The sequence below is a fragment of the Nomascus leucogenys genome, chromosome X (assembly GCF_006542625.1).
Source record: "Nomascus leucogenys isolate Asia chromosome X, Asia_NLE_v1, whole genome shotgun sequence".
NCBI lineage: Eukaryota > Metazoa > Chordata > Mammalia > Primates > Hylobatidae > Nomascus > Nomascus leucogenys.
Window position 1 is genome coordinate 38630828 of NC_044406.1, and position 251322 is coordinate 38882149.

General features: G+C 46.7%; 3 protein-coding genes, 1 non-coding gene and 2 pseudogenes across 21 annotated transcripts; 3 read left to right on the forward strand and 3 right to left on the reverse strand.

Annotated features, from left to right (window-relative positions):
• Window positions 1-31765: 31765 nt before the first annotated feature.
• LOC100591258 (mpv17-like protein 2) lies at window positions 31766-49221 on the reverse strand. Its single transcript, XM_030806502.1, is given in 4 exon segments — window positions 31766-31867; window positions 31869-32036; window positions 32038-32351; window positions 49119-49221. Coding segments are annotated over 4 exon segments (687 nt in total).
• Window positions 49222-51330: 2109 nt separating this feature from the next.
• Window positions 51331-139599, forward strand: IQSEC2 (IQ motif and Sec7 domain ArfGEF 2). 9 transcript variants are annotated; one of them, XM_030807448.1, is made up of 16 exons: window positions 51331-52334; window positions 81164-81193; window positions 93574-93669; window positions 116348-116609; window positions 117526-117927; window positions 121316-122211; window positions 123608-123769; window positions 124255-124377; window positions 125356-125522; window positions 129030-129169; window positions 130571-130696; window positions 133179-133278; window positions 134168-134329; window positions 135979-136152; window positions 136644-136693; window positions 137292-139599. In XM_030807448.1, the coding sequence occupies exons 1-16, from the start codon at window positions 51628-51630 to the stop codon at window positions 138255-138257; spliced, it is 4563 nt and encodes a 1520-aa protein (XP_030663308.1). In that variant the 5' UTR covers window positions 51331-51627; the 3' UTR covers window positions 138258-139599. The 9 variants fall into 9 exon arrangements, with proteins under 9 accessions (XP_030663308.1, XP_030663307.1, XP_030663313.1 ...); XM_030807447.1 differs by lacking the exon at window positions 93574-93669 and having other exon boundaries at window positions 51401-52334; XM_030807453.1 differs by lacking the exon at window positions 136644-136693 and having other exon boundaries at window positions 51401-52334; window positions 137292-137973.
• LOC105738154 lies at window positions 63631-64922 on the reverse strand (annotated as a pseudogene). Its single transcript, XR_001113905.2, has one exon. The product of XR_001113905.2 is annotated as an oligosaccharyltransferase complex subunit OSTC pseudogene (transcript).
• Window positions 139600-147549: 7950 nt separating the features above from the next.
• KDM5C (lysine demethylase 5C) lies at window positions 147550-217839 on the forward strand. 9 transcript variants are annotated; one of them, XR_004028778.1, is made up of 29 exons: window positions 147550-148047; window positions 151913-151990; window positions 154426-154548; window positions 154856-155026; window positions 155546-155680; window positions 156620-156743; window positions 156841-157022; window positions 157970-158128; window positions 160936-161055; window positions 161187-161345; window positions 161985-162166; window positions 162264-162426; window positions 170658-170777; window positions 170887-171081; window positions 173478-173659; window positions 173748-173872; window positions 173998-174145; window positions 174758-174863; window positions 175587-175945; window positions 176580-176718; window positions 177225-177404; window positions 177570-177707; window positions 177900-178499; window positions 178787-178865; window positions 179002-179201; window positions 194512-194593; window positions 197775-197934; window positions 212928-213064; window positions 216756-217839. XR_004028778.1 is itself a non-coding variant. In XM_030807461.1 (26 exons), the coding sequence occupies exons 1-26, from the start codon at window positions 147898-147900 to the stop codon at window positions 194515-194517; spliced, it is 4323 nt and encodes a 1440-aa protein (XP_030663321.1). In that variant the 5' UTR covers window positions 147550-147897; the 3' UTR covers window positions 194518-194685. The 9 variants fall into 9 exon arrangements, 6 of the variants coding, with proteins under 6 accessions (XP_030663321.1, XP_030663316.1, XP_030663319.1 ...); XR_004028777.1 differs by having other exon boundaries at window positions 197787-197934; XR_004028779.1 differs by lacking the exons at window positions 194512-194593; window positions 197775-197934; window positions 212928-213064; window positions 216756-217839 and adding an exon at window positions 179306-179381 and having other exon boundaries at window positions 178787-178856; window positions 179034-179201.
• Window positions 217840-233605: 15766 nt separating this feature from the next.
• LOC101178748 lies at window positions 233606-235139 on the forward strand (annotated as a pseudogene).
• Window positions 235140-247733: 12594 nt separating this feature from the next.
• LOC115833427 lies at window positions 247734-247794 on the reverse strand. Its single transcript, XR_004028859.1, has one exon. It is a non-coding gene; the product is annotated as a U7 small nuclear RNA (small nuclear RNA).
• Between the last annotated feature and the right edge of the window lie 3528 nt (window positions 247795-251322).

Sequence of the window (251322 nt, forward strand, 5' to 3'; positions counted from 1 at the left end):
GAGGATCACCTGAGGTCAGGAGTTTGAGACCAGTCTGGCCATCCCTACTAAATCCCATCTCTACTAAAAATACAAAAATTAGGCCAGGCGTGGTGGCTCACGCCTGTAATCCCAGCACTTTGGGAGGCCGAGGTGGGTGGATCACCTGACGTCTGGAGTTCAAGACCAGCCTGGCCAGCATGGTGAAACCCTGTCTCTACTAAAAATACAAAAATTAGCTGGATGTGGTGGCAGGCACCTGTAATCCCAGCTACTTGGGAGGCCGAGGCAGGAGAACCGTTTGAACCTGAAAGGCAGAGGTTGCAGTGAACCAAGATTGCGCCATTGCACTCCAGCCTGGGGGACAAGAGTGAGACTTCGTCTCAAAAAAAAAAAAAAAAAAAAAAAAAAAAAATTAGCCGGGTGTGGTGGCATGTGCCTGTAATCCTAGCTACTCGGGAGGCTGAGGTGGGAGAATTGCTTGAACCCAGCACTCCAGCCTGGGCAACAGAGTAAGACTCTGTCTCAAAAAAAAAAAATACGGTACTTGAAAAAAGTACATTTGCCAGGCCGGGCGCGGTGGCTCACGCTTGTAATCCCAGCACTTTGGGAGGCCGAGGCGGGTGGATCACGAGGTCAGGAGATCGAGACCATGGTGAAACCCCGTCTCTACTAAAAATACAAAAAATTAGCCGGGCGTGGTGGCGAGTGCCTGTAGTCCCAGCTACTCGGAGAGGCTGAGGCAGGAGAATGGCGTGAACCCGGCAGGCGGAGCTTGCAGCGTCCCAGCTACTCGGAGAGGCTGAGGCAGGAGAATGGCGTGAACCCGGGAGGCGGAGCTTGCAGTGAGCCGAGATTGCGCCACTGCACTCCAGCCTGGGCGACAGAGCGAGACTCCGTCTCAAAAAATAAAAATAAAAAATAAAAAAGAAAGAAAGAAAGAAAAAAGTACATTTGCCAGGCACGGTGGCTCACCCTATAATCCCAGCACTTTGGGAGGCCAGGGCAGGTGGATCACCTGAGGTCAGGAGTTCGAGACCAGCCTGGCCAACATGGCGAAACTCTGTCTCTACTAAAAATACAAAAATTAGCCGGGCATGGTACCGCATGCCTGTAATCCCAGCTATTAGGGAGGCTGAGACAGGAGACTTGCTTGAGCCCAGGGGGCGGAGGTTGCCGTGAGCCAAGATTGCGCCACTGCACTCCAGCCTGGGTGACAGAGCAAGGCTCCGTCTCAAAAAAAAAAAAAAAAAAAGTACATTTAAGTGTCATAATCAGAGGCATAAATGAAGACTCGTAGGAACCCCCAAGGGGAGACAGAGTTCTACCATGGGACAAGGAAGACTTTTGGAGGAGGTGGAATTTGAGCTGAGCCTTTTTAAAAGGGAGGATTCCAACTGGTGGAGATAAGGAGCAAAGGCTTTCCAGGCCTGGGAGACATAAAAACAAGGTGGGAATAAATATGCCTTGTTTGGGCTAACAAATATTCCATTTTGACTAAAGCAAAGAGGCTTCACCTAAGGAAGAAGCAGGAAGAGAGACTGCAAGGTTTCCCAAACTTTATTGTATTCTGCTGCAGTAGGTCTGGAGGGATAAGGGAATTTGGGGGGAGGAGGGTTGTGGGCAGGAGTGTCCTTTTTAAAAATTTTTTTCTCATTTTAAAATAGAAGTAATCCATGTACCTTATTTAGAAAACTCAAATCAGTAAAGTCAAATCACTACAGACGGACTCGTGAAAAGCAAAAGTCTACTGCCCCACACATCCCCACCCCCACTCTCACTTTTCACCACCACTTTTAGTTATTTATTCTGATTTTTATCTCCATACCTACATAATATGTGGGCATTTAAAAAATCATTACTTTCAGACATTACCCATTGATGTCCTGCTATGAGAGATGAGGATTTAGATCATTTACAGCAAGTTCAACTCCTTCCTGCTTCTAGTATAGTTTAGTTTTTCTGTGAGTTACTGAGTAATGCCTTTATTTCCTGTTCCATGAACTACAGACAATATTTCTAAACTAGAACTTTGTTAGATGAGAGAATACCCTTTCCTATAGCCCCCTTCCTCACCATTAACCTCCCAACTTCTGTCATCTGGTCTTTTATATTGTCAAAACATAATGTTAAATTCTGTTCTGTAATCATAATTGAGTTTTTTTATGTTTGTCTATAGTTGGGTTCTAAAAGTTGAAAAGCAATAAACAGCTATTAATATGACTGTATTCTTCATTGCAGAGCAAAGCAATGTACTTTTTTATACTTTTTCCTCGTAGCAGCTTTCTATTTTTTCTGAAGTTTCTAATTCTGTTTTTCCTCTTTATCATATATTCCTTTTTTTTTTTTTTTCAAAATCTCCATTAGGAATTCCATCAAGTCTACTTTTTGCCCCTCGGGAGACCTTCCCAGAGCCCTCAATCTCCTTTTCAAATCTTCACGAGTTGCTTTCTAAGGTCTGATGCATAGCTGTCATCTTGTGGCTTCTCTTCACCGCTGTCTGTGGTTATATCCACTGTTTGCTGGTTCCCAAGGTTTTTGTTTTGTTTGTTTGCTTGTTCCATTGTTTTGATGGAGCACATCATCAAGTAAGTTTCTCAGAAAGGTTGTATAGGAAGTAAACTTCCTGAGTCTTTGCATGTCTGAAAATATTTTTTGTTTGTTTGAGACAGAGTCTCGCTCTGTTGCCCAGGCCGGAGTGCAGTGGTGCGATCTCGGCTCACTGCAATCTCCAACTCCCGGGTTCAAGCGATTCTCCTGCCTCAGCCTCCTGAGTAGCTGGGACTACAGGTGCGTACCACCACACATGGCTAATTTTTTGTATTTTTAGTAGAGACGGGGTTTCACCATGTTAGCCAGGATGGTGAAAATATTTTTATTCCATCCTCACACTTGGCTATAAAGTTTGAAGAGCAATGTCATTTTCCCACAGAACTTTGAAGGCATTGTTTCACTTTCTTCTAGCATTCAGTTTTGATGATAAGATGCATGATAGCAGTCTGAGTCTCAATGCTTTATAATTAACTTTCCCCATCACTTTTTCTCTTCTTTTTGGGACCTCAGTAACACAAATGTTAGATCTTTTATAATAGCCTCACAGGTCCCTGAGGCTCTGTTCATTCCCGCCCCCCAACCCCCGGTTTGTTTTCTAGATTGAGTAATTCCTATTGTTCTGTCTTCAAGATTGTTGATTTTTTTCCTCTGCCCTCTCCATTTTGCTGTTAGCCTATCTGTTGAGGTTTTTTATTTTTTTGTAATTTTCAGTCCTAAAATTCTCATTTGGTTCTTTATATCGTCTATTTTTTTGCTGACAGTTTCTACTTGTTTTAAGCATGTTTAAGCAAATTGTTGAGGCATTTTTATGACAGTTCCTTAAAAGCTCTTGTCAGATAATTTTAACATTTCTGTCATCTCAATGTTGGTGTTTATTGAGCATCTTTTCTCATTCAAGTTGGGATTTTCCTAGTTCTTGGTTTGATGAGTGATTTTTTATTGAAACTGGGCATTTTTGGTATTGTGAGACGTTGGATCTTATTTAAATACTCAGTTTTAGCTTGCTTCCTCAGACACCACTCTGGCAAGGGAGAGGACACATTGCCTCATTACTGCCAGGTGGGAGTAGAAGTCCAGATTCCCCACTCACTCTCTATTGATACCTCACCAGGAGGGTTTCCTAGTTACTGCTAGGTGGGAGTGGGAGTTCCAGCTGCCCGTGCAACCTTCTCTGACACCACCCCAGCAGAAAGGGTGAGGGGCAACCACTTACAGCTAGCAAGTGTGGAAGTCTAAGCTTCCCTCTTGGCCTTTGCTGGTGGATGGGAGTGGGACTACAGCTTTCTTCTGTGGTGTTAGAGCAGTTATTATCTAATTGTTGGCTTCTCCAGCCCTAAGTCTGGGATATATGAGACAAAAAACATATTCAGGGAACTCACCAGTATGTCACTTCTCTGCTACCAAGTTCTCTACCCGGTTTGTCGCCTTCTATCCACCTTTCAGAATTTTATGTTTATACATAATGTCCAAGTTCAATTTTAGCTGTATTTGGTGGGAAGCATAGGGAAAAGTACTTCTACTCCATCCATCCCTCCTCCTGTTTTTTGTTTTTGTTTTTCTGTTTGTTTGTTTGTTTTTTTGAGACGAAGTCTCGCTCTTGTTCCCCAGGCTGGAGTGCAATGGCACAATCTCGGCTCACTGCAACCTCCACCTCCCGGGTTCAAGCAATTCTCCTGCCTCAGCCTCCCAAGTAGCTGGGATTACAGGTGCCTGTCACCACACCCAGCTAATTTTTGTATTTTTAGTGGAGATAGGGTTTCACCATGTTGGCCAGGCTGGTCTCGAACTCCTGAACTGAGCTGATCTGCCCACCTCAGCCCCCCAAAGTGCTGGGATTACAGGCTTGAGCCACTGCGCCTGGCCTCCTGCTATTTTTTAAGAATTGTATTCTTGGTATTCTGAAACTTAATAATTATGTGTTTAGGTTTCAGATCTTTTGTCATTCATTGTGCTGGTCATTTGTTACATCCCTTCATTTTGAAGTCTTTTAACTCTGGGAAATTCTCACATATTATGTCTTTGATCTATTCCTTTTCTCCATTTCCTTTATTCTCTCTTTTGGAAATCCTTAATGTTAGATGTTAGATCTCCTGAATTTATCTTTTCCAATTTTTTATCCACTCTCCTATTTTCCATCTCTCGCTCCCTTCCTCTTTCCCTCCCTCCCTAGCTTTGTCCCTCTCTTCCTTTTGTTTTTGTTTACTTTCTGAGAGAAGACTTAACTTTATCTTTCAACCCTTCTATTGCATGTCTTTTCATGTGGCAATCACATTTTAAATTTCTTAGTATTCACTCTTGTTCTCTTTTCCTTATTGCATTCTGTTCTTGTTTTATGGATGTACTATCATCTTGAATCTGAAAATAAGAGGTATTTTTATATTTCTTTCTGTTCTTTGAAATATCTATTTCATTTGGATTATTCTTCCCCTTGTTTACTTATTTTGGTCTCTTTCAAGTTGCAGTCTTTTCTCAAATGCCTAGCGATCCATAGTTGTTTGCTGATATTTAAGAATGTAGCAATAAAAATCTGATCAGAAGCTCTGTGTATGGGGGCAGGGCTAGGCAACTGGTGGCCTTCCTTTAGGATGACTAGAGAGCTAACTTGCTATGCTGCAGAGTCCCTGAATGCCAGAATGCTAAGGTCTTTTCTTTGAGGTTGTTCAATTGCCTTAGCAAAGAACCCTCTGGTTTTTGCCTAATGGGTAGATACCTGGCTGCTGTGAATTGTGCACAAGGGAGGGGGAGGGGGATTCATGGTTTGATATGCAGACTTCCCATTAAACTCCCTATTTTCAGCCCCACATTTGACTCCCATCTTTCATCATACCTGGCATTGTCAAGACCAAGACACTCCAGGCTTCTGCAGAGAAAGAGCAACTTCTTCCTCTGAAGCATCACCTCCATGCATACTCCAGGCTGTGGCTTCCTCCACCATGCTCCATCGGTCACCATTCCTCCATTTACTTCTATCTTCCAGAAATTTGTTGAAATCTCTCTTTTGCTGATGGACCTGTTCCCACTCTTTTCATCATTGTGTATTTATACCCTTTTTAATCCCTTTACAATGATTTTAGCAGGGTCTCAGGAGGAAGTGGAGAAAAACACATGGTAAGTCTGTCATCTTGACCTGGAAATCTACTAGTCTACTTTTAACTGTTTGGTTTTTTTTTTTTTTTTTCCCAGTAATTATCTTCGTATCTCTAAATAATATACAGATTTTTCTTTTTTTCTTTTTTCTTTTTTTGAAACAGAATCTTGCTTTGTCACCCAGGCTGGAGTGCAGTGGTGCAATCTTGGCTCACTACAACCTCTGCCTCCTGGGTTCAAGCGATTCTCCTGCCTCAGCCTCCCGAGTAGCTGGGATTACAGGTGTGCACCACCACGCCCAGCTAATTTTTGTATTTTTAGTAGAGATGGGGTTTCACCATGTTGGCCAGGCTGGTCTTGAACTCCTGACCTCTGGTGATCTGCCCACCTTGGCCTCCCAAAGTGCTGGGATTACAGGCGTGAGCTACCATGCTCAGCCAATATACAGATTTTTCTTTTTCTTTTTTTTTTTTTTTTTTTGAGACGGAGTCTCACTCTTTCGCCTAGGCAGGCTGGAGTGCAGTGGTGCAATCTCGGCTCACTGCAAGCTCTGCCTCCCGGGTTCATGCCATTCTCCTGCCTCAGCCTCTCCGAGTAGCTGGGACTACAGGCGCCCGCCACCACGCCCGGCTAATTTTTTTGTATTTTTAGTAGAGACGGGGTTTCACCATGGTCTCGATCTCCTGACCTCGTGATCCGCCCGCCTCGGCCTTCCAAAGTGCTGGGATTACAAGCGTGAGCCACCACGCCCGGCCCAGATTTTTCTATTTATCAACTTTTATTGATCAATTTTAGTCATTCTCTATTAACTTCCTGCTATTTATACCACCCAAATGCCTTTCCCATGCCTCCAATATAGCCATGTCACTAATTATATATCCTCTATTCCTTATCTTTCTACCTTTAACTAATAGACTTACTCTCCCTTTTCTCTCTTTTAACTTGTCAACTGCACTATTAACAAGGTTAATATTTACACTTTGTTCTATAACCATAATTAAGTCATCCATACTTTGCCAGTAGGTCATTCTAAAAGTTTAAGGGCAATAAAGTGTTTACATTATTATGATTATGTAAATATTTTTCCAGAAAGATCCAATTAGTATATTAGGATTACATTGCTTTTCTTATACAGCTTTTTTTCCTTAGAGTTTCTAATTGTCTTTCTTTTTTTCCTTGCGTTGTCTGACTTTATCACCTTCTTAAGTTATTCCAAATTCTCAAGGAAAGTATAAAATCATTTGAATCCCCTTTTTCCCCAGATACCTTCTTCCTGGAGTCCTCCGTCTTCCTGTTCCAATTTGGACTGATTGCTCTGTAGGCCTGCGGTGCAGCTGTCATCCTGGGACGTCCCTTCATTATTCTGGGTTGGACCCAATCTTTCTTGGACCCCATATCTTCCTCTTTCTTAGTTTATTCCCTTGTAGTGGACATTGTAGTTGTTCTGCAGCATCCATTCCACTCCTCTCCCGCTGTATAACAACTATGGGATGTGAGTGGGATTGACCCCACCACCAGCTCTAGGTGTAGGCCTTTATTGGTATAAACTGATCTGAGTAATTTCACCCTCCTAGCCACAGTGATGACTGGTTCAGGGATGACCCAATCACAATGAGGCTTAGGACTTTTATTCAGCTTTTGAGGGAGGAGATGACCTGTCTTCCCTTGGGTGAAAATAAAGAAGCATGTAGCCTGGTTGCTGCTGTTAGCCATCTTGTGAACATGTGGAAGGCCTACCTGAGGATGGAGCTGAAAAACGGAGGAGGCAGAGCCAAGAGAATCACAGAAATGGAACCATATTCCGGATCATGCCATGCCTGAAGTCTCCCTGCCCGAAGTCTCCCTGCCCGTGGACTCTTCAGTTAAGTGAGCCAATGAATTGCATTTGCTATTCAAGACAGTTTGAGTTGGGTTTTCTATTGCTTGCCCCTGAAAGCATTCTAATTTCTGTTTTTGGTTTTCTCACTCTGGAAAGGGGATGGGTGCATGTTTGGTTATATGAGGTATATTTGCACTGTATTAGGTGGAAGCTTTTTTTAAAAGCATAAGTACGGGAGGAAGGCTATATGTGGATGTTGGACGACCAAAGGAGTGAACTCTACTGTTCTGTAGCATCTAATTTCCCATGCTGTTTTTTAGGGGAATCCCTGCCACATTGGGAGGCATGGCCCTATTTCCCACTATGGAAACTGATGGTGGTCAGATATTTTCTTTCCCAGCCCTCCAGGCAACAAGGGCTGAATACTCTGTTCATGGCCTTGAATCTGGAACCAGCAACAAAAAGAAGGCAGGAATATACAAAATTAACAAAAGGATGATAGATTAGGAGAATATATAAGGAAGATAGTAAACCCAATAGGAAAATGGGCATAGGATATTAAGAGTAATTTATAGAAGGGGAAACTTGAGTTTACACAAGGGGAAACTTGAATATATTAAGCGCTTTTTCAACTCTGCCAATAATTAGAGAAATGAAATTAAAACAATAATGAGAAGTCACTACAGGAATGGTAACATGTAGAAAGTCAGATATTATCAAGTGCTGATGAGGATGTGAGGAAAAGGACAACCATGAGTTGGAATGTAAACTGGTACGGGTATTCCATGGAGAGTTTGGCAGCACCCATGAAATTAAGTATGTGAATACCCTACAACCCAGCAATCCCGCTTCTGGGCATATATTCCAGAGAAATTCTCACACAGGTCCTAAGAAAATATAGTTGAGGTTGTTCATTGCAGCACTGTTTGTGGTAGTGAGGAATCAGAAGCAATCAGGTGTTCATCACCATAGGACACAATAAACAAACTGTATATTCATAGGATGGAAAACTACAAAACAAAAGTAATAAACTAGATTTACATATAGCCACATGATAGGTCTCTAAAATCCCCAGCATTGAGAGAAAAAAGAAACAGAATAGTATCTATAGTACAATTCCATTTACAGAAATGTGAAACAACACTATGTATTTTCATGGATATGCATATAAATAAACATATGGAAGATGGATTGAAAGTATACATACGTTAATTACACTGGAGAGGCTCACTAAGTTAGGCAGGAGAATGGGAGTAAGGATAGGGACTGATGGGGAAGAAGAAGATAAATAAAGTAAAAGAAGAAATAAAGTAAAAGAGCAGCCTTCAGTGAACTGGTCATAATGTGCCATAAATTGCAGATTATGATTAACTAAACTCTGAAGTCCACAACAAATAAACCAAAACAACAGATGTGAGGATGGTTGGAGCTCCCTTGCAGTGGCATGTGCCAGTAGGATAAGGTCCACTGGTAGAAGCAGTGCAGGGAGCAGTGCCAACAGCAGCGTTCTAACCAGGCTGTTTCTATGGTGGACCCTTAGCTGTGGTTCCTGATGCCTGCCTTCCTCGCTCTCACTCCGTGTTCTCAGCTTGATTCTCTAGACTTATGTGAGCTACCTGATAACTTCATAATAAATCTCTTTTCTAGGCTGGGGGCAGTGGCTCACACCTGTAATCCCAGCACTTTGGGAGGCCCAGGCAGGCAGATCGCCTGAGGTCAGGAGTTTGAGACCAGCCTGACCAACATGGAGAAACCCTGTCTGTACTAAAAATACAAAAAATTAGCCGGGCGTCGTGGCACATGCCTATAATCCCAGCTACTCGGGAGGCTCAGGCAGGAGAATTACTTGAACCCAGGAGGCGGAGGTTGCAGTGAGCTGAGATCGCACCATTTTGAGACGGAGTCTTGCTCTTTCACCCAGGCTGGAGTACAGTGGTGTGATCTCGGCTCACTGCAACCTCCGCCTCCAAGGTTCAAGCGATTGTCCTGCTTCAGCCTCCTGAGTAGCTGGGACTACAGGTGCACCCTACCACGCCTGGCTTTTGGTAGTGATGGAGTTTCACCATGTTGTCCAGGATGGTCTCCATCTCTTGACCTCCTGATCCGCCTGCCTCAGCCTCCCAAAGTGCTGGGATTACAGGCGTGAGACACTGCACCTGGCCACATCGTACATTTTGTTGGAGAACATCCTCGAGTAACTTCTTAAGAAAGGTAAATTTTAGGCACTTTACATATCTGAATATGTAGTCATTATTTTACCTTCGTATTTCAATGATAGTTTGGCTTTAGAATTCTATGTTAGAAACAATTTTTCCTCTGAATTTTGAAGATACTGCTTTAGCCTGTAGTGTCGCTGATTAAAAGTCACATGCTAATATTATTCTCATTCCTTTGCTGGCAACCTGTTTTCTCTACATCTGGAAGCTTAATTTTTTTTCTTCATACTTAGTGTTTTGAAATGTCACAATCATGTGCCCAGAAGTGGGGTTTTCTCTCGTCCACTTTGCTAGGCACCTGGTGGGTGGGCCCTTTCAATCTGAAGACTCGTGTCCCCCTGCTCTGAGAAGTTGCTGTTTTATTTCTTTGCTTACTTTCTCCGTTCTTTCTAGAACTCCTGTTAGTTGGATATTGGATCTCCTGGATGATTATCTTCTCACATATGTATTTTCCATGTCTTTTGTTTTTTTAATTCTATATTATGGGACCTTGTTTTGACTTTATCTTCTACTGGACACCTTTATTTTGGCAGTCATTTTTCATTTCTCAGCGTTCTTATTCTCCAAAGATGTCTTTTCATAGCATCCTTTTCTTTTTTTTTTTAATGGATGAAGTATCGTCTATGTATGTGTACTTAATAGAACTTTACTGATGTCTTGCAGATAACAGAAGATAATTATCAGGCCAGACAGGAAACATTGCAAAGGATACCAGATAGAACCTCTCCAGGAGAAGGTCACTTATGTCTTTCTGAGGGAGGCTGCCTACTGGCTGTCCCTCTCCATAACCTCCCAGTTTCATACCACGTGTGGGCAAGATTGTCTTCCACCACCCTATGGTTCTCGCCATGTGCTCCCTGCCTGCAATCTAGATCTCCAGCTATCACCATGGCATCAAAGAGAGGAGGCCATTTTCACATTCTCCACTCCCAGGCCAACTGCATTTCCTGCTCCCATGTAACACTCCCCATATCAATTTTCTTTCTGGGATTCTAAGACACCTGCCTCGCAGTGGTGATCTGGGCTCCGTAGCCCATAAGAGACCATCACAGTACTCAGCAGCACATGTCACAAAGTAGGTTGTTTTAAAGTTAAATAACCATGTATGTAGTAGGGCCAACAATCCAGCCTCATTCCTTTTTACAGTGCTTCCTCCAACAGGAGTCCGTAGCAATTCAAACCTGCATGTCTCCTGATGTGGTCCCAATGGGGTATCTTCTGTGAGAAAAGGCCTGAGAAAAAATATGCACACATACCTCTCAAAAACAATTTTCAGTTGGGCATTTTAGTCCCAACATGAATTGGGACTAAACATGAATCTAGTCCCAGTTCATGTTTAGGATAAAAAATTAACTCAGTGGAAACATAGTACTGTAAAGGACACCCAGATTATATCAGTACACAGAACATTTAACATTTTAATCATAGTGGATATTTGCTGAGTGCTTACTCTGTGGCAGGCACTTGAGTTACTTTCATTTCATAAACAAGGAAAATGAAGCTCCTGGGTGTCATTTGCCCAGGGTCACAGAGCTAATAAATGGCAGACAGGAAATTGCACCAGGACTGTCTAACCACAGTCAACCCATGTTAACTGCTGCACAGAGCTGTCCTGGTTTCCACCAGCCACATTCAGGTTAATAGTGATAGCACAATTTTCTCTAAGATCAGTAGGTAGATACCTGGGATACCTCAGTCTAAGTAAAGAGCGTATTCTGGTAAGTTTGCTTCCAAGGTGAATTGCTATCCTTTGCTCTGGAGATAGAAAACTATTACCAGCTTTTATTTTTACACTTGATCTTAGCCAAAAGGCCGAGAAGCGATACCAGCTTTTATTTTTAAGATTTCTTTTTTCATAGAAACTGTAACACTTTATTTTTTAATTTAAATTTAATTTTATTTATTTATTTTTGAGACGGAGTCTTGCTCTGTCGCTCAGGCTAGAGTGCAGTGGCACAATCTTGGCTCACTGCAACCTCGGCCTCCTGGGTTCAAGTGATTCTCCTGCCTCAGTCTTTGGAGTAGCTGGGATTACAGGCGTGCGTCACCATGCCTGGCTAAGTTTTGTATTTTTAATAGAGACAGGGTTTCACCATGTTGGACAGGCTGGTCTCAAACTCCTGACCTCAGGCGATCTGCTCACCTCGGCCTCCCAAAGTGCTGGGATTACAGGTGTGAGCGACCACACATGGCCTAATTTTTATTTTTTATCAAAGGAATACATATACATACTTAAAAAAATAAAACAGTGCTAAGAGATGCCTAATAAAACCCAGCAATATCCTGTCCTACTCCTTCCCACTGCAAGTCCTGCTCCCTAGAGGCAACTACTTCCAAATCCCTTGTTCCTTGCCACCTCCCAGTCAGAGGCTGAAGAACCAGATACTTTCTTAGCCTCCCTTGCAGCTAAGGATGACTACGTGACCTGGCTTTGGCCAGTGAGATATTTGCTGCGGGCCTTCCGAAAAAGTGTTTGCTTTCCTGAGCAGAGGCACACGTAGCTGATGTTGTCCGCTTCTTTCTTTCTGCTTTGAATATAGTCAAGCCATCTGGAGCTGTGACAGCCATCTTGTGACCATGTGGGGATGAGCACGAGGAAGAAGACAACATGTGAAGGAAGAAAGTCAGAAAGAACCCAATTTCTTGATGGCATCATTGAGCAGCTGAACCCATACCACAGTTCCTGTTAACTGAAAAAATAAATAAAGCCATATGTGTTTAAGCCACTGTCAGTTGAGTTTTTTGTTACTTGTAGCTGAAATGATTTTTAACTGATGGACCGCCATGGTTCCTCGTCATACGCTCATATCATTCTTTCTTTCTTTCTTTTGAGACAGAGTCTCACTGCGACGCCCAGACTGGAGTGCAATGGCGCGATCTCGGCTCACTAAAACCTCCACCTCCCAGGTTCAAGCATTTCTCCTGCCTCAGCCTCCTGAGCAGCTGGAATTACAGGCGCCTGCCACCACACCCAGCTAATTTTTGTATTTTTAGTAGACACGAGGTTTCGCCATGTTGGCCAAGCTGGTCTCGAACTCTTGACCTCAAGTGATCCGCCCACCTCAGCCTCCCAAAGTGCTGGGATTACGGGCATAAGCCACGGTGCCTGGCCACCATTATTTCTTAACTTAGCAATTTGAGACATTATCTCTTGAGATCTTATGGTAGAACAGAATTTACCTCTTTTCTATCTCTTCCACACACACACCCTACTTTCCCTCCCTTCATTCTTCCAATATGTTTATATCCGAACTCCTAGTAAATCAGTAGTCACTACAGAGCCAAGAAGTATACTATAATTACCTTTTTTTTTCATTTTTTTATATTCCTGATTTTAATAATTGCTTGGACTTTTTCCACACTGGAAATGTGCCTAATCTTAGTTTTTCCCATTTGTTTCATCCGTTCGTTCATAAATCTATTAGCATATTTCTTCACAAATGTTCAAACCTATCAGTCCATTGATTTTTTTTTTTAAGACAGTCTCGCTCTATCCCCCAGGCTGGAGTGCAGTGGCACAATCTTGGCTCACTGCAACCTCCACCTCCTGGGTTCAAGCGATTCTCATGCCCTAGCCTCCCCCAAGTAGCTGGGATTACAGGTGCCTGCCACCATGCCCGGCTAATTTTTGTATTTTTAGTAGAGACGTGGTTTCACAATGTTGGCCAGGCTGCTTTCAAACTCCTGACCTCAGGTGATTCACCTGCCTCGGCCTCCCAAAGTGCTGGGATTACAGGCATGAGCCACCGCACCCAGCCTGGACCATTGATTTAAGAACACAATACAAAGTTGAGCTGGACATGGTGGCTCACACCTGTAATCATTGCACTTTGGGAGGCCAAAGTGGGAGAATCATTTGAGCCCAGGAGTTTGAGACCAGCCTAGGCAACACGGAGAAACCTGGTCTCTATTTTAAAAATAAAAAGTTGATTGATTTGGAGCCCTGTGTAAGGGCAGGTGTTTGTCAAGTCCCTTTAAAGTGACTGAGTAAGGACCTGTACAATCTGCTGGAGGACCCCTAAGTACGGAAAATAGAGGCCTTTGCTTTGGGACTGTTTGGTTTCTTTGGAGAACCCACTGATATTTTGCTGGAATGTAGAGACTTGTTGGCTGGTGTGATTTCTACCCATGAGCATGGGGGACATAAGGGGGAAATTAACTGTTCCAACATGAGTTGGGGGAGATTAACTGTTCCAACACACACTTTCAATTGTTTGAGGCTTTGTGTCTTGCTCCCACCATCAGGATACCTCTACTGCACCTCTCCAGGATTTGGCAGGGTAGATGAGCCCTCTCCCGGTGGATCCCTTCCCACATGTGGACTCTGCTCATGCCTTTCCCTGCCCTGCTTTCTCAGTTACCACCCCTCCCACCCCCTTTCTGCTTGCCAGAAAGTTGTTGAAATCTCTCTCCCATTGATGGGAGCTCCTCCAGTTTTCTTTGGAGTTGTGAGTTTATACCCTTGATCCTTTTATTTCGTGGAGTCTTAGGAATTAGAGGAAACAAATGCATTCCACCTTCTTGAACGGTAGTACTATCTGAATTTTAACTGCTCCAGATTTTCTGGATACACCAAGTCTGTAGACCAACATTCATGAACCATTGGCAATAGAAAAAGCCTGGGTTTGGGAATCTGACGGCTTTGGGTTTGAATTCTGACTCCTTTTTTTTTTTTTTTTGAGACGGAGTTTCACTCTTGTCGCCCAGGCTAGAGTGCAATGGTGTGATCTCGGCTCACTGCAACCTCTGCCTTCCAGGTTCAAGCGATTCTCCTGCCTCAGCCTCCCAAGTAGCTGGGATTACAGGCAACCACCACTGCACCCAACTAATTTTTTTTGTATTTTTAGTAGAGACGGAGTTTCACCATGTTGGCCAGGCTGGTCTCGAACTCCTGACCTCAGGTGATCCACCTGCCTTGGCCTCCCAAAGTGCTGGGATTACAGGTGTGAACCACCGCACCTGTCCGAATTCTGAGTCTTTGGACCTCCTTGCTCAATTCATATCCATGGGCCTCAGTTTTCTTCTCTATAAAATAATGTTCCAGATAAAATATAGTCCCAGGTAGAATAGTCATGTCTACCTGATAGAGTTCTGGGAAGATTTCCTTAGATACTGTATGTAAAGCATCCAACACAGGGCTTGGTATACAGTACGTGTCAAAAAAATAGGAGTGATCACTTTTTTTTTTTTTTTTTTTTTTTTTTTTGAGACAGAGTCTCACTGTGTCACCCAGGCTGGAGTGCAGTGGCTTGATCTCAGTTCCCTGCAACCTCTGCCTCCTGGGTTCAAGTGATTCTCCTGCCTCAGCCTCCCGAGTAGCTGGGACTACAGGCGCGTGCCACCACGCCCAGCTAATTTTTTTGGAATGATCGCTTTTTAATGGAAGCAAGCAGCAAATGTGATTGGAAAGATTTGAATCAGGGTTTTGGAGGGCCTGGAATGCCAGGACTTCTTCTTGTGACACTGAGAAACCTTGACCATCTTTTGAGAGTCTATCAGATTGTTCCCTCAGTCTGGTCTGAGGAGGGAGCAAGAAGCCCTTGGCGCAGCAGCTCTTGGGTTAAAATCTTCGTCTGCATCTGAGTTATTTGTAACTCGTTGTCATGGCAACAAGTTTGGCAAGCAAGCCAGTGCTGCAAGCTCCTGACAGTGCGGAGGGGAGGGCAGTGGGAGAAGACGGAAGATTTGGAAGGGGGGTGGTCTGTGACCAGCGCCTCACTTCCCTCTCATTTGTCTGAAGCTTTCAGCTGGAGATGAGGGTTAGCGTCCTCTAGGGAGAATCACTGGACGTTGGAGACTCTCCTCCCCAATCTCCTGATATTTCAGATATGAAAATAGGGCCAGAGAGGTCCAGCAGCTGGCTCAAGGCCACACAGCAAGTCAGAGACAGGACTAGACTTTTCTAAAAAGGACTTAGGGTCATGGAACTGAAGCATAATAAACCAGGAGGGGACCTTTGGAAATGTTTTGTCCACCTCCCCACCAACACACACATGCCTTTTTGTGTTGTTCATATGAGGAACCTGGACCCAGAGTGGTTTAGAACAGACTCAGCTTCACACAGCAATTCTGGTGGTGACTTGGGATCAAAACCCACAGGACTCGGGCCTCGCAGACCTGGGTATTTCCTGGGGAAGTGGCAGTCTAGGAATCACAGTCCAGAGAAGCCCCTCTCTGCTGACTGCCAAGACAGGGCCTCCCAGAGTAGCATTTATTTGACTGCCTTGGCTTCTGACTGCCTTGGCCTTTGAGCTCCTCAAATCCAACACGCATGTGCCCAGGTCACATTTCCCCTTCCCTGTGCCCTCTTTTTTCTGCATGTATGTGTGTCCTCCTGCCTGTGGCATCGCTGTTGCCCAAATGGCAGCCCAGCCCCACCCCACCCTGGACCAAACACACCTGCCACATGCTTCCCATCCATATTGCCAAGGCTAGGCATTTCTTGAACATTCTCTTAGGTAATTTATTCCTCCCAATTATCATTCTCCATCTCCCAGTTTAGCAGGTGGAAACCTAAAGGACCAGAGAAAGATAGTGACTGGCCCAAAGTCACACAGTGAGTCTTAGCCCGAATCCCTCCTCCTCATAATGATCCTCCTCATTTTACATGTTTCTGCCCATTCTATCCCACACTGATTTCTCAGCCCTCAGAGTTCCTCTGGCACTTATCTTTGTCTTAATCACCCCCTTAAACTTGTGCAATTTCCTCTGTGTTCTCTGCCTTATGTGCAGCCTAAAATTCTCCTGTCTCCTCATAGCTGATTCCTTACCAAGTCCAGTTGAGTCTCTCCTTTCTGTACGTCAAATCTACCTTCTTTCCTCATCTTCTGCCACTATCCTGTTCCAGCCTCAACATCCCTCACACGAATGACCCCAAATCTACTCCCTGGCTTCCAGACTGGCCATTTTCAACCTAATACTCGGCACATCAGCAGTAAGAGGGCATCGATGCGAGTCAACACAACCTTTCCTTCTTTTTTTTTTTTTTTTTTTTTTTTTTTTTGAGACTTAGTCTCGCTCTGTCGCCCAGGCTGGAGTGCAGTGGCCCGATCTCGGCTCACTGCAAGCTCCGCCTCCCGGATTCGCGCCATTCTCCTGCCTCAGCTTCCCGAGTAGCTGGGACTACAGGCGCCCGCCACTGCGCCCGGCTAATTTGTTGTATTTTTAGTTGAGACGGGGTTTCACCCTGTTAGCCAGGATGGTCTTGATCTCCTGACCTCGTGGTCCACCAGCCTCGGCCTCCCAAAGTGCTGGGATTACAGGCGAGAGCCACCGCGCCCGGCCTCACAACCTTTCCTTCTATGACACTCCATACCCCACAGGGTAAAGTCTAGCTGCTTGATAGGTTATTAAGGTCACATAAGTTCTGGCCCCTGCCAGACCTCTTGAGTCTCATCACCTGCCACTCTTGGCCTCACACCCTGTGCTCTGACCACTGAGCACATAACTATAAGTGCAACTAACTACAAGTGCTTCCTAGACTGCACCAGGCTTTTTTTTTTTTCCCCCTAGGTGTCTTTGCAATGTCTTCTGCATGAAAGGCCTTTCACACTGACACCCAAACCCTATTAATTCAGCTGTTGAAGTGTCACTTTATTCATGCAGCCTATCTTTGTTCACAAGTTGGATGAGATCCTGTTATCTGGGCTCCCACAGCGCCACTCTGCTCCTGTACCGTGCAGAATTGTTGTCTGGGGCTCTCTCTCCTTTCAGATAGGAAGCTCCCTGAGGGCAGGAATTCTGTCTTCAGCAAAGCCCAGCACCTGGATGGTCCCAAAAGGAAGGGTCGGCGAATATGCATTGAAGGAATCCAGTAGCATGAATGGTTGGATGACGAAATGAAATTTGTTTTCAGCTCTGTGATTGTGCACTCTAGCCCGAGGGCCTGGTGACGTCACTTGTTGCCTAGCAACAGTTTTCCCTCCGCCCCGGGGCGTGGTTTATGGGGGTGTGGCTTGTATCAGCTGACGCAGGGTAAGGTGGCCGAGCAGCCCAAACCACATAGGTCTTGAGCAGGGAGGTGTGGTAGAAGAGAAGTGCGGATAGAAAGTGAGGGCCTTATGAGGTAGGTGATATTATTTCCCTTCCCCCTTATAGGTAAGAAAACTGAGGCACAGGGAGACTTAGGTGACTTGCCAAAGCTACACAGCTAAGTACCGATGTGGTGGGCGCCCAACTCTGATCAACTCCGTCACTTTTCATATTGTGCCGTCCTCTCAGCATTCCCTTTGGACAACAGGGTAGTTAATGGCGAAGTCGTGCCTGGAACCTGGGTCTTAGAGAAATAACTGTCAAGGTAGAAGAGAGAGAAGAAATTATATTTTGAACACCTACTGTGACATTGTGCAGTGGATGGCCCAGAGCTAGAATGACAGGCCAGATGGGGCACTTTTTACATATTAAAAAAAAAAAAAAAAGGCTGGGCACGGTGGCTCACACCTGTAATCCCAGCGCTTTGGGAGGCCTAGGCGGGTGGGTTACCTGAAGACAGGAGCTTGAGACCAGCCTGGACAATATATTGTGACCCCGTCTGTACAATAACAACAACAGAAATTATCCAGGTGTGGTGGCACACGCCTGTAGTCCCAACTACTTGGGAGGCCAAGGTGGGAGGACCACTTGAGCCTGGGAGTTGGAGGCTGCCGTGAGCCAAGATCACACTACTGCACTCCAGCCTGGATGACAGAACAAGACTCTGTCTCAAAAAAATTCTTAGGAACTCCTTAAAATATATACACATGTGCAAATGTTTCTGATGTTAGAAGCAAAATTCATTAAATACATTGAAATGTTTGTCTTTGGGTGTAAAGGGAGTAGAAATACAGGAGAAAAAATAAAATTAACAAATGAAAGGAATCAAGAGAGGAGCCTTGAACAAACTAATGATGACTTCTGTCCCACCGGAAGTAATGTGTTCATTGATGAAAATTTAGGGAAAGAAAAACGTCCTACCATCTAAATACAACCAATGTTAGCATCTTGGTGTATTTAGGCTTTTATCTAGGCCTAGAGAAACCATATTTGGGATCATGCTGTATGTTCAATTCCATACTGCCATTTTCACATAAATGTTTCCCATTAAAATTTTTATAAACATCATTTAAATGGCCACAAAATACTCCATTGAGTGGATATACTTACAGAATCCCTTTCTGCGTGGGTTTTGGCATTTATTTTATTTTTTTCTTGCTTTGTTTAGATTTGTTTGGCCAGGTTTTAGGTTTGATTTTCTCTGTGTCTTATTTTAGGAGATAGCATAAAGAGAGATTGTTGTTTGAGAGAAGTAAGGGAAAGCAGGGTAGGCTTTTGGGAAGCAATAGTATTTGAGGGGAATTTTGGAGTATGTAATGCACACATAGGATAAAACCTTAAAGTGACACAAGAGGTTATACAGTGAAAACTGTCTCTTTCTCACTCCTTATCCTCAGTTCCCCAGATCTCCACTGGGGCTCTCCACTGTTACCAGTTTTTTGTAGGACTTTCGTGTGAACATTCTAAGGCTACACAAGTGTGTGTGGCTATTTTTTTTTGTCATTTTAAACAGCATTATTGAGATATAATTCATTTACCATACAATTCACCCCTTTAGAGTATAGAATTCAATGGCTTTTAGTATATCCATAGAGTTGTTCAATCATCACCACAATCAATTTTAGAATATTTTTCATTGCTCCTGTCCATTTTCACACTGCTATAAAGAACTGCCAGAATCTGGGTAATTTATAAAGAAAAGAAGTTTAATCGACTCACAGTTTTGCATGGCTGAGGAGGCCTCAGGAAACTTACAATCATGGTGGAAGGGGAAACAGGCACGTCTTACATGATGGCAGGAGAGAGAGAGTGCGTGTGAAGGAGGAACTGTCAAACATTTATAAAACCATTAGACCTCGTGAGGATTCTCTCACTATCATGAAAACAGCATGGGGGAAACGGCCCCCATAATCCAATCACCTTCCACTAGGTCCCTCCCTCAACATCTGGGGATTACAATTCAAGATGAGATTTGGGTGGGGACACAGAGCCAAACCATATCAACTCCAAAAAGAAACCCTATACCCCTTAGCCATAACCCCCCAGTGTTCCCATTCCCCATCACTAGACAACCACTGTAGACAATCTCTGTAGATTTTCCTGTTCTGAACATTTCATATAAAAGGAATCATACAAAATGTGGCCTTCTGTGATTGACTTCTCACTAACATGATGTTTTCAAGGTTCATACATGATGTAGCATATATCAGTATTTCCATTTTTTTAATAAAAATATAGAGACTTTATTTTTATTTTTTGCCTGTTTGTTTATTTTATGAGACAGAATCTCTCCCTGTTGCCCACGTTGAAGTGCAGTGGTGTGATCATGGCTCACTACAGCCTTGACCTCCCACCTCAGCCCCCCGAGTAGCTGGGACCACAGCCATGCACCACCATGCCCGGCTAATTTTTAAATTTTCTGTAGAGACGGGATCTCCCTATATTGCCTAGACTGGTCTCAAACTCTTAGGCTCAAGTGATACTCCCACCTTGGCCTCCCAAAGTGATGGGATTACAGGCATGAGCCACCATGCCCAACCTAGACTTTATTTTTTTAGCTGTTTTAGGTTTACACAAAAATTGAGTGGAAAGTGCACAGAGTTCCCATAAACCCCTTCACCCTACTACAGTTTCCTCAATTATTAACATGTGATACATTTGCTAAAACTGATGAGCCAATATTGGTACATCATCATCATCATTATTATTATTATTATTATTATTATTATTTGAGATGGAGTCTCACTCTGTCACCCAGGCTGGAGTGTAGTGGTGCGATCTTGGCTCACTGCAACCTCCACCTCCTGGGTTCAAGTGATTCTCCTGCCTCAGCCGCCTGAATAGCTGGGATTACAGGTGTGCGCCACCACACCAGGCTAATTTTTGTATGTTTAGTAGAGATGGGGTTTCACCATGTTGGCCAGGCTGGTCTTGAACTCCTGACCTCGTGATCCACCCGCCTTGGCCTCCCAAAGTGCTGGGATTATAGGCGTGAGCTACTGTGCCCAGCCTGGTACATTATTATTAACAAAAGTTCATAGTTTGCTTTAGGGTTCACTCTTGGGATTGTACATTCCGTGGGTTTTGACAAATGTCTGATGTCATGTATCCACCATTACAATATCATACAGAGTAGTTTCATTGCCCTAAAAAATCCTCTGTGCTTGACTGGGCATGGTGGCTCATGCCTGTAATCCCAGCACTTTGGGAGGCCAAGGCGGGTGGATCACGAGGTCAAGAGATCGAGACCATCCTGGCCAACATGGTGAAACCCTGTCTCTACTAAAAATACAAAAATTAGCTGGGTGCTGGAGGCTGAGGCCAGAGAATTGCTTGAATCTGGGAGGTGGAGGTTGCAGTGAGCCGAGATCGTGCCACTGCACTCCAGCTTGGCAACAGAGCAAGACTCTATCTCAAAAAAAAAAAAAAAAAAAAAAAATCCTCTGTGCTCTACCTAGTCACCTTTCTCCTTCCCTCAAACCCCTGGCAACTGTTGACCTTTTACTTTTCCATAGTTGGCTTTTCCCGATTGTCATATAGTTGGAATCATACAGTATGTAGCCTACAGTATGAAAGAAGGATTAGTGTCCTTCACTTAGCAATATGCATTTAAGTTTCCTCCATGTCTTTTCATGGCTTGATAGCTCATTTTTTATTGCCAAATAATATTCCATTGAATGGATGTACCATGGTGTGTTTTCTCAGTCACCTTGGTTGCTTCCAAGTTTTGGCAACTTTGAAAACAACTGCTATAAACATTCATGTGCAGATTTTTATGTGGACATAAATTTTCAACTCATTTGGGTGAATACCAAGAAGCATGATTGCTGGATCATATGGTAAGAGTATGTTTATCTTTGTAAGGAACTATTCCAATGTGGCTGTACTATTTTACATTCCCACTTTGCAGCGAGGATTCCTGTTGCTCTACACTCCTTGTCAGCATTTGATGCTGTCAGTGTTTTGGATTTTAGCCATGCTAATAGGGGTGTGGTGGTATCTTATTGTTATTTTAATTCTCAATTCCCTAATGATACATGATGTTGAGCATCTTTTCATATGCTTCTTTACCATCTGTATATCTTCTTTGCTGAGGTGTCTGTTCAGATCTTTTGCCCACTTTTAAATTGGATTGTTTACGTTCTTATTGTTGAGGGTTTTTTTCTTTTTAAAGAAGAATTACCTGGCTGGGCATGGTGGCTCACGCGTGTAATCCCAGCACTTTGGGAGACCGAGGTGGGTGAATCACGAGGTCAGGAGTTCAAGACCAGCCTGGCCAACACGGTGAAACCTTGTTTCTACTAAAAATACACAAAATTAGCTGAGCGTAGTGGTGGGCGCCTGTAATCCCAGCTACTCAGGAGGCTGAGGCAGGAGAATCGCTTGAACCTAGGAGGCGGAGGTTGCAGTGAGCCGAGATCACACCACTGCACCCCAGCCCCGGCGAGAGTGCAAGACTTCATCTCAAAAAAAAAAAAAAAATTATTATTGTTTTTTCTTATAGGGATGGCATTTTGCCATGTTGCCCAGGCTGGTCTTGAACTCCTGGACTCATGCAATCTACTCACCTTGGCCTCCCAAAGTGCTGGGATTACAGGCATTAGCCACCAGGTCTGGCCTTATTGTTGAGTTTTAAGAGGTAATTGTATCTTTTAGATACCAGTTCTTTATTAGATATGTGTTTTGCAGGTATTTTCCCCATTCTGTGGCTTGTCTTTTCATTCTCTTAAACGTGTCTTCAGCAGAGCACAAGTTTTTAATTTTAATGAAACCAAATTCATCAGTTTTTTCTTTTATGCATTGTGCTTTTGGTGTTGTATCTAAAAAGTTATTGCCAGCCTGGGCAACATGACAAGACCCTGTCTCTACTAAAAATACAGAAAATTATTTGGGCATGGTAGCGTGCACCTGTGGTCCCAGCTATTTGGGAGGCTGACGTGGGAGGATCACTTGAGCCTGGGGGGCAGAGGTTGCAGTGAGTGTAGATTATGTCATGCACTCCAGCCTGGGTGATGGAGTGAGACCCTGCGTCAAAAAAATAAAAAAAAAATTAAAAAGTCATTGCTAAAGCCAAAGTCACCTGGATTTTCTCTTATGTCACCTTCTAGGAATTTTATATTTTTGTGTCTTATACTTAGGCCTGTGATCCATTTTGAGTTAATATTTGCAAAAGGTGTAAGGTCTGTGTCTAGATGAATGTTTTTGCATGTGGATGTCCAGTTGTTCCAGCACCATTTTATCAAAAAGAGTGTGCTTCTTCTATTGAATTGCCTTTGCTCCTTTGTCAAAAATCAGTTATATTTTTATGTGTCTATTTCTGGCTCTCTATTCTGTCCCATTGATCTATTTGTCTATTCTTTTATCAATACCACACTATCTTGATAACTGTAGCTTTATATAGTAAGTCTTGAAGTCAGGTAGTGTCAGTCTTCTGACTTCGTTTTTCTCCTTCAATATTGTGTTGGTTATTCTGGGTCCTTTGCCTTTCCAGATAAAATTTAGAATTAGTGGCTGGGCGTGGTGGCTCACGCCTGTAATCCCAGCACTTTGAGAGGCTGAGGTGGGTGGATTGCTAGGTCAGGAGTTTGAGACCAGCCTGGCCAACATAGTGAAACCCCCCTCTCTACTAAAAATACAAAAATTAAGCCTGGGCGTGGTGGCTCACGCTTGTAATCCCAGCACTTTGGGAGGCCGAGGCGGGCGGATCATGAGGTCAGGAGATTGAGACCACGGTGAAACCCTGTCTCTACTAAAAATACAAAAAAAATTAGCTGGGCGTGGTGGCGGGCGCCTGTAGTCCCAGCTACTCGGAGAGGCTGAGGCAAGAGAATGGCATGAACCCGGGAGGCGGAGCTTGCAGTGAGCCGAGATTGAGCCACTGCACTCCAGCCTGGGCGACAGAGCGAGACTCCGTCTCAAAAAAAAAAAAAAAAATACAAAAATTAGCTGGGCTCAGCGGGAGCCTGTAATCCCAGCTACTGGGGGGAGGCTGAGGCAGGAAAATTGCTTGAACCCAGGAAGTGGAGGTTGCAGTGAGCCGAGATCGCATTACTGCACTCCAGCCTGGGTGACAGAGCAAGACTCCATCTCGGAAAAAAAACATAAAAAATAGAATTAGTTTGTTGATACCCAACAAATAACTTAGTGGGATTTTGTTTGGGATTGTGCTGAATCTATAGATCAAGTTGGCAAGAGCTGATGTCTTGATAACATTGAATCTTCCTATCTATATACAATAAATAGCTCTCCATTTATTTATATTTTCTTTGATTTCTTTCATCAGAGTTTTATAGTTTTCCTCATGTAGATCTTGTACATATTTTGTTAGATTTATAACTAAATATTTCATTTTCTTAGTGCTAATGTTATATTGTGTTTTTTATTTTAAATTCCAACTATTCATTGCTGGTATATAAGAAAGCACTTGAGGCTGGACACACCTGTAATCCCAGCACTTTGGGAGGCCAAGGCAGGAGGATCACTTGAGCCCAGGAGTTCAAGACCAGCCTGGGTAACATAGTGAGACCCTGTCTCTATTTAAAAAAAAAAAGAAAACACTTGACTTTTATATATTAACCTTGTATCCTGCAACCTTGCTATAATTGCTTATTAGTTCCAGAAGTTTTTTTTGTTGTTGTTGATTCCTTGGGATTTTAAACATAACAATCATGTCATCTGCAAACAGATTATTTTACTTATTCCATCCTAGTCTGTGTACCTTTTCTTGTTGTATTGCATTAGCTAGGACTTCTAGTATGATATTGAATAGAAGTAGTGAGAGCAGACATCCATGCCTTGTTCCTGACCTTGGGGAGAAAGCTTCTAGTTTCTCACCAGTAAATATGGCACTAGCTATAGGTTTTTTGTAGATTTTTTTTTTTTGAGACAGAGTTGTGCTCTTGTTGCCCAGGCTGGAGTGGAATGGTGCGATCTCAGCTCACTGCAACCTCTGTCTCCTGGGTTCAAGTGATTCTCCTGCCTCAGCCTCCCAAGTAGCTGGGATTACAGGCATGCGCCACCACACCCAGCTAATTTTGTGTTTTTAGTAGAGACAGGGTTTCACCATATTGGTCAGGCTGGTCTTGAACTCCTGACCTCAGGTGATCCACCTGACTTAGCCTCCCAAAGTGCTGGGATTACAGGCATGAGCCATCGCGCCTGGCTTTTTTTTTTTTTTTTTTTTTGGAGGTACAGTCTTGCTCTGTTGCCCAGGCTAGAGTGCAGTGGTACAATTATGTCTTACTGCAGCCTCAACCTGCCAGGCTCAAGCACTGCTCCCACTTCAGCCTCCTGAGTAGCTGGGACCATGGGTGTGTGCCAACACCCGGGCTAATTTTTGTAAAGACTAGGTTTTGCCATATTGCCCAGGCTGGTCTCAAAGTCCTGGGCTCAAGCAGTTCATCCACGTTGGCCTTCTAAAGTGCTGGGATTTTTGTTTTCTTGTTTTTTTGTTTTTTTGTTTTTTTGAGATGGATTCTTGCTCTGTCGCCCAGGTTGGAGTGCAGTGGTGTATTGTGGCTCACTGCAACCTCCGCCTCCCTGGTTCAAGTGATTCTCCTGCCTCAGCCTCTTGAGTAGCTGAGAGTACAGGTGCCCACCACCGTGCCTGGCTAATTTTTGTGTTTTTAGTAGAGATGGGGTTTCACCATGTTGGCCAGGCTGGTCTCAAACTCCTGACCTCAAGAAATCCACCCGCCTTGGCCTCCCAAAGTGTTGGGATTACAGGCGTGAGCCACTGTGCCCGGCTGTAGATGTTTTTTAGCTATGTTTTTTCCATTAGGATTTTTTTGAATTTTTATTTTGACAATTTCAGACTTACAGAAAAGTTTCTTTTTTTTTTTTTTTTTGAGACAGAGTCTTGCTCTGTCGCCCAGGCTGGAGTGCAGTGGCCCAATCTCGGCTCACTGCAAGCTCCGCCTCCCGGGTTCACGCCATTCTCCTGCCTCAGCCTCCCGAGTAGCTGGGACTACAGGCACACACCACCACGCCCAGCTAATTTTTTTTGTATTTTTAGTAGAGACGGGGTTTGACTGTGTTAGCCAGGTAGGTCTTGATCTCCTGACCTTGTGATCCACCCGCCTCGGCCTCCCAAAGTGCTGGGATTACAGGTGTGAGCCACTGCGCCCAGCCCAGAAAAGTTTCAAGAATAGTACAAAGAATTGCTGTATACCCTTCACCTAGATTTGTTAAATGTTCACATTTTATCACATTTGTTTAGCCTACCCTGTTTCTTCCTCTGTCTCATAGATGTATTCTGTTCCATTGATCTATTGATGTATCTATGTATCTATCTATATTTATTTATATGTGTATTCTTTATATATATTCTTTATATGTCTATTCTTTATATATATTTCTGTTTTCCCCTGAACCAATTGATAGTCAGTTGCAGACATGATGCCTTTTTTCTTTTTTTTTTTTTTTTTTGAGACGGAGTCTCGCTCTGTGACCCAGGCTGGAGTGCAGTGGTGCAATCTGGGCTCACTGCAAGCTCTGCCTCCCAGGTTCACGCCATTCTCCTGCCTCAGCCTCTCCGAGTAGCTGGGACTACAGGCGCCCGCCACCACGCCCGGCTAATTTTTTGTATTTTTAGTAGAGACGGAGTTTCACCGTGGTCTCGATCTCCTGACCTTGTGATCCACCCGCCTTGGCCTCCCAAAGTGCTGGGATTACAAGCGTGAGCCACCACGCCTGGCCGACATGATGCCTTTTTATACCTAAATACCTCAATGAGTATTTCCTAAAATAAGGAATTGTGTTATATAAACACTGAATAATTATCAAAAATCAGGAAATTCACATCGATAACAATACTATTATATATAGAATCTACAGACCTTATTTAGAACTCACAAATTTCCTCAACAATAGCCTTTATAGCAAAAAAAAAAATCCTCTGAATAATGTGCATTTGGTTATTATAGCTCTGTAGTCTCCTTCCATATGGAAGAGTCCCTCAGTCTTTCTCTGTGTTTCATGACACTGACATTTTTGGAGAGTGCAGGCTAGTTATTTTTGGACAGCCCCTCAATTCGAGTTTGTCTGATGCTTCCTCATAATAAGACTCAGGTTATGCATTTTGGTAGGAATCTCACAGAAGTGATGCTGTGTCTCTTTCAGTGCATCATATCAGGATATACATGATGTCTGATTGTCCCATTAATGGCAATGCAAACTTGCATCACTTGGTTAAGGTAGTGTCCATCGGGTTTCTCTGCTGTAAAGTTACTGTAGTATCTTGTAGGGAGATGCATTGGGCTTATGTAAATATACTGTTACTCAAACTTTCACCCACCAGTTTTACTGTTCACTGACAATTCTCACCTGGAAAAATTATTATGGCCGAGGTCGACAAATGTTGATTTTCAAATGCCATCTTTCTTTCTTTTGACGTGTCTTGGTTGGCTTTCCAGTATAAGGGAGCGCTTTTCTTTCTCCTACGTTTATTTATTTATATCCTCATGGACTATGGTTGTCTCCTTTACTCAGTGGGTTATAACACATTAAACTATTCTTTATTTTGATTTGCAAATGTCCCATATTTGACCAGTAGGACATCTCTAATCTCCTGTGTCCTTGGACATATCTTCATCTCTCTTTGAACAATTCCTTGTTTTCTGGCACCACAAGATGCTGCAGGCCCATCTTATACTTTCCCTGCTGCAGCCCTGGAACCAGCCATTTTCCCAAGGAGCCCTGTCTCTTTTTACTAGAGAATGGCATTTAGTAACCTAGATTTGGGCACTAGGTGTTATAGCTATATTTTAAGAGTTTGCTTTCTTGTCTGAAAAAAAAAAGCGAAGCCACGTTACTGACAATCAGATGCTCTTTGTTGGAAGTGTTGGGAAATAGGCAATATCTGCCTGTAAAAGTTGTTGGGCGTTGGTGTCTTCTGAAAGCAAGTTGTACCTTGGGATGTGGTACCACAGAGATTCAGGGGAAGGAGCAGAAGTACAGGTGACTAGCAATTGAGGGTGGGCTGGAGCAGTCGAAAGGATAATAACAGCTTATAATTTGCATTTAGTGAGCACTTACTGTGTGCCAGACAGTGTGCTGGGAGCTTCACAAACATTTTCTCTGATCCCTACAATAATTCTAGGAGGTGAAGTAAGGTTGACTTACTGGCTAGTAATAACTGAGCCAGGATAAGAACCCAGAGAGGGACCGGGCATGGTGGCTTATGCCTGTAATCCCAGCACTTTGGGAGGCCGAGGCGTGTGGATCACGAGGTCAGGAGTTTGAGACCAGCCTGACTAACATGGTGAAACCCCATCTCCACTAAAAATACAAAAATTAGCCGGGCGTGGTGGCTTGCGCCTGTAATCCCAGCTACTCAGGAGGCTGAGGCAGGAGAATCACCTGAACCCGGGAGTTGGAGGTTGCCGTTGAGCCTCTGAGATCACACCACTGTACTCCAGCCTGGGTGACAGAGCGACACTCCGTCTCAACAACAACAACAACAACAAAGAACCCAGAGTGGGAGGAAAATGGTGGGAGAAGCCATTGAAGAGGGAAAATGGCATATCTCTGGATTTTGGATAAATCACTCCAGTGTAATTAGGCTACTAGCCTAATCACTAAGTGAAATCCTATCACCTTTGACACATTCCATCCGTTTGAAGCAAGTACCTAGGTCAGCCCACACTCAAGGGGAGGGGATTAAACAAAGGGGTGAGATGGGCGTGGTGGCTCACGCCTGTAATCCCAGCACTTTGGGAGTCCGAGGCGGGTGGATCACCTCAGGTCAGGACAGCGAGACCATCCTGGCCAACATGGTGAAACTCCGTCTCTACTAAAAATACAAAAATTAGCCAGGCGTGGTGGTGGGCACCTGTAGTCCCAGCTACTCGGGAGGCTGAGGCAGGAGAATGGCGTGAACCCGGGAGGCGGAGCTTGCAGTGAGCCGAGATCAGGCCACTGCACTCCAGCCTGGGCGAGAGAGCGAGACTCCATCTCAAAAAAAAAAAAAAAAAACAAATAAAACCTGTGACTTCTGACCAGGTGTGGTGGCTCACACCTGTAATCCCAACACTTTGGGAGGCTGAGGCGGGATGATCGCTTGAGCACAGGAGTTTGAAACCAGGCTGGGTAACATGGTGAGATCCCATCTCTACAACAACAACAACAAAAAAAAAAAGAAGAAGAAGAAGAAAAGAAAAGAAAATTAGCAAGGCATGGTGGCATACACCTATAGTCCCAGCTACCCAAGAGGTTGGGAGAATCACTTGCGCCCAGGAGGTCGAGCCTGCAGTGAGCTGTGATCACGCCACTGCACTATAGCCTGGGCAACAGAACAAGGCCCTGTCTCAAAAAACAAAACAACAACAACAACAACAACAACAAAACTATAAAACTATGCCTTCTAGCTTGCTAGACTATGATTATCTCTTTTGTTGGCTTTGACAAAGCAAGCCTCCATGTTGGGGAGGTCCATGTGGCAAGGAACTGAAGAGCAGCATGCAGCCAGAAACTGGGGCTGTCAGTCCAACAGTCTTTGACGAATTGAAAATCTGCCAATAACCAGGTGATCTTGGAAATGGCTCCTTCCTCTGTCAAGCCTTCAGATGAGACTCCAGCCCTGGATGACGCCTTGATTACAGTCTTGTGAGGGACCCTGAAGCAGAGGACCCAGTTAAGCTATGTGTAGATTCCTAACCTACAGAAACTATTAGATGAAGAAATGTTGTAGCTTTTTTTCTTTTTTCTTTTTTTTTCTTTTTTTGAGATGGGGTTTCACTCTTGTTGCCCAGGCTGGAGTGCAATGGTGTGATCTCGGCTCACTGCAACCTCCACCTCCAGGGTTCAAGCAATTCTCCTGCCTCAGCCTCCCAAGTAGCTGGGATTACAGGCGTGCACCACCACGCTGGCTAATTCTTTTTTGTATTTAGTAGAGATGGGGTTTCATCATGTTAGTCAGGTTGGTCTCGAACTCCTGACCTCAGGTGATTCACCCGCCTCAGCCTCCCAAAGTGCTGGGATTACAGGTGTGTGCCACTGCGCCTGGCTGAAATGTTGTTTTAAGCCACAAAATTTGTGGCCATTTGTTACTCAGCAATAGATAACTAATACAGTAACCATCTTTTATATAAGCTCCTCTTATCATATGTTTGCTCCTGTATTTCTTTTTATTTTTTGAGACAGGGTCTTGCTGTGTCACCCAGGTTGGAGTGCAGTGGCACTATCATAGCTCACTGCAGCCTCAAACTCCAAGGCTCAAGAGGTCCTCCCACTTCAAACTCCTGAGTAGCTGGGACTACAAGCATGCACCAACACAACTGGCTAATTTTTAATTTTTTTTTTTTTTTTTTTGTAGTGATGAGGTCTCATTATGTTGCTCAGGCTGGTCTGGAACTCCTGGACTCAAGCAGTCCTCCCATCCCAGCCTCCCAGAGTGCTGGGATTACAGGTATGAGCCCCTGCGCCTGGCCTCACCTGTATTTCTTACAACTCTGCATTTTCCCTCCCTTGAGCCAACCTTGAACTGCTTTGCTTCCTTCAAAACCTTTCTACTGTACCTTCTGGAAACCTCACTCTATAGTTAAGAAACTCCTCTTGACCGGGCACAGTGGCTTACGCCTGTAATCCCAGCACTTTGGGAGGCCGAGGTGGGCGGATCACGAGGTCAGGAGTTCAAGAACAGCCTGACCAACATGGTGAAACCCTGTCTCTACTAAAAATACAAAGATTAGCTGGGCATGGTGGCACTCGCCTGTAATCCCAGCTACTTAGGAGGCTGAGGCAGGAGAATCGCTTGAACCTGGGAGGCGGAGGTTGCAGTGAGCTGAGATTGCACCACTGCACTCTAGCCTGGGTGACAGAGCTAGACCCCGTCTCAAAAAAAAAAAAAAAGAAGCTCCCCTATAGGATATATATTTGGGGTTTTTGTGTTTTGTGGGTTTTTTTTTTTTTTTTGAGATGGAATCTCTCTCTGTCGCCCAGGCTGGAGTGCAGTGGCGTGATCTCGGCTCGCTGCAACCTCTGCCTCCCGGTTTAAGTGATTCTATGGCCTCAGCTTCCTGAGTAGCTGGGATTACAGGTGGCCCCCACCACGCCTGGCTAATTTTTGTATTTTCAGTAGAGACAGGGTTTCACCATGTTGGCCAGGCTGGTCTCAAACTCCTGACCTCAGGTGATCCACCCGCCTCGGCCTCCCAAAGTGCTGGGATTACAGGCATGAGCCACTGCCCTCGGCCAGGTTTTGTGTTTTTTAGACTGGGATCTCAGTCTGTCACCCAGGCTGGAGTGCAGCAGTGCGATCATTTCTCACTGCAGTCTCCAACTTTGGGGCTCAAGCAATCCTTCCACCTCAGCCTCTGGAGTAGCTGGGACTGCAGGTGTGAGCCACCGCACCTGGCTGGATATAACATATTTGAATAAAAAGGGAGACATGCCTGGTTCCTGGATGGGCAAACTCATTCATTAAAATGTTAATACTCTCCAAATTAATTTATAAATTTAATGCAACCCAAATAATTTTTAGTTGATATTACATTTCTAAACTGTATCCCTTTAGAAGAGTAAACATCTAGAAATAATCAAGAAAATTCTGAAAATGAGTAATGCATACCAACTATTCTTAGCATTTATTGAAAGACATTGTGAGGCTATAGGAATTAAACAGTGATGCCAGTTCAAAACTGACAACTAGATCAGTGGAACACAATAGAAAGTTCAGAAAAAAAATTGCCTATGGACAATTTAGTCATTGACAGATATTTTAATTCATTGGTGAAAAGATAGATTGTATAATAAATGGTGTTGGGATAACTGGCTTGTGATTTTGGTGAAAATGAAATTGGATCTCTATCTAATTCCTTACACCAAAATAAATTGCAGGTGTATGAAATAAATACATAAATAAGGCCGGGCGCCCAGCCTAATTTTTGTATTTTCTGTAGAGACAAGGTTTTGCCATGTTGCCCAGGCTAGTCTCAAACTTCTGGCCTCCCAAAGTGCTGGGATTACATGCATGACCCACCACGCTCAACCCTGCTCCCCTTCTGGGAGTCAGTCTTGCATCTTGTCCCTGGGGGCGGGCAGCTTAGTCTGCTCAGGTGCCCAGGCCATATAGCCTGGGGTGTTAGAGGAACTGGTACTTCAGGTAGGACAGATATGTGTCCCAGCCCAATGTCAGGCCACTGATGTAGGTGACTCAGAACTGGGAGGAGGGGGGTGCACAAAGGGAAAGTTCGCCAGCGTGCAGCCGGCCACATGCACCAGTCAGCCTTGTAGAATTCCCAGAACTTGTCCTGCAGCTCCTGGCAGCTCTCTCCCAGCGTCTGGCCTTCCAGGCAGCCAAGGCCCAAGACGTGTCATATGCTCAGCATGGGAGAGGCTACCAGCTGATCGATCCATGAGGACCTTCCTGAGGGCATTTAGGAGGCCACAGAGGCCAGACACAGGGAGTAGGCAGTCCAGCCAGAGGTACCAGTAGTGTGGGAAAGGATCCACGCTGCCACCCACTGCAAGCATGCTCACTGAGTGCCACCTGTGGAACATCTGGTCAGGCTGGGTGTAGACCTCCCAGGACTGTCACACACTGTCCCGGGCTACCATAAGCACACCACAGCCCAGTGTGTTGATGACCAGCAGCACACAGCCCTGGAACAGGGACTGCCCCATAGTCCACAGGCCATGCAGCCAGTGCCAGTAACATTTGTTGTTGTCTGAGTAACATTTGGCACTGTTGAGCTCTCCCCTCCATTTGGAAGATTTGCCCTTGGTTTCTGTGACACCGCACTCTCCTGGCTTTACTCTTTACTGTTTGGCCACTACTTCTCAGTCCCTTTTGCGGGCCCCTCTTCCTCTGCCCTTTCCTTAGAATCTGGTGTTCCATAAGGCTGTGTCCCAGCCTTTTTCTCATTTTTGTGGAAATAAATGAAGACCCACCAAATAAGAAAAGCAAAGCCTATTTTTTCAGAGCTTGCTATAGCAAGGGAGTCGGCCACCATCACTTGCCTATTGGCAGAGACTCAAAGGCAGGCAGAGCAGTGGTAAAGCTTTAGCATGGAGAAAAGGGAAGGCTTCAGGTGTGCCCTGACTGGAGGCTGTTGGTGGGGGAAGCTGGAGGTGGCTAGCTAGAAGCGGGGTAGCCTATGTGGTTGGTTGAGGATACATATTTGTCTTTCTCTGGTTAGTACTAAGTTGGAAGCAGGGACAAAAATTAGGGAAGCTGCTGGTTATTCATCAAGTCCTGGCCATTTGGGGCCAATTTTTTTTTTTTTTTTTGAGACACAGTTTCACTCTGTCACCCAGGCTGGAGTGCAATGGTGTGATCTTGGCTCACTGCAGCCTTCGCCTCCCGGGTTCAAGTGATTCTCCTGCTTCAGCCTCCGGAGTATCTGGGATTATAGGCATATGCCACCACGCCCAGCTACTTTTTGTATTATTAGTAGAGATGAGGTTTCACCATGTTGACCAGGCTGGTCTCGAACTCGTGACCTCAGGTGATCCGCCCACCTCAGCCTCCCAAAGTGCTGAGATTATAGGCGTGAGCCACCACGCCCGGCCGGGGCGAATTGTTAGAGAAATATTTGCTTAGCTTCCTGGATTGTCACTAGAGGTGGCAAGCTGGTTTCCTGTAAGTCTGACTTAAGGCAGGCTGGCTTCCTGGGCTGTTTATTGTACGTAAGGAGTGGGCTTCCTGGGCAGGTTACTGCAGGTTGTAGGTCAGAGTTCTGTTTTTATATATGGTCTGGCCATTGTCAATTTGTACGTTCAGCCTCTCATTCTGTGCAGTCTTGGTAGACGACCTCACCCATTCCTATAGCTTTAATAACCATCTACATGTTGATGGTTCCCGACTCTTTTGCTCTAGCCTGTATTTCTTTCCTGCACTTCATATCCATATGTCCAACTACCTCCTGGAAATCTCCCCTTGGACATTCCAGGCACTTAAAATTTGGCAGGTCCAAAATTGAATTGAGTATTTTCCCCAGAAACCTGTTCCTCTTTGGGTGTTCTCTGTCTCAGTGAATGATTCCATCATCCACCCAGCTACCTCAGCCATTAAACCCAGGCTTCCTCTCCGACCCACTCTGTCAACCATCACATACAATCCATCGCTAATCATGTTGATTTTTATCTCCTAAATGTTCTATAAGTCAAAGATTCGACACATAGGCTCATGGATCCTGGAGGATTCCAGAGCATCCATGAACGTGCTGAATTGTAGACAAAATTTGATGTGATGATGTCTAGTGGCATTTTTCTGGGGAGAGTGTGCAGGCCATTGCTTTCATCTCATCACATTCTCAGACAGGTCTGTGACTCAACAAAAGGTTTAGAACCACTTCTCTAAATGCATCCATTCCTCCTCATCCATCCTCCCACCCTGACCAGATGTAGTCACTACAGAGGACTATGTCTCCCAATAACAGCCTCTTTGCTCTCTTAACAGCTGCAAATGAGGGGATCTTGCTGTGGCCATGGGCAGAGGCCAGCAGTGTTGAATGCTCTGTGCCCCAGGTGTGCCATTGTGGCCTGCTCCCCTCCCCACATGCCCACAGGTCACTTACTCTTTTTTCCTTTTCCTCCCGTCCCCCATCTCTCTTTCTTCATCTTCTTTTCTCTTTCACTCATTCTCTTTCCCTTCCCCAGCTTGTCTCATGCTTCCTTAACACACTGATTGTAGGGCATTGGGATCTTTGACACACATAGCTGGAAGCCTCTTAAAACCAAGACTAGAGGCAGCATTCATCCTGCTCATTGGCTCCCGCTGGCAGAGCCCTCAACACCCCCTCCATAGAAGAGGAAAGGGAAGTGGGAGGGAGGCTGAGCTTGGAGGTGTGGGGCCAGTAATTAGGGAGACCTCAGCCCCAAGAATAGCTGTAGTGTTAGGAGGAATATGGGGGGCAGCTCAAAGAATCATAGACCCGAAAATCCTTGATTAAAACTTAAAGTTGGGAAGACATTTTACATTCTCTAACCTGATCTTTCCCCCATCTCTTACAGATGGTCCTTGATTCCTTTTTTTTCCTCAATTCATATTTACAACAAGTTCTGTTGGCTTTACCTCAAAATATATTCCACTCTGTTCTGTTGATCTCTGTGTGCATTCTTTCTTTAACACCACGGTGATTATTATAAAATGTATATTTGGTCTTCCCCATTTCCTGACATACAACTCTTAAAATCCTTTAAAATCTCCAAAGTGATGTCTTTTTATATGTCAATGAGTAGGCTGATGGCCAACAGCCCCTAGGTAGCTTCAGGATTGGGGATTGGTCCCCAAAAAGACCAAGGCAGGATTAGAGAGTTGGGACTTTCAGCCCCATTTCCCCACCTCAGGGGAGGGGAGAGAGGCCGGGAAGGTTCAGCTGATCACTAATGACCAATGATTTAATCAATCATGTCTGCATAATAAAGCCTCCATAACAACCCAAAAGGCCAGAGCTTGGGGAGATTCCAGATAGCAAAACACGTGGAGGCTCCTGGAGGGTGGCACACTTGGAGAAGGTGTGAAGCACTGTGCCCCTTCCCACAAGCCTTGCCCCTTGCATCTTTTCATCTATATCCCTTGTAATATTCCTTATAATAATCCAATACCCTTTTGCTGCCTGACCGTTGCCATCCTGGGTCGCATGCATGCTCCTGGTGGCTGACGTTGACTTCCGATGACGTGAAGGAGCAGATTGACAAACTGGCCAAGGAAGGGCCTGACTCCCTCATGAATCAGATAAGGATGCTAAATTCTATCTGATTCTGATAGAGAGCCAGATTCATCATTTGGCCCGATATTATAACACCAAGTGAGTCCTCCCTCTTTATTGGAAATATGAGTCATCCACAGCCTCTGCCCTGGTCACATAAATTATCTATGTACTCAAGCAATAAAATGATTGTTTAACAAAAAAAACAAAAATCTAATACATATAAGTAAGTGCTGGACACAGTGGCTCATGCCTGTAATCCCAGCACTTTGGGGAGCCGAGGCAGGTGGATCACGAAGTCAGGAGATGGAGACCATCCTGGCCAACATGGTGAAACCTCGTCTCTACTAAAAGTACAAAAAAATTAGCTGGGTGTGGTGGCGTGTGCCTGCAGTCCTAGCTACTTGGGAGGCTGAGGCAGGAGAATCACTTGAACCTGGGAGGTGGAGGTTGCAGTGAGCCGAGATTGCGCCACTGCACTCCAGCCTGGCGACAGAGCAAGACATCGTCTAAAACAAACAAACAAAAAATAATAAATAAATAAATAAATAAATAAATGTATGCAAGTGTTTCCTTGAGTTCTGTGAAGACCGTGTCTAATGATGAAACTTTGACAACTTCCCCTTTTCCTTGTATCTGGAATAGAAACTTTTCTGTGAGATACTCTAACAAATTAATGGAACTCAGTGAGGGGGTTGTGGAAACTCAGTTTATAGCCAGTCTGTCAAAATCACTGGTAAAACAACCGGGAGTCACATCTGAAGGCGGAGGTGAGGATGAGCGAGGGGAACATGGCATTCTTGGAGACAGCTCTCAACCTGTGAGATCTGACGCCATCTCCGGGTAGTTAGTATCAAAATTACATGAAATTAGAGGACATTCATCTGGTGTCCACAACAAAACTGATTGCTCATTTAGTGTGTGTACTCCCACACATCTGGTCACAGAAATCTGTGTTGATTGTTCTGTGAGAGCAGAGCAAAAACAGTTCGTTTTTTTCCACACTCAACCACACTGTCTTGTGTACCATAGCTTTATAGTACTGTGGCGTCTTGACATTAGATAGTGCGAATCCTCCAACTTTGTTTTTCAGTATTGCTATAATATAGCTTGCTGAGATTTTGACTGAAATGATACTGAATATATACATTAAGTTGGAAAAAAATGACATCCTAAAAATATTGAGTCCTCTTTTTCATGAACATGGAATAGCTCTCCCTTTATTTAGATTTCTTTCATTCATGTTTTGTAGTTTTGTAGATTTGGGTCCAGTACATATTTTGTTATATTTATTCCTAAGTATTTCATTATTTTACTGCTATGGAAAACAGTATTGCGGCCGGGCGTGGTGGCTCACGCCTGTAATCCTAGCACTTTGGGAGGTCAAACCAGCCTGGCCAACATGGTGAAACCCTGTCTCTACTAAAAATACAAAAAAATAGCCGGGTGTGGTGGCGTGCACCTGTAATCCCAGCTACTTGGGAGGCTGAGGCAGGAGAATTGCTTGAACCTGGGAGGCAGAGGTTGCAGTGAGCCAAGGTCATGCCACTGCACTCCAGCCTGGGCAACAGAGCGAGACTCTGTCTAAAAAAAAAAGAAAAAAGGCTGGGTGTGGCGATCACACTGGTAATCCCAGCACTTTCGGGAGGTCAAGGCAGGAGGATTGTTTGAGGCCAGGCGTTCAAGACTAGCCTGGGCAACAGAGCGAGACTCTGTCTAAAAAAACAACAACAACAAAAAAAACAGTATTGCTTTCCTAAAATTTCAAATTCTAATTGTTCATTGCTGGTATATAGGAAAGCAATTGATTTTTTTGTGTATTGACCTTGTACCCTGTGACCTTGCTATATATATTTTCATTAGTTCCAGGAGTGGTACCCCCATAGATTGTTTGGGATTTTCTGCTATCCCACACATTTTAACAAATTGCATTTTTATTTTCACTTAATTTGAAATATTTAAAAATTTATCTTGAGACTTCTTCTTTGACCTCTATGCTATTTAGAAATTTGTTGTTTAATGTTCAAATATTTGGGGATTTCCCAGCCAGATTTCAGTTACTGGTTTCTATTTTATTTATTTATTTATTTTTTCGAGAAGGAGTCTCGCTCAGCCACCCAGGCTGGAGTGCAGTTTTGCACGATCTCGGCTCACTGCAACCATCGTCTCCCGGGTTCAAGCGATTCTCCTGCCTCAGCCTCCCGAGTATCTGGGATTACAGGCACCCGCCATCATGCCCGGCTAATTTTTGTATTTTAATAGAGATGGGGTTTCACCATGTCGGCCAAGCTGGTCTTGAACTCCTGACCTCAGGTGATCCGCCCGCCTCAGCCTCCTAAAGTGCTAGGATTGCAGGCATGAGCCACCACACCTGGACGGTTTCTATTTTATTTCTATTGTGGTTTGAGAGCATACTTTGTATGATTTCTATTCTTTTAAATTTGTGGGGGTTTTTTTCTTTTCTTTTTAGAGACAGGGTCTCACTCTGTCACTCATGCTGGAAATCTTGGGCTTGCGGGGTCTTCCTGCCTCAGCCTCCTGAGTAGCTGGAACTACAGGTATGTATCACCATGCCCAGCTATTTTTTTTATTTTTAATTTTTTTGTTGAGACAGGGTCTCGCTATATTGCCCAGGCTAGTCTTGAATGCCTGGCCTGAAACAATCCTCCTGCCTTGACCTCCCGAAAGTGCTGGGATTACCAGTGTGATCGCCACACCCAGCGTTTTGAACTTGTTAAGGTGTGTTTTATGGCCCAGAATATAGTCTATTTTGGTGCATGCTCCATGTCAGCTTGAGAAGAATGTGTATTCTGCTGTTATTGGATGGAGTCTCTATAAATTTCGATTAGATCATATTGATTGATAGTGCTGCCCAGGTAAAAATTTATTCCAAATCTGTCCACATATCTTTCTCCACAATTACTATCCTAGTCCAAGCTATCATGGTCTCTTGCCTGGACTGTCTAACTGGCTTCATAACTACCCTCTTAGCTGGCCTTCTTGTTTCTGGTTTTGCCTCCACTATAACGCATTCTCCACACATCAGACAGAGTAAGGTTTAAAGGACAAAGTTCAGATCATGTCACTTCCAGCTCAACATTCTCCAATGGCTTTTCATTGTATCTGAAATAAAAACTAAATGTCTTCCATGGCTGGCATGGCCCTACACCATTTTACTCCAGAACTTCTTTCCTACCTCATCTAGTACCAGTCTTTCCTCTTGCTGCCTCCAGTTGGACTTCTTTCTGAATTCCCTTGAATATACCAAGCTCATCTCTCACCCTAGGATGCCATGCGTCTGGGCCCTCATGAAATGACTGACAACTTCGTGTCATTCAGGCTCACCTCAGCTCTCACCTCCGTGGAGAATCCTTCCCTGACTAACCTATTTCATCTTGTTCTCCATCCTCACCCTATCATACTACCTTTGTACTGTTTTTTGTTTTATTCATTTGTTTTCATAACACTTTTGACTTTTTGAAATGTTCTTGTTCATATATTTGTTTGGTTGTTTGTGTCTGTTATCCTTTCTCTAAAATGTGAGCTCTAGGAGAGCAGAGATCTTCTTCACCACTAAGTAGCCAGAACCTAGAACGGTGCCTGACACCTAGATATTTACTGAGTGGCTGCACTTCTACTTGAACATTTCCAGTGACTTGGAATTGACTACTTTGGTCCATGGGGTGGCTAGTGCCTCTTTGGATAGTTTTGTATGTTAGAAATTTCACCTGTCTCTTGAACTAAATGCTGCATTCTTGACCATGTAAACAGATTAGAAGAGAAAAATGTATGATCATTAGAAAAGATGCTGACGAAGCATTTGGTAAAACTTAACTCCTGTTCGTAACAAAAGAGATTCTTAGCAAGCCGGGCACGGTGGCTGACACCTGTAATCCCAGCACTTTGGGAAGCTTAGATGGGCAGATCGCTTGAGCCCAGGAGTTCCAGACCAGCCTGGGCAACATGGTGAAACCGCATCTCTACAAAAAATAGCCAGGTGTGGTGGCACACACCTGTGGTCCCAGCTACTTAGGGAGGCTGAGGTGGGAGAATAGCTTGAGCCTGGGAGGTCAAAGCTGCAGTGAGCTGTGATGGCGCCACTGCACTCCAGCCTGGGCAACAGAGCAAGACCCTGTCTTAAAAAAAAAAAAAAGGAATGAGAGGAAACTTCCCTAACCTGATAAAGAGTAAAGAGTATCCTCCAAAATCCTCCGAATCCTCCAGTGAAGAGCATGTCTAATGATGAAACATTGACACCTTCCCCTTTAACGTAAGTAACAGCACAAGGATGCCCATTGTCATCCCTTTTGGTCAGAATTGAACTGGAGATCCTGCAAAACAAGGAAAAGAAACAAAACAACAGGAATACGGATTTAGAAGGAAGAAACAAAACTGTCATTTAAATCTGCCGTCTCGGGCGGCTCACACCTGTAACACCAGCACTTTGGGAGGCCGAGGCGAGCAGATCACTTGAGGTCAGGAGTTGAAGACCAGCCTGGCTAACATGGTGAAACCCTGTCTCTCCTAAAAATACAAAAATTAGCCAGGCATGGTGATGGGCACCTGTAATCCCAGCTACTCGAGTGGCCGGGGCAGGAGAATTGCTTGAACCGGGAGGCGGAGGCTGCAGTGAGCTGAGATCATGGCACTGCACTCCAGCCTGGGCAACAAGAGTGAGACTCTGTCTCTAAATAAATAAATAAATAAATAAATCTGCCTTTTCATAAATCGTACTCACTGGTCCTCCTTCTTTTTTCTGGAGGCCCACAGAACAAAGCTGTCCCCTCTTCTGCGTGGTAGCCCCAGGTCTTCTTCCCTCTCTGGGCCTCGATCACCTCATCTGTAAAATAAGGTTATCCAAAAAGCTCCTTGTGTTTCTATCCTTCCATGCTCCTCTGAGTCCATATCCTCCTTTCTACGGGCAGAACATCTCCGTTTTCCTAATAGTGATGATTTCTACATCCCTCCTTTCCTAGCAACACACTCCATTTTGTTTTGTTTTGCTTTGTTTAAATATGGTGCCCAGAACTGGAGCAGAAGGTGAAGAAAGGCGAGGGCACAAAAAGATGAAAATAGAAGGAGTTAGACTGAAAACAGAGCTTGAAAATGGTAGAGAGAGGCAGCCAAGGGGAAGGGCTTGGGGGAGGGAGGACAGAAGAGGCAGGGGACAGCCTCTGAGACAGAAGTGGCCTGGTGGGGCCAGCTTGTGGGCAGTGCCCCATCTCCTTAACTTATTTCCCTGGGAGGGGAGGAAGGTCCCCTCCATAGTTCGGGAGACGGTGATGGGCACAGCGTCTGTGGTCAGCCACAGCCCTGGGTGGCTCTGCCGGTCCTCCCTTCCAGCTTTCCTCCTCCTGGACTCCAGGACTCTCTCTCTCCGAGAGCTGGGGTGGGGGTAGGGACAAGGGGCATTGACAAGAGCCAGCTCCAGATGGGAAGGGGAACTGCACAGCATTGGGTCCCTGTCCAGGAGGCAGGAGCAGCCGCCACAGTGGGAGGGAGCAGCAAGCCAACAGCTGAGTGCGACAAGGCCTGGGTTATTTTTTTTCCAGTTTGTTGGCATGTGGGTGGATTTTTTCTCCTTTTTTCTTCTCTCCTGCTCTCTGCCGTTTCCACAGAGATGTGGGAGTTTGCAAATTTGTCTCAGTGGAGGGGAAAGGCAAGAGCTGATTTTGGGGGTCCTTGTCAGGGACCAGGGGAACGGAGAAGGGCACTGCAATTTTGGCAGCAGAAAAAGCAGGACCCATTCCCTGGTGGCATCCCTGGGGCAAAGAAGGCTCTCACTTTCTCCTTTTGTCTTGAGGCTGCAGGGATGCCTTCTCACCTCTCCTCAGCTCTTGGCTCTCAAATCCATCCCACCTGGTGATTGCAAAAGCCTCCCTCTGCTTCCTTTCTTGCTCTGCAGTGCCAAATGCACTTTCCTCGGGGCCCTGGACCAACTAGGGCCACTCCTGAGACTCTTCTGACCAGAGGCCGCCCTCCTTGTTAGTATCTCTGGGGGTTGGGCTTGTGGGGAGCTGAGGAGCTTTCCTTTTTTTTGAATTATACATTTAAGAGATAAAAAACGGTACCTATAGCACATGCTAAGTGTCAAATGAGTGCTTCAGGCTTTCAGAGGGGGAAGTTTTCTGAAAGGATTAAGGGGTGAGTAGTTTAGCGAGTCTGGAGGACATGGGACCTAGACAAACTGACAAAGTAGCTGAGGGCATGCCAGCCAGGGGCAACAGTGCCCGGGGCTGTGGGCCTGGACACCTAGATGCTGATTCTGGTTCTGCCATTAATTTGTAACGTAATGCTGAAGAAGGAAATTTTTTCCCTTCTCTTGGGCTTTGTTTCCTCATCTGGAAAATGGGCTGGATCTCTAAAGCTCTGCAGATCTGTGCAGACTGAATCCTGATTCCTGGTATCGAGGGTTAGGAGCCATGTAATGAGATCATGTGTATACGAGTGCATTGAACACCATCAAGGAGTAGGCTTGCCTGAGACTCAGAGGTTTCTTGAGATGTGGGTCTTTCAAGTGCTAAAACAATCTTAGGCAAACGAGTATGGTTGATCTCCCAAGCAAGGACCACATCCACTAGTTGTTATTATCATTATCATTATCATTATCATCATTATCATTATCATTATTATTACCACTAGAGGGCAATACTCTCTTATGCCTGGGAGTAGGTCTTACCCCCACCGGAAAGGTGCAGAACTGATCCCTCATTCCAGGACCAATCAGATCTCTCTCTCTCGCTCTCTCTTTTTTTTTGAGACAGAATCTTGCTCTGTTGCCAGGCTGGAGTGCAGTGGCGCGATCTCGGCTCACTGCAACCTCTGCCTCCCGGGTTCAAGCGATTCCCCTGCCTCAGCCTCCCAAGTAGCTGGGATTACAGGCGCGTGCCAACACGCCTGGCTAATTTTTTGTATTTTAGTAGAGACGGGGTTTCACCATGTTGGCCAGGATGGTCTCTAACTCCTGACCTCAGGTGATCCACCTGCCTCGACCTCCCAAAGTGCTGGGATTACAGACGTGAGCCATGCACCCGGCCCCAATCAGATCTCTCAATCTTTCTCCTGGAGAGCAGAATCCTGAGAAATAGAGAGATTTGTGAATTCCAAATTTCAGGAGTTTCCTTTCAGTTCTGCCCTGTGGTCTGACTGCCAATTGTGCCTGAACCCGGATCAGCAGGTGGTGGCCAGTCTGTCCCACTGTGGCAGAACTGCCTGCTTCCTAGGGGACTGGGGAAATGGAGAGATGCTGACAAGTAGCTTTGGTTTGTCTGAACATAATGGGCACTTTCACAAGGCTATGCCGTTTGCCCCATGCTTTGATTGTCTGGCCGTATATGCGTTCTGCAAGCCTAGCCAAGGCCAGCTCCATAGATGCAGGAGCTGGCCTCCTCCTTTCTAAAGAAATGATTTCGGCCAGGCGCGGTGGCTCATGCCTGTAACCCCAGCACTTTGGGAGGCCAAGGCAGGCAGATCACCTGAGGTTGGTAGTACGAGACCAGCCTGACCAACATGGAGAAACCCTGTCTCTACAAAAATACAAAATTAGCCGGGTGTGGTGGCGCATGCCTGTAATCCCAGCTACTGGGGAGGCTGAGGCAGGAGAATCGCTTGAACCCGGGAGGCAGAGGTTGCAGTGAGCCGAGATCTCGCCATTGCACTCCATCCTGGGTAACAAGAGTGAAACTCTGTCTCAAAGAAAAAGAAAGAAAGAAATTATTTCTCTATTACCCTATACCTCTTATCACATTGAATTGTAGTTATGATTTATCTGTCTACATACCCGATTAGGTTGTCGATTCGTGCATTCAACAAACACGGACTGCTTATCCTGGCTTTTGGCCAGGCTTATGGTACACAGTGTGGAGCAAAACACAGTATCTGCCCTTGTAGAGCTAACAGTCTAATCCTCCTGCCTCAGTCTCCTAAGTAGCTGGGACCACAGATGCGTGCCACCACATCCAGCTAATTTTTTTTTTCAGTAGAGACAGGAGGCAGGAGGTTAGCAAACCAAGAACTGCACAAATCAGTATAGAATTACAAACTCGCTAAGTTCAGGAACGACAAGGACTCACTGAGAGAATGTATCAGAGGGATCTGCCCAGTTTGGGAGTGAGAGAAGGTGCCGCTGATGAGCCAACATTTGATCTGAGATTTGAAGGATGAATAGGCAGTTTAGTGGGCAAAGGCCGCAGAGAGAACTTCCCGTGCCAAAGGAACAGCAGGTGTGCAGGGCCCGAGGTGGGAAGAGCCTAGCTCCCTGGAGGAATGTTTGCTCCTTGAGGGCACAGCTTGCCTCTGGTTTATCTTTTACTGTAGCTCCCGGTCTGGCACATAGAGAAACCAATAAATCTTTGTTGAACTGAATTGAATGAGATTTTGTTATGGAAAGCATCATAGGTTGGGGGTTGAAAGGCCTAGCTTCTACTTGCAGCGCCTCTGGGCAATTCAGTTCCATCTTCCAACTGCTTACTGTTCACCCACAGTGGGCAAGAACCCAGGGCCAAGCCTGGTTGGGGGATTGAAAGGTCAACAAAACCGTCTCTGCCCTCCTCAAGCAATCCTCCTGCCTCAGTCTCCTGAGTAGCTGGGACTACAGATGCATGCCACCACATCCAGCTAATTTTTTTTTTTTCAGTAGAGACAGGGTCTCACTACATTGCCCACGCTGGTGTTGAACTCCTGAGCCTAAGTGATCCTCCCACCTTAGCTTCTCAAAGTGCTGGGATTACAGGCGTGAGCCACTATGCCTGGCCAAAATTATCTTAATTCAACTCCTCCATTTAGTGTTTCCATTCCCTAGGCAACAGACCCTCCTGCTGAGGTTGTCCAGCCACTATTTGAAGACCTCCAATGACAGTGAACTCCACCACGGCCCTGGTGGAGTAGCGAACAAGGAGACGAGTCCTTTCCACTCTCTGAGCCTCTTTTTATCCGGTTATAAAATGAGGGGTTTGGATTACATGATCTCTAAGGTTCTTTCCAGCTCCAGCAGTCTTGACCTGTTCTTCCTTGAATAATAGCCAGTTAGATGGCAGTGGAGAGCAATGGAACGGATTTTTTTATTTCTCCTGCCCTGTAGGAGTTACATGCAGTAGGACTGGGGAAATGCAGGGTTGAGTTCTGTTTATGGACCATTCTTCCTTTTAGGAGTGTCTCAGGGGCTGTCAGGGTTCATTGCTTCTGGCTGGAATGTTCCAGCATTCAAAGACCTTCGTTTCTTTTTTTCCTGTCCCCCCTCCTTACCTCCCAGCCAGACTTCTTTTCTGCATCTAGGACTGTGTAGTGCAAATCAGGGCCGGAAGGAGCCTTTAAAATTATCTTTTTTTTTTTCTTTTTTAGAGACAAGGTCTCCTGTCTCCCAGGATGAAGTACAGTGGCAGAATTATAGCTCACTGCAGCCTCAACCTCCTGGTCTCAAGCAGTCCTCCTGCCTCAGTCTCCTAAGTAGCTGGGACCACAGATGCGTGCCACCACATCCAGCTAATTTTTTTTTTTTTCAGTAGAGAAAGGGTCTCACTATGTTGCCCATGCTGGTCTCAAACTCCTGAGTTTAAGTGATCCTCCCACCTTAGCTTCCCAAAGTGCTGGGATTACAGGCGTGAGCCACTGTGCCTGGCCAAAATTACTTATTCAACTCCTCCATGTAGTGTTTCCATTCCCTAGGCAACAGACCCTCCTGATGAGGCTGTCCAGCCACTACTTGAAGACCTCCAATGACAGTGAACTCGCCATCTTCACCAAGCATCGCCTGTGAGAGCTTTCTTCCCTTTGGGATCATCTCCCTGTAATTTTCGCCCATTGCTTCTGGCTGTGCCCTTTGGAGCTAAGCAGAATAATTCCACTACATTGCCCCCCTGACAGCCTATTGGATATTTGAAGACAGTAATCATGTCCTCATGAGCCTGCTCTCCTCTAGGCCAAATATCATCTGTTCCTTCAAATGTTCTTCATTGTTTCAAATCCCCTTAGCATCTGTAAATATAGTTTAGTTTATGTAAGATTTATATCCCGCCTACTTTAAAGAGGATATTAGGCGACTCATCAGTTTATAACATGAAAGAAAGACAATTAGGGATAAAAATGTGGAAGAAAACAGACCAGATACCATGTAAAGGAAGCACGAATAGATGTTGCCAGGTACCTAAAATGAACTGGATTATAATTGGACTCTGAATTTGGCTCAAAGTTTTATGGCAGCTAGGACAAAATTGGAAACACATTGGGTTATGTGGTTTTATGTTCTGACAGGATCAAGCTTACAAATCATCTTCAGAGAGAAAATTTTCCTAAAACGAAACCCCAGACTTGCCTATTAGAATTGCTTTCTGTGCAGCTGTTCGAGACTGATAGGTATTTTGGTTACATCTCACCCCTTCCCCCACTAGGGGAAAGGGGGCTGGAAGGATAATTAATTAATTAGCCAAGTGCCGTCTCAGTTTTAAGCACCGCTGTCTCTTTAGGGATCCCCACAGAGAAGAGAATCTTCCTTTTCCCTTTCTTTTTTCTTCTATGTTCCTCACAGATGGTTACTTTCCTACCTTTCTGCCCTCTAAAGTCTGCAATCTTAAGACTCTTTGGAACACCAGACTGCAGGAAATAGCCTAAGAAAAGGGTCATAGCCTAGTGGTGACTGATCATAGCAATTGTGTGCAAATCACTTCTCTCTGGTCCTCAGTGTTCTTATCTGGAGAAAGAATTCACCTCTAAGTTCCTTCCTTTCAGCTCTGATATTCTGGACTGTAAAGTCTGAGAGAAAGACCAATTTTTTTTTTTTTTTTTTTGAGACAGAGTCTCGCTTTGTCACCCAGGCTGGAGTGCAGTGGCATGATCTCAGCTCACTGCAACCTCCGCCTCTTGGGTTCAAGCGATTCTCCTGCCTCAACCTCCCCAGTAGCTGGGATTACAGGCATGCGCTGACACGCCTTAATTTTTGTAGAGACAGGGTTTAACCATTATGACCAGGCTGGTCTCAAACTCCTGGCCTCAAGTGATCCTCCCGCCTTGGGCTCCCAAAGTGCTGGGACTACAGGTGTGAGCCACCGCGCCCAGCCAGACCAATGTTTTTTTCATTTTGATTTTCCCACCTCGTGCTTGGCAGCTAACAGGTTTGGGAGAAAAGGTTTGCTCACGGAAGGGAGAGAGCTGTGAGGATCCAGTAGGAAAAACCAATTTGAACAGATGCCACCTTTGGATCTGAGGCAAATGCTTCATGGTTCTCAGTATTCTGACGGGTTCTTGTTGACTAGATTCTGGCAGTGGTGAGATGTGGTTTTTAAGGCTCTTTCCTGCTCTGGCTCCACGTTGCTTGGCAAAGCTGGTCCCAGGGACTGAGGCTTCTGGGAAATGACTCTGGGAGGCAGCAGGTGGGTAAAGAAGGTAGTACCACAGTTTCTGATGAACAACAACAATGAACCAATGCTAAACTCACCTTGTAGTGTGTGATACTCAGTGTGTGCAATATCCACGTGGCCCCCTCCCCTCCCACCATGTCACTGTCCTCAAAAACCTTTCATGGCTTTTCATGGCCTAAAAGGGAAGATCCAGATCCTTCAGTTTGGCAATGGAGTCTTCTCTAAGCTGAATCAAGCTCTGTCTTCCCATCTCCCATCCCTTGCTACACAAATACATACACACACCACACACGTCTCTTGCGCTGTCTTCAACCAAACTACATGTTGTTCCCTAGTGGCTGTGGCAGTCCTTGGCATTCCTCGGCTTATAGATTCATCTTTCCAATCTCTACTGCTAGATTCATGCGGCGTTCTCCTCACATATGTGTGTTTCTGCGTCTAATTTTTCTTCTTTTAAGGACACTAGTCATTGGATTAAGGCCTATACTCATCCAGTGTGACCTCATCTTAAGTTGATTACGTCGGCAAAGACCCTTATTTCAAATAAGGTCACATTCAGTTTCTGTGTGGGTATTAATTTTGGGGGGACATTATTCAACCTCATTCACCATCCAATGCGCCCTGCATAGTCCATTTGCTTCTTGTCTGTCTCTGCCACTAGAACGTTAGCGCTACGAGGTTAAGGATCGTTGTCCTATTTTGTTCATTGCTATATCCTCAGTGGTCGACAGCAGTGCTTTACTTATTGTAGACAAAATAGTTTGTAAATAAATCTAAATACCCGTCTGCTTTAACCCCAGAGGGCATCTGAACAATAGAAGAAGCAAGATAAGGACGGGAACATACGCATTGCCTAGAACATAATGTTCTGCTAGTGTTTGTTGGATGAATGGACATATTTGGTGGATATACTGTATTACTTTAACATTTATGGAGCACTTATTTTGTACAAGGTACTGAGGGAAAATATAAAGTGAGAAGTGACAATGAATCATCTGAGTATCCTCACTATGCTTCTGTGTGACCCTGGGCAAGTCACTCAACCTCTCTGTTTCACTTCCCTCATCTGTAAGATGGGAGGTAATAATAGTACCTACCTCATAGGATTGTCATGAAGGTTAAGTGAGTCCTTATATGTAAAGTGTGTAGCACAGTGCCTGGCACACAGTAAGCACCAGAGACATGTTAACTATTACCATCGTAGGTGTTGTTATGTGATAGCTCTGTGCAAGGTGTTTTTTTTAATAAAGCTTTTTGAGATATAATTTATATACCATAAAATTAACCCTTGTAAAGGGTACAATTCAGTGGTTTTTAGTATATGGACAGGATTGTGCAATCATCATCACAGTTTAATTTTAGAACATTTTCTTTTTCTTTTTTTTTAAGACTAGTCAAGTGCAGTAGTGAGAGATGGGAAAAGAGTAAAACAAGGAGTTCGATCTGTAATTGACTGCGAACAACCAATTGAGATAACTCACTGCCTTTGGACCAGCCTCATTTTAGAACATTTTTATCCCCCTCCAAAAGAGCCCCATACCCGTTAGCAGTCTTTCCCCATTTTGCCACCCACACTCCAGCCCCCGGCAACCATTATTCTAATTTCTGTCTCTATAGATATGCCTATTCTAGGATTTCATATAAAAGGAATCATACAATATGTGGTCTTTTGTGACTGGCTTCTCTCATTAGTATAATGTTTTCAAGGTTCATCCGTGTTTTAGCATGTATTAGTTCTTGATTCCTTTTTAATGACTGAGTACTATTCCATTGTGTGGTCATACCACATTTTGTTTATCCATTCATCAGCTGATGAGCATTTGGTTGCTTCCACTTTCAGGCTATTACAAATAATGCTGCTGTGAACATTCATGTACAAGTTTTTATGTAGATGTATGTTTTCATCTCTCTTGGATATATACCTAGGAGTGGAATCCCTGGATCATATGCTAACTCTATGTGTAACATTTTGAGGAACTGCCAAACTGTTTTCCAAAGTGACTGCACCATTTTACATTCCCATCCGCAATGAATGAGGGTTCCAATTTCTCTACATGCTCGCTAACACTTCTCATTGTCTGTTCTGTGGATTTTAGCTATCATAGTGGATGTGAAGTAGTATCTCTGTGTGTGTGTGTGTGTGTGTGTGTGCGTGTGTTTAAGAAACTGATATTTATTTTCCGTCAACCTGATTTCCATTTTCTGTTCAAGAGCCTGTGGAAGAACAGCTTAAGACCACTCAGTGGTTATTCCTATCCATTCAGCTATCTGAGAGTGACTGCTACAGACCAGCCTCCAGTGGCAGGCTGAGTGCTCCAAACTTGAGTAGAGAATTATTGAATAGGTACAAAGGGCACTTGCATGCCTTCAGACCAGTCTGCACCCTCAGGTTGAATAGCAGTAGACTCAGGAGCTGGCGTAGTCCATTCACTCTGAAGCTCCTCCTTGGTCACAGCCTTTTCTGCAGCAGCCTGCTCTTCGTTTTCAATCTTTTCAGGATCTCTGCAGAAATAGAGATCAGGCATAATTCCCATGGGTGTTCACGGGAGGTGGTACAACGCACGTGCAGAACCTCCTGGGCCAGCATCCATTACGCTAGACCCCCTGAGGGAACTCCTGGGTTGTTGCATGGGATGGCAGTGTGCACACAGTGCAGGGGAGACTGTGTGACCCCGAGCAATGATAGGCAAGTTAATATAAGATGCCTCTGTGAGAGGTTAGTGGTCAGCCCTGGGATCAGTAAACACCAGCAGACGTGGCTCCTGGAAGGCTGCCTGGATCTGATTAGTGAAAGTTCCAGGAGTGAAGTGCCCAGCAATAAGAGTGGCCCCAGTGGAAACAGCAAACTTTAGCACAGCCCACTGGCCAGTATTCGTGGAAGATATAATACTAACATCAGTCTGGTTTTCAATGGCAACAATGGCAGAAGCTTCTTCCAGGTCCTCTTCAGATTTATGATGTAGATGCCATCACTTTTCCTTCTGTAGATGTACTGTTCCATTTGGAAGTCAAGGTTGGTGCCATTCAAGTAGGGTTCTGCTGCAAGGAATTTGAGGATATCTTTTCCTTCATCTGCAGGACATTAAGGGCTCCAGACATTGTGGAAGTTTCCCTTTAGGTTATGGGAGAATGCAGGAAACGCCTGATGGGTAGCACTGAGAGCTCATTGTGGTTTTGATTTGCATTTCCGTGATGGTTAATGATGTTGACCATCTTTTCATGTGCTTATTGACCATTTGTTTATCTTCTTTGGAGAAATGTTTATTCAAATTCCTTGCCCATTTAAAAAAATTAGTTGTCTTTTTGTTGCTGTAAGAATTCTTTATATAGTCTATGTACAAGTTCCTTACCAGATACATGATTTGCAAATACTTTCTCTCATTCTGTGGGTTGTCTTTTCTGTGCAAGGTGTTTTTTGCATGCTTTTATCCAAGACCACCCTGTCAGGTAGCTGTTATTGATAGGGAAATTGAAATTAAGAGAGAAGATGGAATTTAAATCCAGTTTTGTCTGACTGTAAAACTCATGTTTTCTCCTCTAACCCAACCTGCTCACAAAGATAAATTAAGACACGTTTCTGTCTTTAAGGAGCTCCGTTTGGCAGAGGACATAAAACAAGAACACAGATGAATGTGCTGTAAAGCAAATTCCACTTGTTCCACAAATGCCACAAGATAGGGAGTGCAGCAGAAGGTCAAGAGGAGAGAGAGAGAGAGGGAGAGAGAGAGAGAGCAGTAGCTTGCACTTCTGGCTGAGGAAATCAGGGTTGGCTTCAGTAAGGTGGCATTTGAGTTAAGTCTTGAAGGATGGGTACAGTTTCAGTGGATGGGGATGATGGAGTGAATGGGGAGAGCATTTCTAAAGGAGAGCAGGAAATGAGGGTTGGTTGAATGAATGGAGCCTTGATCCCAAGACTGGCTGTGATGTGGAGTCCAAGGGCTTGTTGAGTTGAGAGATCCTGGACTGCCTTGGTTAGAGGACCTGGAGACTGGCTGAGATGGGGGATTCTGGGGTTGGCTGAGGTAAGAGATCTGGGCACTGGTTTGAATGGAGAGTGTAAGGGCTGGCTGGAGTGGGAGATGCCTGCGATGTTGTGCATGAGTGTGTGTGTGCGCATCCTTTGGGAGTCCCAAGGGATGCCTGGGATGAGGGCAGCTGCAGACAGTCAAGGGACTGGCTAGGATGGGAGACTCAGGGACGACTGCCCATGATGGGGGCTGGAGGGAGGTCGCCTGAGGTAGGAGACACAGGGGTTGGCTAGGAAGGGGAATCTGACACTGGTTGGGATTGGCAGACCTAGGGCATGGGGAGTCCACGGGTTGTCGGGACCTGGGGACTGCCTGGGATGGGGGTTCCTCCCGGGATGGCTTTGGATGAAGATCCCCAGCCTGGCGAACCCGAGGGACGGGCGGACTCTGGGAAGGAGGGCTTCTTTAGGCTCCGTTAAGTGAGGACCCTGGGACGGGTGGAATGGAGAGATCTCTTGCGGGCTGTCATGGGGCTGGCCCTGGCCGGGCGCCGGTGCCTTGGGGCCAGTCCAGCTGCGGGTGCGGGTGGCAGCCGCAGGTGGGGCGCGCGGGGGCGGGCCGGGCGAGCCGGGTGGGGGCAGGGGCGGGGGGCGGGCCGGCGGCCGGGGCGGTCCCGCGCGGCCGCGCTGCGCAGTGACTCCGCAGCGGGCGGAGCGCCGTGGGCCGCGTCCTCCCGAGCAGTGGCTGTGGTGGTGGTGGCGGCGGCAGCGGCGGCAGCCTCAGCTCCTGCTCCCCGTGCCGCCGGCCCCAGCGCTGTCTCCCGGGCCCCCTAGGGCCCCCGGGCCCTCAAGCCCGGTGCGCGCCCTCGCGTCCCGCCGGCCCCCTCCCCCGGCTGGGCCCGGGGGAGGGTGGCGCCGTGAGAGAGCGGGGACAGGGCTCTCCTGCCCGTTCCCCTGCCCCTGGGCCGCCAGGATGGAGGCGGGGTCGGGGCCCCCGGGCGGCCCGGGATCCGAGAGCCCAAATCGGGCCGTGGAGTACCTGCTGGAGCTGAACAACATCATCGAGAGCCAGCAGCAGCTGCTGGAGACCCAGCGGCGGCGCATCGAGGAGCTGGAGGGCCAGCTGGACCAGCTCACCCAGGAGAACCGCGACCTGCGAGAGGAGAGCCAGCTGCACCGCGGGGAGCTGCACCGGGACCCCCACGGCGCGCGGGACAGCCCGGGCCGCGAGAGCCAGTACCAGAACCTGCGCGAGACCCAGTTCCACCACCGCGAGCTGCGGGAGAGCCAGTTCCACCAGGCGGCCCGGGACGTGGGCTACCCGAACCGGGAAGGCGCCTACCAGAATCGGGAGGCTGTGTATCGGGACAAGGAGCGGGACGCCTCCTACCCGCTCCAGGACACTACCAGTTACACAGCCCGCGAGCGTGACGTGGCCCAGTGCCACCTGCACCACGAGAACCCAGCCCTGGGTCGCGAGCGTGGCGGGCGGGAGGCCGGACCGGCGCACCCGGGCCGCGAGAAGGAAGCGGGCTATTCGGCGGCGGTGGGCGTGGGGCCGCGGCCACCGCGGGAGCGGGGCCAGCTGAGCCGTGGCGCATCCAGGAGCTCCAGTCCCGGCGCCGGCGGAGGCCACAGCACCAGTACCAGCACCAGCCCGGCCACGACCCTCCAGAGAAAGTAAGGAATGTGTGTTTGTACCCCCGGCTCTTCCCTCTAGATCCCTCTCCAACTTGTCCAGTTGATAGAGTAAGAAGCCAGTGTCTGGTTCCGTGTCTTCCTCTCCTGTCCCAACCCGCCAGGAGAAGCCAGGTCCCCCTCATCCAGCCGACACCCCTTCCCTGGCCACTCCAGACTAGGTTGGCCAGATGAGTGCAGGCGTCTCTTCTTTCCCGGTACCGTGGCCAGCGAGGGACTAGAGCAGTCATCGCCGCCTCCCCCGCCTCCACTTCTTCAATCCCTAGCTGCATCCTTGCCAGAAGATGGGTTTTCATTTATTTATTTATTTTGGGTATGCTGGTTGGAATTTTTATGGTCGGCGAGGGTGTCTACTCAGAGCCCCAAGGGAGAGAAAGCCCCCCACCCCCGCCTTTTTTTTTTTTTTTTTTCCGTTTTTCTTTTTGCCTGATCTTTTCTCCTCTGGCCACCTCAGCTCCATCCCTTACCAGAGAGGCAGGTGGGGACCAGAATGGCTGCTGGAGGCTGAGGCATCCCTCTGAAGGGAACTGCAGCACATTCTGGCCGGGGGGAGCAAAGATGGGGGAGCAAAGATGGAGGCCAAGCCCTTGGCTAGTTCTTCAAAGTCCACCCCCTCTCCACCCTTCAAGAAAAACAACACCCATTTAAAGAGCCCTACCAGGAAGGGAAGTCTAGATTGCCCCTCTGCTGGATCGGTTCCAGTTCCTGCACTGGGGTCTGTGTGTCTATTTGGGACACCTTGGCACTATCTCTTGGGTTTGTGGGACATGGCCTGGGTCCACTTTTTCTGTGTAGATACCACGGTGAGCTGATTGGGATACATGTATCAGGCTGAGAGAGTCAAGGGCGTGCAGACTCCCAAGGCTGCCCTAAAGGCTCCGTTATTTCTTTTCTGCTGTATTCGAAGGAACGCTGAGCTGGGAGTTGGGAGACCTGAGTTCCCCTTCCAGCTCTGCTGCAGATTGGCTTTGTGACCTTGACTGAGTCTCTTTCTCTCTTAGGCCATCAGTTCCCCCGTATCTTTTTAAATGGCAAGGTCTGCCTTGGATGATCTTGAAGTACCCCTCCAGCTCAGATTTAATGGTTCTATGTTTAATCCAGCCATACTACAGAGCAAGTCTGAAGTCCTATAGCGAATGGACAGGCTTCCCCCTCCTCTCACTGCTCAGCTGGTCCTACCATGTGCCACAACCAGTGGAGTGTCTCTTGGAGGCTGGGCTGGGGGTGGGGAAACCTTCTGCCTCAGGAAATCTGCCGGGAGACAGCTCTCTGCAACTCCCCCGTGGTGAGGCAGCAGGCTGGGGTGCTGGGTTGAGATGGCTGGGCCCCAGGAGCAGCAGCTGTGGCTTGAGGGCTCGGCTGGGCTCCACTGCAGCACACCCTAAGCTGAATTTTAGTGTGGACTGCCCCTGAGGAGTCTGGGGGCAAAGGAAATGGGCTTTCCTGCCCAGGCAGGGCTGCTGCGAGCTCAGTCCGGGAGGACTGACTCTGTGCCTTGGGGCGCCACACTGGAAGAGGGACAGAGGTAGACCAAGGTCCATTCAGGAGAGGGCCGTGGTGGGCCGGGGGCAGAGGAAGACTGCATGGGGTATGGTCGAGCCTGGCTGCAGAAGACTTTTCTAGAGGGGTCAGGCCTGTGACAGAGGGAGTGGACTCATTATGTGTGGCTTCAGTGACAGAACCCGAAACAGTGGGAAGGAACATTTGAGATAGATTAGGAAGAACTTTCCTACCTGGCATTCTGGTGGTGCAGTGGACTGCCTCGAGAGGTGGAGGCGGGAGCTGGATGGACCTGGAGCTCTCAGCGGAGCTCGGGTGGGAGTCTGGGAGAACTGGAGGAAGCATGATTCCTGAATCAGGTAGAAAGCCCAATGAAATGACCTGGGTCATCCCCAGTTATGGGATTCCATGACTCTGGCTCTCCACCCTGCAGACATTGGTCTGAATCTCTTGGCTGACTGGTTGCCTGTTTGCTCCTGAGCTCCATGTTTCTGCTATCCGTGCAGGCCTACCTCTTGGTCCTTCCCTTTTTTTGCGAACCCCCCAAGGTTGCTTGTTGCGTTTCCTTGCTTTGCATTTCCTACTGGATTAATAAAGGGGTTTAGGTAGTACTTTAAGTTTCTCTCCTGACCATATATTAACTATTTGCACACCCATTATTACCTCTTTTGGACTTCACAACAAGCCTTCTGCAGTGAGTGTTGGCAACTGCATTTTAGAGATGGGGAAACTGAGGCTCCAAGATGAAGGGACCTTGCTCAAGGTTACCCTACTAGTTGCTAATGGAGCTGGGACTAGAACTCAAGTCTTCCTGTCTCCAAGGCCTGGTATTTTTTTCTCTAGAGCTCTCCAACCAACAGGAGTCTCTTAGCCTCAGGACCTGGCCTGGCACTGAGCTAGGAGAGGCCAGGAGAGCCTTAGGTCTCCAGAGGATTTGAGCAGGAGGAGATGAGTCTGGGATGAGTGGGGAGTTGACGGCGGCAGGGAAGAAGGCTCTGTCTCCCTCCTTTCCACTCTCCCTCCTGGCCTGGCATCAGGAGGGCCTGTTGATGCAGTAGCCATTGCTGTCACTGCTGCTGCTGCAAGCGACTCCCTTGCTAGGTCTGTTCTGGGTTTGTAAGGAGTGGGTGAGAAGCCGCTGGAAGCGAGGGCAGGCAGGGTGGGAGTTTAGCAGCAGAGGCTGCAGCATTGGGGGAGGCTAGGTAGAGCGGTTACAGGCTGGGCTCTCTTGGTCCCCAGGCTCCCCCTGGTGGAGGAAGAGGGGAGAGTGGTGCCTGGGCCGAGCTGCAGCTTGTTGGGGGGCCCCGCTGTGCCTAGGGACTTTCTTTAGTCCTCCCAATGATCCCGTGCTTCTGTCACCACGATCCACATTTTACAGCAGAAGAAATTGGGGGGTCAGAGAAGTGAAGCCCACCAGAGGTTACATTACTAATAAGACAGACTCCCAATCCTGTGAACTTTCCCTCTACCGCATTGGACATCAGCTGTCATGTCCACCCCCATCCATGTCATCCACCCAGGATTCCCATATCCTCCTGCACCATCCCCTCTGGACAGGTTCCAGGATGCCAGTATCCCTTCTGCTGTGCTCAGGGTGTGGCCTTTCTAGTGCAGATGCGTCCCTACCTCCTTTTGGTCCTGGGTCCTCTGTACAGGAAGGTTTTGTTTGCTTGCTTTTTAGTAATCGTTGGTCCTGACTAATGCTCAGGTCTTTTTACCTGGAATTGTCCACATACCCCCCCAAGCCTGGTTGATTAGAGAATAGCTCTGCTTTTGTTGTTGATCTTGGCTTGGCCCCCTTGCAGTTCTGCCACCTAGAATGATTTATAGGAGTGCTAGGGGCCCCTGCTGAGTTGCTCCACACTGAAGAGCTGCGTTTCCCACGCTTTTTGCATGGGCCCAGCTCTGGCTCTGCTGTAGGCGGTGGTGGGCTGAAGCTGGTGTGGTGGAAACTCTCCTTCCTTTACCCCCACCCCCATCCACCCTGCAAGCTGGCTTACATTTGGAGATAGCAACTAGAGGGGCTGGCCTGGTGGTGTTTTTTTTTTTCTTTTTTTTTTTGGTTTTGGTTTGTTTTTGGGACAGGGTCTTGCTGTGCCGCTCAGGCTGGAGTGCAGTGTTGCGAACATGGCTTACTCAAGTGAGTTCAGGAGTTCAAGGCTGCAGCGAGCAATAATTGCAAAAAAAAACACCAGGCTGGCCCTTCTAGTTGCTATCCCCCCAATTTTTTTAAGCAGAGACTGGGTCTCTCTGTGTTGCCCAGACTGGTCTCAAACTCCTGGGCTCAAGCGATCCTCCCTCCTTGGCGTCCCAAAGTGCTGAGCCACCACGCCCGGCCCACCGTGGTATTCTTGACAGCTAGGGCAGTGTATGGTCTACCACATGCTGTCCTCTGTCCTCTGCTTGCAGTGGGATGTCAGCATGCTCCCCGCAGGGGCTAAGGCCACCGAGAGACAGCACGTGAGACAGCGAGCCCAGGGAGAGGCTCAGGGGAAGTCTCTCCTTTGGGGTCTTGGGTACTTTTCCCAGGGGGTATCTCTCCTTCCCAGGAGGGAAAATCATTTATCTTCCCTCCCACTGTGTTGTGAGCATTATCTTCGTGTGGGAGGAAATGGTAATGCTGAATTTAATGAGAATGAGAGTCTTGCTTCTCTATCTAGATCTGGGGCAAGAATGGGGTTGTTATCATCTACAAACATTTCTTGGCTGTGTGCACAGCGCAGGAGGGGCCACCAGGCTGAGCAAACACTGCGCTCTTAGCGCTTGCAGAACCCCTGCTCCCCTCCATCCAGGGAGGCAGGGTTGCAGGCCTAGCCATGCCATAGAGACAGCACTCAGGACAAAATGAGTGGCAAGGGTGGTGAGGAGTGGAAGTTCTCAGAGGAAGGAGGGATCAGGGCAGGCCAGGCTGCTGTTTGAGTACCTGGGCGGTGGGTGAGGGATGAGGGGTATGGAAGGAATGTGAGTGGTCCCTTCGTGGAGGTGGCAGCCGGGAGGAAGACGTCTGACCAGACTTGCTGCCTGCCCTTTCCTCATCTGTCCCACCCCTGCCTACCAAGGTCTCTGAATTTGCTGGGTGCAGAGTAAAGGCCTGGAGCATGGGGAAGAGGCCACACGTGTACCGAGTGAGTCTCAGCCTTCTGCCAGGCCCCACGCTATGTGGCTTTATGTAATAATAGCTAACATTTTTTCACTGCTCTTACTGTGTGCTAAGCACTATTTGTTCTAAGCGCTTTCCATGTATTAATTCATTCAATCTCCACCTGAATCCTCTCGTGTAGATATTGTTATTAACTCCATTTTACAGATGAGGAAACTGAGGCCCAGAAAAGTTGGATAGCATACCCAGGATCACTCAATGAATAAGTGGCAGAACTGTGAAGGAGCTGGAGGAGCCCAGGGAGTTGGGCTCCAGGGTCCGCAGTGTTCTAACCCACCCTGGAGCACTACTTCTTACCTCATTTGCACAGAGCCCCTGCCAGATGGGTGTGTTTGTTTGTTTGTTTGTTTTATGGAGTTTCACTCTTGTTGCCCAGGCTGAAGTGCAATGGCACGCTCTCGACTCATTGCAACCTCCTCTTCCCGGGCTCAAGCAATTCTCGTGCCTCAGCTTCCCGAGTAGCTGGGATTACAAGCACGTGCCACCACCCCCGACTAATTTTTGTATTTTTAGTAGAGGGGTTTCACTATGTTGGTCAGGCTGGTCTCGAACTCCTGACCTCAGGTGATCCGCCCACCTCTGCCTCCCAAAGTGCTGGGATTACAGGCATGAGCCACCGCGCCCAGCCTATTATCTTCATTTTTTCAGACAAGGAAACAAGGATCAGAGAGGTACAGTGACCTGCCCGAGGTTATTCAGGCAGATGGAGCCCAGAACTGTCTGGCTTCCAAGCCTATGGTACACTGCTGCCTCCCACAGGTGGGCTTTAAAGACATCAGAGCTGCTCCAGGTACCTGGCCCTAGCTTCCTCCAACAGAGCTCCCAGGACCGCTGCTCTAGGCAGGCTCCCTCTCACCATTACCCCCTGAATTTTGGCCATGGTCTCCTAGTAGATTGCCCCTCCTGCTCTCGCTCCATCAAGCCTCTGATGAGGTGCAGCCAGACCATGTTCTGCAGTCCAGCTCCAGTAGTCTCACTCTCTCTTTGGCCTGAAAACTCCTCCACCTGCCCTGCATGGTCTTCTTAGGATCTGTCCCCACTTTGCCTTTTTCCTCTCGTCTTTTTACAGACTATGCTCCAGGCAGGCTGACCTGTGTGCCCCCCTGGTTAGCCCACTCAGGCCTTCTGCTAGCCTCTAGGTCTTTGCTCATGTTGTTCCCTTCTCTTGGGCTGCTGTACCCAGTTCCCAGGCTGGACTCAGCTGTTACCTCTCTTACGTCTGTTTGCTGGTGTCTCTGATGTTTGGTCTATCCTTGACCCTCTCAATGAGCACTCTGCCCCTTTTTATTCCTTCATGGTTGTTTACGTCTCATGTCCCCTCTGTTAGACTGAGAGCCCCTTCAGATTTACATTTAACTGACATATACTGAGTGCATTTTGTGTGGCAGGTTCTGTGCTAGGTGCTGCGGGCATGAGTGAAGGAGCTATAGGCTTGGAAACACATAGCACAGCACATAGTAGCTGCTTAATAAATACGGAGTAGACAAATGAATGTCTGATTGAGTCCTGCTGAACTAATGGCCAAAGGTACCTAATTTTTTCTTCCTTCCAGGACTCCTGTAGTAAGAAATGACAACTTCAGAATTCTCTTGGGGTAGGCACAGTAGCTCCCAGCACTTTGGGTGGTCAAGGTGAGAGGATCACTTGTGCCAGGGAGGTTGAGGTTACAGTGAACTATGATTGTGCCATTGCACTCCAGCCTGGGCAACAAATCGAGATCCCGTCTCTAAGGAAAAAGAAACTCTTTTGGCTTTTCTGTGGCTTTTTTCTCATGCTCCCTGGAGCCATTTTGGCCTTTGCTGTCTCTTCTCACGCTCACCAGCCTTCCGATTCATAGAATGTCAAGGTGGCAGACTTGGACGAGACTTTGGAGACATTTAGACCAATCTGCTGATCATTATCTCTCCCTACCATGTCAGGCTGTGGTCCTGACCCTTGATGCCAAGTCTTCTGTTCTGAAAGGAGCAAAGAGGCCTGCACAGGAGCTGTATGCAGTTCACTCAGCTCAGGAAGTTGCTTATTTATCCATCAAACCTTTCTTGAGCTCAGACCCTGAGCTGGACATGGCATCTCAGGGTTGACATAAGACTTGGCCCTTCTGCCTCACTCACTGCGGTGTTCCCCGGCAGGATCATAAGCATTGGTCATGGAGAAGAGTGCTTAGTAAGTGACTTACTTCCTCTTTTGGGGAAGCTCGTTTAGGGCAACATAATTTGCCAGTTACTACAACTTCCTCATGGTATTTGGTTTCTCTCCAAGCCTGCCTGTTGGAAGCATTTACACGGGGAAGCCCATTCCCCAGTGCTTAGTAGCTGAAGCTCTCTGGGACCTTAGCATTCAGAGAAAGTGTGGTGTCATGGAAGGACTTTGTGTAACTAGGCAAATCACTTCACTTTCAGAGCCTCAGTTTTCTCAAGTAGTAAATAGAAATAAAACTGTATTTTCTGATGCATGAGATTCATGTTGCCAGCCCCCTACCCCCCTCAAAAAAATTGTATCAGAAAATTTCCTGGCTGCCTGGCATACCGTACATCAAGGTCCTGATCAGGCTGGAAAGCTGAGAAGGGAAAATAATACATGAGACTTCCCTGCCCCCTAGAGGCGGAATGTGGCAAACACACAACAATGCAAAGACGGATGCATCGCATCCCTTTCAAAACAAAGATGACAAGCCAGAGCTACACGGCTGATCAGGATTATTCCTCCAACATTTTAGATGTAAATATATCACTATCATCACCTAATAGGTACCGTTTCACTAATGTTTCACTAGTGCATTTCTTTGGAGCGATGTGATTTTTATACCTTTTTAAAGGAGTGATATGACTGCATATCCAGGCCCTGTGATTTCCTACTGGATTCCAGGATACAGCATAGTGCATTCACCTGAATAAAACCAATATTTTCCTTCATATAACCACTTTAGAATTATTGTCATTATATCTGTGATGAAAAGTACCTAACTTGGCCCTTCCCCCACATTTTCTTATAAATCTGAGAGGCATCTCACACAACTGTATGTCTGATATGCCAGCCAATTCATAAACAACCCATCTCATTGTGATGGTTGTGAAAATTAAATAAGATGACGTAGGTGAAGCGCTGAGCACACAGTATGTGTTTACTCAGCGATAGCCATTATTATTAATAATAACTCTGTAAAGCTCTGTGCTGTGGGAGGACAGGAGGAGAAGCCATGTGGCAGCTCACACATTTCAGAGAGAGAGGTCAGTCCAGTGAATATTGCATGCCAGGATGTGCCATGCCTTGTGCCATTACAGGCAGAGAATTCCGTGATTAGTATCATATAGTTCCTGGCTTCAAGGTGCTCATAATTGGGTGGAGAAGGTGGTGGTAGAAATAGACGATTGCAGTGTGCTATCCAGTGTGTCATGCCAGAGGGGAGCACAGGGGGCCACAGGTGCTCAAAGGAGAGACATCACCCTGGACTGTCAGGGAAGGCTTACTGGAGGAGGTGATACCTGAGCTGAGGCTTGGAGGATGAGTTGGAGTTAGCTAGGTGAAGGACAGCATGTGGGTTGGTGGGAACTGGGGGCAAAAGGGAGGTTAAGGCAGAGGGGCCAGCGTGAGCAAACACACAGAGGTATGGGCCCAGCAGGATATGTGTATGGGGAGGTTATTTGTTTGTTTGGTTGGTTGGTTGGTTGGTTTTTTTATGAGTTCAATACAAACTAGAGCACAAACAGGGAGGCTCGCAGGGGAGTCTGGAGGGTTGACCGGCTCACATCATGAGGACACTTCACTAGCAGCATCAGGAGCTTTCTGCTGTTTTGTTTTTGTTTTTGTTTTTGTTTTGTTTTTGTTTTTTTTTTTGAGACGGAGTTTTGCTCTTTCACCCAGGCTGGAGTGAAGTGGCGCGATCTCAGCTCACTGCAGCCTCTTCCCCGCTCTGGGTTCAAGCAGTTCTCCTGCCTCAGCCTTCCGAGTAGCTGGGATTACAGGCATGTGCCACCACGCCTGGCTGATTTTTGTATTTTTAGTAGAGACAGGGTTTTGCCATATTGGCCAGGCTGGTTTCAAACTCCTGACCACAGGTGAACCCCCTGCCCTGGCCTCCCAAAGTCCTAGGATTACAGGCATGAGCCACCGTGCTTGGCCAAGTAGCATTTTAAACTGGGGGAGAGGTGCCTATTGTGTGGTGTGGGAGAACATGTCAAGAGCCACGTTTTGGAGAGATCCCCCTAGAGGGCAGTTTGGAAGATAGACTGGAGGGTATCCAGGGAGGAGGCTGGTGCAGCAGTCTGGATGAGAGATGATCAGGCCTGTGCTTGGGCAGTGGGAGTAGAGATAACCTATGTGGGGAGAAAGATGATGATGGAGGGGAGTGCAGCCTGCTTTGGAAGCTCGGAGGAGTGGCAGCATTCATGACCAGTAGGGTTTTAATAATACCAGCATAGAAATCAAGAAACCACAAGTTGGAAGGACTCTGACAAATCATCCAACTGAAGCTATTCATTTTACAGATGAGAAGACTGAGGCCCAGAGAGAGAAAGGACTTGTATAAGGCCAGTCAGGGTGTGAGCAGAAAAGAGAACGCTGATTAGAAGAGTCACCCTAGTATGAATGCCAGCATTCAGAGCATCTTTTCTTTTCTTTTCTTTTCTTTTTTTTTTATTGTTATTATACTTTAGGTTTTAGGGTACATGTGCACAATGTGCAGGTTTGTTACATATATATCCATGTGCCGTGTTGGTTTGCTGCACCCATTAACTCGTCATTTAGCATTAGGTATATCTCCTAATGCTGTCCCTCCCCCCTCCCCCCAACCCACAACAGTCCCCGGAGTGTGATGTTCCCCTTCCTGTGTCCATGAGTTCTCATTGTTCAATTCCCACCTATGAGTGAGAACATGCGGTGTTTGGTTTTTTCCTTTTCTTTTCTCTTCTTTCTTTTTTTTTTTTTTTTTTTGAGATGGAGTCTCTCATTCTGTTGCCCAGGCTGCAGTGCAATGGCGTGATCTCGGCTCACTGCAACCTCCGCCTCCCGGGTTCAAGGGATTCTCCTGCCTCAGCCTCTCGAGTAGCTGGGATTACAGGCATGCACCACCACACCCAGCTAATTTTGTATTTTTAGTAGTGACAGGGTTTCTCCATGCTGGTCAGGCTAGTCTTGAACTCCCGACCTCAGGTGATCCGCCCACCTTGGCCTCTCAAAATGTTGGGATTACAGGTGTGAGCCACCACACCCAGTGCATCTTTTCTTAAATGTGCTGTTCTCTTTCTCCCCCTAGCTCAGGGCCAGCTTTCTTTCTGCTGTTTTTTGTCTTATGTGGCTTCATTTACTATAACTGAGGCAGCTCAGAGGCAGTTTCTGGCCTGACAGCCAGTTCTGTCATCCCTGTTTTTCTGTTTTCATGGAAGAGGGTGGACCTGTGTCTGTCTTTAGTATATCCCCATTACCTTGGGTGGGGCAGCTCTACCCCGGGTGTCTTTGTTTTGAGGCCCGATGATATGATACATAAAGAACGAGCTTTGGAGACAGACAGACCTGGATTTGAATCTATGTTCCACCCCAACCCGCGGGATGGCCTCAGCTAGGTCATTTTACCTTTTCTGAATTTTAGTTTTTCTGTAAAATGGGATAACAATGCCTATTTCTCAAGTTTTTTCTTTGTTTGCTTGTTTGCTTGCTTGTTTGTTTTGAGACAGGGTCTCTTTCTATCAGCCAGGCTGGAGAACAGTGGTGCGATCACAGCTCACTGCAGCCTCGACATCCTGGGTTCAAGTGATCCTCCTACATCAGCCTCCCAAGTAGCTTGGACCACAGACATGCACTACCATGACCGACTAATTTTTTTTGTAGAGGCAGAGTCTCCCTATGTTGCCTGGGCTGGTCTTGAACTCTTAGGCTCAAGCAATCCTCCCACTTTGGCCTCCTAAAGTTCAGGGATTATAAGCGTGAGCCACCATGCCTGGCATATTTCTCAAGGTTAGCCAAGATAATTTCGATGGCATTCCCTGATACTGTAGGTGCTCCGTAAATAGTAATTTTTCTTCTCTTTCATGAAATCTCCCATGGACAATGACTTAACGAATCAAAGCTTTGCTTCCCCTGAAAACTGGTGTATTTCTTCCTTCCTAATGTGAGGCTGTCATAGCTCGTTGTATCTTCCTTTTTGCCTCAGCCACCAGTTAATTTGAAGCATAGCTCTAGCATCTTTGTTGATTTCTTTTTCGGACTTATTTTCGAGTTCAATTTCTATTCTGTGTTCTTGGAGTAAGCACCCTCAAATCCTTTGTGACTCAAGCAGGTATAAATAACTAATGGGTGTAAATAGTTGAATGAATGTAAGGCTGAAGAGGCTGGACTGGGGATGGTGGGATTGGAAGAGGACCAGAGGTGGAGCAGGCTGGGGCAGCCAAGACAGTATCTGCGTGGATGGCTGTGAGGAGCCAAGGGGTTAGTTAGGAGGGGCCAGCCCTTCACCCGCCTCTCTTACCTCCTGTTCTCAAAAGAAGCATAGATTGGAGAACAGGACCTCATGTCACCCAGAATCATCAGCCTGCCCATTTCATATTTACAGTGTGGAAGCCAGAGTTCTAAAGAAAGAGAAGGGCTTGTTTTGACAAATTAAATCAAAGCAATGCACATGCACAATTTTTTTTTAATTAGAAAAAGTATTTATTTCTGCTCCGTTCATACATCTTATTGTTCAGGAAACAGTTTTACATGCATATCTGAAATAATCTACCATCACACACTCTAGTTAAAGGCAAAGCACCATAGGTAAAGCTGATCAGCTGTCCAGAGTTCTCAGCTTATGGAATCTTGCTTCCGGATTTTATGTTAATTTCTGAAAATCAGAAATGTCATTTCCAAAAAATGTTAAGGGGGTTGTAAAAAAATAATCACTTTATTTGACATTATAGTTGTAGATATGGAGTATATGTTAAGAAATGAAAAACTAAAAAGAAAATGCCACTCAACATCATTGGTATAGCAATAGGTCAGCAGGAAAAAAAAATACTGTGATAAACTTTTCTCTTTAATACCAAGAAGAAATTCTAGTCCAAGCTTCAATATGCTTCCTGTTTTTTCACTAGATCTTTCTTTTACTGCTGCTCTTCATTCTTCTCCACATTTCATATTAGAGGATTGGTACAGCCTTTAAAACTTCATTGACAGGAGCAAATCCAGTATCCACTGATTTCTTCTCAAAGGCACTGTAACCCATCAGATAGCCCGGCAGTTTCATTCTCATGAATACTCTAGCCATGAAAAAACTCAATAGGACACAGACGAATCCAATGAACAGAAGACAAAATCTATTGAGTTTTGGGATATTTGGTGCATTCGCTCGGTCCAGGATTATGAAACCCAAACCTCCCATTGTAAATAGGAAGCTGGATGCAAGTCCTTCCATAATATACTGTCCATTTACTCTGTAGGCCAAGAAAGCTACTGGCCTCTGATGCCCATGTTCATCAGTCATAGAGCCGACACTTGGAGGTTCAACAATAACATCATAAATTATTCCTCCGGTGATGAGGAAGTAAGACACCACCACTAGAGCATACACAGCCATGGCCGACGGCATGTGTAACCAGGGCGGCTTCTTCAGCTTCAGGTTGGGACATTCGAGCACTAAGAGCGGGACACGGTACAAAGTCTCCATGTTGGTGGCAGCAAGGCTGCACACGCACAATTTTAAAAAGGCAAAATAGTACATAACGACTCATGTAGTAAAAAACTGATGTCTTCCTATCCCCTGCTTCTCAGCCCCAGATGCAACCACTTTTCGCATTTAGTTCTTCTGGCGGTAACTTCGTATCTCTAAATAACGTGCTTGAATGGGTATTTCCTATTTATCAACTTTAAACATTATCTTGACTTTTTCCTACTATGACAGAATAATTTAGCTTATTTACAACAGCTGACTCTTTCTCAGCACTCCCTTCCACTTTTTTTCTTTTTTTTTTTTTGAGACAGAGTCTCACTCAGTGGCCCAGGCTGGAGTACAATGGTGTGATCATAGCTCACTATGACTTCAAACTCCTGAACTCAGGCAATCTTCCTGCCTCAGCCTCCCGAGTAGTTAGGACCACAGGTGCATGCCACTATACCTGGCAAATTTTTAATTTTTTTTTTTTTTTTTTTTTTAGAGATGGGATGTCGCTATGTTGCCCAGTTAGGTCTCGAACTCCTAGGCTCAAGTGATCCTCATCCTTCGGTCTTCCAAAGTGCTGGGATTGCAGGGGTGAGCCACTGCGCCCGGCCCCTCCCAGATTTTGAGAGTTTTATTATTGTTTGGGCTCCTCTATTAGTTACCTTTGTAACTTTATTAAGTACTATTTTAAACTGTGACTTCTTATTTCATCAGTTTTCCACAGCATCTCTTGACCACATACTTTGTAAGATATAGTTATTAGTGCCATCCTTCCCTCCATCTCTCCTTCCCCTCTTCCACCTCCCAGTCTCTATGTTCTGTACTTGTGTATCTAGCAATGTAGATTACATTTGCATTCTATTCTGTAAAAATAATTATGTTTTCAATGCTTTATCTAGAGAGATTGATTATAAAAATTACCTGGCAGTACACTGTTTATGTGATTATAACTATGTCACTATTAGTCATCGCAGGGCCAAATAGTGTACTGTAATTATACCTCATTACCCACAGTTATACAACCTTTGTACTCCCAGGATTGTTTTAAAACTTCATACCGAAATATAATATGAATACAAAAAAGTGCTCATATCAGAAGTGATATGACCATATCACAAGTGATATAGTCACTTTTTACAAACCAAACACCTAGGTAACCAGCATGCAGAACAAGGTCTGTTTTTTATTCATCCTGAGTAGTACTCAAGCAGCCCTTTCAGTTTGAAGGACTAAGTCTCTTCTTTTTTTTTTTTTTTTTTTTTTTTGAGATGGAGTCTTGCTCTGTCACCTAGGCTGGAGTGTGGTGGCGTGATCTTGGCTCACTGCAACCTCTGCCTCCTGGGTTCAAGCGATTCTCCCATCTCAGCCTCTCTAGTAGCTGGGACTACAGGTGCCCACCACTATGCCCGGCTAATGTTTGTATTTTTAGTAGAGATGGAGTTTCGAACTCCTGACCTCAGATGATGCACCCACCTCAGCCTCCCAAAGTGCTGGGATTATAGGCATGAGCCGCCGTGCCCGGCCTTTTTTTTTTTTTTTTTTTTAGACAGGGCCTCACTCTGTTGCACAGGCTAGAGTGCAGTGGCTCAACCTCCACCTGCTGGATTCAAGTGATTCTCCTGCCTCAGCCTCCCAAGTAGCTGGGATTACAGGTGTGCACCACTATGCCCAGCTAATTTGTATTTTTAGTAGAGATGGGGGTTTCACCATGTTGGCCAGGTTAGTCTCGAACCCCTGACCTCAAGTGACCTGCCCACCTTGGCCTCCCAAAGTGCTGGGATTACAGGCGTGAGCCACCATACCTGGCCCTCTCCTTATGTTATTTCTTTGATCATTCCCTTCCCTTAATTTGCTCTGTTTTCTTGTTTGGGAATGTCTGTTAGTTGGTTGTTGAACTTCCTGTAGGCTGTTGATCCTGTAGGCTGCTTACCTTTTCTCTCATACTTTCTATTTTATGGTATGTGAATAAGTTAATAGAAGGTCTGACTGAGCCAGGCGTGGTGGCTCATGCCTATAATCCCAGCACTTTGGGAGGCGGAGGCGGGAGGATCGCTTGAGCCCAGAAGTTCGAGACCAGCCTGGGCAATATGATGACATGATGAAACCCTGTCTCTACAAAAAAAAAAAAAAAGAAGAAAGAAAGAAAAAAAGAAAAAAAAAAGAAAGTCTGACTGAGCGGTGAGCTGCCTGCATATCCAGGCTTGCTTGTCCACTCACTGGCTTCATTTTGGCGAGCTGACAGGGAGTCGGTTGTTATAATCCCCAAAGGCCAGAATGAATAGCACTTTATTTTGGGGGCACCAACATGCCACTAGGTGTCTTGACTCATCCTAAATAGTTTAATCCCTTTAGCAAGCAGCCCTCTGATACTTTGCCTAGGGGTGAATGCCAGGCGGCCTGTGTTCTACGTCTGGGGGTTGGGGTGGCAGGGAAGGAAGGATGTCATATACTTACCTTCCATTTATCCCTGTGTCCAGTGCCTTGGTTCCTCCTACCCTCTCTTGCAGCCACCATCTCCAAGTCTGGAGTCTCTCTGGGCCTCTGCTGGCCTGACTGTCTCCCTCCTCAGCTGCAAGCCCCTAAGTGGTGTTCCTGGATCTCCCTCAACTGTGAACACCCTGCTGTTTGTTTTTTGCTTCCAGAAATTAGTTGAAATCTCTCACCCACTGATCTCACCCTCTCCCATCCTCCTCCCTGTTATGAGTTCATACTTTATTTTATTCCTTCACTTTCATTATGGTGGGGTCCTGGGAGAGAGAGGAGATAAACATTTATGCCCTTGAGGTGGAAACTAAGGGGAAAGCTACTTTAAAAAATGGTTGTTTTGCTTTTTCAACCCAGACTGAAACTGGAAACTATTAGTAGGCCCCCCACATAGCCAAGCCTGGATGACCTCATTTGGGCCTGTGCTGCTTCTGGCCCCAGCCCTTATCATAAGCATTCCTCCAGTGGCCTCCAGAGCACCCCTTTCCTCAACCTCTGCTGCCTAGACCATGGAGTCAAGCGAGCCCTCAGCCGAGGAACCGGACACCTGGGTTCTGATCCCAGCCCTGCCCCTGCCTCCCTCTGGACCCCTGGGCCAGCCCCTCCACCTCTCTGGGTGCCCTCAGCTGGGTGCCATCAGCTTGCCTCCCAAGCTGATCTGTGCTACAATACCTGTGCCTAACCGCACCTTCCTTTTTTGGTGTTCCCCCTTTCCGTCCTTGAATGATTGTCTCTTCTAGAAGCGCTCCTTGAGTGTTCATGGGGCGGGGGGCCTTGGGCTGCACTGTGTGGTGGGGAGACAGGAGACAGATGAGGGAGAGGGGCCAAGCTTGCAGGCTGGAATGGGAGATGAAGTGCCACTTGGCTCTGGGATGACAGAAGGAAGCAGCAGCTGTAGCAGTTAAAAGCATTGGTTTTGGAATCAGACAAACCTAGACTTGAATCTCGGCTCTACTACTTATTAGCTGTGTGAGTCTGGGTAAGTCACATTGCTCCTCCATACCTCAGTGACTGCATCCATACAATGAGAAGAACTACTTTGCACAACAGTTACGAAGACTGTGCAAAGTAGCAGGTACAACTGTGGACCATTGTAGGTGCAACTAAATAGTAACTTTATGGCTGGGCATGGTGGCTCATGTCTGTACTCCCAGCACTTTGGGAGGCCGAGGCAGGATTGCTTGAGGCCAGGAGTTCGAGACCAGCCTGGCCAATATGGTGATACTCCATCTCTACTAAAAATACAAAAATTAGCTGGACGTGGTGGTGCACACCTGTAATCCCAGCTACTCGGGAGGCTGGGGCACGAGAATCACTTGAACCTGGGAGACAGCAGTTGGAGTGAGCCGAGATTGTGCCACTGTACTCCAGCCTGGGTGACAGAGTGAGACTCTATCTCAAAAAATAAAAAATACGAAAAATAAATAGTAACTTTATGATTATTTGGATTATTATAAGGCAGAATATGCTAAGGCCCAAATAAAGTCTGCTTATTACTTTATTATGATTATGTAACATATAGTATTTGCTTATGATTGAAAGGAGCATGAGGTTAGGGAAGGTATTCTCTAAGGAGGCAGCTTTTGACCTCATCACTCCTTGGATCAAGCCTCCCAGGGGCTCCCTGGCAACTACAGAATGAGGTTCACGCTGTGCTGCCTGGTATTCAAGGCTCTCTTGGTTGTAATCTCTGCCTTTCTTCTCTTCAAAATGTAAATGTGAAGTGATACTTATCTCTTTATTTCCTGAAAAAGACATTTAAAAAGTGATAGACAAATATTTCATTTGAGGTATATAGCAATCTTCCTCATCATTGTCATCATCATCAACATCATTTTTATCATCCCAGAACCTGTACAGTGAGTTGTGTTAAACAAGGACTATAGGAACAATAATCACCAGCAAAAGGATAGCCAGCAACTGAAACCACCATGGCCTTCATTTTGTCATTTACCGCCATCTTTGCCTTCAAGATTGTTTGGCTCCATTACTAAAAGTGATTCCAGTATCCAACAAGCTTTCTGATTTGTCCTATGGTTCTATTTCTTCTTTTTAAATAATCTTCATGAGACTTTCTTGCATAACACCATTAACTCATCCACCTGTTCGCTATACTTTTTGTCATTTCTAGGTCTGATTCTTGGCTTCCTTAGAAAAGAGTTTTCCTCTCTACCTGAATCATCTTTCTTTTTTTTTTTTTTTTTGAGACAGAGTCTCACTCTGTTGCCCAGGCTGGAGTGCAGTGGTGCAATCTCGGCTCACTGCAGCCTCCGCCTCCCGGATTCAAGCAATTCTCTGCCTTAGCCTCCCAAGTAGCTGGGATTACAGGCACCCACCACCACGCCCAGCTAATTTTTTTGTATTTTTAGTAGAGACGGGGTTTCACCATCTTGGCCAGGCTGGTCTTGAACTCCTAACCTTGTGATCCACCCACCTCGGCCTCCCAAAGTGCTGGGATTACAGGCGTGAGCCACTGCGCCTGGCTACCTGAATCATCTTTCACTTTCACTTTTTTTTTTTTTTTTTTAGACGGAGTTTCGCTCTTTCACCCAGGCCGGAGTCAAATGGCATGATCTGGGCTCACTGCAAGCTCCGCTCCCCAGGTTCAAGCGATTCTCCTGCCTCAGCCTCCTGAGTAGCTGGGATTATAGGCGCCCACCATCATGCCTGGCTAATTTTTGTATTTGTAGTAGAGATGGGGTTTCACCATGTTGGCCAGGCTGGTCTCCAACCCCTGACCTCAGGCAATTCACCCGCCTTGGCCTCCCAAAGAGCTGGGATTACAGGTGTGAACCACCGTGCCCGGCCTACTTTCACTTTTTACATTGTCATGATTTAGGTGTCACTTGAACTTGGGAATCATCTTTACCTCCCCCTAGTGCTTTTCTCCTTCCTCGCTGTCACAAGTAGGTCTTCATACCACTTGCGGTTTAGGGAAGTGCTTGCATGCTCCTTTGGGTAAGGCTATAGCTCCACTCATTCTTCAAGCCACTCTGTTTCCTTCCTAACCCTACACTCAAGTTGTACTGAACTATGTAGAGTTTCCTAAGCATGTCAGGCTTCTTTATGCTTCCATGCCTTTATTCTGGCTGCTCGTATAGCTAAATGCCCTTTTTTTTTTTTTTTTTTTTGACAGAGTCTCACTGTGTCGCCCAGGCTGGAGTGCAATGGTGTGATCACGGCTCACTGCAGCCTCTACCTCCTGGGCTCAAGTGATCCTCCCATTCCAGCCTCCCAAGTAGCTGGAACCACAGGCATAGGCCACCACACCTGGCTAATTTTTTGGTTGTTTGTAGGGACAGGGTCTGCCTATGTTATCCAGGCTTGTCTCAAACTCTTGGGCTGAGGCAGTCTTCCCGCCTCAGCCTCCTGAGTAGCTGGGACTATAGGCACACACCATCATGCCCACCTAATTTTTGTATTTTTGTGGAGACAGAGTTTTGCTATGTTGTCCAGGCTGGTCTCGACCTGGGCTCAAGCAATCCTCTCACTTTAACCTCCCGAGTAGCTGGGACTATAGGCACACAATAATATGCCTGGCTAATTTTTATTTCATTGTAGAGATGGGGTCTCCCTGTGATCCCCAGGCTGGTCTCAAACTCCTGGGCTCAAGCAGTCCTCCCGCCTTGGCTTCCTAAAGTGCTGGGATTATAGGCATGAGCCACCGTGCCTGGCCCCAAATGCCTTTTTACCCTTGTCTACATGGCAGATAACCAGTTAACTTTTTTTTTTTTTTGACATAGGGTTGTGCTCTCTTGCCCAGGCTAGAGTGCAGTGGCATGATCATAGCTCGCTGAAGCCTCAAATTCCTGGGCTCAAGTGATCCTCCTGCCTCAGCCTCCCTAGTAGCTGAGGGAGACCTAGAAACTTATTTCTCTCTGTTGCCACCACGCCTGGCTAACTGTTCAAATTTGAAGAACGTCTAAGTACCTCGCACTGTTCAAGGCACTTGGAAACAGTGAGCAAAATAGACAAAACCTCTGCCTTGTGGAGCTGAGATTCTAGTGTATGGATGTCTGGGATGGGTGTGGAAAAGAAACAAATAAACAAGAAGACACATAATATATCAAGTAGTGGTAAGTGCTATGGGGAAAAATAAAGCTGCACGAACCTGGGGAGTGCAGAAGGCCCAGTCACCTCCACCACAGCCAGTGTTTGCACAACCATTATTAAGCAGCATTTTCTCATTTAAGCATTTTCCAATGTTATCCCATATTCTTTAGAACCATAATCCTCCCAACAACCCTATCATATTAGTGCTATTATTATCTCCATTACATTAATGAAGAAACTGAAACTTAGGGTCGTAAATCGCATAGCTGGAAGAGGCAGAGCTGAGACCCAAATCCAGGCCTGTCTGACCTAAAGCCTGGACTCATAACTACTGTCATTCTACAAACCTCAACACAATTCTCTGAAGTCAGAATTATTATGCCTATTTTATAGTTCGGGAAACTAAGTTCAGAGGGGAGAATGGATTCATCCATGGGTTCCACAGCAAATGAATGGATTTGAACCCAGATCTGTGAAGGCTAGGGCCTTCTACAAACCCTGAGGCCTAAGGCTCTATAGACTCGCCTGCCTCTACATTTCCAGGGCCCAAGCAAGTTATCAGTTGAAGCTCTTGGCCCTCCACACTTCTCTTCCCTCCCGTAGTTCATATGGAGCCTTGAGATATGTAGATACCCCAGCCAACACGTCCAAGCCCTGTCTATCTCCCCTTCCCCTTAGGCTGCTCCCTGGGCCTAACAGATGGACCTGGGTAATAAGACCATGCAATTCCTGAAAGTAAGCCCAAGAAATTTAGGCAGGAAATTCTGAGGTCCTTGGCGCTTGAAGTGCAGCCTAGAAGGGACAGGGCCAAAGATCCTGATGGGTCCTGATGGCATTACAGACCTTTTGCCTGATGGAGAGTGGCCCCTAAAGTGTGGTCCCCAGTGTAGGGCCTTCTGTTTATCACTACAACCCATGAGATTGTGATTTGTAATAGGCTGGCCTCCAAGATCCTTCTCCTTTGGCTTCCTGAGCTAGGTCCTGCTTTGCAGGGAAGGGAACAGGGGGTGTTCTGTGGGCCTGGGCCTTCAGAGACTGTGGCCGGTGAAGAATGGAGCTTTCCCAGCAAGCCCTGGTGGACATGTGCACTGATTCTTATGCCCCCCGCTTCACGGTATTTTGTTCCCAGTACTCTCAGGCTACTTAACCAATTTGATTTCTTAGTAGCTTTTAAAAAATTATACTTTCAATGCATTTTAAAATTAGGAAATTTAGAAAAACTAGGAGAAGTAGAGGAGAAAAACATTACACATAATTACAGCACCCAGAGGCAGCCACTCTGAGCATCTGGTGTATTGCCCTTGTTCTCTGCATTTTTTTCATGTGGTTGAAATGATTTTACACATACAATTTTTTTTCTTGATTTTTCCATTTGGGCATTTCCCATGTCATTGCATATTCTTCACAACCATCATTTTTAGTGGGAACTGATATACCACGATGGACTTAACCATCCTCTTAATGTAGGGTGTAGAAGCTGTGCTCATTTTTTTCACTGGTTTAAATCATGCTGTGATAGGCTTCCTTGCACACACAGCATCAAAGGAACTTACAGCTTTTAGGGAATTGACCTTATATAGGGACAATTGTATTCAGCTTATTTCCCTTTCTAGATGGTCCCTCTAGCTGGGTCCGATTCACTTATTTAGTCATTCATTTGTTCATTAATTTTGTCACCACATATTTACTCCATACACCTGGAAACCAGACTCTGTGATCTGGGGGTCCAAGCAGGAATGAGACAGAGCGCCTGACTACCAGGAGCTCCCAGTCGCTGGGAGAGTCAGCCATGGAAATAGACAATTTCAGAACAGTTTGATCAGGGCTGTGATGGAGTCAAGCAAAGGATACTGTGGGAGAACAGAGGAGGGGCTCCTAACCCAGCCTAGGGATGTTAAGATATGCTTCCTGGAGGAGGTGGTGCCTAAATGAGTCATGGAGGATGAATAGGAGTTGGCTGGAATAAGAAAGGGAGCTTCCTGTTAAACACAATGAGTTGGATAAACTTATTTCTGTTGCTTTCCCAAATCTCATTAAAATATGAAAAAAAGGAATAAAAAAGGTAGAAACAGATAAGGTCTGGGATGCTGACCAGAAGTAAACTATTCTACTTAGAGAATCCCAGCAGTGCTCAGGATTGAGAGGTACTGAAGGTACATCTTCGGAAGGCAGGATGAAGTATGGACCTGAGAATGGGAATGTTGAAAGTCTTTTCTGTCCGGGCACAGTGGTTCATGCCTGTAATTCCCCCGTCACTTTGGGAGGCTGAGGTGGGAGGATTGCTTGAGCTCAGGAGTTTGAGACCAGCCTGGGCAGCATAGTAAAACCCTGTCTCAAACAAACAAACAAACAAACAAACAAAAGATTGGCTGGGTGTGGTGGCATGTACCTGTGGTTCTAGCTACTCAGGAGGCTGAGGTGGGAGGATCGCTTGGTGAGCCCAGTAGGTCAAGGCTGTGAGCTATGCTCACACCACTGCACCCTAGTCTGGGCAGCAGACAGAGACCTTGTCTTAAAAAAAAAAAAGTCTTGTCTTTTTGGTCCTTCCCCAACCCCATCCAGACAGTGAGTCCCCCACTCCCAGCTGCATCCCTGCAGATGGAGGTTGCTTCTTTGGAGAAACTGAAGTTAAGAGGCTTTGACTTGAAGTCACCAAGTACAGTGGAGGATGGGGTGAAACAGGCCTGCAGGCAAAGGGATCTGCAACCTAAAACAGTTGAACCCCAACTTCCTTCCACTTAAAACAGTGGGACTCTAACCTTCTTCAACTCCCCCACTTCTAGGACACCAAAGTCAGGTACACAGATGAGATCAAAGGATTGTTCTCTGGGGAAACTGAAAGGCCCCAGAGAAAAAGGCCTCCAAAAGCCGACATTTGGAAGTCTTCCAACAAAAGAACAGGCTTTCAGCCCAGTAATTTGATAGTGAAGCCCACCACCTGGCAAGCCCCTCCTGCACACAGAGCTTCCAAGCAGCTTGGTAGTGTCATGGGAACTAATCTAGGATCACCGGCCAAGGACCCTTAAGATAGGTATATTTTATTTTAACATAAACTAAACCTCAGTACACTGGGCCAGGCATGGTGGCTTATGCCTGTAATCCCAGCATTTTGAGAGTGCTGAGGTGGGAGGATCACTTAAGCCCAGGAGTCTGAGAACAGCCTGGGCAACATAGCAAGACCTTGTCTCTAAACCAAAAAAAAAAAAAAAAGAAAGAGAGAGAGAAAGAAAGAAAAGAAATAAACCTCAGCATATGTTTTTAAAAATCTCAAGCTCTTGGTAGCCAGAGATAATCAGATAGTCTAAGGCTATTTGAGGAAAACCATCAACTTGGAAGACAGATTGAAAAAGCAAACAAACAAACAAACATAAAAAAGAAACTTGGAAGGTAATGAAGGGAGGAGAAGAAACCTGGGAAATTAAAAATAGTGAGAGCTAAAATAAAAATTTCAGCAGAAGGATTAGAAAATAAAAGGTGAGGAGATATCATAGGAAGCAGAATAACAAGACAAAGGGACAACAGAAGAGACAAGATGAGAAAATTGGAGGATCAATTGAGGAACTCCGACAGCCAACAATAGGAGTTCCAGAAATAGAGAATGGAGGGAACAGCAGGAAGGAAATTCTCAAAGACGTAATACAAGAACTTTTCCTAGAACTGAAGGAGTGAAAACTCCTGCTGAGTACCCAGCAAGATAAATGATAAAAAGACCCATGCCAAGATATGCCACTGTGACATTTCAGAATACCAGGGATTAAAGGGAAGATCCTAAAAGCTTCCAGAGAAAAAACATCATATACAAAGAATCAAGAAAAGGAATTGCGTTGGACTTACCAACAGCAACACTGGAAGCTAGGATATGATGGAGCAGTGTTCTCAATATTCTGAGGGAAAAGAATTTCCAACCTAGAAGTCTATACTCAGTTGAATGATCAATCAAGTATGAGGGTATATAAGATCTAAAGGTTTTAAGTCCTATGCCTCCTTTCTCAGGAAGCCCTGGGGAATGTGCTCCAGCAAAATATGGGCATAAACTCTAAAAAAAAAAAAAGAAAGGAAAAAAAAGCCACGGAATCTAGGAAACAGGAAGTTCAACGCAAAGGAGAGGTGAAAGGAATTCCTAGATGATGGAAAAGAGAGAGGTTCTTTTTTTTTTTTTTTGAGACGGAGTCTCGCTCTGTCGCCCGGTCTGGAGTGCAGTGGCGCAATCTCGGCTCACTGCAACCTCCGCCTCCCAGGTTTAAGCTATTCTTCAGCTTCAGCCTCCCGAGTAGCTGGGATTACAGGCGTTCGTCACTGCGTCCGGCTAATTTTTGTATTTTTAGTAGAGACAGGGTTTCACCATGTTGGCCAGGCTGATCTCAAATCCCTGACCTCAGTTGATCTGCCCGCCTCAGCCTCCCAAAATGTTGGGATTATAGGTGTGAGCCACCACACCTGGCCTGAGAGAGAGGTTCTTAGGGCAACATCTGGGCAGGCCTAGAGAGCAGCCAGCCTAGATTGCAGCAGGAAGGTGGGTGTTTTTAAGGGAAACAAAGAGTCCGATTGATTACCTGATATGTCAAAGCATGTTGAGAGGAGAATTGCACTTCTGACAGTTTGGGAAGAATTGATCATTTGTATGAAGAGAACTAAACTGACAAAAAAATAATGGACAGTAATCAGGCTGGGCATGGTGGCTCATGCCTGTAATCCCAGCACTTTGGGAGGCTGAGGTAGGTGAATCTCTTGAGCCCAGGAGTTCGAGACCAGTCTGGGCAATGGCGAAACCCCATCTCTACCAAAAGTACAAAAATTCGGCAGGTGTGGTGGTGCATGCCTGTAGTCCCATCTACTCGGGAGGCTGAGGTGGGAGGATCACTTGAGCCCAGGAAGTTGAGGCTGCAGTGAGCTGTGATCGTGTTACTGCACTCCAGCCTGGGCAACAGGATGAGGACCTGTCTCAAAAAAGAAGAAATATAGACAGTAATCGATAGCAGGGAAAATAAAAAGTTGTATGGGAAAGGAAATGTAATCACAGTATGTCATATGATTTATCCATTATTAGTATCCATGCAGTCATAATAATGTAGACCACCAGCCTAGGCAACATGATGAAACCCCATCTCTACAAAAAATGTAAAAATTAGCCAGGCATGATGGTGCATGCCTGTAATACCAGCCACTCGGGAGGCTGAGGTGGGAGATACTGCTTGACCTCAGGAGGCAGAGGTTGCAGTGAGCTGAGATTGTGCCACCGCACTCCATCCTGGGTGACAGAGTGAGACCCTATCTCAAAAAAAAAAAAAATGTAGACCACCAATGTTGATTTAACCCAAACTTTGTGATATAACTCTGATGATAGAATGAGAGGAGGGCACGGTTGTTCAGTTGCAGGACGCTTGGAGTGAATGGAAGTGGTCACTGCACAGTCGTGTGTAAAAACAGCATTTAGGCTGGGTACAGTGGCTCACGCCAGTAATCCCAGCACTTTGGGAGGCTGAGGCAGGATTGCTTGAGCCCAGGAGTTTGTGGCCACCCTGGCCAATATAGTGAGACCCCGTATCTATTTTTAAAAAATAAACATGGTTGGGTGTGGTGGCTCACGCCTGTAATCCCAGCACATTGGGAGGCTGAAGTGGGCAGATCACTTGAGGTCAGGAATTCGAGACCAGCCTGGCCAACATGGTGAAGCCCTGTCTTTACAAAAAAAAAAATACAAAAATTAGCTGGGCATGGTTGCACATGCCTGTAATCCCAGCTATTCAGGAGGCTGAGGCAAGAGAATCGCTTGAACCCAGGAGGCGGAGGTTGCAGTGAGCCAAGATCGCGCCACTGCACTCCAGCCTGGTGACAGAGCGAGACTCTGTCTCAAAAAAAAGAAAAAAAATCTACTTCTGTTGATGTTCAGTCTCCTTTCTGTAGGAGACATGATCTTTTAGGCATGTTATTCAGATTCTGGCTTGAGGACCAGTCTGTGATCATTCAAGTTACTCTGCATTATCTCATTTCTGATGCATTTTGTATTTATTTAATTAGTTTTGTTTTCAGGGACAAGCTTCTTGATCTAATTTCAGGTTCCTGGGAAGAGGCACCATATTGTTCCCCAGTTACTGCTTATGGATGGCTTGGAGCATGGCAGGGAATCTAGTCAAGAGGCAAAGGCAGAAACTCCAACACAGCAGTTCCAAGGCCTCCATTCTTTTCAGTCATTCTGCTCTGTCTTCCCCACAAGTCCCCAAAAGGTTCAGGAACTTTCGATATTCTGCCATTTATTCTCCCATCTTCCAGATTGCTTCTTTTTTTTTTTTTTTTTTGAGACGGAGTCTCGCTGTGTTGCCCAGGCTGGAGTGCAGTGGCACGATCTCAGCTCACTGCAAGCTCCACCTTCTGGGTTCATGCCATTCTCCTGCCTCAGCCTCCCGAGTAGCTGGGACCACAGGCACCCGCCACCACACCCGGCTAATTTTTTGTATTTTTAGTAGAGATGGGATTTCACCAAGTTAGCCATGATTGCCTTGATCTCCTGACCTTGTGATCCGCCCGCCTCGGCCTCCCAAAGTGCTGGGATTACAGGCGTGAGCCACGGCGCCTGGCCAAATTCTTGTACCTGGAAGAAGCAGCATTAAAGTCCCTGGTCAGATTACATGCCTGTTTTTGATTCAGAAAATATGGTTACTATCCTGAAAGCTCCAACAAGTTACTGTTTATTGGCCATCACTGCTGAGGATGGGAGTTGGCATATCCAAATCTCTTGAGAATCCTGGGGCCTAAGTGGCCTTCCATTAAGAGAAGGCTGGCCAGGCGCGGTGGCTCATGCCTGTAATCCCAGCACTTTGGGAGGCCGAGGCAGGCGGATCACTTGAAGTCAGGAGTTCCAGACCAGCCTGGCCAACATGGCGAAACCCTGTCTCTACTAAAAACACAAAAATTAGCCGGGCTTAGTGGTGGGCACCTGTAATCCCAGCTACTCAGGAGGCTGAGGCAGGAGAATCACTTGAACCTGGGAGGCGGAGGTTGGCAGTGAGCCAAGATAGTGCCACTGCACTCCAGCCTGGGTGACAGAGCAAGACTCTGTCTCTAAATAAATAAACAAACAAACAAATAAATAAATAAATAAATAAATAAATAAATAAAAGGCTGTGGGGAGTAGCAGGAGAAGTCGGTCTCCTTTACTGACATGGATTGATGAAGAGGGATCTAGTCCTTGGGTCTATTGCTTCTCCTTGTAGACAGCAGAATCCAGTTGATAAAAGAGATAAACTTTGGGGTTCTGAAGAAATAGAATATTTTAAGGCCTAAAGATTGCTTGGAACTCAACTAACACAGCCCCATCACTTTACAGGTGAAGAACCAAGATCCAGAGGGAAATGACTTGTCCAAGTTCACACTGCCAATGAGGGAATGAGCCATACAAGGACCTAGCATTCTTTCTACCAGTCTATACTGCCTCCCAAAAGAATGGTGGCCCAGCTTCATGACCATTGGGCAGTACATGAGCCTCTGAGGAGGTGTAGGATGGCACTGATGATTGGTCTATACATAATGAATAATATGCTAAATGCATAAAGGGTGATGGACCCTGGGGTGAGCTGCACCCCCACATTGAGAGTCATATGATGCTGTGTACCCTCAAGCTAGTAAGAATCAGTCCATAGCGAGAATTGGCGAATTCCCCACTGCATCGTGACTTGGAGCTCTTTTGCTCCCCTTTGCTGCCATCTTGAGGACTGTCACATATCACATAGAAATACTTTTGGAGCAGAGGTACATTTCTCATAATCTCTCAGATGAAAGAGCACTGGAGAGGAAAAGTCTGTTGGTGCCTCTCTGGCTTGATATTGAGGCATGAAGATAAGGGAACTCACCCTCATAGTGCGTACGTGCCCAGCACTGAGCTTCTGGTACAGTGGAGCGTGGTGGTAGGAACATGAGCTTTGGGGTTCACTCTGAGCTTCTCCCCTTGTGTGACCTTGGGCAAGTCATTTTGACCTTTCTGAGTCTCAGTTTCATCATCTTGAAATTGGATGAATAATCCCCACTTTGCAGGATCAAAGGAGATTATGTACGAAAGGAGGCTAACACTATGCCTGGCACATAGTAGGTACTCATAGTTTGGTCACAGTGGTGGTGGGGGTGATTAGATGTGTTGCTTAAACCCTTAGGTAGATTGGGGCAAGCGGCCAGTCCATGAGCTCCTTGAGAGGTTGGATTCCCAGGGCAGGGCCTGGTAGACAGCTGACTGAATACATGTGTGCTGGGTTTGGGGGTAGGTGGGTGGTGAAGAGATCGGCCTGCCTAGAGCAGAGGGTTAGTGTTAGGGAGAGAGGCTGAGAGGCATGGCCTCAGTTCTGTAGGCATCTGGGGAGTCATTGAAGTCAGGCCCTTCAGGCCTGGTACCTGAGAATAATTGGGCCAGGCCTCAGAAGCAATCTTGTTGCTGCAGAAGGAGATGGAACATTTTAATAAATGTGATAAGGTGCGCTGTGGCCCTGGTCCTCTGTTCCTTCAGGGGGCTGAGAAGGCTAAGGATTGGTGCTACTGGCATCTGCTGAGCATGTACCATATGCCAGGCACTGTGCTAGGCTGAGCCTCACGGCCACACCCCATAAAGGGAGTGACTCTCACCACAGCCCACCCCCAAAGCCCCATTTTACAAGGCAAAGCACTGACACTCAACATAGTGAAGTACCTTCCCTAGGATTCCATGGCTTGTGAGTAGTGGAACTGGGAGTGCTGTGGTTGCAGCACCCTGATGCTTCCCTGCCCCACCTCGCCAGCGGGGCCTCCTTTCATTCTTTCAACAAATGCTCCCTTCTGAGGCCCACCTGCTCCTCTCCCTGTGTGTATCTCTGTCATTTAGCGCTTAGCATAGATGGACACTCCCCTCACTAAAGCCACGTCTTGGCTCTCTCAGCTGAGGACAGAGCCTGTGCTGTGTTCATCTCTGTCTCCTTCGCAGCATGAGTGAGGGTGGGAGGCCTGAGGTGAAGATGGAGGAAGATGACAAGGGGGAAGTCCGTGTCCCACACGCTTCCCCTTTCAACTTCCGTGGTCCTCCTCTGCCCCTTCCCTGCACGCAGTGGACACCAGCCCCACTGTCCTGATCCTCCCTCCCCTATACACACACACGCGCGTGCACACACACACGTGTACACACGTGTGGGCACTTGCGTATACACTCTCACACTCTTCTTGGGAAGGCGTAGTGAGAGGGGAAGGGTGTGGTTCAGATTTCACTCATTCCCCGGTTCCCTCAGTGATGTTCCCAACTCCATTCTCTTCTCTTGCCCTTATTTTGCCTCTAAAGAGGCCTCACAATGGAAACGGCAGACCAGTGTAGTAGAAAGGAGCCCAGCGGCTGACTCATTTATCCCCTCAGCCTCGTTCTCTTCATGTGGAAAATAAGCAGGTTGGACCAGGCAGTTGGCAAAGCCCCTTCTATGGTGTTAATAATACCTGGCATTTGCCTACCGGGTTCCAAAGGGCTTAATTATCCCAACAGCCCCGTGAGGATCGGCCTCATGTCACAAACGGGGAGACTGAGGCTCAGACTCAGAGAGGTGAAGTGACTTGCCCAGGTCATGGGGCTGGTAAGTGGCAGAGCCAATATCTGAACCTAGGTCTTTCTGTGTTTCAAGCTTGGGCTTTGCCCCTGCCCACGGCTGCTGGCTGCCTCGAGGAAAGCCACGCTCCTCACTGTGATCCACTAGGCCCCACATGGTTGGTTCCTGGTGCCTCTTTGACCTCACTTCTGACCACTCTTCCCCCTTGCTCACTGCACCCCAGCACCACCGTCATCATCTCTCCAACTGGCGAGGCACTCTACTGTTTCTCGGCCTTGCACTTGCTATTCTCTTCTGTCCGCATGAAATAACCCTTCCCCTCATTTTTGTGATGTGCATTTTAGGCCTTAAGGCCCCCAGAGCCACTCTACCTAGGGCAGAGGGAGAACAGTAGAGAACATATACTGACCGTTTTGGTTTTTTTTCTCTGTTTCCCTTTCAGATCTGATGGTGAGAATTCCAGAACAGTCAGGTCAGTACCTCCTTTCTTTAGTACTAATTGGGAGATGGGGCAGGGCCTGGGGTGGGGGCCTCTGGTTTGTAACTGCAGGATCCATGGGCAGGGGGAGGGGCCAACTCAAGGGTGTCTTCCCTGTTGGTATTAGGGGTGGCTATGGAGTGGGGTGGGAGGGCAGTTGGGGGATGTGGCAGCTGTGGGGAGGGGGTTCAAGACTGTTCCTTAGTCTTTCTGACACTAGTTGACTTGGGGGTTTGGCTGAACACCATAGGGGCTCATAGGAGCTGCCCAGATATGAAAGCTGAGAGGTCAGCTCTGGACCAAGGACCTTTTCCACCTTCTCCTCCCAGGGTAAGAGGGCATGATCGATGCTGAGCTTCCCTGGTCTAGCGTTCACTTTCCACCCTGAATCTGTGCCAGCCCTGAGTAGTGGGATTTGAATGGACTCTGGATGTAACACATTCTAGACATTAGTACTATACATTATGGCAACAAGGAAAATTTTTTTGTGTGTGCTTGGTAAAAAAAGTTCACAAGCTTCAGTACGTTTTATTTTATTTTATTTTCTGGGTTTTTTTGTTGTTGTTGTTGTTATTGTTGTTACTGACCCATTGGTAGACATAGTAAGGTTTAAAGATGTGCTCAATCTGCCAGTTGGGGAGGCAGGAGTAAAACTTGGGTAAAAGTAAAGACAAGGGACCTTTGTGCATTTCCCAGGCCTTACCCCATCAGAAGCTTCATGAAGGCAGAGGTGTCAAGTATAGGGATTATATAGGAATGATGGGGGTGCTCAGGATAAGACCCACTCAGCCTTAACATCCAGGCTGGGGGCTATGGGATAGGCCACTGAGCTGAGCTGAGCTGAGCCCAGGCAGCAGAGGCACAGATGGGTACAATCCTTCCCAGCCACGGCTGCCAGTAGCATAATTGGCACCTTTGTGAAGAATAGAAAAAGATGTCCCTTTCAAGGGCACCCCCCTCTGAGTGGCTCCATTGAGCACAGCATGGGTTGGATATCAGCCCCTGTTCGTATCCTTTTGGCTGTGACCCTTTGTGCAAGGCACAGCTTGCCTGACTGTATGCAGCAGCCCTGGTCCTGTCATTCAGGCAGTGGATATGGGCTGGGGACAGAGGATGCCAGCATACAGACAAAAGTGTCTAATGAGACACACTCTGTTCTAGCACCCCAGACAGGGGATCTGGGGTAAACACACGGATACCCAGAGCCAAGACTGGGGCTGTGGGATAAACACACACTGAGGCCAGCTTTAATGCAGTCAGTCCCAGTGTCCAGGAAAGGGGTTTGTGACAAGACATAATTAGTCCTAGCATGCAGCCAAGGAGCATGTCATGGGCACAGCTTGTCCTAGCACTTAGGAAGGCACCTGTCTAGCAAAGGGAATAGATCTCAGTGTCCCCCCGTGGGTTTGGAGAGAGGCCACCCGAGCACGGGGCTCCTGCAAGCATCCCTGGTGATGTGCCTGCTACTTGTTGAAGAAGAAGAAGATTGAAAACATCTCTAGTTCTCAGCTCTTCCCAGCAAGGAAGTTCCTGGGACCTAGAGCTCAGGACATTTAATAACGAGCATAATCATAAGTCATGTGATGATATACATTTGGGCCTTTACAACTTACAGAAGTTGTCAGGGACTTTCTTTTGTCTGATCCTCCCAGTGACACTGTAGGTAGAACCTGGGCTGGCTTTATCATCATTGTTTTACAGCTGAGGAAACTGAGGCTCAGAGTGGTTATGGGTTTTGCCTGCAGCCAGGCAGCTAATATGTGGATTCAGCTAATATATGGATCCTGAGCCAGGATTCAAACCCAAGTCTGCCTGGCGCCAACCCAGAGTGCTACCCATACCATCACCACGGGAGCTCTCGACAGCCTGGCAGATAATAATCATCATCCTCATCCTCATCCTAATATTAGCAATTATAGCAATATTACAATCCCTGATTTACAGATGAGGAGAAAGAGGTTCTCAGAGAGTCAGTGCCTTGGGCTGTCTGGTTCCAAAGCCAGCATTTAATTTATTCAGACACGCTTCCTTACATCCATCCTGGGCCCACAGTCAAGGAGGCTATAGGGGCCTAGAGGAGTCAGCATCTGGGAAGTGAGGGTCAAATTCAGGCTATGGGAAGGGGCTAAAGCACGGCGTGTGTGGGGCAAGATCTTGACAACATGGTGGGAAGGCAACTTGAACTTGCAACCAGGGCTGGGTAGGGACCCACTTGTAAATTTTGGAATTCGCTCCAGTTAGAGTGAAGGAGAGCTTGCTGGAGCAGGCAGTGTCTGAGCAGGGCTGTTGGGGACTGCTGTGCAGATTTGCATAAGGAGGGTGTCCCCGGAGGTGGGATCAGCTTGTGGAGGAAAGCGAGGGGGATGGGTTTAGAGATGGGGAGCCATCCGTGGGGCTAAAATAGAAGATCTAGGCAGGAAAAGAGCAGTAAGGTCAGAAAGCGGGTCAGGGCTGGGTCACAGCGACCTTCTGTCATCAGTGGGGAGCTGGGGAAGTTGGAGGAGAGAGGCGAGGCTCTGTGGCCTAGGAAGGGCAGAAACACTGGATCCATGCACAGGCCTCCATTTGGGGGCAGGTTGCTTTCTAGTTGTGTGACTGGACAATCTGTTCATCTCTTGGAACCCCAGTTTCCTCATCTGATAAACTTCATGTGTGCGTGCATGCGTGTGTGGAGGGGGAAGGGCTCGGGAGGTAGAAGAAACACCGAGGAGAGGCGCTAGGCCTGGGCTTTTATGGGAACTGAATAGCAAGGAGAGAGCAGAGTCGGTAGATTGCAAGCCACCCTTGGCATGACCCAGGCCTGAGGGCTTCTAAAGTATGGGGTGCCAGAGGAAGTGTGGCGTCTAATTAGAGCTGAACAGCTGGTGATGGGGGTGGGGGGTAGGCATGGGCAGAGAAAGGTGCCTGGACTTCTTGTGGATCCCTGAGAAGTTGTCACAGATCTGACCTAAAGGCACCTTAAGCCAAGGTCCAGGAGAGGGATTGGCCATGGCTCGAGGTCACAAAGCTAGCTAGTAGCAGAGCCTGCTTCCTAGCTGTGCACTCTTTGCAAAATCACTTAACTTCTCTGGTTCTTAGTTTCTCATGGGTAAAATGGAAACAATAGTCTTGACTTCTCTGGGTTGATGAGAGAACTTAAAGTAAAGCAATGCTCGGTGTGAAATAGTGGTGCAACAAACTGTAGTGTCCTCCGCTTTCCCCTAACCCAATCCATTGTCATATGCTATATAGCCAGGCTGGAAGAATGTGAACAGGTGTAGAACTTGAAAACAGAGAGGGCAGGGGGGGCCTGATGAGGCCCTCACCAGAAGATGAGGGGGCCCAGGCCTAGAGGCACTGCTGCAGTGAGGGTCAGCCTGAACTTGTTGGCCCTGGGGACCAGGCTGGGGTTGCTAGGCACGCAAGGATGAAAGCGGGAGGAGGTGGCCTGTTGCTAGGGAAGGAGGGAGGGGGTGGGGGAGCCGCTGACACCCGTGGAGACGGGGACGTCCCTATGGCAACGGGAGCCACTGCAGTTGGAGGAGAAGTGGGAGGAGGAGCCTCCCACTCTGGGCCTCAGTGCCCCAATCTGTCCTACGGGAGTTTGGATTAAATAATCTCTTGTTTTGACCTCTTGGCAATCTGGGATGGCCAAGACCTCATGAACCATCTGTGGCTCCCCCATCCACATGTCCAAGGCACTACCTATCCCCAGAGCCATCCAGCTGCATCACCTCCCATGATGCCTCCCGTTTGGCTCAGCCTGGTTGCCCACCCTGCCCTGTTCCTACCACTTCCTTTGCCTGGAACCTTGCCACTTACTGCTTCCCAGTCTGGGGTTGCTGCAGACACAGATGAGCCAGCTCGGCCCAGCCCAAATGGGAGCTTGATGATGGCGTAGACAGCCAGTTTGTGAGGACAAAAGTCTAGAGGAGTCAGAGCTGGATTCTGACAGTGGGAGAGAGGAGGAGGTACCTTTCCAGGAAGCTAAAGAAGGGCAAGAAGGGGTAAGAGGTTTCTCTTCTCCTCCCCTTCCTCTCTGTGTTCTGCCGCCGCCTGGCCCAGCCCCAGGAAGTGGGTGACCCCTAAGCTGGCTGAGTGCCTGGTTGGCACCAAAATAAACTTGCCTTCTCTCTCTTCCCCTCCCCTTGCCTCTGTCCCCTCTGTCCTGGCTTTAATTAGCAGCCCTGGGGATGAGTCACTTGGCAGCTGGGGAGGGAGGCTGCACAGAGCTCAGTGAAGCTTCGACTCCTGCCCTGAGCCTTACGGGCAGCACCTCTGTGTTCATGCATGTGGGTGTGCACTGTTGCATGGCAGCGTGGCTGTGAAGAGCAAAGTGCAACACTGCATGCTGGCACATGGCCCTGCATGTCAGGGGGTCTGCAGAGAACCACATCTGGTTGCTGCTGTGTTTGTTTCTGTGTGCCACTGAATGTCAGCGTGTGTGAGCATGTGGCTGGAACGTGTGGCTGTGGTTGCAAGTGTCAGGGAACCAGGGAGCTTCTGGGTGAACAAACACAAATGCTGGACAATTGCATTCACCCCTCTCTACCTAAGTGTTCTTTATGCGATTTTGCTTACACAAACCCTGCACTTACATTCCCAGTTTTCACTTGTCTTAGTCTGGGTACACTTTGTTGTGAGGAACGGAAGCCCACTCAAGCTAGCTCAAGAATAAAGGGCTAATGAGGGGGACTATTGTGAGGCTACATTTCACAGAATCTAAGAACAGTTAATGAAATACAGCCGGGCCTCACACCAACTGGAAGTGGGACCAGAAAGTCGAGGACCAAGGTTGCTGTCTCACACTGTCTGCATCTCCTGGGCCCATGTCTCATCTTTCTCCATCTCTCATGGCTTGCATGGTCCCTGTCATCTCTTTTTCTTTCTTTCTTTCTTTCTTTCTTTCTTTCTTTCTTTCTTTCTTTCTTTCTTTCTTCTTTCTTTCTTTCTTCTTTCTTTCTTTTTTTTTTTTTGAGACGGATTCTTGTTCTGTCGCCCAGGCTGGAGTGCAATGCCATGATCTTGGCTCACTGCAACCTCCACCTCCTGGGTTCAAGCGATTCTCCTGCCTCAGCCTCCCAAGTAGCTGGGACTACAGGCGTGTGCCACCACGCCCACCTAATTTTTGTATTTTTAGTAGAGATGGGGTTTCACCATTTTGGCCAGGATGGTCTCGATCTCTTGACCTCGTGATCCCCCCACCTCGGCCTCCCAAAGTGCTGGGCTTACAGGTGTGAGCCACCACGCCCAGCCTATCATCTCTTTTGCATGGACTTCTCTCTCTGGACCAGCTTCCTCTGCTTGCCCATGGCCTGGCATGGCCACCAACCTGGAAGCTATATGACCTTTTCCAGCTTCAGGATCCGCCCCTCCTGCCATCGGACTGCAGTGATCCTCCAGCCTGTGGTAACACAAGGCAGCAAGGGGCCATGTGAGATAATTGATTCCCTTAGAATTGGATGAGAGGAGAGAGGCAAAACACTTGGTACTTCGTGTTTCTTCTGCAGTAAGCACGGTTTTTATGTGTACCCAAGTGAGGTCAGAGCTGGTCGGCTCAGAGGCAAACACTTGTAAGATTGTTTTTGGTTCCTATTTTATAGCAAGATGACCTTTGCTCACTGTGCTTTCAAGTTCCATATCCTTGCATCAAAACATGCTGCTTTGCCTAAAAGTGCCCTCTTATTTTATGCTGAGAAAGCTTTTAAATGTACAGTGAATATTACCATTGCTACCAGCTTGTGGTAATTTTTCATAACCTCAGAACAATTGGTATAAAGCTACTGAAGGTACAGCTGCTACCCAGCTCTTGGTGGCCTCAGGAATTTTGATATTTTATGAGTTCAGTGACTGAATTTATAGTTACCTCCAGTATATAATTACAAGTACACATTATCAATGTTATCAGCTTGATGCTGGAGCTTACTTTTCCACTAATACAAACCCTGCAAGTCTTACATTAATTACAGAGGGAATTAATGACCCCTTAGACAAGTTTTCACCTATGAATAAAGAGTTTGGAACCAGCTGTGCCAGTAATGACTGTTCTCCAGACACAGGAGCAATGTCCACAGCTCTGGCCTTGGCCCTGGCCTCGCATCCTCTGGCCGAGACTAGGGGCTTCCCATCACCTCCTCAGAGGCCTCCTGACTCTGGCCTGGCACACAGCAGGTGCTGTTATTTTTAATAAAATTGATAGTTTTATTATTGCTATTAAAGTCATCTTCCATATCTAAATGATAAACCTAAGTGGGAGAGATTATCCCAGGTTCTGGGCAGTCTCCTTCAACTCCTCCCCCTGCCCTTTTCTCACTGTTCCAAATAGTAATAATTGCTTTGAGTCAGAAAATGTCTGCTAAATATCAGGTACTATTACAGAGCACTGGAGACACATTATCTTTAATCCTTGTGGCCACCCTGCCAAGTAGGGGTGACTTATAGGTGGGGAAACTGAAACCTAGAGAGGTAAAATGACTTGCCCCAAATTGTCCATCCACACATCCATTCATTTATTCCTTCATTCAAGGATTTATTGAGTGCCTACAATGTGCCAGATGCTGCTAAATGTGGCTGATAGGGTGGTAACAGCCCTGCTGTGATGAAGCCCACTGTCTGGTCAGGAAATAGACAAGGAAACAGACAATTACAGACAATTATAGGGGAAGTGCAGGGTGCTGTGGGAGCACCACGGAAATATACTCAACCCAGCCTGAGGGCCAGGGAGGCTTCTCCAAGCCGACATCTAAGTGGAAGCTTGGAGCATGAGTAGAAGTTAGCCAGGGGAGGGGTTGGGTGGGGCAAGGTGAAGTGAAGAGTGTTGCAGGCCAGAACTGCGAGAAGAGTGTTTGGCACCCACATTTGTGAAGAACTAAAGGAGTATCTGCAGTGAGATGGCACTGTCATGAGAAATGGTCTTGTCTGGAAAGGGAGGAGAAGGTTTATCGGGAGGCTGGAACTGTGGCCCTGGTTGCTTAGATCCAGAGCTGAGGAGCTGCAGGACCCAGTAACAAGTTTCCATGTGACAATTGTGGGCCTGGGAGCCTCCTGGGTTGGCCTGGCCAACAGCAGGCTGGGATTCTAGTGGCCACAGTGCCCTCTAGTGTCCACCGGCCCACCTTGCAGCCTCCACCTCTGTCCATAGTCCCCCACCATGTGTGACCAGGTGCCCTGTGCTGAGTGCTGGGGACACTGGGATGAACAAGACACAGAGCTCTCACAGAGCTCCCAACAGAGAAGGGGCAGCAGGCATCTGAACCCAGTGTTGAGAGAAGCCGGCTGAGAGAAGAGCAGGGCGGAAGGACACAAGGGAGGTGACCCAACCTGCTTGGGTGGGGTCAAGGCAGGTTCCCAGAGGACACAACATCTAGCCGACTTTTGAAGAACAAGGGGGAGCCAGCCAGGTGGGGAGATGACAGTGGGGGCACAGTGGGACAACAGAGGTACTATTACAGAGCATTTGACACACATGCTCTTTAATAAGGCTTGGAGCAGCAGAGTGTAGCTGAGAGCTGCAGGTGCTTCTGTCTGGGTGGGGTGCAGGTTGAAGGTGGGGGGAAGGCTGAGACTAGCTGGAGGTGTGGGGTAGGGGCTAGCTCACAGAAGGCTCTAGGATGCCTGCCACCAGCTCATCATGGGCACTTAGTGAATGGAATCATATAAGAAGCTTCCCTACCCTTTGGGATCACAGACCCATCCGAGGATCTGATCAAAGCTAGAGATGTTCTCCCCAGAAATTAATGCTTTTCATACAACTTTAGGGGCTTCAAAGATACTCCCCCCACCCCACATGCCTGTCCACAAACCACAGGCTGCCAAACTGCTCTTCCTATAGATACGGAAACCCGCACAGAGGCCTCCAAGGCTCTGCATGCTGGGCCCCCACCTCCATCTCCAGTCTCACCTTTCTCCCCTGTGCTTTTCCCACCCCGCCACGTCAGCCTCTTCGTGCTTGTTGGAAATACCACCTCAGGTCCTTTGTCCAGGTTGTTTCCTCTGCCTGGAATGCTCTCCTCCTGCCATCTCTACTTTTTGCTCAGTTGAATTGCATTAGTTGGTGAATGTCTGTCTCTTCTCACTTGGATATAAGCTCCGTGAGAGCAGGACATTGTCTACCCTTAGTGACTGCTGTATCCAGCACTGGGGACAGTGCCTGGGCCACAGCATCTGTCGAATAAACGCATGAAGGCCCTGCCAGTGCCCCGTGGCTGGGTCAGGCTCCTCGCCCTTCTTTCCTTCCTCCCTTCAGCCCCTGGTGGGTCATCATCTGAGTCTGTTCAGCATGCTCAGCTGTGACTGAATTCCAAAAGTGGTCCCAGGTTCAGGGATATTTTCTTAGAAATCTTCCTCACTATCCCTGAAACAAACAGGCTTCCCATGGGTCTCCTCTGCCTCTCTGGGAGAAGGGTCAGACTCTCTCAGGTTCAGGCTGAGACTCTTTACCATGTGCACACTTTGTCTACCTACCAAATCCCTACAAGAACTGTGAGGTAGGAATTGCCACTCCTCTTCCATAGATGAGCAAACTGAGCTTCAGAGGGCTTACCCAGCTAAAAAGTGATAGGGCAAGGACTTGTACCCAGCTTTACCAGGCACCAAAGTGTAGGTTCTTTGTCTCACCAGAGAGGGAAAGGGGCTTACCCAAAGTCACACAGCATCATCCCTTAAAGCTACCACTACACTTTCTTTCTTTTTTTTTTTTTTGTACAGGGTCTTGCTCTGTCAAGGCTGAGTGCAGCGGCATGCACTGCACTCAGCGGCATACAGGGTCTTGCACCCAGGCTGGAGTGCAGCGGCATGATCTCAGCTCACTGCAGCCTCCGCCTCTGAGGCTCAAGCGATCCTCCCACTTCAGCCTCCCAAGTAGCTGGGACTACAGGTGTGCACCACCACACCTGGCTAATTTTTGTATTTTTAGTAAAGACAGGGTTTTGCCATGTTGCCCAGGCTGGTATCAAACTCCTGAGCTCAGGTGATCCACTGTCCCCCACCCGCCCCACTGCCCCCGGCCTCCCAAAGTGCTGGGATTACAGGTGTGAGCCACTGCACCCGGCCCAGCACTACACTTAATGTCTCTCGGCTCCTGCCAGGTCAAGAGGGTTCAGCTCTTAGGGCAATAACTACAAATGGGCACAAGGTGAAGCTGCTGCAGGAGCTAGGAGAGTTCCTCAAGGAGAGTTAAAAAAAAAAAAAAAAAAGGCAGGTGCTAAGGCCAGAGCCTTGAGGACCAGGGCTTTGAGGGGTGGGCAGAGGGAGAGAAGGTCACCAAGGACCCACAGATGCCAACCTTGTGGTGGTCCGGAGGGCCTCTCTCTCTCAGTAGCTTTGGCTTCCTTGAGAGGAACCAGCTGCCCCAGCAGGGAGGCAGGAAGGCTGGCCTGTTGCCTGTCAGCTTCTATTTCTTCTAGATCACTGGCCCCCTGGCCCCTCCCAGGGCCGCCTTCTGCTCAGAACAGTCAGGGGCCTGGGCTCTGGGACTGTGAAAGGACAGGAGCACTTCGAGCTGGACCTGTGGTATTTTCAGGAGCCCTACATCCTTCAAAGCCAAAAAACTCTCTCCTTTCTCCAGTCCCGCCCATGTGGAGGACGGAGAGGTTGCTGTAATAGGCAGGCAGGGAGCCAGGGCACCTGGAGTCTACTCTGACCTGCTGCATGAACTTTAGTAAGACCGTTCTCCTCTCCAGGCCTCAATTTGCCCATCCATAAAGTCAGGCTGGGCAGTTTACTTGGAAGAACAGCCTCTTGGTATTTCTTTTGATTTTCCCTCTTCTCTTCAGGAAGCATTTCTCTCAGCCAGTCTAGAAAACAACCCAGAAGAGTGAGAGCCTATTGCAGTGGGAAAGAGTATTGGCCGGGGCCCCATCTTGATACCCCAAAATGGGTGATTTGAATTGTACTTAATATGCAGAGTCCCAGCACAACTCCTAAACATAGTCTCTTTAACTGTGCTGAAAATAAGGGTATTTGTGAAAAGCTTCTATGGAAAGGTTTCTGTATTCACAAGGTAGCAATATGGCTGAAGGGGCAGATTCCAGGTTTGGGAATAGCCAAACCGGGTCTTGATCTTGGGGTTCTGCCACTTACTAGCAGTATTACTTCACTTCTCTCCATCTCAATTTTCTGTTCAGGAGAATAGAGCCAGCGATACAAACTTGATGGGGTGCGTGGGGAGATTCTAGCAGAGGTGCACTGAGGGAGCCCAGCCTGGGGTTTGGCCCAGAGGAGGGACTGTGAGCTCTCCAGGCCGCTTCCTCCTCGGAGGAGTTCCCAGCCCTCCTGGAGGAGTAGGGGAAGGAGCAAAGTTTCCAGTTGCAATCTGGCCCACAGCCCAGCTGGCCGGGCCCCGCCTTCTTGGTTCCTCCTCCTAGGGAAGGACTGGGGAGGAGGGGGTGGTGACACGGTGGAGACACCAGCTAGGCCAGGGGGCCTGCCCTTGGGACAGGTCCAGACCCATGGAGCCCCCCGGGAGGAGCAGCAGGTAGGAACCTGGGCCCTGCAGCCTGGCCCCCTCCCTTCCTGCCCAGGCCTGGACCCAGTCCCTGGGCTGCTGATTCAGCAGCCTCCTGGCTTCCTGGTTCCTGGCTCCCTTCTTGGACTCTGAGAGGCCTTTGGCCTGGGGGAGGGAGCCAGTTCAAGTGGGAGATCCCATGGGCATCCAGGTGCCCAGTTCTGGAAGGACCCTGGAACCCTGAGCAGCACAGCCTGTGGCCTGTGACGGGTGAGCTTGGCTCCTACCCTGCTCTACTAGCCTTGTGTGCGAGGCACTGCAGGGCTCCAGGCTCGCGGCCTCTGAGATTCTAACACCAACATTCCAGCAGCCTAAGGGTCTCTGAGTCTCAGATTCAAAAGAGATAATGAGTCAAGGACTTGGGCAGGAGACTGGCACCTGAGAAGCAGTCGCCCTGATGATGATTAATCCAGAGCCTTCGATAAGAAGAGTCTCAGATTCAAAGATTCCCTGTAAGGTTCTGAGATTTGGACATCCTCAAATTTGCAGCTGGTCTGGCCCGCAGCCACGTCTCCTGGCTTTTACAGGGGCTTTTGAATGGCCAGGCCCTGACCACAGTCCGCCTCTGTGGGCTTGTGGGGGACAGGGGCTGGCTGACCTGGAGGGGTTGGCTCCACTCCCAGCTTGCTCTGGCTCCGGCTGACTGGCATACCTCTGGCATCTGCGCTGCACTGGGTAGGGCAGGGACCAGGCCCGCAGCCTCCCTGCTCTGCTCTGCCTCCTCCTCCCCTTGGCCATTCTCCGGACTTTAATCGCAGGAGGCAGGAGGTGGAGGGGTCTTTGGACCCTGCACTAGGGGTGGTGGGGGGCGCAGCATCAGGGGTGGAGTGTGGGCCCTGCCTTGGGGTGGGGGGTAAAGCACTGGCCTTCAAAGCAAAAGACTCCTACCTGGAACCACCCCATCCTCTGCCTCACCCACTCAGCCCTGAGTCCCATCCTGTCACCAAGACCACTGAGACCTTGTCAGCCTCCTCCACCCTCACCCTCCTCTGCTCTGGCGCTCTCTGCCTCTCTCTGGCTTCTCTCTGTGTCTTCTGTCTCGCCCTTTCTCTGTCTTCCTCTTTCTCTGTCTTTCTCCTTTTCTGTCTCTTTCGGTTTCTCTCTGTCTCTCTCCCTCTCTTCCTTCAGTGTTCCCCCTACCCACTCACCTGGGTTCTCCCCCTTCTTTGGGCCCAGAGCTTCTCCGTCCTCCATCCCTTCCTCCCTTCCTGTGAGGGGTCTTCTCTCAGGGGAGCCCCCATGCATCTTTCCCCCTTCTCTTTCATCCCCCCTTCCCCTCCCGTCCTCCCTACCCCTGTGGCGTCTGATGTGAGGAGGGCTCCCTTCCCCCTTCCCTGCTGTGGTGTCCCAGCGTCTCTGTGGCTGAGGTCCCCACGGAGTCACCTGGAACACAGGAGGCCCAGCCCGGCTCTTTCGTCTCTACTGCCCCCTGTTGTCGTTGTGTTCTGTATGTGGTTCGAGTGCCGTCCTCTCTTTCTTGACTTTGTGGTTTTTTTCTTTTTTTCTTCCTTCCTTCCTTCCTTCCTTCCTTCCTTCCTTCCTCCCTCCCTCCCTTCTTCCTTCCTTCCTTCCTTCCTTCCTTCCTTCCTTCCTTCCTTCCTTCTTCCTTCCTTCCTTCCTTCTTCCTTCCTTCCTTCCTTCCTTCCTCTCTCTCCATCTTCCTCCCTCTCTCCCTTCCTCTTTTCCTTTCTCCCTTCTTATCTTCCTTCCTTTCCTCCCTCCCTGCCTCCCACCCCTCCTCTTCCATTTCCCATCCTCCATTCCTCCCAGCCTTCCCTTTTCCCCTCCCGCACTCACTCTCACCTTCTTGCCCCCATCGCCCACCCTGCCACTTCCCTCCCTCCCTGTCTCTCTCTCTCTGTCTCTCTCTCTGTCTCTTGCTGTCTCTCAGGTCCACAGCGTCTCATACTCTACACCAGTATTGCTGTCCTACTCAGGTCCTTGACTCCATGAAGCTTACCCCCTCAGGCAGGCTGGCAGAGAGCAGGTAAGAGCTAGACCCATCCCTCCCCCAATTCCTCCTCCTTCCAGACAAATATACAGTGTCATTGCCAGCCCCTCCCACCTCCCTGAGCCCCCGCTGTGCCTGTGGAATGGGTGTCCGAGTGTATGAGGAGAGTGCCTGGGATCAGGTCAGCAGACCAAAGAGGACATTTGGGATCTATCTGTAGTTTGTCCTTCCTTAAAGCAATCCTTCCCTAGAGACCTGCCCCAAAAGGCCTGAGTGGTTGGTCCTAGACTATGTGATATTCCAGCTTTTTTAAAGGATGAATAGGAGTTTGCCAGTTGGAGAGACTTAGGAAGGGCAGTTAGGCAGAGGGAACAATCTGCCCGTATCTTTGGAGAACGTTATTTCTTTTTTTTTTTTTTTTTTCTGAGACGAAGTCTTGCCCTGTCACCCAGACTGGAGTGCTGTGGTGCGATCTCGGCTCACTGCAGCCTCTGCCTCCTGGGTTCAAGCAATTCTCCTGCTTCAGCCTCCCGAGTAACTGGGATAACAGGCATGCGCCACCATACCCGGCTAATTTTTGTATTTTTCTTTCAGTAGAGACGGGGTTTCACCATGTTGGCCAGGCTGGTCTTGAACTCCTGACCTCGTGATCCGCCCGCCTTGGCCTCCCAAAGTGTTGGGTTTACAGGCGTGAGCCACCACACCCAGCTGGAGAACATTATTTCTAAGCTAATTAGAAAACCTATTTTATGTTTCTAATTACAACTCAATAAAAGGAAGTATTAACAGCAACAGTGAAAAGGCTAGGCCCTCCTCCCCGTTTGAAAGTTTAAAAATACTTGTGTTAAAGAGGAAGTAAGAGTGGAATTTATGGACTATTTAGAATAAATGTCAGTGAGAATACTACAAATTAAAACCTATAAAATATGGGCACAGGGATTCCCAGAGGAAAATTTATAATCTTAATTGCTTTTATTAAAGAACAAAATGGTTTAAATTAAATGGACTAATTATTCCACTCAAGAATCTAGAAAAAAACAACCAAAACAAAGCAGAATAATTACTACAAATAAAACCAGAAATTAATGAAATGGAAAACAAAAGATTTGATAAAGTATTAATAAGTAAGTAAATATGACTTTTGGAAAGACCAGCTCTACCTAGTTTGGTAGACATTCTTTGGCAGATATGATTAAGAAAAAGGCTAAATAAATAAATACATTAAGAAATAAGGAAGGGGGCCGGGCGTGGTGGCTCACGCTTGTAATCCCAGCACTTTGGGAGGCCGAGGCGGGCGGATCACGAGGTCAGGAGATCGAGACCACGGTGAAACCCCGTCTCTACTAAAAATACAAAAAAAAATCAGTCGGGCGTGGTGGTAGGCGCCTGTAGTCCCAGCTACTCGAGAGGCCGAGGCAGGAGAATGGCGTGAACCCGGGAGGCAGTGAGCCGAGATTGCGCCACTGCACTCCAGCCTGGGCGACAGAGCGAGACTCTGTCTCAAAAAAAAAAAAAAAAGAGAGAGAGAGAGAGAAAAGAAAAGAAAAAAAGAAAATATTGGTTGGACGCAGTGGCTCATGCCTGTAATCCCAGGACTTTGGGAGTCCAAGGTGGGCAGCTCACCTGAGGTCAGGAGTTCGAGACCAGCCTGGCCAACATGGCAAAACTCCGTCTCTACTAAAAATACGAAAATTAGCCGGGCGTGGTGGTGTGTTTAAACTAGACAGGTTTAACAAACAAACAAACAAAACAAACTATAGCCTAGTGCCACATATTAATAGAGCAACAACTGTTTTCAATAAAAGATTATCAAATGGAATCCATCAGTGTATTAAAAGAAGAATATATTGTGACAAATGAAAGTTTGCCCCAAGAGTGCAGGGATTGTTCAACATTAGGAAATGCTATTGTAATTTATTGTATTAAGATATTAAAGAGAAAATATCATATAATCATCTCCATAAAAGCTGAAAAGTGATCTGATTAAATTATACATCTATTCTGCTGTATTGGGGTAGTTTGTTACACAGCAATGGATGACTAATATAGTAAGCTAGGAATCATGAAAACTTCCTTAACTTGGTAAAGAATTTTTATCAGAAACCAAAGAGAATCATCAAATGTAACAGTGAGGCCCTAGATACATTTCCATTGAATTCAGGAACAAAATAAGGATGGCTGCTATCACTGTTATTAACTAATATTTTTCTGGAAGTTTTAACCAATGGGATTAACAAAAGAAATACATAGCATAAATGTTAGAAAGACAGAGTTAGAATTAGCATTATTTGAGGATGGTATGATTGTCTACTTAGATAATCAAAGAGAATAAAATGAAAAATTAGTAGAACTAAGAAGAAAAGTCAGTGCAGTGAGTAGACACAGATAAATATACACGCAAACCATGAACTTCTCTGAGTACCAGCAATAACTAATTAGAACACGTAATAGAAAAGATCCCATTCACAATAGAAAAAATAATTCTATAAAACCACTATGAATTTACAAGAAATGTGAAATACTTCTCTATAGAAAACTATAAAATTTAATCAACGGCTGTAAGAAGACTTGAGTAAAACAAAGTTATATCTTGTTCCTGGATGAGAAGAGTCACTGTGGTAAAAATGACATTTTGTTCCCAATTTGGCCAAAACATTCATTGCATTCCTTATTAAAATTTCAATGGTATCTTCTTTGGGATTTGAGCGATTGAAGTTTAAAGTTCATTCGGAAGAGTAAATGTTCATGAATCACTAAGAAAATTTTGAAAAAGAATGCAGGTGGCTGGGCGCGGTGGCTCATGCCTGTAATCCCAGCACTTGGGAGGCTGAGGCGGGCTGATCACAAGGTCAGGAGATCGAGACTATCCTGGCTAACACGGTGAAACCCTGTCTCTACTAAAAATAAAAATTAAAAAAAAAATTGGCCGGGCGTGGTGGCGGGCACCTGTAGTCCCAGCTACTCAGGAGGCTGAGGTGGGAGAATGGTGTGAACCTGGGAGGCAGAGTTTGCAGTGAGCCAAGATCTCAGTCTCAAAAAAAAAAAAAAAAAAAAAAAAAATGAGGGCAACTTGTTGTTCTGTTAGATATAAACTTACCATAAAGCTGCAATAATTTCAAATGTTCTAACATCACAGAAATAGAGGACTACAGACATGAAACAAAATAGAGAGTTTAGACACAAACTCATGTTCATATGGGAATTTAATTTATGACAAAAGACATCTCAAATCAGTGGGGAGTCAATAAATGAGATGGGACTATTGGTTACCCATTTGGGAAAAAAATTTAAGTGAAATCCCTGTCTCATATGAAAACAAATATAGGCCAGGTGCAGTGGCTCATGGGGTTACATACCTGTAACCCCAGCACTTTGGGAGGCTGAGGCGGGTGGATTGCTTGAGCTCAGGAGTTCAAGAGCAGACTGGGAAACATGGCAAAAATACAAAAATTAGCCGGGCCTGTTGGCACATGCCTGTAATCCCAGTTCGGCAGGATGAGACAGGAGAATCGCATAAACCCGGGAGGTGGAGGTTGCAGTGAGCCGAGATCTCACCACTGCGCTCCAGCCCTCCAGCCTAGGCAACAGAGGGAGACTCTGTCAAAAGAAGAAGAAAAAAAAAAAGCCATAAAAGTACCAGAAAAAAATCTGGAATATTTTAATAATATTAGGGTGGAGAAAGCCTTCCTGAGCATGACTTAAAAACCCATAAACTATAACATAAAGAGTAATAATTTTGGCTACATTAAAATTTAAAACTTCTGTGTGGAGAAAGATACTATACACAAAATTAAAACATAAACAGGCTAGGAGAAAGTATTTACTACACAGATATCAGGCAAAAAGTTAATATCTCTGCCTATGTCTATATCACCTTCTGGAAACTAGTAAGAAAAAGATACAAAACCCATTCAAAATGGAGAGATAACATGGTATGGCAATTCAGGGAAGAACTAGACAATTAGGTAATAAAGGAGAAAATATGCCCAAGCTTACTACTAGTTAAAGAAATGTAGCTAAAGCAGGCCGGGTGCGGTGGCTCATGCCTGTAATCCCAGCACTTTGGGAGGCCGAGGCAGGCGGATCACGAGATCAGGAGATCGAGACCATCCTGGCTAACACGGTGAAACTCTGTCTCTAGTAAAAATACAAAAAATTAGCCCGGCGTGGTGGCGGGCGCGTGTAGTCCCAGCTACTCAGGAGGCTGAGGCAGGAGAATGGCGTGAACCCGGGAGGTGGAACTTGCAGTGAGCCAAGATTGCGCCACTGCACTCCAGCCTGGGCGACAGAGCGAGACTGCATCTCAAAAAAAAAAAAAAAAAAAAAAAAAAGAAATGTAACTAAAGCAATGAAGTGCCATTTTTAGGTTCCCGAATTAAAAATATTGGAAGGTTCTGGAGAAACAGAACCTCTCAGATACCTTGTGCAAATTGGTAACATTTTTTATGGTGCTAGTTTGTCAATTACCACCAGAATCCTAAATGTCTGTATTCTTCCATGCTGAGAACCATATCCTGGAGCTAGATTTCTCCAAGGTCTTGCTTCCAGAAGGACCCCAACTTGGCCAGCCAGAGGCCTTTTCTAAAACACCACAATCCAAACTGCAAACACAAGCCAGACTGTGCAACTCTTTATCAACTGCCCTTGTAGGATATCATTCTAAACGAACTCTTAACTAAAAGGTACATGATACATGCTTCTCAAAACAAAGACAAGATTATGTGAGTAGGAATAATCTTTCTTTGTAGCCAGACTGCAAACATGTTAAAGTAACGGAAATAACTTTTATGTGCACTTTAAACAAAATGTGCATTCCTTTGACCCAGCAGTTCAACTTTTAAGAATCTAACCTTCAAGAATACTTCAAGACATATGCAGAGATGTTCAGTGCAGCATTGCTTGTGATACTGAAAAATTAAAACAACCTAAATGTCCATCGGTAGGGAATAGATCTTAGTCCGTGATATACCCATAGTATGGATTACTCTGTAGCAGATCCAAAGAAAAAGGTAGCTGTCTATATACTCGCACAGCAAGATCTACAAGACTTAACTGTTACATGGAGAAAGCAAGTTGCAGAACAGGGTTTATAGTATGACCCCATTTTTGTAAGGAAAAGAAAACCCCCATAACAACAATGAAAACATGTTATGAACACCCTGTCATAATTTCAAAATTACTGGACTTTTTCCTTGGTCCCATTTCCTTGCTTTTATTAATTCATTTCCCTTCTCCTTTATACCTTCTCCCTGTATCCAGCTGTTCAGATTTTGTTTAGATCCTTTTAATAATTAGCTCAGATACCACCTCATTCATTCAGCAAGGATTCTGTCTTGCCTGCTTTAGATTAGGCCTTGTGCTGACCTTTGGTGGAATATTGGAATGAATTGTATCTGATCCTGCTGTCATGGAGCTGAAGTCTAGAAGGGAGAAAGGCACATAGACAATGACACCATAATGTGATTTGGGATGGGACAGAAGTAGGCCCAGAGGGCTGCCAGATGAGGGGCAATTAACCCCATCTGGGAAGGCTTCCTACTGGAGGGGACGTTTGTACTGAGTCTTGGAAGAGTGCTAGCTTTCCTTCATCCCCTTCCTCCACCAGAAATGGTCTTGTTCACTCTTTGGCCCTTCCAAGCAGGATGACATCATAGGGGAAAAATAGTTGAGTCAGTACCTTTATTCAAGTCCGAGTTCTGCCACTTACCAACTTGGTGACTCTGGGCAAGTCATTTATCCTCTGAGCCTCTGTTTCCTCATCTATGTAGCGGGGCTAATGCCAACTTACCTCTTAGGGCTGTCTTTAGGATTGGAGATAATGCATGTAAGTCTCCTGGGTGACTGTCAGCTCTAGAAGAGGAGGGAATACCTGTGTCTTGTTTTCCTCATAGCCAACTGTGTAGCATTGGATTGGATTCGATCTCAAAGCTGTGTGTATCTGGAGATGGTTCTGGAGCAAATAATGGGCCTGACCATAGCAGGGCTTTGGGATGAGAAGGCTGAGAGGAGTACAGGGTACATGGGTTGCATCATGAGAAGAGAGAACCAGATGCCTGGTCTTGGCTTATATAAAGGTGATGCAGGAGGGAAAATAAGAGTAGGCGTTCCTGGGAAAGGGATTCCAAGTGGGGAGTTCTGGCCCTGGTTCTTGGTCCTCTTCTACTGATACCATCTCTTAATCTCACAGTCCAGAGCAGTGAGGCATGGTGGACCACTACTTGCCATGGCATTCATGGCAATCTCAATCCCAACTTTGTCACTCACTAGCTGGCTGACCTTGACCAACTCACTTCACGTTTCTGAGCCTAGTTCCTTATCTATTAAACAGGACTCAATACCACCAACATCTTGGGGTTCATTTACTGAATGAGCTGAGCTCATTCAGATGAATGCATTCAGAATTTGAGTGGCTGGCACATAATGGGTACTCAGGAAAGAGTAGCTACTATTAGTATTCATTTCAGTAGATACTTTTGGAGTACTGCTGTGACCAGGGTCTCTGTTAGGTAACAGTTCTTGCCCTCCATGAGTTCCCAGTCACTCAGGGAGACTGAGAAGGGCTCTGACAGAGGAGAACACTGAAGGGTATGGAAGCCCAGAGGAAGGAATTTGGCCCTGTCTGGGGCTGGTACAGGTCAACTCAGCCTAAGAGCTGGGTCTTAAAGGTTAAGTAAGAGCTAGGGACAGAAGGGTGAAGTGTCGAAGAGCATTCCAGGCAGAAGGAATAGCATATAGCATATGGAAAAGAAATGAGATGTTATTGGGGAGGGCCAGAAGTTCCTAACCTGGGGTGCATGGGTCTCAGATGGGCTTCAGGAACCCCACGAACCTCCAGAAATTGAATGCAAAATGTTGCATGCATATACCTATGTGCATTTTTTGGTGGAAAAGATGGTCCATGGCTTTCATTAAATTGGTAAAGGGGTTTGCATTCCCCCCAAAAAGGTTGAGAACCAATATTGTTGGGGACAAAGTGTCAGTTGAATGGATTCTAAATAGGAGAGTAATTTGGCAAAATTTGTGTTTTAGAAACATCACATTAGCAGTCAGTATGAAAAATGGATTGTATGCAGGGAGACCAGCTGGAAGGCCTAAACTGGGGTATTGGCAGAGAAGAAATGGATTTGAGCAGGGCTACTGTGTTGCACGACTCCAGTGAGCACCATTTGTTGAGAAGCATTTTAATTTCAAATTATAGAATCCAAATCCTTTGAGAGTTATTAATGAGATAGACTCAATAGAAGTGTCAGATGATATAAACTGTTGTGGATGTACAAGGTGAGGGAAAGGGAAGAGGCGAGGATGAGTCAAAGTTAGCAGAGGGCCAGAGGGACATGAGTCCATGCCAGGGTGATAGTGCAAGGGGAAAAGGGAACCTCTATTAATGCTCACCCAGCATCCAGAGTCCTTAGTCTCAGACAAATTTACTAACTTTCATCCTACCCCTGGTTCTCAGAGATCCCAAATGACACTGGCAATACTCATTTCCCTGCGGATTTTGCAGAGGAATTACTTTTGCTTTGTGAGTTAGGTCAAGTTCCCTGAAGAAAGCTGTGTTTAAGCCAGTCATTCAAGGTCCATGAGGATTCTGAGAGTTAGAGATGGGGGAGGAGGTGCTGACAGTGTCCGCAAAGGCCCGGAGGTGAGCAAGGTGAAATCAGACATTGGAGGGTGCAGAGGTCAGGCTTACCTCAAGCAGCTGTCTGAAGAGTACAGCTATTTTATTTTATTTTTTTTGGTAGGCAGTTGGAGAGCCATGAACAGTTCTTGAATAGGAAAAGATGAAAAGTGACATGATCAAATTAGCATTTTAGAAGGGAGATGAGGGAGGAGGCTATGCAGTAATCCAAGGGAGAGAGAAGCCAAGGTCGTGGGCATAGAGCCGAGGAGATGGATTTGAGAGGTGATTGGGAGGAAGAGAGGACTGGAGTCAGAGACTGAAGAGGTAACCAGGGAGAGAGGAGGAGGTGGAGATGACAGAGGCTGGAGTTCGCAGTAAGTTCCAGTGTTCATGCCTGGCACTGGATTCATTCATTCACTGAATAGTTATCGGATGCCAGGCACTGTGTTAGGCACTAGGGGTTTAGCACTGAACAGAACAGATGCCTGTCCTGATGGATCTTACAGTGAGTGAGACAGATAAATAAACAACTAAATGTCTAGAGTGTATCTGATGTCGATAAGCGCTATGAAGAAAAATAAAGCTGGGGTGATAAGGTAGAGAACGTTGGGGTGCCTTTTGAGAGGGAGGGCCTCTCCGATGAGGCAGTATTTGAGCAGAGGCTTGAAGGAGGTAAGAGAGTGAGCCGTGTACCTCTCAGGGACGATGTTCCAGATAGAAGGAACCTCAGGTGTAAAGGCCCCGAGGCAAGAGTGTGTTTGGTCTGTTTGGGGAGCAGCAGGGAGACCAGTGTGATGGGGAAAAGCCTGAAGAAGGAGCGAGAGGAGTAGAAGATGAGATGGTAGGGGCAACATCGCAGTCTATCTTTTAGAGCTATTTAGGAGGTAGAGTCCACAATAACTGGTGACTGACTTGCTAAGGGGGCAGGAAGAATCTAGGGTGACTCCAAGGTATGTTTTGGGCTCAGGTGACTGGATGAATGGTGGTGCCTTGAGGACAATGGTGAGATGCTGAGTCAGAGGTCCCTATGAGAGCTGAAGGCCCAAAGGGCCATCCTGGTAGAGCTGTCCAGCAAGCACTGGGCTTGACAGGTCCGGGATCCGGGAGAGGGATCCACACCTGAAGTTATGAAATGGAATGAGATCACTGAAAAAGTGTGGAGTGAAAGAGAAGAGGACCAGAGCAGAATTGGGAAGGGGAAACCAACGCGTAGGGAAGGAGCCCAGGGAGAAATGGGGGCGGGGTCAGAGCAGTAGGAGGAAAAGCAGTGGGAGTGGGCTCACAGAAGCAGAGGAAGGAAAGGGCCTTGTTAAGAGTGTCAAGTGTTGCAGCCTGGGGGGAGTAAGCCGAGGGCGGAAGAGAGCCTATTGGCTTTAACCATCAGGAGGGCCTGGGCGACCTTCCTCAGAACAGCTTCCATGGAGTGGTGGGCGCATGAGGCAGATTGCAGTGGGTCGAAGAGCTCGTGGGAGGTACCGAAGTGAAGCAGAGATGGCCAGTGTAGACGGGTTTCTTAAGAAGAAGCTTAGCTGTGAAGAGGAGAGAGGGACAGAGGGGGATGTGGGGGCAGACAGAGGGTTTTTATTCCCAGATGGGAGAGACTTGAGCTTCTATAAATGTTGATAGGAAGGAGGCAACAGAGGGGGAGAGGTTGAAAATGCAAGAGGGAGAGGGGATGATTGTTGTGGAGGAGGTAATGGGGATGGGCTCCAGAGTCCAGGTGGAGAGACTGGCCTTAAATGCTAGAGGGGCCCCCTCTTTCTTACAGAGGAGCAAAGCAGTGGTAGTGGTGGGGATACAAGGGTATTGGGGGATTGGTGAAAGAAATGCTTCAGGAAAGTTCAGAGCAACAAATGGAGAGCCCTGGCCAAGGGAATGGATGCTGGAGCTGGAAGGAAGCAGAGAATACTTCTGGCTAGGACTTCCTTAGGAAGTGGCACTTGAGCTGGGTCAGGAAATTCAGAAAGGATGGTAATAGGCAGATCTGTGCAGAGGGAAGAGTACTCTAAGTGGAAGAAGCAGAATCAGCACACACATAGAGATGTGAAAAGGCCGGGCGTGCTGATGGAATAACGAACAAGCTAGCTTGATGGAGGCTGGGCATCAGTGAGTAGGGAACATGGATACCACTATAATGGCTGTTATAATAATAGTTACCATGCACTAAGCACCAGCCTTGCTTAGTACATATTTGAATTCCTTTAGTCCCACTGCACCCTGCAGAATAGGTATTTCCTCAGTTTGCAGGTAAGGAAAGTGAGTCCTGGAATGGTGAAGAAATGGACCCAAGGTCATCCAGCTAGTAAATGATGGGGTTGGTATTGAAACTCAGGTCCATCTGACTCCATAGCCTGTGCTTTTGCCATCTAACAGGAAAGGCCTGGTGAAGCCATATGATGGGAGAGCCTTGGATGCCAACTTGAGGACCCTGAACTTTATCCAGGAGGCAGTGGGTGTCTGAGCAGAAGAGATGCATGCTTGAAGGTGGGCTTTAGGAAGGCTAACGTGGTTCAAGAAGGGAGGGAGAAGAAATCAGGAGGTGACTGCAGTGTTAGGGGGAGAGGAAGCAGTGGCCTGGCCTGGAAAAGAGAGGAGTGAGCGGTGGGAATGGAATATCACTTGTTCCTCATGACAGCCTCGGGAGGTGTGGATCTTCTCTTTTTATAGATGAGGAATGGGACACTCAGAAAGGGAGGGCTACTTGCCCAGAACTTGCGCCCTGCTTCATGTGATTTTGCTGATTCAGGAAGTCCGTGGAACAATGTGTCAGAGGGAGCTCTGAGTCTGAGAAAGGCGTGTGCGTGTGTGTGTGTGCTTGTCTGTCCATCGGATGGACAGCAGTGCCTTCCTTTCCTTTCCCTTCACTTCCCTGTCTGCGTTCCTTCCCACCTCTTCCCATTCTTCCAGTTTCCTGGATTCCATAATTCCTGCATCCCCCGAGCCAAGGGGTCTGGGAATGAGGGCAACTGTTTCCTTGTCTGTCACCGGAAGGTCAGCCTTGTCACTCCCAAGCCACCTGGTCCCCTCCCAGCCCAACTGTCTGTCCATCCACCATATGAAACTGTAGCCCAGCACCAGTGAATGCCACGTGCAGCCTGGCCCCTGGTACTGCTCAGCAGCACCCTAGGGATAGGTGCTTGTTCCTGCAGCGACTCTTCTTCCACTGCTGTGGCTGCTTCTGTGTGGGCAGACGGCCACTTTGGGAATTAGATTTGGCTCACGAGTAGTTAACAATAATCACCACCATGTTCCCATTGCTGTTGTTTGCCAGACACTTGATATATGTTCTAGTTCTTGCAACAGTCCTGGGAGGTTCACATCACGAGCCCCATTTTTACAGACGAGGAAACTGAGGCTCCAAGAGTGACAATAATGCGCTCGAGGGCATATAGCCTGGAACCACTTGTAGAGCTGGGATTTGAACCCAGGTCTGTTTGCTTCCAAAGCTGTGGGCTTTCCGTACTCCATTTCCAAGTATCTCCCATTTTCCTGAGCCTGAACCTTCAGGAAATACAAATCCTTGTCCTTCAGGAGCAGGGTGGGTTTCTAGAGATAGTGCCAGGTTCACCCAAAGGACCTAGTGGGATGAGTCTGAGACTTGGAGCTCCAAAAACTCTGGGTTCAAATCCTGACTCTACCACTTACCCAGCTGTGTGACCTAGAGCAAGTTATCTAACCTTTCTGAGTTTTAATTCCTTCATCTCTAAAATGCTCCTCTGCAGAGCTGTTGTAGGGGCTAAGTGAGATGATGCGTGCAAAATGAGAGCAGATTGCTGTTATTATATTAAAATGAGGGTCAGGCACCTGGCAGGGTTAGAAAGGGAGTTGATATACGCTGAGGGTGACCTTAAGACTGAGCCCAGGCTGGGTGTGGGGGAGGGCTGTCCCAGCACACTGAGTTGGGTGTGGCCCTGGATAATCCATCACTCTGGCCTCCCCACCCTGACCCCCATTCTCGTCCCACCTTCTGGTTCCGGCCCTGGCCCTTCGCGTATCTCCCCTGCTCTGCAAACTAATGCCTCTGCCTCTCTCTGTCACCCACCGCCTGTGGCCTCTACCCCGCCCTTCCTGGCCCCAGGGAAGAGGAGGAGGAGGAGGAGACTGAGGAAGAGGAAGAGGAAGACGCTCACCAGTTCTGCTGTCCGGCCTCCGAGTGCAGTAGTCCCTCCTCTCGGTAACTGAGAGGACAAGGGCCATTTTCTATGCAGAAGCAAAAGCCTTAACCAGCCCCTCCTTCCCCCCACCCACCCCCCCGCAGATTCCCCCATGGGACCCTGTCCCCTGCTTCAGGAACCAGATGGGCAAGCATCGTGCCCCTTCCTCCCCCAACCTTCTAGGAATTCCCGTCCCCACTGCTGTCTCCTCTGGACTCCAGCCCCTGAATTAAAGAGAGCTGGAGCCCTAGGTCCGACTAAAATGTGGGAGAAGCAGAGCTTGGAGCTTGGAGCTTGGAACCTGGACCCTCCCGTACCCGCACTCCCACTTCCCAGGCACCCTGGAGCCTGCCACTACTGGAGAGGTCTCCAAATGACATCCCAAGGACCTACCTCTGTCCTCTGTGAGCACAAACAGAGATGCAGGGTGCCTAGGGCTCAGAGGACCAGACGGGGGGCAGGACCCAGCCTGCCTAGTTCCCTGTCATTTGTTCCCTTGCTGTGGCCATTGCTGCCATCTCCACTGCTTGAAGGCCTCACCCCATGCCCTCTGCCACTCCCATAGTGCTCTGTAAATATGATCAGGAGGAAAAGCCCTCTCAGAGTGCGTGTTGCTGTGTACAAAGGAATTTCCATCAATAAAAGCTGATCTCTTCTCTCTGTCTGATGTATATTCCACCCACCCCCACTTCCCTCTTCCCATCCCCACCAGGGCCTTGCCTTCTTTCCTATCCAGGGCTGGGAATAGGGGCCGGGAAAGAGAGTAGGGTTTGATTCGTGGTTTTGTTAACACCCAGGAGGCACTCAATAAATGCGTGAATGACTCCCAACACGGGCAGGCTAACCTTGGATGTGTCGCGTGACCTCTCTGACATGTAGTTTTCCCATCTGTAAAAAGGAGAAGGGTTGGATTAGAGGGTCTCCAATGGCTCTTCCAGCTGTGACATTTTGTGAATCTGAAATGCTACAGTTTTAAGAAGCTATGATTATGTGAATTTAATAGACAATGATTCAATGACACATTCCACTGCAATTTTATGATTTCTATTTCTACAATGCAGTGATTTTGGGATTTCCCAATCCTGTGGTTTTAAGATTGCATAATTCTAGCATTTGAACAAATTCTGATGATGCAATTTTAATATTCTGCAACATTTAGATTCCTTGATCGTTTACTTTTAAGGTTCTGATTCTACAACTTTAGGGATCTCTGAATCTGAGAGGAAGCCATTTCCCTCCAATGCAACGACCCTAAATATTCCCTGCACCAGGCCAGAGGCTGGGTCTAGGACTCCCTGGAGGCTGTCAGCTGGAGGGTGGCAGATGTCCTTTACCGGTTTGTAGGACTCACACCTTCCATGATGTGTCTGAAGTGGGCTCATACCCCCGACTTTTCCTCTCTGAGCCTTTGGTATTAGACAAATCTGAGTTTACCTTCTGGTTCTGCCACTTACATCTGTATAACCTTGAGCAAGTTTTTTCTTCTCCTTGAGCTTTGTTTTCCTCCTGAGTACAGTGAGAATATACCTACCTCTCTGGGTTGTCATGAAGATTAGCGAGAAAGAACACAACGAGCCCAGCATAGGAGCTTGTGCACTGTTGGGCAAGTGTGCTGTGATTGGTGGCTCTTGTTTTGATTAAGGCCCAGGTGAGAGTTTTCTCCTGTCTTTTCTTTCCTCCCTCCCTTCAGCATCCCTATCACATTGAACCTCTAGGTTTCCTAGAACCTCACCTCCTTCCCTCACTTATTGCCTCACTCACTCAACTCATCTACTCATTCACCCATTCAAAGTCTCATTTATTTCTCCCCTCCCTCCCTGCCTCTCTCCCTTATTTACTCTTCCTCATTCTACGCAACAAAGCATTGTTTGAGCCCTTACTGGGTATAAGACCTGATGCTAAAGACTGTGAGAGACCCAAAGTAAGACAGAGGCCGGGTGTAGTGGCTCACACCTGTAATCCCAGCCCTTTGGGAGGCTGAGACAGGCAGATGGCTTGAGGCCAGGAGTTTCAGACCAGCCTGGGCAACATAGTGAGACCTCATCTCTACAAAAAGATTTTTTTTTTTTTTAAGCATGACAGTGGCTGTGTCCTCTGCGAGCTCCCCATCTCCCAGGGGAGATGAGAGATGAGAAATCCTTTGGGAAAGTAGGAAGGATGCAAAGGGTTGAAATCATTGGACAGGAATGGCTTCAGTAATGAGCACATTTTGTTCCTGGCCCAGAGAGGAAGGAGATGTCAAGGTGGGTGGGGAGGTGTGGTGTCCAGGAGGGCTTGCTGGAGGAAGAGGTGCAAGAGTTGAGCCTTGAAGGCTGGTAAGGGTTTGAAAAGGTGGCAAGGGGTGAGAAGGCGTTACAGGAGACAGGGACCGCATAGACAAAAACCTGGGGGAGAGCTCCAGGTTCTTGCAGGGGAATGGTGGGTACATTACTCTGTTTATTCCGCTCTCCAGGGTGTGTGAATGTAGGTGACCTGGGGCTGGGGACAAGGAGACCATTCTACCCTTCCGCTGAATGGAGAGAGAAGCGAGTATGGGGGTGGGGACGGGAGTTCAGCTACATGGAGGGAGGGGGCAAGTCAGGGTCAGATGGCCCTCCCGACCCATGGGCAACTGAATTGGCTGAATCAGGCAGAGGGCTTGTGCTGTGGGAAGGGGGCGGGGTTTTGATCAGCCGTGAGAGAAATATGTGTGCACGCATGGCCTCCATGTGGCCGGGCATCCTCACACATGTCTTTGCACAAGGCTCTGCAGGTCTCACAGTTGTGAGACTGTGCACACTGCTGCAGAGCTGAGGAAATGTGATGATGTGAGACTGGGCGTGAGGAATTCTGAGTGTGAGGTTGATTGTGTGAAGTGGTGACTTTATGTACCTGGCAGCCTTGATGTGTGTGTCTGGTGGATGTAATCACAAGGCTGGGTGTGGGTGGCTTTTAAGCATGTGAGGCTGTGGCCTTTAGGGTGACAGTTGCCAGGCAGGATGGTCACACACACACAGACACACGTGATTTCTACCTGTGGTCTTCGAGGACCCAGGGTGGCTGCTGAGTAACTGCTGTGTGCGTAGCCCTGGCATGAGTGCCATAGGTCCGCAAAGATGAATCACGCCGGGCCGCTGCCCTTGGGAAACAGGACGGGGGTGTGGGGTGGGAGATGGACACTTTAAGAGAGAACCACAAGTTAGCCAGGAAGAAAGACTGACTGTGATATATGGGTATGCATAAGACACAGGGGAGGGAGTCACTGACCCTGTCATGTTCTGCGAGCGGCAGGAGTGAGTCAGCATTGACTTCCCAGAAGGACCAACCTGCTCAGGGTACTGCAAGATGAAGATGAGCTCACCTAGACCGATCAAGTCCGGGGGTGAAGGAGAGACAGAGGACATTCTGGGCAGAAGAAACAAAGGAAGAGTATGAGCATGGGCTTGGTTATGTGGCTCAGCTTGCTGTAGTCTAGGAATTGCAAGTAGCCTGCTATTGCCTGTGACACTGAGGAACTTACAGGGCAGGATGGGAGGTGAGGGGTGGGGAGACAGGCCAGATTCAGAGGGGCTTCTGAAGCTAAGAGTGGGATGCTGGCCAGAGGTGAGGGGGGATTCTTGTCCTGTGCAACCCTGGGCAGGTCACTTTGACTCTCTGGGCCTCCATTTGGGTCTGTGGGATTGGATGGTTCATAAAGCCTAGTCCGTCCAGTCCATCCCAGCTCTGTGCATCTTCTGCCGCCCTTGGCTAGCCACATCCATGAGTCATTGCTCTTGAAGTCAGGAGCTTCTTCCATCTAACCTCAGTCCTTCCTGCTTCCTCCTGGGTTGCTTCCTCATTCACCCACTCCACAAATATTTACCCAGCATCCGATCCCTTGTGTGCCACTATGGGAAGGCACGGGGAGATGAAGAATGCAAGCACTGTACCTTGAAGGGACTGCTCATAGTGCCTGGGACAGAGGGTGGGGTGGTGCTAAGAGCACGAGCTTTGTGTTCAGATACATTTTTGTTTGAATCTTGGCTCCACCAGTGCCGAGCTTCAAGGCTTCGGGCAGGTTACTTCATCTCTCTGTACCTCAGTTTCATCATCTGTACTGTCCTCCTCAGAGAGAACAACCCAAACCTTGCAGAGTTGCTCGGCCTAGCAAAATGACAACTCAATAAATGACAACTATTATTTTTAGGGCTGCACAGCAGCAAAGCTGGGATTCAAACCCAGGTCTTGCGCTCCCAAAGCCTGTGTATGCAGCTCAGCTCCTTTGAAGGCTTCTTTCTCCCGTCAGTTCCTGTGCCAAGGCAGGCTGGGCTCGGGCTTAGATCCCTGTGACACTGGGATTGGGCAGCAGAACTAGCTTGCACAAGAAATATTGGAGGGAGAGGTGGCTGCAGTCCCCCTGCCTCCTCTCTCCCCTGCCACTGGGTCCAGTCTCCTGGCCCAGTCTGCGCCTTCCAGAACCCAAAGCCCCTGGTCCCATCCAGGTGCAATGACCTCCTCATCTTGTTTTCTTGTCTACTTCCAGTCCGTCCCTTTCCCCCTGCTGCCACCTAAGTTGTCATGGGGATAATCCTCACCATCCCTAGCTTCCTCTTGCCCTCATCTTATGATATCCATGGCAACAGCCCTCATTCGTTTCCATGGCAACTGCATCCTGATCCCATCCCCTGCTGGCTGCCTGGTTCCGGGCAGTGCCAATAAAGGGAAGGAGGGAGAGAAGACCTCCCATTAGAAGCAGCATTCGAGGAGGGTTAGTGCCCCTGCCATGGGCAGGCCAGCCCCAGATCCCTGTGGAACATCCTACACTGCTTCTCCCCATCTTAGTGCTTTGGCACACAAGGTTCCCTCACTCTTCATCTCTACCAACTCCTTCCAGGCAAGACCCAGTCCACAAGCTTCCTCCCCCAGGAAGCCTTCCAGGCAGCAGAGGAACTAGCACAAGCTTTGGGGTTTGAATCCCTGTCCTGCCACTTGCTAGCTTTGAGACCTTTGGCAGTCATTTCCCCTCTTGGAGTTTTTTTCTTCATCTGCAAAATAGGAATCCTAATTCTTCCCTCACGTTTGCCATGCAGATTAAATAATGTGTGGAAAATGCCTGACACAGGGAAGGTGCGCAGTAAGTGCGAGTTTATTTTTATTCTGCTCAACCACCCCCAAACAGAAGGGATCTCTCTCCTGCACTCCCCCAGCACTTCCTCTGTTCCCCAGCCCTGATAACTTTCTGCTTTGTACTGTGGTTATTTGTGTAACATGGCTTATTTCCCCCTCTGCAGAGGATGCTCTCCAATTTCCCCCACAGAATAGCCAGCAGACAGCGCACATGGGCATGTGTGTGTGTGTATGTGTGTGTGTGGGGGGGGGTTGTGTCCGTATATGTGCATGTCTGCATGTGTTTGTGTCTATTTTCATGTGTCTGTGGATGTGTTTTTGTTTCTAAGTTTGTCTGCCTTTGGATGTGTCTGTGTTGTACCTCTGCATGCATGTGTGTGAGTGTGTGTGTGTGTGTGTGTGTGTGCACATGCAGATGTTTTGCTCCTGGCTGGGAAGAGTCCAGAGAGGGGGTGCTCCCAGACCCTTTCTGAAATCCAGGAATCCAAAGAGGGAATTGGTTTTGCTTGACCCCTGCACAGATGAGAAACTGAGGTGCAGAGAGGAAAAGTGACATGTACGGGCTCACACAGCTGGTCAGTGGAAGTCAGGACCTGAGCCTTGGCCTGCCCAGCATCTTACTCTACAACAGGCTCTTTCTGTCTCTCTGTGTGTGCATGTGTGTGTCTGTGTGCGAGAGAAAGAGAAGAAGAGAGATTTTCCATGTGATCATCATGTCCCAGAGTGTTGTTCTGGGGACTCTGACTTGAGGGATTCCACATCCCCAGTGCTGTTTCTTCAGCAGTATGTATGATGTCAGAAGCAACGCCGTCAAGCACCCTCCTTTTTTTGCCAGGCTCCCTTGTGGGAGGCTGTGCTGACAGCCCGACCTCCCTGCCACTATTCCCTTTGCAACCAAAACAGGGGGTGAGCTCTCAAGGGAGGAATTGCCAAAGAGTGCAGAGCCAGGGGCAGCACGGAGCCGGGAGTGAGGAGAGGCAGCAAGATGTCATGAAAAGCCTGGGCCCTGTGTTTGAATCCTAGCTTTTTTTTACCTAATAGCTATGTGACCTTGAGCAAGTTTATATCACCTCTCTGAGCCTCAGTGTCTTCATCTGTGAAATGAGACTAATGGTGCTTGCCTTGATAAGTTTCAAGAATTCAATGAGCTAAGTAGTGCCTTTGCCCTAGGAATTAAGAGGTGACAACAGGGCCCTACAGCAGCCCGAGAGGAGCGGGTGTAAGACAGCCTGTGTGGAGGAGGCAGGCAGGCATGGAAAGGCATACCTGAGCAGAGCATTGAAGGCTGAGCAGGAGGTAGCCAGGTTGGGGCAATGGGGCAGAGAATATATGAGGTGGGGGTCAAGTCAGGAGAGCCATCCATGGCCACAGTGAGGAAGGTGAAGGTTATCCCATGGCTGCTGATTCCTGGAACACCCAAGTTAGATCATGTCCCTCCTCTGCTCACCTCAATCCGAGCAAAAGCCAAAGTCTTTATTGTAGGCTTATGTCCTTTCCGATTTGGCCCCCATGACCTCTCTGATCATATCTCCTATCTCCTCTCATTCACTCTGTTCCGGCCACACTGGCCTCTTCACTGTTTCTCAAACATGCCAGACACAGTTCTACCTCCGGACCTTTGCACTGGCTGTACCCTCTCTCTGGACTGCTCTGCCTTTGCCATGCAACTTACTCTCACTTCCATCAGCACTCTGCTTATATGCCATTGCTTCAGAAAGGCCTTCCCTGAATACCACATCTCAAACAGCACCTTTTCGCAATCTGATTTATTTTCCTTCCTAGCACTTCACCCCTACCTGAAATGGCAGGATATATTTACTTGTTCCTTTCTTCTCTAAGCCTCCAACCTTGTGCCCCCCATAATGAGACCATTCTCTGGGTCCCAGCCACACCCATTCCCTCACTAGAACATCACCTCCCTGAGAATGTTCTTGTGCATTTTGCTCACTAGTATATTTCCAGCACCCAGCACTGTGCCTGGCATAAAGAGGGTGCTCAGTTGTTGTTTGTTGAGTGAGTTATCTGGCGCTGTGGAAGGGTTTTAGTGAGAGAATGAAATAGTTAGGTTAGTACGGTTTTGTTTTTGTTTTTTGTTTTTGAGACAGGGTCTCACTTTGTTGCCCAGGCTGGAGTGCAGTGGCACGATCACGGCTTACTGCAGCCTTGACCTCCTGGGCTCAAGCGATTTTCCTGCCTCAACCTCCCTAGTAGCTAGGACCACAGGCATGTGCCACCACGCCTGGCTAATTTTTTATTTTCTGTAGAGACGGGGTCTCCCTATGTTGCCCAGGCTGGTCTTGAACTCCTGGGCTTAAGTGATCCTCCTACCTCAGCCTACCAAAGTGCTGAGATTATGGGCCTGAGCCACCATGCCTGGCAATACTTTTTTTTTTTTTTGAGATGGAGTCTCACTCTGTCACTCAGGCCGGAGTGTGGTGGCACAATCTTGGCTCACTGCAACCTCCACCTCCCGGGTTCAAGCGATTCTCGTGCCTCAGCCTCCCGAGTAGCTGGGACTACAGGGGCCCGCCACCACATCCGGCTAATTTTTTGTATTTTTGGTAGAGACGAGGTTTTGCCATGTTGCCCAGGCTGGTCTTCAACTCCTGGCCTTAAGTGATCCTTCCATGTCAGCCTCTGGAGTAGCTGGGATTACAAGTGTAAGCCACTGTGCCCAACTAGATTTGTACTTTTTTTTTTTTTTTTTTTTTTTTTTTTGGAGACAGTCTCACTCTATCTCCCAGGCTGGAGTGCAGTGGTGCAATGTCAGCTCACTGCAACCTCTGCCTCCTGGGTTCAAGTGATTCTCCTGCCTCAGCCTCCCGAGTAGCTGGGATTACAGGCACACCCACCATGCTCAGCTAATTTTTGTATTTTTAGTAGAGGTGTGGTTTCATCATGTTGGCCAGGCTGGTCTTAAACTGCTGACCTCAGGTGATCCACCTGCCTTGGCCTCCCAAAGTGCTGGGATTACAGGCATGAGCCATGGCGCCAGGCCTAGGTTTGTACTTTTGGTGGTGGTGGTGGTGGTTTTTTTTTGTTTTTTGTTTTTTGTTTTTTTTTTAGACAGAGTCTCGCTCTGTCTCCCAGGCTGGAGTGCAGCGGCGTGATCTTGGCTCACTGCAACCTCTGCCTCCTGGATTCAAGCGATTCTCCTGCCTCAGCAGGAGATTACAGGCCCCCACCACCACGCCCGGCTAATTTTTGTATTTTCAGTAGAGACGGGTTTTCTCCATGTTGCCCAGGTTGGTTTTGAACTCCTGGCCTCATGTGATCTGCTCGCCTCAGCCTCCCAAAGTGCTGGGATCACAGGAGTGAGCCACCACGCCCGGCCCAGATTTGTACTTTTGAAAGCTCTCACTGGCCACAGGGTGAAGAATGGGTTGGAAGAGGAGATTGGAGGCTGTGGTAAAAGTTCAGGAGAGAGTATTTCTTAGAGCAGCCTCCTGAGCACATTCATTGACTCCCTCTGGATGGCAGCTTTTATTGAGCACCTACTGTGTTCCAGGCCGTGTACTCTGTGTTAGCTGGGAGATTATCAAATTCTCTTCCTGAGCTGGGATTCTGGGAGTCATGAATACAAATAGCTGTCACGCTTTGCCAAAGCTAACCTGTGCCATAAAAAGCAGGACAGACATGTGCTGTGTGTGGGAGCTCTGAACAGGATCAGCAATAATTTCTGGCTGGAGGCGGGATTCAGGAGGGCTTCTTAGTGGTGGCATATGACCTGAATCTTGATGGAACTAGGATGTGGGGGAATTTCTCAGATTGCAGATGGCGGAGACGATGGGGATTGCATTTCAAGTGGTAGGTACTGTATGAGCAGTTTTGGAGGTAGAAAGCAGAGGAGCATTTGGGAAAAGCAGGATCTGGGCCAGGCTGGAATGATGGGTGGATGGAGTAGGGGGCTGGCAGCCAACCCTGAAGTATGGCTTAATGTTTAAGAGTGTGGGCTGTGGAGTCAGACTGCCTGGATTTGAATCCTGGCTCTATCATTAGTAGCTGTGTGACCATAGATACGTTACTTAACCTCTCTGGGCCTCAGTTTCTTTATGTGTAAAATGAAGATAAATTACAGTACCTACCTCATACGGTTGTCTTGAAGAGTAAGCAAGTTATTCAGTGTGAAGTGGTAAGAATGGTACCTAAATGTGCTAAATGGTCTATAAATATTAGCTGTTGTATCTTGGAGAAGCCTCAAATGCCAGAATAAGGGACTTGGGCTATCTCTTCTGAGCAGCGGAAGTTATAGATGATGGTTCATGCATACAGGAGACAGCTGATCAAAACTGGGCTTGAGCTGTGTGCTGGGAGGGGAGGTTTGAGAGATTAGTGGGCAAGATCCTGCAGTCCTGGCAGGGAGGAGAGGAACATCTTGGATGCCGGGAGTGGGCTGAGCTGGGGCTGAACCCTGGAGCGGGGGTGATGTCAGGGCCACCGCCCCAGGCCCAGGCGGAGAGAGAATTTGGGGTGGAGAGCGAGCAATGGGTGGGAGCTCTCCCCAGGGCGGAGCCGAGCTCCACAGCGCTGCAGCCCGTGACCCGGCCTCGGCCTCGTGGGCGCAGCCTTCACACCACATCCAGCCCCCAGTGCAAAGCACTCTGCTGCAAGGCTGGCAGGCCTGTTGCAGTTCAAGCTCCTGCACTGGTAGGGTCCCCCCCAGTACCTACCCCAGCCCATTTCTGCCCTTTGCCTTCGCCTCTGCCAAATAGGGGCTGGGGAGTACCCCTTCACCTCTTTACCAGCCAAGAGCCTCCAACCTTGTGCCCCCCCATAATGAGACCATTCTCTGGGTCCCAGCCACACCCATTACCCCAACAGCCTCCTCCATGCCTCACCTGCGTGTTCCTTCCCGCCCGACTCCTTCCCTGTCTTCCCCACCTCTGTGGCTCTTCACCATGCAGGCTCGGCTCAAGGCGCCTGGGCTCTGTCGCCACCTGGGTTCCCTGGCAGCCTGGTTGCCATGGCACCATAGGAGCAGTTCTGGTGGAACAACAGCTCTGGGAAACCAGGGCAGGCAAGACCCGGGGCCCAGCTCCTGCCACGCGTGGAGACTCCCCTGCCCCATTCCCCCAGCTGAGCAGAGGAGGCCATGAGGAGAAAAAGGAAGCTGCCCCGCAGGGCTGCTCTTTACCTGTGAGGATGCTGGATGGGAGGCGCCTCCCACTGTCGCTGCTCTGCTCGCCCTGCCCTGCTGCTGGCCCTGCCCTCGCAGCCAGGGAACCCTGGGAACTGGCTTGGCCTGGCCCGGAGTTCAGGCACCAGGGGGCAGGGGCCAGTCTGCAGGGGACAGGGCTGGGCGGGTGAGGGGAGAGCTGTGTGCAGGGGTGGGCCTCACACAGCTGGGACAGGGCTGGGAGGGGGTGGCGCTTTGAAGGAGCTAGTCTGGGGTGGTGCTGGGAATCGGACTGGGAGGGAAATCACAGCGCACTGCGTTGGAGACAAGGCCAGGAGGGGATGGAGCTGTAAGGGGAAGAGGTCTGTGGGGAGGGGTGGAGCTGTGAGGGGACAGAAAAAAGGGCATGAGGAGACAAGACTGGGAGGAGAGTGGTCTAGGGGAGAAGGCTGTGAGGGGTGAGGAGGACTGGGGACCAGACAGAGCCTTGAGGGAAAGCAGTCTAAGAGGATCTTGCCGTGAAGGCAGGGGGGCTGGAAGGGAGGGGACTTGGGTGGGAGTGGGGAGACGTCCAAGAGCTAGGACTCACCGTGGCCTGTAAGTGTTGGGTCCCTATATCTGTGAGGAAGCTGGGGTGGATGGGATGGGGGCAGGGATCTGGCTCACCCACTCTCAGTCTGGCCCAGTAGGCCCCTCTCCTGTCCCCACATCCTGGCTCATCTTATCTCATCCCCACAGTGTGGAGGGTGATGCCCCAGGCAGTGACCTGAGCACAGCGGTTGATAGTCCTGGGAGCCAACCCCCCTACCGGCTGAGCCAGCTGCCCCCCTCCAGCAGCCACATGGGGGGCCCCCCTGCTGGAGTGGGCCTTCCCTGGGCTCAGCGGGCACGCCTCCAGCCAGCCAGTGTCGCCCTGAGGAAGCAGGAGGAGGAGGAGATAAAGCGCTCCAAGGCCCTATCGGACAGCTATGAACTCTCCACAGACCTGCAGGACAAGAAGGTGCAGCAAAGGCGTCTGGTTGGGAATGGGAGTCGGGATGCAAGAGAGCGCCAGGGGAGGGTTTGGGATGTGGCTCTTGGGGGTGGTATCAGGGAGGGATAATGAGGCTGGAATTGGAGAAGACTGGCCCAGGACCCTTCACCCCACTGGGGATGCACTCATTCACCACCCATCCACTGAGGCTTGTATTCACTCAAGAAACATTTACTGAGCTCCCTGCCCGGGTCTTGGAGATGTAAAGATGAATGAGTCCTGGATCCGGTCCCCAAAAAACTCAGTCTAACGGGAAGAACACACATCAGTTGACCTTTTCAGAAGAGTGCCATACAATAGATTGTTTAGCTAAAAAAAAAAAAGGTGGAGGGAAAGCAAAATACTACATATAGGAAAAAACTGGAAGGACATATACAAAAACATATACCCTACACCAAAGGACATATTCTAGTTATGCTTAGGTGTTTGGAATGTTGGTAATTCAACCTACCTACGTTCCTTCCTTCCTTCCTTCCTTCCTTCCTTCCTTCCTTCCTTCCTTCCTTCCCTCCTTCCTTCCTTCTCTGCCTTTCTCTCTCCCTCTCTCCTCCTTTCTCATTCTCTTTCTTCCTCCTTTCTTTCCTTCTTGCTCTCCATTTATTTCTACCTTGCTTTCTTTTTTTTTGGCTTCTCTGTTTGTTTCCTGTTTTCAAATAATCAATATGTTCTTCTTGCAAATAAGAAAACAAAACATAATCCAACCCCATTTGACCTGTGTTATCTGAAATTCAAGTGAGGAGACAACACTGAGCACCTAGCCTGGTGCTTTCGGTGGCTGTAAGCAGTCAGCCATGATTCCAGTGGGGGTGGTGTGGTTGAGTGCCTAGGGAGATGAGGCTGCCATGACTTTCTGACCTTGTTCCCCTCGACCCTTCTCTGCCAGGTGGAAATGCTGGAGAGGAAGTATGGGGGCTCCTTCCTGAGCCGCAGGGCTGCCAGGACCATCCAGACAGCCTTCCGCCAGTACCGCATGAACAAGAACTTTGAGCGGCTACGCAGCTCAGCCTCAGAGAGCCGCATGTCCCGCCGCATCATCCTTTCCAACATGCGGATGCAGTTCTCCTTTGAGGAGTATGAGAAGGCACAGAACCCCGCGTACTTCGAGGGCAAGCCTGCCTCGCTGGACGAGGGTGCCATGGCTGGTGCCCGGAGCCACCGGCTTGAACGGGGGCTCCCATATGGAGGCTCCTGTGGTGGGGGCATCGATGGTGGTGGAAGCTCCGTCACCACATCTGGAGAGTTTTCTAATGACATCACAGAACTTGAAGACTCCTTCTCCAAACAGGTCAGGATCCCTGAAAAGGACCTTTCTTCCCCATCCCCATGCTCTGGCTACTCCTGCTACTTTTTACCTAGATTGCAAACTGAAAGAAGTTGCGTGACAGGCATTTAATAACAGCAAATATCTACCATTCGAGTTGGGACTGTGAGAATAATGAGAAAGAACTGGCAAGATAGAAATTACCTTTTTTTTTTTTTTTTTTTTTTTTTTTTTTTTTTTTTTTTTTTTTGAGACGGAGTTTCACTCTCGACACCCAGGCTGGAGTGCAATGGCACGATCTTGGCTCACTGTAACCTCTGCCTCCTGGGTTCAAGTGATTCTCCTGCCTCACTCTCCCGAGTAGCTGGGATTGCAGGCATGTGCCACCACACCCGGCTAATTTTGTATTTTTAGTAGAGACAGGGTTTCACCATGTTGGTCAGGCTGGTCTCAAACTCCTGACCTCAGGTGATCCACCTGCCACCACCTCCCAAAGTGCTGAGATTACAGGCGTGAGCCACTGTGCCCAGCCAGAAATTACATTGTTAAAACAAGCAAGTTGCAAATATGGGTGTTCCATGCCGTTCCCTTCTTGTGGGAAAAAATATATATGGGTGTATAGAACAAATAAGAAAAAAGTTCTCACTACTTGGAACTTGATATACTATAAAATAAAGCTTAACTCACAGGTAGTGAGCTCCTACTGTGTGCCAGTGCTGTGTATGCCTCACACCAGACCTGTGAGACAGGGATTATTATTCCCATTTAATAGAGGAGGAGACTGAGGCTAAGGATCTGGAATTGGTCCTTGTCCTCAAGGATCCCAGGGCAGTAGGAAATGGCAGACATGTGTGTGCATTACTGTCTCCTGAAGTAGAGTGTGCGCTGAGCCATGAGAAAGGCTATAGTATAATGTATAGTACCTTGGGAACCCAGAGGAGGGGGAGGCAACTTTCTTCTGCGAGAACCACAGAAAACCTGTTTGAGAAAACAGCATTGGAGCTGGGCCTTACCAGAGAGAAAAGATTTAGCAAGTTAGAAATACTTGGGAGGGTGTTGCTTACATAGGCGTTGCATCAGCAAAAGCGTGGAGGGTGGAATTGTAATGCAGTAAAGGTAGTGGGAGATCATTCTAGGCTTGGGGTGTGTCAACGTACTTGCCCAGGTGTGAATCCCAGTTCTGCCATTTCCCAACTGTGTGGCCTTGGCAAACTGTTTAACCACGCTGGAACATGATCAATAAAATGGAGAGAAAATAAAATGGAGAGAAAACCCTTTTAGAGCTGTTTGGAAGACTCAGTGCAACTGTACAGGTAATTAATATATATGAAAACACCTAGTACATAGTAGCTGCTGAGTACGTTAGTTTTCTTCCTAAAACCAAGAAGGTACTTGGTAGAGATTGTTGAATGAATGGAAGAAGCTTTATAAGAGAAAAAGTCACTCTGCTCTAACCTCTATGATCTGGCCTTGCCATCAGCCTGGGCATGCCTCCTTGGAGCTGGTGAAGAGGTGGAGGGAAGGACAGGAGTATTGAAGGGAAGATCTATATCATTCATCTGTTCATTCATACAACAAAGATTTAATTGAACATCTCTTCTGTGTCAAGCGGTGTGTTGAGCTGAGCTAAAAAGAGAGAAACCAGGCCTGGATCCCTCCCTCAAGGGAGGAATGGGGAATAGGAGATCAGTCTGGGAAGCAGGTCTGGTCCCAGCTCTGAGTGCTATTGAAGTCTGATGGGGAAGTATATCCGTTGTCTGTTGCTGTGTAACAAATTACCCCCAAATTTGGTAGCTTAAAACTGACCCAAGAGACTGAGCCTAAACAATAAACATTTATTATCTCATCAGTTTCTGGGGGCCAGGAAGCTGGGAATGGCATGGCTGAGTGGTTCTGGTTCAGGGCCTTTCATGAGGCTGCAGTCAAGCTGTAGGGAGAGCCCGCAATATCTGAAGATTAGACTGGGGCTGGCAGTCTGCTTTCAAGCTCACCCACTTGGCTGTTGGCAGGAGGATTCAATGCCTCACCCTGTGGGCCTCTCCATAGGACTGTTCGTGATGCGGCTTTCCCCAGGTTGGGGGGTCTAAGAGAAAGACTACAAGTGACAAGCGACCAAGAGTACTCAAGATGGAAGCTACAGTCATTAAAAAAATTTTTTTTTTTAGTTTTTTAAATTTTTAAAAAATTTTTTGCAGTCTTTTTTTTTTTTTTTAAATTAATTTTTTTTTGGCTAGGTGTGGCAGCTCACGCCTGTAATCTCAGCACTTCGGGAGGCCAAGGTGGGCAGATCACCTGAGGTCAGGGGTTTGAGACCAGCCTGTCCATCATGGCGAAACCCCGTCTCTACTAAAAATGCAAAAATTAGCCAAACATGGTGGTGTGCACCTGTAATCCCTGCTACTGGGGAGGCTGAGGAAGGAGAATCGCTTGAACCTGGGAGGTGCAGGTTGCAGTGAGCTGAGATCGTGCCACTGCACTCCAGCCTGGGTGAGAGCAAGACTCTGTCTCAAACAAACAAATAAAAATTTTAGAGACAGGATCTTGCTCTGTTGCCAGGCTGGAGTGCAGTGGCGTGATCATAGCTCACTGCAGCCTCAAACTCCTGGGCTCAAGTGATCCTCCTGCCTCACTCTCCTGAGTAGCTGGGACTACAGGTGTGTGCCACCACACCCAGCTAATGTTTTTATTTTTTGTAGAGATAGAGTCTCGCCATATTGCCCAGGCTGCTCTTCAACTCCTGGGCTCAAGGGATCCTCCCATCTTGGCCTCCCAAAGTGCTGGGATTACAGGCGTGAGCCACCATGCCCAGCCTCTGCAGTCTTTTAAAACCTAATTTCAGAAGTGGCATACATTCGCTTCTGCCATATGCTGTTTGTCACACAGACTAACTCTGGTACAATGTGGTACCCTAGGGTGTGAATACCAGGAGGCAGGGATCATTAGCGGCCAGTTTAGAGTCTGGATACCACAGGGAGAGAGCATTACCAGCTGTGGTCCAGATGCTCAAGGTGGAATGTTATGGATTTCCTAAGAGAATTCCCACAGAGGAAATGGATTTTGGTTTACCCTGGGGGATGGCAGAGGCAAGAATGTGGCTTGAATCAGGGAGGAGGTAACATTTGGCTTGAGTCTAAATGGACACAAAGGAGGTATTGGGGTGTGAGCTGAGTGGGAAACTTGTGGGTATTAGTCCCAGCTCCTGTGAGCTCACAATGGTTCCCTGCGAGTCATTTTATAGACCACAGAGAGCCTGTCAGGGCTGGGGGAGGGGAATCCACCCTCCTTGCTGACCTACCAGGAAGACTCCCCCTTTTCCCTTACCTCCCTCCCTCATTCCCACCTTCCACCATTCTTCCCTTTATCTTTCTTTCTCTTCTCTCCCTTTCCCTCCTCTCCTCCCCCCCTTGCACAGGTAAAGTCTCTGGCTGAATCCATCGACGAAGCCCTGAACTGCCACCCGTCAGGGCCCATGTCTGAGGAGCCAGGGTCAGCCCAGCTGGAGAAGCGGGAGTCAAAGGAACAGCAAGAGGACAGCTCAGCCACATCCTTCAGTGATCTTCCCCTCTACCTGGATGACACAGTTCCCCAACAATCCCCTGAGCGACTGCCCAGCACAGAACCCCCACCCCAGGGCCGGCCCGAGTTCTGGGCGCCAGCCCCTCTCCCGCCGGTTCCTCCACCAGTGCCATCAGGAACCCGGGAAGACGGTAGCCGTGAGGAAGGCACTCGCAGGGGTCCCGGGTGCTTGGAGTGCCGGGATTTCCGGCTGCGGGCCGCCCACCTTCCCCTGCTTACCATTGAGCCTCCTAGTGACAGCTCCGTGGACCTGAGTGACCGCTCAGATCGCGGCTCTGTCCACCGCCAGCTGGTGTATGAGGCTGATGGCTGCAGCCCCCATGGGACCCTGAAGCACAAGGGGCCACCAGGCAGGGCCCCGATCCCACACCGCCACTACCCAGCCCCTGAGGGCCCAGCCCCAGCCCCACCAGGGCCCCTGCCACCAGCCCCCAACAGTGGCACTGGGCCCAGTGGTGTGGCTGGGGGTCGGAGGTTGGGGAAGTGCGAGGCAGCAGGCGAGAACTCTGATGGTGGAGATAATGAGAGCCTCGAGAGCTCCAGCAATTCCAATGAGACCATCAACTGCAGCTCCGGCTCCTCTTCTCGGGACAGTCTAAGGGAGCCTCCGGCCACCGGCCTGTGCAAGCAGACTTACCAGCGGGAGACAAGGCACAGCTGGGACTCGCCAGCTTTCAACAATGACGTGGTCCAGAGGCGGCACTACCGAATCGGCCTCAACCTCTTCAACAAGTGCGTGCTCCCCGTTCTAGCCTGCTTGCCCCTTCCTACCCTGCCACGGGCACTTGGGTTCCTGGGACAGAACTCCACACAGTGATCCCTGTTCCGCCATCCTTTCATTCTGTGGAATGGTATTTCTCCCCAGATATTCAGGGAAGAGGATTGGCAACAGGGTGGCAGAGTAGAGAGTCCCTTAACACACCCGGGCTCAGGTCCTAGTACTGCCTCTGGCTGGCTGTGTGATCTTGGGTGAGATGACCCCACTAAATGGATTCCGAACCTTGTCCTCCCCACCTTCCCTTTTTAGAGGGGAGGTGATATGGTGTAGAAAGAGCCCTAGCCTGGGAAACAGGAGACCTGGCCCCCTAGTCGGCCTTTGGCCAGACTCACTGCGTAGCCCTGGGCAAGATGCATTCCTCCCCGGGCTTCCATTTTTCCACCTACCACTAGCAGAATGTGTATGTAAGAGGTGTTGGGGGCAGGGTGGTGTGCTGGACCCTTCAGTGACTGTGACTAAGCTCTTTCTAGGTGCCTGGTCTTCTGCCAGGTGTTTAGGAGTGAGGTGGGAGTGTGACATTTGATTAGAAAATAATTGGAAAATATTAGATGTAATTAGAAAACATTAGATGTAATGTAAGCCATTACTTGAATGCCTTACATCTTTATAGCTTATTAAACACTGCCACCTGTATTTAATTCTTATAATAACTCAGCAAGGCAGGCAGTAGTGTTCCTATTTTGTAGATAAGGAACCAAGGCTTGGAGAAGTAAAAGGAATTGTCCAAAGTCATACAACTGGGAAGTGATGGATCTGAGACTCCTATGGCATCAGTCCCTTCCAAATTTTAACCTTGTGGGGTCCTAAGGTTCTGGGGTTCTGAATATGGGATAGCTGTGACCCAGATTTTGGCCCAGCTCCCTGAAAATCTACGGGGCACCTTGTCTATAGAAACACTCAGAGAAAGTTGGTGATACCTGCCTGGGTGGGATGTGGGATGTGGAACAAAGTAACCTCTTCACTTCTTCCCTACTCTGAGGGTCTGTGACTCAGAGGGAAGGTGCTCAGCCCTCACCTCCCTTCTTGCTGGGAACGTCAAAGCTTCTGGTGTAGAGCAGGCTCTCATTAGATACTGATTTTCTTTCAGTTGTGGTGTGGCTCCAGTGAAGGGGGATGTTGGGTTGAAGATACCTTGGGATTTTGAAGCTCCTTGAAATGGGCAAGTGGCTTCTTCTCCCTGGGCCTCAGTTTTCTCATTTGTGCCATGATGGGATTGGATCAAATTATGTATTTGACTTCGTTGGTCCTCTGAGGCCGGACTTAGTTGGGCCCAAAATTAGTTCAACAAATGAGACAGAGAGCACAGTTCCAGGAGGACAGTCATCTCATCTACCTCCCCTCTTTCTGCAGGAAGCCAGAGAAGGGTATCCAGTATCTGATCGAGCGGGGCTTCCTGTCAGACACACCGGTGGGAGTGGCTCACTTCATCCTGGAGCGGAAAGGCCTCAGCCGGCAGATGATAGGGGAATTCCTAGGGAACCGGCAGAAGCAGTTCAACAGAGACGTGTTGGAGTGAGGACCCCAGGATGGGGCAGGCTGGGCCAGGGATTCCTGGAAAAGGACAGCAAGAGGGAGGAAGGGGGCAGCTTGTCCCTTTAGCTCAGATAAGCTTTTCAAAACAGGATGAATAGACCTTCCTGCCCCCGTACCCTTCTGCCCCAAAGGGGTCTGATCTTGTTTGGCTCTATTCCTAAAGTCTTCTGGGTGGCCCTGGGCAAGACATGCTCATCCTGTGGCCTGTTTTGGGCCTCAGTTTTCCTGTCTCTGAAATGAGTGGCTTGATGGAAAGGACCTTTAGTGACCACGTGCCTTGCCTCAATTTTCTGAGATGGATTTGATTTCAAACATTCTGTCCTCATGTGTATTTGCTCGGGCCACAGGTCCTGAATTTGGGAGTCTTATCAGTGGGGGTGTTGGTCCATTTGAGCAGGTCCAGGTGGGTCAGAGGTTTTCTGCAGAGGAATTGAAAGTGCCACACCCCCTTCTTTGCTCCTTAGCTGTGTGGTGGATGAAATGGACTTCTCCTCCATGGATCTGGATGATGCGCTCCGGAAGTTCCAGTCCCATATCCGGGTTCAGGGTGAGGCCCAGAAAGTGGAGCGACTCATCGAAGCCTTCAGGTGTGCCTACCTCCCACTTGCGAAGCTGCCCCTCCCTCCTGTGGGCATCGACGTAGTATGTGTTTATAAGTCACTTCTCTGAGCCTCATACTTTCTTCACCATAAAACAGAGATGATAAATCCTATCTTGCAAGGCAATTGTGAGGATCAGAGGTAGTGCATATGAAGTATCTAGCTCAGCCTCTGGGACATCGGCATTCGATAAGTGACAACAACATCAGCAATAACAGCTAACATTCACGGAGCACTTACTAGGTGTCAGGTGCTGAGCTGAGCACTTTACATGATTATTTCACCGAATAATCACAACCACCCCATAAAGTAGGCACTTCTATTATTATTCCCATTTTACAGATGAGAAATCAGAAGTTTAGAGAGGTTAAGTAACTTGCCCAGGCTCATACAGTGAATAAGTGGTAGAACCAGGATTTGAACTCGTATGTGTCTGAGTCCATGATCCATCCATGCCCTTAACCATTTTACTGTACTATAAATGCTTTGGAGATCAGGTAGACAGGGGTCTAAATCCTGGCTCTGCCACTTTAGGGTATTTAGAAGAGAAACAGGAGTTGCTGAGAACTTGTTTCCCACAATGGGGGAAGGATTTGCTTTGCAGTCAGAAATATCTGGGTTTTCATCCTGGCTTCACCATTTACCAGCTCTATTACCTTGGGCAAGTTACCTCGCCACTTTGAGTCTTAGTCACTTCGTCTGTAAAATGGGACTGCCAATAGCTACCTTGCAGGATTACGATAGGATTACGTGAAACAATGTACATAAATCCCCTGGAAGAGCTCTGTAAAAGGTAGCGATTGTGATTTTTACATGCTGGTCTAGGGGAAGCTCTGAAGAGGACAGACCCAGAGATCAAGGAAGTATTTCTTGCAGGAAAGGGTTGCTGGTGCCAGACTGGGTGGATGGTGGGTAGGCAGAGATGGCTGGTTCCTGAGTCTGGCTTTGACCCCTCCTGCCCTGCAGCCAGCGGTACTGTGTCTGTAACCCAGCCCTCGTGCGCCAGTTCCGGAACCCAGACACCATCTTCATCCTTGCTTTTGCCATCATCCTCCTCAATACCGACATGTACAGTCCCAGCGTCAAGGCTGAACGAAAGATGAAACTAGATGACTTCATCAAGAACCTGAGAGGTGACTTCCCTATCAGCTTTTCCTGCCCTTCACCTGGAAAGGGAAACTGGGGGGTAAGGGGAAGGATGCAGGAGGTCCCATCTGTTCCTTGGAAATTAATTTGTGATGCTGTCACTTTCTGCCCTAGCTGGATGTTCCCAGGATATTCACTTATTAATTCACTCAAATCGTCATTTGTCCATTGTACTGAGCTTCTACTGTGTACCAGGTTTCTAGGTCCTAGGGTTCAAGCAGTGAACATGACAGATTAAAGTCCTGACTCTTACAAGGCTTTACTCTGATTCATTCATTCATTCAGTCATTCACTTGTCCTTTCCTCGCTCCTTCTTTCCCTCTCTTATTTATGCCCATGGGGACTTATTTAATTATTTTAGGTACCTTTTCCTCTATTCATGCATTCATTTATCACTCGACCAAACAACCAGCCAGCCAGTCAACACTTAGCGCTTAGTGTGTGCCAAGCCCCATGATGGATGCCAAGGACAATGGAGGGAAATCTGCCATACTCCCTGTTCTGAGAGAGCTCCCTGTGTGTGGGAGAGGCTGACTTGTAGCACCCAGATAACTAACATAAGACAGAAAATGAACAGTGACATCAGAGAGGCCAAAAGTGCAGTCAGAGCTCAAAGGAGGGAGAGCCCACCTCTAGCTAGCTTCCCGGAGGAGGCAGTATTTTTATTTTAAGGTGGGTCTTGAAGGCATGGAGAAGGTGACACAATAGAGATAGAGGAGGGCTTACCTAGCAATGAGAATACCAAAGGCGCAGAGGCAGGAACATCTATTTTCCTTAGGGCTGGGTATGGTGGCTCATGCCTGTAATCCCAGCACTTTGTGAGGCTGAGGCAGGTGGATCACATGAGGCCAGGAGTTCCAGACCAGCCTGGCCAACAAGGGGAAACCCCATCTCTACTAAAAATACAAAAATTAGCAGGCATGCTGGTGCACACCTGTAATCCCAGCCGCTCAGAAGGCTGAGGCAGGAGAATTACTTGAACCTGGGAGGCAGAGGTTGCAGTGAGCTAAGATCGCACCACTGCACTCCAGCCTGAGTGACAGAGCAAGACTCTGTCTTCGAAAAAAAAAAAAAGAAGAACAATTGAGATGAAGTCATTGATGGGTTGGGAAGGTCCCAATATATGAGGGTCCCAATATATGAGGTTCCAATATATGGAACCAATATATGAGGGCCTTGAATGCCAGATGAAAGGTGTCACCTTGCTTTTTTTGCTTATTCTACTGATGTCGAGCCCTGCCTATCACCAAAGAGCAGCCTACTAAAAATGGTACAGATGTTAAGGTTATTTAAGCAGAAAAGAAAGAGGGAAATAGAGTCAAAGAAAAAAGCAAACTGAAAACAAGACAAATTGGCTGCCCATCAGGTTTGTGCAGCTGTGGCTGCTCTGGTAAGAAAGTCAGTGCGATGTAGTGTGTTCCTTTAGCACCTGTCCAAGGAGGAGATGTGACATTTCCAAGGAAGAAAACATTTTTTTGTTTTCTGTTTATTTTATTTTATTTATTTATTTTTTATTTTTAGAGACAGGGTCTCACTGTCTCATCCAGGCTGGATTGCAGTGGTGCTAGCAGAGCTCACTGCAGCCTTGAACTCCTGGGCTCAAGCGATCCTCCCACCTCAGCCTCCTGAGTAGCTGGGACTATAGGCGTGTGCCACCATGCCCAACTAATTTTTAAATTTTTTGTAGAGACAGGGTCTTGCTATGTTGCCCAGGCTGGTCTCAAACTCCTTGCCTCAACTCAGCCTCCCAAAGTGCTGGGATTACAGGTGTGAGCCTCCACGTCCTGCCCAGAAAACATTTTTCTAGTAGAGGATTTAGAGAGAAGAGTGAGTGGGTTTCACTCAGCAATCAGAAGTGGAGAAGGATGGTGAACATGGGAGGAGGGAGTTAGATCAGAGGCCATTTGGAGCTGTCTCCTAGAATTTTGCCATCATTCATTCATCCATTCTTTTTCCCTCTCTCTCTCAATATATGTGTGTGTGTGTGTGTGTGTGTGTGTGTGTGTGTGTGTATGTATGTATGTGAATCTTTCCCCCTCTAATTATTAAATAAATAAGCAAATAAATGAAGGTAATACATTCTTATTTCAGAAATGTTGGAAGATTCAGAAAATTAGAAAATTTCTTTTTATCACCCAAAATGTGCCCCCCTAGAGGCAATCATAGTTAATGTTTTGGTGCATTCTAATCTTTTCCCCCATGCATATGTAACTTTTTATATAGTTCAGATCATACTATACATGCAATTTATCTTACTCTTTTCACATAATTTGCTACTGTAATTTTCTCATGCTATTGAAATGTTTTTGTAAATGTCAAGTTTTTAATAGCTGTGCATCATTTTATTAAATGGATATATTATCCTCTATTGTTAAAATTTAGGTTGTTTCAAATTGTCCCCATAAGTAACACTTAGTGAGTATTTTTTTTTTTTTTTTTGAGACAGGGTCATGCTTTGTTGCCCAGGCTAGAGTGCAGTGGTGCAATCATGGTTCACTGCAACCTCCTCCTCCCAGGCTCAAGCTATTATCCCACTTCAACCTCCCAAGTAGCTGGGACCACAGGTGTGTGCCACCACACCCAGCTAATTTTTGTATTTTTTGTAGAGATGGGATTTTGCCATGTTGCCAGGTTGGCTCTCGAATTCCTGGGCTCGAGCGATCCACCTGCCTCAGACTCCCAAAGTGCTGGGATTATACCACGCCTGCCCTAGCATTCTTTTTTTTTTTTTTTTTTTTTTTTTTTTTTTGAGACAGAGTCTCAATCTTGTTGCTCAGGCTGGAGTGCAGTGGCGCGATCTTGGCTCACTACAGCCTCTGCCTCCCGGGTTCAAGCAATTCCGCCTCAGCCTCCCGAGTACCTGGGACTACAGGCACATGCTGCCATGCCCGGCTAATTTTTTGTATTTTAGTAGAGATGAGGTTTCACCATGTTGGCCAGGATGGTGTTGATCTCCTGACCTCGTGATCCGCCTGTCTTGGCCTCCCAAAGTGCTGGGAGTACAGGCGTGAGCCACCATGCCCGGCCTGCACTAGCATTCTTGCACATACATCTTGCACATATTTCTGAGTAGTTCCTTAGGGTAGATTCCTAGAAGAGGAATCACTGGGTACAAACATTTAGCTTCTTGCCAAATTACCTTCCAGAAGAGTTATGTTACCATACATGCCCACTTCCCTGCACTCTTCCTAGCACTGGATTTCCTTTAAAATTATTTTTGCTAATTAGGAAGGCAAACAATAGTATCTGATTGTTTTAATTACAGTGTATTCTGAGTTGTTGAGAAAAAACTCCCCACTCTGGGGAAGATAGCAACTGGCTATTGTATTGAAGGACACCCTCCCTGCCCCAATCCTGGCTAAGGGGCTGAGGGTACACATTGACCCTCAGTCCTGACTATCGTGGCCCATGCCTGGGTGTGGGGGTGGTGGAGCACCCCTACCACCCAGTGCCCATAATTATGTGACATATCCCTGTGTTACTCCCTTCCCCAGGGGTTGACAATGGTGAAGACATCCCCCGAGACCTCCTGGTGGGCATCTACCAGCGCATCCAGGGGCGTGAACTGCGGACCAACGATGACCATGTGTCCCAGGTGCAGGCTGTGGAGCGCATGATTGTTGGAAAGAAACCAGTAAGTGCCTTGGGAGGCTGCAGAGGGGCCAGGGTTCAGGTCTGCCTCTGCCACTAAGTGGTAAGTCACTGCACCTCCCTGAGCCCCAGGTGCCCTTTACTTGCAATACAGAGTGGGTGATAATGCATTCCTCAGAAGGCTGTGGTGCAGAGTGAATGCATTGAGCACATTCGAAGGCCCATAGTGGGTACTATATAAATATTAGCATCCTTTTCACCTCCGGCTTTGCCTGTCCATCCTAAGTGAAGAGCCAAGCTAATGGTTAGCAGAAAACCAAAGTAAGAACACACTTTAGGCCAGGTGCAATGGCTCGCGCCTGTAATCCCAGCACTTTGGGAGGCCGAGGTGGGAGGATCACCTCAGGTCAGGAGTTCCAGACCAGCCTGGCTATCATGGCAAAACCCTGTCTCTACTAAAAATACAAAAATTAGTTGCGGGCGTGATGGTACATGCCTGGAGTTCCAGCTACTTGGGAGGCTGAGGCAGGAGAATCACTTGAACCCGGGAGGCGGAGGTTGCAGTGAGCTGAGATCGTGCCAATGCACTCCAGCCTGGGGCGACAGAGCAAGACTGTCTCAAAAAAAGAAAACAAAAAGAAAATGCTTTAGCCAACAAACATTTGTGGATGCCTTTCCACTGAGCCCAGCATTTTGCTGGGCACCAGAGTTGGTGCTGGGCATTCATAGATATGAATCAGACGTGGTCTCTGTCCTTGGGGGCACTCACAGACCAATCGGAGTGTGAGACAAAGACACATATAATATTTCTGCCTTATGGTCCAATTTAGGAGAGGAGAAAGGAGAGAGAGGCCATTTTCAGCCTGGAGAAATCAGGGAAGGCTTCTTGGAAGAGATAATTTTGTGATTGAATTTTTTTTTTTTTTGAGATGGAGTTTCACTGTCACTCAAGCTGGAGTGCAGTGGCATGATCTCAGCTCATTGCAACCTCTACCTCCTGGGTTCAAACGATTCTCCTGCCTCAGCCTCCTGAGTACCTGGGATTGCAGGTGCCCACCACCACACCCAGCTAATTTTTGTGTTTTTAGTAGAGACGGGGTTTCACCATGTTGGCCAGGCTGGTCTCGAACTCCTGATCTCAAGTGATCCACTCGCCTCGGCCTCCCAAAGTGCTGGGATTACAGGTGTGAGCCACTGTGCCCAGCCGGGATGGAAATTTGAAAGGGAGTTGAAATATGACCATGCAGAGCTGGGCAAGAAAGGCATTCCAGAGGGGCAAAGGCAAGGTAGCAGAAAAGTTTAGGCCTTAGTTGCTGATACCCCTTGTGTCAGAGTGACACACATGTATGAGAGGTAAACTTCTTGCGGTTGAAAGTTAAGGTGCCAGGAGGCCTGAAGCTGATGGGCTGGCCTTGCTGACACCTGTTTCTTCATGCCTGTCGAGGTCCTGTCTCTCCCTCACCGTCGACTGGTTTGCTGCTGCCAGCTCTACGAGGTGCCAGATCCAAACCGCCCCCAGAGGCTAGGGTTGCATCAGCGGGAGGTCTTCCTCTTCAATGATCTCCTTGTGGTATGAGCACTGTGGGTGAGGAGATGGGAGGGAGAGAGTGAGCTTGACACCTGAGTCTGGTGTGAACCATATTGATGTTGGTGTGTGGTGTGTGGAGTGTGGCTGGCGAGGTGTTCTGCCACGCCATCTGCATGGTCTCAGGCAAGGCCCAGACCTTCTCTGCCCCTCCTTTTCCTCACAGACGCATTTGGAGGTAGTAACAGACACACAGGGACAGAAAATATGAGGACCAAAGGAGATGACAGACTTACAACCTGGGAAGTGGTAGGAAATATCCCTGTCCACCTCAATAGCCCATAGAGTTGTGTGAAGAGGGGTGAACCTGCGACCCCCAGGTCAGTCTGGAAATCTTCAGTAATCAAGATGCTTGAAGTGGGCTGCGCACCATGGCTCACGCCTATAGTCCCAGAACTTTGTGAGGCCAAGGCAGTTTGAATCACTTGAGCCCAGGAGTTTTGAGACCAGCTTGGGCAACATGTCGAAACCCTGTCTCCACAAAAATTAGCCGGGCATGGTGGTGCGCACCTGTAGTCCCAGCTACTTGGGAGGCTGAGTCGGGAGGATTGCTTGAGCCCAGGAGGCAGAGGTTGCAGTGTGCTGTGATGGCACCACTGCATTCCAACCTGGGCAACAGAGCCAGACCCTGCCTCAAAAATAAATAAATAAATAATAAAAACAAAATTTAAAAAAAGATGCTTGGGCCAGGCACAGTGGCTCATGCCTGTAATCCCAGCACTTTGGGAGGCCGAGGTGGGTGGATCACCTGAGGTGAGGAGTTCGAGACCAGCCTGGCCAACACGGAGAAACCTCGTCTCTACTAAAAATATAAAAAATTAGCTGGGCACAGTGGCGCATGCCTGTAGTCCCAGCTACTTGGGAGGCCAAGGCAGGGGAATCGCTTGAACCCAGGAGGCGGAGGTTGCAGTGAGCTGAGATCGTTCCATTGCACTCTAGCCTGGGCGACGAGCGAAACTCTGTCTCAAAAAAAAAAAAAAAAAAAAAAAAAAGATGCTTGAAGTGATTCTTCAAACTGAGTTCATTACAAGTAGAGATGTTTGTCTTTTAGGGGTGGGATTCTTAGGACTTTGCAGGTTGGAAGGGACTTTCAGGGTCCAGCTTCCTAGATGGGCCACTGGATGTATGACTGCAGGGACAGAAAGCCGCCTTCCTCTAAGGCAGCCAGTTGCCTTGTTAGGCAGCTCTGACTGCTAGAATCTGTCTCCCTGTGGGCTTCTTAAGCCACCTGCACTCAACCCTTGGCATCACAAAGAACAAGTGTTGTCCCTCTGCTCCAAGACAGCTCTCCAGGGATTTGAGGACAGTGATCCTGTTCCCCCTGTGGTCTTCTCTCCTTTAGAGCAGGGTTTCTCAGTCTCATCACTGTTGACATTTGGGGCTGGATAATTCTTTGCGGGGACTGTCCTGTGCACTGTAGGATGTTTAGCAGCACCCTGGTCTCTACCTACTAGGTGCTAGTAGCAACCCTTCAACCAAAAATGTCTCCAGATGTTGCTCCATGTCCTCTGGGGGCAATATCACCCCCAGTTGAGGATTGCTGCTTTAGCTGAAGTATTTCCATGCTCCCTCTGAGCCTTAGTTTCCTCCTCTGTGAAATGGAACTAACCCCCTACCTCACAGGGTTGTCATGAGGATGAAATGAAATAAGAGGTTTATGTGGAATCTGCCTTACCCCAAGGAGTACCTGGTCCACACAGTCAGCGTGTAGACATCCTCAGGTACTGAAACTGGTGTGTGTCCAGCTCTATGCTAGGCACTGGGTATGCCAGGATGAATCAGACTTAGTCCCTGTTCTCAGGGAGCTCACAGCCCAAAGGACCTAAAAAAGTGCTTTGCGTCATTGTGCCATCCTGAAATCAAAACATTTCCTTTTACGAGCCACTTGCAGACCGCCTGAGGTGTTTGCAGCCTGTGTTAGTTGAGTCCAGAGTGCCCAAGTACTCGACAAAGACGTTGGGTTGTTGAGAGGAAGACTTGTTAACTCTCTACATGGGTTCAGCAGAGATTGCCATTAAGTGCAGGCTCTGGTGAGGCCTGGTGACAGAACCCGACAACCAGACTCCTGCCCTCCTGTCCAGCAGGGGGTGATCACACACTCAGAGGACTAGCATAGTGCCTGACAAGGGAAAGGTACTGAATCACCATTCTGGAGCTCAGAAAAGGGGTTTACGAATCTCTGTGGGATGTTGGAGCAGGCTTCCTGGAGGAAGCAGGATTCAGTTAGTTCCTGGAAATGTGGTAAACGTCTGTGATGCGTGGTCATTACATCAGGAACTTGCATTTTCTTCCATGTCTCCCATTCTGTCCCTCAAGCTTCCATTCTCCCCAGCTTGTGGGCATGTGTGTTTGTGTGTGTATGTCTGTTAATGGGGTGGGAGGGGAGGGTGGTTACCAGAAATAGGTGCCACGTGGAAATTCCCCACCCAAAGCGCTGCCTCTTGTCTTTTTCCCACCCCTGCCAAAGGTCACCAAAATTTTCCAGAAGAAGAAGATCTTGGTGACGTACAGTTTCCGTCAGTCTTTCCCCCTCGTGGAAATGCACATGCAGCTCTTCCAGAATTCATGTGAGTCCCTTCTTGGATCCCAGCTCCTGAGAGTCTATGTCATGGCGCCCATGCTCATCCCTCATCTATACCAGCTCCAGTTTTTGGAGTCCCTTACAACCGGACCAAGGGTCTCCAAAGCACCTACTTGGTCCCAGGATGAGGGGCAGGCCAAGGTGGAGTATGAGTCGGGTCTAGCCCCTGGTTAGCTCATGGTCTTGCAGAGAACCACAGTGCATGGGTTCTCTGGTGGGCCAAAGAGATGGTGATCATACTGTGCTCTGAAGGATGAACCAGGAGGAGCTTTGTTTCGTGGTATTCTGGGCAGCAGAAGCAATGTGAGTTGAGGCAGAGGTGAGAAGGAAAGGGTTTCGAGAGAGCAGTGCATAGTTGTGTGCCTTTACATCCTGCAGTACAGGGAGTAAGGGGGCCACAGCTACCAGGAGTTTGAGGGCTTTGGGGCAAAGGGGAGCTGCTAAACATGCTCAAGCAGAGAAGAGGCATGATCAGAGTTAGACAGTAGAAAAATTATTTCATGGGCTAGGCATGGTGGCTCACACCTGTAATCCCAGCACTTTGGGAGGCCAAGGCAAGAGGATTGCTTGAGCCCAGGAATTCGAAACCAGCCTGGGCAACATAGTGAGACCCCATATCTACTGAAAATAAAAAAAAAATCTGCGCATATGGTGCATGCCCATGGTCCCAGCTACTCAGGAGGCTGAGGCAGAAGGATCACTTGAGCCCAGGAGTTCAAGGCTGCAGTGAGCCATGATGGCACCACTGCACTCCAGCCTGGGTGACAGAGAGATGTTGTCTCAGGAAAAAAAGAGCAGAAAAGAAAAATTACTTTATGTGTGAGCCACCTTGCACCAGTCCCAACAGACGTGCCCAGTCTCCCCTTTCTCCACAGATTACCAGTTTGGGATCAAGTTGCTGTCTGCAGTACCTGGCGGGGAGCGAAAAGTCCTCATCATCTTCAATGCCCCCAGCCTCCAGGACCGGCTGCGCTTTACATCCGACCTGCGCGAGTCCATTGCGGAGGTGCAGGAGATGGAGAAATACCGTGTGGAGTGTGAGTAGCCCAGCCATGTCTCCTCCCCGCTCTCCTGAAACAATGTCCTGCAGACACCAAGAATCCTATCCTCTGAGAATCTCAGAGTTGAGGGTTAGCTTGTCCAACCTTCCCATCCTCATTTCAAGAATTCTTCAGCCTCTGCTTGAATACCTTCAGTGACAAGGGGCTCATTACCTCCCAACCCCATTATTATCCCGAACTCTAATTATGAGCCAACTATTCCTTCTAGTGAAAGGTATCAGGGAGAAGAATCAGAGTACTGGAGGTAGGACTATAGTTTTAGATCCCAGGTATACTACTCATTATCTGGGTGAACTGGAGCAAATTGCCTAACCTGCCGAGCCCCAGTTTCTTCCTATACGAAACTGGGGTAATGAATTCTCCTTCACAGAGTCATGGAGATGAAATGAGACAAGGTAGCCAAAATGTCCCAACACATCTTAGGCGTTCAAAAAATCTGTATTTCCTGTCCCACCCTCTCTCCTCCTCTGCTCACATATCAATTCCTGAGCTGAATCCCAGTGGCCTATCCTCTCAGCCCCCAGGCGCCACACCAAGTCATTTTGATCATATATATATATAATGGAAAATAGTGATTACATCTCATTCCTCCCGATGCCCTCCAAGTTTTCTCTTCTCCAGGCCAAGGAATCACAGTTAAGTAACATGGTGTTAAGGAGAAAGAGGCAGGCAGACAGAAAGAGAGAGAGGAGGCGGCGGACAGCTCCTTGGTGAGGCCTTCACAGCTCCAGGGCCACTCCACTCCTCAGTGAGGCAGGGATAGAAATTTCAGTTCACCAGATCCTTTGAGACCCTGGGGAAATCCTGAGAGGGATTAGTAGCCCAAGACGAGGGGAGGCCAGTAGACACGTGTTTCTATGAGCTCCGTAGGGAGGTGGGGCTGTAGGAGGCCGGAAGCACCCAAGCTCTGGAATCAGGCAGACCTGCTTCCAGAATGTCAGCTCCGCCATTTCCAGCTGTATGACCCTGGGCAAGCTCTAAGACTTCTCGGATTCTCAGTTTCTTCCTCTGCACAATGTGGATGCTAATACTGACCTCAGAACTGTTGTGAGGATTGAGAGAGATCAAATATGTGTAGTGCCCAGCATACTGCCTGGCACATAATAGAGGATTTGATTCCTGTCAGTTTCCTGCTCCCGCCCTTCCAGGAGCCCCTCTGCTCCGGAGCAAGGTATCTGAGAACTGACTGAACTCTGGAAAGATTGCCCTTTGCCATAGGCTAGAAGGGCCTTCCCGTCCTTACTGTGAACCATCTGCCATGAAGCTCTTTTTTGAAGGGCAGGGCTGCTTTGGGAGACCTGACTGCAAGAGGGCATGGGAGGGGAGAAGTCAGAAGGGTGAAAGGAAGGGAAAGGGAACAGGGAGAGCAGGCACCAAGCGGGATGAAGGGAAGGCTGAGCAGGAAGGGAGGGTGCAAGACGGGAGCTGGGCACTAAGGGTGCTTCGGTGATGGAGCTGCAGTTTTGGGGGAGACAAGGGCTGTTCATCCAAGGGGCAAAACAGGAAGCCTGGGGACAGAGGGAGGGAGGAGGAAGGAGGACGGCCCATGGAGGGCTAGGGTCAGTCAGATGGGCTCTCACTCCTGTTCCTGACCTTTGCTCCCTGTCTCCCCGACTGCCACCCAGCGGAGCTGGAGAAGCAGAAAGGTATGATGCGGCCTAACGCCTCACAGCCTGGAGGGGCCAAGGACTCAGTGAATGGGACGATGGCCCGCAGTAGCCTGGAGGACACTTACGGGGCAGGCGATGGGCTCAAACGGGGCGCACTCAGCAGTTCCCTGCGAGACCTCTCTGATGCAGGTAAGCCCTCTGGGCCCCTGCCCTGGCTGGGGAGACACGGGACCGGGTGTCCTCTTTGCCTCCTGTCACTGGCGGCCAGCCTTCCCTCCACCTGCCACACATGCACGCACCCTGCCTTCATCCAGAGCCCTGGGCGCTGTGCCACAGGGGGCCTGGGAGCCAGGTCAGAGCAGGGGGAGCCCAGCGTTTGGGCCAGGGAGTGTGAAGTGGGGCCACAGTCTTGGTCCCTCTCTCTCGCTGCTCCCCCTCTCCTCCTCTTCTCCCTCTTCTGTCTCTCCTGTACCTCCACTCCTCCTTCTCCATCTTTTCCTCCTCTTTCTCCTCCTTCTCTACCTCTCCTCCTCCCCACCTCCCCCTCTTCAATGGGGGAAAGGGATAATGGGGTGTCTGTCCCCGGGAGGGGCCCAGTCCTGGTGCCCAGCTCTGGAGCCCAGCAGGGTAGGGAGGGGGGGTTGCTGCTCTGACGCTGGGCTCCTTGCTTGTGGGTGCAGGGAAGCGGGGGCGGCGTAACAGCGTGGGATCGCTGGACAGCACCATCGAAGTAAGTGCCAGCTCCTGCCCCACTCGTCCTCTGCATGAGCCCTGCCCCGGCCATGGAGACCCAGAGGAGGAGGGGACCTGTTGCTCCCCCTCTTCCCTGCTGGGAACCGTGCGGCTGCCTCTCCCAGCCAACCACTCTCTCCATCTGTCCTCAACTCTGTCTGTCCTCATTCTGCCTGTCTCTCAGTCTGTCTTCCACTCTCCCGTGCCCCCTCTCAACCCCAGGGCCGACGGCGAGTAGGGATGCCCTTGGAGTTGGGCCACGAGAAGCTCTTACCTCCAAGTCCTGCTCTTTGACCCTGGGCGAGTCACTCTGCCTCTCTGGGCCTAACCTTTTCCCTGCCTGCAAAATGGGGATGAGGAGGAGGTACTGCTAATTTCTCCTCTCCCAGTTGAGGCTCAGCTGAGATAGTGGATGTGACAGCCGAGCTTTGCAAGCTGGGGAGCTCCACATACGCGTACAGGACCGTGATTTGGTTTTTATTACAACTTGGGGTTTGCTGTCTCCCCAGCTCCAGCCCTCAGGGACAGGGGTGGAATTTAGGGCTGGGGGTTTAGGGCATCTAGCCTGGCCTGACTTCCCCCCTCCCCCCTTCCAGGGGTCTGTTATTAGCAGTCCACGCCCTCACCAGAGGATGCCACCTCCGCCCCCACCCCCGCCGCCAGAGGAGTACAAGAGCCAGAGGCCCGTCTCCAACTCCTCATCCTTCCTGGGCTCCCTATTTGGAAGCAAGCGGGGCAAGGGGCCCTTCCAGATGCCACCACCGCCAACAGGCCAGGCCTCTGCCTCCTCTTCATCTGCTTCTTCCACACACCACCACCACCACCACCACCATCATGGCCATAGCCACGGTGGCCTGGGGGTGCTGCCTGATGGGCAGTCCAAGCTCCAGGCCCTGCATGCCCAGTATTGCCAAGGACCGGGCCCTGCCCCACCACCCTACCTCCCACCCCAGCAGCCCTCTCTTCCCCCACCTCCCCAGCAGCCCCCACCCTTGCCCCAGCTGGGCTCCATTCCACCGCCTCCCGCCTCAGCCCCACCTGTGGGGCCACATCGCCATTTCCACGCCCATGGCCCAGTCCCAGGGCCCCAGCACTATACCTTGGGCCGGCCAGGCAGGGCACCCAGACGGGGGGCTGGAGGACACCCTCAGTTTGCTCCACATGGCCGCCACCCCCTGCACCAGCCCACATCCCCACTGCCCCTGTACAGTCCTGCCCCCCAGCACCCTCCAGCCCACAAACAGGGCCCTAAGCACTTCATCTTCAGCCACCACCCACAGATGATGCCAGCAGCAGGCGCAGCTGGGGGCCCTGGATCCCGGCCACCAGGGGGCTCCTACTCCCACCCCCACCACCCCCAGTCACCATTGTCACCACACTCACCCATCCCACCCCACCCCTCCTATCCACCCCTCCCCCCACCCTCCCCTCACACCCCGCACTCACCCCTTCCGCCCACCTCCCCCCATGGCCCGCTGCACGCCTCTGGGCCCCCTGGCACAGCCAACCCCCCCAGTGCAAACCCCAAGGCCAAGCCAAGCCGGATCAGCACCGTGGTCTGATGAATGGAGAGAGTGAGCTGGGGAACAGGAAAGTCTGGGGAACCACAGGAGAGGGACCTTGCACCCTCTTTGCTTCCTTGGTTTTTTCAAAAATATATATACACATAGCAACGTCCTCCTCCCCATGTCCTCCCTGCCTTGGGACCCATCCTCTCACCCCCAGCAGTTGCCATGGGGTTTCCTTCCAGATTCGAGGATCCTTGCCACTTGAAGCCTGGACTCAGGGTGCTCCAGCGCTGGGGAGTGGTGAGGGCCTTCCAGAGATCCTCGTTCTCTGTCTCCCGTCTTCTTCTTCCCCACTTTTCCCTGGAGGTCTAGCTCTGTGGCCTCAGACCTCTGGGCCTGTGTGAGCTCCCTGTGAGCTCTGGCTGGCGGAGAAGGGCAGGTGTCCGGAGCTGTCGGGGTGAAGGCTTCCCGGGGGCTCCTCTGGCCGTGTGGGGCTAGGAGAGCGCTCTGTAGAGTTGTGGCCAAACCTCAGCTGGCTCAGCCCTCTCTCTGACCTCAGGGCCTGGCCACACACTTCCATGTGTCTTTTTGCCTGCTGGAGGACACGGACCATTGATGCACTCGGTGGGTGGGATCCTGCTTGTGTTGGCCCCACGTGGGGCAGTGCTTCCTCTCTCGAGCCAGTCTATGCCCTTTCTCCAGTAGGCCCCAGCCCAGACCTCTTCGGCTTCAGGAACTTGCCTCGCCCTGCAACGTTCTTATCCTGATCAAAGTCCAGACAGGTTTTGGGGGGGGCTCAGGTCTGGGATGAGAAGGGCACTGCCCTCCCTCACCCATATTGCATGCCCCCCCCCATTCCCTAACACCTACCCCACCTACAACTGAAGACAATGCACTTTACAGATATCGCCCACACACACCTCGCTGGGGCAGGGCACCCAGCATCAGCCCTGGGGAGAGAGGCTCCCAAAGGGCCACCATGAGCCCAAGATATCCTTTCTGAGGCAGAGATTGAAGCCATCAGAGCTGGGGTTGGGAGCCAGAATGCCTGAGTCCTTCTGTCCGTCAGAATCTCCGCTGCCTCTCCAGCCCTTTTGCAGCCCTGTTTATTTATTATAAATATATTTTTTACAAGCCCCAGCTCCTCTTCTTGCCCCACATATCCAGCTCCTCACTCAGCTCCTGCCTCCCTCTCCCCTCTCCACCATGGGCTGCAGTATAGACAGACAGACGGACCCTGGCTGTACGAAGGGCCAGGGCCACTGGGGCTTGGGGGCGGGGGAGGGTGGCAGTGGGAGGGGCTGTATGGAGAGGAGCTGGGGTTCAGGCATTGTCTTTTTTCCTCCTTGTATATAAGAATGTATATTTGATGCCTCATAAAAGACCTTGTGCTCACCTCCTGCCTCTGCCTCCTACTTCTGCGCCCCTTCCCCACTGTGGAGCCCATGGAGAGAGGCCTTAGCCCAGGGAGGCAATGCGCTAATGGTAGAAATTCAGGCACCTGGGTGGACGAGATGCTTTGCTTGGAGGGAGGTGGGAGTGAGGGATGTTTTCCTATCTCATTTCATACACAGTTTGCACGACAGAGTGGCAAGAGTATGGGCTTTGGAGTTGATCCAGTTCACATCCCAGGGTTTTCACTTCCTAGGCATGTGAATTCGGGAGAGTCACCCTCTCTGCGTCTCAGTTTCCTCAGTGTAAAACTTGGGGTGATAAGCCGTTGCCACATGGAGATATGATGATTCCCAGGAGTAATGGATGCCAAGGAGCCAGGACAGGGCTGAGCAAGTTAGTTCCCTTGTCTTCCTTTCATAGGATAAATGCTTCCTTCCACTCTTGGGGCGTCTCCTCTCACCCTGGATGTGGCTGGCCTGGCCTGGCCTTGGAGCTCCTCCCTCATCCCCACAATGGCTGGCCACATTTCTATCCTTGAGGGTAGGGGAGTGATTTGGAAGGCACAGGGCTAGATACATTTTAAGAGTTCTGCATATATACTTAGGATGTCAGATAACAAAGAGCTGGACTCCCTTTCGTTTACAGAGAAGGCGACAGGCTGAGAGAAGGGAAGAGTCTCTCCCGAGGCCACTCAGCAAGTCAGGATGGGGTTTCCTGACTTCTAGCCCCAGGGCCATTTCCAGTCCTCTCAAACCTCTTCCCTCTGAAACGGACGTGTTTCTAGCATCACTGATTATGTCCTGGATCTTAGCCTAGCGCAGGAGAAGTGGGGTTGAGCCATGGTTCTTGGTTAGAGTCAGCAGGGTCCCCAGAAGCAGCATTCAGTCACTATTTTTGCTGCCTTCCTAGAATCTGGAATGGCCTCTAAAAGGGAATGGTTTGGATGGCCCCGCTCTTAGCAGCTCAGACCAATTCTTTGTTTTCTTCCTTGTATGCATGTTTAAAGGTGTCCCAGGGAAGACAACTAGCAAAAGCAGCAGCTGGGGCCACCTACGCATTTGATGCCGCCTCATGGACCAGACTTGAGGGTTTGAAGAGCTTAGACCCACAGGGTCCTGAATCAAGTCCAATCAACATTTTTTAGTTTTCTTCCCTGCTGGACCAAGCTGCACGATCGTTTCCCCACCTTCAACTTGATTCTGGTTGCATTTTTCCAAAGCTCAGCTTTTAGCGCTCAAATCCTGGCTGAGTGGCTTGCCTGTGCTGCATTTGGCAAGTCACCTAGCCCTTCAGAGCCTGGCCTTCCACCTGTAAAATGGGGATAACAACCTTGCAGGACAGTTAACAGATGCATGTGAAGTGCCTACCTCATGCCAGACACACAGTAAGCCACCTACGGAAACCACTTATCTTGACATGGGAGGTGTTCCACAAGGTGGCCCAGCCAATCTCTGTGGTCCTAACTCTCATTCCTCACCCACACGTTGGCCATCCACTTACTATTCCCCAAAAATGCCTCTGCGTACTTTCCAAACTCAGCATTTTACTTGTGCCTTTCCCCCCTGCCACAGTACTCCCCCCAACATCCCTGATGAAGGTTTTGCCAACCCTTGCAAGATGGGCTTGAAGAACCCATCCTTCACAAAATGTGCCCTTCATCACATACTCTGAGATCCTTCCCCACCAGGCCTTAAGTGGCTTGGGAGTGACACTGGTCTGAATCATCTCCATCCAGAGCATTGCCCCATATAGTGCCTGGCACAGCACAGATGGCACTAAAATTTTGTTGATCGAATGAATGAATGAATGGTTCTTTCTAAGTCTCAGAGTTAGATACCTTTGCATTGCTTGATTTATTGATTGATGCAACCTGTGTACCAAGTTTCCGGGGGCCCCTCTGGGAGCTCCTCATGCTTCCTTCAACTGTTTCCTAAGTTCTTCTCCTCCAGTCCTCATTGCAGTCCCGGCACTGGGCTGTCCATGCTCCTCACCCCCTCCACCCCTCCAGAAATGCACTGTCCAGACTGTGGAGGGGGTAGTTCATCTCCTCACCTCCCCATTTCTCTGAAGACCTGAAGACAGCAAGCCCACTGACTATTCTTACATCAAAGGTGCTGCTGCCAATCTCTCTGGGGATGCAGATGGGGACAGACAACACATAACAAAGAACAGAATTGCTTGAACCCGCGAGGCAGAGGTTGCAATGAGCCGAGCGAGCTTGCGCCGCTGCACTCCAGCCTGGGTGACAGAGCGAGACTCTGTCTCAAAAACAAACAAACAAACAAAAACAAAGGGCAAAGGTCCTAGAATCTCAGAGTTCTTATGTTTGTTCTCTAGTGCTGTCCAATAGGTCTGTCTCTGATACGCAAAATGTCCCATACCTGTGCTGTTCAATACGGTAACCACTAGCCACATGTGGCTACTGAGCACTCGAAACATGGCTAGTGCAACTGAGGAACCGCACTTTTCATTTTATTCAATTTAAATGTAAATAAATAAGCACATGTGGGTAAGTAGCTGCCACGTCAGACAGTGTAGGACAAGAGTTTCAGGAGTGGACAGATAGCCTGGTGGGGATAATGTGAAGATGATAAAATAAGTACAGGCCCACAAGGAAGCCCTGGGTATGTGGGAACACAGAGGAGGGGAAAACCCAACTTGGGGTGTGTTGGTGGGGTCAGGCACCGTTTTCTAGAGCCGCCCCTTTTAGTGGAGTAGTCTTGAAGGGTGAGTAGGACTTAGCCTGATAGAGAAGGGAGGGAGGGAGCAGCGCATGAAAAGGCCTGGAGGTGTGAGAGAATGCAATGTGTTAGTGGCACAGTAAGAAAGGAACGGGAGCTGGAGCTCCAGCGGTGGGCACAGCACATGGCGCCGCATGGAGACAGGCAGGTCTCCTCAGCCGCTCCCTGTTACTCTGTTGCCAACAGGTTTGTCACGCTGGCCTCAGCAGCAGCTAAAGTAAGACCAGGTAACAAGTTGGGCTATCTAGTACCTCCACTGTAAAGTTACCACTTTCCCCGTTGTAGTGGATGAGTATTTTGTGGAGAGATGAATGGAAATGTTACTCCTCAAACTTTTACTCACTAGTTTTAGCATTCGCTGGAACAATTATTATGGCTGAGGCTGTCACATGGTGATTTTCAAATGCCATCATTCTTTCAATATGTCTTTTTTTTTTTCTTTTTTGAGGCAGAGTCTAATCCCATTGCCCAGTGCAATGGTGCGATCATAGCTCACTGCAGCTTCGAACTCTGGGGTTCAAGCGATCCTCCCACCTCAGCCTTCCATGTAGCTGGGACCACAGCCGCACACCACCATGCCCAGCTAATTTAAAAATTTTTTGTAGAGATGGAGGTCTTGCTAGGTTATCCAGGCTGGTTTCAAACTCCTGGCCTCAAGCAGTCCTCCCACCTCAGCCTCCCAAAGTGTTGGGACTATAGGCATGAGCCACTGTGCCCAGCCTGGGCATGTCTTAGTTGGCTTTCCACTATAAGGGAGGGCTTTCCCTTCTACATTTATTTATTTATATCCTTATGGACTTAATGATTGTTTATCTTACTCAATGGGTTATATATAACCCATTAACATCATTCTTTATTTCGATGTTCACAGCCCCAGATTTGGCCAGTAGGAAGCCCTCTAAGCCCCTGTGTCCTGTGGCACATCTCCATCTTTTTCTGAGCCCTTCCAAGGAGCCCTGGTTCTTTTTAGTAGAGAATGACATTTAGAAACCAAGATTTGGGCACTAGGTGTTACAGCAATATTTTAAGAGCTTGCTCTTTTATTTTGTAAAGGTTTGAGCATCCATTGATGATTTTCTAGCTCCATCATTCCTTCTATATAATTTAGAATTCTACTTTCCCTTTTCTCTCACTTTATTTACTTATATCAATGTGGAGTCATGGATTTTTATTTTAACCAGTGAGTTGTAATCCACTACTATCATAATTCATTTTGAATTAACATTATTTTGGATAAATCATTTTATTGTTATGTATATGTATAAGCACATACTATACATCTATATTTCTATACTAGACATCGATATTTCTCTCTCTGTCTCTGTCTAATAAACCATGAGTTCACACAGATACTTTGAGGAGGCTCTTTTAAGAGTCCAGGCTAGAGATAGTAAAAGGCTCACAGGAGGAGTGGAAGATGGCAAGGAGGAGGGGATGGATTCTAGAGCTATTTAGGAATGAGAACTAACAGCTCAAACCTACTTCAGAACTGGAAGAGATCATATTTTACAAACCAAAAAAAGTGAGACACAAAGTCAGTGTCAGCCCGGTTGATCCACAAAACATGAATGGGGTGAGTGTGGTTTTGAGCCCAGACGAGGCTTGCCAGTCACTGCTCTGCACCAACTCCATGTCAGACCCTGTCTCCTGGGTGGATGGGTGAGGCCAAGCCAGCCCCCAGCCTGGAGTGAGTTCCCTGATGCGTCCCAATTCTTAAGTCCCCAGCGTCTAGACTCCGGTTGGCCCCCAGCAAGACCCATGGCTTGGGGAACAAACCCGTTTCCTGAATGCCTTACTACATGGGGAGCACCATCTGAGACTCTTACAGGCAGAATTGTACGACAGTCAGACAGGCCTGGGTTTGAGTTCTGGTCCTGCCACTTACTAGCCATGTGACTTGAGTAAGTTTACACTTCCCTGAGCTTCAGTTTCCTCATCTGTAGGATAGGGATAACAATATGTACTTCATAGCACCTGGCCCTTGATGAATGGCAGTCATCATTATCTCTAATCCTCCTAACAACACTGTGAGGAAGGGATTATTTAGCTTCATTATATAAAGGAGAAAATCAAGGCTCAGGAAGGTGAGGTACTTGGCAGATCTCAGTGGGTGCATGTCGGCTCCAGGAAAGTAGAGACTACATCTGTCTTGGTCACCATTATATTCCCAGTGCCCAGAAAATTTGCTGGTGCATAGTAGCAATTTAATAAATATTTGTAAACGAATAAATTCTATCTCATTGGCTTCAAAGACTACATAATTTCTATTTAATCTTCCAGGACGGGTGTGTCTGGGCTAAAGGACCTCAAAGAAGGCTGTAGGAAGACTGTGCAGAGCTGAGACCCAAAATCTGGCCTCCTGATTCCTGATTCATGCTCTTTGTACTTCCCTGAGCCTCTAGATGGAAAGGCTGAACTTCCTTCAGCCTAAGATCTACCGTATTCTCCCACCTTCTAGATTCTCCTCACCCTTCTCTGGCCAGACCTCTGCCTCCTTTTCATCTGCTTTTTCCACGCACCACCACCACCACCATCACAGTCACAGCCACGGTGGCCTGGGGGTGCTGCCCGATGGGCAGTCCAAGCTCCAGGCCCTGCATGCCCTGTATTGCCAAGGACTGGGCCCTGCCCCACCACCCTACCTCCCACCCCAGCAGCTCCCTTTTCCCTCACCTCCTCCATTCCTGGTGGGGGCAAACGACAGGAAGAGCATTTGACCAGAGTCAGCAACTTCCTGTGTAACGTTGGGCAAGTTGTTTAATCTTTCTGGAACTTGGTTCCTCATCTACAGACTGGGTAAATTCACCTACATCTTTCTGAAGACTGTTGCAAAGATTAAGGGAAATAATTGGTATGAACTAGCCATGTAGGCAATTAGATGCTTATCCATGTGAGAGGCTAGTGATATTACTGTGATTAGCATCACTTTGCCTAGTTTTCCTGCTTCCTGTCCAGACAGCTGTTCAGTTGGATCATCCACCTGTGTTTCTGGTGGAGAGGGGCTGAGGTTTCCCCTGACACTTAGAAAACTAGAAAGATGTCACTTAATATCTGTGTTACTTGGGACAAGTCTCCACACGAGCCAAGTGGGGATAAAGATCTTGAACATTCAAGGTAATACAAGGATTCAGGTGATTAAAAAAAAAAAAATACAAAAGCACTAGCACAGTGTCTGACACAAAGAAGATTTTTTTTTTTTTTTTTTTTTGAGACGGAGTCTTGCTGTCGCCCAGGCTAGAGTGCAGTGGCGCGATTTCGGCTCACTGCAGGCTCCGCCCCTCAGGGTTCACGCCATTCTCCTGCCTCAGCCTCCCGAGTAGCTGGGACTACAGGCACCTGCCACCTCGCCCGGCTAATTTTTTGTATTTTTAGTAGAGACGGGGTTTCACTGTGTTAGCCAGGATGGTCTCGATCTCCTGACCTCGTGATCCGCCCGCCTCGGCCTCCCAAAGTGCTGGGATTACAGGCGTGAGCCACAGCGCCCGGCCACAAAGGAGATTCTTAATGAGTTTTGGCATATTGGTTGTTGACTCTCAGAGATAAAAATAACAGCTACCAGATACTGAGGGCCTGCTATGTGCCAAGTACACAACAATTCTGCAAGGTATGTATTATCCCCATTTCAGTTACAGAAGTTGGGACTTGTTCAAGGTTACAAACTAGAAAATGGCAGAGCTGGTGGGACTGCAAGCCATGACTCTTTGAGCCCAGGGCGTGAGCTCCTACCTGTGTGCCCTGTTCCCTCAGCCAGGATGTCCTTAGCTCAGTCCTGAAGTAGGCAGGATGGACCTAATTGGCACAGTATCTGATTAGGAACAGTTAACTGCATGAAGGTATGACACTCCCTACCTGCCTCAAGCTTACAGTGGATGTTTAATATGTTAAACAGGAAATGTTTGCAAAAAGTATACATATTTTTCAGTCAATATATACTAAGGACATTTATTCATTTTTCTTTTGTTTACTCAACATTCATTTACTGCTTAACATGCCAAGTGCTAAGGATGTATAAGGCCACATGGTCCCTGCCCTTAAGGAATTCATAATCTGATGGGGGAAAACAAAATTACTTAATCAGCATGTACACAAGTACTCAAATATTTGCACAGTAGGTGTTCAAACTATATGCAGTAGGTCCACAGCTGATGAATGACATAGATGATCCTCCAATCAGTAGATGTCTGATGTATATGTACAAAGTACTGGTTTGATACTCATTCAAAGTACTGTAGTTGCAATGAACCTATTCAGAAACTGCTCAAGGAACATGCACACGATAGGACTATATGTACATACAGTTGGTACCAAATGCACAGGGGCTACACACAAATACAATCAAAGTGCACGGATGTTTGGTAAGTACACTGTAGGCTCACAAATGGGCAAACAGGTGTTTTACACAGTAGACACTGGATAAATACGCCGTTGCCAAACATCCAATAGTTAAAGTATACATACACACAGGCTTATTTTGTAGGAGTATATGCCACAAATGTGTACACGGTAAAAGTGAACACAGAACAGTTGAAAGCGTTCATTAAAATGCTGACTCCCAGTGACTTTTGGGGGGTAAGAATAGAAACCCCATCTCTCTACCTGTAACCTTGGATGAAATAAAGATTTCCTTCCTTTACTTGGGACTCAGAATTCTAAAAATCCATAATCCCCGGGGAGTGAGCAGCTTCCTGCCTTCCTTATTTCAAAGCCCCAGAGGTGTCAGTGTCTAGAGCTGGAGCCTAGTACATCTCCCCCCATCCCGCGGGCCAGCATAAGGGCTCCTTTGCAATCAGGCTCCCAGAGCCGCCTTCCGCGGCCCACACCAGTAAGACCAGGGAGAAGGGACAGAGAACGCTGGTGCTGGGCTAGCGACCTGGTTGAGGTCTGCGAGGGAGTGCCGGTTTGACTCCACCACCCACGGACACCAGCTCCTCTTCCGGTCTCCATAACGCGCATGCGCATCACTGGCCTTTAAACGTGCACCGCCGGTCCATCCGGAAAGAGGATCCGGCATACTAATTACAATCTTGTTCCTCCGCCCTTGCAATGAACTATTTTCTCTCAGTCGGGGGGTGGTACTTTTGAGTAACCCCTTCCAAATAGAAACCCATACCAGCCTGTTTAGCTCGGTCTCCACTATATGAAGGTTTCCTAGGGCTTGGTGTGACGCAGAGTATACAAGGCTCGGAAGGACACCCCGCGGAAGGATCCGGTTTGTTGTGGTGTGGGGAGGGGGCGACGCTGACAAACCAAGATGGCGGCGGCGGCGCTAAAGGCCGCGGCGTTTGGGAGGTAACTGTGGTGGCGAAGGCTGCGGTAGTGGGGAGGCAACCACACAGTTTGGAAGAAACGGAGCGGGACGAAGAGGCGGTAGCAGTAGCGTCAGCCTGAGACTCTCAGAGCACGACGGCCACACGCCCCCTTAGGCCCTCGGCGGGCGGCGGCTGCCCCGCTTAGGGCCTAGCCTCCGAGCATTGCCTCGGCTTCACACAGCGGCGGCGCCATGAGTCCTTAAGGGCGGTCCAAGCCTCCTGATCCTTGGCCCAGACCTCGGGCCCACCATGGAGCCGGGGTCCGACGATTTCCTACCGCCACCGGAGTGCCCGGTGTTCGAGCCTAGCTGGGCCGAGTTCCGAGACCCTCTTGGCTACATCGCGAAAATCAGGCCCATCGCAGAGAAATCGGGCATTTGCAAGATCCGCCCACCCGCGGTAAGCCCCGGGGCCGGTTTTCGCCGGCGGCGAGACGGAATGAAGCAGTAGGATAGCCAGCGGCGAAGTCTGGGGCGGAGGGCAGCTCGAGGTGGGGAGAGGGGGTGGCTGGGACCGTTGTGGATGCGGCGCGGATCGGAAAAAGGGTGTTGGGCCAGGGGTCCTCTCGTGGTGTGAGGCCCACAGGTGACCTGGAGTCAGAGATCCACCCCCACCCCGGCTCTTCAGAATCACTCCTGGTTTAAGACAGGGATTCCTAGTGGGCCGGAGGGAGTTCACAGAGAGGCACCCCGTACATGTCTTAGTTAGCCCGGGCCACCTAGGTCGAGGCTGTAAAAATAAGGCATTTCTCCAATCTGTTGTCATCACTTCCCTTAAGGCAGGCAGCATAGTATAGTATTAATAGAAAGATCGCAGTCCTGAAGGGAGACAGACTTGAGTTCAAAACTCCCACTTTGAAGCTGAGCAGCTGTGTGACCTTGGGAAAGTAGAAGTAATCTCTCCGAGCCTGTGAAATGGATCCCAGGAATGGTTATTTAGAGGACTGAATTAAACTAGGTAGCGTCTGTATGTAGTACGCACTAGATAAGTGGTAATTATTGTGACTGTGAGGGTGTTTGATGTGGTCATTGGTTTATTCCTATGTAGGTTGACTCATATTTACTCATACCTTGCCAGGCCAATTCATCTATGATAATATCCTGGCCTGCTGGACCAGTCAGGAAATCAGTCTCACAGGGATTGCTCTGTCTCCCTTGAGGTGGGTTCAGGGAATTGTCTTCTTCTTTTCCTCGTTGAAGGCAATGTCAAGGCCTTTTCTGCACATCATCCCGCAGACTTGACTTCCTATGGAGATGTTTGGACCGGTCAGCTTGGTGGTAGGGTGTGAGTCCTTCTCAGAAGATTTCTACTCTGCTCTGGTCCAGGATGTAGGAGATCCCAGAGGATAGGGCACTCTTGGGCCTCCAGAACAGAATGGAGCCATGGAATTCTGTCCCTTTTGGAACATGATTCCCAGGGGTCAGCAACAAAGGCCATAGCTTTCCTCCTAGGCCTGGCTTCAGGCTAGAAGTCTCCCAAGGGCTAGGGCAAGCTGCTGCGTTGCTGGTATGGTGGAAAAGTGATGATAATGTTCAGTGATCAGTTGGGATTCTAAGGGCAGAAATTGAGCTTTGCTGGAAAAGGGTGTTTTTGAGTGGGTGTCTCCTGGCTGAAATGGAATAGGAAGCTTCATTCCCACCTGAGGAGGGCACCACAGGCCTCCTTATCCAACTTGGTGCTTTCTGGTGCTCAGCCACAGATCTAGGATGGTTTCAGATAGATCCTCTAGGAGGTGTTGGGTAAGCTAATTTCTTCCTTCTTGGAGTCTGGCCACAGATTTCTGAGGTGTCCTTGTCCATGGTGAGGGAGTGGCAGTGGGTAGAGGGTCAGGAAGGCTAGTGGAAGGGAGAGGCAGGAGTCCTGGGCAGCCTCAAGGAGGCACTCCCTGAAGTGGTTGGGCAAGCCTGTGGGAAAAAGAGGTGTAGCTGACATAGGGGGTAGTTGAGGCCTGAATTCCTTTTTTCTATCTTGGACTGACTTAGGCAGGCTGGCCTTGTGCAGGTGTTGTTACCCTGCTTTGGGGCATCAGGAAGGGGAAGAGTGACATGTCCCAGGTGTGCGTGGCCAGCAGGAGGCAGTCCTTTATTATGCTTCTTTTCACTGTTCAACAGTTTGCTTCCCTCTAATCCAGGATACCTGGCTCTCTGGTTTGGTTTTGTTTTTTCCTTCTCTATGGCAGCTCCTAGGCCACCTTTAGGCAGCTGGCCTTCTGGTTGAAGTTTGAAGCACTCGCTCAAGTGATGCTTGGGCCCAGGATGGGAACCTGTATATGGGTGGGTGCCTGGGAATTGGAGGTTTGCTGGAGGAAGGATGGTTTGGGGCCTGAATTGCTGGGCAGGTGACTGCTACGCTTGGGAAAGATGGGTGGGAGGAGAGTGTGGGTACCCTGAGTAGACCCAGTGGAGTTTGGAAGGATCTTGCTTTCTTCATCAGGTAGCCAGCCTTTTTTTTTATCACCACATCCCAGTAATACCAACATACATTTGGCATACATTTGGCATACAGTAGTCTGGAGATGAAGGCAGGCGGTTTGCAGGGCCTTCCCAGGTATCTGTTGCATCCATGGCTCCTGCCGTAGCATTCCAGGGCTGCCATTTCCTGTCAGGTGCTTGATGTTGCACTGATTGTCTAGAACTTGATTCAGCAGGAAAGAAGGGTGCCCGGAGTTTTGGGTTTGAGCACCTTCTTAGCTGGGTTACCTGTGCTGAGGCGAGTGCCCTATCCTGATGAGAGGCAAGAGGGCATGGGGAGCTTGTCTGGATTTGAGCCATACCATTTTGGCCTGCCCTTTTTTTTTTTTTTTTTTTTGCCCTTGCTTACTGAGCCCCAGATGTTTGCCACCTGCTTTGGCTGGTAGGGGCAGGGGAGTGTGGTCTGTGTATGCATGCAAGTATGAGTCCTCTAGCCCATTTTCTAAAAGTGTGTGTGCAGAAGAGGTAAACAGTTTTTCTTCTCTTTTACTGTCTCTCCCCCCCCCCCCCCACCCCATGTGTATGCATGAGTGTATGAACATTGATGTCTGGTGTAGTGCAAAGGCCTTGGGTCAGAGGTCAGAAGACGTGGGTTCTTGGCCCCACCACTAACTCAGCATGTAATTTTGGAAATTTCACTTTTTTTCTCTGAGCCTCACTTTCCCCATTTATAAAATGAGAGCATTGGTTTAGGTTACTTTAGGTTCATTTCGCCACCCCAGCAGGAGCCAGGGCTCTGGGAAGGAGAGGACTGCATAGGAGGTTGGAAAGGGGTGTTGGAGAGGGGGTTCTTCACAGCTGACCTTTGGGCAGGACACAGCAAGCTCCAACTTGGCAGAGCAGAGTGTCTCCCACTTTCATGATCTTTCCCTGACTTCCCTCCCCAAATCCTCCCATTCTTTGCCACCACAGTCAGGCATCCCAGCACTTACCCCCACCCCCTGGGGCTTCCTCCCCTGCCTCTTCCTGTACCAGGCAGGTGTATGAGAGAGGATCTACAGGAAGCCTTCCAGACTGGGTGAGTGATACACATACTTGCTCCCTGTTCCTTGCCCTTCCCTGCAGTGTCTATCTCAGGCCCTTTAAACTGAGAGAACAAACATTAAAGGCCCAGACCTTTACGTCCTGCCAGAATCGGAGCTGAGCTACCCTGCATGTATGTGTATTGTGAGGTGTGGTCAGCCTTAGATTTCAGGTCATAATGATGATTCCTTTGAATAACATTTTCATTTGAAAACTAGTTTTAATTTTCCATATTGGTCTGGCGAGGAAGCCAGGGCTAGAGTTCATATTCCCACCTCACAGATGAGAAAACAGGTTCAGAAAGCTAAAATCTCATAGCTAGTAAGTAGCGGATCTAGAACATGAACCCATATCTTCTGACTCTAGATCCTGTGTGCTTTCCAGTACTCCCAGGCCTGTGTGTCCTACAGCATGTGCCTAGGGGATAAGGAGTTAATGTGGGTGTGGAGAAGGTTTAGGGTCAACAAAACAGAGGCTCCATCTCTTAATTTCTTGAAATCCTGGCACTGTACTGCTGGGTGGGACTCAGGAGACGTTTCCTAGGGCATGTGCATGGAGTCTTGGGTGTGGACTGGAGGGGCTGCTAGACTCTTGTGAGTTCTGGGGGGAGGTGGGGGTGGGTGGTTGGGTAGGATGTTTGCAGGTTAAAGGGTCTGGAGTGGCTAGAGGTCTGGGAAGATGCCAATGGGATTCCGAGCTGCTTTTGGTGACTTCCGGTCTTACACTATGCTGAGATAACTCAAGTCCCTTTCCCCTCTCTACCCTCTCAGGACTGGCAGCCACCCTTTGCTGTGGAAGTGGACAACTTCAGGTTTACCCCCCGAATCCAGAGGCTGAATGAGCTAGAGGTGAGAAGACTAGGAGCTGGTGGTGGGGTTGGGAGAATGTATACCTGAGTTCTAATCCCACTTCCCTTATAGTTTCTCTGGCTGAGGTACTTTACCTAGCTAGGCCTTTATTCTCTCTTCTGTGAAATCGTATTACTTTAGTGTGCCCAGGGCATGGAAGAAGCTTTGGAGCTCTAAATATAACCAAGAGCCAGGGGCATTTAGCATTTGTGATTTGATAGCCCAAAGGCTGGGGACATATATCCCTTTCTCACAAAGGTTTGCTACTTCTGAGGCTCCCCTGTAAACTAGCCTACCCTAGCTGAGTCAACAAAAAGGAAATAGGGCACTGGCTGATACCCCTTCTTCCTTGGCCAGCTGAATGTGGCTTCATATACCCAATTCATCCACAGCCCTGTGCTTTCTACTTTGCTTCCATGGGTGCTTGGTAAGGTGGGAGTTTAGGTAGATGGGCAGAACAACACAAGAACTGGGCTCCGTGGAGGCTGGAATGGTTAGAGACTTGGCCAGGGGTCAGGCAGGTAGGATTTTCCTTCTCCCTTTTGTTCTGTACAGGAAGTCCAGGCCCTTTTCAAGGACAGGTGGGGTTTTCCCTGCTTGAGAATGCCCTGGGGTAGTGAGATCAGGTTCCCTAAAGCCAGTTCCATGTAAGATCCTGGAGTTTTCCATGGAAGCTCTAGGTTAGGCATATGCTGCCACTCCCTCCCCCATTATTATGTACCCACAAATCTTAATAGATGTCCAAGGGGTGGGGGATTAGGCCTAGGCCCAGCTGAATACTTATACCCTAAAAGTTCACTTGTATTCTAGACCAGAGTTCCTCAGCCTCGGCACTGTTAACATTTCAGGAAGCTAAGGTGGGAGGATTGCTTGAGCCCAGGAGTTCAAGACCAGTTTGGGCAACATAGCAAGACCCCATCTCAGAAAAGAAAAATATATCTTGTCAGGTTTATAGGGGCACAGCTTGGGCAAGATGTTGCCTAGCATAACACAAGGGCAGGTTTTCTATAGAGGGAGTGTTGGCTAATAAGAAGGGGCAGGGATGAGGCCAACTTCAGAAAGCTAAGGGGCTGAGGTCGAAGGAGCACTTCCTTGCCCTTTGAGGGTTCTCACAGCCAAGGAAATGTAGGTTCTTTCCACAAATAGACCTTAGTTTTTCTCAACTATGAAATGGAAAGAGCTGTCTTTGTTCCCCCTAATGGGATCAGGGCAAGGTAGTGAATGGTAATGACTATCTAGTTCTTCCAAGAACCAGGCCCTGTGACTGGAGTGAGGAGGTTATAGACTTGGGGCCTATGGGAGTCCTTCTTGGTTACTGAGATTTCAGGGAAGCATGATACATATCTTGTTCCTAGTCTCTTTGGACCACATTGGGTCCTGGGTTGGCCAGGTGCTAGTGCTACTCTGATATACCATCTCTTAGTTCTAGGCCATTCTGTCTATAGTTATAGCATGCACTTTCACCCTTTAGCCACCATGGAACAAGTTTGATGGTACATAAGGAGGTGCATGTGCCCTTTTGGAGCTTGCTTTCTCTGAAACATGCCTAGAGCTTAGATATAATTCTGAAATCTGCAGAGGATCTTCACTGGTCCCCTCATTAAGTCTACCCCTCTGGGGTAAGTGGACCGTGCAGTTCTTTTCCTTTCATAATTATTAATAAAAGAAAAAAGGAGTCCACAGTGGGACTGATTTGCTCAAGGCAGCATAGCAAATCAGTAGCAGAGGGAGAGCCAAAGCTCAAATTATTTGGCACCAAAATATCTTGATGCTTGCTGTGTGACCTAACTCCTCTGAACCTCTGTTTCCTCATCTGTACAGGAGATGATAATACTCACATGACCCTGTCAGGGAGACTGAGAGAGGACATATCTAAAGCTTTTGGCAGTTGTGACCCTCTCTATTGGGACCTTGGGCTTCTCTGATTGACTGGAAGGTGACAAATGAGAGAGAGGTGGCTGGGTGTGGTGACTCGCGCCTGTGATCCCAGCTCTTTGGGAGGCCAAAGTGGATGGATTGCTTGAGCTTAGGAGTTTGAGACCAGCCTGGCAACATGGTGAAACTTCATTGCTACAAAAAATACAAAAATTAGCCGGGCGTGGTGGCGTGCGCCTATAGTTCCAGCTACTCAGGAGGCTGAGGCAGGAGGATCACTTGAGCCCAGGAGGTCAAGTCTACAGTCAGCTGTGATTGCACCAAGCCGTGATTCCAGCTTGGGTGACAGAGCAAGACCGTCTCAAAAACACAAAAACAAAAGAAATGAGAGTGAGGTGGGGCTAAGCACTGCCTAGAGTCTGGGATCCGGTTCACTGGGAGAAGCCCTGGGTAGTGAAAGTGTGGACTGCTGTATTCCTCTGTTCTCCCTTAAGATTGGACCCAAAGATAGTGGTCAGTGGGAGGGGGTGGCCAGCCTCTTTGAGCCATTTCTTCTTCAGGCCCAGACGAGAGTGAAACTGAACTACTTGGACCAGATTGCCAAATTCTGGGAAATCCAGGGCTCCTCCTTAAAGATTCCCAATGTAGAACGGCGGATCTTGGACCTCTACAGTCTCAGCAAAGTAAGAACAGGTTTTTGTCAAGCACCCCTCCCACCGAACCCCAATATCCTTGGTACTCTGGGGGCCCCCTTAGTTTGGTTATTAGATCTTTAGGCTGCAATGGAAGGGGCACAGCTTGGTAGCACACAAGCTGTCATCAGAACATCTTGGAATCTTTTGCTACAATTTGAGGTTGGGATAAGGGGCTAGCCCCCAGTGAAGTGAGGGACTACAGTTGCCCTCATTGCCCTTTTGCCCTTTCTACAGGCCTACTCCCTCACATAAATACACATGGCACATCCATGTCTTTTCCTGCTTGTTTTTTCAGATTGTGGTGGAGGAAGGTGGTTATGAAGCTATCTGCAAGGACCGTCGGTGGGCTCGGGTAGCCCAGCGCCTCAACTACCCACCAGGCAAAAATATTGGCTCCTTGCTACGCTCCCACTACGAACGCATTGTTTATCCCTATGAAATGTACCAGTCTGGAGCCAACCTTGTGGTAAGGATGTCACAGTGGGGCAGGGTGCGGCTTTACCCTTCAGCGTAGATTTCCACACTTGCTCTTAATGAAACTGGTTTAGTGGACTGGAGACCTGGGAGTTGGACTCTGCTCTTTCCTGGTGATGCTTATTCTCTTTCTACACTGCTCAGAGTCAGAGGTGCTGGAGTTATCTGTACGGCTAGCTTATTTGTTATGTGACAAAGTTTTAACTGATAGAGAAATCAGAGAAGGGAGAGCTTGGGCTAGAAGGTGTGGGAAGAGATGGCGTCTGATTTAGTTGGGGAGATGGTTGGTGGAGGAAGTGACTGGAAGGGAGGAGTGATACAAGCAAAGGCACTGAGAATTCCCAAAATGTGTGCTGGTGTCAGTGCTAAAGACCAGTGGAACAGGGGCTATTGGTGTGGGTCAGGTGAGTGGACCACAACTTTGGATGCCATTGGGTGAGGGTAGAGGGAAGTTCTTGCTTTTGCGGGCTGGAGTCCCATGTCCTGACCCTTACCCCTCACCTGTCCCCAGCAGTGTAACACACGTCCATTTGATAATGAGGAGAAGGACAAGGAATACAAACCCCACAGCATCCCCCTACGACAGTCTGTGCAGCCTTCCAAGTTCAACAGCTATGGCCGGCGGGCCAAGAGACTGCAGCCTGATGTGAGTACTCCCCTTCTTCGAACTTAGAGCTTTGAGGTGGAGGGAGTCCTCCCCTTCCCTCTGGCTAAGGCTGTGTTCCCTGTTCCACTGTCCCTTCTTTTGTTCTCTGAGTTCTTCTGAGCATTAGTGTGCCTCTCTCTGGCTTCACTCTTGCTTTTTTCTCCCCTCTCAGCTGAGCTGCTGAGCTGGGTCTTGATCTGTTTGTGCAACCTCTTTTGTATGTCTGCTCTTGCTTGTTTTGTTCCTTTCTGGACTTACTCTGCTCATAGCGGTAGAACTCTTCTTTCTGTTTATACCTGTATCTTTTGTTTTGTTTTGAGACATAGGGTCTTGCTATGTTGCCCAGACTGGAGTACAGTGGCTATTCACAGGCTTGATCATAGTGCACTATAATCTTGAACTCCTAGGCTTGAGTGATCCTCTCGCCTCAGCCTCTTGAGTAGCTAGGACTACAGGTGTGTACCACTGCTCGCAGCTCCTTATAGCTATGTCTTCAGGCAGAAGCTTATGTGCCAGGCATTCTTGGCACTGGGAATACAATAGAGAACAAGATGGACACTGTCCCTGGGCTCACTGAAGCATGTAATTTAGCAGATCCTATTAGTCACTGCCATTTGTTGGTAATGCCAAACACTGTTAGCTTTTTCATATATATTGTCCCTAACCCCCCTCATAACTATAAGGGAGGAGGTAATATTCTCATTTTACAGTTGGGAAAACTGAGATATCCTGTCTTTTATTCCTTTCCGAGAGAGGGCCGAGGAGGCAGCTCACCTACCCTCAGTCTCCAAAAAGCAACTCTGAGTTCTTGGCTTAGCCCATCTGTGCCTCAGCCCTCAGCATGAGATCAGGTGATATGTAGTCCAAGTTACTGTTCTTTTAGGATGGGACAATCTGCCCCAGATAGCAGTCTTGATTCATTTCCTTCTTTCCTTCCAGCCGGAACCCACAGAGGAAGACATTGAAAAGAATCCAGAGCTGAAAAAGCTACAGATCTATGGGGCAGGCCCCAAAATGATGGGCCTGGGCCTCATGGCCAAAGACAAGACTCTGCGGAAGAAAGGTAAGGCCTAACAGGCTGGGGTGGCCTCACCTGGGGAGAAAAGTCAGGGCCCTAAGTGTCCTAGACCTGTGTTTACAGCCATTTTTCTCTCTCCCAGATAAGGAGGGGCCTGAGTGTCCCCCCACGGTAGTGGTGAAGGAGGAGTTAGGTGGGGATGTGAAGGTGGAGTCAACAACGCCTAAGACCTTCCTGGAGAGCAAGGAGGAGCTGAGTCACAGCCCAGAACCCTGCACCAAGATGACCATGAGGCTGCGGAGGAACCACAGCAATGCCCAGTTTGTAAGGACCCAGCCCTGACTTCTTAATGCTCTGTTTCTCGTCCCTTCAATAAGCATTCCCCTGCATGGCACTGGACCAGGTCGCATTAACCACAGAAGCGGGCCTCCATGGGCCCTGCCCTCAGGTAGCTCACTTAATTGGGGAAACAAAGCCAACTCACATGGAACAAAGAGCAAGAAAGGGTGATCAAGTGCTGTCAACATGAAGTGCTGGAAGGGTCCAGAGAAGGAGCCTCACTCTCCATTGCTTCAGGATAAAGGCTAAGCTCCTCATTACCATGCATGATCCAGTCCCTGCTGACCTCTAGCCTCATCCCCCAGCACTGCCCACCTCACTTCTCTGCTATAGCCACACTGAACTCCTTGTAGGTATGTTCATTTTTCCCCATAAGATGCAGTATGCTCTTTCGTCCCTATCCTTTGCACATGTTGTTTCTTCAGTCTGGAAGAGATTCCCCCTGTGCTCTGCCCTGTTGCCACATTTTGTTTTGCCTTCAGGTTTCAGCCAGTTTCAGGTGTCACCTTTTCAATGAAGTCCTTTCTCAAGGCCATCCCTGCTTATCTCCAGCTGCTTTGAGTGCTTCCTTCTCTAGGCTCCCACAGTTCCGTTTATGGACCGCTATTGGCAATTTTTAATTTTTATGAACACATGTCTCTAGAGTACTGTATATACTTGGAAGGTTACCATGTCTTGTTTTTGTGCAAGAGTCCAGCGTAGTTCTGAACACGGGTTTAGTAAGTGTTTATTGGATGAATAAAAATGGGAGGATTCAAGACTGGATGATAAAAGACTGCTCTTGCAGCTCTACCTGCTTATTTGGGGAGATGGTACATACATGCAGTTGAACTCCAGACCTAGCATGACTAACCTGTACAGGGCTGTAAATCATTCAGCCAGCAAACACAGTGGATTTCCAATGGAGAACTTTTGCTCCTCTCCCCTGGCAGATTGAGTCATATGTCTGCCGGATGTGTTCTCGAGGGGATGAGGATGACAAGCTCCTGCTGTGTGATGGCTGTGATGACAACTACCACATCTTCTGCCTGCTGCCTCCTCTGCCTGAGATCCCCAAGGGTGTCTGGCGGTGCCCAAAGTGTGTCATGGCGGTAAGGCCTCCCCACTCCACATCTGCCTCATAGGGCTTCCTTGCCTTCCTTCATCTGGACTTACTAGGGCAGCCTCTTAGCTCAGCCATAGTCTTAGATTTTGGGTCTCTGTGGTGGGATTAGGCTGGGCAGAGCTTTGGGAGAAAGGAGCAGGAGATTCAGCCTTTGCTTCTGTCCTCTAAGAGCTCCCAGACCACCTGGAGAGGTAAGCATCATAATTAGACTGTATGTGGTGACATATAAACAGAGGCTAAATTGTGTGTTAGAAGCTCTGAGATATAGAAGTTCAGAGGAGAGGAAAATGGCTAAGGGTAATAATCAGGGAAAATGTCAGAAATGAGACTTGAAGGATAGGAATATTAAGAAAAAAATGTTCTTTCAATTTCTGAGTTTTTGTTCTTTTTTTTTCTTTTTTAGAAAATTTGAGGCCGGGCGCGGTGGCTTACGCCTGTAATCCTAGCACTTTGGGAGGCCGAGGTGGGCGGATCGTTTGAGCCCAGAAGTTTGAGACCAGCCTGGGCAACATGGCGAAACCCCGTCTCTACCAAAAAAGATACAAAAATTAGCCAGGCATGGTGGCGCACGCCTGTTGTCCCAGCTACTCGGGAGGCTGAGGTGGGAGGATCGCTTGAGCCCAGGAGGCGGAGGTTGCAGTGTGCCAAAATCATGCCACTGCACTCCAGCCTGGGCAACAGAATGAGACCTTGTCTTAAAAAAAAAAAAAAAAAAAAAAAAAAAAAGGCATTTTGGAAAATAGTCAAATTACTTGTCTTCCCACCACCCAGTGATAACCATTGTTAATAGTTTGGTATATTTTTTTCTTATCTTTCTGCTGTTACTTATATGTAACTATCTTTAACAAGTTTGAGATCTTGTTATATATTTTCATTTGTTACTTTATAACCATTTCTCTATATTATTAAGTTTAATCAAGGTCTGGAATTTTTTTAGATGGTGTATCATGGGTATAATATTTATTTAGTTGTTTTCCTCTTGTTATATTTAGATTGAGGCAGTGCTACAGGCTTTAACTAGAGAGGTGGGTGGCTGTTCGGGACTGGGAGGTGGAGGACTAGCAGGAACAGAGGTATAGCAGGAGAGCATGCCTACTGTGGGTATAGGGGCAGTAAGGAGAGCAGCTGAAGCAGCAGTAAGGGCCAAGCAGCCAGGAAGTTGGGCAGGTACATTTCATGAACTTCCTACCTTCACCCAAATTCTCAGTGCTTATCTTCCACATTTCCCTCTGGATTTCTGGAGAGCAGACATTTGCCTTATCTTAGGGACTCAACTGTGGTTGTAGAGACCGGGTGTGCACATGCATACATACACACAGACAGACATACACAGATGAGGAAAAATCAGGGCAGTGCATATTGGCCTTGGTAGTGGTGGAGATTCTAGTTGGGGAGGAGTTTGGACACCAACAGTATCAAGACTGTCGACTCTACTTGACTCTCTTCTATAAGTGGTTGTAAGTTACTGGACCAGATGGACATTTATTTTTTCAAACATAAGCATGGTGTGTGGCTGATTTTGGGGTACATATCGTTCTCATCTAAAATAATGAACATAGGTACAAAATGAGGTAGACCCACATCCTGTCTTCTGAGACAGTCTCAAGAACAGGATTAGTGGAGGGTTTGATACTGTAAAAGCCAGTGTCTTTATTTTCCATCTTTCTTTCTTTCTTTTTTCTTTTCTTTTCTTGTGACAGAATCTTGCTCTGTCGCCCAGGCTGGAGTGCAGTGATGCCATCTCTGCTCGCTGCAACCTCTGCCTCCCGGGTTCAAGCGATTCTCCTGCCTCAGCCTCCTGAGTAGCTGGGATTACAGGCGCCTGCCACCACGCCTGGCTAGTTTTTGTAGTTTTAGTACAGACAGGGTTTCACTATGGTGGCCAGGCTGGTCTCGAACTCCTGACCTCAGGTGATCCACCTACCTCAGCCTCCCAAAGTGCTGGGTTTACAGGCATGAGCCACCATGCCCGGCCCCGTTTTCCATCTTTCAAGGTACTAGAATATTCAATGCCATTTTCCCAGCCTTATAGTTTTAGTCTGGGCATAAAAAACCTTCTCTAAGCACCCTGCATAGAACCACATTTTAGAGGCTGGGCGTGGTGGCTCACGCCTGTAATCCCAGCACTTGGGAGGCCAAGGCGGGCGGATCACAGGGTCAGGAGTTTGAGACCAGCCTGGCCAACATGGTGAAACCCCATCTCTACTAAAAATACAAAAATCAGCTGGGCGTGGTGGCGGGCACCTGTAATCCCAGCTACTCGGGAAGCTGAGGCAGGAGAATCGCTTGAACCTAGGAGGCGGAGGTTGCAGTGAGCTGAGATTGTGCCACTGCACTCCAGACCGGGCGACAGAGCAAGACTCCGTCTCAAAAAAAAAAAAAAAAAAAAAAAAGAATCACATTTTAGCTAGAGAGGAAAAATGGTGGCAGAAGAACACAGGATAGCATATTAAAGTCAGAGCCATTTAGATAAAGTCCTAAAGGAAGAAAAGTGCATGAGATGACTCCCTGGAAGTTGTGAGACTGGAATTGAGTTTTGAGGAACCAATGAAAGAAAGTGGAAAAGGACATTTCAGTAGGGAGGAACTGAGCAAAAGCATGATGGGGAATGAAAAGACTAAGCCGAAGTGGTAAGAGCAAAAGGTACAGCTGTAAAGTAAGGCCTGCCTCAGGGGCCTTGAGTGCAGACCTAGGGCTCTTCTCCCTCCCTACCCCTTATATTCCAGTTCTACTTGGGAGGATTCTTCACCTCTTTGCCTCTGTTTTGGTGACATGTTCTCCTTTGGGTTTCAGGAGTGTAAGCGGCCCCCAGAAGCCTTTGGCTTTGAGCAGGCTACCCGGGAATACACTCTGCAGAGCTTTGGCGAGATGGCCGACTCCTTTAAAGCTGACTACTTCAACATGCCCGTGCATGTAGGTGATGGAGGGCTGAGGTAGTGTTGGGCTAGGATCATAGGTGTTGGTGCCAGGTGGTCTCAGCTCACCTGGGTCAGTGGGTCCAGGGTGTGATGGGCCATGATCATCTGCTACCTGTCTTCCCCCAGATGGTGCCCACAGAACTTGTGGAGAAGGAGTTCTGGAGGCTGGTAAATAGCATTGAGGAAGATGTGACTGTTGAGTATGGAGCTGACATCCATTCCAAAGAATTTGGCAGCGGTTTCCCTGTCAGTGACAGTAAACGGCACCTAACCCCCGAAGAGGAGGTGAGTGGATGATTCATGGTTACGTGTCAGCTGTGTGAGCTTAGGCAAATCATTTAGTATCTGAAAAACTCAGTATCTCTGTAAGATGAGGATAATTATGCCTGTCTTACGTAGCCATGAGATTTAGATGAGATGAAAGAAAACAGTCTGGTACCTGGCATGTACAAACATGAGATGGGTTCTTTCGCCTCTGTGAGCCCATTTCCTTATCTTTAAAATGGGGATAATATCTACTTTGCAAATTTGTTATAAAAATTAAGTGAGAAGGTATATGAGATCCTGGCTCATCCATAAGTAGTGTTCAGGGAGTGGGGTTTGTATGCACAGGAGAAAATGAGGGCCTAGTTGTGCTTCCAAGAAAGGGTACATTTTGATCCGGAACAGGATTTTTTTAACTTGCAGGTATTTTGGTAGATGGATATATCTGTAAACTTCGCAGAAATTGAAGTGAATAGAATTGAAATTTTGTGTGTATGCTTTTTGGTGGAGAGGTAGGGAGAAAACCTATATGTTTCTTAAGATGTTTCAAAAAAGTCTCTGACCTCAAAATTAAGGTTCCCTAGGCTAAACAAAATGACTTAAGATCTCAGTTCCTTAGCATAACCCTCATGCCCTTTTTACAAATACCTGACCTGGCAGGAGTATGCTACCAGTGGTTGGAACCTAAATGTGATGCCGGTGTTGGAACAGTCTGTACTGTGCCACATCAATGCAGATATCTCTGGCATGAAGGTGCCCTGGCTCTACGTGGGCATGGTCTTCTCAGCCTTTTGCTGGCATATTGAGGATCACTGGAGTTACTCCATTAACTACCTCCACTGGTGAGTGGGACCCTGGGGAGCCAGGGAATCAAGTCAGTGTGGGCTCCCTGCATGACCGAGGTGTGATTTACTGTGTGTCCCTTTTCCACTTGTGCAGGGGTGAGCCAAAGACCTGGTATGGGGTGCCCTCACTTGCAGCAGAACATTTGGAAGAAGTGATGAAGAAGCTGACACCTGAACTGTTTGATAGCCAGCCTGACCTCCTGCACCAACTTGTCACCCTCATGAATCCCAACACCCTCATGTCCCATGGTGTGCCAGTGAGTACCCAGGCAACAGAGACAAGTGGCAGGAATGATTTAGTGGTGTCCTTTATGATGGTGGTGGTGGTGGTTGTCATCTAGATTCTGCCCCTGCCCTTTCTTCATTGCTGTTCTTAATTGGGCTACAGGTTTGACTACTCTAGTAGAGACCCAAAATAATAGTGATTAGATGCACCGTATGATGGTATACCCTCTGGGCCATGTGTTTGAGGGTAACACCTACGGGGTAGCTTATTATCACATCTACATTCCAGCCAGTGGAAGAGGGAAATGGGGAAGTGCAGGGCTAGACAAATCTTTTAAAGGCACACATCATTTCCATTCATCTTCTGTTAGTAAAAACTTGGTCATATGACCACATCTAGCTGCAGGGAAAACTGGGAAATTTAATTCTTATTTTGGATGGTCAAGTACCACTTAAAACTGGAGGTCGTGTTGTTATGACAGAAGACAAGAATGAATATCAGGGTACAACTAGCAGCCTCTGCCATACTTTGTATACTCTTACCCTTCTCAGAGCAATGGATAGGTCTTTTTATTTAACGGGTCAAAAGTTGAACCCAGAGTTCTGGTCTATCCTCTGTGTACTTCTCTCTTACCTTTTAAAACGTTTTGCTGGGTATACAACGTGGCTTACCTGTGAGAGACTTTATATTCCTGGGAATTTCTAGCATTGATTAGCATCAGCCAGTTTTCTGGTGTGGATCTTAAAACAGCTTGATCACTAGTCCTGTAAGAACAGGAATTAGTAGATCCTCTATCTCTGCTTTAAATATTATCCGGGGCTGCTACTCTTCCCTACACCCTTCCACGCTCTTTGGCCTTGGACACATTACCACTTACTCTAATGCATGAGATAGTCAATAAATATTGAATTAATGTCTCCTTCAGATATTCCTAGATATCTGTACAGTAGGGCTTTGGACTAAGTCAGTGGTTCTCACCTGCATTTCTTTTTGCCTTCTCCTTGTTTTGGTATACTATATGCCCCATGAGTAATATTTTTTTATTATACAATTTAGTGATATTTAACCAAGGACTTGGGATATCTAGGGAATTGGACAGAAGAAGGTGTTCTATAACAGTTCAGGCAATCTTCCTCCACTCAGGGAGTTATCCTTTTCTCTCTCTACCTCACCCCATTTAAGGATGATGATCAAGGGCTTGAGTTCTGCTGCTTCACAAGTAGACATGGGGTCTGACTTTCCTTAGACTTCTCTCTTCCTGACCCATAGCACAGCATCAGTCCTTGTCTATAATGCCATGGAAAACTGTAAAAGAGGATTCTCTTGGCCAGGCACGGTGGCTCACACCTGTAATCCCAGCACTTTGGGAGGCCAAGGCAGTCAGATCACTTGAGGTCAGGAGTTCGAAACCAGCTTGGCCAACACGGTGAAACCCCAGTCTCTACTAAAAACACAAAAATTAGTCAGGTATGGTGGCGCACGCCTGTAATCCCAGCTACTCAGGAGCCAGAGGCAGGAGAATTGCTTGAGCCCGGGAGGCAGAGGTTACAGTGAGCCGAGATTGTACCGCTGCACTCCAGCCTGGGCAACATAGCGAGACTTTGTCTCAAAAAAAAAAAAAAAAGAGCCGGGCACGGTGGCTCATTCCTGTAATCCCAGCACTTTGGGAGGCTGAGGTGGGTGGATCACCTGAGGTCAGGAGTTCGAGACCAGCCTGGCCAACATGGTGAAACCTCATCTCTAATAAAAATACAAAATTAGCCGGGCGTGGTGGCACATGCCTGTAGTCCCAGCTACTGGGGAGGCTGAGGCAGGAGAATCACTTGAACCCAGGAGGCGGAGGTTGCGGTCAGCCGAGATCGCGCCATTGCATTCCAGCCTGGGCAACAGGTGCGAGACTCTGTCTCAAAAAAAAAAAAAAAAAAAAAAAATTCTCTGAAGGATTTGGGTAGCTAAGAGGCATATAGATATATGTGTGTGTGTATATATATATATGTATGTGTATATATATGTATATGTATATATGTGTGTGTGTATATATGTGTGTGTATATATATATATATGCAGAAGGTCATGGAGCTGTTTACCTCTTTTTAAAAAACTTTATCACAGACTCCGAAATATGTGCTTTTTGCTTACACCTCCACAGCATTTCTCCTGCTCGTGGCTCACCATCTTCTCTGGCCAGCTGCTACTTTACCACCCAGCCCTCTGTCTGCCCTGCCCTTCCTGTAGGTAGTTCCCAGCATCTCCAGGCCCTTTGGACTTGGCAGTATCCCCTTAATCCAAGCATCTGTGATTTTTATGTTCTCATGCTGGCAGGCTGCAGTTTAGCCAGCTGGAGCTCCCCCAGAGGTATCTTTAGCTCCCTGCCCCCATCACCCCGCCTTCCCCTTTGATGGAAGAAGGCCGTTTCTTTTTATAGATATGTAATGTAAGTATTCTTTTCTTTTCTTTTTTTTTTTTTTTTTTTTTTTTTGAGACAATGTCTCGCTCTGTCACCCAGGCTGGAGGCTGGAGTGCAGTGGCACAATCTCAGCTCACGATCTCAGCTCACTGCAACCTCCTCCTCCCGAGTTCACGTGATTCTCCTGCCTCAGCCTCCCGAGTAGCTGGGATTACAGGTGCCCGCCACCATGCCCAGCTAATTTTTGTATTTTTGGTAGAGATGGGGTTTCACCATGAAACCCAGGATGGTCTCGAACTCCTGACCTCAGGTGATCCACCCGCCTCGGCCTCCCAAAGTGCTGGGATTACAGGCGTGAGCCACTGCGCCCGGGCCTATTTTCATTATAAAATAAACAGCCCTCTTTCCAGAAAATGGAAAACAGAAAGTTCGCCCTTATTCTCTCCACTCTAAACATCTAAGCATTGTTATGTTTCCATCTGTTATTTTTCTATGTAAAATTTGACATAGCAATAATTAGTGTATGGTTTTTATAATCAATTTGGTAAGTTTATTGGTCTAGAACTGCACTGTCCAATTTGGTAGCTACATGTGGCTATTGAGCACTTGAAATGTGGCTAGTCCTCACTGAAATGTGCCGAAAGTGTAAAATGCATGTTGGCTTTCAAGACAGTACGAAACAAAGAATGCAAAGTATCTCACTTAATACTTTTGTGTGCCAATTACACATAGAAATGATAATATTGTGAATATGTTAAGTTAAATAAAATATATTTAACTTAATTTTACCTATTTCTTTTTACCTTTTTAATGTGGCTACTAAAGATTTTTTTTTTTTTTTTTTGGAGAAGGAGTCTCACTCTTACTGCCCAGGCTGGAGTGCAGTGACGTGATCTCGGCTCACTGCAACCTCTGCCTCCCAGGTTCAAGCGATTCTCCTGTTTCAGCCTCTCAAGTAGCTGGGACTACAGGCATGAGCCACTGTGCCTGGCTAATTTTTGTGTATTTTTAGTAGAAATGGGGTTTCACCATGTTGGCCAGGCTGGTCTCGAACTCCTGACCTCAGGTGATCCTCCTGCCTCAGCCTCCCAAAGTGCTGGGATTACAGGCGTGAGCCACTGTGCCTGATTTTTTTTTTTTTTTTTTTTTGAGAAGGAATCTCGCTCTGTTGCCCAGGTTGGAGTACAGTGGTGCGATCTCGGCTCACTGCAACCTCCATCTCCCGGATTCAAGCGATTCTCCCGCGTTAGCCTCCCAAGTAGCTGAGATTACAGGCATGCGCCACCACATCCAGCTAATTTTTGTATTTTTAGTAGAGACGGGGTTGTACCATGTTGGCCAGGCTGATCTTGAACTCCTGACTTCAAGTGATCTGCCCGCCTCGGTCTCCTAAACTGCTGAGATTATAAGCGTGAGACACCGTGCCCAGCAAAAGAATTTAAAAGTACCTGTGTACCTAGCATATTTCTCTTGGACAGCACTGGTCTGGAATGATTTTCACTTTGTTACTATATGAACTGTAACCATTTTTTAAAGTTTTATTGCAGTATGATTTGCTACATACTGTAAAATTCACCCATTTTAAGTACACAATCCAGTAAATTTATGGAGTTGTGCTACCATCTCTACAATCCAGTTGTAGAACATTTCCACCACCCCAAAAAGATCCCTTATACCTATTTACAGTCACTCCCCTTTCCAGCCCCTAGTCCCAGTCAACCATTCATCTGTTTTCTGTCTATAGATTTGTCTTTTCTGGACAGTTCATAAAAATGGAATAATATGTGGTCATTTGTTTCTTCTCTCACTTAGCATATTTTTGGGGTTCATCCACATTGCAGCATGTATCAGAACTTTATTCCTTTGATGGCCCAGGAATATACACCAGTTGATGAACCTTTGGGGTTGTTTTTACTTTTTGGCTATTCACAGTTGTCATTTTTAACAGCTGCAGAATGTGAGGAGAACTTTTCTAAATAACCACATAGGAAATAGTAAAGTGACATTGCCAGAATCAGGGTGCAGGGTGAGACAGAGTTATGAGCATCAAGTTCTACTCCTGGCTCTGTTACCTGAGGCTTATCTGAGACTTAGTTTTCTTGTCGATAAAATTAAGGCTGGCATAGTAAGACCCCTTCTAATTAATTAATAATAAATAAAATTAAGCCTGGGACTAGATCATTCAGTGAATGTTGCTAGAGCTCATTCTGTGTGCAAGGCCTCTCTGGTCAACACTCAGAAGGCAAATAACCCAGTGCCTGCATTTGTGTATGCATAGGTGAGTGCTGGACAGAGGAGTAAATAAGTGGAATAAAGCATTAAAGGCGCTGCAAAAGAGCAACAAACTAGGGCATTTAGGAAGCGGGGGTTATCAGGAAAGGTTTTGTAGGAGCAGTGATCCCTGAAAGAAGAGTAAGAGTTTACCTGTCAGAGCTGTGGCTTAATCATGTGGGCATGGGGATTCCAGTGAGGGGCTCTCAGCTGAGGCATTACATGGTCAAATTTGCATTTTTTGGAAGATAGTTCTGGCAGTTAGTAATTGAGGCCAGTGCAGTAATACAGGTAAGAAAGAAATGCTGATGTTGTCTCTAAGTAGAGATAGATTTGAGAAGAAAATATGATGGAGGTGGGAGCTGATGCATGGTCCAAATAAATGTGGAGATATGTTTATGAATGGGAAGATTTAATATTGTTAGGATGTTAATTCTCCCCAAATTAATTTAGACTCCTGGCAGAGGAATCATTGGGTTGAAGGGTTCTTGATATACATTAGCAAATTTGTTTTCCAGAGAGTAGAATGTATTGATTCCCTTACTGGCACTGTACCTACTTCACTGTGTCTTCACCAAAATTGAATGTTTATGTTAAAAAGCTTTATGAGACTTCTCAGTAAAGATGACAGATTAAGCATACACATGGCTACTTCCATTCTGTACTGAAACTCCACAAAAATTATATAAAGGGATTTTTTAAGGTGAAAAAAATTACAGAGATGGAGAATACGAGAGGAGACAATGATAAAATTCTTGAAACTAGAAAACATAGATGAGAAAACTGAAACATAAGCCAATACTGAGGACATCTTGAGAACCAACCCAATTCATTCATACCTCAGAATCCCCCAAAGATTTGTTATCGGTGGCACCAGGCATTCTAGGGGTAAAGATGGATGGGGTGAAAATAAGGATTGGTTCATGTCTATATAAGAAGCTGTGAGGGCCAGGTGCAGTGGCTCACGCCTGTAATCCCAGCACTTTGGGAGGCCAAGGCAGGTGGATCGCAAGGTCAGGAAATTGAGACCATCCTGGCTAACACAGTGAAACCCCGTCTCTACTAAAAATACAAAATATTAGCCGGGCGTGGTGGCGGACGCCTGTAGTCCCAGCTACTCGGGAGGCTGAGGCAGGAGAATGGCATGAACCCGGGAGGTGGAGCTTACAATGAGCCGAGATCACACCACTGCACTCCAGCCTGGGAAACAGAGCAAGACTCCATCTCAAAAAAAAAAAAAAAAAAAAAAAAAGCTGTGAGATATCCTCCCATGCTGGGCAGCTAGAAATGTCTAGTCACTCTAGTAAAAGACCGAAGATTTATTTCTGAAGAGGTTAAAACAGAGTCTCTGGTTTAAGGTCTCCTAGGTACAATTGAAGGTGGAGTTATAGGGAATGTAATTAGGATTTATCATACTGGATGCTGAGGTTCCCAGCCATCATTCTCCACTTGGCTGTTAGAACACTGGCTGCCAGGCCTTTTTTCCTACAGGCAAAAAAAAAATTAAAATAAAATAAAATAAATAAATAAATAAATAAATAAATAAATAAATAAATAAGGGTTTTCTTTGGGGAATCTGACTGGCCTGCGAGGAAAGACCTGGAGTTTCCCAAACTAAATGGCTTAGCTAGATCACCCTACAGTGAAGCTCACAGTTAACAAGCTTCATCTGTGTACTCAGAGCTTCCATTCAGCTTTTTAATCTCTTCCTCTTAAATATAAGCAGGCGGCCACAGATTAACAACTGAGAGGCCAGTGCGGTGCAGTGGCTCACGCCTGTAATCCCAGCCAAGTCGGGTGGATCACCTGAGGTCAGGAGTTTGAGACCAGCCTGGCCAACATGACAAAACCCCATCTCTACTAAAAATACGGCGTAGTGGCGTGTGCCTGTAATCCCAGCTGCTTGGAAGGCTGAGGCAGGAGAATCACTTGAACCTGGGAGGCGGAGGTTGCAGTGAGCCGAAATTGCACCACGGCACTACAGCCTGGGCGACAAAGTGAGACTGTGTCAAAAAACAAACAAACAAAACAACTGAGGAAACCTAAAAAATAAACCCCCCAAAAAACAGAAGCAACTTGGAGATACAGAGGCTAGGCAGGGAGAAAGAAACTTCAAAAGAAAATAGATGAAAACTGAGAGGATGAAATCACTCAAGAAAATTTCCCTGAACTGGAGAACCGATTTTCCAGAGTCAATGGGCCTACCCAGTACATGAGTGAAAAGAAATTCATACCAAGATATATCCTGTAAATTTCCATGTCAAACACTGAGACCAGAAGAATCCTATAAGCTCGAGAGAGAGAGAAACAGGTTTCAAATGCTTATCAAGCATTAGAAATCAGAATGGCTTCAAACTTTTCAACAGTAACACTAGAAGATCAGAGCAGTGTGCCTTTAAAATTATTTTCTGAGTCAACAACTATGGGAGTTTTAAAAAAAAGGACTTTCGCCGGGCGCGGTGGCTTACGCTTGTAATCCCAGCACTTTGGGAGGCCGAGGCAGGCGGATCACGAGGTCAGGAGATCGAGACCACGGTGAAACCCCGTCTCTACTAAAAATACAAAAAATTAGCCAGGCGTGCTGGCAGGTGCCTATAGTTCTAGCTACTTGGAGAGGCTGAGGCAGGAGAATGGCGTGAACCCGGGAGGCGGACCTTGCAGTGAGCCGAGATCGCACCACTGCACTCCAGCCTGGGCCACAGAGCGAGACTCCGTCTCAAAAAAAAAAAAAAAAAGAGGATTTTCATCTTAGAATTCTATATACAGTCAAGCGTGAGAGTAAGAATAGAGACTTTCTTTAAAAAAAGAAAAGTAGGTTCTTCACACCATTTCTCAGGAAACTGTTGGAGGATGTTCTTAAGCATAGCAAAGGAATAAACCAAGAAAGAGGAAGACATGGGATCTAGGAAATAGGAGATCTGTCACAAGAGAGTGATGATCCAGGAAGGACAGCTGGTCCAGATTGGGACAGATCAGAAGGTTGCATGAGACTGCTACAGAAAGATGAAAATTGATAGGAGAAGAGATTTAAATATTGGTCAGAAAGTTAGGGATATATGCATAAAAAACTAAGCAAATTGAGAAACAGGAGGCTGTTTTTAACATAGTCTAGAAGCATGTTATTTAAGGTAGTTATAATCAACGCCAAAATAATCAGAAGAGGTGGAAGTGATTGGCTGTGGAGAAGGGGGAATGGCAAGGCTGGCTGATTTTATAACAGATCTTTATAGAGCCATTTGACTCTAGAAACTGCATATATAAATGATGAAAGTAAATAACTAAAAAAGCTTGTCCAGCTTAATTAAAAGTGATACTTATAATTTTTGCAAAAATTACTAAGGAAGTTGGAATATTTTGACAGATATATTTTTTAATCTCAAATCTTCCTATCATCTCAACACACATCAAAACCTTGAGAGCAGAGACCAGTGGTCCTTCCTTTCAGAGTTGGAGAGTCTGGGATTCTGTTGTCAGACTGTGTTCCCTGAGGCTTTTCTTTGTCTCCTTAATGACCTTGCACTTAAGTCAGGTCTGTATACAGGAAAATCTCTATCTCAACAGCCATGGCCTTTCTTGTTCTTCAGGTTGTCCGCACAAACCAGTGTGCAGGAGAATTTGTCATCACCTTCCCCCGTGCTTACCACAGCGGCTTCAACCAAGGCTACAACTTTGCCGAGGCCGTCAACTTTTGCACTGCCGACTGGGTGAGTCTAGAATGTGTTGGGATGGTGGGGAGAAGCAGGAGGGTTGTGGAGAAGCTGGGGCATCATGGCCTCCAGACTTGGCCACACTCAACCTTGAACCTGCCCACAGTTGCCTGCTGGGCGCCAGTGCATTGAGCACTACCGCCGGCTCCGGAGATACTGCGTCTTCTCCCATGAGGAGCTTATCTGCAAGATGGCTGCCTGTCCAGAGAAGCTAGACCTGAACCTGGCGGCAGCTGTGCATAAGGAGATGTTCATCATGGTGCAAGAAGAGCGGCGTCTACGAAAGGCCTTGCTGGAGAAGGTGGGGAGAGTACCCCAGATCAAGCACCCTATTCTGGTGGAAGTTCGGGGAGGCAGAGGCAGCACCAAGAAGATGTAGCCTCTACTCTTGGCATATAGTGAAAAGAACTAGATGCATCTCGATTGAAAACCACATACCATTCTCTGTTACACCCTTTACCAGCAACCTTGCTTAAGTCGATTTACTTCATTGTCAGTTTTCCCATCTGAAAAATGGGATTATGATAATGCTTATCTTTTTGGATAGTTGATTGTATTAAAGATAATGTTTGCTTAGTGACTGACCCATGGCAGGTACTGGTATAGCAGCTATTTATCATTATTTACATGACCCAGCAAAATAGACTGGCATATGAAAACTCACTGCTGATTATCTAGGTGACTGTATCAAGTTACTTGATCTTTCATATCTCACTTTCCCACTCTAAAATGGGAATAACATCTAACTTGCAAGATGTAAGGTTAGAGTAAGGTGATTTATATGAAAGCCATCTCTCTAACATTGCCTTTGCAGCGTTGCAGCTGCTATTATTGGTAATGTTAATACATGAAGAAACTGATTGAAATACGGAATGTTTCTCAGGAATTGCCATTTTATTGCATGCAGATGGTTCATTAACTCAAGCTACGCAATAATATTACCAAGTAGAAGGTGGTCCTGCTTTAATTGATTTCTTATAAGCTTGTGTCAGTTGTGTGTGTAGCTGAGTGGAAGCTGCTACAGAGCTCTGAAGTCCACTCGTGTAGTTTCAGCCATCATCTTCAAATTTCACACTTGCCCAGTTAGGGAATTGACTTTATGAGAGTGTTTCATAAGATTACAAAGGAGTGCTGGTTCTGTGGGATCCCTTGCTGCCTATTTAGGGTGATACTTTCTTATTTTAAAGCTCATTTATAGCTTTCCTGTGAGTGTGGGCTATAGGGAGAACTATAGCTACAGTAGTGTTGGAAGTCTGGGGCCTCTCAGTCTTGGTGTTAGTTGTTGAGTCCCTGGGCTTTTCCAGGCATCATTTTCTCACTCTGTTCAGTACTGTTACTGTTATTAAATGATGGCCGTGTGGCTGTGCCAAGCTGTGGGAAGGAGCCAAAGCAAGATGGGGGAGAATAGACCTTCTCATCTTGACATTCAGAATTCTTCACACTTGGCCCTTACCCCAGAGAAGCATTCTGGACACCATAGTCTTGGAATCCTGTAAGAGACTGTATGTGTATTTAAGTATGTTTCTTGGAAGAGGACTCATAGTTTACATCCAATTCTCAAGAGTCTGTAGTCCAAAAAAACCCTAGAGACTTCATCCTTAGAACATTCTCTGGCTTTAGAGTCAAAATTAACTCAGTTTGGCAAGTTACTGACCCTGAGACTTCGTTTCTGCCTTAGTAAAATGAGATAGGCCTGTGGAATATATATTCTTATCTGAAAATTAGAGCTAATAACAGTAAATATTTGATGAACACTGAATCTAAGTGCTGAGATACTTGTCTGATTCCATAGCTGCTTTATTTTTGTTAATCCTCATAACAACCCAACAAGGATGATACTGTTTATCTCCATCTTACTAGATAATGAAACAGACCCAGAGACGTTAAATGATTTACTCATGATCACACAGCGTATAAGTGGCAGAGTGGGATTTGGGCTCATAACTTATGCAGAGGTTAGGTGTTAAAGTTGGTATGTAAGACAAAAACTGTTAGAGTCAACATTTCCCATTAAAATCCTTAAAATTGCCCATTAGATATATGCACTGGTTTGTCTCTTGATTACTCCAGTATAGCCAGCTTTTCCTTCATTTTTGAAATGGATTGCTTTTTCTTTATCTGAGCAACAGATGAAGTCATTGAATTAGGTTTGGAAGCCATATTGTTGGGAGAAAATTATATCTCTTTAAACCCTGAACACAAGCACATACGGTTGAATTTCTCTAAGTTATATATGTGCACAAGTATCTCCTGCCTACTAAGTGGCCAGCGTGGTGCCTGGAACACAGTGGGCGCTGAGTAACTGGAAGCCATTATTGTTCCCCAGTACACATAACTAGCCAGGCCTGTCCCTTGGCCACTTCCACTCATTGCCACCTCTCTGGTATCTTGGTCCACCACTTTCCTCACTTCTCACCCATAAGGCCCTTTCTGCTGATCTGGATCTTACCTGATTTTTCTTCCTCTATAAAATTATCTGACTCAGCGCACACTGATCTTGCCCTGGTTTATCTGATTCCCCAAGCTTTGAGAGTCTAGACTTTACAAAGGGCAGGTATGCTCCCTGGGGTTTGGCCTCTTAAACCCCATGACCCTCAGCATAGATTTGAGTCTAAAGTAGGGGTCGGTGGTGGCTGAGATGGAGGATTCTGCTACCTGGTTCTGGTTATATATAACGCATGGGTTAAATGCCCTTAGGGTATCACAGAGGCTGAGCGAGAGGCTTTCGAGCTGCTCCCAGATGATGAGCGCCAGTGTATCAAGTGCAAGACTACGTGTTTCCTGTCAGCCCTGGCCTGCTACGACTGCCCAGACGGCCTTGTCTGCCTTTCCCACATCAATGATCTCTGCAAGTGCTCCAGTAGCCGGCAGTACCTGCGGTGAGCATGGGCCTTTCTGGAGGAAGTGGGGCAAGAAGGAGGATGCAGAGCTGGGCCAGACTTGCTCTTGCCTGCCCTCTTCCTCCAGGTATCGGTATACCTTGGATGAGCTTCCTGCCATGCTGCATAAGCTGAAGGTTCGGGCTGAGTCCTTTGACACCTGGGCCAACAAAGTGCGAGTGGCCCTGGAGGTGGAGGATGGGCGGAAGCGCAGTGAGTGATGGGGGGATGGAGGGACTCCACAGGCAAGTTCTATTCCCTTTCTTCTGTACTCTGACCCTCTTTCTCTGCCTCTATTCAATACTGCCTACTCCTTGCTGCCCTCATTTTTCATCCAGGCCTTGAAGAACTGAGGGCACTAGAGTCTGAAGCCCGTGAGCGGAGGTTTCCTAATAGTGAGCTGCTGCAGCAACTAAAGAACTGCCTGAGTGAGGCAGAGGCTTGTGTGTCCCGAGCTCTGGGACTGGTCAGCGGCCAGGAAGCTGGGTATGACAGCGTGAGGAGTTGGGGCACACATAAGGTGCTGAGGATCCAGCACCGAGGAAAAGTGCTGCAAGGGGTAGACTGTGAATACCATTTGGCAGAATGGACATCAGCAGGAAGCTGCCAGGCACAAGAGTGTGAGATGGCCTGGAAGGTGTTGGGGAGGGCAAAGAGACCAGGCCACCTAGAAAGGAGAGGGGAGCCTCCGTGATAAGAAAGCTAGAAGTGTTTATTTTTTATCAGGACCTGGAAGTGGGCTGAGAGAGAGGCTGAGGGGTTTTGTGGGCAGGGAAGAGTTATGGGAGGCTTACGGGTAAGAACAGGACAAAGATGTATAGATCTGATCCCTGCTACACAGCTTTAGAGTTCACAGCAGAGGATGGATTGCAAAGTGTAGCTCTTGTTACAACCCATTAGTTTCTAATTCTTTCCCCTCATAATATGAACATGCTCTATAATTTAAAACCTTCCCTCTAACCTGGGCAATTGGGGCAAATTTGAAATATGCGAGATCAAGGTGGACAGGTGTAGTGAGGAAAGGTGTTCGGTCTTAGCATAGACATGGAGGGAGGGCACTGGGTTTGGACCTGAAACCTCACATGTGATAATCCATAGCCCCCACAGGGTGGCTGGTCTACAGATGACCCTGGCTGAGCTCCGGGCCTTTCTGGACCAGATGAACAACCTGCCTTGTGCCATGCACCAGATTGGGGATGTCAAGGTGAGGACGCTTGGAGTGCTGATGAGGGATCAAGGGGACCAGGGGACCTGAGCAGCAGGCCACGCTTGGCTCCTTTCAAAAGCTTAAAGTGTTCAGGCAAGACAGGACACGTGTGAGAAAAGAACAGGTGGGAGGGGTGAGGCAAGGGTCTAGTGACTGCCTGTTAGAAATGGGCCTTGAGGGTCAGGTGGCATGGGTATGAATATAGGATACAGAGTCCAGGTAAGGTTTCCTGGAGGAGGGGTAGAGGAGAAGGAGGTAACAAGGGTGCTTGTTGGGCTTGGAAAGTGGAGGGAAATTCATGAAGGTGGAGGAGGAGTGAGAGGGAGAGGGCAACAGACCCCAGGGTGGTGAGCACGAGGGTTTATGTGAGGACTAAGCATAGCAATTTTTAGGGCAGGGAGGTCTCCTGGTGCCCTGAGAACAGAGCCCTCTGAAAAGTTAAATAAAGCATAGATTAATAATTATTAGTTAATTAAGAATCTCTAAGGGTGGGGCCCAGGAATCTGCATTCTTAAATTCCCCAGGGCATTCTAATGAGCAGTCAGTGTTAGGAACCCCAACTGTCCTAGGGCTTGGAGAAGGAGAGCCCAGCCCATGTTAGGCTCCTTTGCCCCAAAAGCTTGAAGGGTAAGAAGGTAGGTGGGACAAGGTTCCATCTGGTGGTGGAACCCCTCAGTGGGCCCAGCTGAGGAGTTTGTTCTTCATCCTGTGTCCTGGTAGGGTATTCTGGAACAGGTGGAGGCCTACCAGGCTGAGGCTCGTGAGGCCCTGGCCTCACTGCCCTCCAGTCCAGGGCTACTGCAGTCCCTGTTGGAGAGGGGGCGGCAGCTGGGGGTGGAAGTGCCTGAGGCCCAGCAGCTCCAGCGGCAGGTGGAACAGGCGCGATGGCTGGATGAGGTGAAACGCACACTGGCCCCCTCAGCCCGAAGGGGCACCTTGGCTGTCATGCGAGGACTGTTGGTCGCGGGTGCCAGTGTAGCCCCTAGCCCTGCTGTGGATAAAGCCCAGGCCGAGCTGCAGGAGCTGCTGACCATTGCTGAACGTTGGGAGGAGAAAGCCCACCTCTGCCTGGAGGCCAGGTAGGTCCAGCTGCTGCTTCCCTTCCCTGCCCTATTCCAAACATCAAAGTTGAATGGAGACCCAGAAGATGATGCCCATGGGTGGCCTTAGGTATCACGCTCCTGTGTTACTGTATTGAGTCTCCCCTCTTTTGTTGTCTATCTTGTCGCTTTTTTTAAAAAAAAAAAACTCTGTATACTTGAAGGCAGAGAGAGGCTGATGGAGAAGCAGAAATGGACGGATAGAGATTATCTACAAGAGTAGCCCTACAGGCTAATGTGCGCATACCCAGAAGCACAAGTGATAGGCAGACGGGCAGATGTTGGTAGAAAGACCCCACACAGGGCAGTTGGCAAACTGCAGTAACAGATTACACAATACAGGTTGTATATGTAGGCATTGCCAGCAGGCCAGCAGACTGGCAGACAAACAGAGGTGCAAGAGCTGCGGCAGAAGGATGAAGTTGGGTGCATGCAGTCTTGGGGAAGCAGGGACTGGCAGCTACCCTTAGGCGGAATACAAGCAAGTAGGCCCAAGTGGCAGCAGGAATAACAGACACCCAAGGGGCCCATGCAGATATATCTGGTGGTCAGGCTGGGCTTCTGGTCAGGCAGACCACATCAGACTGAGTGTTCTTTTTTTCCCTACCTTTAGGCAGAAGCATCCACCAGCCACACTTGAGGCCATAATCCATGAAGCGGAAAACATCCCTGTTCACCTGCCCAACATCCAGGCTCTCAAGGAGGCTCTTGCTAAGGCCCGGGCCTGGATTGCTGATGTTGATGAGATCCAAGTGAGGACCCTGCCACTCCCACCCCAGGCCTTCAGTCCAGCTGGGAAGAGATGGCATATACACTGGGATGTGCTGGGTTGCTGGGATGGGTTGGGTTGGCTGGAGAGAGGAAGGGGGCATGGCATGTAGTCAGGAGGCAAAATGTGCCTGATGAGCAGGGTGAGAGGAAGAGTGTGAGGCTGGCCTGAAGGAAGAGAGGGCACTGGTTAGGATGAGATTGGTGGGCCAGGGAGGCAGGTGGTATGAGACTGAGCAGGGCAGGGGCATGGAGGAGAGGAGAAGAGGCAAACCACAACAGAAGGCTGACTAGATACTTGGGGCTGAGCCAGTCAGTAGACGCCGGTGTTGTGGGAGAGAGCCAAGTGGGTGTTCCTTAGGATGACACCTATTTTTTTCAATCCCTCAAGACTGAGCCCAGTTCATCTTTCCAGCTCAGGGCCAGGCACAGAGTAAGCATCAGTAGCATTGGTAAGTTGAGCTGAGCTGTCTCTTGCCCTTGTCCTTAGAATGGTGACCACTACCCCTGCCTGGATGACTTGGAGGGCCTAGTAGCTGTGGGCCGGGACCTACCTGTGGGGCTGGAGGAGCTGAGACAGCTAGAGCTACAGGTACTGACAGCGCACTCCTGGAGGGAGAAGGCCTCCAAGACCTTCCTCAAGAAAAATTCTTGCTACACGCTGCTGGAGGTGAGGCCTGGGACCTTGACCTACAGCGTCTCTTAACGCCTGCCCTGGTTTCTATGAGATGGCTCATGAGATAACATGGGTTTTGTGGGGGCACCAGGGAGGGAAGGAGAGGGCGGGGGATGTAAGGGAAGCCCAGTCATTCCCTCTCTTGTCTGCCTGCCTCAGGTTCTCTGCCCGTGTGCAGACGCCGGCTCAGACAGCACCAAGCGCAGCCGGTGGATGGAGAAGGAGCTGGGATTGTACAAATCTGACACAGAGCTGCTGGGGCTGTCTGCGCAGGACCTCAGGGACCCAGGCTCTGTGGTAAGGAGTTTAGACACAGATGGAGAGAAGGGCTTGGTGATGATGGAGTGTCTGAGCTGGGTGGCCATGAGCAGACCGCTTGTCCCCTGAGCCTCAATTCTCCTGGTTTGGGAATGGGGGTGTTAAGGGGGGGGCCAGAGAAGGGAAGGGGTAGGCTGCTGACCCACTTTGCTCCTGTCCTGGGTATGGCAGATCGTGGCCTTCAAAGAGGGGGAACAGAAGGAGAAGGAGGGTATCCTGCAGCTGCGTCGCACCAATTCGGCCAAGCCCAGTCCACTGGCATCATCGACCACGGCCTCCTCTACAACCTCTATCTGTGTGTGTGGGCAGGTGCCGGCTGGGGCGGGAGCTCTGCAGTGTGACCTGTGTCAGGACTGGTTCCATGGGCGGTGTGTGTCAGTGCCTCGCCTCCTCAGCTCTCCGAGGCCCAATCCCACCTCATCCCCACTGCTGGCCTGGTGGGAATGGGACACCAAATTCCTGTGTCCACTGTGTATGCGCTCAAGGCGCCCGCGCCTGGAGACCATCCTGGCACTGCTGGTAGCCCTGCAGAGACTGCCTGTGCGGCTGCCCGAGGGCGAGGCCCTGCAGTGCCTCACAGAGAGGGCCATCAGCTGGCAAGGCCGCGCCAGGCAGGCTCTGGCCTCTGAAGATGTGACTGCTCTGTTGGGACGGCTGGCTGAGCTCCGCCAACGGCTACAGGCTGAACCTAGACCTGAGGAGCCTCCCAACTACCCTGTAGCCCCTGCTTCTGACCCCCTCAGAGAGGGCAGTGGCAAGGATATGCCTAAGGTGAGCTACTCAGTCCAGCTCTTGTCCTCAGATTCTTGTCTCCTAGCCCCTACCCCAGTTTAGGCTCGGCCCTGCCCCTTGTTCTCCAATTTTCAGTTTTCTTTGGACCAGCCTTCCTACTCCATTCTGCATCTGTCCAGATTCCTAGACTCTGCTCCCTGCTGGCAGCCTATGTCTTCCCTCCTCCTCCAGAAGGCAGAGGGTCTCAAGTTTGGGGTTGGCGGAGGAGGAATAGGGCCTGGTTCTTCAGTTCAGTTGCCCCTACCTATTCTTGCTCTCCTCCGCAGGTCCAGGGCTTACTGGAGAATGGAGACAGTGTGACCAGTCCTGAGAAGGTAGCCCCGGAGGAGGGCTCAGGTAAGAGAGGTAGGTCTAGGTGTGGTGTGGGTAGGCTGTTGACTGCACATCACCAGAGTGACCCATGTAGTCCTCAGCTTTGTTGTAGTGGTGGGGATAAGACCAAGGGCAGCCTCTAACGCCGCTTGTTCCTGCAACCTCCTAGATCTGGAGCTGCTGTCCTCGCTGTTGCCACAGTTGACTGGCCCTGTGTTGGAACTGCCTGAGGCAACCCGGGCCCCCTTGGAGGAGCTCATGATGGAGGGGGACCTGCTCGAGGTGACCCTGGATGAGAACCACAGCATCTGGCAGCTGCTGCAGGCTGGACAGCCCCCAGACCTGGAGAGGATCCGCACACTTCTGGAGGTGAGGAGAGGGGTCATGGGCCGGGCCAGGAGGTCAGGCCGAGTAGGGAGCCCAGGCCTGACCACTGGCCCACAACCTGTCTTTCTGCCTATCTGTAATCACAGCTGGAGAAGGCAGAGCGTCACGGGAGTCGGGCTCGGGGCCGGGCCCTGGAGAGGCGGCGGCGGCGGAAGGTGGATCGGGGTGGGGAGGGCGATGACCCAGCCCGAGAGGAGCTAGAGCCAAAGAGGGTACGGAGCTCAGGGCCAGAGGCTGAGGAGGTCCAGGAGGAGGAAGAGCTGGAGGAGGAGACTGGGGGTGAGGGCCCCCCTGCACCCATCCCCACCACTGGCAGCCCCAGCACCCAGGAGAACCAGAATGGCTTGGAACCGGCGGAAGGGACCACTTCAGGCCCCTCGGCCCCTTTCTCCACTCTGACTCCCCGGCTGCATCTGCCCTGCCCACAGCAGCCGCCTCAGCAACAGTTGTGACAGTGGCTGAGCCTAGCACAGACCCTGACAGAGACCCCCCCTCGGCCTCAAGGATCCTCTTTCTGACCATCAAGCCTGCTTCTTGGCGGGGTGGGCGGGTAGAGGGGTGGCCATCCCCGCTACCAGCCCACCCCTGAGTCCCTTGACTTTTGTATTCTGACTCCAAGGTATTGTTCAGACCTCAGCTCCTGGGGGCCGGCCCCTGGAGTCTTCCCTCCCTGGTAGCCTCTAACCAGCATTCCCAGACACCTGAGGCAGATAGATGGATGGGCTGGTGGGCAGGGGGGTGGCTGGGGCTGGGCCATCACCATTCCAGAGACAAGGCCAGTGTATATGCAAACTGGGGGACTCTCCTCCCTTCTCTCCCCAGTTCTGGTCCTGGCCAGGCCATGCTACACTAACCCCTGCCCCCACTCTCCTCTCCTTTTCCTTCCTTCCTACCCCCTTCTCCCTCTCCCTTCCCCTGACCGTTCCACCCAGGAGGAGGAAACTTCACATAGCCGTGCTCACAGTTTTTTATTTTAAAGGAATTTGGCTGGGGAGCTGAACAGGGCTCCCTGTGATCTGAAGAAAGCTTTTGGTGCTTGTCCTCACAACCACCTCAGTCCTCCCTCCCTGTCCTCCCCTGTCTCCTTTCCTCCTCCTGGGTTCATGTTGTAATAAAAGAAGATTGTTGGTGTGTAATTAATTTGTTCAAAAGGAAAAAAAAAGCAAAACAAGAAACTTGGTTCCAACTGAAGCCTATTTTAATTTTATTTTATTATTTTCCTCTTGTTAGAAATAAAACCCTTAGAAACATTTTTTGGAAACATGTTTCTGAAGTGCATTTCTCTTAGACGGGGAAGACAGTGCTTCCATCACCAGTCAGTGGAGCAGCTGTAGTGCTGGCAGGAGCACTAGGGCTGAAGCCAGGGAGCTCTGGGTTCTGAAATCAGGTTCCACCAGCTTCTTAACCTTGGGCAAGACATTCGGATCCTCCCCCGACTCTAACCCCAAGCCACTTTCCCTCAAGTCCAAACAGATGGGCTCGGGCCCCCTCACCCAAACTCCTACACTACAGCCTCCCCCAGTTGATGCCCTCCAGTTTATCCTCCTCAAGCTCCCAAAGGGATTTTTTTTTAATGGCTTTATTGAGATATAATTTACATACCATAAAATTCGCTTGTTTGAAATGTACAATTCAGTGATTTGGGGGGTTTCTAAAGTGTAGATCTGATTATATACTGCTTAAAGCCTTCCATGATGCTTTATTGCCCTTAAGATTATACATAGAATCTCGTTCTTTCTAGAATGTTTTCCTGTCTAACCCATATACTGCATAATTCCCTGATTTTTCTCCACAGGTTATGCCCCTGATGAATGGGGACTAAAGCTCAGATGTGTGGTCATTTGCAACCCCTGAGTTAACTTTTTTAAGACAGCTTATTGAGATATAATGTACATACCATACAGTTCACCCACTTAAAAGTATACAGTTAAATAGCTTTTAGTATATTCAGAGTTGTGCAGCCATCATTCCAAAAAAAAAAATTTTAGAACATTTTCATCACTGCAGAAAGAAACTCCATATCCCTTAGGCATCCTTTACCCCTCATCCCATTTGCCTATTCTGGACCTTTTACGTAAATGGAATCGTATAATATGTGATCCTTTGTGTCTAGCTTCTTTCACTTAGCAAAGTGGTTTCAAGCCCATTAATGGTCCCATAGTATTTGGAAAGATCTCCCTTCTGAGTCCCAAAGTCTTTAAGATAAGGGTGCTGGACTAAATCAGGGACCATCAACAGATTGTTTACATGTTTTTGTGGGTGTTTGCATGCATGTGTTTTTCTGACAAGAAGACTAACCAGCTTGTATCAGATTGATAAAGGGATCCTTGACCCTCCAAAGGCTAAGAACCATTCTTTGTGGTCTTGAGTGTTCTGTGTTTGGAGTCTGCCCATGATATGAGGATATAAAGGAGGAAGCAAGAGCATGGAAGCCCTCAGTCAGTCAGCTTCCCATCATGCCTGCCTCAAGGGCTTTCTGTCCTCTCAAGGGGCTGTGAGGAGGCTAAAGGCTGGGTCCTGATCCCTAGCCCAGGAGCTTAGCACACTGCCACTCTTATTTTGCTTTCTCATCTGAACGTTCATGGGTTTCATTCCCCCTTCCCAATGTTTGCAGTTGATGGGAACCTAGTGGTAAATAAGAAAGCCCGCCCTCTTCTGGCAGCTTTGATTGGTGGGAAGGTCTGGCTCAGCCCTGCTTCATCTAGTCTTCCAGTTGGGACCCTAGGCTATACAAGTAAGGAGAGAGACAGGAGTCCGTGGACAACCCTGTCAGGTCCAGTTTGACCCTAGGTCTCAGTCCAGGGGAAAAGGCTGACCTTTTGGCTGGAATTGATCATGAAAAGGGGGTTGGAGGAGCTGACAGGAGAGATGAGTGTGAGAGCTGGGATGGGCAGGAAGGGGCTCAATCTCAGCACTTAACTACCACTCCCAAGGCAGTCAGCCACAGGAAGAAGTGTCCAGACAGGAGAGGAAGAGATGGTGCCTACAACCTGAAGCAACTCCCAGGTTAGAGAACTGCTTGGCCCAGGACGGGGGCCTCCCTGGTATAGGCCCATCCTTCACCAGTTTTCAGACAGCCTTTACCATGTTGGCACATCTGTATCCCATCCCTCACACACTGTCTCCTTCACAGCAGACATGCATTCCATGAACTCTGCGGGAGAGGCCCTGGCCATCATCCTGCAAGACCCAGATCAAATCTAACCTCTTCCAGAGAGCTTTCTCTGGTTCCAAATCTGCCCTCTTTCCCAGACACTCCCCTAGAAAGGGAGGGGGACTGGCTCAGGGGATCCCCTCCCCCTCAGATAAGGGGCTGGGGAGAATGAGGTCAGGGAAGCAGTGGGTATCTTCTCACCTCAAAGTCATTTTCTATTACAGAGATATCACCTAGCTGCCGAGTCCTCCCAAATGTTGCCACATCCCTCAGGATGGCTCCTGAATCTGCAGATGACAAGGGGATGGGAAGAGACAACACTTCTATTAAGGACTTTACCCAAACTCTTCCTTCAGGCCCAACTGAACCCTTCTTCTCCTTCTCCTTAGTGCCTCCACCTGTGCCTTACATGGTGTCTGAAACACTCTTAAGATTAATAGGTCTGTCTCTTCTCCCATCCCCAAGCTCTGGAGCTTCTGGAGGGAAGGCAAGGCCCAGGCCTCAGTCTGTCTCCACTTCCAGGCCAAAGGCCTGCAGTCTAGTTGTAGAAGGAGGTAGGAGCATCAGTTGGAGCTCCACACTGTGCATACGACTCTGTTTCCTTTGCATTGCAGAGTCCAGTGGTACAGGATACCACCCCTTGGGAGTGGCGCCTGAGGTCTGAGGTACATGGTCAGTGGGTCCTTGAAGGGGCAGACACTAACCATGCTTCCCAGAAGACCTGAAATTGTGATGAGAGAAGAGGGGTTAGGAAGCAGAGGAACAGGGTTCTTGCCCCTGGGCACTCACATGAAAGGAAGGGGAACAGCCCCTTGTGAACCTCCACCTGGGTGCTCAGCTTCATGTGAGATATTTCACAAAGTCCCCAACAGACACAGGAAACAGACCCCTAGGAAAACAGGCCTCACCTAGGCATATCAGCCTGGCAGAGCTGGGATTTTCACCAAATCTTTGTGACCCTAAGGCCTGTGCTAGACAGAAGGGGTCCAAAGTAATCAGCCTGCCATCAGGAAATAGTTCACAGTGGGAGCTCAGTGTTGATCTCTGCTGTTGGTAGGTTGGGAATTCAGCAGTGCTAGGGCCACAGTGGCCTTGGTAGGTTAGAAGATCATATTGCCGAGGTACATAACCTCCATGCCTATCTCTATTGGTTATATATTTGCTACATAACAAATTACCTCAAAAACAGTGGCTTAAAACAGTGTTTTATCTCACAGTCCCTGTGGTTAGGAATCTGGGCTCAACTTAGCTGAGTTTCTATTTCAGGGTCTCACAGCCAGCAAGGTGTGAGCTAGGGCTACAGTCATCTCAAGGCTTGACTGGGGAAGGATCTGCTTTCAAGCTGACTCATGTGGCTGTTGGCATATTCAGTCTTGCTGGCCGTTGGCTGGGGGTCACTCTCAGGTTCCTTGCCATGTGCACCTTTTCATAGGGTGGCTCACAATATGGCAGCTTGCTTCATCACAGCAATCAAGTAAGATGAGCTAGAGATAGAAGGAGAGTGCCCACATGCCAGACAGAACTCATAGTCTTTATAACCTAATTTCAGATGTGACGTCCCATCACCTTTGCAATATTCTATTCGTTAGAAGTCAGTCAGTTACTGCCGGGCACAGTGGCTCACGCCCGTAATCCCAGCACTTTGGGAGGCCGAGACAGGCGGATCACCTGAGGTCAGGAGTTCGAGACCAACCTGACCAACATGGAGAAACCCCATCTCTACTAAAAATACAAAATTAGCTGGGTGTCATCGTGCATGCCTGTAATTCCAGCTACTCAGGAGGCTGAGGCAGGAGAACTGCTTGAACCTGGGAGGCAGAGGTTGCGGTGAGCCAAGATCGCGCCATTGCACTCCAGCCTGGGCAACAAGCGCGAACTCCGTCTCAAAAAAAAAAAAAAAGAAAAGTAGGTCAGTTACTAGGTCCAGGCCACACTCAATGGGAGGGGATTACACAAAGGTGTGAATACCAGGAGGTGGGGGGGCCTTGGGGGTCATCTTGGAGACTGACTACTATAGTTTTCCACTGGTCCTGCTGATTCATGTTGCTTCCACATGCAAAATGCATTCATCACTTCCCAAAGTCTCTAAAAGTCTCATCCAATTACAGCATTGCCCCAAAATCCAGAACATCTAAATCAGGTCCATATATGAAAGAGGCTCTTTGAGTATGGCTTCTTAACTACTATTTTTCTCCATCTTTAGATTTGTGAGACAATTTTTTTTTGTAAAAAATTATTTTTTGGCCGGGTGCGGTGGCTCACGCCTGTAATCCCAGCACTTTGGGAGGCCGAAGTGGGTGAATCAGGAGGTCAGGAGATCGAGACCATCCTGGCTAACACGGTGAAACCCCGTCTCTACTAAAAATACGAAAAATTAGCCGGGAGTGGTGGCGGGCGCCTGGAGGCCGAGGCAAGAGAATCGCTTGAACCCGGGAGACGGAGCCTGTAGTGAGCCAAGATCACGCCACCGCACTGCAGCCTGGGCTACAGAGCAAGACTCCGTCTCCAAAAAAAAAAAAAAAAAAAAGAAAATTATTTTTTATTTTTATTTTGTTGTAGAGACGAGATCTTACTATATTGCCCAGACTGTTCGCAAACTCCTGGGCTCAGACAATCCTTCCACCTTGGCCTCCCAAAGTTCTGGGATTACAGGCGTGAGCCACCGTGCCCGGCTGATTTGTGAGACTTAAGAGGCACGTTGTCTGTCCCCAACACACCCAACATACAATGGTGGAATAGCCATAGGACAACTACTACAGACATTCTGGTTCAAAAAGAGGGGAAATGGGAGACAAAGGAGTTACTGGTCTATAACAACTCTGAAATCCAGCTGGGAAAATGGAAGTTTCATGATTAGATGTCAAGGCCTGGTAATAATATTCTAAGGCTCTGCCCTCTGACCTCTTGGTTTTACCCTCTGTACCTTCCTTTTTCATGAAAGGCAGCACATGTTTGCAGCTGAACAGTTTCCCCAGTTTGCTTCCTGCCAGTAGAATTTTGGGGGTCCAGTGGCTTTTTTTCATTTTGTCCTGTCTGTAATCAGCTGCCACCAAGAGATAGTTCCACAGGGGGGCTTGGGTTACTGTTCTGTTGGCAGGTCGGGCACTCAGCAGTGGCTTATAGCCAGATTGGTCTTGGTGGAAGTCCATATTGTGGAGTCCATGCTTTAACCTCCATGTCTGCCACCATGGCCATTTTGTTCAGGAATCCACTGGGTGAAGAAAAAGGTGACAGATAAGAGGCTGACTGACATCACAGAACAGGACACCTACCTGTCTACTTGATTGAGCTCCTCTTCTGCAGTGGACTCTCTCTGGTGCTTACTTATGTGGGACATGAATATCTCTGCCCATTGCAAGAGGGACAGCCATATGCTCTTCCTCAGACCTCGCCAATAATATTTCAGTCCTGTTATTTCCAAGTCCTTCACCATTTAGCCGAATCATTAACAACTACTCACGAAACAGTGGAAACCTATCTATACCTCTGACCAGCTATGTGACCTGGCAGTTGTTCTACTGGGAGAATTTCCCTTCTCACTGTCCTTCAGGATCAACCATAAGTAGGGCTGTAACACTACAGCTAGCTACTTCAGCAGGGCCAGCATATCATGCAGGGCTATGTATAAACCAAGCTGGAATAGAATATTGTATCCCTTAGTCACCTGGTCACAGGGAATTCCCCATGAGGCTTCAGGTGTGGGTGAGAGAGGGATGGCAGTACAGCAGATGGGAGTATGATTCACTTGCTCAGGCAGCTTATTCATCATCTAGGCCTGCTTGTGTAACTATTCCATTCGGTGGTGGAGTGCTACTGCACATAGATAACTTCATGGCTTGATGAGACAGTTAACACACAACTCACCATGGGGAGCTCAGCTTGCCTGGGTCACTTGGAGTCCTATGTTCAGCCAATCATTCACAAAATAGACCCACTTTTCCATTTTTATTTTTCTCTGCTCCTGGGACTTCTGTTATCACGATATTGCCACCTCCAATTTTATTCCCCATTTCTTGAGTCTTTAACTTGCTCTTCAGCTATAGTCCTCCTCCCCTTTATGCCATCTATACTGTGTAGATTCCAATAGTATATCCAAGAACTGGAGAAATCACCACAGGATTTCTTCTGGGCCCAGTGTAAGACTCAGATCAAAATTTCATGTATAACCCCATCCCACTCTGACTGATGGGCCGCAGCGGCAATCTGGATCACCAGAGATTGACATTAATTCAGAACCAATATCCAGTCTATTTCAAAGGCCTGGATATTTCCCTGTCCCCAGTGTACAATGACTGTGGCTGCAGGTCTCTGTGAGGAAAGCAAGGAGGGAGATTTTGCCATACATACTTGTGAAAAGTGTAGCAAGGTCCTTCTTCAGATGGACCCTCCCCTTCATTCAAGGGGCTCTGGTCTACGAACTCGGGAAGAGGCTGGGATGCCACATTTTTGAGGACAAGATCAGGCTTCCATTTTCCAGAGTAGAAGATTTTTGGGGTTATATAACAACTAGGACTTTATCAGGCTACCTATTTTGGTCCTAGGGAAACTATCCTTAATTATCCACTGTTATACAAACTTCCACAGGTCAAACCTGATTATTGCTATGGCTCTGCTATCCGTTATAAGAACCAGACCCAACTTCTCTTTGGAGATGAACCTATCACCTCCATTGAAATCAGGAAGCCCATTCATGATTTCTCACCATGACCCTCACCTGCAGAAATAAATCACTGCAATGCTTTTTAATACTGGCACTCATTCATGTACTAGTTAAGGTAAAGCTAGCTCCTGGGACAGAAAAAAATTTTCTGAGATTTAAGACAAGTTTACTTCTTGCTTCTGTAGTATTCCAAAACAGGTGTTAATAATTGAGTTTCCCTCTTCTAAGTGATGATTCAGAGGCCTAGGCACTTTCTGTCTAGAAGGTCTGCCATCTTCAAAACATGGTCATCATTGTGTTTATTGTCGTCTCCATTCTAAATAGCCAGAAGAGGAAAAGACCATGTGGGAGGTTTCTATGAGCCGGATGTAGCACACATCACTTCTCATATTCCCTTAGCTAGCACCCAGACAATGGGCATACCCAATTGTAAGGGACACTGACAAATGTAGTCTAAATCTGTCCCTAGGAGGAAGAGGAAACAAGTTTAATGACCACTTAGCTAGTCTCTACCACAGCGTATTTCTCAAAGTCCTGTGAAAGGAATGTCAATGTCCACATAGTCAAAAGGGTGAGTTGAATGTGTTACATATGACTAATCGATTCCAACATTCTTATTGCCCTAAACGATGGATTCCCCTGCTTACGCTGTACCATGATATTTCTGGCATCTTAACCTCATTTAACACAAGCTACTATTGAGTAGAGGTTTTGGTCAATCAATAGAACAATTTTTAGAAATACTCCTAGCTGCTTCAGCTAACAAAGTACATCCAGGATTGCTAATGAGTGTACCCATACTGAAAAGTTTGGCCCTACCCAAACCAGATAAAGACATCACAAGAAAATAAAATTACAGACAAATATCCTTTATGAATATAGATGCAAAATCCCCAACAAAATACTAGCAAACTAAATCCAACAGCATATTAAAAGTAGGATATGTCTTGGCCAAGTGGGATTTATCTTAGGAATGCAAGAATGGTTCAATATAAGAAAATCGATCAAAGTAATAACATCCCATTAACAGAACAAAGGAAAAGAAACACATGATCATCTCACTTGATGCAGAAAAGGCATTTCAGGCTGGCTGTGGTAGCCAACACTTATAATCCCAGCACTTTGGGAGGCTGAGGTGGGAGGACTGCTTGAAGCCAGGAGTTTGAGACCAGCTTAGGCAACATAGCAAGACCCCATCTCTACACAAAAATTTTAAAAATTAGCTGGGCATGGTGATGTGTGTCTGTACTCCCAGCTACACGGGAGGCTAAGGAAGGAGGCTCCCTTGAGTCCAGGAGTTTGAGGCTGTAGTGAGCTATGATCATGCCACTGCACTCCAGCCTAGGTGACAGAATGAGACCTCATTTCTCTTAAAAAAATAAAAAAGGCATAGAGCTAATAAATTCAGCAAAGTTGCAAGGTGCAAGATCAACACATAAAAAGCAGTTGTGCTTTTGTGCACTAGCAATGAGCAATCCAAAATGAAGTTAAGAAAACAATTCAATTTACAATAGCATCTAAAAGAATAAAATATCTAGGAATAAATTTAATCAAGGAGGAGAAAGACTTGTACATTGAAAACCATGAAACATTGATGAAAGAAATTAAAGATCTAAAGAAATGGAAAGGCATCTCATGTTCATAGATTGGAAGACTTAATACTGATAAGATGTTGATACTGGCCAAAGTGATCTACAGATTCAACACAGTCCTTATGAAAATTCCAACAGCCTTTTTGCAGAAATGAAAAAGCTAGCTCGGTGTGGTTGCTCATGCCTATAATCCCAGCACTTTGGGAGGCTGAGGCGGGCGGATCATGAGGTCAGGAGTTCGAGGCTAGCCTGGCCAACATGGTGAAACCCCGTATCTACTAAAAATAACTTTAAAAAATTATCCGGGCATGGTAATCCATGCCTGTAATCCCAGCTACTCGGGAGGCTGAGGCAGGAGAATTGCTTGAACCTGGGAGGTGGAGGTTGCAGTGAGCTGAGATCACGCCACTGCACTCCAGCCTGGGTGACAGAGTGAGACTTCGTCTCAAAAAAAAAAAAAAAAATGAAAAAGCTGATCCTCAAATTCATATGGAATTACAAGGGGCCATGAATAGCCAAAACAATCTTAGAAAAAAAAGAACAAAGTCAAATGGCCAATTGACTTTTTTTTCAAGACACAGTCTTGCTCTGTTGCCCAGGCTGGAGTGCAGTGGCGTAATCTTGGCTCACTGCAGCCTCAAACTCCTGGGCTCAAATGATCCTCCTACCTCAGCATCCCAAGTAGGTGGGATTTAAAAGGCATGTGCCACTACACCCAGCTAATTTTTTTTTTTTTTTTGTAGAGACAGGTCTCACTCTTGCCCAGACTGGCCTCAAACTCCTGGGCTCAAGCAGTCCTCCCACCTCAGTCTCCCAAAAATGTTGGGATTACAGATGTGAGCCACTGTGCTCAGCCACCAATTGATTTTTTTACAAGAGTGCCAAGTCCATTCAATGAGGGGAGAGATTAGTCTCTTCAACAGATGGTGCTGGGACAACTGGATTTTCACATGCAAAAGTATGAAGTTGGATGCCTACTTCACACCATATACCATTAACTCAAAATGGACTAATGACCTAAATTTAAGTCCTAAAACCATAAAACTGGAGGAAAACATAGGAGTTAATGTTCATGACCTTGGATGTGGCAACAGTCTCAGGTGTGACACTACAAGCATGAGCAACAACAGAAAAAAACAGATAAATTGGACTTCATCAGAATTGAAAATTTTGTGCATCAAAGGACATCAAGAAAGCGAAAAGACAGCCTACAGAATAAGATAACATATTTGCAATCATATATCTGATAAGGATTTACTATGCAGAATATACAAACAACTCCTACAACTCAACAACAAAAAGACAAGCAATTCAATTTAAAAATGGGCAAAGGAGGCCAGGCGCGGTGGCTTACGCCTGTAATCCCAGCACTCTGAGAGGCCGAGGTGGGCGGATCACCTGAGGTCAGGAATTCAAGGCCAGCCTGGCCAACATGGTGAAACCCATCTCTACTAAAAATACAAAAATTAGCTGGGCGTGGTGGCATGTGCCTGTAATCCCAGCTACTTGGGAGGCTGAGGCAGGAGAATCACTTGAACCTGGGAGGTGGCAACTGCAGTGAGCTGAGATCACGCCACTGCATTCCAGCCTGGGCAACAGAGCAAGACTGTCTCAAAAAAAAAAAAAAAAAAAAAGGCAAAGGATCATGTCTTTGTGATTAGGAAGAAAAAAAAAATGGGCAAAGGACTTGAATAGATATTTCTCCCAAGATATAAAAATGGCCAAGAAGCACATGAAAAGATGCTCAACATCATTAGTTATTAGGGAAATGCAGATCAGTTACCACTTCATACCCATTAGTATGGCTATAATAATAATAATCAGAAAATAATAAGTATTGGAGAGGATGGGGAGAAATTGGAGTCCTGGTACAGAGAATTATCATATGACCCAGCAATTCCACTCCTAAGAATATAGCCAAAAGAACTGAAAACAAGGAGTCAAAACAGATATTTCTGAACCAGCGTTCTTTGCATCATTATTAATAGCCAAAAGGTAAAAACAACCCAAGTGTCCATCAACAGATAACTGTATAAACAAAATGCAGTATATACAAATACTGGAATATTATTCAGCCATAAAAGGAATAAAGGTTGGGCACATGCTACAACGTGGATGAACCTTGAAACAATTATTCTAGCTGGGTGTGGTGGCTCACACCTGTAGTCCCACCTACTCAGGAGGCTGAGGTGGGAGGATCACCTGAGCCCAGCTGGGGAGGTTGAGGCTGCAGTGAGCCGTGATTGCTCACTGCACCCCAGCCTGGATGACAGAGTGAGACCCTGTCTCAAAGAAAATATTATTCTAAGTGAAATAATCCAGACACAAAAGGACAAATATTGTATGATTCCACTTAAATGAAATTATCTGGACTAGGCAAATTCATAGAGACAGAAAGTAGGTTAGAGATTACCAGAGGCTGCAGGTAATAGGGAAATTATTGCTTAATGGGTATAGAGTTTCTGTCTGGGGTGATGAAAGAGTTTTGGAACTAGATACTGTAGTAGTGATGGTTACCCAACATTGTGAATGTAATCAATGCCATCTAATTGTACACTCAAAAATGGTTAAAGTGGATTTTTGTTTTGTTTTGTTTTCTTGAGGTGGAGTCTCAACTCTATCACCTGGGCTGAAGTGCAGTGCTGTGATCTCGGCTCACTGCAACCTCTACCTCCTGGGTCCAAGCAATTCTCTTGCCTCACAGCCTCCTGAGTAGCTGGGATTACAGGTGCCCACCATCACGCCTGGCTAATTTTTGTATTTTTAGTAGAGATGGGTTTTCACCATGTTGGCCGGGCTGGTCTCGAACTCCTGACCTCAGGTGATCTACCCGCCTCGGCCTCCCAAAGTGCTAGGATTACAGGCATGAGCCACCACGCCCTTCCAGAAATTTTTATGTTATATATAGTTTACCACAATGAAAAAGTTTGGCCCAGCCAGGCACAGTGGCTCACACCTGTAATCCCAGCACTTTGGGAGGCTAAGGCGGGCAGATCACCTGAGGTTGGGAGTTCGAGACCAGCCTGACCAACATGGAGAAACCCGTCTCTACTAAAAATACAAAATTAGTCAGGCCTGGTGGTGGATGCCTGTAATCCCAGCTACTTGGGAGGCTGAGGCAGGATAATCACTTGAAACCGGGAGGCAGAGGTTGTGGTAAGCCGAGATCAAGCCATTGCACTCCAGCCTGGGCAACAAGAGCGAAACTCCGTATCAAAAAAAAAAAAAAAAAAAGGGCCGGGCGCGGTGGCTCACGCTTGTAATCCCAGCACTTTGGGAGGCCGAGGCGGGTGGATCACGAGGTCAGGAGATCGAGACCATGGTGAAACTCCGTCTCTACTAAAAATACAAAAAAAATTAGCCGGGCGTGGTGGCGGGTGCCTGTAGTCCCAGCTCCTCGGAGAGGCTGAGGCAGGAGAATGGCGAGAACTCGGGAGGCGGAGCTTGCAGTGAGCCGAGATCGTGCCACTGCACTCCAGCCTGGGCGACAGAGCGAGACTCCGTCTCAAAACAAAACAAAACAAAAAAAAAAAAGGGTGGCTCATGCCTGTAATCCCAGCACTTTGGGAGGCCGAGGCGGGCTAATCATGAGGTCAGGAGATCGAGACCATCCTGGCTAACATAGTGCAACTCTGTCTCTGCTAAAAATACAAAAAATTAGCCAGGCGTAGTGGTGGGCACCTGTAGTCCCAGCTACTCGGGAGGCTGAGGCAGGAGAATGGCGTGAACCCAGGAGGCGGAGCTTGCAGTGAGCTGAGATCGCTCCACTGCACTCCAGCCTGGGAGACAGAGTGAGACTCCGTCTCAAAAAAAAAAAAAAAGTTTGGCCCAATCAAAAATTACACTTCTTTTTCTCTGATCTATCATCCATAGAATCAGTTCTCACATATTATGGAGGTTTCTTTTTTTCTTTTCTTTTCTTTTTTGAGACATGGTCTCACTCTGTCACCCATATTATGGAGGTTTCTGCCAGTATAAATTAGCTACATCTTATCATTTGTGTGTGTGTGTGCTTTCTCCTCATAGGTTTGACTTTACTTCCTGGGACATACAGGAATCTGAATTCAGTAATGGGTCTGGAGGCAGCAAGAGATGATACGGGTGGATCTTGAAAAGATTAGCCTAACAGTGAGAGGGTCCCCAAGTCAGGCAGGACCAGCCCCACAGACTGGGGAAGAAGGGCTGCTTCTGCTGTCAAGGGAAACTCAGTGAGGGTTGGGGTTTAGGGTGCTCAGATCTATCGAAATCAATCCTGATGTTCCTATTCCTATTCTCAAGGTCCCATTGTTCCCTAATCAGTAGCCATGTTTTTGCATATGAGACCTGGAGATCCTATGAATTTAACCTGCGTTGTAAATCAGCAACCTGCAGGATTTGGTTTTATGTCTGATTTCAGGCTACATCAGTCCTGTGCCTGGAAGAGAGAAAAAGATTACTTAAAAAAAAAATATGTATACATATATACATATGTAGATACATATATATACATATATATACATATATACATATGTAGATACATATATATACATATATACATATATACACATATATATACATATATACATATATATATACACATATATATACATATATATATATAGGCTAGGCGCAGTGGCCCACACCTCTAATCCCAGCACTTTGGAAGGCCGAGGCAGGTGGATCACTTGAGGCCAGGAGTTCAACACCAGTCTGGCCCACATGGTGAAATCCCTCCTCTACTAAAAATACAAAAATTTCCGAGGCGGGCGGATCACAAGATCAGGAGATCGAGACCATCCTGGCTAACATGGTGAAACCCCATCTCTACTAAAAATACAAAAAATTAGCTGGGCGAGGTGGTGGGCGCCTGTAGTCCCAGCTAATCGGGAGGCTGAAGCAGGAGAATGGGGTGAACCCCCGGGGGACGCAGCCTGCAGCGAGCCGAGATCGCGCCACTGCACTTCAGCCTGGGCAACAGCGAGACTCCATCTCAAAAAAAAAAAGAAAAAATTAGCCGGGTTTGGTGGTGGTAATTCCAGCTACTCGGGTGGCTGAGGCAAGAGAATCGCTTGAACCGGGGAGGCAGAGGTTGCAGTGAGCTGAAATCACGCCACTGCCCTTAAGCCTGGGTGACAGAGTGAGACTCTATTTCTTTGAGCAGTTTTAGGTCCACAGCAAAATTGAGTGGAAAGTATGTATCCCATATACCCCCTGCTCCTACACAGGCACAGCTTCCCCCACTATCATCAACATCCCCAGCAGAGTGGTACATTCGTTATAGTCAATACATTGGCACATAATTGGTCAAGTACATAGCTTACATTAAGGTTCACTCTTGGTGTTGTACACTCTATGGGTTTTGACAAATGTATAATGACATGTATCCACCATTATAGTATCATACAGAGTAGTTTCATTGCCCTAAAAATCCTCTGTGTTCCACCTATTCATACTTCCCTCCCATAACTCCTAGCAACCTCTAATTTTTTTTTACTGTCTCCATAGTTTTACCTATTCCAGAATGTTATTTAGGAATCATATAGTATATAGCCTTTTCAGATTGCCTTCTTTCGCTTATTAATATGCATTTAAGATTCTTCCATGACTCTTGGTGGCTTGATAGCTCATTTATCTTTATTGCTGAATAACATTCTGTTGTCTGGATGTACCACATTTTATCCATTTACTTACTGAAGGGTATTTTGGTTTCTTCCAAGTTTGGGCAGTTGTGAATAAATCGGCTATAAATATCCATTGCAGGTTTTTATGTAGTTGTAAGTTTTCAAATCACTTGGGCAAATACAAAAGAGTGTGATTGCTGAATGGTAAGGTAAGAATATGTTTAGTTTTGTAAGAACCTACCAAACTGTCTTCCAAAGTGGCTGAACCATTTTGCATTCCCACCAGCAATGAATGAGAGTTCCTGTTGCTCCACATCCTCATCAGCATTTGGTATTGTCGGTGTCCTGGATTTTGGCCATACTAATAGGTATGTGGTGGTATCTCCGTGTATTAATTTGCAAACCCTAACGACATATGATGTGGAGCATCTTTTAACATGCTTATTTGCCATCTGTATATCTTTTTGGTGAGGTGTCTGTTCAGGTCTTCTGCCCTTTTTCTTTTTATGAGTTGGGGTATTGCTGTGCTGCCCAGGCTCATCTCAAACTCCTCAGTCAAATGATCCTTCTGCCTCAGCCTCCCAAGTAGCTGGGACTACATGCATGTGCCACCATGCCAGGCTTGTTTTGCCTGTTTTTAAATCGGGATGTTCCTTTTCTTATTGTTGAGTTTTAAGAGTTATTTATGTGTCTTAAAGATCCTTTATCAGATATGTCTTTTGCAAATACTTTATACCAGTCTATAGTTTGTTTTCTCATTCTCTTGACCGTGTCTTTTTTTTTTGGAGAGGGAGTCTCACTCTGTCACCTAGGCTGGAGTGCAATGGCACGATCTCGGCTCACTGCGACCTCTGCCTCCCTGGTTCAAGCCATTCTCCTGCCTCAGCCTCCCAAGTAGCTGAGATTAGGTGCCCATCACCACGCCCAGCTAAATTTTGAATTTTTTTTTTTTTTTGAGACGGAGTTTTGTTCTTGTCACCCAGGCTGGAGTGCAATGGCACGATCTTGGCTCACTGCAACCTCCGCCTCCCGGATTAAAGTGATTCTCTTGCCTCAGCCTCCCGAGTAGATGGGACTATAGGCACCTGCCACCATGCCTGGCTAATTTTTGTATTTTGTTAGAGACGAGGTTTCACCATGTTGGCCAGGCTGGTCTTGAACTCCTGACCTCGGGTGATCCACCCGTCTCAGCCTCACAAAGTGCTGGGATTACAGGCGTGAGCCACCATCCCCGGATTTAATTTTTGTGTTTTTAGTAGAGATGGGGTTTCACCATGTTGGCCAGGCTGGTCTCAAACTCCTGACCTCAGGTGATCCACTCACCTCAGCCACCCAAAGTGTTGGGATTACAGGCGTGAGCCATCGTGCCTGGGCGACAGTATCTTTTGCAGAGCAGAAGTTTTTAATCTGCATGAAGTCCAGCTTATCATTTCTTTCATGGATCATGCCTTTGGCGTTGTACCTAAAAGTTATTGCCACACCCAAGGGCACTTACATGTTCTCCTATGTTATCTTCTAGGGGTTTTATAGTTTTGCATTTTACATTTAGGTGTATGATCCACTTTGAGTTAATTTTTTGAAGGGTGTAAAGGAGATTTCTTTTTTGAGGGCAGTGAAAGAAGCTCCCCAGTGTCTAACCATGCCTTGAACTAAAAGTTTACAACCATGATCTTGCCTTTAAAAAGTTTTTTCTTAATTATCTCAGCAATATGTATTTATTGTTGTTCATAAATGGTCAAAATATACTACCTATTATTAGACTAAAACAAGGTATAGCTTCTCAAATACAGCATCACATAGAGACAAAGAATGAAAAGGCCAGTCATGTGTATACTTTAAAACACCCATATATACACATATACCCTCATGTCCAATACAGGCAAATGTTCTCCATACTTTGCTTTGAAAGCAGGAAACATTGAGTTGCAGAGGTTCTAAGATACAGAACATATTGAACACATTTCAGGCATTTAAAAAATGCACTGAAATAGCAAGAATAAAGTTCTTTTCTGGTGAGGCATGGTGGCTTAGGCCTATAATCCCAACACTTTGGGAGGCTGAGGCAGGAGAATCGCTTGAGCCCAGGAGTTCAAGACCAGCCTGGGCAACATAGTGAGACCCTGTCTCAACAAAAAATAAAATATTGGCTGAGCAGAGTAGCGTGCACCTATAGTCGCAGCTACTTTGGAGGCTGAGGTGGGAGGATTGCTTGAGCCCGTGAGGTGGAGACTGCAGTGAGCTGTGATCACGCCACTGTACTCCAGCCTTGGTGACAGAGTGAGACCCTGAAAATAAAGGGTTTTTTTCTTCAAACATTTTGTTCCAAGCCAAAGCAAAGAGTACATTAGAACAGACCAGAAGGACGTGTACAAGTAGACCTGTTTCCTTCTCAAACATTTAACAATTTACTTATTAAACATTAAGCCGAGTCAGTTTAAATCAAATGATAAAACTGATTATTACTCCAAACAGGTATCTGTTGTTTCTTAGTGTCTATAGATAGAAGTTTCACAGATGCAAGGACATTATTTACCTGAAAGATCATTCCTGTTACAATTAGAGGGCATTCATACAAAAATTGTTTCCTGTTTTATTTGCCTTTTAAAATTGTGAAACATGACACGAAGACATTTCCTTATGTAATTACAAAACCATTAGTACACCTAACACAATTCACAATCATTCCTTACTGTCATCATAGTCAAATGAATGTCATTATATTCAGATGTTCCCAATTTAACTAAAAACATATTTTGAAAAATTATTTAAAAAAAAAAGAAAAATTATTTACAAATAAAAAAAAATTTTTTTAAATGCAGGGTCTTGTTCTGTCACCCAGTGTGCAGTGCAGCACAATCATAGCTCAAACTGTAACCTCAAACTTCTGGGCTCCAGTGATCCTCCAGCTTCAGCCTCCCGAGTAGCTGGGCCTACAGGCATACACCACCACACCTGGCTAATTTTTATTTTTTTCAAAGCAGGAGTGAAAGTTTGTTTAAAAGCTTTAGAACAGTAAGGAAAGGAAAGAAAAGAAGGAAAGTACAACTTGGAAGAGGGCCAAGTGGGTGACTTGAGAAACCACGTGCACCTAATTTGAATTTTTTTTGTAGAGTTTTGCTATGTTGCCCAGTCTGGTCTCTAACTTCCAGCCTCAAGTGATCCTTCCATCTTGGCCTCCCAAAGTGCTGGGATTACAGGTGTGAGCCACCACACCCGACCAAAATATATCTTTTAATAGTTAGATTGTTTGATTCAGGATCCAAACATGGACTTTTATGGTCACCACTTCCTTACTTTTCTTTAACATTTTACCACTTAAGCATGACTTCCTATTTGTGTAGTTTAGTTTTGCCTGTTTTTATTAACATCATAGTCATACAGTATGTATTCTTTTGTGTTTGGTTTCTTTCATTCAACATTATGCTTTTAAGATTGATCCACATTTTAACATATAGCTGTGCTTTATCTTCTTGCCTGTATAGTACTGAAATCAACCCAGTTTTTGCACTAAACTGAAAATTGAGAAACTTATATTTGTTTTTATCTGAGTTCCTTTCTCAGGAAACCAACCATCAGGCCTCCCAGAGAGAATCGAGGAACTGAAATCTCCCGTATCACCACATCCAGACAATGAGACAAGCCTGCTGCTTGTTGACAAACTCCTCTTCTTTATACCTCCCGAATTTCTGTTTTCCTGCATATGGTTACGGTGAGACACAAGACCCCTCATCCAACCACCTGCTGCCTGTTGGCCAACTCCTCTTCCTTACTCCTCCCTAATTCTTGTTTTACGTTCCTTCCCTACTATATAAACCCCTAACTTTAGTCAGTTGGAGAGATGGATTTGAGACTGGTCTCCCATCTCCTGGCTGACGTTACTGGCATTAAAGCCGTTCTTCCCTGGCAATATTCATCCCAGTGATTGGCTTTCTGTGCAGCAAGCAACCAGACCTAGGCTGAACCCCTGGTGTTTGGCAACAGTATTTCATTTTATGAATCTACCATAGTCTGTCAACTCTACTTTTGAAAGGCATTTGGAACATTCTGATATTTAACTGTATAAATAATGCTGCAAGAACATTTTTGTACATATTTCCTGGTATACATAAGCAGACTTTTTTTTTGTTTTGTTTTAAGACAGAATCGCTCTGTCGCCCAGGCTGGAGTGCAGTGGTGTGATCTCAGCTCACTGCAACCTCCACCTCCCAGGTTCAAGCCATTCTCCTGCCTCAGTCTCCCGAGTAGCTGGGACTACAGGTGTGCACCACCACACCCAGCTAATTTTTGTATTTTTAGTAGAGATGGGGTTTCACCATGTTGAGCAGGCTGGTCTTGAACTCCTGACCTGAGGTGATTTGCCTGCCTCGGCCTCCCAAAGTGCTGGGATTACAAGCATGAGCCACCGCACCTGGCCCTAAGCATACATTTCTGTAGGGTGTATGACTTATCGGGACAAAAGGTATACACATCTTTAACTTTTCTAGCTAGTGTCAAACTTTTCTGAAGTAGTTTTACTAATGTATATTCCAACCAGCAGAGTATGAGAGGTCCTATTATTCCACATATTTCCCAACCCTTGGAACAGTCAATTTTAAATTTTTGCCAAGCTGAGGATTGTAAAATGGTATCTCATGTGTGTTAAATAGGCATTTTCCTGATAATTAATGAAGTTGAGCACCTTTAATATTTTTTTCTTTTTAGAGACAGGGTCTCGCTCTGTTGCCCAGGCTGGAGTGCAGTGGCATGATCATAGCTCACTGCAGCCTTGAACTACAGGGCTGGGCTCAAGCAGTTCTCCTGCCTCAGGCTCCTAAGCACTGGGACTACAGGCATGCCACCATCATGCCTGGATATTAAAAAAAAAAAATTTGTAGAGATGGTCTCACTATGTTGCCCAAGCTGGTCTTCAACTCCTGGTCTCAACTGATCCTCCCACCTGGGCTTCCCAAGTTGCTGGGATTGCAGGCATGAGCCAGCACACCAGGCCTACCTTTTCATATTTTTTTACTGGCCATTCAAGTACTCTCTTGTAAAACTGTTCAACTCTTTTGCATATTTTTCTATTGATTATCTATCTTTCTCTTGTTCAATTGTAGAACTTCATCTTACAATCTGGATATGGAATCTGATTTTAAGTGATGCAAACATATTTTCCCATTTTGTGGTTTTCCTTTGTACTGTTTATGGTGTCTCTGGGTGAAGAAGTTATTATTTTTGATGGAGTCAATTTTATCAGTCCTTTCTTTTCATGGTTTGTACTTTTGGTGTCTTGTTTAAGAAATCTTTTACCATCCCAGGCCCAGCACGGTGGCTCATGCTTGTAATCCCAGGACTTTGAGAGGCCAAGGTGGGAGGATCACTTGAGGCCGGAGTTTGAGACCAGCCTGGGCAATGTAGCAAGACCCCCCATCTCTATTTTTTTAAAAAGAAATATTTTACTATTCTAATGTCAAGAATATACTCCATTTGTTACTTTCTTTGCTTTTCACACTTAGGTCTATAATCTACCTGGGAATTATTTGAGTTTTTAAAAATATATAATGTGACGTAAATACCCAATTTAGCTTTAGTTTTTTTTTTGTGTGTTTTTTTTATTTTAACTGGGCACCCAATTGTCCCAGCACCATTTGTTGAAAAGACTGCCCTGCTCCCATGGCTCTACAGAGACACATTTTTGATAAATCAAGTATGCGAATATGCATGGATTCATCCTTCTTTTATTTTCTTTTTCTTTTTTTTTTTTTTGAGACGGAGTCTTTCTCTGTCCCCCAGGCTGGAGTGCAGTGGCGTGATCTCGGCTCACTGCAAGCTCTGCCTCCCGGGTTCACGCCATTCTCCTGCCTCAGCTTCCCGAGTAGCTGGGACTACAGGCGCCCGCCAACACGCCCGGCTAATTTTTTGTATTTTTAGTAGAGACAGGGTTTCACTGTGTTAGCCAGGATGGTCTCGATCTCCTGACCTCGTGATCCGCCGGCCTCGGCCTCCCAAAGTGCTGGGATTACAGGCTTGAGCCACCGCGCCCGGCTCTTTTTTCTTTTTTTTTTTTTTGACGGAGTCTTGCTCTGTCACCCAGGCTGGAGTGCAGTGGCACAATCTCAGCTCACTGCAACCTCCGCCTCCCGGGTTCAAGCAATTGTCCTGCCTCAGCCTCCCAAGTAGCTGGGATTACAGGCACCTGCCATCACACCTGGCTAATTTTTGTATTTTTAGTAGAGTCGGATTAGTAGAGTCGGAGTTTCACCATGTTTGCCAGGCTGGTCTCAAACTCCTGACCTCAGGTGATCCTCCTGCCTTGGCCTCCTAAAGTGCTGGGATTACAGGTGTGAGCCACTGTGCCCGGCTGCCAGTACTACACTCTTAATTACCATAGCTTTATTTTTTTTAAAAAACCCTTAACATCTGAGCGATCAAGTCCTCCATCATAGTTCTTCTTCAGGAGTCATGGCTATTCTTAACCTTTTTCATTTCTATTAATATATACATTTTAGAATCAGTCAAGTTCCACCAAAAGAAACAAACCAACCAACCCACCCATCAGGGTTTAATTGGAATCACATTGAATCTGTAGATCTACTTGGGGAGAACTGGCATTCATGTAATACTGAGTTCAGCAGCTTATGCATGTGAATATGGTATCTCACTCCATTTATTTACATCTTTTTTTTTTGAGACAGAGTCTCACTCTGTCACCCAGGCTGGAGTGCAGTGGCATGATCATGTCTCACCGCAGCCTTGACCTCCCAGGCTCAAGTGATCCCACCTCAGCCTCCCAAGTAGCTGGGACTATAGGTGCGTGACACCACACCAGGCTAATTAAAAAAATTTTTTTGTAGAGACAAGGTCTCACTATGTTGCCCAGGCTAATGTTCAACTCCTGGGCTCAAGTGATCCTCCTACGTTGGCCTCCCAAAGTGCTGGGATTACAGGCATTATTTACTCTTTTTTTTTTCTTTTCTTTTCTTTTTTTTTTTTTTTCGAGACAGTGTCTTACTCTGTCACCTAGGTTAGAGTGCAATAGTGCGATCTTAGCTCACTACAACCTCCGCCTCCCAGGCTCAAGTGATCCTCCTGCCACAGCTTCCCAAGTAGTTGGGACTACAGGCGTGCACCACCATACCTAGCTAATTTTTGTATTTTTTGCAGAGACAGGGCTTTGCCATGTTGCCCCAGGGTGGTCTTTTTTTTCTTTTTTTGAGATGAAGTTTCACTCGTCGCCCAGGATGGAATGCAATGGCTCGATCGTGGCTCACTGCAACCTCTGCCTCCCGGATTCAAGTGATTCTTTTCTCTCAGCCTCCCGAGTAGCCGGGATTATAAAATAGCCCAGCTAATTTTTGTATTTTTAGTAGAGATGGGGTTTCACCATGTTGGCCAGGCTGGTCTCGAACTCCTGACCTCAGGTGATCCTCCCGCCTCGGCCTCCCAAATTGCTGGGATTACAGGAGTGAGCCGCCATGCCCAGCATTGGTCATCTTCTTTAATCTCTCTTTTGCAAGTGCTGTAGTTTTCTCCAGAAAGGATTTACATATCGTCTGTTAGAATTATTCCTGGGATTACAGGAGTGAGCCGCCATGCCCAGCACTGGTCATCTTCTTTAATCTCTCTTTTGCAAGTGCTGTAGTTTTCTCCAGAAAGGATTTACATATCGTCTGTTAGATTTATTCCTGGGATTTCTAGGTAAGTGATTTTTTAATGCTATTTAAATAATTTAATTTTTTGTTTTTCAGCTGTATTTGTTTTTATATAGAAATACAGTAGAATTTCATAAGCTGATTTTGTATTCAGCAAATTTTATTCCTGGGATATTTACCTCCATTCTTCAAATATTTTCTTGTATTTATTTGTTTATGATTATACTCTAAGGCTATTATCAAAATGCTGACACTTCTCCATTTCTCGTTTTTTAAATTATTGTTTTCTATATTTTTATTCTTTCCTGCTGCTTTCTGGGAGAGGTCCTCAATCTGAACTTCCAATTCACTTATTCATTCTTTATCTGTGGTCAACCTGCTATTTGCCCCATCTATTGTGTTCTTTCTTTCAACTATATATTTTTCATAGCTAATATTTTCACTTTTCTGTGTCTGAAGGAAGGTCAGGGAAGACCCCAGAGAAGGTGGTGATGAACTGTCTGGAGAGATGAGTAGGGGTTTCTCAGGTTGTGAGAGGGAGGAGAATCCATCTCAGCAGTAGCTAAGGCCTAGAAACCAGACAGCAGGGCCCAGCTTGTCCTGCTGGGAACGGCTGGGGCACTGGAAGTAAGATGGGAGGGAGATCAGGTGGAGAAATGCAAGGCTTTATACTTTATAGGGCCAGGGTCACTGGGGGTACCCTGACTTGTGACCCCCGCAGACTGTGGTGGCCTCCAGAAAGACGGCAGCTTCAAGGCAGTGTTGGTCACCCAGTCCTCTGAGGTGAAGAGACCCACCCGCCCCCACCACCACATCATGCTCCAGCACCATCCCCCTTCCCCCAGGGCACCTGCCAGAAGGTCCTCCCTCCCTCCCTCCCTCTTCTTCTTCTCTTTTCTTTCTTTCTTCTCTTTTTCTTTCTTTCCTCTTTCTTTCTTCTCTTTTTCTTTTCTTCCTTCTTTCTTCTCTTTTTCTTTTCTTTCTTCTATGTCTTCTTTTTCTTTCTTCTATTTCTTTTTCTTTTCTTTCTTCTCTTTCTTCTTTTTCTTTCCTCTCTTCCATGTCTTCTTTTTCTTTCTTCTATTTCTTTTTCTTTTCTTTCTTCTCTTTCTTCTTTTTCTTTCCTCTTCCATGTCTTCTTTTTCTTTCTTCTATTTCTTTTTCTTTTCTTTCTTCTCTTTCTTCTTTTTCTTTCCTCTCTTCCATGTCTTCTTTTTCTTTCTTCTATTTCTTTTTCTTTTCTTTCTTCTCTTTCTTCTTTTTCTTTCCTCTCTTCCTCTCTCTCTCTCTTTATGAGACTGAGTCTCACTCTGTTGCCCAGGCTGGAGTGCAGTGGCACAATCTTGGCTCACTGCAACTTCCGCCTCCCAGGTTCAAGTGATTCTCCTGCCTCAGCCTCCCAAGTAGCTGGGATTACAGGCGCCCACCACCATGCCCAGCTAATTTTTAAATTTTTAGTAGAGACGGGGTTTCACCATGTTGGCCAGGCTGGTCTCAAACTCCTGACCTCAGGTGATCCACCTGCCTCGGCCTCTCAAAGTGCTAGGATTACAGGCGCGAGCCACACTGTGCCCGGCCCCATCCGATCTTTCTTGAGGAGGCAGGTTAAGTGGACAAGGGGACCTAGTCCAGAGGGGTTTAGGAGCTCAGGTTGGCTACGGAGGGACTCAAGCTCTGGAGATGCCTTCAGGGCCAGTCTCCTCTCTGGCCATTTTATTTCCCCAACTACCACCAGGAAGTGCTGCTGGGATTGAGCCCCTTCCTGCCCTTTACCTGGCATTCAGGCCTCATTCTCTTCTCAGGGCCTCCCTTCATCTCCCTGCCCTTGCACGATGGCATCCTGTTTGGGCCTGGGATCAGCTCCAAATAGGAAGGCAGGTAAACAGCCAGACCTTTGCCCTAGACTAAGGCTTAAGGCCAGGCCAAGTCAGCGCCTGTGCATCCATTACTTCCTGCCGCCCCTACCTGCAGACATCAGAGTCCCCAGCTGGGCCTGTCCTGCTATGTGGACTATGTGGCTACCTGCTCAACCTGTAGCCTGGCTTGGGACAACCCCAATACCGATCCCTCTACATAACCAACCATTGCAGACCAAAAGCAGAGGCCCAAGGGAGCAGAAAGGATCCCAGGAGGAGCAGGCACATTGAGGGGTACTCAGATGGGAAGGGCCACCCGCCCAGGAACTGCTGAACTGCCTGGGTGCAAGGCCTCCCTGTGTCTCAGTGGAGATATCCCTCTGGCTGTTTCTCTATTTGGAGGGAGTTTGAGGGTGATGAGAAGGATGGGAAGGGGGCTTGGTAAAAACGTGTTACTTTGTATTTATTTCATATAGTTATTACAAGAAAGAAAATATGCGCTGTTAGAGAATACAGTAAGTCTTTAATTTGTATAAATATTTAAATAAACTTCGTATTTTTCATGACATACTTGAGCATCTTCTATGAACATGCATTTTATGTAAGGTTTTATGCTGGAAACAGCTATACACAATTTCTGATCAAGACTTTTTACTCATGATCTCTTCAAATTCTTGACTATTAATGAGAAATGATTGTTATTCAGACAGGTGGTGGTAAGTGGAAAAGGAGAATTTACCTATGTTTCCACCCATTACCAGGATTTCCATTTCATTCCTGAAATCATTTAAATCCCGTTGAACAATTTAATAGTTTTAAAAGAACAATTCTTTCCTCCAGTTACTGGCAGATGTTACTCTACTCCTTTTGCTACAAAACGAATGTTTGTCCCTCTTCCCCCAAATTCACAGGCTGAAATCAAATCCCCCATACGATGGTATCTGCAGGTAGGGCCTTTGGGAGGTGAATAGGTCATGGATGGGATTAGTGCCCTTAATAAAAGAGTACCAAGAGAGACCCCTTGCCCCTTCCATCACTTGGGGAGACAGTGAGAAGGTGCCATCTATGAACCAGAAAGTGGGCCCTCACCAGACACTGAATCTGCTGATGCCTTGATCTTAGACTTCCCAGCCTCTGGAACTGTGAGAAATACATTTTTGTTCTTTATAAGTCACCCAGTCTATGATGGTTTGTTACAGCAGACTTTTAATAACTTTTCTTTATGATTCAAACTGTAACAGCAACAAAACCTGGAAACCATTTTCACCTAACTTTTCCTTTTTTTTTTTTGTTTCTGATTAAGTACTTGCTCATTTTTCCAAAGTTTAATTTTTGCTTTGAACCCCAAATCTTTGTCAGTTCACATTAGTTAATTTTGACATGGTCCTTCCAAATTTCTATTAAGTATATTCAGGGATCCAAAGAGTCAGCTAATCTTTCCATAGATCTGCCAGGTGAGAATCATTCAAGGAAAAAATCTTCACCTTTTAAATTTTTTTGCTCACAAACTTTTGAAACTATTCTTCCTTTGGATCAGCTCCCACACTTAAGTATGAAATAGCAGAGAGGGATGTTTTGATCCCTTGTCTTTACACAAAGCTGAAAGCAGGTGAGAGGTTAGTGCCTTGTATGTAATTAGATTCTGAGTATGATACTGATACTATCATTTCCGGTGGAAATCAGAAAGGCAAACTCTTACAAATGAGAGCTTCTCTGTGTAAAACAGTAAATGAAATAATGTACTACTTGACTCTCAGGGTTTTCAGAACAAATTCTAGATGCAAAGCCTTTATATCTTCCTATCACTGTTGCTTCACTCACTACACAGACTTGTTTTAAAAATTCATAAAAATGCAATGCATGCTCCTAGTTTGGATCATTTTGCTATAAATTATAAGAATTATGATAACTGATGTGATTTGAATAGGGTCTGAGGACTAGGTGGTAGTAATGTACCAACATTAATTTCATGACATTGATGGGTGCATTGTGGTTATGCTGGAAAATGTCCTTGTTTGTAGAAAATGCACACTAAAATATTCAGAAATGATGGGGCATCAGGTCTGCAACCTACTCTCAAATGGTTCAGGAAAAAAGTTATCTGTACTGTTCTTGCAACTTTTCTTTAACTTTGTGATACCTTCAAAACATACAATAATTTATGAATTATTAATTTAACTATTTTGACCTGGAATAGTCTGCTTGGCATTGTTGCTTCTCTTGATAATTTTCCATGCAAATCAGACAGGCTGAAGAGTGAGGGCTTGTCAGGCATCCAAATCCAAATCTGAGATGATCCTCATGACTTAAGCATCATTTGTGGACACTGAGTTAGTCTTGGAAATGCGATGACATTCCAGCTTCACTCCAAAAGTTGTACTTTGGTATTGTGAGGGTTAATTTTATGTGTCAACTTGAATGTGCCATTGGTGCCCAGATATTTGGTCAAACATTATTCTGGATGTTCTGTGAGGATGTTTTAGGATGAGGTTAACATACATACATACATATATACATACATACATTATTTATTTGACAGGGTCTCAGTCTGTCACCCAGGCTGGAGTGCAGTGGTACGATTTCAGCTCACTGCAGCCTCAAGTTCCCCAGTCGAGGGTGATCCTCCCGTCTCAGCCTCCCAAGTAGCTGGGACTGCACCTGGCTAGTTTTTTTTTTTTTTTGACAGAGTCTTGCTGTTGCCCAGGCTGGAGTGCAGTGGTGTGATCTCAGCTCACTGCAACCTCCACCTCCTGGGTTCAAGCAGTTCTCCTGCCTCAGCCTCCCGAGTAGCTGGGATTACAGACACGCACCAGCACACCCGGCTAGTTTTTTGTATTTTTAGTAGAGGCGGGGTTTCACCATGTTGGCCAGGCTGGTCTTGAACTCCTGACCTCAGGTGATCCACCTGCCTAGGCCTCCCGAAGTGTTGGGATTACAGGTGTGAGCCACCACACCTGGCCTGGGTGGACCCAGTTTCTAATGGCTTGCATTTGCATATCAAAGGTTGCCAGCCTGGCTCTAAGAGCCCCGGCTTTACAAGAAACTTTTCCAGAGATGCTTTAAAAAATGAAAACTTCCCAAGGACCCCTTTTCCTCTCTATCTGCCTAAAATAATTTTTTAGTAACTCCTACAACATTACTCCCTGTGGAGATGCCACACTAACTGCTGTTAGGGGATTTTGGGCGGCGACTCCTTCTGGCTACTTCCTGCTGAAAAGGGGCGTTGAATGGGGAACAGCAGCTAGGGCTCCCCCTGGGATCGATCTAAGGGTCCTCGGAAGAATGGCCTGTCCATGTGTGGTTCAGTTTACAGCACCATTTGGAGTTTGATTGCTTCTAGGCGAGAAGAAACAATTCGAGTTATAGTATTGTGCATACAGAGTCCAAATATCAATACAAGACATATAAGCAAGAGAGGGCTTAATAAAGGTGTTAACCAATTCCATAAAGAAGACTGGAATTTAGTAAAGAGGGTTTGTAGCCACTCAGGGCTGAAGCCGGCATTTTTCCTGAGCCTGTCAATAATTTTGATTTGATTTTTAAGTACCGGTAAATTTTCCTTTACTAGAGGTATTAATCCAAAAGCAGCATGTTTCATTTAAAACTGCATCACTAAACCCAATAAAAAGTCCTACCAGACTCAGTGATAGTAAAACTTTCATGCTTCCTTTTTGTTAGTAACTATCATCCCTGCTATAAGGATAATAATTAAGCAAAATACTACAGCGATGGAAACTCCCTGTTTAATATTTCAGTTAGAAGGTGCTACTGTGTATAACCCTTTTGCAAATAATAGAGTGAGTATAGCAATTTCCATAAGTGTGGTGTGGTAGATAATTTCCATCTAAAATTTTACTTGTCAAGATGTAGAATTCCCCTTTGGGGGGTCTATGAAGTTCCTTGTTTTAATTTTCCTAAACAAAGAAACTTCCGGGTTATGGGCACCCTACTCACTTTTATTACCTGGCAGAATTTGCAGGATAATTGCCCAGAACCAGTATATTGATCCAGATTTTTACATTACCCATCCCTTATTTTTTCTTCCAAGCTGCAGGAGATCACTACTTGATTCACAGGAATAAGCAGGGTTAGTCTAAAATGTAGGCAAAAAGCTTGAAAACAATTAATGAGACTAGGACTTAATGACAAATGTATGATAAGCTTTGGAGCACCATTTTTCTCTCTAGTCCTCATTTTTGGTAAAAACAAATTGTGAATAAACTGTAGTCTTATATTTGGCCTGATTATTTGCGTAAAGTGCAGCAAGAATGGTTATTTCTACATAGGCCTTTTGGATTGGCTTTGATGAAACTCTGTTTCACAAGGAATTTCAGATAAGACTTTTAAAGCCGAGCCCAGCAATGCGTTTGTATCCTCAAATACCTGTGAACTGGGTGATCCTCTCCTCTTGAGGTCCCAAGATAAACTCGGAGCTTCCAGACCTGTTAGAAAGTGACATTCTTTACTGAACACAGGTTAGGAACCCTGTGCAGGGACTGTGTAGACAAGTTATGAGGCCAGTTCTCCCCAAGGGGCTTTTATTGGCTTTGCATGTCAAGCTTGATTCCTTAAAGAGAAACACACCCTTTCAGTTAAAGCCTTGGTAAAATAACCAGTTTTTCCAATTGTGTCCTGCTGACAAAGAAAAATGGATTCTTATTGCACTGATGCAAACAACTATAATGCCATAAGTTAAGAGTAATCACAGATAGTTTCCAAATTCCAGAGGAACCAGGCAGAGAAATAAACATGCTCTAAATTTTGTTCATAGGAATATACCTTACTCAATTATTAAAGGCCATAAATAGTTTAAAATAAGTTTCTCCTTGACTCTGAAAAACAAAACAAGGGTCAGCAGTATTCCAAGTAAAAGATAAAAGGCTTCCTTTAACTTTCTGAGTGCAAGTCATTTAGTTAACTCTTGTTTTGCTTGATATTTGTGAACATGTCAGTTCTTTAAAAGTTTTCTATGTTCTTTCTCTATTCCAATGTTATAAATCTGTAAAGCTATTAAAAACCTGCATTTGAGAACACCTGTTAAAGTTCTTCATATAGCTTGATTACAAACCATCTTTTGAGAAGGAACAAAACAAGACAATTGTCTGTGAATGGCAACATTTCCTGGGTAGTTACAATTAAAATCATGACCGACAAGTTTGTGCATATCCATGGTCTACAATAACTTTACCGTTAATTATGACTGATAGCATATACTTAGGCATTAGAACTTTAGAAATCCCATACAATTTTTGAACAGATATTAGTATTATTCGCCAAAATATAACTTAAAGAAGATTGGACATCATTTTGGCAATCTCATGTGACTAAACATGTCAAATAATCCTGTTTATCTCTTTTTTAAATGTTTCAGGGGCCCTACGAACCATCCAAAAAGGCAGACATTAGGGACAATTCCCACATTGCCATAAATTATTTTGCCAAAATGATGACTTAAAAGTCAAAAACCTTTTATTAGCCTTTACTATGACATGGAAATCCTGTTTAAAGCCAAATTTTACCCTTGTATTAGTTTGTTAATGTTAACCCTAATTTGTTTAAATAAAACCTTATAGATCATTCCATCTAATCCTAACCAACTTGATCATGAAGTGAAATTTCTACAAACTTTTTATAATCATTTTACTAAAAGGCAGAGTAGTGTTTTAAGACCTCCTTGCTATGCTTTTATTTCAATGCTTAATTTATGAAAAGACCATATAGATACTATGGGAGAAGACAGTGTAGTGCTTCTACCATGCATTTCATTGCAAGGCAACCCAAAGCCAACTGGCTTATTTTGTAATTAGCCCATCCCTGATGGGAGTCTCATCTCCCAGTGTGAGGTGGGGATGTTTCCTTATTTTTCAGGTGGCCAAGAGCATGCTTTTCTGATTTATAACTATTATTAGCCATCCCTTACAGTGTATTTTTTTTTTTTTTTTTTGAGATGGAGTCTCGCTCTGTCACCCAGGCTGGAGTGCAGTGGCGCAATCTTGGCTCACTGCAAGCTCCGCCTCCCGGGTTCACGCCATTCTCCTGCCTCAGCCTCTCCGAGTAGCTGGGACTACAGGCGCCCGCCACCATGCCCGGCTAATTTTTTGTATTTTTTAGTAGAGACGGGGTTTCACCGTGGTCTCGATCTCCTGACCTCGTGATCCGCCCGCCTCGGCCTCCCAAAGTGCTGGGATTACAAGCGTGAGCCACCGCACCTGGCCTACAGTGTATTTTTTATCTAGTTATTATACACCAAAGCTCTCTTACAATGCGGAGTAATTTCTGATACCGCAAAACTCAAAACCATCAGATAACACAATGCAAAACAGAACAGAGCCTTTGATTATGAGAGGGAACTATTTGCTTTTAATTCCTGGGGTTTCATGAGGAAAACAGGTTTTTCCCCAAAACAGGGTCTGTGGCACCTCCTCTATTTTCCCCAAGGAATCCCATGCTACCAGAAATTATCTCAGGGCCTTTCATGCATGCATTAAGAGTGGCAAGACAAAAAAAAAAATGGAGAAAAATAATTCAGCTGACTGAGAAGAACCTTTTTCCAGAAAACAAGATCCAAGAAAAGAAAAACATAAAGGCCTTTTAAATATACCTAAAACTTGAATATTCACTTTTAATTAAGCTGAGCCCTCTTTAAGAAAATCTTTTTAAATCCCTTGTTACTTGACTTCAGCCACACCAAGCAGTTAAGATTTTTGGCTTTTGAACTTTACAAAGAGTAACCTCACAGGTGAAACCAATGAGCCTTAATTAGGTTATGACTTAACCGCCAGTGTATAAGGTATTTTCAAAGGAGCAATAGGTAGCTTCTGAAACTGTCATTGCAAAATTGTGACTGAGACAGTGAAAGAGATCCGACCCAAACAACTTCATTTTGTTTCCAGCTCACAAGCTTTCCTTGCCAATCACTGGGTGTAGGCTGAACCAACTTTGGGAGGAGTCGGGTTCACAGCCTGGCTCTAAGAGCTGGCGTTTTACAAGAAACTTTTCCGGAGATGCTTTAAAAAATGAAGACTTCCCAAGGACCCCTTTTCCTCTCTATCTGCCTAAAATAATTTCTTAATAACTCCTACAATACTCATCTTCCCTGAATAGCAATGTTTTCCACGAGAACCAAAAATGCTGGAGAAGAGCTGACTTTTGATTATCAAATGAAAGGTTCTGGAGATATGTCTTCAGATTCTACTGACCACAGCCCAGCCAAAAAGAGGGTCAGAACTGTATGTAAATGTGGAGCTGTGACTTGCAGAGGTTACCTCAACTGAATTTTCAGGAAATAGGGCTGATGATCATTATAATTTTTCCCCCTAATGTTAACATTTTAAAAACTACGTATTTGGGACTCTTATTATCAAGGTTGTACCTATGTCAATTTACAATTCATGTTTCAAGACATTTGCCAAATGCATTACTGATACCTCTGAAGAGAGGGCCACTGGGCCACATAGACTGATTTGAAGTCTACCTATTTAGTGCTTAGAGACCAAACATGGAAGGCAAACTATTTGCAGCTCAGTATATATGTACTTAAGTCTATGTGAATGGAGAAATGCCTCCTGCACTGTTTGAAAGTGTGAAGCTGATAATGTAACTAACAATTGCTGAAAGAACATTCAACTTGCCATACACCTCAAATTTGGAGAAAGAGAGTTAATTTGGGCAAATCTACAAGTTCTGTTTTCGTTACTATATTGTCATTGTTGTTTAATAATACTCACTGTACTTGTAGTTGAGACAAATAGGTGATACTGAATTTTATACTCTATTTTCTTTTTCGTTAAAACATTGGCATCTTAGTGATACAGAAATTTAAGGTATACAATTGCAGGGAGCCGAAGGCCTGTGGGATGTGACCAACTCAGCATTCTGCTGGAGGCTGTGGGCGGCAAGCCACCCAGGCGCTGAGGCAAGAGACAGAGGACACGAGCTGTTCCAGTGTAATAAAATATAAAACAAGAATAGTCATACCAGATATAGATCTTAGATGTAATTATATATGAATACCATTAATCATTAGTTGGTAGTAATTACTCTTTATCCCAATATTATAATAATCCCTGCTCTATAATCATAACCTAGGAAAAACCAGGCCATACAGAGATAGGAGCTGAGGGGACATAGTGAGGTGTGACCAGAAGACAAGAGTGTGAGCCTTCTGTTATGCCTGGACAGGGCCACCAGAGGGCTCCTTGGTCTAGCGGTGACACCAGCATCTGGGAAGATGCCCGTTGCCAGGCAGACCATGGTTCAGCAGTAGCAAAAGGTGTCAAGGAACAACACCCACTACTTAGCAGACCGGGAAAGGCAGTCACCTTTTCCCCGGGGGAGTTTAGAGAAGACTCTGCTCCTCCACCTCTTGTGGAGGGCCTGACACCAGTCAGGCTTCCCCGCAGTTATCCGGAGGCCTAACCGTCTCCCTGTGATGCTGTGCTTCAGCTCTTAGTCCACCTTCATGTTCCATCCTGTACACCTGGCTCTGCTTTCTAGATAGCAGTAGTAAATTAGTGAAAGTACTAAAAGTCTCTGATATGTAGAAATAATGGCATAAGCTGTCTTTCTCTTTGTCTTCTCTCTCTCTCTGCCTCGGCTGCCAGGCAGGGAAGGGCCCCCTGTCCAGTGGACACATGACCCACGTGACCTTACCTATCATTGGAGAAGACTCACATTCTTTACCCTGCCCCTTTTGCTTTGTATACAATAAATAACAGCGAAGCCAGACATTCGGGGCCACTACTGGTCTCCGCGCATTGGTGGTAGTGGTCCCCTGGGCCCAGCTGCCTTTTCTTTTATCTCTGTCTTGTGGCTATATTTCTACACTCTCTTGTCGCCGCACACGGGGAGAGACCCACCGACCCTGTGGGGCTGGCCCCTACAGAGGCTATACGATCAAAAAACAGTTCATCATGAATGCAGGACGTGGGCAAACTCACACTGCCCTGCCACCAAAAGGTTTGCTGAGGGACATCACTCCCCAGCGCCGGGCTCCTTGAAGTTATCTACTGAGAAAATTAGCATCTATTGTTGGACAATTACCTGAAAATCACCCCCCAATCCCCGTTTCTCGCTATCACTTTGCCTAATAAATACAGAGGGCTGTGTAAAGCTCAGAACCCTTGTCCACTAGAGGCAAGGTACCCCCAACCCCTTCTTCCAAATATACTCTTTTGTCTCTTGTCTTATTCCCGTGTTTGCCCCTCTTTGTTCAGTCCAATAGGTCAGCAGCATAGTGGCGCCCCAGAACAGGGACTTCGAGGATGTGAATGACGCTCTGCTGGAGCAGAGGAACTGAATTTGACAAGGCAAACGGGGACCCCGGGACGAGTCTGCCAGCAGTGGATATAAGGTCTGTGCCCTAAAGAGGTAATGGGAGCAGTGCTTTAAAGAAGTACTGGGAACGGGAAGTTTTCTGAATCAGGGTAACAAGGGAAAGAATTTGTCTATTAAAGAAAAACATTATGTGCAGTTGCTTAAAGTTCTGCTGAGACAGTCTAGAGCTCAGGTTAATTCGCAGACCTCCTGCAGAAGCCACAAAATGTTATTACACATAACCCATGGTTTCCACAGGCAGGCACTCTTGATGTGGAAAATTGGGACAGAGCAGGAGAAGGATTAAAACAGGCTCATCCAAAAGGTCTTAAAGTTGATTCTTCTGTTTTCTCCACTTGGAGTTTAGTTCGTACTGTACTTCTGCCATTATCTCATTATTCTGCTGGACAGCATGCTGAGTCTAAAAATCTGAAAGAATCTGTTGTCCCACCCACGGCTCCAATTGAAAATAAAAAACAGGAGAGGGAGGATAAAAATTGGCCTATACCACTTCCTCCAATTGCAGAAATATCTGTACCACCTCCTTCGGTAGCAGAAATACAAACCCCAATACAAAGAATTTTACACTCTGCTGCCATAGCTGGAGAGCCCTTAGGACCTTGCGCTTTTCCTATTTCTGTAAGGCCTGATCCAAATAATCCACAGCAGGTTATTCATGAACACACACTACAGTTTAAGTTGTTAAAGGAATTAAAAGTGATTGTGGTAAATAATGGCGTACAAAGCCCACTCACCTTAGGATTGCTAGAATCTGTGGTGCTATGCATCTTTTGCCCTTTGGTGTGAAACACTTGGTGCAAATTTGCTTGTCTGTGAGTGCATATCTGACATGGAATTTAAATTGGCAAAAAATGTGTGCAAAGCAGGCTAGACAGAACTGTGTTGCTGAACATGGAGACATTACAGAGGATATGCTGTTAGGTAATGGCCCTTACTCAGACCTGGAACGTCAAATGGCATGCCCAGACGCTGCTTATCAACAGTGTGAACAGGCCGCTAAATGAGCCTGGGCCACAATTCCTGAAGAGGGAGTCCCAGTACAATCCTTTTTACATATCATGCAAGGGTCATAGGAACCCTATGCGCAATTTCTTGCAAGATTACAAGAGGCAGTGAAGCATCAGATTCCTCATACCTTGGCTGCAGAAATGCTAACCTTAACTGTAGCTTTTGAGAATGCAAACGTGCACTGGCACTGGTGAGGTGTACAAAACACTTGGGAAGTTTTCTCAAGAGCTTGTCAGGATGTAGGAACTGAGCTTCATCGCTCTGCAGTGTTAGTGCAAGCAATGGCTAATTTAGCAGTTGACAAATCTAAAAGAAGCCAAGGGTCAAACCCTAAAATGGGAAAACGTTATAATTGTGGAAAAACTGGACATTTTAAAAAGCAATGCTGCCAGATCTCAGGACAGAAAGGACCTTACAATGCTGCCCACGCCCCCCTCCCCAAACTCCAGCGGAAAAAATCCCAGGACTTTGTCCTTGCTGTAACAAAGGAAATCACTAGACTAATCAGTGCTGCTCAAAATTTCATCAAAATGGCACCCCCCTGCCGGGAAATGACACGGGGGCCTGAACCCGGGCCCCACAAACAATGAGGGCATTCCCAGTACAGACCTCAACCCCGTTTCAGGGATGGGTTCCCAGAGGCACATTGATTCCCTCACCCCAGAAACACCAGGAAGTGCAGAATTAAATCTACCCACCAGAGAAAAAATCACGTTAGTTGGTGGAGACAAACCTATCAAAGTTCCCACTGGTATTTGGGGACCTTTACCAACAGGATACATGGGACTAATTTTAGACAAAAGCCATCTTAACTTGCAAGGCATCACTATAGTCCCAGAAGTGACTGACTCCGATTATGAAGTAGAAATTCAAGTAGTTTTAATGTCACAAAATCTTTGGGGTTTTGAACCGGGAGAATATATTGCTCAATTATTGCTTATTCCCTGCAAATTACACCCTTCTCAACAAAAGGAGAAATGAGGAAATAAAGGGTTTGGGGGCACAACTATACGGGAAATCTATCTATCCCAACCCATTGCCTCTAATAGACCCACCTGTGTAGTACAAATTAAAGAAAAGAAATTTTATGGGCTTATGAATATGGGAGCTGATGTATCAGTAATATCTAAAGACAATTGGCCCCCATCCTGGCCGTTACAATTAACTTCTACGTCCCTAGTGGGAGTAGGAACAGCTCAATGTGTTCAACAAAGCGCTGAGATTTTATCTTGTCTTGGTCCAGATGGACAGTCATATACTTTTCAGCCTTATGTTGCAAATATAGCTATCAATTTATGGGGTCGAGACTTACTTACAGCATGGGATATGAGACATACAAATGAAAACTTTAATAACCCAGAATTTAAAATGTTGAAAGACATGGGATATCAAAGGGAAAAAGGTTTAAGAAAATTTCTACAATGAAATCCTAACCCGATATCAGTAACCGGAAAAACAAAGAAGGGCTAGAACGTCAGGATTTCTGACGGGGGTCATGATATTTCTCCTCCACCCACTGCCTTACCATTAGAATCGCTTAGTGACAAACCTGTGTGGGTGGATCAATGGCCCCTAACACATAAGAAGCTAGATCAACTTCATCTGTTGGTAAAAGAGCAATTAAATTCAGAACATATAGAAAAGTCAGTTATCCCCTAAAATTCACCCGTATTTGTTTCTCCAAAAAGGTCCAAAAACAATAATGACCTCTGGGGTTTCAGCTCAACGCTTAAAGCTAATCGCAGTCATTCAGGTTTTACAGCTCACAGCTTCAGATCCTATCAACACTGTGATTCAGCTTAGGTTATAAATGTAGCCAGCTGCATAAAAACTGCTACAATTAAAAGTACACAAGACCCAGAACTGCTTAAGACTTCAATAAGTTATTTGCTCTTGTACAGCTCCTTTTCATGTTTCTCATATTCGCTCTCATACACAACTTCCAGGGCCACTATCTCTAAGTAATGAGAAAGCAGACAAACTAATTGGTTCTGTGTTTCAGCAGGCTCAAGCGTCTCATGCACTTCTGCACCAAAACAATATAATACAAGCCTGTCCTATTTGCCAGCATGTCCCTGGAGCCACACCTGTAGAAGGCTGTAAACCCATGAGATTTGGCTCCAAATGAAATTTGGCAAATGGATGTTACACACATAGCAACCTTTGGCAAGCTTAGCTATGTTCATGTGACTATAGACACTTATTCTCATATGTCGCATGCTACATGCCAAATAGGTGAGACAGCTGGTCATGTACAGCAACATTGTCTGTCATCATTTGCTCATATGGGGATACCTAAACAATTAAAAACTAACAGTGGACCCGCTTATACTCGTCATGCTTTTCAAAATTTCTTACAACTTTGGGCTATAACCCACAAAACAGGAATTCCTTAAAATCCTAGAGGACAAGGCATTATAGAGCAGGCACATCAAACATTACAACGCATGTTGAAAAGACAAAAGGGGGTATACGAGGCCAACTACCACCTCAATCAAAACTACATTTAGCCTTACTTACTGTAAATCTTTTGACTCCTGGTACTAATGGTTAAGACTCCAGCAAAAAGACACTGGCAAGTGTTAGAGGAAAAGAGGAAAGTTTATCCGAAAGTGTTATGGAAATCCCCAAAAGAAGGACAATGGAAAGGTCCGGTGGATTTACTGATATGGGGAAGTGGTATGCTTGTGTGTTTACAGGAGATGGACAAACTGTGCGTGCCACCATGGAATGGGAGACTGGAGGAACCTATGGTGGCCAACCATGGACCCGGTCCCTCCAGCACCAGCCATGAGCCAGCTGGGCCTGAGTGCAAAGATGGAGAGAGGGCCGATAAGAGTCACAACACAGCTCTAATGCTACATTTTCTGTAAAATTCGATGGACCACCAATCGGATAATAAGAGCTGCCCAGCCTGGACTTATATTCTTTCAATTAATACATAAAACAAAAAGGGGGATATGCAGGGAGCCGAAGGCCCGTGGGACGTGACCAGCTCAGCATTTTGCTGGAGGCTATATGATCAAACAGCAAACTGTTTATCATGAATGCAGGATGTTGGCAAACTCACACTGTCCTGCCACCAAAAGGTTTGCTGAGGGACATCATTCCCTGATGGCTCCTTGAATTTATCTACGGAGAAAATTAGCGCCTATTGTTCAAAGGATGTAGTTCAAAGCCTGCTGTGAACCAAACGGCTATTACCCGACAATCATCACCCCCAACCCTGCTTTTTCGATATCTCTTTTGCCTAATAAATATGGAGGGCTGTGTAAACCAGGGCCCTTGTCCACTAGAGGCAAGGTGCCCCCGACCCCTTCTTCCAAATACACTCTTTTGTCTCTTGTCTTTTATTCCTGTGTTTGCCCCCCTTTGTTCAGTCCAACAGAGACCAAACGTGGAAGGCAAACTATTTACAGCTCAGTATGTATGTGCTTAAGTCTGTGTGAACAGAGAAATGCCTCCCGCAGTGTTTGAAAGTGTTAAGCTGAAAATGTAACTAATAATTGCAGAGAGAACAAACATTCAACTTGCCATACACCTCAAATTTGGAGAAAAAGAGTTAATTTGGGCAAATCTACAAGTTCTGTTTTTGTTCCTATATTATCATTGTTGTTTAATACTCACTGTACTTGTATTTGAGACAAATAGGTATTACTGAATTTTATACTCTATTTTCTTTTTCATTAAAACATTGGCATCTTAGTGATATAGAAATTTAAGGTATAAAATTAAATGTAAAAATTAATTTCAGCTTCATTTCATATATATATGTATATATATTTTTTGAGACAGAGTCTTGCTCTATTGCCCAGGCTGGAGTGCAGTGGCGCAATCTCGGCTCACTGCAAGCTCTGCCTCCCGGGTTCACGCCATTCTCCTGCCTCAGCCTCCTGAGTAGCTGGCACTACAGGCGCCTGCCACCATGCCCGGCTAATTTTTTGTATTTTTAGTAGAGACGGGGTTTCACTGTGTTAGCCAGGATAGTCTTGATCTCCTGACCTCGTGATCCATCCGCTTCAGCCTCCCAAAGTGGTGGGATTACAGGCGTGAGCCTCCGCACCTGGCCTCATTTCATATTTTGAAGCAATCTAGACTGTTGTAATGAGTCTGAACCTGTAAGTCTTAAAGACTTCTTAATCTTCTAGAAGAAAAAATCTCCAAAGATCTCTCTCTTCGTCCAGAATAGCTGGCCATTATGCTTCTTTGAAAGGACAGGGCAGTGGGACCAGGATGGTTTTTTGGAGTACCAAGCTATGGAAATGGAGCACTTTAAGGGTGCCTCTTAGTAACATGAATTAGGAAATCTGTGTTGAGTATCTCGGTCTAAACAGTAAAACAAGCTGCCTGGAGAACAGCTGTACCTAATGTACATTAGGCAGGCTGGTCTCTTTAGCTCAAATGATCTGCCTGCCTCGGCCTCCTCAATTTCAGGCAGGTGTAACAGTTCCTTTCTACCAGATTTAATTATTTTTATATTTCCTGCAGGTTCTTCTTAAAAAGTAATCTATATTTTTGAACTGATACTTGTTCTATACACAAATTTTTTTTAGATGTGATAAAGCTGAACTTGGCCAAAGTGTGTGCCTGAATTATGAGACTTTCTAATATATTAGTCGACCTATGAAGGCTGAAATGGGATATATTCGTTTTCAGGGGGATGCGGGTGGGGGTGGGGTTCCAGCATAGTATCGAATCTCAGGAAAAACTATGCTTTCATCTGTGATTCTGGGATTTCTAATCATGTTGTCAACAATGAAGATAAATGCAGCAAATAAATCTAGCTTTCAGTATTCCCTAATTGATTTTTACCTAAGCTCATTGCTCTAGGTTTTGATTACCTAAAATAAGCTTGGGTAAAATCGAACCGACTTCAAGAACGCAGCCCTTCTTAATCTTTAGCTCTTTCTTGGGAGAAGCTATACTTTATTGTTCATTATATTGCTATCACAACTTTGCTCTTTCATAATGCAGGATAAATTGTTTACATGTTTGGAGCCTCAGAGTCTGTTAACCAAGATTACAGAGTGTGTCAAGGAAAAATACACTTTCTTAATGGCATTTGTGTTTTCTTTGTGAAAAATCAGTCACATAGTGTTAAGAAAAGGGTCAAAGGTTTATAAGTTGCCCCCAATGGCCATACTTTGAATTATGATTCTCATGGGTTTAAAGATGTAATTTTTTAAAGTGTTTTACCACCTAGTTATTTGATCTTGTCCAATTTTGTGTTTTTTAAAAAGTATAAAACTGAAAGGCAAAGAAAAAAGACTATTTTCAGTAAATATGTTGTTTTGTCGTTATTAATAGAATGTAATGGGCCTTTGAGATCTTAAGTACTTATGTTACCTTTGTTATTCAAACGCTGAACTTAGGCAGTGAAATAATATAAATTATTTGAAGGAAGTTATTAAGGGGTTTAACTATTTTAAGTCAATATTTAGCTTATTCATATTGGTTTCCTGAAGATGTCAGAACTTGTTTTCAGTGTAAGACAAATATTCAAAAGTAATAGATCAAGTTTAAAATGTAAATACACTGTACGTATTATACTGATACCATCATTTTCAGGATGTGCATTAAGAGGATTGTGATAAACAATTAGTAATCTCAGGGTTTTTCCCCATATATCTAAAATTTAGACTGTACTTATTTCTCTTTTAGTTCATCAATTTCTCTTAGCAAAATAAATTTAGTTTGGTATTTGATGTTCTATTAAAAATAATATTTCCAGGCTTGAGTCAGCTTAGAGACCTAGAACACCTTGAATGAAGGGGAGACTGAGTCTTCCTTAAGAACCTCAGAAAACTATCTAAAATCTATAAGGTATCTTTCAGCCTTCACCAAAGGGACCTGCAGCCTTTAACTAGGATAACTGCATTGAGGGAAAGGAAATAATCAGACCTTTTGGGAATTACTGGACACGGCTTTGACATTTACTCCAGGAGACCCAAAATATCACTGTGATCACGTCAGAATAGTGGCTTATGGAGGTCACAGAATCAATGGAAATTTAGGTCATGTCCATTTCACAGTGGACCAAGTGGATACCCAAGCCCGTGCTGTGGTTATTTCCCCAGTTATAAAATGTGTAATTGAAATAGATATACTCAGCAGCTGACAGAATCCCACACTGGTTCTCTGACCTGTGGAGTGAGGGCTGTTGTGGTGAGAAAGGCCAAGTGGAGTCAATAGAACTGCCTCTACCTAGGAAAATCATATATCAAAAGCAATACCATGTTCCTAGGGGACTGCAGAAATTAGTACCAACATTAAGGACTTGAAAGATACAGGGGTGGTTGACAGAGCAGGAGTACTGCCATCTTGAACAATTACTGTCATTTAAAAATTCACCTTAATAAAAAAAGTGCCTAAATCCAAAGGGCATCAGTGTAATGGCTAAGGCAGCACGACTGTAAACCACAAACAACATCTCCAACCAGAAACATCCCGAACTCCTCCCCAACCAGAGACATGCTAGCCCTGAGATAAGCCCCCTCTGGGTGGGAAGATGCCAGCCTCGAGATAAACCTCTTCTGGCCGGAAAGATGTCAGCCCCAAGATAACCTCCCCTCTGCCCAGAGACATTTTAACTCCACCGTAAAACTTCTCCCCCACACAGAAACATTCCAAGCTTGTAATAAGCCCCCTCACCCTAAAACCAATATATACTCTTAGTCTGTAAGAGAAAGTGCTCCTGACTGAAATCGGCCAGAAGCCCCTCTCAGGTTTATTTTCTCTACAATAAATCTGTCTTTAACTGTTAAGCCACATTTTGTGTTTTTTTCCTCTTTAACTCTTACAGTGGTGATTCCCACCACATCCCCATTGAACCCTCCTGTTTGTCCTGTGCGGAAGACAGATGGATCTTGGAGGATGACACTAGATTAAGTTTAACCCGGTGGTGTCTCTAATTGCAGCCGTTGTGCCAGATGTGGTTTCACTGCTTGAGCAAATTAACACATCCCCAGGTACTTGGTATACAGCTATTGATCTGGCAAATGCACTTTTCTCCATCCCTGTCCATAAAACCCATCAGAAGCAGTTTGCTTTCATTTGGAAAGGCCAGAAATACACCATCCCTGTCTACATTAGGGATACATCAACTCTCCAACACTATGTCATAATTTAGTTCACAGGGATTTTTTTTTTTTTTTTTTTTGAGACAGGGTCTCATTCTCTTGCCCGGGCTGAAGTAGAGTGGCAAGATCAGAGCACACTGCAGCCCCAACGTCCCACGCTCAAACAATCTTCCCACTTCAGCTTCCCAAGTAGCTAGGACCCCAGGCATGTATCACCACATGTGGCTAATTTTTTAATTTTTTTTTGTAGAAACAGGGTCCAATACATTTCCCAGGCTGGTCTTAAACTCCTGGGCTCAAGCAATCCTCCCGCATTGGCCTCCCAAAGTGCTGGGATTACAGGCATGAGCCACTGCACCCGGTGGGATCTTGATCATTTTTCCCTTTCAAGAGATATCACACGGGTCCATGACATCAATGAGATTATGGTGATTGGATTTAGTGAGAGAGAAATAGTACCTACTGTAGACATTGGTAAGATAGTTGCATGACAGAAAGTGGAAAATAAATCCAAAAAAAAAATCCAGGGGCTTTCTACCTCAGTGAAATTTCTAGGGCTTCAGTGGTGTAGGGCATATTGAGATACTCCTTCTATTTGATTTTTTTTGTTTGCTTTTTTTGAGATGGAGTCTCACTCTTGTCGCCCAGGCTGGAGTGCAGTGGCACAATCTAGGCTCACTGCAACCTCTGCCTCTCGGGTTCAAGTGATTCTTCTGTCTCAGCCTCCCAAGTAGCTGGAACTACAGGTGTGTACCACCATGCCCAAATAATTTTTGTATTTTTAGTAGAGACGGGGTTTCACCATGTTGGCCAGGCTGATCTCGAACTCCTGACCTCAAGTGATCTGCCTGCCTCGGCCTCCCAAAGTGCTGGGATTACAGGCATGAGCCACCAAGCACAGCCTGAATTTTTAATTTTTTTGAGACAGAGTCTCAGTATGTTGTGTAGGCTGGTCTCAAACTCTTAAGGTCAAGTGATCTGCCTGACTTGGCCTCCCAAAGTGCTAAGATTACCAGCATGAACCACTGTGCCTGGCCAGAGATATTCCCTCTAAAATGAAGGGTAAGTTGTTGCATCTGGGCCCTCCTAAAACCAAAAAATAAGGCACAACACCTAGTAGGGTGACATGGTTTGGCTGTGTCCCCATCCAAATCTCACCTTGAATTGTAATCATCCCCACGTGTCAAGGATGGGGCTAGGTGGAGCTAATTGAATCATGGGGGCAGTTTCCCCCATACTGTTCTGTGGTAGCAAGTAAGTCTCACGAGATCTGATGGTTTTATCAATGGGAGTTCCCCTGCAGAAGCTCTCTTGCCTGCTACTATGTAAGATGTGACTTTGCTCCTCATTCCTGTTCCACTATGATTGTGAGGCCTCCCCAGCCATGTGGAACTGGGAGTCAATTAAATCTCTTTCCTTTATAAACTACCCAGTATCAGGTATGTCTCCATTAGCAGTGTGAGGACAGACTAATACATAAGACCTCCTTGGATTCTGGAGGCAACATATTCCTCATACGGCTTTGTTACTCTGGCCTATTTATGAAGAGACCTGAGAAGCTGCTAGTTTTGAGTGGGGTCCAGAATAAGAAAAGGCTCTGCAACAGCTCCAGGCTTCTCTGCAAGCTGCTCTGCCACTTGGGGCATGTGATCCAGCAGATCCAATGGCAGTGGTGCTTGAAATGACAGTGGCATTTAGGGATGTTGTTTAGAGCTCTTGGCAGGCCCCCATAGGTGAACCACAGCTCAGGCCCTTAGGATTTTAGAGCAAAGACTTGCCATCTCCTGCAGATAACCACTCTCCTATTGAGAACAGCTCTTGATCTGCTACCGGGTTTTAGTAGAAACACTTGACCATAGGCCACCAAGTTACCATGTGACCTGAGCTGCCCATCATGATCTGGGTGTTATCTGACCCACCAAGCCATAAAGTTGGGCGTGCACACCAGTGCTCCATCACCAAATGGAAGTGGTAAATATGTGATGGGGCCTGAGCAGGCCCTGAAGGCACAAGCTACATGAAGAAGTGGCCCAAATGCTCATGGTCTCCACTCCTGATACACAGTCTTCTCTCTCCCAGTCTGCATCTGTGGCCTCATGGGGAGTTCCCTACAGTCAGCTGACAGAGGAAGAGAAGACCTGGGCCTGGTTTACAGATGGTTCTGCATGGTATGTAGGCATCACCCCAAAGTGGACAGCTGCAGCACTATCACCTCTTCCTAGAACATCCCTGAAGGACAGTGAAAGGAAATCCAGTGGGTAGAACTCCCAAGCAGTGCACCTAGTTGTTCACTTTGGGAGGAGAAATGGATAGATGTGCAATCATATACTGATTTGTGGGGTGTGATGAATGGTTTGGCTAGATGGTCAGGGACTTGGGAGGAACATGTTGGAAAACTAGTGACAAGGAAATTTGAGGAAAAGGTATATGGATAGACTTCCTTACGTGGGTCAAAAAAAGTGAAGATATTTATGTCCTGTGTGAATCCTCACCAAAGATGACCTCAGCAGAGGAGGATCTTAGTAGTCAAGTGGACAGAATAATCGTTTCTGTGGATACCAGTTAGCCTCTTTCCCCAGCTATCCCCTCATTGCCCAATGGGTTCATGAACAAAGTGGCCATGGTGCCAGGGATGGAGGTTATGCATGGGATCAGCAACATGCACTCCCACTCATGAAAGCCGACCTGACTATGACCACTGCTGAGTGTCTAATCTACCACCAGCAGAGACTATCACTGAGTTTGCAATATGGCATCATTCCTGGGGATATCAGTTATCTGGTTGATTACTCTGGATTGCTTCCATCAGGGAAGAAGCAATGTTTTGTCCTTACTGGAACAGACACTCTAGATACTGGTTTGCCTTCCATGCACAGAAAGCTTCCGCCTAAACTACCATCCATGGTCTTACAGAATTCCTTATCCACCATCATAATATTCCATACAGCATTGCTTCTGGTTAAGGAACTAATGTCACAGCCAAAGAAGTGCAGCAATGGGCCCGTGCTCATGGAATTCACTGCTCTCACCATGTTCCCCACCATCCTGAAATAGCTGGCTTGAAAGAATGGTGGAATGGCCTTTGGAAGATTCAGTTACAGTGCCAACTAGGTTACAATACCTTGCAGGGCTAGGGTAAGATTCTCCAGGAGTCTGTATGTACTCTGAATCTGTATCTAATACATGGTGCTGTTTCTCCCACAGCCAGGATTCACAGATCCATGAATCAATGGGTGGAAATCAATGGTTCCCTATCAATCCTAGTGACCCACTAGCAAAATTTCTCCTCCTGTTACAGAGACCTTTTGGTCTGCTAGCCTAGAGGTTTCAGTTCCAAAGGGAGGAATGCTTCTACCAGGAGACACAACGATTCCATTGAGCTAGAACTTAAGGCAAAGAAGGGAGTTGTGGTGTTGGTTGGAGTGATTGATCCTACCAAGGGGAAACTGGAATACTACTCCACAATGGAGGGAAGGAAGAGTATTCTAGAATACAGGAAATACTCTAGAGAATCTCTTAGTGTTATCATCCCTTATATTAAGGTCAATGGAAAACGACAACAACCCAACCTAGGCAGGACTACTAATGGCCTAGATTCTACAACAATGAAGGTTAGGGTTACCCTACCAGTAAAGAACTATGACTAGCTGAGTTGCTTGCTGAAGGCAAACAGAATATGGAATGGGTAGTGCAAGAAGGTAGTTATAAATATCAGTTATCATGTGACCAGTTAGAGAAACAAGGGCTGTAATTGTCATATTTCCTGCTTATTTTGTTATGAATATATTTGTTTGTATGTATCAAATACTTTTGTTTTCTTCCCTCTCTTATCCCCTTATCATGTAACATAAGTTGTATTGGCTTTAAATCATAGTATTTAAGAATTGTTAACTTTACATCATAGTATTTAAGTTACAGGATATCAAAGAAAAGAGTTAACATCAGTGAAGGACTTTACCTCTTTTTCTGGGGAAAAGGTTAGTGCGTTTTCGGTTGTAGGTAGAACAGTTGTATCATGTTAGATGGAATTGTGACCTTGTTATGCTCTTCATTTGAAGATTAAATATGGTTTAAGGAGGTGTATATGGGTGCCAAGTTCACAAGGCATGGATTTGTGATGGTTAATTGTATGTGTCAACTTGACTGGGTCTTGGGGTACCCAGATATTTAGTCAAATATTATTCTGGGGTTTCTTTGGGGATGTTCCTGGCTGACAGGAATATTTAAATTGGTAGACTGAGTAAAGCAGATTGCCCTCCCTGATGTGGGTGGGCCTCACCCAATCAGTTGAAGGCCTGAACAGAACAAAAAGGATTACCCTCCCCGAAGTAAGAGTGAATTATCCTGCCTGACTGCCTTCAAACTAGAACATCAGCTTTTTCTTCCCTTCATACTTAAACGGAAACATCAGCTCTTCCTGGGTCTTGAGTCTGCCGGCCTTTGAACTGGAACTACACCATTGGTACTCCTAGGTCTTCCTCCTGACAACTCACCTTGCAGATATTGAGACTTGTCAACCTACACAATCATGTGAGCGGACTCCCTACAATGAATCTTTGTCTGTCTTTCTCTCTCGCTCGCTCTTTCATATATATCCTATTGATTCTGTTTCCCTGGAGAAACCTAATACAGATTTGAAAATAAATATTTGTATAAATTCAATCTATTTACATGTTAGGTTCTAAAAAATTATTATTACTTAGAGATGGGGTATAGTTATATTGCCCGGGCTTGAATACAATGGCTATTCATAGGCACAATCATCATACGCCACAAACTCAAACTCCTGGGCTCAAGCAATCCTCTTGCCTCAGCCGCCTGAGTAACTGGGACTACAGATGTGGGCCACCGTGCTGGGCTCAAAAATTAATTTTGGCCAGGCAAAGTGGCTTGTGCCTGTATCCCAGCACTTTGGGAGGCTGAGGCGGGAGGATCTCTTGAGGCCAGGAGTTCAAGACTAGCTCTGGCATCATAGAGAGACCCAGTCTCTACCAAACAGAAAAATTAATTTTAATTGTTAAAAAATTAATGTTTCAAATGTTAAAAAATTTAAATTTTAATGCATTTAAAAATAAAATTTAAATGCATTAAGAGTGCTTTAAAATAAATTGCACTGAAACACTAAAAAAAAACCCAGGTGTAATCCTGAAATCTATAAATTCACCTACAGATCCTTTTTTTTTAATTATACTTTAAGTTTTAGGGTACATGTGCACAACGTGCAGGTTACATATGTATACATGTGCCATGTTGGTGTGCTGTACCCATTAACTTGTCATTTAACATTAGGTGTATCTCCTAATGCTATCCCTCGCCCCTCCCCCCACCCCACAACAGGCCCCAGTGTGTGATGTTCCCCTTCCTGTGTCGATGTGTTCTCATTGTTCAATTCCCACCTATGAGTGAGAACAAGCGGTGTTTGGTTTTTTGTCCTTGCGATAGTTTGCTGAGAATGATGGTTTCCAGCTTCACCCATGTCCCTACAAAGGACATGAACTCATCATTTTTTATGGCTGCATAGTATTCCATGGTGTATATGTGCCACATTTTCTTAATCCAGTCTATCCTTGTTGGACATTTGGCTTGGTCCCAAGTCTTTGCTATTGTGAATAGTGCTGCAATAAACATACGTGTGCATGTCTTTATAGCAGCATGATTTATAGTCCTTTGGGTATATACCCAGTAATGGGATGGCTGGGTCAAATGGTATTTCTAGTTCTAGATCCCTGAGGAATCGCCACACTGACTTCCACAATGGTTGAACTAGTTTCCAGTCCCACCAACAGTGTAAAAGTGTTCCTATTTCTCCACATCCTCTCCAGCACCTGTTGTTTCCTGACTTTTTAATGATGACCATTCTAACTGGTGTGAGATGGTATCTCATTGTGGTTTTGATTTGCATTTCTCTGATGGCCAGTGATGATGAGCATTTTTTCATGTGTCTTTTGGCTGCATAAATGTCTTCTTTTGAGACATGTCTGTTCATATCCTTTGCCCACTTTTTGATGGAATTGTTTGTTTTTTTCTTGTACATTTCTTGGAATTCATTGTAGATTCTGGATATTAGCCCTTTGTCAGATGAGTAGATTGCAAAAATTTTCTACCATTCTGTAGGTTGCCTGTTCACTCTGATGGTAGTTTCTTTTGCTGTGCAGAAGCTCTTGAGTTTAACTAGATCCCATTTGTCAATTTTGGTTTTTGTTGCCATTGCTTTTGGTGTTTTAGACATGAAGTCCTTGCCCATGCCTATGTCCTGAATGGTATTGCCTAGGTTTTCTTCTAGGGTTTTTATGGTTTTAGGTCTAACATTTAAGTCTTTCATCCATCTTGAATTAATTTTTGTATAAGGTGTAAGGAAGGGATCCAGTTTCAGCTTTCTACATAAGGCTAGCCAGTTTTCCCAGCACCATTTATTAAATAGGGAATCCTTTCCCCATTTCTTGTTTTTGTCAGGTTTGTCAAAGATCAGATGGTTGTAGATATGCAGCATTATTTCTGAGGACCCTGTTCCATTCCATTGGTCTATATCTCTGTTTTGGTACCAGTACCATGCTGTTTTGGTTACTGTAGACTTGTAGTATAGTTTGAAGTCAGGTAGTGTGATGCCTCCAGCTTTGTTCTTTTGGCTTAGGATTGACTTGGCCATGCAGGCTCTTTTTTGGTTCCATATGAACTTTAAAGTAGTTTTTTCCAATTCTGTGAAGAAAGTCATTGGTAGCTTGATGGGGATGGCGTTGAATCTATAAATTACCTTCGGCAGTATGGCCATTTTCACAATATTGACTCTTCCTATCCATGAGCATGGAATGTTCTTCCATTTGTTTGCATCCTCTTTTATTTCGTTGAGCAGTGGTTTGTAGTTCTCCTTGAAGAGGTCCTTCACATCCCCTGTAATTTGGATTCCTAGGTATTTTATTCTCTTTGCAGCATCATCCTGCATTTAATTATTGTCTCAATTTTAAGAGCCTGTTATTGGTCTATTCAGAGATTCAACTTCTTCCTGGTTTAGGCTTGGAAGAGTAGATGTGTCGAGGAATTTATCCATTTCTTCTAGATTTTCTAGTTTATTTGCATAAAGGTGTTTATAGTATTCTCTGATGGTAGTTTATATTTCTGTGGGATCGGTGGTGATATCCCCTTTGTCATTTTTTATTGCATCTATTTGATTCTTCTCTCTTTTCTTCTTTATTAGTCTTGCTAGCGGTCTATCAATGGGAGTTCACTCATGATTTGGCTCTCTGTTCGTCTGTTATTGGTGTGTAAGAAGGCTTGTGATTTTTGCACATTGATTTTGTATCCTGAGACTTTGCTGAAGTTGCCTATCAGCTTAAGGAGATTTTGGGCTGAGACGATGGGGTTTTCTAGATATACAATCATATCATTTGCAAACAGGGGCAATTTGACTTCCTCTTTTCCTAATTGAATACCCTTTATTTCCTTCTCCTGCCTGATTGCCCTGGCCAGAACTTCCAACACTGTTGAATAGGAGTGGTGAGAGAGGGCATCCCTGTCTTGTGCCAGTTTTCAAAGGGAATGCTTCCAGTTTTTGCCCATTCAGTATGATATTGGTTGTGGGTTTGTCATAGATAGCTCTTATTATTTTGAGACACGTCCCATCAATACCTAATTTATTGAGAGTTTTTAGCATGAAGGTTGTTGAATTTTGTCAAAGGCCTTTTCTGCATCTATTGAGATAATCATGTGGTTTTTGTCGCTGGTTCTGTTTATATGCTGGATTACATTTATTGATTTGCGTATGTTGAACCAGCCTTGCATCCCAGGGATGAAGCCCATGGTGGATAAGCTTTTTGATGTGCTGCTGGATTCTGTTTGCCAGTATTTTATTGAGGATGTTTGCATCAATGTTCATCAGGGATATTGGTCTGAAATTCTCTTTTTTTATTGTGTCTCTGCCAGGCTTTGGTATCAGGATCATGCTGGCCTCATAAAATGAGTTAGGGAGGATTCCCTCTTTTTCTATTGATTGGAATAGTTTCAGAAGGAATGGTACCAGCTCCTCCTTGTACCTCTGGTAGAATTTGGCTGTGAATCCATCTGGTCCTGGACTTTTTTTGGTTGGTAAACTATTAATTATTGCCTCAATTTCAGAGCCTGTTATTGGTCTATTCAGAGATTCAACTTCTTCCTGGTTTAGTCTTGGGAGGGTGTATGTGTTGAGGAATTTATCCATTTCTTCTAGATTTTCTAGTTTATTTGTGTAGAGGTGTTTATAGTATTCTCTGATGGTAGTTTGTATTTCTGTGGGATCGGTGGTAATATCCCCTTTTTCATTTTTTATTGCATCTATTTGATTCTTCTCTCTTTTCTTCTTTATTAGTCTTGTTAGAGGTCTATCAATTTTGTTGATCTTTTCAAAAACCCAGCTCCTGGATTAATTTTTTGAAGGGTTTTTTTGTGTCTCTATGTCCTTCAGTTCTGCTCTGATCTTAGTTATTTCTTGCCTTCTGCTAGCTTTTGAATGTGTTTGCTCTTGCTTCTCTAGTTCTTTTAATTGTGATGTTAGGGTGTCAATTTTGGATCTTTCCTGCTTTCTCTTGTGGGCATTTAGTGCTATAAATTTCCCTCTACACACTGCTTTAAATGTGTCCCAGAGATTCTGGTATGTTGTGTCTTTGTTCTCGTTGGTTTCAAAGAACATCTTTATTTCTGCCTTTATTTTGTCATGTACCCAGTAGTCATTCAGGAGCAGGTTCTTCAGTTTCCATGTAGTTGAGCGGTTTTGAGTGAGTTTCTTAATCCTGAGTTCTAGTTTGATTGCACTGTGGTCTGAGAGACAGTTTGTTACAGTTTCTGTTCTTTTACATTTGCTGAGGGGAGCTTTACTTCCAATTATGTGGTCAATTTTGGAATAGGTGTGGTGTGGTGCTGAAAAAAATGTATATTCTGTTGATTTGGGGTGGAGAGTTCTGTGGACGTCTACTAAGTCTGCTTGGTGCAGAGCTGAGTTCAGTTCCTGGATATCCTTGTTAACTTTCTGTCTTGTTGATCTGTCTAATGTTGACAGTGGGGTGTTAAAGTCTCCCATTATTATCGTGTGGGAGTCTACATCTCTTTGTAGGTCTCTAAGGACTTGCTTTATGAATCTGGGTGCTCCTGTACTGGGTGCATATATATTTAGGATAGTTAGCTCTTTTTGTTGAATTGATCCCTTTACCATTATGTAATGGCCTTCTTTGTCTCTTTTGATCTTTGTTGGTTTAAAGTCTATTTTATCAGAGACTAGGATTGCAACCCCTGCCTTTTTTTGTTTTCCATTTGCTTGGTAGATCTTCCTCCATCCCTTTACTTTGAGCCTATGTGTGTCTCTGCATGTGAGATGGGTTTCCTGAATACAGCACACTGATGGGTCTTGACTCTTTATCCAATTTGCCAGTCTGTGTCTTTTAATTGGAGCATTTAGCCCAGTTACATTTAAGGTTAGTATTATGTGTGAATTTGGTCCTGTCATTATGATGTTAGCTGGTTATTTTGCTCATTAGTTGATGCAGTTTCTTCCTAGCCTCAATGGTCTTTACAATTTGGCATGTTTTTACAGTGGCTGGTACCGGTTGTTCCTTTCCATGTTTAGTGCTTCCTTCAGGAGCTTTTTTTGGGGCAGGCCCGGTGGTGACAAAATCTCTCAGCATTTGCTTGTCTGTAAAGGATTTTATTTCTCCTTCACTTATGAAGCTTAGTTTGGCTGGATATGAAATTCTGGGTTAAAAATTCTTTTCTTTAAGAATGTTGAATGTTGGCCCCCACTCTCTTCTGGCTTGTAGAGTTTCTGCTGAGAGATCAGCTGTTAGTCTGATGGGCTTCCCTTTGTGGGTAACCCAACCTTTCTCTCTGGCTGCCCTTAACATTTTTTCCTTCATTTCAGCTTTGGTGAATCTGACAATTATGTGTCCTGGAGTTGCTCTTCTTGAGGAGTATCTTTGTGGTGTTCTCTGTATTTCCTGAATTTGAATGTTGGCCTGCCTTGCTAAATTGGAGAAGTTCTCCTGGATAATATCCTGCAGAGTGTTTTCCAACTTGGTTCCATTCTCCCCGTCACCTTCAGGTACATCAATCAGACGTAGATTTGGTGTTTTCACATAGTCTCATATTTCTTGGAGGCTTTGTTCGTTTCTCTTTATTCTTTTTTCTCTAAACTTCTCTTCTCGCTTCATTTCATTCATTTCGTCTTCCATCACTGATACCGTTTCTTCCAATTGATCATATCGGCCACTGAGGCTTGTGCATTCATCATGTAGTTCTTGTGCATGGTTTTCAGCTCCATCAGGTCCTTTAAGGACTTCTCTGCATTACTTATTCTAGTTAGCCATTCATCTAATTTTTTTTTCAAGGTTTTTAACTTCTTTGCCATTGGTTCAAACTTCCTCCTTTAGCTCGGAGTAGTCTGATTGTCTGAAGCCTTCTTCTCTCAACTCGTCAAAGTCACTCTCCATCCAGCTTTGTTCCATTGCTGGTGAGAAGCTGCGTTCCTTTGGAGGAGGAGAGACGCTCTGATTTTTAGAGTTTCCAGTTTTTCTGCTCTGTTTTTTCCCCATCTTTGTGGTTTTATCTACCTTTGGTCTTTGATGATGGTGACGTACGGATGGGGTTTTGGTGCGGATGTCCTGTTTGTTAGTTTTCCTTCTAACATTCAGGACCCTCAGCTGCAAGTCTGTTGGAGTTTGCTGGAGGTCCACTCCAGACCCTGTTTGCCTGGGTATCAGCAGCGGAGGCTGCAGAACAGCAGATATTGGTGAACAGCAAATGTTGCTGCCTGATCATTCCTCTGGAAGTTTTGTCTCAGAGGAGTACCCGGCCGTGTGAGGTGTCAGTCTGCCCCTACTGGGGGGTGCCTCCCAGTTAGGCTACTCGGGGGTCAGGGATCCACCTGAGGAGGCAGTCTGTCTGTTTTCAGATCTCCAGCTGCGTGCTGGGAGAACCACTACTCTCTTCAAAGCTGTCAGACAGGGACATTTAAGTCTGCAGGGAATTCTGCTGGCTTTTGTTTGGCAACGCCCTGCCCCCAGAGGTGGAGTCTACAGAGGCAGGCAGGCCTCCTTGAGCTGCGGTGGGCTCCACCCAGTTCAAGCTTCCGGGCTGCTTTACCTACTCAAACCTCAGCAATGGCGGGCGCCCCTCCCCCAGCCTTGCTGCCACCTTGCAGTTTGAGCTCAGACTGCTGTGCTAGCAATGAGCGAGACTCTGTGGGCGTAGGACCCTCCAAGCCAGGCGCGGGATATAATCTCCTGGTGTGCTGTTTGCTAAGACTGTTGGAAAAGCGCAGTATTAGGGTGGGAGTTACCCGATTTTCCAGATGCTGTCTGTCACCCCTTTCTTTGACTAGGAAAGGGAATTCCCTGACCCGTTGCGCTTCCCGGGTGAGGTGATGCCTCGCCCTGCTTCAGCTCACGCTCGGTGCACTGAACCCACTGTCCTGCACCCACTGTCCAACACTCCCTAGTGAGATGAACCCGGTACCTCAGTTGGAAATGCAGAAATCACCCATCTTCTGCGTTGCTCATGCTGGTAGCTGCAGACTGGAGCTGTTCCTATTCGGCCATCTTGGCTCCACCCCAAACCCACCTATAGATCTATAGAATTTATAGATCTTGAAATTTATAAATTCACCTTACTGTACAACATGGATTAAAAGTACTTGAGACACAGAAAGACTAAGGCAGCTGCCTGGAGACTTGGATCCACTAAGTGGCTGAACTGAGATTTACATGGGAAAGATGAAAATTACATGAAATAAATTGTGTAAGGGACACTGGCTGATATATGCAAAATGGTCTACTTATTTCAGAATAAAAACAGTATTCTTTAAAAAAACACCCAGGTGTAGTAAATATTCTCTGGTGGTTAATAAAAAGTCTAAAAATTCACAAAGTATTCCTTACACACTCATGTATGGACTTTTTTTTTTTCTTTTCTTTTGAGGCAGAGTCTCACTCTGTCACACAGGCTGGAGTACAGTGGTGCAATCTAGGCTGACTGCAACCTCCGCCTCTCAGGTTCAAACCACTCTCCTGCTTCAGCCTCCCGAGTAGCTGGGATTATAGGCATGTACCACCATGCCCAGCTAATTTTTGTATTTTTAGTAGAGACGGGGTTTCACCATGTTGGCCAGGTTGGTCTCAAACCCCTGACCTCAGATGATCCACTTGCCTCAGCCTCCCAAAGTGCTGGGATTACAGGCGTGAGCCAGCATGCCCAGCCTAGACAGATTTTTTGTTTCTTTTTGAGACAGGGTCTGGTTCTGCTGCCCAGGCTGGAGTGCAGTGGCATGATCTTGGCTCACTGCAATCTCTGCCTCCTAGGCTCAAGCAATTCTCATGCCTCAGCCTCCCTGGGTAGCTGGGACTACAGGCACGCACCACCATGCTTGGCTGATTTTTGAATTTTTAGTAGAGATGGGGTTTCGCCATGTTTCCCACGCTGGTCTTGAACTCCTGGCCTCAACTAATCCACCCTCCTTGGCCTCATAAAGTGCTGGGTTTACAGGCGTAGCCACCCAGCCAAGGAATCAATTTAATTAATTCTATTGTTATATGTTTTCCTATTTTTTTCTAAAAGAAACTAATTCAGAATAAATTTCCATCAAAAATCAGTATTTGGCCAATTGTTAACTTCAAAATCCAGTAATACACTCACTTGCTGCCACCAGCCCCCACACCATGTCTTCCCAGGGCTCTGCCGCCCTGCTCCTCCACAGGTTGCAATGGAAATAGAGATTGCCGCGCTCGTCATTGACAATGGCTCTGGCATGTGCAAAGCTGGCTTTGCTGGGGATGGATGGCCCCTGAGCTGTGTTCCCCTCCATCATCAGGTGCCCCCGGCACCAGGGTATGATGGTGGGCATGGGCCAGAAGGACTCCTACGTGGGCCATGAGGCCCAGAGCAAGCACGACATCCTGATCCTGAAGTACCCTATCGAGCATGGCATCATCACCATCTGGGACGACATGGAGAAGATCTGGCACCACACCTTCTACAACGAGCTGTGCATGGCCCCAGAGAAGCACCTGGTGCTGCTGACTGAGGCCCCTCGAACCCCAAGGCCAACAGAGAAAAGATGACTCAGATCATGTTTAAGACCTTCAACACCCCAGCCATGTATGTGGCCATCCAGGCTGTGTTGTCCCTCTAAGCCTCTGGGCGCATCACTGGCATTGTCATAGACTCTGGAGACAGGGTCACCCACATGGTGCCCATCTATGAGGGCCACGCCCTCCCCCCACACCATCCTGCATCTGGACCTGGCTGGCCGGGACCTGACCAACTACCTCATGAAGATCCTCACCGAGCTTCACCATCACGGCCAAGCAGGAGATTGTGCGCGACATCAACGAGAAGCTGTGCTACGTCGCCCTGGACTTCGAGCAGGAGATGACCACTGCCACATCCTCCTCCTCCCTGGAGAAGAGCTACGAGCTGCCTGATGGCCAGGTCAGGTCATCACCATCGGCAACAAGTGGTTCTGGTGTCTGCAGGTGTTGTTCCAGCCTTCCTTCTTGGGCATGGAATCCTGCGGCATCCACAAGACCACCTTCAACTCCGTCATGAAGTGTGACGTGGACATCTGCAAAGACCTGTACGCCAACACAGTGCTGTCCAGCAGCACCACCATGTGCCCTGGCATCACTGCACTGGCATCCAGCACCATGAAGATCAAGATCATCACGCCCCCAGAGCACAAGTACTCGGTGTGGATTGGTGGTTCCATCCTGGCCTCACTGTCCACCTTCCAGCAGATGTGGATTAGCAATTAGGTATGTGGCCCCTCCATCATCCACTGCAAATGCCTCTAAATGGACTGCAAGCATGTGGATTAGCAATTAGGTATGTATGACGAGTCTGGCCCCTCCATCGTCCACCACAAATGCCTTTAAATGGACTGTGAGCAGATGTGCAGCATTTGTTGCATGGGTTAATTCAGCAGTATAAATTTAACCCTGGCAAATGCATACACCTCATGCTAGCCTCACGAAACTGGAATAAACCTTCAAAAAGAAATTTGTGGCCAGGCGTGGTGGCTCACGCCTATAATCCCAGCACTTTGGGAGGCCGAGACGGGTGGATCACAAGGTCAGGAGTTCGAGATCAGCCTGGCCAACAGGCTGAAACCCCATCTCTACTAAAAATACAAAAATTAGCCAGGTATGGTGGCATTCGCCTATAATCCCAGCTACTGGGGAGGCTGAGGCAGGAGAATCGCTTGAACCTGGGAGGCGGAGGTTGTGGTGAGCCGAGATTGCACCACTGCACACTCCAGCCTGGGCAACAGGGTGAGACTCCGTCTCAAAAAAAAATAATAATAAACAAAAATAAAAAACAAAGAAAGTTGTCCTTGAAGCTTGTATCTGATATCAGCAATGGATTGTAGACCTGTTGCCGATTTTGACTTTCTATTCAAGTTAACTGTTCCCCTTGGTATGTATTTAATACCCTGTACATGTCTCTGATTTCAACCTTTAGTACATGTGGCTTGGCCAGTTTGTGGCTGAGGTAAGAACATGCTTGTGGAAGACAAGTCTGTGGCTTGGTGAGTATGTGTGGCCAGCAGTCTCCAATATGTACAGGGTATTAGTGTGTCAGGGCTGTGTTCTGGGATTTCTCTAGAGGCTGGCAAGGGCTCCTGAACCAGTTGTTTCTGTCCTGCCGGTCTGTCAGAGTTGGAAAGTCCAAGCCATAGAACCCAGTTTCCTTTCTTAGCTGATGTTTTCCTGCCAGAACACCGTGGGCTGTTACTTGCCTTGAGTTGGAAGCAGTTTGGATTTACACCTGTAAATATATTCATCCTTTTAATTTATGTAAGGTTTTTTTGTACATAATTCTAAATTCTTTAAAGAGATGACAACAAATTTTGGTTTTCTACCGTTATGTGAGAACATTAGGCCCCAGCAACACGTCATTGTGTAAGGAAAAATGAAAGTGCTGCTGTTAAAAACAAAAATCCAATAATAGAGAGTGGGAGAAGGAGCAACTGGAGAGGGAGAGTGAGAACAAGAAAGAATGAGGGACAGAGAGAAAGAAAAAAGGAAAGAGGAAGGGAGGGAGGGAAGGTAAAACCATGGGGGAAATAACTAAGAAAATGAAATCAGTTATGTTCCTTTAAGGCAGCACATAATAGATGCGGATTCTGATAATAAAAGATATAGCTTCCATGTTACCAGAAAAAACTGTGAAAAGAGCAGATTGAATCTAATAAAGTATTTAAATACTACACCTATGCACACCAACAAAGTATCGTGATGAGCAGGAGCAAGGCAAAAATCAGGTTAAGTCGAATGATTTCCACAGAAGGTCAGATAAGTGCTGTATACTGCAGCCCCCACACAGCCCCTCTCTGGTAGTAGGAGCCACGCACTAGATCTTGCACTGGACCAAGACGTTCAAAGAGGGAACTGTGTGAAACACCACACTGTTCAAATATAATTTCAAAATAATTTTATTTTACTTATTTTATTTTTGAGATGGAGTTTCGCTTTTGTTGCCCAGGCTAGAGTGCAATGGCGCGATCTCGGCTCACTGCAACCTCCGGCTCCTGGGTTCGAGTGATTCTCCTGCCTCAGCTTCCTGAGTAGCTAGGATTATAGGCGTGCACCACCACATCTGGCTAATTTTGTATTTTTAATAGAGACAGGCCTTCATCATGTTGGTCAGGCTGGTCTTGAACTCCTAACCTCAAGTGATCCATCTGCCTCAGCCTCCCAAAGTGCTGGGATTACAGGCGTGAGCCACCACCCCTGGCCTTCAAAATAATTTTAAACTAGAAAAACACAGTTGCAAATGTTAGAGATACTTTAAAAATATCATTATTTAAAAAATTATAGGCCGGGCGCGGTGGCTCACGCTTGTAATCCCAGCACTTTGGGAGGCCGAGGCGGGCGGATCACGAGGTCAGGAGATTGAGACCACGGTGAAACCCCGTCTCTACTAAAAATACAAAAAAAAAATTAGCCGGGCGTGGTGACAGGCGCCTGTAGTCCCAGCTACTCGGAGAGGCTGAGGCAGGAGAATGGCGTGAACCCGGGAGGCGGACCTTGCAGTGAGCCGAGATTGCGCCACTGCATTCCAGCCTGGGTGACAGAGCGAGACTCCGTCTCAAAAAAAAAAAAAAAAAAAATTATAACTACTGATAACTCTCACCCCTGGAACTGAAATGCAGCACTGTCGGGTACCTGGGCACACAGGCTAGGAATCTCTACTTTAATGAGAGAAGGCTTGTGCTTTTTTTGTCCTTGGAAACTTCTAATTTGGAGGGACATACATTTCGTTTTTGGCCTTTTTGTGCTTAATGTGTGATGAACACCCTTGCATATGGCCCCTTATATATCTGTGTACTTCCCTGGGTTTTATTGTACCCAGGAACAGAATTGTTGGGTCATACAGTAAATGCATATACTTTTTTTTTTTTTTTTTGAGACAGAGTCTCGTTCCGTTACCCAGGCTGGAGGGTAGTGGTGCGATCTTGGCTCACTGCAACCTCTGCCACCCGGGTTCAAGCGATTCTCCTGCCTCAGCCTCCTGAGTAGCTGGGATTACAGGAGTGCACCACCACATCCAGCTAATTTTTGCATTTTTGGTAGGGACAGGGTTTCGCCATGATGGCCAGGCTGGTCTGGAACTCCTGAGTTGCCTCAGGTGCTCCACTTGCCTCGGCCTTCCAAAGTGCTGGGATTGCAGGTGTGAGCCACCGCACCTGGCCCAGTAAATGCGTATCTAATTTGACAAGGTACTTCCAGACATCTCTTTGGAACAGCTGCCCTAGTCCACACTCCCATCAGCCATGCAGGAGGGTTTGTAAGTCCTTACACCCCCACCGTCGCTTGGCATTATCCTGCTTTTTTTTTTTTGAGACAGAGTCTCGCTAGCGCCCAGGCTGGAGTGCAGTGGCGCGATATCGGCTCACTGCAGGCTCCGCCCCCCGGAGTTCACGCCATTCTCCTGCCTCAGCCTCCTGAGTAGCTGGGACTACAGGCGCCCGCCACCTCGCCCGGCTAATTTTTTGTATTTTTAGTAGAGACGGGGTTTCACTGTGTTAGCCAGGATGGTCTCGATCTCCTGACCTCGTGATCTGCCCGCCTCGGCCTCCCAAAGTGCTGGGATTACAGGCGTGAGCCACCGCGCCCGGCCTATCCTGCTTCTTAAATTTGTCAGGCTGATAAACTGATATCTCACTGTTATTTTAATTCCTCATACTTGCAATGATCTTGAACACCTCATCATATACTGCTGGCTTTTCAAATTTCTTCCTCTGCAAATTGCCTATTGTATGCTTTGGCTAATTTTCTATTGGCATTGCTGTCTTTTCTTCCTTCTTCTTTTGTCCTTCCCCTTCCTCCTCCCCTTCCTTCTCCCCCTTCCTCCTCCTTCTCCTTCCTCCTGCCTCCTCCTCCTTCTGTTTTGTTTTTAAAAACAGGGTCTTGCTTGTCACCCAGGCTGGAGTGCAGTGGCATGACCACAGCTCACTGTAACCTCAAACTCCTGGGCTCATGTGATCCTCCCGCCTCAGCCTCCCAAGTAGCTAGGATGATGACTGGCGTGTGCCACCACAACCAGGTAATTAAAAAAATTTTTTTTTTTCTAGAGAGAGGGTCATGTTGTATTGTCTGGCTGGTCTCAAACTCCTGGCCTCAAGCAATCCTGCTTCAGCCTCCCAAAGTACTGGGATTACAGGTGTAAATCACTACACCCAACCTCTCTTCTTGATGATTCACAGGAAATCTTTTTATATTCTAGGTATCAAATCCCTTGTTGGTTTATGCATTGCAAATATCCTCTCCTAATCTGCACATTATCTCTTACTTTTGTCCATAGTGTCTTTCATTGAGCACAAATCCTTAATTTTGCTATAATCCAATCATCTCTTCAGCATATGGATTATAGTCTTGAAGTTTTGTCCAAGCTCCTAGGTCACAGACATCTCCCTACAATTTCTATTAACATTACAGTTTTATTTTCACATTTAGGTCCTCAATCTACCTAGAATCCTTTTTTTTTTTTTTTTTTTTTTTTGAGGTGGAGTCTCGCTCTGTCACCCAGGCTGGAGAGCAGTGGCACGATCTTGGCTCACTGCAACCTCTGCCTTCCGAGTTCTAGCGATTCTTCTGCCTCAGCCTCCTGAGTAGCTGGGACTACAGGCACATGCCACCACACCCGGCTAATTTTTTGTATTTTTAGTGGACATGGTGTTTCACCATGTCTGGTTGACCAGGCCAGTCTTGAACTCCTGACCTCAAGTGATCCGCCCACCACGACCTCCCAAAGTGCTGAGATTACAGGCATTGAGACACTGTGCCTGGCCCCTAGAATCCATTTCTGTACATGTCATGAGGAAGGGATCTAGTTTTATTGTTCTCTGTCATGAGCCAGTTTTCTCAACACCTTTAACTAAGCAACTGTCTTTTCTCCCTTGAATAGGTTTTTATATACAGGTGTCTGTATCTATGCTGTTGTATTGGTCTACTTTTCTGTTTCTGTGCCAATGACACATTGTTTATGTTTCTATTTTTTTTTTAGACAGAGTTTCGCTCTTGTTGCCCAAGCTGGAGTGCAATGGCACAATCTTAGCTCACCGCAACCTCCACCTCCTGGGTTCAAGCGATTCTCCTACCTCAGCCTCCCGAGGAGCTGGGATTACAGGCGTGCGCCACCACGCCCAGCTAATTTTGTATTTTTAGTAGAGACAGGCAGGCTGGTCTTGAACTCCCGACCTCAGGTGATCCACCGGCCTCAGCCTCCCAAAGTGCTGGGATTATAGGCGTGAACCACCGCGCCCAGCCTGTATTTCTAAATTCAAAGAAACAAAGGCCGGGCGTGGTGACTCATGCCTCTAATCCCAGCACTTTGGGAGGCTGAGGCGGGCGGATCACCTGAGGTAGGGAGTTCAAGACCAGCCTGACCAACATGGAGAAACCCCGTCTCTACTAAAAATACAAAATTAGCTGGGCATCGTGGCGCATGCCTGTAATCCCAGCTACTCGGGAGGCTGAGGCAGGAGAATCACTTGAACCCAGGAGGCGGAGGTTGTGGTTAGCCGAGATCGTGCCATTGAACTAAAGCCTGGGCAACAAGAGCGAAACTCCGTCTCGAAAAAATAAATAAATAAAAATAAATTCAAAGAAACAAGAAAGAAATAAGGCAGAAATAAATAAAATAGAGAACAAATGACAACAGTGAAAATTAAGCAAACCAAAGCAGATTCTTTGAAAAGACTAATAAGAGAGACAGACTTCTGACCAGTGATCAAGAAAAAAACAAAAAGAAAATTAAAAAATCAAGATATAGGCCGGGCACGGTGGTGAAACTCTGTCAAAACAAAAAACAAAAAACAAAACAAAACAAAAAACAAGATATAGAATGATAAGGGGGGCAATAACTAGGGAAAAACAGATTTTTTTTTTTTGAGATGGAGTTTCGCTCTTGTTGCCCAGGCTGGAGTGCAATGGCACGATCTCAGCTCACTGCAACCTCCGCCTCCAGGGTTCAAGCAATTCTCCTGCCTCAGCCTCCCGAGTAGCTGGGATTACAGGCATGTGCCACCACGCCTGGCTAATTTTGTATTTTTTTTTTTTTAGTAGAGACGGCCTTTCTCCATGTTGGTCAGGCTGGTCTCGAACTCCCGACCTCGGGTGATCTGCTCACCTCAGCCTCCCAAACTGCCGGGATTACAGGCGTGAGCCACTGATCAGCCTCCCAAAGTGCTGGGATTACAGGCGTGAGCCACTGAGCCTGACCAGAAAAATAGATTTTTTACAAGTGAATAATTATGAATGACATGCCAATGAATTAAAAAACCTAGATGAAAATAAATGATACATTCTTAGAAAAATACACCATGCTAAAAATGGCACAAATAGAAAGGCCTTGAATAGTCCAGTAAGTATTAAAGAAATAAAAATGGTAGTCAAAGAACTGTTCTCTCTCGAAACCCCAGTGGATTTTGTAGGTGAGCTGTAGCAAACTTTCAAGGTACAGTTAATTCCAATCATATGCATAATAACAAAAGTAAAACCTATTTATTCCACTTTTTGAGGTTAGTATAACCTAAATTATAAAACTGGATGGGAGAACCCAAGAAAAGAAAATCCTAAGGCCACTTAGAATGTTATGATTTAACATCAATAGTATACTAATGTGGCCAGGTGCAGTGGCTCATGTTTATAATCCCAACAATTTGGAAGGCTGAGGTAGGAGGATTGCTGGAGCCCAGGAGTTTTAGACCAGCCTGGGCAACATAGTGAGATGTCTCTACTAAAAATACAAAATTAGCCGGGTGTGGTGGCACATGCCTATAATCCCAGCTACTCGGGAGGCTGAGGCAGGAGAATCGTTTGAGCCCAGGAGACGGAGGTTGCAGTGAGCCGAGATTGTGCCATTGCACTCCAGCCTGGGCAACAAGAGCGAAACTCCATCTCAAAAACAAACAAACAAACAAACAAAAAAATATATATATGCCAGGCATGGTAGCTCTTGCCTGTAATCCCAGCTACTCGGGAGGCTGAGCCTTGAGCCCAGGAGTCTGAGGCTGCAGTGAGCCATGATCACGCCACTGCACTCCAGCCTGAGCGACAGAGTGAGACCCTGCCTAAAAATGAAAAAAAAAAAAAAAAAAAAAAAAAAAGGCCGGGAATGGTGGTTCATGCCTGTAATCCCAGCACTTTGGGAGGCCAAGGCAGGCAGGTCACCTGAGGTGAGGAGTTCAAGACCAGCCTGGCCAACATGGTGAAACCCCATCTCTAGTAAAAATACAAAATCAGCCAGGCGTGGTAGTTTACACCTGTAGTCCCAGCTACTCGGGAGGCTGAGGCAGGAGAATCGCTTGAACCTGGGAGGCAGAGGGTGCACTAAGCCAAGATTGTGCCATTTCACTCCAGCCTGGGCGACAAGAGCAAAGACTCCGTCTCAAACAAACAAACAAAAAGAAACAAACTCTCTGTTGCTGATGGTGGGTGAAAACAGAGTTTTAGGGAATTGGGATGTCCTGAGACAGAAATAGTGTTGGTCAGGTCAACCCCAAAGAAGCCTGAACTGGATTCACAGAGAGGATGATGGTGGATTCAGAAGTCTGGGATGAACAGGGGTGACATATGTTCGTTAATGTGGTGTGGGTCCTGATCATGATGGCAGACCCATCTGCTCTTAGACATAAATTTTGCTGACTTTCTTACCAGGAGGATAGGGCTGTTGTATAGACTGTGGTTGGCATTAAGACACCCAGTTTGAGGAGGACACTGATGATAGGCTCATTTCCCTCTTCTGCCAGTATGGAAAGTGGACACTAGGGCTAGAAGATGGGAACAGGTGCTGTGTGATGTTGATTTTAATGGGAGCATCCTAAGCAGCTGCCCTCCCTTGTTAAAGTCAGCTGTCCACAAGTTGGCTGGGATTTCTGCAAGGGCTCAACTCATAAAGACAGTTATTGTGGGTCAGACCCGGGTGATACAAATGGCATGGGGAGATCTGGTTATACTCCAACTGGCCTGCAGCGCATTACTGTTTAGTTTGCAAGGAACATGTCTACCTGATATGTCAGTAGACATACAAGGTTAGGCAGGAAGGCACATACCTCAATGAAGCATCCTATGGTAACAGAAAGCCATTTCATAAGATAAGAGCTAACTAACACGATCTCAACTAAAACTGCAGCCCACAGCAGATCTGGCAAGGCAACCTGAGCGCAGAGACAAGGCAGAATACGTGACCTCAGTGTTGAGGGGAAATGTCCATTTGCCCATCAGTGGAGATAGGGACACTAGGACTGGGGGACAAAAGGAGGGAGAGTGTGGCTAGGGGTGATCCAAGCAGACTCAATATAACCCCCATGATTCTTTTCTAGTCTAAGGATGGCTGAGGTTAAATCAAGCACACATTTTTCCAACAGCCAGGTTTTTGTTTGTGTTGAAGCTACAGAGGCAATTTCCAAGACATGGTTCAACATGGGACTGTACTTCCAAGGTATGAAGGTTTGGTCTTTTGCTCTTGTAGGGACATGAGTTCAGGCCCCTGCTTTCTCCACTGGCTTTTGAGTTTTACTGTGAAATGGGCTAATGAACCGAGGGCCGCAACTGAATCCTTTAGGAATGCTGGGAAGCAATCCCGACAAAACTTTGGAGAAATGACCAACTTTTGAAGGAGCCTTCAAAATCCTTCACCTCAGAAAACTTTCTGTTGCAATTATTTACTTGATTATAATCATCTTTTGAGTACTCAGGTGATTTAAGTTTGTACCTGTTGGTTTTGGATCAATCAGATTTATTAGGATCCAGTTTCTTGATCATGCTCAGTATTTAGTTTTCCTTTGAATCTCAGGTGCAGAAGGTGCAGGAAGCTATACTCCACTGGTCATGTTACATTATTATCTTTGATCAGTAAAATGCTTATCTTTTTATTTACTTATTCATTTATTTACTCCACTTTACCTTCATTCCTCACTCCCGTTTCCAACACCCACCCCCTCATAGGCAGATATTCCAATGTGATTATTGTCATTTTCTTTTATTCTATGTGTTCTGATAAATGCAAATGTTATCGGGTTTGAAATCTCTTTGTGTTCCTTTCAAACTTTTAAATGTATTCAACATAGAGAAAGGTTTTGAAAACTTCCATGTACAGTTTAAAGACATGTAAGAAAACACCCATCTACCCACCAGCTGGCTTAAGAACTAGATTATAGAGTTTGAGAAGCCAACTGTGGATCCCTCATCTCCTTCCCCCACCCAGAAGAAACCACTACCTTGACCTTTATGTTCTCATTTCCTTGATTTTTGCGGAAAAAAAAATTTTTTTTTTTTGAGACAGAGTTTCACTTTTGTTGCCCAGGCTGGAGTGCAGTGGCATGATCTCAGCTCACTGCAACCCCCACCTCCTGGGTTCAAGTGATTCTCCTGCCTCAGCCTCCCGAGCAGCTGACATTACAGGCACATGCCACCACGTCCGGCTAATTTTTGTATTTTTAGTAGATACGGGATTTCTCCATGTTGGCCAGACTGGTCTCAAACTCCTGACCTCAGGTGATCCACTCACCTCAGCCTCCCAAGGTGCTGGGATTATAGGCGTGAGTCACTGTGCCTGGCCTGCTTTTGAGAAAATTTCACCTCCCATGTATGTATCACTGAACAAGGTACTGTTTTGTTTTGAAAACCGAATGGCAAGCATGCACTTAGCTGGTTATGGAAGGAGCAGTATTGGTACAATTAGGTGAAGAGTCCCAGGAGAGGATAAGCTGAAGAGAATCTCTCAGTCATAGTGAGTCTGGCTTCAGTTTCCCTAAGAGTTTACAAGAGCTGCTTCTGGGGAAGTCAGAGGGTAAGGTTCTAAATGAGGCCAGGAAAATACACCCATGTCTCAGCATAGTCAGGGCACTGGCAGGGCTGTTATGCGGACCAGAAATTAGTTACCATATGGTCTCGTTACCATATGGTTTGATGGAGAGTGGGCCGCTCTAACTCTTCACTTCCAAACTCTGTGACCAGCCCCCACCCTCAATAGTAGATTACAGCAGGCATCTTCTGTGGGGTGAAATGCATGTCCACACCTGCTCCAGGCAGCTGCAGTGCTGGTGAGAGAGTGTGCAGGAGCCGCACCAGCACATACTCAAAATCAGCCAAGTACAGACCGTCTGCGCCAGGCTCACCTGGGCATTCTGGCCTCAGGTTAACAGAGCGTAGGTGTGGCTGTTTCCTCCTCAGTGAAGAGCAGACTCTAAAGGATGAATGCCATGGGGAGTGGGTGATTAGGCCAAGGGAACAGACACTTTCTGCTTGTTTTTTCTCCTCCCCCCCCCTTTTTTTTTTGACAGGGTCTCACTCTGTCACCCAGGCTGGAGTGCAGTGGTGCAATCTCGGCTCACTGCAGTCTCAGGCTCCTGGGCTCAAGCAATCCTCCCACCTCAGCCTCTCTGGTAGCTGGGACACACCACCGCATTTGGCTAATTTTCTATTTTTTATAGAGATGAGGACTCACTATGTTGTTCAGGCTGGAACTGAACTCCTAGGCTCAAGCGATCTGCCCGCCTCGGCCTCTCGAAGTGCTGGGATTACAGGTGTGAGCCACCGTGACTGCCAATTCCACTGCTTTCTTGTTTTATTTATTCCCTGTCATCCACACTCCCATTCCTCCTGACTCCCTGACACAGGCATCTTTCAAATGTGTTCAACTTACATCCTTTTGTGTGCATTTCTGTAAGGTGTGTATTTGGTGTATATGTGCACATATTTGTAACTTGTGAGTAGTATTGTTATATGGTTTATTCTTTTTTGCTCAGTGCTACGTGTTGAAGATCATCGTGTTGCCCTGTGTACATCTAACTCACTGGTCTAAAGGTGAAGAGGTCCTCTGTGGAGTGCACCCATCACTATTTCCCTGTGTATGCCCCTGGTGATGGACACCCAGCATGCCTTCAACTTCCCACTGTTACAAACCATACCATAATGAACATTCTTCTACGTGACCCTTTATGGACCTGTGTGAGAATTTCTTTGGAGGGCCCATGGGGATAGTGCCACATTCATCTCTGGGATGGCTGCCAAAGTCCCCACTCCCAATGCAAGAGGGTCCCTATGCCCCCATATCCCCACTAAAGGACTTGGCATGACCCAGCTTTTTAAAATTTTGTCTGTTTGTGAAATCTAAAGTAAAATCTCACTGTAGTTTTATTTTAGACATTTCTGTTAATACATCTGAACATCTTTTATTAGGCCTGTTAGCTTTTTGGGTTTCCCGCTTCAGGAAATTGCTTGTTCATATCCTTTGTAGACCTGTTTGCAACTGGAGGCCCTGTCACTGTTTTTCCTCTCTATATGTGCTCCACTGATAGTCCTAATCCTGTGAGAAAGCTGAACCCTACCCAGGGTTTCTACACACTGTACCAGGCTCTGTAGTGCCTTTCCATATGAATTTTACGATCAGTTTGTAAATTTCTGCAAAAAGCCTGCTGAGATTTTTATAGGAATTACATTTAATCTATGGATCAATTTGGGGAGAATTGACATCATAACAATACTAAGTTTTCCAACCCACGAATGTTTTTCATTAATTTGGCTCCTCTTTCTCTCAGCAATACAAGTGCATAGGTCTTCCACATCTTTTGTCAGATTTATTCCTAAGTCACATTTTTAGATGTTATTGTAAATAGTATTTAAAAATTTTCTGTATCCAATTGTTCATTGCTAGTATATAGATATACAACTAATTTTTGTATATTGATCTTATAACCTGCAACTTGTTAGACTCACTTATTAGTTCTAGTAGGGTTTTATTTTTGGTGGACTCAGTTGGATTTTCTATATAGATGATCACATTTTCTATAAATACAGTTTTACTTCTTCCTTTCCAGTTTGGATACCTTTTGCTTCTTTTTCTTGCCTGACTGCACTGCCTAGAACCTTCAGTATAATGCTGAATAGAAGTGGTGAGAGTGGACAGCTCTGTTTTATTTCTGATCTTGGGGGGAAAGCACTCAGTTTTCACCACTAAATATAATGTTAGCTGTGGGTTATTTTGCAGATGCCCTACATCAGATTGAAGAAGTTCCCTTCTACTTCTAGTTTGCCAAGAGGTTTTTGTTTTTTAAACTCAGGAATGGATGTTAGATGTTGTCAAATGCTTTTTCTGCATTTATTGCAATAATCATATGGGTTTTCCCTTTTGGTTTGTTAATATGTTGAATTGCATGATTGATTTTCTAATGCCAAGCCAATCCTGCATTCCTGGGATAAAATCCATTTTGTTATGATTCATTATCCTTTTAATACGTTATTGGATTTGATAAAGTTTTGTTTATAATTTTTGTATCTCTTGAACTTTCCATTTTAATACTAATGGCTCCTCAAATTGGCCTCCCCACCACGCGCCTGTTTTCCATATGACCCACTCTGCCTGTTCATATCCTCCAGACTGTGTCTGGGATGATTACTGAGGTGGTTACTGAGGCTGGGACTTTCCCCAAACTTATGGAGGGTCAAATAAAATTTAGAACAAAGACTTGAAAGCATTTTTTTAATGTGGTCAATCCTACCTCTGAGTATGTGAATCAACTCCTGGCAGCAGTCCTGCCCCTTAACAAAGGCGTGTCCCCAACCTGAAGAGCCATCTTCAAAGCCTCTCAGTACCTGACAGGTTAGTTCCTAAGAGAAAAAGCATTATTAACTGCTTAAGAAATCCCCTGACCTTAGATTATCCCTCTGTCACTGTTCCTCCATATGGTACTGCTCTGCTCCAAAAAGGAAATATCCAATACTTCCCACTGAAGAATTCTATCCCATTCTAACTGCCTACTTGATATCCCACACTCTAAGATGCCCAAATAACCCCTTCAAATTCCTGACCCTGTGTTTTTTGTGGATGGCTTTTATAGCCAAGATATTAGGGGAACACACAGGGCAGGATATACTCCTTTCCCCATTGCACCATAGAAGCTCTTCTTCCTTCAATCCCCTCGTCACAAAAGTAATAATGGTAGTAATAGCAAACACATATACAGTGCTTACTACATGCCATGCATTATTCTAAATACTTTATGTAGATTAACTCATTTAATACCCTCAATAATCCTATGAAGTGCATATTACTATTATCCCCATTTTTGTTTATTTTTAAGGGGGCTTTCGGCAAAAACCAGAATGCCTGCTAGACAAATTCTAAAAGAGCTGTAACACTACTATCCCTATTTTTACAGAAGAAACTACAGAAAATTGAGGTCAAGTGACTTGATCAGCTCTGGGATTTGAATCCAGGCAGTCTGGCTCAAGTCCACTGCACTACCATACTCGCAAGTGACAGAACTGTGGCATTGACCAAAGTTTGCACACAGTAGAGGGCCCCCCGGCCCACTATTCATACAGATTCTTTCTAAGGCTTCAGAATATGTCATGCCTGTGTTATCTGTGGTGCCTTTGGCCAAATCTGGTGTCAGTGAGTTTCTCACTGCTGCTGACAACGAAATATATATGTTTGGAAACAAAAATTATGTAGGGCCGGGCGCAGTGGCTCACGCCTGTAATCCCAGCACTTTGGGAGGCCAAGGTGTATGGATCATTTCAGGCCCGGAGCTTGAGACCAGTCTGACCGACATGGTGAAACCCTATCTCTACTAAAAATACAAAAATTATCCGGGTGTGATGGCGGGCGCCTGTAATCTCAGCTACTTGGGAGGCTGAGGCAGAAGAATCACTTAAACCCAGGAGGCAAAGGTTGAAGTGAGATGAGATCGCGCAACTGCACTCCAGCCTGGGTGACAGAGTGAGCCTCTGTCTCAATAAATAAATAAATAAATAAATAAATAAATAAATAAATAAATAAAATTGTAGAGAGAACACTTTTTAAAAAGACATTATTATTTAATGTCATCAGAGCGACAAGAAGAAAACACTGCATTCATAGGGCAAGATTAGGAAGCTATAAAAAGGAACATTTGCAAGACAACACCAACTAAAAAGATCTTACAGAGTCAAGCAATAATCAAAGGACCTTCAAAGCAGCCAGAGAAAAAGAATACCTACAAAAAAAATTAGAGTGACAGTAGACTTTGCAACAGTAATAATAGAAACCAGACAAGTGTCATAATGTCCTCTTAGTGTCAGTGTTTAATATCCTTCTAAAAAAGGTAATTTAGAAGTAGGTACCTAGCAAACCTATCTTTTAAGAAGAATAAAGGGGAAAAAAGGCATTTATAGATAAACACAGACTAAGAGTTTCCAATTAAGTGATCTACACTAAAGGATTTTCTGAAGTTCTGTATGTATTTCAAGAAGAAGAAAAATCAGGCTGGGCGCAGTGGCTCATGCCTGTAATCCCAGCACTTTGGGAGGCCAAGGCAGGCGGATCACGAGGTCAGGAGATCGAGACCATCCTGGCTAACACGGTGAAACCCCGTCTCTACTAAAACACACACACACACACACACACACACACACACAAATAGCCGGGCATGGTGACAGGCGCCTGTAGTCCCAGCTACTCGGGAGGCTGAGGCAGGAGAATGGTGTGAACCCAGGAGGCGGAGCTTGCAGTGAGCCCAGATTGCGCCACTGCACTCCAGCCTGGGCGACAGAGTGAGACTCCATCTCAAAAAAAAAAAAAAAAAAAAAAGAAGAAGAAAAATCATCCCAAAAACAACATCTGAGGTAAAAGAAGAAAGATGGGCAAATAAAAGGTAAATGAGTATTTAAGCAAACAATGTTTGCATAAAATGATATGGTTAGTGTCATCCTTAATAAGGGAGGAACAAAAATAGTAGACATAATAACATGTAAATTGGGAGACATTAAAGATTTATAAAGTCTGTGAATTGTTTGGGTGGAGAGTATGTTTAACTTTGGACTTTAGGTTAAATATGTATGGTAAGCTTTCAAGGCCAATCACTAAAAAAATATCTTTGGAGAGACTAACAAGAAAAAATAGAAAAGGCACAAATAGTATGAACAACATAAAAGATATAGTAAAAATTTAAAAATAAGAGAATATAATTAATTTGAAAACTTACATGAATTGGACCAATTCCTAGAAAACTGATTTATTTATCGGATAAGATCACTATAACCTTAACCAGACAAATACAGATGGCTAAAGATGCAAAAATCTTAAACAGTTTATTAGCAAACCACATCCAGAATAAGTAAGATTTAATACAACATAAAAATGTTGAGTTTAATCTCAGAAATGCAAGAGCAGTTTAACATTAGAAAGTTAAACTAAATCTTTTAAGATTTAGTTCATATGCCATCTCTTCCAAGAAAGCTTCCTTGGTCCCCTGAGCTGGGTTGTGTATTCCTTAGGGGCTCTCACAGTCTATTCTTCCCACCAGTGTTACTGCACTGACCACACTGCCCTGAAATTACGGTTCTGTGTCTGGGAACACACCTCGTTCATCTCTGTGTCTTCAGTGTACAGCAGGAGGCCTGACACATAGTAAGTGGTCAAATTTTGCTCAACTGAACTTATAGCTAGTTGGATGTTTAAACTCAGTGTGCTAATGATTAATAAATTGATGGCCTGGATAGGGAGGTCTCTACTGGCATGCCACAGGGATCTAATTATACATGGCATTCTGTATAATTCTGATGGCATGCTGATGAAATTAGTGGGTGACCAAAACAGGAGAGTAGGTCACACATTAGATAACAGAATTAGTATCCAGAGTCATGGGCAGGCAGAAACACTGGAGCCAGACTAGGCCCCAGTAGGGTTAGGGGCAAAGTCAGGACTAAAACCCCACACAGCCTGTTCTCACTTTGACAATGAGAAAAACTCTTTTTGAGCTGTAACTTACCCTCCTATGGGTATCTCCCATTATAACGACACTTACTATGAGCCCAGCATCATGCCAGCTTCCACGCTATCCCCTGCGGCCCCCCTACCACCACCAAGTACCACAGGTAAAGTATAATGAGAGTGGTCTGCTTGGCCTGGGGACCAGGAAACAGTTCCTCGTGGTGCAAGAGAAAGGGGGATGATAGCTGGGATCAGAAAGCCCAATGAGAGTTGGGGTTTTTTCACCAGGTAACAGGCAGCATGACAACATAGCAGTTTGAGGGCTATTTGAGTAAGAGGCAGGCCTGCCTTCAGGAGCCCTAGGGCATACAGCCAGTCAGAAAATATGGGGCTTTGCCACAATCCTACCAACTGAGAACTTGCTTCCCAAAAGAACCCAGGAGCTATCCTCACTGCTTCTTCACAGCCCCCAACCTTATGAAAAATGATATCCAAGTTCCTTAGCATGGCATTAAAGGCCTTTGTGCCTAGCCTACTCCTCAAGGCCTTTATCTCTCTATCCTCCACATTAATCAATTAAGTCATTCATCCATTCATTCAGTTTATTCCACAAATATTTATTGAGTATCTACTATGCACTGTTGTTTTTGGCACTGGGGATACAGCAGTGAACAAAACAGAAGTCCCTGCTTTATGGAGCTTACAGTCTACTGAAGAGAGACAAACGCTAACCACAATAAATAAATATAAAATATACCAGGTGGTGATCAGTGCTTTGTAGAAAAATATACATAAAGTAGGATAAAGGGATATAAAATGCATGTGATGGGGCGATTTTAGATATGTTGATCAGGAAACACTTCTCTAGGGAGGTGACATTTGAGCACACTGGAAGTACTAGGGCAACTCATCAGATTATTTGGGAGGAAGGGTGTTTCAGGCAGTGAGAAGAACAAGTACAAAGGCCCTGAAAAGG

Bases quoted from the DNA above. Each gene is read 5' to 3' on its own strand.
- IQSEC2 (XM_030807448.1), top strand. From the start codon at position 51,628: ATGGAGGCGGGGTCGGGGCCCCCGGGCGGCCCGGGATCCGAGAGCCCA. The intron at 124,378-125,355 runs GTGTGCCTACCT...CCTGCCCTGCAG, and splicing joins CGACTCATCGAAGCCTTCAG to CCAGCGGTACTGTGTCTGTA. The intron at 133,279-134,167 runs GTGAGTCCCTTC...CTTTCTCCACAG, and splicing joins GCAGCTCTTCCAGAATTCAT to ATTACCAGTTTGGGATCAAG.
- KDM5C (XM_030807456.1), top strand. From the start codon at position 147,898: ATGGAGCCGGGGTCCGACGATTTCCTACCGCCACCGGAGTGCCCGGTG. The intron at 157,023-157,969 runs GTAAGGACCCAG...CTCCCCTGGCAG, and splicing joins ACCACAGCAATGCCCAGTTT to ATTGAGTCATATGTCTGCCG. The intron at 161,346-161,984 runs GTGAGTGGATGA...CTGACCTGGCAG, and splicing joins ACCTAACCCCCGAAGAGGAG to GAGTATGCTACCAGTGGTTG.